Here is a 286,123-nt window from a genome sequence, read left to right on the forward strand (position 1 = left end):
CCAGGTGATCTACCCATTGATTCCATTTCGCAGCAGGGGTCTCATTCCTTGCGTGGCCCTTTACCCATCCCAGCTTTAGGGTTTATGATCTGCCTGTTTCTAACAGTCATTGCCAGTCTCTGATTCTCCAGACTTTTGTACAGCCCGCTTCCCACTGATGGGATTCCCATTGGCATATCCACTCTGTGACACCCTTATAGGTCGCATAGGAATCAGTGTAAATTACAGTGGTGCCATGCTCTGCTGCCTGCAGGAGGGCATGCAATTCCCCCACCTCTGCACTACCTTCTCCCTCCTCTGTAATTGATTTCCCCTCTAGCAATTCCACCAGTTTCTGGATATGGTCGGTGGATTGCCCGTGCAGCATCGCCTGGGGACTCCCAATGCTAACGCCTTTTGCCAGAGGTTGTTCCTTTCCAGACTGTAGATTCAACCCAGTCTATCTTGGGAAGGTGCAGGCTCACCTGTCCGGGGTGAGGGTTTTGGCTGGCTTGTCAAACAAACCCTCCTATTCCTGTCTGCGCCACCGCTTGGATCAGTCCATCCCATCTCGCGCCCGTGAGTGACTGTGTCATGTAATGTTTCTACCCAAGTCAGTACATGCACAGGTGGGTTCTGAGGGTTTTGCTGATTGTGCCCTATGGCCCTCTGAATCCCCTCTCTAAGGGATTGATCATGTATTTTCAAATTATCTGGTGGTCCCCTAACAAGAGGTCTAAGGTGGTTGGCGTCTACTGGTGCTGCCGTTGGTATCCCTTGCTGCCCTCTTTCATACATCACCTGGATACAAGCGGCCTTTTGTACTCCTTCTGCTAACTCTGACGATCCTTTCACCCAGATAGTAACAGGCTGCCCCTGCTCTTTGGGGTCCACATCCCCAGCCCAATAAGCTACTCAGGACATTATGGACTGGTCGCCTGCCAGCCCATCACTCAAAAATACTCCTGGGCCCCAAAATCCCCTAGCCTCGTCATCACTCAGCAGTATCCGATCACCCCCAGTTAAAGAAACTCTCCACAGATACTCAGTTTCGGTTTCGCCCGGCCTGTGCGAGAACTGAGCTTGTAATTCACTGAGCTCGGGCTCTGTCCAGGGGGTGGTTCGTAGGTCCAGTGGTTCGTAGGTTCCCGCCTCTCTATTTTAATAAGAGGTCACACATACTTTCCCTCCAATTCCTCCATTTCTTCAGAACCGTTTTCATGAGGTTCTCCCCAAACGTCCCCATCCCAGGGATCTGCGGCCACAATCAGTTTTAGGATCTGGACAATGCTGGGGAGTCTTTTCACTTGTGTTAGCATGATCTCAAGTTTTTTGTTTTAGTAGACATGTCCACTCTCTTTCTCTTTTCAATTCTTCTTTTAAGCAATCTATTCCTAAATGCTGCTTTAAATTATTCTTCTCTAACATTCCGAAATAGTTATAATGATCTTGCGCTTGAATTAAACAGGCACTCAGGATGGCAAACATAGTCCCTTTACTTTTTCCGTCTTGATTATTTTTGCAGCATTGTTCCACCCTTTCTACAACTGCTGCTGGACCGAACCACTTCTCCTTCACGTACAGCCTACAGCTGTGCCTCCATAATAATTCCTCTATTGATATCATCCTCCCAACTATGTCAATTTAATGTTGTGGAGGCTTACAAAATCAAATCAGGCAGGTGATACACTCAAAATAAACTTTATTCTAACCAAAATTGTTTAGCAGAGAACCAGCTAGAAATGAGGTTTAGCAAAATTGTCCAACACTCCGACAACTTTAGTAAACTACACATTGAGGATGTACAAGGAATTGATACTGCACAGCTGACTTAAGAATTCTTAAGCTTTGGAAATGATTCCAAATCACTCACCTATAAGATGAGGCCTCTCACAGAATCACAGAATGTTAGGGATTGGAAGGGACCTCGAAAGATCATCTAGTCCAATCCCCCTGCCGGAGCAGGATTACCTAGACCATATCACACAGGAACGCGTCCAGGCGGGTTTTGAATGTCTCCAGAGAAGGAGACTCCACAACCTCTCTGGGCAGCCTGTTCCAGTGTTCGGTCACCCTCACCGTAAAGAAGTTTTTCCTCATATTTATGTGGAACCTCCTGTGTTCCAGCTTGAAAGTAAACCTCTGAAAGTAAAAATCACTGAAAGGAAAATCAGCCTGGTTTAGGCCAAACCAGGACATTCCACCCCTTATTCCATACCATTCACGTCATACTCAGATCACCACTACCTTTTCATTTTAAAAGAGATACAGATAACATTAGTTTATGATTCATCTCCATACAAAAAAAAAGTTCATCAAGTTCATTTAGTTCAGGATTGTGGGTTTCCATCTGGCTAGGAGTCTCCCAGGGTAGGAGAGATGGTATGAGCTTTGTCACAGTTCGTGCCCACGGGTTGCAGGTTAAAGATATCAGTCTCGAGGAGGTTACTGGATGCCACTTGCAGCTAGCTCCATTCCCATCACCACTGCTTCAACCTGAAAGACACTTATGAACACTGTTAGTATTATGCAGCAATTAACATCATGCAGTTCAGAATTAAGTATTCTCACCCAAGATCATATCACCTTCAGGGACACATCGGACTCCACCATCCTGCAGCATCACCCACCAAGTACATCCAGGTCCTTGAGCAAAAGCAATCCCATGAATGGGTTTACCTTTGCCAGTAGCAGGAAGAACCCAGACAGTTTTTCCCAACAGATTCCTTTCATGCACCACAGGGACTTTATCCACTTCTACTGTATGTAAAACGTCTGACTGAGCAGGGCCAGCTCGGTTGATAGATCCTCTGGTGTTAACTAGCCAGGTAGCTTGTGCCAAATGCTTATCCCAGTTTTTAAAGGTTCCACCCCGCATTGCTTTTAGGGTAGTTTTTAACAGCCCATTATACCATTAAACTTTCCCAGATGCTGGTTCATGATAGGGGATGTGATATACCCATTCGATGCCATGCTCTTTGGCCCAGTTATCTATGAGACTGTTTTTGAAATGAGTCCCATTGTCCGACTCAGTTCTCTCTGGTGTGCCATGTCGCCACAAGATTTGCTTTTCAAGGCCCAGAATAGTGTTCCGGGCAGTGGCATGGGGCACGGAGTATGTTTCCAGCCATCCGGTGGTCGCCTCCACCATGGTAAGCACATAGCGTTTACCCTGGCGGGTTTGAGGGAGTGTGATATAGTCAATTTGCCAGGCCTCCCCATATTTATATTTCAACCACCGTCCCCCATACCACAAAGGTTTTAACCGTTTGGCTTGCTTAATTGCGGCGCATGTTTCACAATCATGGATAACCTGTGCAATAGAGTCCATGGTTAAGTCCACCCCTCGGTCACGAGCCCATCTGTATGTTGCATCTCTCCCTTGATGACCTGAAGTGTCATGAGCCCACCGAGCTAAAAATAGTTCACCTTTATGTTCCCAGTCCAAATCTATTTGGAACACTTTAGCAGCCTGATCTGCTTGTTGGTTGTTTTGATGTTCCTCAGTTGCCTGACTTTTAGGTACGTGAGCATCTACATGACGTACCTTCACGACTAGTTCCTCTAGCTGAGCAGCAATATCTTGCCACAATTCAGCAGCCCAAATAGGTTTACCTTTGCACTGCCAGTTGCTTCGCTTCCACTGCTTTAACCACCCCCACAAGGCATTTGCCACCATCCATGAGTCAGTATAAAGATACAGCCTTGGCCACTTTTCTCGTTCAGCAATGTCTAAAGCCAGCTGGATGGCTTTTACCTCTGCAAATTGACTTGATTCACCTTGTCCTTCTGTGGCTTCTGTGACTCGTCGTATGGGACTCCATACAGCAGCTTTCCACTTCCGATGCTTTCCTACAAGACGGCAGGATCCATCGGTGAACAGGGCATACTGCTTCTCATCCTCTGGTAGTTCATTATATGGTGGGGCTTCTTCAGCACGTGTCACCTCCTTTTCTGGTGGCATTCCGAAGTCTTTGCCTTCTGGCCAGTCCATGATCACTTCTAAGATTCCTGGGCGATTAGGGTTTCCTATTCGAGCCCTCTGTGTAATTAATGCAATCCATTTACTCCATGTAGCATCAGTTGCATGATGAGTAGTAGGAACCTTACCCTTGAACATCCAGCCTAGTACTGGTAATCGGGGTGCCAGGAGAAGCTGTGCTTCAGTACCAATTACCTCTGAGGCAGCTCTAACTCCTTCATATGCTGCCAGTATCTCTTTTTCAGTTGGAGTGTAATTGGCCTCGGAGCCCTTGTATCCTCGACTCCAAAATCCTAGGGGTCGACCTCGAGTCTCCCCTGGTACTTTCTGCCAGAGGCTCCAGGTAGGACCATTGTCCCCAGCTGAGGTGTAGAGCACATTTTTAACATCTTGTCCCATATGGACTGGTCCAAGGGCTACTGCATGCACAATCTCTTGTTTAATCTGTTCAAAAGCCTGTTGTTGTTCAGGGCCCCACTGAAAATCATTTTTCTTTCTGGTCACTTGATAAAGAGGGCGTACTATCTGGCTGTAATCTGGAATATGCATTCTCCAGAAACCCACAACGCCTAAGAAGGCTTGTGTTTCCTTTTTGTTAGTTGGTGGGGACATAGCTGTTATTTTGTTGATCACCTCTATCGGGATCTGGTGACGCCCATCTTGCCATTTAATCCCTAAAAACTGGATCTCCCGGGCAGGCCCCTTGACCTTGCCTCTTTTTATGGCAAAACCAGCTTTCAGAAGAATTTGGATGATTTTCTCCCCTTTGTCAAAAACTTCTGCTGCTGTATCACCCCATACAATGATGTCATCAATATATTGCAAATGTTCTGGAGCTCCACCCTTTTCTAGTGCAGTCTGGATCAGTCCGTGGCAAATAGCAGGACTGTGTTTCCACCCCTGGGGCAGTCGATTCCAGGTGTACTGGATACCTCTCCAGGTAAAAGCAAACCGTGGCCTGCACTTTGGTGCCAAGGGAATAGAGAAAAATGCATTAGCAATGTCTATAGTGGCATACCACTTGGCTGCCTTTGACTCCAGTTCGTATTGAAGTTCTAGCATGTCTGGCACAGCAGCACTCAGCGGTGGTGTAACTTTGTTTAGGCCACGATAGTCCACAGTTAATCTCCATTCTCCATTAGACAGTGTTCCATCAGCAAGAGGGTGGTTACAACAGCCCCTCTGAAGTACAGCTTTATATGCTAGTCTAGATTTGTTGTTCTTCTTATTTAAATACTGTTTTAAATACTGGTTACAGTCCTAAAAGAAATGCTATGGTCTAGGTAACTATTAAGTTGTGTTAGCTTTCTGCTTCTAATAATTGTCAGCCCTAAATGAACTGTCAATTAAAATGACACATTCCTCTTGATTAGAGATATCTACAGTGAAACTCTAGGCACTGACAAGAAACAGGCTTCTGTGCTACAAGAGAGTCTGCTGTCATAACAGGAAAAAAATTATTTTTTATTATCAGCCATAAATGAATTTCCTACTGTCTTTCCATAATAAAATAGTATGTTAGTTTGAAAAGGGATCAGGGTAAAAGCTTTAAATAAGAGAGATTTTTGCAAAGCTTATGAAGACAATATTGCTAAACAAAGTCCCTGAATCTTAATTAATCAGGATTGAGAACTACATTCAGAAAAGCTAAGTAACTGTTTTATATGCATTAGAGAATATTAAATTAAATAATCCATTGCCTTTAAATAGAAAAGGACAACTGATAGTTTTGAATGATGTTCCAGTCTCTGTTGTCCTGTTGAAATGAGTCTACAAGGCCACAGGCATTTTGCTTCTCACAAATATTGACCTAAGTATTGGAAATATGTATAGACAGCAACAGAGAAATGAAAACAGATTTTAAATCTAATAAAATATAAAAATTCTGTATGTAAGAGAATTGTATAATTTTCCTCCTTTTCCAATGAGCTTTTACTTTTTTTCTCCCAAACGACACTCTCAAGATCTTCTTCTTAGCTATAACTATCATCTTCCCCAAAACAGAAAAGCAAAGGTTTACTAGCATTAATTGATGAACTTTCCAATTATTTCTGCCAATCCTCTCTCAATTTCTGTGAAATTCTTCTTGCAGCATTCACCCCACTGCTTCCATGTATCATCTGCAGAAATTTTGAGAGCTGAATTGTGGAGACATCTGGTCCATTCAGCATTTTCTCATCTATGTTCCATATTTCTGAACAAGATTATCTCTTTACATTGCTTAGTTATGCTTTCTCCTTTAACTAAAAGGGAGGGTGCCTTACTAAAATGACAGAATTGTTCCTCAGATTGTACTAAGATAAACGAAAAATCTTACTTGTTCCATTAATCTCTTTAATTTCCACTCTAGAATTCAAACTGTAACAATCATCCTTTGTTAACAGTCTGCTTTACTCCTGTTAGAGACTAACTTGAAAGGCAAGTGCTTCTTTTCCCACTGTTATTTCGTTAGCAGCCATGTTCTGAAGAGATAATTCTCAGTCTAAGCAGCACCCACTGATTTTATAATGTTGGTAATAATTTCCACTTGCTCAATGGGAGGTCCTTTCATCCAAAGACTTAAAGCGCTTGACTTGGAAGCTTTACAGCAACCTGCGAATATATGTGTTATCAGAACTGTGTGACATGTAGGGAAACGGACTATGTAAACATAGTACCGTGTAGAAATATATGTATGTTGTCATGTAGGAGTGTTAGCTAGAGGCTGGGTTCACAATTGTGGCTTCCAGGCCTAAATAGTTTGGTGCTAACTTGCTATCTCTTGATTTTTTCATCATGCAATCTTGATACATCCATTGCTGCTGAATGTCCTCTAATACTTCGGCAGAACAACCAGAAATAGTACAGAGGAATTCCAACTCTTGACTCCTTGTCCTACCGCTCAGTATTTGTCCTGTCTTCAGGAAGCTGGGGGTGGAGGAAGAGGAGTGATGAAAATCAAGATTTCTGCATCATGGTAAACTGGACAAGAGCAAACCCTGTCTTCTCGTTTCCATGTTGTGACCTATGGTTTTGAGATCTGACCAACTGTGTTTTTGTGAAGATGGCTGCATTTTACCTAGGACTTCCTAATAACTCAACCTATCTTCTCCATCTCTGGCAAAAGCCTTCAGTGCTCACCTGTATTAACTCCAAACAGCACTTCTAGGTTTATAGGGAAAATAGAAGGATGTATCACCATTGTGCAAAATAAGTTACCCTCCCAGTCAAATGCTTACAGCCTTACACTACTTCAACTCAGCCAATTTCTTTCCAGCAAGAATAAAAGAATACTAAATGGTCAAGTCTGGCTGCTAGTAAGACCGGTTCATATAATAATGTTCATATTCGTAGATGGATAGATAGCAACCTCTGGGTTTGATTCTACCCAGAATTGCAATGAATGAGGAATTGCTTTGTGAATGCAAATCACTTCAGTCGTGGGAGTCATCATGTTGTCACGTGAGTGCTGACAAATCTAGACATAATGTTGTTAAAAGCTGTCCCCGCTCTTTCTTTTTTTCCCCTATGAAGACTACTATCTGAATAGCCAAAGTGATAGTAAAGAATGTGTCACTGTCCCTCAGCCATTTTACTCTTTTTACATATGATGAATAGAAGTTTACATTTAAAAAATGGGGACAAACAGCTGAAATGTAACCATGCATTTACTTCCCTTCCTGTGCTGTAAGGCCCTGACTATTTGCTTTAGAGCCCACAGATCATATCCCTGAAGTTCATATAATGAAGGGCTGTAAATGTACACGGAGGAGCAACAAAAAGGCAAGAAGACATGCTTTTGTCATATGCCTGACTTCTTAGTGTGCTTGATTTTCAAGATATTCATTATCTGTGGATCTAGTAGTGTGATGCATTATTAAAGTGGCCTAACATTTCCCCTACGTTTCTTGTTTTAGTTGCATATAACTTCAATCATACGTGTACTGCATGGCATCAGAAACCCCGTGTCAGACTTCTTTTCAACTCTTAGGCCATAGTGAGGATGAGACACCATATGGAGTTCCAGACTTGGTGGGCTTCAGGATATATACATAAACAATTAGTAACTAACTAATTAGCTGAGCAAATGCCTTACTGCGAGTCAAACTCATCAGTCTTCAGAAGTGCCCACACAGTAGGAGATTTTCTTGGCCAGAGTTTTTCTGTGTTGTGATGAACTGAAAAGTTATTTAGGAAAATAATCTATAGGAAAAATAACTTCAGTAAGATCATATTTTTACCTGACCTGCTGTTGTGCTTTATGCTGAGATAACATATTTGAAACTTTTATATAACAATAATAATGGCTCTGTTAGATCTGATGAAAGCGGCCAAAAGCAGATGCCAAGGAAAAGTGAAACACAGCAAGCATATCTGATACTTCCTCAGAAATACTTTCTCAGCCTTTACCAATTTGAAATGAATGGACTATCTGAGGCAAAGGTGGTTTCTAACTATTCTGGGATATTGAACAGTGGATTTGTCTTTCATGAATCTGCCTGGCCTCTTCTGAAGCCATTTACATTTTTGGTATCTGCAGTATCCCATAGCAAGGAGTTCCACAGCTTACCTGCTCACAGCTACCTCTCTCTTGCTTGCTTTGAGGCTGGCTGCTTGCTAACTCTACCTTATTCCCCTTAGTTCTTTCACTGAAAAAAGCAGCAAACGACTAATCCTTATCCATTCTGGGTTCCACCCCCATCTCTTCCCCGTCCCCTTCCCAGCCCCCGTCCCCTGCCTCCGTCCCCCTCTTGATTTTCTAGGTCTTTAGTTTGGGTACAATTAAAAAGGAAATAGTTGCAAAGATGACATTGTAATGGGAAGCGAAAACTTCTACTTAAGCAACGTAGATATAGGTATGTATAAAAGCTGAGCAGTGCAGGCACTCTTATTTAGAAAATGAAAAATAATTTTTATATGACTTCATGTTTCAATTGCTTTGATAAACAGCCATGAAGGCTGATTATTTCTTGAGTTGTAGGCAGCTTGGGATAACTGTAAACATCAGAGAGTAAGTCACTGGCTGCATCATCCTCTTAGTTAGCTGGCAGTGTATTAATCTGGAAAGAAAACACAGGCAAGCCTTTTGGAATGCCTATCCTGGTTTTTAAGTGTAAATTAAAAAAACGTTCACAAAGTAGCAAATGAAAAACAAACTGCAGGTAACGAACATAAATTGTTGTTTTCAGATACTTCATGAACTAACAAGTACTATTTCTGGAATAAAAAAAAAAAATGCTCATTCAGGATGTATCAGCATTTTGTCAGTAATATGCCCTAGCTTGTCAAACTCCAAAATCTCCATCTCATTTAATTGCAGGGAAGACCATTTCACAATAACATCGGTTTTCCTTGGAAGTTTTGTAGTAAACAATGCTTTGGATGAGATCCTGGCCCAAGAGGACAGGTCTCCAAGTTGTGCAGACCCTCTAAATGATGGAGACTGTGCTTTTGCAGGTTCTTTGCAGTGTATGGAGCCATTAGCAGTAATGGTGGACAGCCCCATTTGGGATGTCATGATCAAAGCACTCTTCTTTCTCTCCTTCGCTGTAGAGGAGTTAGCTGGCAGCTGGTGAAGCATGTTTGGGCATGGACTGTTATCTTGGAGCACCCTTGTTGCAAAGTATGACCTGGTGTTCAACACTTAAACAGGTAGAAAAATCACTGAGAATGTAAATAGTTTATTGTGTTCTCTCTTTTGCGTACATGTTTACATGTGTTTATTATTTAATGGGATCACTTACAGTATTTGAGAACCCAGTAACTTCTCTGGGACTCTGTATAAGTTTTAGAAAGCATATTCAGTGTTAATGTTCAAGTGTTGTAAAGTGAATGCTGGGTATTGATAAATTATATGTGACATTTATTATGCTAGATTCTACGCTGACCCAGAGCTAATGGAAATTACAGAGTATGGCCCATATTTGTTCCCATTAAGGGTACTTGTTCTCAGTAGCACTTCAGGCTGCTCTTGTCTGATCTTTTTATCTGGTTAGTGGTTTGAGCTTCCTGAAGTCTTTCTAATTCCCATAATCAGTTCCACTCCTGTAAGGACAAATACACTAGGCAGGGATCACAAGAAGGAGCAAAGCTGAAAGAAGGTAAAAACTTGCAGTTAAGACTGGCGTTGTGGAAAAGCAGAATTTTCTTGTGTTGCATGCAAAACTGGAACAGAAAGTTGGAAGTTCTGTTCTCAGATCTGTCACCATCTCTCAGTGCCTATAAATAAATCAGTAATGTATTCTTGAGTTCCTTCATCAGTGAAGCAATGCTCAGTGTGTTACTGTTACCAGGAATTCAAGGGAATTTTTAAAAAATGAACAAAACAAAGTGGCAGGCTAGAAGGGAACATCCTGCTCAACATGCAAGTAATACTTTGGCACCTAAAGGTTGTGGCCTGCTCTGTGCCGGAGTATCATATTGTGCTTATACATGTCTTGTTAGAACAGTTTCATTTAGCTCTCCCAAAACTTTCCAGCAGTTGGCCTCCCATAACTGTCAGAATGATTGAGTAATTTGGATGCCTTCCAAGGCTCCTTCTTTTCCCAATAACCTAGCTTGTTTCAGATTGAATGTGTTGTGGAGAATAACATTGCCAGGAATTTCTGTTACAGGAACTGGTGGAAACATCGCTGGACCTGACTCAAACCAGACAAACATACGGTTTGCTAGAAATTTATATTGGCAGCTCTTGATCATAAGTGTCAAATTTAGGCATATTAAGATTCCTGAACAATTTTAATGTTTGGCCTTTTGCATTATGGACAGTGAAATAATCTTCTGATGGCAGGTAGTTAAAAGACTGCGATCCCATGCATGTGGGCAGAATATGAAAGAATACTGAATTTCTACACAGACCTAACAAGGGAATATTGGTGGCCGGCTCTGTCTAGTGAATGGGGGAGTTGTCATTCTCATGGTGAGTGAGAGGTGTGAGGAGTGTGGTCATAGGCTCTGAAGGGACTCGGAGGCACAAACAACTAATTTTTATGTTTAGTGACTTGAACTAGAGGAGTTATATGAACAAACCAACAGGCTGGGAAGGAAATTATTTCTATCATCAGCACCATTCTGAGTACGGCTACATTGCATTTGTTGAAGCCCAGGAACAGAACTTGAATTAACTGAGATATTAATAGTTTGGGTTACATGGATAGGTAGGAAAAAACATATCCAAAAATACTATCTGGGAAGAATCTGCAAGACTTAGACACAGTCTGTTTTGTGGCCAGGGAGATCAGGGTCATAGATGAGACCCAGACAGCAGGCAGATGTGGTAGCCATCTAGAGGCAGGTATCAGGCAGTAATGTGGTGTTGTTGAAAGAAGGTATCTACAAATAGGACTGGTCTGAAAGTGCTTTGATCAGTGGAAAGCAGGTGTTAAAAATCACATCCAGTTCCTAAGCCATCTGCTAAAACAACTTTCCATAAGCTCCACTCCTCCTTCTTGACACACAAGGTCGCAGGTAGCTCTCCTACTTCCCTGTCTACAGTGAAGGTCCTAGGCCTTACAGTAATGGCTTGCTGTCACCCTACCCATTTCCCTTTACATCTGGAACTTCTGATGATTAAGACAAGTTCTTGTATATTTGCCCACAGCATTGAATCACGGTGCAGCTTCCCCACCTTTAGTACGTCCAGTCCAGGAGAGCCTCAGGGCAAAAGTCACTCACTTAAGTGGAGACATGGTCAGTCTGTTCAGGACCGATTTCTTAGTCTTAAAAAAGTCCAGACAGTCTTCCACTGTTGTAAGCAGCATCATGCTTTAAGAATGATATTTTTATTACACTTTATAGCTATGTGAAGGAACTGGATTACCTTGCAAAAGCTAATGACTTCACCATTGCTGAGATACTGTCTGAGAAAGAAACGGAAAATCTGATGTACAATATACTGGAGCTGGAGGTCAGGCATCATCTGTGATAGTGAATGCAAAAAAACCTTCTCGCTCATGAAGCTGGTGTTAAAAAGTGACTTATTAATAATAATAGCAGAAGGAAGTCTGTAGTGCTTGAACAAGAAAACATGGTCTCTTCAGCAGCCCACTTCATGCTTGGGTACCTAATCCAAGACCCATCAGTCAATAGGAGATTGCTATTCATTTCAATAGGAGGTAGCTGAGGGAGGAGAATTGGGCGCACCTCCCCAGTGAAGGCTCTTGAGGTTTATAAAACATTTGAGATTTATAAAACAACTGTTGGATTATATTTTTTTCTTTTTTCTTGCATTCAAGATGCTAACTTTTCCATTTTTTCTCCCATAAATGTCAGTCACAACCATAAAAATTTCCCCCTTTTTTTTTTTACTTTTTGAAATTGAAAGTTGAATTTGGATACAGTCCAGTGGCAGCTTCTGGTGCTATAGAGAAAAGGCAAAATATCACAAGAGTCAGTTGTGCTGGTAATGACAAGTTCGTGTACTTAGTCAGTTTTTCATAATGCTCTGTATGCTGTCTGCAATGTGTTAGCTGACTTTTGCTAATGTGTTCACAGATTAAAATCTGTCCAGGATTTGTTTTCAAATGGAGGAGAGCATTTAAAGTCTTTGGATCTTCAAATGAAGGGAACCTCACCAGCTGCAGGGCAACAAAGATTTGCAACCATGTTAACTCATACTGTTTTCTGCCTTTATCTTTTTTAGGCTAGAAAACATTTTCAGCTACTCTGCTCTCTCATGATCTTAAATAATCTTTGGTAATTTCACATGGTAAATTATTTGACCCCTGCTGGGAATAAAACTCCATGCCAGCTAACACTGTTACAAAAGGAGCATGTGCTGTATCAGTAATACCAATGATGTGAGCACTAAAAGTGTGAGTATTACAGTTTTTCAGGGAGTTAAGGAGGCTTAAGATGCAAAAATGTAAATTCACTGAAGATTGCCAGATTTTAATGATAAACCATATGTGATAAATAGATCAGGAAGCTTTAGATGGGGAAGGGAGAAAAAGAAGCATGTTGATAGCATCTAACTGGTGATACTCTCCTTACATTCCCAGGAGGCAGCAGATATTTTTTGACCCACCATTTAATAAGAAAACAAGATACCACTTGAAAATGATTTTGTAACTCACATGTATTTGTTAGTATCCTTCTGCTTTCATCTACTAGTTTCCATTCTGGTTATAAAACTCTTGGATATATTGTAAGCATTTTAAGAGCAAGTGGGGGAGACCAGCATGAGGAACATACTCTCAGCTGCTGGAAGTTGCCTGAAGCTACTGAGGCCCGAGAAGTTTAGATTTGGTCTGTCGTAGTGTCTGTTTTGTTTCCCAAATGAGGTCCCTGACGAACATTTCTCCCTTACCCCGCGCTTGCTGTTCTAAGCTGCAGATGCTCCTTCTGGCGTGGCAGCCAGAGGACATCAGCGGCAAGGGCAGGGCCTGGAAATGGTTTTCTGTCACTTGCAATGGTCTGTTCCTCCTGCCTCCTCAGCCAGTTTCCAATTTGTACATATTCAGTCTGCAGACCAGTAGCCTTCTAAATTAAAATGTAGCCAGTGTGGCCCATACAATATATTACATCACTGCTATGAGAATAATAATTGTCTTGTATTGATTTGCTGAATACACCATACTAACTTTGGCATCATTGTGCAGGACTCTTTATTTTCAATAATAAATATAAATGACTCAGCTCCAGAAGCAGATTTTTATTTGTCTTTTGGTAATTTTTTTTCATGGAAAAATCGAACCTGCCTGTATTTCAAGTATGTGAACTATGGCTGATTGTTCGTAGATGTATTTTGATGAATTAGACTACTACTAAGTAATTAAATCTTGTCATGGAGAACATCTATCCAGTAAATGTACAATAAGTTGCAGAGCCAGTCCCTGGAGTCTTTCTTCACTGAAATTTGTAACAGCTCCTGCTGCTGCTGTCCTATTTAGGGGTCCACAGTGCTTCTGTTTTAAAATCAGCGCTTTTAAGAATTTAGTATGTAAACATGACTATGGCAGAAAATTGTTATATGTATAGAAGAGTTAGGCAGAGGGCCTTTTTGTTTTCTTGGCTACTGGGTTTTTTAAAAGATGTATTCATATCTGATCCTTTGCCCACTTTTTTTTAATCTAAGAAAACATGGTAGGGACTGCTGGTTGTGGGTGACACCTTCTGTAGTCTATAAAAAAGGTTTGCAGTTTGTGTAGCTGTTGTTTTAAACTATCTGCATTTTTTAGAAAGTTGACAGCGGAGGCTGAATGATCCAGTGGCATGGAACGAAGTCTTTTCCTTTAAAATTTGAAAATTTTGCTTCTGGCGGTGAGACCCTAAGTTTGTATTCACCAATCCTCTTACCCTTTGACTTTGTTCAGCAAGGTGTATGCACATCCTTAAGCTCCAATAAAATCAATGGCATGAATTGAAGCCCATTTTTTATGCCTTGCTAAATAAAAATTCTAAATCTAGAGTGAGAGCCTGTTTTCCAGGATGAGTATGCAGTGGAAGTGAACTGGAGCTGAAAAGAGGGGAACCTGCCGTATTCTTGGTGTGGTATATGCTAATTAGACACCTATAATCAGTCAAAAGGAATTGAAGCAACTGATTGCCTGTTCCTGCATTAAAAACTTTAAAGAAGCATTTCTGGGAAGAACAGATCATGACAAAATTACCTGTGATTACAAGGGAGGGGATCTGATAGCACAGGTGCACTCTCAGAATCCCATAGATTGAGTCATGATCCAAATTCAACTGAAACCAATTCATGTCATTTCAGCAGATTAGTAGAATCTTCTGTGCTGCCCTGACCAAACCGAAAGCAGATAAGCTTGTTTAGAAGAGCTGTTCACATGCAGCTCTGTTTACGAAACTGTGCATGGTCTGTGTGGATACCATCTACACAAGTCATTTTGGTGTTAGTCCATAGCGACAAATTCCACTGACGTGTGTGGGACCAAGCATTCAGCCTCCTTCTTGCCTGTCTCTAATTTGTCACAGGCACACATCGTATTTAGGGTGTTTAAGAAGTGATCTTTGTCTCTGTTCTCTTCTGTATTGCTAGTCTGGCTGCCACAATTTCATTCTGCTTTTCTCCTTTGCAGCCTTTGGCACTGTCTTTTTCTAGATGCATCAATGTAGTAGAAAATGTGCATTTTGCTGATGGAGTGATTCTTGGGTTCAGTTAGAGAAAAAGAAAAGGTTTTTGGTCTGAAAATGTGTCACTAGTCTAGTATCAGTGGTATAATCTGCATCCTTGAAAATACGTATGTCGTGGTGAGTGGAATTCCAGAGGAAAAGCACTTCCTTAAGTGGTCTTAAATCAAGAGTTAGCCTTGGTATTTTTTTTCTTAAATTGAGAACAAAGTTTGGGTTTAAATTGTTGGGTTTTGCCAAGATCTAATAACTATTAGAGTTCTGCAGAAGTGTGACATTCTAGGTGTACAAACTGACATGTTGCTCTACAAAAATACTACGTTTGTTGACCAAATTGCTGAGATTTACCAACCTGACAATAGTACAAGAGGAAGATTAGATTCTTTAAGAGAAGCTCATCATAAACACAACATGCACTTTAAAAACTGTATCTTAAACTTGCTTACTGGCACGGTACAGTTGTATTTAGAATAAAGACAATCTTATGTGTCTTCCTCAGTGATCTGTCATTCTTCACACCTAGCTTCATTGCTTTGTTTTAAACATTTTACACCTGTCACATTGACTTTCATAGGAAAATTTTGGTTTTGGTGTTAGAAGCAGCCCAGATCTAAGTTTGAAGGTTTGAGAAAAGCATTCCATATAGAATTGAGTGAATCACTCTGAGGACAAGAATACCCTGAATTTTAGTATTCTATTTCACAGAATCACAGACTGGTTGGGGTTGGAAGGGACCTCTGGAGATCATCTAGTCCAACCCCCTGCCAAAGCAGGTTCCCCTAGAGCACATTGCACAGGGTTGCGTCCACGTGGGTTCTCCAGAGAAGGAGACTCCACAACCTCCCTGGGCAGCCTGTTCCAATGCTCTGTCACTCTCAAAGTAAATAATTTTTTCCTCATATTTGCCTAACTTTCTTCTCTAACAACAGGGTGACTGATGTCGCCTCCAAGTTAACTTAATTTTAGTAGTTTTTTAGAATCCCTATTCCTGTCATTTACATTTAGTTAGTCAAAATGCAGGCCAGGTACTGAAGAAACCATTTTTGATGAAAAAGCTGCACACAATACATAAAGGATACAGGCAGAAGATATTAGGAGTACTTATATTGGCAGTTACACTCTCTTTATTACTGTGTCTGAAAATGGCAGGTATGACTTGGCCAAATCTTGCACTTATGTCTTGCTTTTATTTGCCATTAACACCTTTTTAACTAGGAAAATGTTTTTCCTCTGGTGGAGCATCAGGTCCCAGGTGAGGCTGTTGAAGATTGGTACAAGGAGAAATATACAATTTAAATGTTGACTTCTGAGAGCAAATACTCTCATTGGCATTGTGGATCTTGGATCTGCCTGTAAGATCTTCAAGAGTTGGCTCAGAAGTATTGTACAATTTTAGGGGCAGAGGAAAGCTAAGTAACGGATCGATATATAGATGACCTGTGTAGTTTCCAAAGTATTAAATCCATCTCCTACTTAATAACTTTTAGGTTAGTGACTGTAGGTCTATTGAGAAAAATAGTATTTAGGGATGTAGTATTTATGGTGGTGTTACAGTGTCCACTTCACTCAGTCCTTCTCATGACAATGTGCTAACCCAGCTGTGTTGCCCTTAAACTTTAGAGTCATAAGTCCTGGAAAACCTTCACACCTTCACAGCACTTACACTCATGTTTCTTTTTATTATTTCCACTTGTTTGAATGTTGCAGTGGCTGACACAGGCTTTCTTGGTCTCTCTTCTCATGACCTGCTATACAGTTTTCCCACTGAAATCCCAACGGGGAAGAATTACCCAAGAAAATGGCTGCGAGTGCTACTCAAAAGCATGTTGTGTTTTTCCATGTTAAGCTGCATGACTATGAAAGATGTAAAAAGCCATGGCCAAGTTAAGTGTACCAAACAGATGGTTCTTTACTTTCCTGTCTTTCAAGCTCTACACTGCTAGGAACAAAGTTTCTTTTTGTTGGCTGTGCTGCTGCTGCTTGTCTGTCATAGAACTGGGGACTTTTTTGACCAACACCACCTCCACAGGAAAAAAAAGCTTGGTAGGAACTCAGTGCACTCTTTGAGCTAAACTCAGTAAATAATTTTGTATGAAAAAAATGCTGGAAACAATCAAATGTTTTGTGTAGGTGTTTTTGAAGTCAAACATTTTGTTTCAAAACTGACTTTTGTTGTTACAGAAGTTCTATTGAAAAGATAACCAGCACTGAGCCAAATAAAGTATTTTGATTGCTTGGAATAAGTAATTTTCATTTTACCACAAGACCCAAAAATACTGATTTCAAGTTGCCTTGAATAAATTTGTGTGGGATGTGGCCAACTATCCAGGAAGTCTCTTGTAGAGCGAGTCTCAGACAAAGAGCAAACACACACACACTGTCGTCACTCTGGTGAAGAGCGAAGGGACTCTGTTGTTTTGTCTCATTTCAGATTGAAAGTGCTCTTTCCAAACGCAGTCAGCAAAACATAATGAGCTCTGCTATTCCTCAGCTCACTTAAGATAGCTCACATCTCCTTGCCCATGTGAGTTAAGATCCTTATCTACATAACTGCTGACATTTCATAACAATGTCTTCTACAACTCCTAGAGAAATGTGAAAGCAGCAAGTAAAATGGAAGCAGTCTTGTGTGATTATTTTCTAGAAACTTTATGTAGAAAAAGGCAAGATTAGCTGGTTTGCAGATATATATAGCAGTATCAGTGCACTTCTCATCTGGTGTTGCAAAAAACCCATCCTTTTCCAAATCAGTTGTTGTCCTGGTTTGGCCCAAACCAGGCCAATTAGTCTTAAAGAAACCAAAGTCACTGCTAAATTTCTCACTGCTTATGAGTGAAGAGCCAAAGGGGGGTCGCAGCTGCAGGGGGGAGCAGACAGGGCAGGTGACCCAAGATTGACCAACGAGGTATTCCATCCCACACACGTCATTCTCACTTTCCTATTTATCACTAACCCACTGCCTCCTGGAGGTGGGGCCCAGGAGGGAGGGGCCCTCCTGTCTCCCACTGATTGGTACCAGCTTTGCCAGTTTCCAGTTAAAAGCCTGCAGGTGTGATGGCAGTGGGAGCTATTGTATTTTCCCCTCTGCCTGTGCTGGGGGGAGGTACTGCATTTTCCCCTCTGCCTGTGCTGGGGGAGCAACTCTGCCTGAGGAGGATTTCCAAGCTCTCAGTCTTGGCTTTGTATATATTTGTATATATTTGTATATATTTGATTATTTCTATTATTATTGTTATTTTACTCTTTTTCATTATTATAGTTTATTAAAACTGTTTTAACTTTTCAACCCATAAGTCTCTCTCCCTTTTCCCTTTCCCTTTCCCTTAGGGGGGGGGGGGAGAGGGTTAACAGAGAGCATCTGCCACCTGGTTAATAGCCAGCCCAGCTTTAAACCGTGACAGATTTATTGGTGCCCAACGTGGGGCTCGAGAGAAGCTCCAACAGGTTGCTCTGATAAGTTGAACCCTGGCTCTGGTGGGAGGAGACCCAGAGAGCTCAGCTGAGAGAATATCAAATTTCTTCCTTTGAGATTTACCAGGAGTTGGAAAGTTAAAACAGATAGTGAAGATGGTGATGTCATTTTTGAATGCTGTGTTATCTCATCTTTTTATGGAGTTTCTTTCACAGTTGAGTATTGCAATGATGCCTTACCTGCCGTGGGCACTGTGGTATTGCTTGCTTATTATGAATGTTTACATGCAGTTTAGCAGTGGGCGCTGGTCGAAATGTATTGTTTTAGTATGGGGTTTGATACTGATTTATGCTGTGATAAACTGGGCAGTTAATATTCCGATCTCTTATCTCTATGACACAATGATGGGCAGCTTTAATCGCGAATCAGTAGCAGCGACTTCATCTGCACGCTCCAGGCGTCCTTTAGCTGATTCTGTTAATGATTACACTTCCAGTTTTACTTTGGGAAATAGTACCTTCTCCTTTTCTGCCAAGCTGATTCCACTAGATTTTGCGAAATTAGGATGGTGCTGTCTAGGTGGCATGTTTTCATTTTTGGTTGTCCTGAATGTGTTTCTGATGTGGGATAAGATTAAATATCGGTGCAGGGACAGTTGTAGGTGTTATGCAGCCACCTCAGATCCTACAGTGTGTACTGCCGCTACAGCCACTAAACCCACTGAAACCTTGGCAGCCTGTACCACAGCTGCTACACCCCCCAAGATGGCCACTGCAGCTACTCAGACCCCAGCATCTATCGAATCTGTACCAATTGCTCCGGTAACCAGGACAGTTGTATACAACTGCTGACACTGGAAGGGAACTGGGAACAATCTTAAACTTCCTGCAAAGTGGCTGGCCAAATATTTCTTTCACTTACATCTGCTAATATGCTTAGAGTTCATTGGCATTGCATAAGCATAAACAAAACCAACAGTTTCTGATCTGTTATTAAATCATACAAATAATTGTTTAACCCTTAACAAGATAAAAAATAGCATCAAAAGCCTCTATCTAGGAGACAGAAGGCAAGAAGCATTGAGAAACATGCAGCAAGAATAGCCTGGAGAGTGCTTAATATTTTGCTTTGTTTGTTTCCATATACTGGTTAGTGATTTTAATATTGCTTTCCTGCACAGGAGCCCTATGGAAGCAGGAGGAATTGTTTTGTAAGTACAAAAGCTTTCTGTACACCTACAGTAATTATATGCAGATCAGCATTCAAATTATGCATGATTTTTTGCACACACATATCTTGTCATTTACTCTTGTAAAGGCTGAAGGATTGTTTATATCGTTTGGGTGAACTCAGCTTTACCATGAAGACTGGCCCAATGCAGCTTTTTCTTTTTACGTATATTTTGAACATCAATGAATATTTAAACAAAAAAATGGACAGATTCATTTGAACAATATACTGATTTGTGATCATAGCATTTTGATTTAGTGAAGAGTTCTTCACTGAATTCAATGTTCAGTATTTCACTGATTGCATTTCTGTTCCGATTAAAAAAAAGAAATAAGAAATACTACTTGAGGAAACCAGAATGCCCTTAATCATGTGTCTAAAATTTTTAATGGCAACAGAAGGAATTTATAAGTCCTTGCAAAGTAATTTGTACAAGCCAGATGTTACCAAAGCTTTTAGATACATTATGTAAATCAAGGGTCTAAACTATGGTAAGGATATATATAGTAGCAAACTACTGAATGAGAAATACACAAGAAAAACTGTTTACATAAGCAATGAAACTGTTCTGCTTTTTGCTTTGCTTTTGACTTAGGGAGGTCACACTGAGATGTGAAGGTGGAGATTCTGAAATACAATCTCTATACATCATATCCACCTAGCTCTACTGGAAATTCTGCCAGATTGCTTTATAATTCTTCATTTAATCCTTCTTCAATTTTATTGGAAAAGCAGTAGTTGAAGGGGCAAGTATAATAATAGAATAATACATTTGTTCAGCCTCCAAATGTGTTCATCATTGTTAATTCCCACTACTGTAATTAAATGAAGGGGACAGATTTTAAAACTTTAGCTAAATGAGAATTTATACTAAATGAACTACAGCTGATTTTCACAAAGTGCAAATAAAACTCATCTCTTGTGCTTGGAAACGCACAATTTTATTGGCGTAACTTGTTTTAATATATATGTATATCATCTAGAGAAGAAATTACAGTGCTGTGACTTGGAAATACTAAGTTCTGTTTTTCCTTGGAGGGATTCAGACTTTTTTGTTTTACAAGATGTAGTATATCTTCTGTGAAAGTATAATCGCATATGATCTTGAGTCATGACTGAATTTGTTAAGTATTTCCAATGAAGTTGTTTTTTTTGTGAAAACTGCAGAAGTTATCTATGCTATATGTATATAGCCCTGCACTTCTGTCAGTGGGTTTGATGATACTGAGTTGCTGAATAACGCTAAGACCTTGCAGTTCATCAGCAGCTTAGTGTAAGGTATCCCTATGTACACTCTTGAATTACAGTAATTACTCTTGAATTGTAATAAATACAGGGTAAAAGTGGATGCTTATCAGAGAGTAGATGAGGTGCTGTAAGTCCTCCTTTTACCTAACAGTTAAATTAGTTGCTGTAAATTTTCAAGAATCAAAAATGAGTGGCTGTGGACAAATCCAGGGATGAGATGGAGAAAGATGCTCACAGTGAGAAAAGTTTTATCCTGGAGCCCCAGGGCTTTTACATGAAAACTGTTGAAGAGCTGAGCAGTTAGGTAAGAGTTATGTGTCTGAGGAGGTAAAGTGGAGGCAACCTCAAGCAGGCCTGAAATCAGCACCACATTTAGGTGAGAAAATATGAGTTTAAGATTGTGTTTTCTTGATCTTTTCCTCTGCATTTGTCTGCAGATAAGCTTATAAACATTACTTCTTGAGACAAGGATGCTCTTCTGCTGTGTGTCTCTGGTCAGCCTCAGTCAGAGAGACATCAGTAGTGATGACTTAGGGCCATGTGGATCCAAAGAGTGAAGGGACTTGTTAAAAAAAAAGGACATAGACATTCAGTCTAGAGGGAAGTAAATGGAGGAATTATTCTCTGAAATACTGAAGTGCAGGCATTTTGACTCCTTTGGATTTTCTGCATAAGCTTTTCCCCATGACTGTTATCGCATTGTGAGATCCATCAATAGAAGCATCAGGTCTGCCACTTGAAATGATTGTCCTCATGAAGACAAAAGGTCTAGTCCTGGACCAAAATACATAGCTAAATGGTTAACCTTTACTTTTAAATTGGATGGCATTGTAATATCTGGGCTTTTTTTCCGCAGAGTTTGATCTTTTCTAGAAACCTTTTTGCTAACACATAGCAAGTCTGTTATCATCAATATCAGGCAGGGCACTCAAAGAGATTAGATTGCAATTGAGCAAGGCCATATCTGGATGTTCAATCAGAAAGAGGTACAAAACAATATCAACAAACCACAGCCATTTCCTTGCTCATAAAAGCTGTGGTTTTCCAGAATTTACAGAACTGGCAGTAATCCAATCAGAAACCACTGAAGAAAATGACGATAGCTATTTTTCCTCTTCTGTACCATGTCCTGGGTAAAAGCAGTTTGTGTTTCCCACTGTTTTCACTGGCACTCAAGTCACAAGAAACCCAGTCACAGCTACACTACAGCTAGAGCCCTCTCTATGTGTAGCCACTCAAATATAAGGCAAATGAGTGAAATGGAGAAGATCTGTTCCATATTGGACAGCAACAGTCAGAACTACAGTTGCAGGTCATAATTGTTTTTCACAACACAGTGGGGTTTTATTTATTTTTTAGGGGATGAAGGGAGGTTGCAAAATAATACATCTGGAAAGGCGAGAATTACTAGCTCGCCTAGCTAGTAAACTAGCTGCCTTATGGAATGGCAGTAGGGATGAACCTTGAATTCTAGCTCTATGACTATAGCCATAGCTATTAATTTCTCTGTTAATGGACCAGTTACTGAACCCACTTTACTGCTAGATAAGGTGCTGAGGTGCTGGCAATGAAGAGTTCGCTTTACATCTGTAGTAAGAAATCTTGCACTGCTGAATCTGGATATAGTTATACAGGAAAATATCTTAGATTGCTTCTCTCTGCTGGGCAATGTAACACAGAGGGATCTACTGAATTTTTAGCTGGCTTTTGTTCACAAATTAGGAAACCACTGAGAAACTTTTAAAATGAGGTGAGTGGCAGCTGTTTCCCTTCATATGGTTCCTTAATGTTTGCTTTGACGCTGGACAAAATATAAACTGCAGGAATTAGAAAAAATAAAGTATGGTTTCCTAGTTCTTCAATCCATTGCATATCCACCCAAGCTGCTAACGATCTCATGCCTAAACCTCCTTCTAACTTTCCTCCAAAATGACTGATTTACTACTGAATTGAGGTTGGACTCCAGCCTACCCTGTGAAAGTGAGTTTGCTTCATACAAATGACTATTTCTCAGAAACTGCTAACTTTGCCTTCCTCTTACAGTTTTTATATAATTTCCTGTATGTAGACGTCTTTTTCCAAATACTAAAACAATGATGAAATTGTGTTTTCCTTCTTGAAAGGGAAAGAAACAATATTAAACATTGTCAAATTTTTTAATTTTAAGAGTGCTTGCCTATGACTAGGACTCTTTGTGTCTATTTTCACAATATTTTCTGTTTTTTCAACTTTCTGTATGGCTGGCATCATCTTAACCCTGGCAGGAAGTCTGTATTCTTATGTGTACATTCTAGTGTTCACTTCATGGGTTGTTTTTTTTGGGGGTGGGGTGAGGAGGGGGTTCTTTTTCTACCACCCTGTGATGGGTTGAGTTCAAAACGCCTAATACTGCTTGGGGCACGGGGAGGGAGGGAGAAAAGAAAAAAATAATTCTGCATTAGAAACAAGGAAGCATTTTATCCTAGAGAAATTTCTTGAGCTGCTAATAATGGTAGAGGACCTCCAGCTGGATTTTTTTTGAGCACAGATTAGAGAGGCAGAAGCAGCTAAGTGGGCTTCACTCAGGAAGAGCTATGTGTAAGTTCTGTGGGTCCTACTAGGCAACTTGTGGTTTGTGAAGCCTGCCCTCAAGGGGTTGGTTTATTTGGATTTAATGACTCATGTAGACTTATGGATCAGCTTTATTTTCTTTAGAGAACCAAAGGATGCTGTTTGATCCTGCAAAATGAAAGCGAATGCTTCAGGTATCCTTCTACATTCTAGAAATCAAAGGATTGACTGAATCACTTAAAGAGGGACTGGAAAGATAAGTGCTGTGACTACATTGCAAAGATAACTGCTCTGTGTGTCCTCCTGCAATGACTATAAAATGACCCTGTTTATACCTGAGGCCCACATAATGTGGTTCAGGGATGGCTGAATCACATTGTTTTCTAACAGTTCATCTTCATGCAATCACTTTTTTTATCCCCACTTGCATGTTTGCTTTTCCCAGACATTGGAAAAAAATGGTCTTGACTTCAAAACGTCAGTAGGGTTTGAAGCAAAAGGACATCTTGCTAATGTCCCTCTCCCCTGTTGCCACTCTACAAAGGATCTCTCTGTTCCTATTCTTTGTTTTCTTGCATAAACACATCTCCTCACCACCACCACTCTCCTGCTGGCCTCTCCCTGCACTCTGCTCATTCTTACCTGATTTAATCTCTTCACATACACAGCTGATGAAAGAGTCTGTCTTCCAGCAGCTCTATAAATTATTAAGTAGGCTTAGATTTACATATAAAACAGCAAGAAAGATGTTAAGTTAAGAGACTGTGAAGAACTTGTTTGATACAAGTCATAAGACTTCCTCCACATAAGTAAAAAGAAATTAGCAGAAGGTTTTGGCATTTCTAACTGATGGGCATTCAAGAGAAGCTTGCATAGTCATCCAGAGGTACTGGAAATTGTGTGCAAGATGAAAGATGTTGCAGAAAATAAAATGTAATGCAAGGCTTAGTATTCAGCAGAAAAAATCAGTGACAGGAAAGGGAAGAGAAAGCTTTTGGGATTTGCCCTGATCGGAACTTCTTTGACTTATATGTGACATGGTTTGAGTAACTTATGTTTCAGAGACATAATTTGCATTACAGATATAGCAGACAAGCATCAGGTCTAGCATGGGTACAAATGTGGAATCCATACTGGATCATCTATGCAAAGAGGGCAGCTCTAGTATCTGCAAACTATTTTCAGAGAAATGTTCCTTAATGAGGACAGTATCTGACAGTTTGCTTTTTATAGGTGACGCTACCATTTCTACTATAGGTGTGGACACTTTGTACATTCAATAAGAAGCTGCATTATTTTTTTTTAAAGATAGCGGTACAGGACAAACAAATAGTTTTTATTTAAGTATATTGAAGATACATGCTGCAGTTTGTCCAGGAAGAAATACTAGCCTAAACTGGCAAGGGACTAACATGCTACTCTTTCAAATGATGGCCACAAACTGGGAACTACTTATTCAAAACTCTGGAAAGAGTTTGCTTGTTCTCAAGTTTCTACCCAAGGTCTAGCTACTAGAATTGTATGAAAAATTCAGAAGTCAAGTTTAAAAGGTTCTTATCCTGTACTTATTTTTGAAGTTAACTGTGGAAAGTGTGGACTGCTTATACCTGATGCAGTGATGTCTATACAAAAGCACAAGAGCATTCACAAAAGAGAACCACAGCAACTAGGAGGGCCGAAAGATTACTGATCCTATATCAGCCAACCCACCTGATTAACTTCCTGCTTTGAGTGTGTGGCAGGAAAGGGGCAGGAGGTTGGACATCTCTTGCATATAGTTTTTGTTCATAAAAACTGCTTCCTCTGCAAAAGATGCATACCTCCTTGACCTGCCTTTTTCCTCACAGTTTGTAACCTGGGTTTGTTGGCAGGAAAATTATGATATCTGTAGCTTCATGATGAAATTTTACACACAGTTTGTCACAAATACATAAATGAAGTTTTATCAGTGTTTTAGTTTCATGTCCAATAATGACAGTGCAAATCTTCATGTTGTTAACATAGATCTGATATGAGTGGAGCACCATGTGTTTGAAATGCTGCCTTTGGTTTCCTGGAGACTTAAGAGAGGCATTCATGTGCTGGTTACATGCAGTGTGCAACCTGAAGACTTTCTTTAATTCCATATGGACATATTTGGATATTGTTATTTTATTTTTTTAAGGAAGTGGATCTCCTGGAGAATAAGGTCCAGTCAGTTTTCAAGTACTATGTTGTCAGCATGTTGTGATCCAGCTCACCTCGAGACGGAGTTTTAAGGAAAGTCAAATGCCTTTCACATAGGTGAAAAAATCCCGTTACTATGTCATTTAGCAAGGAGCACATAAAGGCTCATGGTAAGCATATCTACATCATCTGAGATGTGAATCTGATTGCAGGGACCTGGATAAACATAATCTTACTAAAATAATTGTTACAAGAACCCCACCACAACAGAAACATAGGTGCCCTTTGGGTTATAGAATATGCTAGGTATTTAACAAAACAAAAATATGATGTGGAATACTACTGTCTTCTAAGTGTGCTGATTGGCCATTTTGTGTGTGTGTGTGATTTTCATCATCAGTGACCATTTCTTCTTCCAGGAGATGCTGTCAGAATATGTCATAACAGGAAATATGTCACCTAGCAACTAAAGCTTTGTGAAGAAAAGTTCCCCACTGACCAGCAAAGACAGAGCGAGCTGGGGAGTTGGGAGGAGGCACGAGCAACAGTGAAAAGGCTGCTTTGCTGCTCTGGCGCTGATCTCAGCCCTGTTACGGTAGGTGCTCTGGACACAAAGTTCCTCTCAAAGGAAGTTTGGAGTTTCTGTCAAACTGGCTTGCATAGAACTTGGTTTGCAAAATAGGACTTTGTGTTATTTTTTCCTGACTTTCAAATAGGGTTTTGAAAATGATAAAATCTCACATCATGATGGGGATCTACATTTTAAAACGGCACAAAGTAAACTTGCGAGGAAAGGGCATTATCTCTCTTTTATCTATCTGATTTATCTCTTTTGTCCTTTCCTACCATTAACAAAGAACAGATTAGCAGACAATTCTTCTATTATCTGGTTAAGCAGAGAGGAGCATTTCTTTTTTAAGGTCTTTGAGAAATTAAAAGATTTTAAGTTAAGACTGCTTGCCTCCTCCGAGTACTGTAAGGAAGCTAGGGAACAGTAAGAGACAGGCTGAACTAACACAACACCGAAGAAGATACTGTGCTTTACCTCAGCAAGGAATACAATGTTTAGAAACAGGCTAGTGGATTGTGGTTGAAAATTAGAGGACAATACTTCTGTCACTTCTGCTGCACAGGCTTGCACATGGTCCATTTTACCTCCTGCTTGCGCTTGCATGGCGGTATGAGTGGGTGTAACAGCATGGAGAGGATGTGAGTAGGATTGATCTGGCATACTATGCAATTCGAGGCACACACAACTGCTGCTGTTTTATTTCACCACTACACCAACAGAAACTGCCCTTATAGATGCTTCTGGATAAGGTTTTTACAGTCAGGGACACAATATACTTCATTATAATTGCATGCATTTCATAACCTGCAGATTTCATAAGAATGGCACTGCAGCACGGCAGGTTTTTTTTCTTTATGGCTTCTTTTAGTTCTGTGGTGGGAAGGGAAGCTCCATTTTTGGAATTTTGCAGTCACGTTTGAGCATTTGTCAGTCTCTTTCCCACGGCTGTTTGTCTTGTTTAGGCCCTGCCTCCACACCCTCCTCCCCAAATTCATAACAAACGCCTATAACAGGAATTCTGAGCTCCCGTGTCGCTCCCCGATAACCGACCCCGGATCTGGAACCGGCAAAATGGTGCAGCACGACCCGGTGCCGCCCACCTCGCTACGGGCTGCGCGTCCTGCCCTGCCCCGCCGCCGGCCGGTCCCGCTCGGGCCGCCCGCCCCGGCAAAAACCTCAGCGGCCCCTCCAGATCGAGAAGCCATTTCTCCCCATGTGAAGCTGTCCCCCCGTGGACCTCGGTCCCGCCGTTCACGTGGCTGCGGGCTGCCGCGCTCCCGCTGACCGCTTGTGCCGGGATGCTTTCAGTGAACCCGCCGGGCGCCCGCCGTCCCTGGCAGCCCCGGGGCTCGCTCCCTGCCGGCGGGGAGCGCGCAGCGGCTCGGGGCAGGCGGCTGCCGGCCTCACCCGCCTCGGCGGGGCTGGGAGGGGGAGGCCGGCGGCGGTGCGACCCCCGCCCGGGGCGGCTCCCTGCGCCGTGGCGGCCGTCGCCGTGCCCGCCCCCCCGCTCCGCTCCGCTCCGCCCCGCCGGCAGCTCCGGGCGCCCCCGCCGCCCCTCCGGGGTGGGGGGAGCTGCCGCTGCCGCTGCAGCCCGGCCCGGCGCGGCGGAGGAGGGGGGGGAGAGAGAGAAGGGAGGGAGGGAGGAAGGGAAGGAGAGAAGAAGGGAGGGAGGAGAGGTTAGGTGCCGCCGCCAGCCGCCTTGTCGCTCTGCTTTCTGCAGCCGGTGCGGAGGAGGGGGCAGCCCCCGGCAGGCGTCCCGGTATGCTGAAAGTCACCATGCCCTCCTCCTCATCCTCCTCGTCCTCCTCCGGCTCCTCGGCCGCCCCCCGCCCCGGATCCGCCGCGCCCGACTACTGGATCGACGGCTCCAACAAGGACACCCTGGCCCACTACTTCGAGCTGGAGTCCGAGCTGGGACGGTGAGGCGGCGCTGGGACGGGGCGGCCGGGGGGCGGGGGCGCGGCGGGGGGCGGGGGGCAAGGCGCCTCCCCGGCCGGAGCGGCGGGGCCGGGGCTGCGGGGGTTGTCGGGGCTGCGGGGGCTGGGTCTGCCTTCCCCTCCCCGCCGGCACTGCGTCGCTGTGGCGAGACTGGCAAAACTTTGGTTTGTGCGAACGGCAACGGGAGAGCGAGCTGGCTTTCGAAGGAAAATTGTACCTCCCGGGAGCCGAGCCGTGCAAATCACCAGGGTAAAAGGAGTCATTTTTTTAGTCCGTCTCCGTAAACACTGGTCCACACGAGCAGCTGTACTTGGTCAGGTTACGTGTATATTTGCAGACTCTAGACCTAACGGTGTGTCAGCTGAATGGTCGGCACCGCTTCGAGAGCGCTAAAATGCCGGTTTATTCGCAACCTCCCTTAATAGGAGACCTTTTATCGTCGTCGCCCTTATCGGCACCTTTAGCCCTTGCGCTGACAGAACTCCCACCCGAGACAGGAGCCTGCGAGTAGGCCTCTGCAGGCAGAGGCTATTCGTTGGAGTGCAGCGTGGACGAGTGAGCTGGTGCATGTTCATTCATGAATTCTGCACTACTGCCACGGTGCTTCTGCCTGGCAACTCGGCGGTCCCAAGTGTTCAGTTTTTTTGAAACTGTAGTCCAGTGTAAAATGCTGTTGCCTGTATCTAATGTGCAATTTTTAATCTCTAAATACAGCTTCATGTTGAATTTGTGGGTAGAAAATAACATGTAAAAAAGTGGAAAATGTCAGCTTTTTTAAGCGTTTACAGTAGATTACTTAAATCTGTAAGCCAGTAGATAACAAATAGTAATTGTTAATTTTGTCAGTGATAGAGTATTAAAATCCTGGATGAGTGTGGGAAATTTGCAGGTAATAACATGGTTGCCTTGGTACAGTATTTCTGCAGAAAGGGCATGAAATGAAAGTTATTGCTACAAAGCATACGTGTGCTTGCTGTACTATAACTGGTAGGGGCAGGAAAGGCTGTGGAAGTACAGTACAGTATCATTCTGGGCTTGCTGGCTAGGTCTTAAACATCTGCTGCTACCTTTTTGCCACTATTGCTGCTCATGCTAGCCAGATTTAGATAGGCATAGGTTTCTGTACGCATACCACATTTGTACTTGACTTCACTGTACACCTGTGCAAAAACATAAAAATGTAAAGCAGGAAATATTTTTGTGTCTGGAATTGAGCAAAAAAAAATTGTGTACTGCTGAATAACAGCAGTTGATACAAACTCTGTCAGATGGATTAATGCTGTTGTGTGTGGTCTGTCTAGAATCCTTTCAGCATGTGTGCTCGAGGCCGTGGGCTTCGTTGAAGAATAGTCTGTATTGGTGATACATCACGGGTTTATTGCATAGCTTGAGAAGGGGTTTTAAAATGTGAACTCTCCTGTCTGAGGAAGGAAGAGTTAATGAAAGCTGAGATGCAGTGGATTTTTCTACCTTGCAAGGTGAGACAGTAGATGCTGAAACGCTAACAAAAGGTTCGAATGAGGAAGATAACCACACCCGGCTAGTGTAGAGATGCAAGCCACTAAGTCTGCTCTGCTGTTGGATACAAGATTTAAAACAAAAACAGAAAGAAAAGAGGAGATAAGGACCATCTTAATCGAAGACCATGATGTAGGGAACTTGAAAGGGACTATGCTCCAAGGGAAAATTGCCGTAATGGGTATGGCAGCGAGATCTTGTCCTTAGTCCCAAGGCTAGCTTTGAGATCCTTTCAGAGCCAGCATCCAGCGTGCTGATGCTTATCTCAGACCCCCTCTGATAGCCCAGGTATATCTTAGCAAATCTATGAGGGAGATCCAACAATAAGTGTAATATAAAACTGTATTGTTTTCTCTTGGTAACCTTGTCTCAACCTTTTAATTTTGGAGATGGTTTTGAGTATGTCTACAAAAAAATACTTATTGCTTAGATTAGTGGTGGTCAAAGTATATCAGGTGAGGCTGAAAAATGTGGGTATGGGATCCCTTTAGATGCAGTAAATCCAATAAATATACTAAAATAACCAACAGGAGGCACTATCCTAAATATCTTTAAGAAATACAGGGATTGGAAAATGTCTTCTGCAGACTGCAAAGACCTACGTTTGGACAACTAATGCCAAGTATGGGAGTTCCCCTTTGGAAGGAGCGCACTTTCTGCAAAGTATGTCTGGCAAATCCCTAAGCCATCATAGTCAGTAATTCTTGCTTGTATGACCAACTAAGGAGTCATGGGAGAAGAGGGGGAGGGTCCTCCTAGCAAGAAAAATAATAAATGCCTAAAAGCTTGGGTAGGAGTAAACAGTTGTCTTTCAACAGTGGAGTTCCACAGGGATCAGTTCAGGTGTCTGTGCTGCTCAACGTGCTCATAAATGAGGGGGTTGAACAGTGATATTTGCTGGTTTTAGTAAATTATTGAGGGTTTTAAAGACAGCATTGCCTATGAAGAATTGCAGAAAGACCTTATTGAACTGATAGGGCATTTAAATGGTGGATGAAAGTCCGTTTAGGTAAATAAAATGGGGGTGGAGGAGAAATGATTTGGTTGTTTTCTTTCCCTAGTAAATCCTATCATGAGGTTAAGACAGATCTCTGGAGACACGTGTGGCATGGATGGAACACCTGGGTAGAGGTGCTTGTTTGCTGTTTTCTTTGATGCAAGCTCTGCAGGGCATCTGACAAAGCTAGCAAGTCAAAAATGAACCACAGGAGGTAAGGCCATTTCAGCACAGTGTGTAGTTAAGTGGTGGAACTCCTGGCTGCTGGTTACTACAGATGCTGAAAGCTTACATGGGTTTAATGGGCAACCTAGTTTACATTCAGGAAATCCATTAAGACTGATTAAACATGAAGATACTAACTATTGAACTGTAAGTTGTTGAATGTTATGAGAATAACATTTGACAGTGTTGATACTGGTTTGCTCTATTCTTCTATTCTTCTTGAGGCACCTGTGTTTGGCCACTAGACTGTCTGGGCTAGACAGGCTTTTATGCTGACCCAGGACAGCTATTTTTATGTTCTATTCAATGCCTGGCTAGTTCACCTTCCTTTTAGTCTATTTCTGACAAGGGGGTTTTGTGTGTACCCCGTAACTGGAGCTCAAAATGCTGTAAAGATGAAATTTTGGTCTTTATTTTACAAAGAGTATCTGTTCCTTCTCTGAAGGTGGCAACGTTGGTCTATTGTGGACATTGGAATTCTGTTCTGAATGTATTTCATCTAAATTTCCACACTCTCTTGGGAAAATATTTTAATAATTCTACATTCTAAACTTGAATGTTCCTTAAAGACTAAAACATTTTGTTAGCCTTATATAACCCATGCTGTATCTTTTGGTACAGAGTTTCTGAATTCAGCATTAGTCTAAAACTGGTATTTGAGTAAAGAGGAAATTCAGTAACAATTTTTTTTATACTCAGCAATATTACGAAAAAGGAATTTCTCTTTGTTGGAATTTTAGTTATGGAATTTTACTTAGCATGCACTGTCTTGCCTAGCTGTGCCAAACTACATAAGTATTTGAGTTGAAACTGTCTAATGTTATTATTGTAGGCATACTGCAGATCTATTAAATAGTCAAGAGCAGCTGGAAGTATTTCCAACCAAATCCTTAGGGCTTTCTTTCAGTTCCAAAGGTTACATAAAATAATAATAATTTAAAAAAAAACCAGAAAAGTTACACGCATTTTTCTTTGTGTAAGAATGATAAATCAGGATCTTCCAAGGTTACCTTTTCTTTCATGGGCAGCCTTTCAATTGTGTGATCCTTGTTGAGGACCTGAAACAGAAGGCGCTCACTACTTGCAGCTTACCTTGAACTGACAGTGTGAGCTGAATCATAGGTGGTTTCTGTCCTTGAATTCTTAGCACAGAGAGAGTTTGAATCCATTGTGTGGTTTGGACTCAAGATTTCAGTGTGCAGAATGATGTCTTACTCTGTCAATCCTATTCATGAGTGCTGTCATAGTAGCATCTACTTTTGTAGTGGCAGTAGTAGATGAAATCGGGTAACTCCTTTGTATAAGCATCATTTAATAGAAATTGATTGTTTTTGCACTTGATACTTTGAAGTTCAAACAGGTTTTGCTTTGAAAGTATGCCAATTATTTTTCCTTCCATTCCTTCATTAAAAAAAATGGACCTTTTTTCTGTTCACCTCAACAGTCATTTGTTATACAGACTGTTTGCCATGTTTATTTTGAAAATCACTGGGTCATTTTTCTTTGGGGTGCCTTTAAAGTAGGTCAGTCCTCCTTCAGTAACACTTTTGCTTACTTGCTTGTGACTTTTAGTACTGGACTTTTAGTACTGAGGATTTTCCAAAGAGATGCAGGCATGCTACTGACAGCACATGGTGCTAGCTGTCTGAATACGAGCGTGGAGTGCTTAGCTGAACCAGGATGAGAATTATCTGTGAGCAGAAACTGCCTGTGTAGGTTTGCCTGTCCTCCAGGTCATGTCATGCCACGAACTGCAACTTGCTTGTTACCCTCACATCTTCAGGCAAGCAGCAAGCATTTTCATGCAGACAGTTCCTGCTGATAGGGAAGGCTGTTGTACAGGTGGGTCTGAGGACTTGTTTGAGGCTATTGTGGTAGGTACGTTGGACCTTGCTTTGAAGTAGGATGATAGGAGATGCGGAGGGCATGGTGTCCTTTTAGTGCTGGTCAAGGTGGCCAGGTGGATGTGGAGAATGGTCTTCTTTATGTGTTGCATTAGCTGGCATAGCTCTAGTTGAAGATTTTCACTTCCTTTTCCTCTTGAAGGGGTTCTGCCTGCCTCATCTTTCCGCTTGAAAATGTCCTAAGCATTTGATCGCAGGCTCTTCTATGGTGAACACGCACTTTGCTCCTTCTGAAGCAGCACCGTTGTGGAGAAGACAATCCAATGTTAAACTGGCCAGAAGGAGGATGTCAGATTTTTGTTAAGCAAGACAATGTTCTAAGAGGGGGGAAGTCAGTCCCTATCAAAATGCATGTTGATCTGCAGAGAGTCATAAATAAAAATTAATACCACGCAGTGAATGTTTTCTGTGGAAACTCTATAGCTTCTTAACCCAGTGTTCTGAATGAAATTCCTCGCTTGGGTACCAGGAACCAGAACTTGCAGTGTACAGCCTGGGTTTTGACAACTAAAATTCTTTACTTAATGCAGGGAGAATGTTTTCTTCAGTTTTGTCTGGTTCAGTTCAACAACTGGTTGATTCAGAATTAAAAACCTGTGTGTTGAAAATGCAAGAAAAGAAAATTTCCTCTCCCATTCTGTAAATAAAAAACAATTGAGAGTAGACATACCATTCCACTTGAGGCGCTCTAAACATGGAGAGTAATGGGCTCTTAGGGAGGTATTTTGAGCCTTGCCATGGGAGACTGTTACTGACTCTGTCCAAATGCCTATCTTAGGCACTAAGCTACTTGTGTAAACATTATCTCTCTCTGGATGTTTCTAGTCAGAAAAGAAGAAAGCTTTTTTTGATTATTTGTTGGCACAGTTGACATTTGATTCTTGTTAGAAAATGAGTTTTGAGTTTTGTTTTACAGACAGTTGTTCAAATCCCTCTATAACTGGGATTTGTGGCAAAACCGTTGTTCTACTGCAGCCAGGAGTTTTGCATTGAACTGCAAACTCAGCGCCTGCTTCACTAGGTCTCAGAAAACACATGGTAAAATATGCATTTTTTACAATGGCTTATGTGTATGACTGTGGCATTGTTTCCATCATGCCATGGTGGAAAATAGGTTTGTTGATTCAATCAGCTGTGGACAAAACGTTTAGCTGTCAACACTTGTGGACAGTCATGTCAGAGAAGCTAACACTATCGTAGCCACCTTCTTTCAGGAATATGTTAGTGCTTGTTTCTGTGGAAGAAGCTGCCCTGCTACCTCTATAAATAAACATATTACTTGGTTTTTAGTAAAAATCAGTAATATCTAAGTCATAACTGTATTATATGAAAGTTTGACACAAGCTTTTCTTCTTCTTCTAAATATGAACTTAACTAAACTACTGATAATGGCTTGTATTTACATATTTCCAGTTACTGAAGCACTGAGATTTTGTTTGTAACATTGTATTGCACCATTCCCATTTTTAAAAGGCAATTTGTGGGTGCATCTACACTGAGGTTGTAATTGGGATCGGGAGTGACTTCTGTGAAACAAATGTCGCAGTTATTCCCTCTCATTGTGCTTTGCTTTGCATCAAGGAGCATTCTTGGAGTGCACAGAGCAGACCGAATGTAGCTGAACCAGAAGATGCAGGTTCAGGAGCACTTAATACACTCTAACCTTTTGTGAACGTTCAGTTCACAGGACCAGATCAGGGCTCATCTGACATGAGCCTGCAAGAGGTTTGCGTCTTGATAGCAGCATGTTGCCGCTGTCTGTAGCACTGGTGTGCTCCTACTGCACTGCACTACTTGCTAGTGCATACCTGGATTGTATGTCCTAGTGATACTGTATTTAAATCTAACTGTAGTTAATCTGCAAGCTGATTAATAGGATGCTTGTGATATCATGCATTCAACATAATGCACAGGTCAGTGTCTATCTGCTCAAGTTTTAATTAACTTGGAAGCGAAAGGGAGAATGTATATTATATAAATCAAAACTCAGTACTTACAGTGGGCAGTGAAAGAGTAGTTAGTCATTGCAGAGTATTGCATTATCTCTGTACTCTTATTAGTCTGTGTACTCAATGCATTGTTCTGTCAGTAAATTGAGCTGTTACCTTTTTTCTGTAGAAGGAGTGCTGCAGCAGTTTTCAATATCTGGAATTAATAGATTATCATTGTGTGTAATTTTCACAGCTTTCTTGTACTTAAAAAGGAGCTATTAATAATGAAAAATTATATTAGAGAATTGTTATTTCTTCTGTCAGCCACTACGCATTTTTGTCATTGGTTTTGGTTATCTTTTTTAATTAAAAAAATATATTTCTAATGGAGAAAATGAATCACTCTTCAAGTAAGTACTTTTAAGAATACTGAAAAAGTTTTTTGCAGATAGAACTTTTAGGAGTTGAAAGTAATGGTATCATTTGTGTTAATATGACAATTGTCATACTTGAAAAACATTGCAGTAGTCTGCAAGGGGTTGGATGTAACAAAGTCATTCTTCTAGCTTGTTACAGAGACAATACCTCTGAAATTGAATAAGTATTTTCCAATTCAGTTAAAAGCATTTCCCAGAGTTTGACTGTGTAATAAGCCTATATGATTCTGGATGGAGGGCAGGTAAGTTTACCAAAGCCCTGTGGTACGAGAAGCAAATACGTGTTCATTCCACTGTATCTTTAGGTGTGTGTCCAAGTATGCACAGTATTGTGTAAGGGATTGTAATGGACATGGTTTCATAGGCAGAATTCTACCAGTAACAGATGTTTAAATGCTTGCTCACATACTAAATAGCCACATTTGAAAAGACCACCAATTATGAATGGTGGTCAGTGAAAAAAACCTCACTATTTGCTCTAGCATGTGCCCCATCTGTGGAAGTCGAAGTACTTGCTTGGAAGGACTGGCTATCCCTTTCAGTCACTCAAATCAAAGAAGTTTTATCTTCCTGAATATTGTCTGAAAAGGTCAATCAAGAAATTAAAAAAAAGTCATCCCCAGCCCTAGTTTTGTTTATAGTCCAACAAATTGAGCTGGCTTTATCACAGTATACCTGAATGATTCTTCTGTGGTCTTCTGCTAGCCAGAAGTTTGGCTGGGCTTTGGGAAAGTGATCTTTTGACACTACACATTGTGTGGAAAAATGTGCAAAGATTTGAATATTATTTTCATCTATGTATGTACAACACATATGAACCATTAGTAGGAGTTAGGATTGCATAAAAAAAAAGAACACGTACTCCCTTGTGCTTTCACAATGAAGCAGAATTTAAACCTATAAACTTGCTTATTTGCTGTTGGCTTCTTCATTCAGGCATTCTTGCTATGCTTCCTCTCTTCACAATAAGCAGACCTTTGTTATCTGACCAATCACTAATTTCACAAGGAGTGTTCTGTTTAGTGATGCTCATTCTGATGAAGGGTAACGAAATGTTCTGTGTATTTCCAGATGGTGGTGCTGCTTTTGGTTCTGGGTTTGTCTAATGTCTTTTTCAGTATTTATGGTTTCCCTATCTCCTCCATTTAAAAAAAAAATGGGTAAGAATGACAGCTTTTACAACCATTGATACCTTGGAAATACTCTAATATTTATTGTTAGTGATCCTTCATTTGGCCTTGCGTTATCAGTGTCCTCAGCTAGTCAGTAATCACCAGAAAATCCATTTTAACTTACTGGTTCCTGCTTTTAAAAACTAAACTCGTCTCTAGTTTATGAGGATTTTTTTTCTTCTTCCGTGTTCTTTGGAGTCTGAGCTAGCAGCTCTGTGAGATCTGAGCTGGTGAATCATTAAGAATTTAATTTAGGAATTTTTGTGTTGTGGAAGCATGTTGTTTTCTGGTGGCCACCTTTGCCTTACTTTTGTATCTCAGTGTTAAGAAAGGTCTTTCAGAGTGACCCCTCTTTTGGCAAACGTGCACAGGATGTAATTTCTGAGAGTCTCTCTGTGTTAGCTTTTAAACCTCTAGAAACTCATCCGAACAAGGCAAGAAAAGCATACTTCCTTGCGCTGTTCCAAGACTGCCGTTCGTTGCTTGTGACACTTTCCTAGCTCTTCCTGACCTAGGAAATGAGATCTGTTTTGGAAGGTAAATGCATGTTTTGTTGTGACAGGGTTAGCAGGGAAGATTCTGCTCAGAGTGGTATCTCGGCTAGCAGCGTGCTTCAGAGCAGCCCAAATGTACTGTAACTTTTGAGGACTGTACGTCTTAAGGACAGATTGACATTTCCCTTGAGTTTAATGGAGTGTGTAGGAAGGTTGCTGTCATGCACATGGAAGCCTACTTCTTTTTTCCTGGTTAGCTGTGTTCTTTTTAAGATCTGTTAGCATGATGCAGTGGGAAAGATCATTGAGAATGAGCTATCCAAGACTGTTTTCAAGTGTGGGTTTTTTGGTCAACTTTATATTTGTTCCATTTCTTAGACTATATAATGTTTAAAACAGAAGGATGGAAGAGTGATTATGTAATTCTATACCAATACACATACAAATGTATCTTTTGGTTATAGAACGAATGCAAAAATGGTGTCGTTACTGTCACAGGTTACTGTCGGTTGAAACACATGGACTGTTGGGGACCATCAATATTTGCATCTGTTGCCCTGAGAATAGATTGCTGAGGTGTTGTTGCTTTCCTTGTGACGTAATTCTAAGTTAGACCGTACAACAATAGGATTTTGAAAGGGACCATTCAATCTGTAGCAGCCAAAGCTTTTATCTCTTTGTATTTCATCTGCAAGGGATAATAGGAGAGAAATCGTTTGATGTGAACCAGCAAATTACATGGTCGGAACTGTATGCTAATTCTGACACAAGTGAAGTAATCACCTGAACAACCTAATGCTGTAGCTTAGAAGTTGTCCTCCTTTCACATAGGTGGTTATACATCCTAGAACTCAAGAGCCATAAAATGTAAAATAAAAGATAAGGAAAATGGGAACCCCTTTGAGGAAAAAAAATATAAAACGTTCTGCCCTTTGACAGTTTACCATCTATTTATCATGCCTTTTTGAGGGGGAGAAAGCAGTGGTAAAAGCAAGTCCAAGATTTATAGTGCACAAGCCTCAAAAACAACAACATTAAAATTTAAGCCCTTCAACAAATGTATAGTCTTTTGCTCCGATGCAGACCTTGCTGTGAGCATCCATATGCCACAGATAAGATGCCAGAACTGCAACTTTACCTCAGAACTGATGTCATCTCCACAGTCCTTTTCCCCAAACTCTCCTCACTAGGAACATGTGATGCATCTCTCCTCTGGCCTCTCTCCAGACATCGTGAAAAAAAGCAGTTGCTTGTGTTTAAGGAAGAGACATCATTCTAATACAGGGTCGTCGTCCCCCGCCCCCGCCCCAATAATTTTTCCTTCTTGCAAGTATTCATAGTTTCTTCTCAATTCAGATCATCATGAACACACCAATATTGTTACTTATTTTCAGTCTTTTGATCTTTAAAGCATATCCGTGTCTGCCAGGTTCGCTGTCTTTGGGAACTGATACTGCATCTTAAAATACTCAGTTGAGTGTGGTTTTATTCATGAAGATGACCCTGATTGCTCCGCAGACTGCAGCAGAACTGAATACTGCATAAACAAAAATGTTATACAAGTGTCTTGATTTTATGTTTTCTAATGAGGCATCATAGCATCATGTGACTGAAGGGGGTCAGTCAATCAGATCAGTCACCACAAATTGTGAGTTGCTTGTTAACATTTGTTCATTTATTAAAAAACTCAAATGTTGACAGTAGTAGGTAACAAATTTATGTAAAGAAGTTGGGGTTAGCTCAGAAATGAAATGCAGGAATTCCGATTTAATCTAAACAAATGACTTTCAATGAACAATTTTGCACTCATGAATGAATGGAAATAAAAAAGTGTGTGAGATCTTAATGAATATCCATGTAATAAGAAGTGTAGTATTATCTTAAAGTACTTCTGAAATAATATTCATATTGATTTTTCTTTAAATAATCCTTGTTAATGGAGGTACGCTGCCAGTACGAAAGAATGTGCTATGTGATTTTATTTTGTGTTCAGCTGTAAAAAAAATTTAATACTGTGTTGAAAGGAGAGGACTTTCATACTCCTTCTGTGGAAGGCTGACCATAAATTATGCAACTTTCAGTTCATAATGAGACCTTCTAGCTGCTTATATTCTTTGGAGATTAGTTGTTTGAATTTTGTTCAAACTTGAAAAAGTACCTCTTTCAGATTCTCTACATATGCAAGATGGTGTTTGCTGTTTCTGATTTGTTAGGTGTCCTACACCAGTCTAACATTGTGGACCAACGAGAGCATTTTAAGAACATGATTTGGGCCAGAAATTATTTCAATTCTTTTGGCACACGTTGATTTTTTTTTTTTTTTTTGATGTGGTGGCATTACGTAGCTTTATACTTCTGCAGAGAAAATGGATGTCTTGGTAAGGCTTATAAGGCCTCAAGACGAAGTCTGCTGTGGATGAGTACTGATTTTTTTCTAACCTATTGACATGTTTTCTAGATTAATGAACCACAATTCGGATCTGTTATACAGTGCTTTACAGATGTTTGTTTTCCTGATGGAGAATATTTGCTTGTCAGCTTTCCATATTGTGCAGTAATGATTTGCTAAAACTGAACACAAAGCATGTTGAGAACTCTGACATCGTTATCATAACTTAAGTTCAGAGACCTGTGAGATACATATGCATTAATGTTTTTAGCTGCTAGCTTGACTGATGCCTGCCCACCCCAGCCTCCCTCCCTGCCTTGTGCTGTAGGGGCAGCAAGTGATCCATCTCTCTGTGTTCTTTTCAAACCCTCATGATTTTCTGGCTGATTAGCTTAGTAAAATTAAGAAGGGAAAGGCTGCAAAGTTGATTTTGTAGTGGGAAGCAAGACTTTATGGTGTAGCTACTGATGATCATTTAGGAGATGACTAATGATTTTGTTTAATGACTTTAGGTTTCAGGTGATCAGATGAAGAAGCATAATAAAGGTGGGTGTTTTTCTTCCCCTCTCGCCCCTACCTTTTTTTTTCTGGGATGCTTTGCAGCCTGATGGAAGCTGTAAATGCTTATGGAGCACACTGTTCACTATGCACTGGTTTGTTAGCTAACTGTCAGGGGATTAACTTGAGTTGAAAGAGGAAGCCAGGTCTAGTCTTAAGAAAATACTGTTAGAACAGCAAGTAACTGGTAATATTGGAGCAACACTTCTGACACTAAAAAGGCAATAATAAATTAATTTTGTTTGCTGCAGAGGAGAGGAAGGCCGGTAAATTCATTGCATCTGATTCTCCTTTCACGGCAATTTAATTCAAGAATATCTTAACTGCAGACAAGAACAGAATTTGGATTGGTAGTTAAAATTAATAATCGATAAATGCTAAGTAAGATCAGTAATCAATTTCCAGATTGGGTCAACGTGTAATGGAAAATCTGCAGTGAAAGAGAGACCCTAAAATTCACTGGCATGTTTTCTGCTCTGACTCTTGTAGAGGTGAAACCCATCTCAATCTCCATAATACTTCCATAATAAATATGCAGGTAAATTATTTTTTGAGTTGAAATTCAAATCCCACCTCTATGCATAATTCGATTATAGGTGTTCAAAAGTAGGTGGAACAGGAATAAAACTGAGTGAAGACACTTATATTCATGACTATAAAAACTTGCTCACAGAGTTGATTTGACTGGCAGTAGCATAAAGAGAATACCCTTGTATTTCCAGAGAATCATTAATTTCAAACGACAAAACAACCTCGGTCATCTCCTCCTCCACCTTCCCCTCCTCCTCAGCACCACAGTTTCTTCTTGACCATTTGAATCTTCAGCTTGTCTGGGTAAAAGACAATAGCCTGTGTTACTGTAAAGTGATTTCAGCTGGTTTGATCTATACTAGTCTGTTTTTATTGTTCTTGCAACACTTATGTATTAAAAAAAAAAAAAAAAACAACAAACCAAAATATTTTAACCTCTTCACATTCTTTTTTTTGCATGACTTTAGAAAAGATCAAACATCATTTGTGATGGAAACAATCATATTAGATGTATTTGCCTTGCAGATGACCTTCTAAATTAGAGCTGTTGATCTTTATTTTTTAAATAAGTAGCCCAATGAATCTTACTTTCTTCCTCCTGTCAGTCCCTATTTTGTGAACTGGTTATGTTTGCTGTTTGTGAATGAATACAATAAATACTTAACAGACAGGCTGTTTAAATAGTTTGCCATGGTGCTGCTTATGAATCACAGAATCACAGAATCACAGAATGTTAGGGATTGGAAGGGACCTCGAAAGATCATCTAGTCCGATCCCCCTGCCGGGGCAGGATTGCCTAGACCATATCACACAGGAACGCGTCCAGGCGGGTTTTGAATGTCTCCAGAGAAGGAGACTCCACAACCTCTCTGGGCAGCCTGTTCCAGTGTTCGGTCACCCTTACAGTAAAGAAGTTTTTCCTCAAATTTAAGTGGAACCTCCTGTGCTCCAGCTTGCACCCATTGCCCCTTGTCCTGTCAAGGGATGTCACTGAGAAGAGCCTGGCTCCGTCCTCTTGACACTTGCCCTTTACATATTTATAAACATTAATGAGGTCACCCCTCAGTCTCCTCTTCTCCAAGCTAAAGAGACCCAGCTCCCTCAGCCTCTCCTCATAAGGGAGATGTTCCACTCCCTTAATCATCTTCGTGGCTCTGCGCTGGACTCTCTCTAGCAGTTCCCTGTCCTTCTTGAACTGAGGGGCCCAGAACTGGACACAATACTCCAGCTGCGGCCTCACCAGGGCAGAGTAGAGGGGGAGGAGAACCTCTCTTGACCTGCTGACCACACCCCTTCTAATACAGCCCAGGATGCCATTGGCCTTCTTGGCCACAAGGGCACACTGCTGGCTCATGGTCATCCTGCTGTCCACTAGGACCCCCAGGTCCCTTTCCCCTACGCTGGTCCCCAACAGGTCTGTCCCCAACTTGTACTGGTACATGGGGTTGTTCTTGCCCAGATGCAGGACTCTACACTTGCCCTTGTTATATTTCATTAAATTTCTCCCCGCCCAACTCTCCAGCCTGTCCAGGTCTCTCTGAATGGCTGCGCAGCCTTCCGGCATCTCAGCCACTCCTCCCAGTTTTGTGTCATCAGCGAACTTGCTGACAGCGCACTCTAATCCCTCATCCAAGTCATTAATGAATATATTGAATAGAACTGGTCCCAGAACCGACCCTTGCGGAACTCCGCTAGACACAGACCTCCAACTGGACTCTGTCCCGCTGACCACTACTCTCTGGCTTCTTTCCTTCAGCCAGTTTACAATCCACCTCACTACCCGATCATCCAGACCACACTTCCCCAGTTTAGCTGCGAGGATGCTGTGGGAGACCGTGTCAAACGCTTTACTGAAATCGAGATAGACCACATCCACAGCTTTACCATCATCTATCCACTGGGTAACATCCTTATAAAAGGCTATCAAGTTGGTTGAGCAAGACTTCCCATTGGTGAAGCCATGCTGAGTGCCCCTAATGATCCCCCTATCCTTGATGTGCCTAGAGACAGCATCAAGAACAAGTTGCTCCATCACCTTTCCAGGGATGGAGGTGAGGCTGACTGGTCTATAGTTACCCGGGTCCTCCTTCCTGCCCTTTTTGAAGACTGGAGTGACATTCGCTTTCCTCCAGTCCTCAGGCACCTCTCCTGTTGCCCATGACTTAGCAAAGATGATGGAGAGTGGCCTAGCAATGACTTCCGCCAGCTCCCTCAGCACCCGCGGGTGCATCCCATCAGGGCCCATGGATTTATGGACATCCAGGTTGCTTAATTGGTCCCTGACCCAGCCCTCATCAACCAAGACAGATTCCTCCTCTATCCTGACTTCTTCTGGGGCCTCAGAGGTCCGGGGCTCCTCAGGACAGCCTCCAGCAGTATAGACAGAGGCAAAGAAGGCATTCAGTAACTCCGCCTTCTTTTTATCCTCTGTCTCCAGGACCCCCACCTCATTCATCAGTGGGCCTACATTGCCTCTAGTGTTGGCTTTACCTGCAATGTATTTGAAGAAGCCCTTTCTGTTGTCCTTGACCTCTCTTGCAAGGTTTAATTCCAAGGAGGCCTTAGCTTTCCTAGTTGCCTCCCTACATCCTCTGACAACAGACTTATATTCCTCCCAAGTGGCCAGCCCCTCCTTCCACGATCTGTACACCTTCTTCTTCCACTTGAGTTTGCCCAGCAGTTCCCTGTTTAACCATGCAGGTCTCCTGGTACCCTTCCTTGACTTCCTACCTGTTGGGATGCTCTGATCTTGAGCTCGGAAGAAGCAGTCCTTGAACGCTAACCAAATGAACCATGTGTTTTAACTGTATTGAATACCTAGTAAGACCATTTTATTGTGTTTTTCCCTAGTCACAGCCGAAACAGAATAATGATGATTAGCAAGATGTGTTAGTCATCCACAACGGCATGTGGCCGTTGGAAGACCATATTTCATGCTTGAGACTCATGCTTGTTAAAGTTTGTTTTATCCACATATTCATATCTTTACAATAGTGAATTGGCAGATTTGAGAAACTTCCCAGGCTGTCATACGTATCCATATATCCAGAGATGCTATTCACAGAATATCACAGAATCAACCAGGTTGGAAGAGACCTCTGGGATCATCGAGTCCAACCGTTGCCCTGACATCACTATGTCAACTAGACCATGGCACTAAGTGCCATGTCCAGTCTTTTTTTAAACACCTCCAGAGATGGTGACTCCACCACCTCCCTGGGCAGCCCATTCCAATGGCTAATGACCCTTTCTGAAAATAAATTCTTCCTAATGTCCAACCTGAACGTCCCCTGGCGAAGCTTGAGGCTGTGTCCTCTTGTCCTATCGCTAGTTGCCTGGAAGAAGAGGCCAACTCCCACTTCACTACAACCTCCCTTCAGGTAGTTGTAGACTGCAATTAAGGTCACCTCTGAGCCTCCTCTTCTCCAGGCTAAACAACCCCAGCTCCCTCAGCCGTTCCTCATAGGTCAGACCCTCCAGACCCTTCACTAGCTTGGTCGCCCTCCTCTGGACTCGCTCCAACACCTCAACATCTTTCTTGAAGTGCGGGGCCCAGAACTGGACACAGTATTCAAGGTGCGGCCTCACCAGTGCCGAGTACAGAGGGACGATCACTTCCCTAGACCGGCTGGCTACACAATTCCTAATAGAGGCCAGGATGCCATTGACCTTCTTGGCCACCTGGGCACACTGCTGGCTCGTGTTTAGCCGGCTGTCGATCAGCACCCCCAGGTCTCTTTCCGCCGGGCCGCTTTCTAACCACTCTTCCCCCAGCCTGTAGCGCTGCGTGGGGTTGTTGTGGCCGAAGTGTAAGACCCGGCACTTGTTCTTGTTGAACCTCATGCCGTTGGTCTCGGCCCATCTATCTAACCTGTCCAGATCCCTCTGTAGGGCCTTCCAACCCTCCAGCAGATCGACACTCCCACCCAGCTTGGTGTCATCTGCAAATTTACTGAGGGTGCACTCAATCCCTACGTCTAGATCATCTATAAAGATATTGAACAGCACTGGCCCCAGAACTGAGCCCTGGGGAACGCCGCCAGTGACCACTATTCTTAGAGCTTTAAATGACTTCAGCAATATAGAGCAAGCGTACAGTCCTCCGATTCTCCAGATGTCTCTCATAACCATTGTTAAAAATTGTTGTCACATTTGTTTCGTTCCAGTTCCTTAATGTGTTATTGGTCATTTAATCTGTTTGTTTCATAATCTTTTCTGCCTCTTCTCTCCCTTCATTTTGGGAGGTTTGAAGACTTTTTTCCATTTATCTTCTGAGTAAAGAAAGGTTCTAGCATTGGAAAAACTTCAGTTTGTTCAACATCAGATTTATCATAGGCTGTTCAGTAGACACAAACTCTTTACAGAATTAGAATTCCATAATCACAGTGCAGCCACTCTTCACTGTATTATGGCCAGTCTGTGCTGCAGAATGCTGTAGAGATTGCCTTCAACACAGAATATTTTTAATTTGGTGAAAAACAGTAAGAGATTGCTCTCCTGCCACTCAAGGCAAATGCCTGTAAATAGTAGATCTGAAGGAAGAGTGAAGCAGAAACAGATGACTGCTGTTTGTCTTTGCGAGATTTCATCCTACACCTTCCTTTTACGGTACTTTAGCACAGTTTGGGCAAGGTGAAGGTCTTCACATATTTTTACTGTTTTTTAAATCTGTCCTTATGGTGTTAGCTACTTTAAGTCCAGCCAAGGAGAAATCTGAATGACTAAAGATAAGCAGAAATCTTGTGAAATTATTCTACATCTCCATGCTGTGACTAATCAGTTCATTTGTCTTTTTGATGAACTGTGCAAGGGACAGAACAGTTGGGGGAGTTGAAGGATAGAAGTTGAATTCCTAGCTAACAGGCAGATTGAGAAAATTTATTTGCTGTTGTAGGCATAGTTTTTGGTATAGAAGTGGCGAATGAAGATTACAAGTCTTGCATCAAATCTACTGTTTTCCAGGGGTGCTGGAAATGATTCAGGTAACAATTTGTTTGTATAGCTTGTAAGAGAAGTGCATGTGACTGAATGGCTGGAAAAAAATATTGTCATTATTGGACAGTGAAATTTGTGCGTAAATTGCATCCATTTAGCCTGACTAAGCTATATAAAGAGTGTTTCAGTATCTACTAATCAATAACTTGAATGCTAGCTCCTTGGCTTTTTAGTCCTTTCTGTCAGCTTTCATTGTATCAGTGTTAATCTATGACCTTACATTACAATATCAGTTTTGTTGTGGAAAAACTCAGTGTTGTTTAACTGCTTGGAAGTAAAACAGGTAAGCGACAGTGTTGACTGAAACTAATTGTGCTTAGCGTTGTCCCTAAAAAAAAGAGTGGCTGTTGGAACACTACAATTCATGTAGATGCCTTAAATGCGTGTGTGCATACACACGTGCAGGTGCACACAGCTGCATGCAGGCACACCTCAGATGGATGGTGGTAGGTAACTTGCAAGTTTCTCACATGTAGTGACTTTTATGGTTCCTTGTGCTGTCAGATGAATGGGAACCACCAGAGAGTGTGCACTGCTGAAAATTAAATTAATTATATGTAGAAGCCTCATGTAAGACTTATTTTTCTTTGGAAGTGTTTGTCCCAGCCTGTATCGGTGAGGGACAACATAGCATTTCTGAAATCAGGTAAAAAGTCTCCAAAGAGTGTTGGAAGTTGTAGGTCATAACAGTTCTTGAGTTCCATTAGAGATGGTACATGGAGCATTATAAGTTTTGCCTGGATACAATCATAGAATCATTTAGGTTGGAAAAGACCCTTAAGATCGTCTACTCCAACTGTAAACCTAACACTGCCAAGTCCACCACTAAACCATGTCCATAAGCACCATATCTACACATCTTTTAAATACCTCCAGGGATGACAACTCAACCACTTCCCTGGGCAGCCTGTTCCAGTGCTTCATAACCCTTTTGGTGAAGAAATTTTTCCTAATGTGCAATCTAAAACTCCCCTGAAGCAACTTGGGGCCATTTCCTCTTGTCCTACGGCTTGTTACGTGGGAGGAGAGACCGACACCCCCCTCACTATGATCTCCTTTCAGGTAGTTGTAGAGAGCGATAAGGTCTCCTTTTCTCCAGACTAAACAACTCCAGTTCCCTCAGCCACTCCTCATCAGCCTTGTGCTCTAGACCCTTCGCCAGCTTTGTTGCCCTTCTTTGGACTTGGTCCAGCACCTCAACATCTTTCTTGTAGTGAGGGGCCCAAAACTGAAGACAGTATTCAAGGTGCGTCCTCACCAGTGCCAAGTACAAAGGGACGTTCACTTCCCTAGTCCTGCTGGCCACACAATTTCTGATACAAGCCAGGATGCTGTTGGCTGCCTTAGCCACTTGGGCACACTGCTGGCTCATATTCAGTGGGCCGCTGATCAGCACCCCCAGGTCCTTTTCTGCTAGGCAGCTTTCCAGCCACTCCTCCCCAAGCCTGTAGCAGTGCATGGGGTTGTTGTGCCCCAAGTGCAGGACCTGACGCTTGGCCTTGTTGAACCTCATACAGTTGGCCTCAGCCCATCAATCCAGCCTGTCCAGATCCCTCAGCAGAGCCTTCCTACCCTCCAGCAGATCAACACTCCCGCTGAGCTTCGTGTCATCTGCGAAGTTACTGAGGGTGCACTCGATCCCCTCATTGATAAAGATATTAAAGAGAACTGGTCCCAGTAATGAGCCCTGGGGAACACCACTTGTGACCGGCCACCAACTGTATTTAAGTCTGTTCACGACAACTCTTTGGGCTCGGCCATCCAGCCAGTTTTTTACCCGGCAAATTGTACGTCCATCCAAGCCATAAGCAGCCAGTTTCTCTAGGAGAATGCTGTGGGAAATGGTGTCAAAGGCTTTACTAAAGTCTAGGTAGACAACATCCACAGCCTTTCCCTCATCCAGTAAGCGGGTCACCTTGTCATAGAGGGAGATGAGGTTAGTCAAGCAGGACCTGCCTTTCATAAATCCATGCTGACTGGGCCTGATCACCTGGTTGTCCTGTATGTGCCGTGTAATGCCACTCAGGACTATCTGTTCTGTAACCTTCCCCAGCACCGAGGTAACACTGGCAGGCCTGTAGTTCCCTGGATCCTCCTTCTGGCCTTTCTTGTAGATGGGCATCACATTTGCTAGCCTCCAGTCAACTGGGACCTCCCTGGTTAGCCAGGACTGCTGACAAATGGTTGAAAGTAGCTTGGTGAGCACTTCCGCCAGCTCTTTCAGTACCCTTGGGTGGATCCCATCTGGCCCCGTAGACTTGTGTGCATCTAAGTGGCGTAGCAGGTCGCTAACCATTTCCCCTTGGATTATGGGGGCTTCATTCTGCTCCCCATCTCTGACTTCCATCTCAACAGGCTGGGTACCCGACAATGACTCATCTGGTGCAAGTGCTCTTGATGCTAGCCAGTGGATGCAGGGGATGCACAGCTTTATTCTGTGCCTGATCAGATAAAGGATTCTGTTGAACTTCAATGGTTGTGCACAGCAGCCTCTCGGGGACTGTGTGTGCTTCCCCATACCTGAGATGCTCCAGGCATCAGAAGTTTCTGAGGCACTGTCAGCACCCCTACTGGTGTTGCCCTCCTTTCCCACCTAGTACAGAGGTGCTCAGAAGAGATGCTTGGGATTGAATCTGCTTCTTGTTTCATGCCTGTATTTTGCTGACTCGACATCTCTTCTCAGACTGTTAAACTTCTGCCAACAGCTTCAGTCCATAATTGCTAGTAAATGGCTAGTAGTATCTACAGGTTGCTTGACAATTTCTCATCTTCTCCAGCTAAACTCTCCTTTTGTACATCTTAGGGTCACCCTTCTAATAACATGACATCGAAGACAAATCTTCCTTTCTTCCCAGCTGCCACACTGCACTTCAGTGGGCCATGCAGAGAGGAAAGCCACTGTGAGAATATTCTTCCTCACTTTTAAGTTTTTCAAAGAAAATGCAGAATTCTGTTATCCCTGATTTTGCCTTTTCCACAACCTTGAATTTTGTTAGAACTTTCTGCTGCTGCAAAGCAATACATTTTAATCTGATCCTTCAGTCATTCAGAAATGAACATTTTCATTCACTCCAAAAGAAGAGTTATTCATGTAAAACGAACTGACCTCAAAAATTTGAAGAGGAGACTGGAAAACAAAACGAGCGTTACATAACTCAGAAACTGTTCATATATTGTATAGTGTCCGACTTCATGGAGGGCTCTGCCTTGAACTGGGAGTCATGTCAGGATTTGCCCTGGCATGTAGATAAAGTGAGACAGTGGTGTGCCATCCTGTCAATGATTTCAATTCGAACTCCAATGCAAAATACATGTTTTAATATATTTTTCTTTCATATGATTCTCATGTGCCAGACTGTCTATCAAAGTTGTTTAAACTAGTCTTGAAAGTATGAAAATTATTAGTTGGCCATGCAGACTTTTGCCTCTGGGTTTCGTAGGACTGAACTTCAACAGGATTGGGGTGACTAACATGATTGCTGTTCATTGATTTTATCCTTTCCACCGCCCCCTGAGTATGAGCTGAATCTGCCATTGGAACTGTTACTTTCTGACTTTTAAGTCTGAAAAACTGTGGGTAGGGGAGTACTCTCTCATCCCCATAGGGAGTGCTCTTCAGGTCAGACTGTCATTACGGTCATTATGAAACAAAGCTGTCTTGTTTTACATTTAAAATGCTTTTAACATAGAAAGTTATTTATTTTAAATGACAAAAGAGAGCGTTTTATTGTAAAACACCTTTTTTGTTTGTATTTAAGAAATTTTGCCTGTAATAGCATGTGCAAAGTTTGGTACACAGCAAAAATAACATCAAATATGCTTTCACATAACATAAATTTTCCTAAACTTTCATAAAATTCAGCTTTAAAAAGTGGCTTCAGCCTGTTCTTTGCCTTTCTCACCATCAGTCAGTGAAATAGAATGTTAGCTTGAAATCTGTCTTCAATTCATTCAAATGATTGCTTGGGTAGGTACAGTTCTTGTTAAAAGCAGGTACTTAAGCGGAATGAGAGTACTGGGAAAACAGACTTTTCTCATCTGCTTGCTACTCTGCAGTAAATTCATCGCTCACCACTTCAGCAAGTAAGAACCTTATTGCACCATCTGCATGTTTAAGTGATGATGATTCTTTCTGTGCATTGGTTCTATCATTCTCTTCCTCCTACTTACCAGATTTCTTGTAGGGGAATGATGGTTGTTCCTCCTGCACAACACCATGCAAGTTATTTGGGAATAACTTGATTCTGAAAACTATTTGGAGACCTGGTGCGTAGCCTCGGCATTTAGGAGTGCAAAAGTAGTTACAAGTGAAGATGCACAACAAGGCTACCTGTAATAATTTTAGGGAAGACAAAATGCGTATAAACTGCTGTGAAGCTCCCGTTGTTTTGACTTTGGCAAAGGGAAAGCACAGAGGTACTACCCTCCTGGAGCCTCTGAACAACTGCATGGATACTTACCATTCACTGAAGTTCTTCTTGTTAAGTTGCCACCAAAATAGCTACCTGCTCAAGCTGTATTACAGCTGTCATGGATGTGCCATACATACTGTAGTCACGGCTTAGAGTTACAAAGCTGCACATATGAGGCCACGCAATAGTTTTTTTTTTCAGTATGAAATATGATTTGAACATCTGTTGGTTTTGTCTGTGGTAACAGTGGTGGTTTTGAAGTAAGCAAATATATGATATCATTTGTATGGCACTAACTGACTTTAGATCTTCAGTTTATCTTTAGTACTGACCATTCATTGAAGGTTTTGAGTGTAAAGCAAGTCAAAGGAAAAGATGGTTAGTGAAGACCCTGAAAGAAAGTATGAATTTTTTTTTTTAAAATATGCCAGTCTGGCTTTAAGCTCTGAGAGTTGGATTAAAGTTAGGAGATCTAAAATTTTATCTAGCTAATTATCTAGTGCCTTGAGAAGGTGCTCAGCTTCTCAAACTATGTAGACCCCTGCTGTTATCACTAGAAAGAAGCAAATAATAATTCATCCTGCCTCTGTTGCACACCTGTTTTACAAATAGATGGGTCACCTTCTGAAAGTGCCTCCATTAACTGTAGAGGATGCTTTGACAGCGGGATTAAACCAAATACTTTTGCACAGGTAACATTAAGAGATTCATGTCCAAAGAAATTGTGTGGCACCTTTGTAAGAGCTGTGCTGTAAAACTGTTTCCTACTGGATGAGTTCTGTCTGCCTGGCTATGGTGGGTATGTGAATGCAGTTTTATGCATCCAAGAATATCAATAAAGCAAGTCAGGCCAACTCACCTGGCTTGTCATTGCAACTTGAGTAATATTATACGTAATAGGATGAAAGACCGAAATTAGCTATTAGAGTTAAAAATTAAGCATTGGCATCAAATTATTGAATAACTGAGCATTCATAATGTTCTGGATGTAGACTGTGTAGACTATCTTGCCACCAGACAGATGGAATTCTGTTTATAGAATGGCATTGTATAATTTAAATCTGACTGGAAGAGTCTTTCGCTGGATCTGTTTTTAATGACCTGTTTTGTTCTCTAATTATTTTTAGTTAAATACAAGGTTTGTTGTTTGTTTTCTTTTTTAAGTAGATCAAAAAAATTGTCTGCAGTAAGGGAAGAAGTGGGAGAGCTGCTTCAATAACAGCAGTTAAGTGTGGGTGAAGCTGAACATTTAAGCATTGCAGGTGATTACACTTCTGACAGAGTTTCTTAGGAACAGCTTCTGAAACCCAAATTAGAAAAATATAAAAATACTGATGCATTATACAGATTGATTTTACAATAGAGAGTTTTTACCCACTATTTTCTTATGGCAGATCTGCAGCTAAAGGTATCTATATCCAAACAGCACCATGAAACATAATTGGAAGTTGGAAATTTGGCTAGCTTCGGATTTGCAAAACTGTCTTTTTTACAGACTTGAATTTAAGAATGTGTGTGGAATATGTCACAGCTTTGTTTATTCCAAATAGTTTGATTTGACAAGGATCAAATAGTTTCTCAGTCTTCATGCTCATTTCTACATACAGAAATGTATTATCTTGAAAGTATCTTTCCACATATCACTAACGGCAATTTCATTCCATCATTTCAAATATCTTGGGGAAAGAACTTTCAGAAAACGGTAGAGCATCTGGAATATAGATAGGCACATATGGAAAGTGCGCACATACACAAGCGCAGACACCTACCTTTTTTGTTGTTTTTCCATTAACTTTGAAAAAGATGAGTGCATTTCCAGAGTCTTGTCAGAAAACACTTTTAATCCCTTTCACAAAATGTATCCATTTTAGTTGTGATTGGGTATTAGAAGCTACAGGTTATTTTGTTATTATACATATGGATCCTTACAGAGATAACTGCTTATAATTGCTCTGTACAATCTCTAAAGGTGTGACAGTACACAACAACCAGTGGCAAGGAGTAGGACAAGTCATTGTCTTAACTTGCAGAAAGGATGATATAGATGACCTATTGGGAAAGAGCATGATAGATTTAATGAGATGTTCCAGGAATGCAGTTGGCATATCTCTGTTGAGTGGTCTATACCAATGGCCCTCTTGATTGCTCATCATCTCCCCTTCTTCCTCTCCACTGCCCCCACACCTCTCAGCCTTTGTTTCCTTGGTCAATTCCCTGACAGTTGTATTCTTCCCTATGCATACTTCTGCTTGCCTTTATTGCTGCTTTCCTCTGTCTCTTCCCTTCAGCAAGGGGCTCAGGAGTCCTGGGGGACTGAAGAATCGGAGGCCCAAGCAGAAGGTGCTTCTGCCCCTTTTCAGGTCTACTTTCTGTGACCGTGCAGCAGTGCTGGCCCTGGTGTGCAGCCAGCACTCACAGCCTGAAGACAGCTAGCTGGTTTGTCTTCCACTTTGAACCTCATCCAGGATGGTGGCGTGCCTCGCCTCTTGGGAATGATTGGGCTTGACATCTGTTTCAGGGAGCTGAAAGGAGTAATGAGAGTATACCATAAGAAATGGTATATATACCATTGCAAATTTGTTTTGATTCCAGAAAGCACTTGTGCATGGATGAAACTCTTGCGATCTGTTTTGCGTAACTGAAATTTCAGTAATATCGAGGATGAAAAGATCCTTTGCGCTGTTCAACAAGCTTCACAAGGTGGCTTTTAATGAGGTAGTCAGTGGAGAGTTTCTGTGGTCTAGTGATGTTTTGCATAGGTTGACAAATACTGTCATTGCCTCTGTCAGCACCATTATGTGTGTCTAGCGACTGCAGATGCCTGGGTGCTTCGTATGCATTAAGATACATATATCAACTTTTTGTGTATATAACATTTATTTCTTTTTCAACAACAAATAATTGCGTTGATCAGCCAAGGCTGGGACTTTTTCAAGGCCCTTGAGTGAATCAGGGGACTTAAAGGCAGTGAAAGTCCTAGTGTAGTTATTTTCATAGTAACGAACAAGCAGCAGCTTGGGATGGCATGATGGAGGCCAAATCTCTTATGCTGAAGCTGAACCTTGGGAGGTGGCTTGGTGAGAATCCAAGCTGTAAAACCTGTTTCTTTCAGAACTGAAGGAGCTCATTTCTCCAGAAAGCTAGCAGGATCTCTACCAGCAAATGTGTTCCCTCTCCTTTTTTTGTGTGGGTTGTTTTTTTTTTAAACTGTTGGCTAACATTCCTAAAGTGTTAGGAGGACGTTCTTCTCATTCAACACTGAGACATCTTCATGGCCCTCTAGCCGTGTTCCAGACCAAAAAATAAACATTTTGCAAGGTTTATTTTTTTCCTACCCAATTAGCAAATAAACTCTAGTATGTCAAGTGTGAGTTCTTTATGTCCCATTATGACAACCCAGAAAGTTTCCAGTCTGTTCCTGCCTGCTTCTTGAAGTCCCATTACCAAAGACTTTTATAAGATTAACTGTGACTGTGCATTTTCAGTGTAGTTATGTGACCCGGTCTGTGTAAGCTACAGTTTCTGAATATTGTGCATTTGTCAGGAAGTGGAAGAAATCAATTTCTTTAAACTATTGATCTTATCCCTTCATCTGGTATGCTACAAGAATAACTGATATGGTAAAAAAGACTGACAAAAGTTCTTGATATATTTTTGTGGTAATTACATTAGTTTGAATAATTTATTTTGAGTGAAACTGCAACATATGGACATGTTTTGTGGTAAAATATTGAAAGTCTGATACATCAGGGAAGCTCCATGCTATCGTACTCCTATGGCTGAAAGGTATTTCATTTTGTACTTAGCTGTGGTAATTCTCCCTGAAGTACTTCAGGCTCATAAGATTGTTTTTTCTTTCTTAGGGTAGCTTGCAGTGTGATATTTGAGGCAGTGTTCATACAGGGCTTGTACCAAAACCTGCAAGATATTTATAGGTAGTTCTGAAATGTGTAGTCCATTTCTATCTTTTTTTTTATGCTGTTATCTGCATTTCCTCCTGGCATTTGTGCTCCATTGTCACTAGGAGAATATTTCCAGACACTTCCATATGGTACTGCTTTGTATGATTGCTGTCTCTAAGGTGGTGTTTGCATAAACTCAGATCTGTATGACATTGTCCCTTACCTCTTGAGCAGTCATCTTCTATGAGTTGCTAATGTCTGTTTATAGATATTTACGAACAAAAGCTGAAGCGATAAACTATGTCCTCAGACATGCACACAGGTCTGTTTGGAGGCAGGGTTTTTCCAGAAGAACAAGCATTTAGATTTCATCAAGTGATAATCATAATTGACTGTATTGGAGCTACGCTGTCTTACATCAATTGAAGACTATGTTTTTTGCTAGTCAGTTCACTCTAGTGGGTCAAATTCTTCTGTGCTGTGATTCCTGTGGCTCACCAGGTTGCTTATGCAAGAGCTGAAAGTGTGTCAGTGACCACAACTAAGCTCTGTTCTTTAAAAACACAAGTATCTGCCTTCAGCTCTTCAGCTGAGCCTTACTATAGACAGGGTGGAAAGACTTTCCTTTTACTTTGTATTTAAGTCTTTAATTTTCTTTTCAGAATGCATTTCTGACACCATTAATAAATGATGTGAAGCAGTCGTCTTTGGTATGCTTACCAAATGCTTGTATAGTTGCTCTATGCCTGAAAGACTAAGAAATCCAACTTCTAAAGAATGGGGAATAATGAAGAGCACTCCAGAGTGCCGGGAATGGCTCAAAGTGCACTAGCATACAGCATCAAGTGTCTCCTTGTACTAGCAGTAGTTTTCAGGAAACTGTTGAGACAAAGGTAAATTTCTTTCTAAATGAGAAATAACAGAAAATGTGTTCAGCTATCTCCAGATTTGCCAAGATTCACCTCTGTGTTGAAGAGGGCACGTGGGTGTAGAGAGACTGATCATTTGTGACATAGCTCCATCTGGAGAACAAAGGTTCATTTTGGCTCAGGAAGGTATTTGCGTCTTTTAAAGTTAGTTGGTTGGGGGGAGTGTCTTCCTGACTAGCTTCTCTAGTTTGTCAAGATCAGTTTTAATTCTCATGTGCTCTTCAGTGTACATTCCCAGCTTTGTAGTGTCCATGTTAACAATAATGTATTTTTATCCTGCTAAACCACTTATGACCTGTCCCTTAATGACCTCTTTTGTTTAGGTGATTAATGAAAACACTGAGCAGCGTCAGACACAGGAGCAGAGACGGGACTGATGACACATCTGTCCATGTGGACAAATTGTAACTGTTTTTAACTATCAGACCATTTATAACTATGGTTATAAACACATTATTTCAATGTGTTTACCTAGTGTTTCACTGACCGTATAGCATTTTCTCATAGACTGTCTCCCTGTATTATTTCTGAGAAGGTTGTGTGAGACAATGTCGTAAGCTGCATGGAAGTGAAAGTGCGTGACATCTGCTGCCTCTACCAGTAATGAGGCCTATTACAGTGTAGGAGAAAATTTTCAGTTTGATAATGATTGGAAAATGGAAGTTGATTGCCAGTCATCTCCTCCTCAATCTCTAGTAATGAAAAACAGTTTTCCTAATTTTTTTTTTCCTGGTATTTCTCCGGGGTGTGAAGCTGTCTGGACTCTATATTTCGTCTTGTATTCTTTTTTCTTTCAGAGACAGTGACAGTTTAGCTTTCTTCTAGTCTTCTACTTCCTCATTTATTTCTCCTGAGTTATCAAATATTACCAGCTTGTGGCTTTGAAATTTCTTTAGATCACTCTTTTAATATTACAAGATAAAACTTATGAAGGCCAGCAAATTCAATAACATGTAATTTAACTAGGTACTCTTTGATATATTCTCTCCTCAGTCTTAAGCTGTTACAAAGCTGTTACGATTCTTCTGCTCGCCTGAACAAAGCTGACCCTTTAATGGAAATTAAACTTGAGCCTTGTAGAGGATTTATGATTGGTCTTTTTCCCTCTGGACCAAGTAGCTGACCTGCACTGCTTTCGGTCTTCCTCATAACTCCCCCTTGCCTTTGATATGACTCTCACTGTTTGCCCTGGTTTTTCAGAGATTGCCTGTGCAAGCCCTTGTTTTCTTTTGCAATCATCTTTAGTAATATGAGCTGTTTTATTTTGGGGTGTGTGTGTGTTTGTTGTTTTGATTTTTTTTTTTCTGTTCTGCTTTTTCTTCGTTGTAGTTGAGGAAGAGTCCGATTTGCCACATTCGTCTTTCATTGTACTTCCCCATCCCTGTGCTGTGTTGGAATAGTTTGCACTGCTGCTTGTAGCTGTGTTTTCTGTCAACACTTCTAAATGCTCTTTTGGCTTACATTTGCCTGCCTGAGATCTAACTAGCTGGTTCTGAGTTTGACTTAAAAGCAGCAAATCCAATATTCAGCTTGTTATCTGTCATAGCCTGTACCCTATGACTACATAATTGTTTTCTGGCCATTTTTCAAAACCACATGATACTGAACAGTGAACAGATGTAGGTTATAGACAAACTGCTCTGGTTTTTGTTTTTTTTTTAATTTTCTTTCCTTTTTTTTATTTTACTTTTTTATTTGTACTCCTCTTCCTTGAAGCCACATGCTTCACCTCTTTGGTATAGCATTCATATATGAAACATTGCATATAGTAGTATTTAAGTCACATAGCATGTATATGTAGCAGTCAAAGTTTTTATAGTGAATGATCTGAGATATCACTCATATTTATCATTTGTATTTATCATTCTGAAGGGACAGTGAGAAACAGAAATAAAGCGGTTACTATGTCATGGGGAAGGTCAGTGGTACAGCTGTGAATAGCCCTTCAGTTTCCTGACTTCTGGTTCTGTTGTTTATTCCCAATGGGACTGATCCTGCTGCTCCACCTTTAAACACTTGGAACTATGTGGCTTCAAGGAAGAGGAGTGCAAATAAATAAATAAAATAAATATTAGTTTGCTGATAAGGCAAAGGTTTCTCGCGTAGCTCAGGTATGTTGTGAATCTGTGGCTATTGCTGGAAATGTAACATTGAAAAGGCTTTTATTTAGTGAGGCACCAATTAGTACCTTCTCTTTGAAGCTAGAAGGGCACTAATTGCTTATAAATTTGGCCCTCCGTACAGTAGGACTGTGAACTGCAAATAGAGTAAATTTTAGCTATTTGGATTAATTTAGTCAGTGGCAATGATTACTTTTGATTGTAAAGTCTAGTGAAGAGTTACTGTGATTTTTTTCAGACTGAACAAATGGAGACTTTGTGGACATATTTGTTCACAAATGGCAGAATATAACATTCACAAATATGGAGATTTGCCTCCGTTCCTGAGCAGTCTGTTAGTAATTATGCTAGATATCTTGTATACCTACACTCATTCAGATGAGTTTTCCAGATAGATTCAGGGAACTAGTTTCCATAAAAAAAACCCTTGGATTATGTAGCAACTATATATAAACATAAAAAAGTAAAACGCATTATCAGTATCGTTCGCACAGAGTAGGCTGTCAGTTTTGTGCAGTCTTAACAGCCTTATGTTTCTTTGCCACAAGATATTAGGTGCAATTGTACGCCTTGTCTGAACAGGGAGATGCACAGAGGTAATATACTTTTTGGGTCTAGAAAGTAATTTGTTAAGCAGTATAGACTAATAATTTTCATTTCACAGGGAAGAATTCCAGGTCCTGTGAGATATCACAAACTCTTAATAATTCACATAACTATTCGTGTTTGATATTTCATCTGTGACAGGCTGAAACCCAAGAGTGAAATGGTGTTAGTGTCTACGTCTGATAGCAACCACATACTTTGGAAAAAAAACCAAAAACCTGAGGTGTGAGTAGTCATAGCATTAATAACATAGTTTTTTTCACTTTACCACGTATTTCTGAATACTAGATTTTTGGATGCTTATAAAACTGACAGTTCTTGTGTGTGTGCTTCTGATCTTTCTGAAAAATGAGTTAAGTTCTGCTCATTTAGCTAGCTCAAAATCGATCCATTTCAAGGTTTGGGAGTCTTTTTTAAGTAGGCACTTCTGTTCATCTCTGTAGGAGATCTCATGTTATAAAAGCCAAGTTCACACTTTTTAGGTGAGACACAACTATACCATTGCTGTTTTACAATGCTGACTGTTGTTATGAGTTCAAATGCAAATTTATGATATCTTTCAGAATATTCTTCAGTAATTTTGATTAAAAACTTGCTTATAGAATCATAGAATTGTTTAGGTTGGAAAAGACATTTAAGGTCTTTTTTAAGGCCTTAATTTATGAATTGCTGTCTTTTTTTTTTTTTCCTAGAGATTTGGAGGAGGGAAACAATAAAAAAAGGTTTAAAAAAATCAGAAATTGACCAAAATACTATTCTGTTTGTCAATAATTTGGTATCTTGCTTGCATTTCTAGAGGTGGGGAAAATTCAGATGGTGAAAAGTCTAGCTCTCCTAAAAAGCAATACCCTTCAAACTATGATTTAATCCTTTTATGAGGGTTATGTTAGAAGCTTATTTGGTTTAAGGTGGTGTTTCTGCCCTACACTGTGGATGTAAGATTTACGTTTCTTCAACTTTTAATACAGCTTTTCCTGAGTAATTTTCCTGAGTCATTCTACTTCAGCGAATATAGAAACAAGCTTTGCTGTCTGTAATTCACAGAAAGTTAGCCTTTATTGAGCTTTTTCTGCTCCAATTATTAAAAAAGAAAGAAAATTAGTATTTTTGTAAGAAATCTAGATGAGAGGAAAAATTCTTCACAAAGAAACTGGAAAAGGAGGGCTGTGTTACCTTCAGTTTTTAAAGGAAGAGACACTTACGGAGAAACACTGTGAAATACCTGTGCAGATGATCTTGAAGTGGTGCCACAGCAGTTCAAGTGCTATGATATCTACAAAGTTTACTTCTACATTCTGAAGTTGCTAATGCAGTGGTTGCTAGTACTAAAATACCATTGTGTCATTAGCATCTGAACATTAAAGACAAAGTTTTCCAATTTATTTCACTGCTTTACAATAGCTATGTTTTTGTCACAGAAAATACTACACAAAAGAAGTATAGAGAGCATGTTGACTTGTTCAATGTAGATTTATTGGTTGGCATGTTTCAGGCATTCAGGTTCCCCCAAAAATTAATCCAACATAAATTTCTGCTTATACTCACTTTTAAGAGATGATTCTCTGTCATGTGGATAATGACATGTGACTGCAAGATCCATGCACATCCCAAAGTAACCTTTCTTTATGAAAGGCACCGGTGAACCCTTTAATTATATCAACTTTTACCTTCAGAAATATCTGGCTATGGGTGATATAAAATAAACCCTAAGCTATTCACAGAATCACAGAATCACAGAATGTTAGGGATTGGAAGGGACCTCGAAAGATCATCTAGTCCGATCCCCCTGCCGGGGCAGGATTGCCTAGACCATATCACACAGGAACGCGTCCAGGCGGGTTTTGAATGTCTCCAGAGAAGGAGACTCCACAACCTCTCTGGGCAGCCTGTTCCAGTGTTCAGTCACCCTTACAGTAAAGAAGTTTTTCCTCAAATTTAAGTGGAACCTCCTGTGCTCCAGCTTGCACCCATTGCCCCTTGTCCTGTCAAGGGATGTCACTGAGAAGAGCCTGGCTCCATCCTCATGACACTTGCCCTTTACATATTTATAAACATTAATGAGGTCACCCCTCAGTCTCCTCTTCTCCAAGCTAAAGAGACCCAGCTCCCTCAGCCTCTCCTCATAAGGGAGATGTTCCACTCCCTTAATCATCTTCGTGGCTCTGCACTGGACTCTCTCTAGCAGTTCCCTGTCCTTCTTGAACTGAGGGGCCCAGAACTGGACACAATACTCCAGCTGCGGCCTCACCAGGGCAGAGTAGAGGGGGAGGAGAACCTCTCTTGACCTGCTGACCACACCCCTTCTAATACAGCCCAGGATGCCATTGGCCTTCTTGGCCACAAGGGCACACTGCTGGCTCATGGTCATCCTGCTGTCCACTAGGACCCCCAGGTCCCTTTCCCCTACGCTGGTCCCCAACAGGTCTGTCCCCAGCTTGTACTGGTACATGGGGTTGTTCTTGCCCAGATGCAGGACTCTACACTTGCCCTTGTTATATTTCATTAAATTTCTCCCCGCCCAACTCTCCAGCCTGTCCAGGTCTCTCTGAATGGCTGCGCAGCCTTCCGGCATCTCAGCCACTCCTCCCAGTTTTGTGTCATCAGCGAACTTGCTGACAGTGTACTCTATTCCCTCATCCAAGTCATTAATGAATATATTGAATAGAACTGGTCCCAGAACCGACCCTTGCGGAACTCCGCTAGACACAGACCTCCAACTGGACTCTGTCCCGCTGACCACTACTCTCTGGCTTCTTTCCTTCAGCCAGTTTACAATCCACCTCACTACCCGATCATCCAGACCACACTTCCCCAGTTTAGCTGCGAGGATGCTGTGGGAGACCGTGTCAAACGCTTTACTGAAATCGAGATAGACCACATCCACAGCTTTACCATCATCTATCCACCGGGTTATGTCCTCATAAAAGGCTATCAAGTTGGTTGAGCAAGACTTCCCGTTGGTGAAGCCATGCTGAGTGCCCCTAATGATCCCCCTATCCTTGATGTGCCTAGGGACTGCACCAAGAACAAGTTGCTCCATCACCTTTCCAGGGATGGAGGTGAGGCTGACTGGTCTATAGTTACCCGGGTCCTCCTTCCTGCCCTTTTTGAAGACTGGAGTGACATTCGCTTTCCTCCAGTCCTCAGGCACCTCTCCTGTTGCCCACAACTTAGCAAAGATGATGGAGAGTGGCCTAGCAATGACTTCCGCCAGCTCCCTCAGCACCCGCGGGTGCATCCCATCAGGGCCCATGGATTTATGGACATCCAGATTGCTTAATTGGTCCCTGACCCAGCCCTCATCAACCAAGACAGATTCCTCCTCTATCCTGACTTCTTCTGAGGCCGCAGGGGTCCAGGGCTCCTCAGGACAGCCTCCAACGGTATAGACAGAGGCAAAGAAGGCATTCAGTAACTCCGCCTTCTTTTTATCCTCTGTCTCCAGGACCCCCACCTCATTCATCAGTGGGCCTACATTGCCTCTAGTGTTTGCTTTACCTGCAATGTATTTGAAGAAGCCCTTTCTGTTGTCCTTGACCTCTCTTGCAAGGTTTAATTCCAAGGAGGCCTTAGCTTTCCTAGTTGCCTCCCTACATCCTCTGACAACAGACTTATATTCCTCCCAAGTGGCCAGCCCCTCCTTCCATGATCTGTACACCTTCTTCTTCCACTTGAGTTTGCCCAGCAGTTCCCTGTTCAACCATGCAGGTCTCCTGGTACCCTTCCTTGACTTCCTACCTGTTGGGATGCTCTGATCTTGAGCGACTTTCATAATAGTAGCCTTCATTTTTAGTTGTATTGTGGAAATCTGAGTAATTGTCTAAATCTGTTTTCAGAGACATCATATAGAGTAATCTTACTATTTAGTTTCAGTTGAAATCTCATAAGCTGGTATGGTGTATTGTGAGGTAACTTCACTCAACCTGTGTGTGTTTGTATCCTTTTACTCAAGAAATTAACTTAACTTCTTTAGGAATGCAAGTAAGTAAATAATGGCAGCTATGACAAGCTGTGAAAGTTGCTTTCTCCTCTTCCCCATTCCCTGTTCTGTAGTGGCTGTTGCTATGATGCAGCTGTCAAGCATGCATGGAATAAATTCAGTGCAAAGCTAGCATCTGTTGCAGTGTCTCCTGCTGGGCTGTATACACAAGTTGAGACCATTAGTCCAACAGCAGTGTCATCTGAGAAGAGAGAAAAGTATGATATGCAGTGAAAAACATTTAGCAATGTTGATAACACATTAGGTTTTTCATATAGTTTTATAAAAGCATGGTTTCAAGAAGATGAGGTGTACCTTTTTAAACATTTCGGTAAAATAGGTAGTGAAGTGAAAGAGCTCATTCATTCAAATTATAAGTAAAACTTGAGAGTAGTCACTGGGTGGCTGTCCAGTTTTGTCAATGTGAAGAGCACTTTGATGTGCACAATCAAGATTACCTTAAAAGATTTATCAGGAGCACATATTCTTAAATACACAAATATTTCTATTGAACAGTGTTTGAAATAAATCTATCACTTGAAGCTACAAAATTCTCTCCAGTTACAACAGTCCACTCAATAAGGATCTGATTTTAACTGCAAGAAGGAAATATATAGTCCTTTAATATTAAAGTGCAGAAAAGGGCAAATAAAAACACTTGAGAAAGTACGGGCAGCAAATAGGTGAGTTAGTATATGCCAAATGTCTGCTCTCAGAATAAATTTAGTTCTTTGGCCTGTTACACTGAACATATTTTAGTAAGATTGTAAGTGCCCTCAGCTTGTACTTTCCTCATAATGTCTTGAAATGCTGATTGAGGTCCTATAAATGCATGGAGCAGCATAACGCCCAGATGGCAAAGGATTAATTAGGAACATGCTTGGAGCCTAAGGCTGTTCGTGTTCGTGCTGTCAAAGTTGTCCAAATTTACATTCTAAGAAATTTTGAACTTAACCTGAAAAAGGATGGATCACAGGGAAGATAACAGGACTTTTTGAGGCTCTGGATGTTCCAGTGATACCAAGAAAACATTGTAGAAAATTAATCTCTTCATTTTTTCTGATTAGTTTTATGGCTTTCATGGAACTTTTCCTAAATTAAGCTTTCGAACAGACTCAAAAATCTTCTTCAAAATGGATCTTTTTTTCTGCCTTCCTTTAAACTCCATTTTATTTATTAGAAGTTTATGTAGGTGTACTTGCCTGCTCTAAATTTGCAACAAAAGGAAAAGCTTTCAGATTTATCATAGTTGTGAAAATTACTGGTTCGCTGTGAACCAGTACTATTTACTTGAGGAAATTATGGAGATTTTGGGGATTTAAATGACAAAATAAACTTATTTTTAAGAGCTAAAGGCTTTGTGAATAGGAGGGTAGTATAAAAATTGAAAACTGCAAGAAGAGAGAACAAAAAGATAGAGTTCTGGTCTGAAAAGTAGTACTGTCAATAACATCATAGAGTTTGTACAGACAGATAAAAATTCTTTTGGATTTTGTGGACTCCCAGATTAAATCTCCTGATTTTGATAAAAGATATTTTTTTTCTACTCCTTCTAATAGTGCTTGACCAATAGTAATGATTCTTCAGTCTGAACTGAAGCCTCAACTTGTGAAGGCACTTGAGAACTGAAGGCAATGGTATTACTCTTAAAACTAAAATTAAGCATTGGTTTAAAAGCTTGTAATAGGTCTGGGTCACATAACACAGTGCAACTGAGGATGTTCAGGTAAAATAGCATAAGCTCACTCTCCCTTCTATATGCTCTTGCATTACAAAGGAAATGTGTAAAAATCTGCCACACTTTCTCTGAGTCCGTAAAAGCAGCACCATTTCCAGCGTCAGCACCTGGGTAAGTTGAGTAAAATGATTCTTTGCAAGATAAGTGGCCACACTTGTCTGCTGTACATTCAGTTTTAGTCTGTAAGGTGCTGCAATGACTAGTAAAATGTAGTGAATTAAGTCTGTCTTTCATAACAGTATAATACAGCATAGGTACTTGCATTTTACTGAGGGCAGATGCAGCTCATGTGACTTGTGCAGAACTCCTACAGATTAGGGTGCCACTGAAGCAGTTGCTAATGTAGTCATCTGATCAGACAGTGAAACTGGTAGATTCCAGGCCTCTGCTGTGGGAAAAGGTACTTTCATGTAACCTAAAGCACACTTTATTTCAGAAGTGAGTTATTTTTTATTTCTAAACAGCTTTGCATGGATATCTTTTAAATACATGTCATCTGGAGCTTTTCACCACAACTTGCGATTTTGCTGACTTGAAATTTAACTGTTTGGTGCTATGCATTTTTTTTTTCCAAAGAAGACAGATAATTTCAATGATTTATGAACTCAATTCCAAGATCTTTAAATAGGCAGGAAAATTAAAAAGTCAGAGTAACTGCAGATGTGTCTCTGTCAGTAACTGACAGAACAGCAGTTATTTTGGAAAGCTGCATGGAGGAGGGGTAGAGGTCCAGAAAATGTGTGATATGAAACACAGCAGCATTCATATACCTGTCATTCAGAAACCTTATCACTCTACCAGATTTGGATATGGGATCAAAACCAACTGGTGAGGTTGCCTATATTTTTCTTTTATTAAAAGGAGAGTGAGTAAGATGTGTCACGGTTTAAAGCTGGGCCAGCTATTAAACCTGTGGCAGACGCTCTCTGTTAACCCTCCCCCCCCCCCCCACCCTAAGGGAAAGGGAAAAGGGAGAGAGACTTATGGGTTGGAAAGTTAAAACAGTTTTAATAAACTATAATAATGAAAAAGAGTATAATAATAATAATAGAAATAATCAAATATATACAAAACCAAGATCGAGAGCTTAGAAATCCTCCTCAGGCAGAATTGCTCCCCCCAGCGCGGGCAGAGGGGAAAACGCAGTAGCTCTCCCTGCCATCACACCTGCAGGCTTTTAACTGGAGATTTGGCAAAGCTGGTACCAATCAGTGGGAGACAGGAGGGCCCCTCCCTCCTGGGCCCCACCTCCAGGAGGCAGTGGGTTAGTGATAAATAGGAAAGTGAGAATGACATGTATGGGATGGAATACCTTGTTGGTCAATTCTGGGCCACCTGCCCTGTCTGCTCCTCCCTGCAGGTGCGACCCCCCTTTGGCTCTTCACTCATAAGCAGTGAGGAATTTAGCAGTGACCTTGGTTTCTCTAAGACTAATTGGCCTGGTTTGGGCCAAACCAGGACAGATGTGTTGATAAGTCTTCCCTAACTGAAGGATGCAAAATCAGTTTTAGCATTTTTAGAAGTAAAGCTCCCCTCCGTAAAAAGTGATGTCAGTAAATTGGATTTGAACCAAAGCATGAGATTAGTCTTAGTTATTTCTACAGCCTTGTGCGTTTATGTAACAGTGTATATACATTTATGTAGCGGATCTGGAACAGATGTGTTCTGGACTCTCCAGACGCTTTTCCCAAGGGCATTGTTTTGAGCATAATGAAATTTGAGCATAAACTGGAGAGATAGTGAATAATTACAGCTCTGTAAAAGCCAGGTCTGTAGTTGCTTGTCTGCAGCATCATTTTATAAACCAGTTTTAACATTATCAGAGTAAACCAGAATTGTCATTAAAATATACATTCATCACACAATCTTCAGAAACTTCACTTACATCAACAAGAATTCCCCATCCAAAGTCAAAACAGAATCATAGAATCATTTTGGTTGGAAGGGACCTTTAAAATCATCGAGTCCAACCATTAAATAACATCATCACAACACCGACAAAGGTGGACAACTTACACACTCCACCCCTCGTCCTTTCGCCACAATTACAACCAAAATTCTGAAAATTTTAACCAGGTCCTGTTTGCAGACAACGTTTAGCTTGGCAAATTTTTTCTTACTATATAGTGCAGTGTCAACAACAGCTGCTGCACAGCATCAGGGCATCCATATGTTATTACTAACGTGTCTTGACCTACCAGCAAAGAAGTGCGAGGACAGCGATGGATGGTTTCCGTTTGACATTGCAGCTCCGTTCGGGCAGACCGCCTCCCGTCATCACCCGCGGCGGCGGGGGGGCGGCGCTGACCAGGGTGCTGAGCGCGGCGGCAGCCCCGTGCCACCGCCGGCGGGGCTGGGGGGAGTGGGGCGTGGGGGACGTGGGACCCTTGTGCTGGAGCAGAAAAAAAGTCACAGCTGTCAGTAGACGAAAAAGGCAGATGTTTCTAATGGAGAAACTGAGACAAGATTGCCACATGGTTCCATTAGTTTCTTTTCCTTATCAGTAAGGATTGCAGTGCTCTGCAGAAGAAGTCAGAATTAGAAAATGGTGAAAAGTTTGTTAAACTTTTTTGGGTAAATAACTTTAGTTGAATTTAAACACTCTTTTGATCAGGCTTATTACAGAATGGCTGCTATAATAATTTCAACTATAAGCTGCATGGCTACTTATGGCAGAAGAAGTTGGTGGGAACTGTAGGTTATAAGTGGTAGGAGAAAAGGAGAAAGAGCAAAGAATTACAGCTAATCTTCTGAAACATGTCTAGTCTTGTGCTTGCTTTTACGTGAGAGAACAATTTTTCTATATTTTGCTCAAGTTAAATAGTAAATTGGCATACCTGAGCACTTTTCTTCCATGTCACCCTAGATACATTTCAAGTCTTACATACTGACCTGCTCTGTTTGTAAATCATAGGCATTTTTTTTATCCCTTTGCAACATTGGTGAGTGTCAAATATGTCAATGATAAACAATCCTTTTTTCTGTTCAACAGAACAGAAATCCTTTCTACCAGTATCTTCCCCCATAGAGTCTGAGAAAACTGGTGTTAAAAGTTAAGTTTCTGTATGCTGTGCAGCATTTGGAGAAGTCCCATCTCATTGCATCTGAACATGCTAGGTGGAAAAGATAGATTTGAACATTTTGGAAGAACCTCCTCTAGGACTGTGTCTGCATTTGCTAAGCCTGCACTTAATTTCTCCCACAAGAACAAATTAGTAGTCAACGTTATTTTTTATATCCACCTTTACAGCCAGCCATCTGTGATTGAAATCATCCCCCTTCAAAGCTGCTGCACGTTGCTTTTTTTGTTTATACTAGAAGAAGTGCATGATTAAGGCATTCTGCTTGTCTTACTTTACTGTTGGTAATGTAGCTATTAACTAATACTTCCTTTATGAAATTTGAACACAATTTATTTCAATAAGCCACAATGAATTACTCATTTTCTTTGGTTAAAGTTCTGAGAAGCAGAAGAATCTTCATGATGTTGTCAAAAGCAAAATCAGTTGCAGAAAGCTGGTTGTTTAGTTAACCTTTTTATGCTAGCTGGTTTTAATTTTGGTATTGATAGATTTAGTACAGTCTGAAGCCAGAAGGGATCCTTAGATCTAATGTTACCTCCTGCCTAATCCACACCTTTACGTGGAGGTACCCAGTTTTTGAGCCATGTATTGAAGGCAGACCTTATTTTGTGGCAGGGGAATTCTCATATTCCCTTAAATGGGCTAACAAAACCCTGTTGATAGTATATACTTCTATAAGCATGACTTGTCAGAGTTCTAGTCATCACTGTTTTACCAGTTCACAAATTCTACCAGTGTTTGAAATGTGGGAATCACAGGTAGAAAGATCAGATCCTCTCCTCCTGGCTTCACTGAGTGACGGTGCTGACTCCTTGCTAAGATTAAAGAAATGCAGAGCAGGGCATTCCTGAATAAGTGCAAAAGCAGCATAAGAAAGTATTGTTTAATTAAAAGGTAGGTTACTGTTTTAGATGCTTACTTATTATTTCAAGATACTATTTTTATGAAAATTTAATGTTGTATTGAAAAATTTGCTATAACCCCGCATACTTCTTCATTAAGAAACTATTTAACATTTGCACTAACAACAGATCATGCAAATGTACAAATTGAGTAGTTTTGCTTTTCATGGAAATAATTGACAAAGAGTTTGTAAGTACCTGGAAAAGGTGCTCGTGATATAATTAATACCAGTTTTCCTGGTGTTCCTTGTGCAGATGCAAAATATAACTACTGATCTGCCTATAAATCACAAGTGGAACAGTCCCCATAGGAAAGAAAAAACAAAAACCAAACAAACAACTGGGGCACACAACTACGCAAGTTGAATAAAATTCTTGGGATGATCAGCTTGAAGGTGAAATGAGCAGATTTTTATATATAAGCAGGTGGACTGCAATGGAGTAGTATGACTTAAATAATTTGTTCATCAAATGTAGAAAAGTGGCTGTATGATTTTCTCTGTCTTTGATACCTTGAAATAAAGTTTCAACTTGCAAAATTTTGTTTAGTCTAAAGTTTAGCTCTGAATCTGGAAAAGCAAAAGTCAGGCTGGAAGCTTGAAGGTTGGAGCTTTCTTTTGTTGTGGTGAACCAGGGGAGCTTGGATGAGCTTTCAGAGAAGCAGCAATGTTTGCAAAGCTGTGAGCTTCCCTTGGAGGAATAGATGGGGAGGTGGTCACTGAGCCAGAAATTATTTGCTTTTTCCTTTTCTGAAAAAGACACAGGATTGCCAAAGAAGGCAGGGAGAAGAATTTCTGTGTTTTCTGTTTCTCTGCCTATAGCAGAACTGAAGCTGGAGAGAGGGAAGCTAGCTGGGAAACACCTAAGTGTTGGGAGCTACAGGACTATTGACGTAAGGGTGGACAGATGAAGAGCCAGAGCCTAAATAGGAAGAAACATTTGTAAGTGCAGAGAGGAATACACTATTTTAAGTAATTTTTGTGGAACAAAGATAAGGTTTTTGAAAAGTGCAAAAACACATGAATATTGGGAATTGATGCATCCTAGTAATTAATTAGTTTAACAGCTTTGTCTGTTTTCATATATCCTGCTACACCAAAAGAACAGAACACATGAGTGTCATTTATAGATCCCACTGTTTAGGTGGCTGGTTGGGAGGATTTTGAGAAAGTTGACAAAAGCTGACCTCTGAAGCTCCAGACCCCTTCTCCTTTGGATCCAACAGCTACTTTATTAGCAGGAAAGCAAAATAATGATCTTTGTTGAGAATAATTGTCATCTAGAATTTTTAGTTTTTATTTAGGCATACTGTCTTATTAGATGCTGTCCTGGACAAAAAGAAAAAAAAAAAAAATTAATATTACTGCTTTGTGGAAGAACAGGTACACCCTGTTCTACAGATAAATGTTAATCCATTAATTTAACTGGGGTCACATTTCCCCCAAAAAGTGCAACCAGAAGGTGATGAAAGAAATCCGTTGGTTTATGACGAGGAACAGAATAGCTAAGACTCTGTCCACCACAGGATCCTCCAAATCCACTCTCCATTTTTATACAGGGGTTCCGTAAGAATGGTCTTTTACCTTTTATCTTTCTCTAAAGTTTATTTTTGAGTAATTCCATCTACTGATGCATACTTAGTTATCATTTCAGTGTTGAAAAATCAAAGATCTGACTCCTTACTCTGTGCCTCACCTCCTGCCTCCATAGTTGACATTTCCTTATGACGACAGGACATTGAAGCTGTTTGTCTTTTTTTACAGTTTTTGTCCGTTACTCCTTTCCTGATCACATCACATCCTCCCCATCCCTCAGGCCTGTATTCTACATAACTTTTTAACTCTTCCAAGGGTGGGTTTTTTGTTTTTTTGTTTTTGTTTAAACACAGGATTTTCTATCTAGTCACACAGCTATCACCTTTATCTTAGTTATTTTAGTGTTGTTTTTTTGAACTTGACAATGCAGTTTTGCCTTTCTTATTTCTACACAGAATGCTATTGTAATGGTTAAAGCAAAAGACCAAAAAGGTGATTATGTTACCCTTCTTTTTTGTCTGCTTTTGTTTTACCTTTGTTGCTTAATCTTAGCTAGCAGGATGTCAGCTTATGCTTCTGATTGCCATGTGGCACCAGACTTCTTTGCCTGCTTGTTTGACATCTAATCAGTTACCGTGGTGTTTTTTTATCTAAAATGAAATGATACAAAAGAACTTCTAACATCTCTCTCAGTTCCTTTCTTGTGTGGCCAAATTGCTATTGCTCTGAGACTGGCCTCCAGTCGTTTTATTGTTCTTCCTCATGAGCTCTTTATTGCTTTATGGTCTTATTCACTTTCTTGTAGCTCACTAAGGAGGTGTCAGTTCTTCTGGGATGTCAGTATGAAAGGCACAAACACTCAAAGCTGATGAAGAATAGAAATGATAGAAAAAGCGTTCGCTATCTTATGTCCCTTCTGATATTGGGTAACCTGATGTAGACGGCATCAGGCAAGAAAATTCACGTTGATTGTGGCATGCTGTGGTGGGGTTCAACAGCTTCACTGTTCTTCAGATCTTTACAGCATGCAGAGTAAGCAAAGCTATGAGTGTTTTTATCTGTACAATATTGAACATGCTAGGTGGTATGCCAAGGTTCACTGAGAGCATTATGCTTTTATGCATCTTCATAAGAACATGCTCTTATAAGCAGAACATACAAGTAGCATTGTTAAAGTCAGCACATACTAATGCCACGGTATGTGCTGAGGTTATAGCAGTCACTTGTGCTGACACAGGGGTCTCCACAACCAAGGCTTATGGTTAAACCCTACCTAGATTCTGCTTGAAATCACTGTGATTCTCATTACAGTGTCTTCTGCGGTGGCCCACACATTGTCTGGGTGAATTCACCCCCGTGGGGTAGGGACTATCAAGCTGTGTATATACAGTATGCGTTCAAAAGCTTTTAACCATGGCAGTGTAAGTCACTATATATATAGCAATATAAATAACAACACTTCTGTTGCTTTTAGGGTTAGAATGTATGAAAACAAATTATCTGTGTTGCAACCTTTGAGAAGACAGTAAGTGATGATAAAGGGAGGACAATATCAACCACCTCTGAGTTTGTTACAAAATTGCAGCTTTTAGCATATTTGGGGAAAGAAATCTGAAAGAGAGGATGCCAGCTGAGAAGGAGCGTTCCAGATTGGTTTCTCAGCTGTGCAATTCTTCCTTCTAACTTCAGACACCATCTTGCATCTTAAATCCGAGGTCGGCTTGAGTGGGCTTGAGGTTAGAGACAAATTTTTCACATGTTCTTCTTAGCTGTTAAGCAAAATATAGCAAGGCGTTCTTACACAAATGGTAGCAATGTGAGATGGCTTTGGAGCTCTTCTTTGTCCACTGGAGTTCCTTACCTTTCTCCATTTTCACTCAGAGCTGACATTTTCAGAGCACACACTGGAATAAAATCTGCTTTCTTTCTCTGATGCTTATCTGATTGCAAATATTGCTAATGTCCAAATGTTCAGTTTCATCTGGCAGCAGCAAAGTCAGTTACTGTTTCCAGATCAAATATACTGGGCACTGCAAGATTAAAAGCACCTTGTCTTCAGAAATATATTTTTACACATCAAATTAAGTCTCCTTTTGCCTTTTCCTAGCAGTAAAAATGGGAACATCATCCTAGAGGTGTGAAATCCTTCAAGTACCCATAGCATAAACACTAAATGCTTCTTGCTTTTGCATATGCAGATGACGCAGAGAGGAAATCTCAAAAGTGTTGACAGAAAAATTTAATCTTCAAAGTTGTTGAACACAACAGATGAGAATTTCATAAAGGTCAAGAATATGCTAACAACTGTGGATTGCACAATTGCAGAGTGGCTGAAGCTGGTGGGGTCCTCTAAAGATCGTCTAGTCCTACCTCTGTCGTCTAATATTTGGCCAATGACAATATTAGACTAATTTAACCTACTTTAACATTATTACTAGAGCACCTCCAATAAATGATGGTACTGGATGTTTATGGTTGCCTCAAAACATTTGTCATCTGCTGTAAAGGTGTGCTGCAGAACCATTTAAATTTAAATTCAAGGATTCCTATGCCAAAAAGAGGAAACGCATATGCAAGCTGTGTAGCTGCTAGAGTGGAGCTGTCAGAAAACCTGTCTTGGTGAATGTTAGGATTGTGGAAAGAATATAGCCCAGCACAAATGTCTTCCTTGGGCTGTTCTTATCCTCAGTTTTGTTTTTACAGTGTTAATCTGTGGAAATAATCTTTAGTGTACCTTGGACTTACTTACGGTGTTTTTTTTTTTCTTTTTCTCCACACAACCCCCGCCCCCCGCCGCCCCTCCGCCGAGTCATGTCTTCCAGCATTCTATTCCGTATGATGCTGTCTTTTGCATGCGGTGGCCCTGAATTTCTCCAGACCCTATCTACAGTTAATTTCCTGGTTAATAGTCCCAGTGCTAGTTCATATCTCTTCAATTTCTGGATGTTTTCACCAAGTAAACCTACACTGCCATCAATGTCAGCCAAACATAAGTTTGAAAACTCTTTTTAAAATCAATATACAAGCTTTAATTTTAAGATCGTAAGACAGTACGGTGTATTAAAACCAGAAACCATGTATTTATATTCTTCAGTCAAATTCAGTTGCAAGGGACCTCTGACAGGTTATTCAGCAGCTTCAGTTCTAAGTTAAAGAAAAGTCTCTTGCAAGCCATTCTTAGGTTCCATCTTTAAAAGAGTAAATGGCACCAGGGAGTCCTATTTCTGGAGCTATTAAGGTTAATAAGTCTGCGCTTACAGTTAGCAGTTTTGGCTGACTTTTCCACATTCCCTCCTGAAAAGTGTTTGTGTAATTGGAGATTTAGGATCATTTCATCTTCCCCAGATCTTCCTGTAACATCAAGATAGAAGTTTTGACTTCCACAACTGAAGTGAAGCTCTCAGTCCTTTCTAACTTCAAGTATAAGACTAATTTCCAAACCTGAAGCTGTCTTTTGTGCATCAGCTGTTATCTGGAGCAATAAAAGAAGTGCTGAAATATTTGTTCTGGAAAAGACTTCCCATGTCTCGGTTCGATACTCTACCATTTTTTTCAGTCTCATTTTATAACCGTTTTCATATGTCTGTCATGGTGCATTTTAAAATGGGTTCAGATTTTTGTACCATTTGTTTCTGTTAGAAGCTTGATCAAAATCTGATTCCTCTGGTGGTTAAATCTGCCTGATTTCTGACCTAAATGTAATTGGAGTCACTTTATACATCTTGGATTTTTGAACCAGACCCCATATTTATCTCAGATGGTTCTTTCTTACCCATGGTATAGAAACTGAAAACCAGTCTTTGAAGATGGGGTGAATTGACCTTGGCAAGGTGCCAGGTGCCCACCTGGCTGCTCTATCACTCTCCTTCCTTAACAGGATGGGGTGAAGAAAAACACTATTAAATGCTCATGGGTTGAGATAAGGACAGGGAGGCCACTTACAGCCAACGTTACCATCACGGCCAAAACAAACTCAACTTGGGGAAATTTATTTTATTTACTGCCGATTAATAGCAGAATAGGATGGTGAGAAGTAAGAACAAGTCTAAAAAAACCGCTTTCTTCCCACCCCTCCCATCGTCCAAGGCTCAATTCAAAGGGTTGCGGTCAGTTCATAATGCTTTGTCTCCGCAGCTTCTTCCTACTCACGCTCTTCCCCTGCTCCAGCATGGGCTTCCTCCCATGGGAAAGTCTTTCACAACCTTCTTCAACATGGGTGCTTCCCACAGGCTGCAGTTCTTCAAAAACGGCTCCAGAGTGGGTCCTTTCCACAGGGTGCAGTCCTTCAGGAATTAACTGTTCCAACATGGGTCCCCCATAGGATCACAGGTCCTGCCAGAAAACCTGCTCCTGTGTGGGCTCCTTTCCATGGGCCACAGGTTCTGCCAGGAGCCTGTTCCAGCATGGACTCTTCATGGGGTCACGGCCTCCTTTGAATACATCCACCTGCTGTGACGTGGGGTCCTCTGCGGGCTGCAGGTGGATATCTGCTTCACCATAGACCTCCATGGGCTGACAGGGTTCAGTTTGCACTGCCAGGGTCTTCACCATGGGCTTCAGGGGAATCTCCGCTCTGGCGCCTGGACTACCCCCTCCCCATCCTTCTTCACTTGATCTTGAGCTTTGATTTCTCTGATTTTTGAAGAACCAGTCTGGCTGATCAGAATAGTTCCTGGGCAGGTGTTTCTTCCTCTGAGACAAAGTTTTAAAAAAAAAAAGAAAGCCTTTGGCAAAACAAAACCAACCAAACAAAGAAGAATGTGACTATGTCTCAGTTGCTTCTGTTTGGTTGCTGAAAAAACACGAGGTACATGCAGAAATGTTTAGAACTTAAAAAATATAAAAATATAGAGAGTAAGATGTATTTAGCACATCAATAAAATATCTTGAAACTTTATATTTGAAATGATAGATGATAAATGCCTTTTGATGACATACATGCAGTTAACACAGTATTTGTACATAAATAATTTGAGTCAAACCTTGAGGTACTGAGAGTAAATAGTCACTATGGAAATACTGCAAAAATTAATGCAAAAAAGCTATTACTGAAATGACTGAGCCTAACATAATTGAAGGTATGCTTGTATTTCCAGTGAATGAGAGTTACTGCAAGGCACATATCTTAGCCAATAGTAGAGGTCTATTTCTTCTTTCTTAGGTAGCACTATTTAGAGGAAAAGAGCCTGAAAATAAATGGCAGCTTTCTACCAACGCCAAGAAATTTAATTTTCTTTGTTAATTGAAAAAAGCTTCCAGAATTGCAGAGTATATAGAAACAAAAGAAACATTTGATCTTTGCCTGAAAACACAGCAGAACTCAGGCCTCACCTGATGAGCTGCTGCACAGTTAGAGTCTTCTCCCAGTCATAAGAAATGCAAGCAATATAAATAAGGAAGCAGTCTACTTTTTACAAATTTATTATGTTTGAAACAGAGTTAATGATTCATATAGGTCACCAAATTAAAAGATTAACTCTCCCTTTATTTCTTGGCTGCCTGATGGCATCAACAAGAAATGGTCATAATAAATTAAATACAGTTCAGTAAAAGGTGAGAGAACCTCAAATATGTCTAAAAAAAAAATGTTATGTATTGTACTGGATTGTAAATGATGCATGGGAAGGTTGGTCATTTTGTTACTCCCTTAGCATGTTTAAAAAATAGGTATTCATTTTGGAGTCTCAGGATCCTTGTGACTGAAGAATGATCAGAAACACATGCTTGGACTTAATTTAGAAATGCAGAGCCAAGTGCTGGATTCTCAGTTTTCTCTTCTTTCAATCTACACAGTGCAGAGAAAAATGGAAAATGTGTGCCACATCTTCTAAATTCATTAATTTATTACTCACCATTTCAGATATATTTTCCAATTGTTTTGCAAATTCTTGTCTGAAGCAGAGATGTGGTGTGAGGTTGGGGAGTTCATCCATCCAAATTTTCATGGTGTTCTGCCAACCCACATAAGTCTACGTCCCTGCTGGAATTTTCGCCTAAAACCCCTGCCTGTCTGCCTGAGACATGCACAGAATTTAAAACATGGTAGATAAAAGGTTGCAGAGTCTAATCAGTCACGTAATTAGTGGTGAACAGCATTAATTAAAAAATGCTTTCTGGTGATCTGTCTCACTTCTCTCAAATATAAGAGAGTGGTTGTAAGAGAAACCCTCTGAAATGGTAGCTACTGTAATTCAATACAGTAATTGTATTTAAATTGTAATTAAATACCTTTTGTTGGTGTTGTAATGAGAAAAACATGAATAAGACAATCAGGTACAATTGATTACCGTGTAGAACACTATTTGCTTTTTAAAATGGACCCAGAAATGACAGAGAAAACAGTCTTTCACCTAACTCTTTTCTCCTGATGATTTACTAAAGACAGAAACATGCATTTAAATGGCTAGGTGTCAAATATGAAAAAAACAGAAAATGTTTAGAAGATACCTCTTACAGATGTAAGGAAGAAATATAACAAGGCTGCTTTCCTATACGGAGAGCAAACACAGGTCTTCATATAAAAATTTCCCTAGCCCATTAATTTCTTAAAAGGCTGATGTCTTGCCATCCTTTCACATTTTATTGTCATGGTTAACATGAGGAATTCAGTAAGCAGCAAAAGGGTGCACTCTACCAAAATATTTTCCGTAGCCTTTTTCACACATCAGTTTAATTACAAAAACTTGTTAAAAGAATATTTGTTCCTAAGAGAAAGTGGTTTGGAAAGGAGAAGGTTGGTAAAAATACAATGCTTTTTCCCCTGAAGAATTCTGATGTTTTTCTCCCTATCTAGCATGGGGAAAAATGTAGGTTGCTCAAGTACAAAGCTTTGTCTTGTAGCACGTGTGGGATAACTAGAGTTAAGAAAGTAAAATAGGTTGGTTGTTAGAAAAAAAAAACCCAGGTCATTCCTTTTTCCCAGAAAGTGGTTACACGGAATTTAGGTGGTATAACAAGAACATACACCATGAATTACATTGTATATATTTTTAAATTCCTATTTTTGATCTATTGTAAATTGTACTACATGGTTGAGGAAGAGAAGAAGTGGAACAATTTTGAAGGTTTCTGTGCAACAGGTTGCAATCTCTGTTAGTATCTTAACTGACTAATTTTATACTTGCAAATCTGTTCTTCTAAAACCAGATTAGGTTTATCTAGGTCTAGTTCATGATGTTTAACAACCAACAGTTTTCTGTCCTGCTATCAAAATTGGATATTTGTGCTCTTTATCAGCTTATTAGTATGTTGTGTTAACCTACAATGAGTAAAGGCTGTAAGGAATTTATTCAAATGGCTTGCTGATAAGGCTTGATATGTCCAGTAAATTTCTGGTGTTAAAGTGTTCCCAATTAGCTGTAATCACAGATATCTCATAAGATACACTAGTAGTAAGCAGTTGCTGCAAACTGATATAGAAGATCAAAATGTGTTTTTGCAATTTTGTGCTTCAAGCTAAATCTATGTTTATGATTTTGTGATTTCTCTTTTTTTTTTTTTTTTTGAAGCATGAATGCTGGATACTCAGTATATTCCCCTGAGGTCTTCCATTAATGAAATAAGTGGAGACAGTGGATACATTGTGCTTGTAAAGCAAGGTTGTTGCATCTTTGTTCTTGAAAGCACAAGGGTAGGGGGAAACAATACAAATAGAGATATTTTTGCTATAAACATCGCACTTGTCATGCTGCATTAATAAAGCAACTAGAAAGAGAAAATACCAGTGTTCTGTTGCTTTGCAGTTGTCTATTCAAATAGTATTGGGTATATGTGGTGTATGACTGTATAGGTATTTCAAATCTAGTATTTCAAACTTCCCATTTGCTTAGGGGTTTTTTAAAGTATTTGTCACATTGCTTTTCTGGAATTTCTTTCTTTTTTTTTTTCTTTCCTTTCTTTTTAAAATTACATTTGTTTCATGTCAGTGTTAGGTCACTCTACCCATTTGGCGCAGATGCTGGCTATTTAGAAATCAGCTATGACGCTACTGCTGTAGCCACTGTTCCCTTGTATAATGAGCTCCCTGAACTGGCAGGCTTTAAAAAAAAAAAGTGTAAATTTGCTAGAACATTACAATTTTTTATAACCCACAGAGTATAAGGAGTGAGTGAGCTGGTACAGACATCCCTTTTCAAATCCAGTGGTAGAAAAAGGTACCGCGTCCTTTACCTGTCACTGGGTTCTGGATAAGTTCTTAGCACTGTTCAGTAAACCTTGTTAGTATGTGCAGTGTACATTTCCCTGTTACAAATGGCAGAACCCTCACTAGGCTTGCTGCTCACTGTCTTTCAGCCGTGAGATCCACAGTTGGCCTGCTAGGAAGTGCATGGAAGTGCTTCCAGAAGTACCTGCCCAATTCAGTGATGAATGGACATCTTATTAATAAACCAGTGGAATTTAATTGGAGTAAAACCACCCAATGCTTTGTATCTCCACTCCATAAAAACTGAGAGCTGTCATGCTTTATCCGGTTGTTGTGTCATGTCAGTGCCATGTTTCAAAATTCATAGCAATCAGTAGTGAGTCTTCTAATGTAAAAATGAACTTGGTTGTTTTCTTTTTTCTTTAAAGTAATAAGATTTGAAGAGTACATAGCTTTATTTCAGCCGTTGCCTGTAGAACCCCTGTCATGTGCAGCCAGGATTTGTCTAGGACCATTAGATCCTCCTGTCTTCTCATCATGCCATGAGTGATTGATAGCTACTCTAAGATTTATTCTTTCATTACCATGGCAGGAAAGCTGTAGCTGATAAAGAACAACAAAAGCAATAGTAAAAGTAGTTCCCTTTTTATTTAAATGTTAAGTGATATGCTGCAAGTGCGCTCGAAACTAAATGATATGGTTGGCATAAATAGCTGACATTTACAGAATGCCAGTAGATAGGTAAAGACAGTGCAAGAGGGCAAAGTTTGCTTACTAAATCTATTGTTAGTAGTAGAAGATCAAGTTAAAATGGTTTATTTTTACTTAAATTTACGTATGGGAGCCCAAGGGAATTTTTGTCATTATACAAGGGAGGATGGGCTTGAGGGGAAAGGTTATGGGCAGCCTGTTAAAGGTAGATTGATACTGTTACTTTTTGCATTCTTTAAAAGTTGGGGTTTTTTCAGCTTACAGAATGTGTTCTGTTTATATGAAGAGCAGGCAGACATTCTTTAAGGATCGTGATTTTTCAGGTTTGCTAAGGCATATCTGGTTTAAAGAAATTTATACACTTTAAGTTAGCCACAGTAGCATCCGTCAGACCACAGACTGCTAGGTTGCCCAACAGAGTTGTGTACAATTGGCACAGTCCTGTTTAGACTGTATTTTAGTGAGGGTGCCATGAGTTACGCTCATATGCAAGCATGGGGTCTGATACTTTAGCTTGGTGCAGGTGCCACAGAAGACGTATATCGTGTGGATTTTTTCCCCTCAATTGCTGCATGTGTAACGTTTGAAATAGCATTGGGTGTAACAAGTATATAGGACTGTTTTTTCACACTTACCACTTTTGATGCTGCATTGAGCTTTAAAAAATTGACATCACAGTAATTCTGTTTTCCAGATTTTCTGTCTTCTCTAAGATATTAATGATTGAGCTAAGCTGAAAAAAAAAGAAAGAATAAGGACTCAAGCTTTTCACTTCTTTCCTGTACCATTCTTCATTCTCTAAGCTTGCAAAGCAGTACAGTTGTTCCCTTCAAACTTTGCTTGCAGTTTTCTCTCTGACTCTTGTTCTCTGCTGTACATTTTTGTCATTGCATATTCTGTTCCCCCAAACTCTGAAACCATAAGCCTATCTACCTATTTTCTATTTGCTGTTCCTTCTGTTCTGAAGTCCTTTTTCTCACTTCCTTTCTTACTATCCAGCTCTTCACTTGGCACATCTCCTGGCCTACTCTGCGTGTTCCCACCGCCTGCTCCTCTCACAACCTTGTCTTTGTTTGCCTGTCATCTTGCTTCAGCGTGATTCCCTCTGTGTCTCACCATCTCTGCCTATCGTATCTCCAGATATACAGATGGATAGAGATACACATATACAAGTCATTCTCCGTTTTCCCATCTGGAATAGCTTATCTTTTTTTTCAAAGGCCTGTCCTCCCTGTGTTCTTTCTTCTGCTTTGAGTGGTTGTGTGCTATGGGGAACTTCCCCGGTACATGCCCTGACACACAAGGTAGCTGCTTTCTCAGCATGGTTCCATCACACATGTTGGCCTGTGCTGGTTGGGATGGGACTGTGAGGAGGCAGAGAATAGAGAGGTCCATGAATTTTTTGGTATTGGGTATATCAAGAGAGTATCAAACACTGTTCCCTGATAGAGCTATGGAAAGCCTCTGGTTCATGAAGGAAGGGCATCATGGTGACATTTCTGCTGCTGTTGTGAGTCTCAGGAAGAGACTGCTGTGTTCTTCATTCACCAAGTCATTGCTGTATGCATTACAATACTTAGAAAGGGTGGGAGTAATTTCTCCTAACCACAGACAGTTACTATTATAGTTGCCTATATAGAGCTTCCTTGGTGATCAGAGTTAAAACACTTTCAGGGCATGTTTCACCTGACCTGTTCCAAATGTCCTTAGAATGGAATGAATCATGTTCCAGAATTGCCCATTTCTCTCTGTTAACTGCAAAGGGAATTTACATGATTATTGGAGAAGTCAATACCAACATCTGATCGGATGAGTTTTGCTCACTGTTTTTTTACAGACTCAGATGGAAAGAAGAAAATTTTATTGAGTCAGACAAGTAATTTGATGGTTCAGAAAAGGTATTCAGCACTTCTCTTAGCATCACAGACTGTTACACAAACGAGGAGATAAAGCCGAGGTACAGCAAGACTGCGCTAATGAGGCATCTGATGAGTCTGCTAATAAGGAAGAATTACTCCAAGTCCTGTGTTTTAACAAGAGCTTATATAAATATTGTGGGGAGTTAAAATTAGCCAGAGGAGTTTAATACTTAATGTCTCAGCTGCCGGTCTCACTTTGCAATAGCACAGTTTTCTAAATTCCCTTGAACTGGCATAGTTTGCTTTTCACTCTTTTTTCTCTGAAAAAAGGTGTATGAAAAGGTTTTCTGGGTGCATTTGAGAATCCTTGTCCAGGTTACGCTGGGAAGAAGATTTATCTGAAAAGAACCCAGAATACTTTGAGGCTATTCCGTTGATGCTCATGAAGGTTTTAACTGGTCTGTAAGAATACATTGTGCTGATGGTTGACATCTTATGTGCTTTGGCCAAACTCTTCCTGATTGTACAACCTCTTCAATCCCCTTAACTCCATGAGAGGATGAAGAGTTGGTTCATTCTAAAACTAAGATGTGCTAGAGAAGTAAAGGCCTTAAAAAATCAGTAGGACAGCCAATTTTGAAAATGTTGCCTTATGCTAAACTTTTTCTAGTGCTAAGTGAAATGGTTTTTGCAAGGAAACCTTAGGCATTTTCATCATGTGCTCAGATCATGTTAACTGATGTAGTATCTGAAGAAAGAACTAAAAGATTGGCTGTTTTTTTCAACAATGTCGGTGCATTTAATAAGATATTACCTCTTCCTGCAGAGTTAGCCGTTTTAGACTGTCATGGCTAAAACAATATTATTCCTCTTACAATTACCGTATGGAATATGATGTTCACTTTATTATATGAACATCACTTGAAATAACTATGGAGTCCTCTTTTTTTTTTTTGACTCATGCGTAAATTTCTGAAATGGAACCAGAACAGCAGTTTTCATCACAGTGCTGTGTAGCACTGCAGCAGTATTTGAATAAATCAAAATAATTTCAAATTACTGCTACGTACTGTCCATTTCTACTAGTGTGGAGTACGAAAATAGCTTTGTGTGTTCATTCATAATGCTCTTACAAAATTAAGTTGTTGAGCATAAATTGAAAAAAAAAAACCAAACAAACCTCCAAAACAAAACTTCAAAAGCAACCCAAAGCAAAAAAAAAGAGGGGAAAAAAATATTCCAGCCAAAAGGCTGTGAGCCTGCTATAGGCAACCATGTTGTAAATAGCAGTATTTTCTGCAGTTTCTGTAACTGAAGTGGTTGTGCTTACAAATGGTCCATGTAACGGTGAACTTTCAGTAAGACCAAGAAGGTCCCCTTTGGGGACTATGGATACAGCGGTAGCAGCAGGAAGGGAAGGCTATCCCTCATCATTGCCAGTGACAGTAAGGCAGGGAAGTCCCACGGTTCCAGTCCTTCCATCGGCAGGAGGCTGCCCGCCATGGTCCTGCGCCTTCAGCCTCCCCAGGGCTGGCTGCTGGTGCCCTGCATGATCCCCCCTCCTCTTCACTGCACTGGGAGCTGGCAGAGCATGCTTCTTGCGTCAGCTCGCCCTCCTCTTCAGATGCTGTCTCGTAGGGCAGTGCTCCTGTCTCAGACTAATGGATGCATCTTTCTGATCATGGAGTAATGAAATTACAAAACCAGACTTCTTCTGCTTTTAGTAATCTCCTCCTTTCTTTTACTTTAGTAGAGGCAAGGGGCTTTCATTTATCACAGCCAGTGTTTTTCATTATTGGACAAACTACACTGCTATTAACTGAGCACCCAAACTAATTACCTATAAATCTTTGTTTATGGGTAATTACTGTTAACTCTTTGCAAATTAAATTCACTCTGATGGACAAACCATGAAGCTCTGACTTTCTACCCTTACAGTTGACAGGAGTAGATTTGAAACTTAGGGGAATAATTTCACATCTTTAAATTCCAGTCAGGGAGATTAATAGAGCAAACAGGGGGAGAACAAGCTAACTCTTGATTTTGTTAATGATACTGGCATTAGACCATTGTGATGCCTGTAGAAAATGTGCCGAATGCTGTGTTCCTCCTTTAAGAACAAAATGTGATACTCTTACGAAATTGCATAGGCCCTTGGTGGGAGAAGGGGAATGAAGATGGAACTGGGGTGGTTAGCACATTACCTGTGCTGTGTATGTTATTATAGTATGACTGCAGTGAATGTGTACATTCAAGTAACACATATATTAAGCCATAGTGTACTAATCTAGGATAACTTCTGTAATTATTGTTACTAGTAACTGCATGTAAATTATGGCATATGTATGGTGAAATCATAGTCTGAAGTACAAGCTTGGAGCTCATTCAAGTCCTGAATAACATTAACAATATTATCGAAGGTTGATTACTTGATCGTTTATCTTAATGATGGTGCCTTTGAACAAGCAGCAAATATGTCTTTCTTCACATTGGAATGGTTGGGATTTCTTCTGTTTAGATTTTCACTTTTCCTAAGGCTAGGCATAACATCTATCTCTGTTACCTTGTAAATAGTAATGAGCATGCTGTGCATTTTTCCCTTTTGCCATCCATGGCTTATTAAAACATTTGGTAGCTTGATAGTGGCTGAGTATTGTCTGAATGCCTCACAAGTTTTCTTTAAAGATGTCTTCCTGTTTGCCTGGTTTTCTTAGTAGTCAAAAACTTACTGGCTAAGTTGAGTCAACTCTGAACAAGTAATCTCAAGAGCCAGTGTGGGCATGGTGTGCTTTTCCAACAGAACAGCATCGTGCCTGAGTGTGGGTGGGTGTTCGAGCCTCAGAGATCCTTTGTTTGTCAGAGGACACATCAGCGTGGCTGGGCCATGCCCTCTGGTAGCATGATTTGCCGTCTGGTCCTGAGGGTACCTAGGTTTGGCAATCTGTTTCTCCTTTGAATTTCAAATACTGGGAAAATACAAGTGAAAAGTAGTGGTATGATATGGCTGATAATCCTGTTTTACCTGCAAGAGAAATAATACAACTGTTTATAAACTGCATTCAGAGCAAACGCTTTTACGCATAATTTGTATTCTTTTACAATACTTTAATACTGTGGTATAAGGAAATTACCAGAGGTGGAGGAATTATCCATGAGGTGTTGTGAGACTGTAAGATGGTATCTGCTATGAAAAGGGATGTTTTCCATCAGAAATCGATGTATATTTGTGAAGAGATAGTAGGCTGTGGTAAATGCCAACATCCAGGAAAGCAGAGTTCTAGAAATTGTGCCCATGGTAAAACACTCACTGAACAAAGTGAAGGAAATTTTTCTTTAGATCACATTTTGGGGGGAATAATTCGGTATTTGAAAGTACAAATGAAGTAAGTAAAAAAAAATGCACTTTGACTGGGGCACTAATTTCTACTTCCGTAAATAGTACTCTCCTGTTCTCTTACCCTCGTATGGCCCACACTAGAGTTACTGTTCCCGTTGTAGTCTGGTGGTGCAATGTTACATGCATTGCTTTCTGTTAAATGAAGGATGAAAGAATCTCTGGCTAAAAATCGTTCGCCTAGATTTTAAAGCGCTGCCTCCAGTCCTTGTGTGTTGGTGAGATGTTTTCATTTCCATGCTGCAGTGAAGAACTGATTTGGCTCCTTGCAGTGTTTGTAGTTCACTGTTGTGTTTGCTGCAGTTGACTGTACCTCTGTGAAGTGGAGAAGAGTCATTTGAATTCATGGGCAGCGAACCATTGAGTGGAAGCTCAGCAAGTCAATAGTGGATTCCCAAGCAGGGGTAATATGGTCTCAGACCAGTTCAAGAAAGGGATAATGTCTGACTTGGTGCAAATAATACAGTTCATCTTCTCTCATGTGGCTGGCAAAAGGGATATTTGTAAATGTACTTCAGTTTTCCTGCTGATAAACACGCTAGAAATATCCTGATTGCATCTGTCCTGTTTGTTTCCTTTCTTTTGAGAGGAGAGGGAGGATTTGCAATAAATAACAAGAATGTTTGGAACTGTGACGTACTGAAGTATTTACTGAGTGTAACTTCATAATGTTTGCCCTGCCCGCTTACCCCTCGAGAGCAATACAGTGACCAAAACTAAGAGCTGTTTCACGACCCGAATGAATCAGCTGGAGAAATGTGGGTCTTCTGAGTCAGGGTAACCTTTTTAGGATTTCTTTCCCTCTTTCTCTCTACAGAGTTTCACCATATGGGCAGGCTATCTCAGCATCTCTGCAGCAGCATTTGATTTCTCTGCCTGTAGCCAGGCCCACCCTGCTGAAAGATTAGCAGATGGACTATGTCAGAAGTTGGCAATTTTCACTGGAGGTGCAATGCATGTATATTTAAATACCTTGGTTTTACCTTTCAAAAAGGCCAATATGCCACTTCTTAAGAAGTCAATCTAACTTGACTTCCCTGAAGAACTCAAATGAAAGAATAATGCAGCACTTGGAAGTCAGTTGCTCAGATAATCACGTCCCTGACCCAGACTGGCATGAAAGTTGTATTTTAACAAGAAGGAAAGTTCTTGCCTCAGGGCAATAATTCAGGAAATTTACTTAATTTTCTATTTTTGTAGCTTGACACTGCAAAGCAACCCCCACAGTAAGCTTAGGTCTTACTGGAACTATTTGTGAGGTCTGTGATGAGGAGGCTTTTTGCCCTTTGATAAAAGCTGAGAGGTATCTGAACTACATGTCTCATTTCTTTCTCATTTCCCTTTTCGGTTGTGTTTTTTTTGGTGGGACACTTGGTGGGACACCTCGCATGACTGGAATGTGGTCATGGATGGCTATGTCCTGTTCAGGAAAGACAGGCCACTAAGGAGAGGTGGTGGAGTTGCTCTTTATGTGAGTGAGCAGCTAGAATGTATTGAGTTCTGTCCAGGGGCGGATCAGGAGCGAGTTGAGAGTTTGTGGGTGCGAATTAAGGGGCAGGCTGGCAGGGGTGATACTGTTGTGGGTGTCTATTACAGGCCACCGGATCAGGATGAGGAGGGTGATGAGGCCTTCTACAGGCAGCTGAGAGCAGTCTCTCAATTACAGGGCCTGGTTGTCGTGGGGGATTTCAACTACCCTGATATTTGCTGGGAGGCCTACTCAGCCCGCCATCCTCAGTCCAGGAGGTTCCTCCAGTGCATTGATGATAACTTTCTGATGCAAATGGTGGATGAGCCAACTAGGAGAGGAGCGCTGCCGGATCTTATCCTCACTAACAAGGAGGGTCTGGTTGAAGAGGTGAAGGTTGAGGGCAGCCTTGGTTGTCGTGACCATGCGATGGTAGAGTTCAGGATCTCATGTGGCAGGAACAGAATAGCTAGCAGAATTACAACCCTGGACTTCAGGAGGGCCAACTTTGGCCTTTTCAAGCAATTGCTAGGGGAAATCCCATGGGACAGGGTACTGGAAGGTAAGGGGGACCAAGATAGTTGGTTAGCATTCAAGGACTGCTTCTTCCGAGCTCAGGATCAGAGCATCCCAGCAGGTGGGAGGTCAAGGAAGGGTACCAGGAGACCTGCATGGTTAAACAGGGAACTGCTGGGCAAACTCAAGTGGAAGAAGAGAGTGTACAGATCGTGGAAGGAGGGGCTGGCCACTTGGGAGGAATATAAGTCTGTTGTCAGAGGATGTAGGGAGGCAACTAGGAAAGCTAAGGCCTCCTTGGAATTAAACCTTGCAAGAGAGGTCAAGGACAACAGAAAGGGCTTCTTCAAATACATTGCAGGTAAAACCAACACTAAAGGCAATGTAGGCCCACTGATGAATGAGGTGGGGGCCCTGGAGACAGAGGATAAAAAGAAGGCGGAGTTACTGAATGCCTTCTTTGCCTCTGTCTATACTGCTGGAGGCTGTCCTGAGGAGCCCCACACTCCTGAGGCCCCAGAAGAAGTCAGGATAGAGGAGGAATCTGTCTTGGTAGATGAGGGCTGGGTCAGGGACCAATTAAGCAATCTGGATGTCCATAAATCCATGGACCCTGATGGGATGCACCCGCGGGTGCTGAGGGAGCTGGCGGAAGTCATTGCTAGGCCACTCTCCATCATCTTTGCAAAGTCGTGGGCAACGGGAGAGGTGCCTGAGGACTGGAGGAAAGCGAATGTCACTCCAGTCTTCAAAAAGGGCAGGAAGGAGGACCCGGGTAACTATAGACCAGTCAGCCTCACCTCTATCCCCAGAAAGGTGATGGAACAACTTGTCCTTGGTGCTGTCTCTAGGCACATCAAGGATAGGGGGATCATTAGGGGCAGTCAACATGGCTTCACCAAGGGGAGGTCATGCTTAACCAACTTGATAGCCTTTTATGAGGACATAACCCAGTGGATAGATGATGGTAAAGCTGTGGATGTGGTCTATCTCGATTTCAGTAAAGCGTTTGACACGGTCTCCCACAGCATCCTCGCAGCTAAACTGAGGAAGTGTGGTCTGGATGATCAGGTGGTGAGGTGGATTGTAAACTGGCTGAAGGAAAGAAGCCAGAGAGTGGTGGTCAATGGGACAGAGTCCAGTTGGAGGCCTGTGTCTAGCGGAGTCCCTCAAGGGTCGGTTCTGGGACGAGTACTATTCAATATATTCATTAATGACTTGGATGAGGGAATAGAGTACACTGTCAGCAAGTTCGCTGATGACACAAAACTGGGAGGAGTGGCTGACACAACGGAAGGCTGCGCAGCCATTCAGAGAGACCTAGACAGTCTGGAGAGTTGGGCGGGGAGAAATTTAATGAAATATAACAAGGGCAAGTGTAGAGTCCTGCATCTGGACAGGAACAACCCCATGTACCAGTACAAGCTGGGGACAGACCTGTTGGAGACCAGCGTAGGGGAAAGGGACTTGGGGGTCCTAGTGGACAGCAGGATGACCATGAGCCAGCAGTGTGCCCTTGTGGCCAAGAAGGCCAATGGCATCCTGGGGTGTATTAGAAGGGGTGTGGTTAGCAGGTCGAGAGAGGTTCTCCTCCCCCTCTACTCTGCCCTGGTGAGGCTGCATCTGGAATATTGTGTCCAGTTCTGGGCCCCTCATTTCAAGAAGGACAGGGAACTGCTAGAGAGAGTCCAGCGCAGAGCCACGAAGATGATTAAGGGAGTGGAACATCTCCCTTATGAGGAGAGGCTGAGGGAGCTGGGTCTCTTTAGCTTAGAGAAGAGGAGACTGAGGGGTGACCTCATTAATGTTTATAAATATGTAAAGGGCAAGTGTCATGAGGATGGAGCCAGGCTCTTCTCAGTGACATCCCTTGACAGGACAAGGGGCAATGGGTGCAAGCTGGAACACAGGAGGTTCCACTTAAATATGAGGAAAAACTTCTTTACGGTGAGGGTGACCGAACACTGGAACAGGCTGCCCAGAGAGGTTGTGGAGTCTCCTTCTCTGGAGACATTCAAAACCCGCCTGGACGCGTTCCTGTGTGATATGGTCTAGGCAATCCTGCTGTGGCAGGGGGATTGGACTAGATGATCTTTCGAGGTCCCTTCCAATCCCTAATGTTCTGTGATTCTGTGGTTCTGTAGTAGTCTCATGTTAGAAGAGTGATGCTGCTAAAGGAAGGTGTCTTTGGCTTTTTACTTTTGGAGCAATAAAGGCATAAATCTAATACTCTAATTACTCATCTTCACAGATTTTACACTAAAACACAATGCAATTAAGTCCTGATCCTACTCCACTGCTGATGCAAAATTGCCCTGTAGATAAATTTATGCTACTGTAGTATAGCAGTAAGGCTTACCTAAGACAAGGGACTTCAGAAGTGCTCTAATTGTCTAAATGCAGCCATAGGGGGAAATTGAGAGATATTGGAGTAAGTGTAGGGTAGCAGTGGTTGTTCAGGTACCAGTCTTTTTTCCTAAGGAGGCTGACACAATGGCTTTGAGGAGTCCTATTCAGAAATAAGAATATAGAGAAATGAAGCAGTTAATTTGAAATATATGACCTGAAACTCTGAAGTGGCTTGCAATAGCCTGTAACTAGTTCCATGTAGGAACAAGAGTATGTTACAGATTTCTGTTATATACTTTCTATAGCATTTCTCAGTAACATCTGCTTTGGAATGAATTTATTGCTTATGTATCCAAAAGATTAGTAGATACAGCTAGACAGGTGTTACTTAGTTTTTCTATACCCTGGAATGCCAGCTCTGTTTCTTTAACATGAGGCTGATTTGAGTGTGTTTTTTTTCTTTATCTAACTGACTTATTTTTCCACATTGTGTGCTCATTGTCTACATGCACAACTGCATGATACCACCATATCCCACTTCTAAACTATTTTTCAGATCTACATCAGATATCCACAGTTGAAAAGCTATTGTAGAACTCAGCCACTCTTCACTCTTCATATCCTACCTCAACTTTCTACTTCTTTGAAAGGAGATACAGAGGGTTTCTAACCTTCCTGAGCAGCAGCAGAATGCATTTGAGACTGGCTGCCAACTCTAAAGAGAGCTAAACTTCTCTTTGACTGGGAAAATGGTGTCCAAGAGTAGGGCTTGTATTGAAAACTTCTGTTTTCCTGTAATTACTAGAAAAACATCTTAGTGGTCCTTCTGATGGCATCTGTTTGCTGCTTTTATTTGCGTAACAGCTTTCCCCAGGAAAACAGAAAAATCTAGATTTTTTGTCAGTGTTATTGGTTTCAGTGTGGTGTGGTGTTACTCAAGCTAGCTCTGAATCAGTTGTCTTCTTCCAATATGGGTTTACCAGGGCAAGAAAGATGGATGAAGTGGATTTAAACCCTCATTAGCACCAGAGCATATATGTTGTGCATGTTGCAGTGTCCTGTGATAAAATCACAGCCACATGGCTGTGTGTAGTCCCTCCACCTCCCTCAAGTCATATTGAGGTTGTGTTCATCGTTTTTTCTTGCTATGGCTAAACATATTTAAGTACCTGAATTAGTTTGTAGATACACCCTAGTTTCCATCAGTCTGAACTACGTTTTTGATATAACAAGGAAAAGGATAGACATTTAGGTGTAACCTAAGGCTGTAACATTTATACTATGAGGCATTTTAGTTTTGAGTTCTGCCTGCCTAATTTACTAACTGACCCTAAACAGTTTTGGAAGAGTTGCCAAGATAAATGGTGCACAGTCTTCCCAAAATATGGAGATGCTTAGGGAAGAGCAATGCAAATCATGGGTAGTAAGTTACAGACCTGCTGATAGCTCCAGCAGGTAAATGGAAGAAGTGGAGGACTGCAGGAGGAGAGAAACAGAGAGTGGGACAGAGCCTCCAGTGTCCTTGAGGCTGTGGTCCGCATTGTGCACAACGCTTTTTGGATCCTTGGGCGTTTATAGAAAATGTAATGTCAACTGCTCGCACTAAAGGGCGAGGGCTGCGTTTAGCCATGCTCGTTAATATATTGTCAGCCATAACCACTTGGCTTTATTGTCAAGATAGGACATAGTCCTCCACAAATTCCTGTGATCTGTGTGCTTTCAACAGTTTCTCAAGTTTGTCAGTGTATTCAATGTTTAAAAACTGTTTCATTAAAACAAAAAAATAAAAAAAGAAATGTTGTTTCATTAAAAGCATTAGCTTCCTGACTGAATTCCCAAATTTGCCATTGCCAACAGGTTTATTATTAAGTGAGTAAGGGAAAAAATGGTGTATTTTCAAAGATTACAGATGGAGGCATAAGGAAAGAATCTCTGAATGAAAACCTGGATAAACATTATAGCATTATAGTGAACCTCAAAAAATTATACTTTTTTTTTCCAAGATGTATCAAATAATTCAAAATTATATTATACTTTGCCTTCCTTTTTGAAGCCAAGGCTTTAGAGAGCCTGTCCTTACTAAAGTTCTTTATATAATTGACATATGCTAAAACTTTGTCATATATCTTTTGCAAGACAAAAACATTATTAATTAGATATTTGCACTGCATATGAAAATATTGTAAATACATAATGAAGCAATCTGGATGGATGGTCTGTTGATCACAATGAGTACTGTACATGCTCTGTTAAATCTTCAAAAAAGAATTGTTCCATTTTGGATAAATTTTGGTAAATCAGGCTCACCAAGTCCCAGCCCCAGAAGCAGCATTTCAATATACGTAAAGCTGACTAAGTTTACAGAGTTTCACTTCAGTAGTTGGCAGCGCATAAGATCTCGTTAAGGGTGTTTCCTCTTTAAACATCAAGAAAACAAATCGTGGGAGGGGGCGGCAGGAGTACCTGATACCTTTTACAGCTTAGTTCTTATTCAGAGGAAAATGCTCTGCATATTAATGCACTGTTTGATGGTCTCTCTGTGGGACAGTGTTGTGCAGCGTGGCTGGTCAGCCCTCTCGAAGAACCTGCTTGTCTGACAACAGCCTCATGAAGATCTGTGGAGGTCTGTGTCAAAGCCTTCCCCCCTGCTTGCACATCACAGCTCTTTTCACAGGTCTGGTGGCATCAGGCTGTGGCTGATGTGGATGCTGAAGCCTGTGCTTGAGGAGGACATTTGCTGTGCAGGGTGGGCACCAGCTATTTGCTTACATTGACAGCTAATTGTATGACTGTAACCCAGTCAGTGCTTATAAGCACATGAACCAGTGCATAGGCATAACTTATCACACTTTTTATTCCAAGCCTCTCTCTGAAAGTACATGGGGAACTTTTTTTTAATGTTTAAAAAATAAATCATGAATCTGTAAATCCTATACAGACTATAATGCAAGTACTGCTTAACTATGATTCTATTTTACATTCTAATAAAGGCTGGAAATGCCAGTCTTCAGATGTGTCATTGGTGTATGCTGTGCTTGGAGTTTCAGTACAATGGGGAAAACATGAAAGAATTGCTTTATTTTTAGATCCATAATACACCATTGTGCTGAATTCATTATGTACAGGAGTACAGACCAACAGAGATTAGATTAGAATAATTATCCTGGATTACAGAGCAGCTCTGGCAGCTAAAAAGCCTCAGTCCTTTAAAAATGGAAATTGCAGTCATTGGAAACTGCAGTTTTCCTCTAACATAGCTGAATAAACAGTGGTTTGGTCAGTGGCTTGTATAGGGAGCTTCAAGAAAAGATAAAAGGTGTTCGTGGACAGAAGATCAGGAATCTTCTCCTGGAAAACAGTAATTTTACTCTTGTAACTACAGAAAAGAGCTCCCTCATCTCAAGCATTGAGTAGTGGTGACACTTTCTTGAAAATGTAATTCACTATACATGCATTTGCTTGCATATGTATGTCGTTATTTACCAGGATGGTCTGTGATCACCGTCACTGAAAATGGTTTCTGTGACATTCTGAACATCCCGTTGAACTTCCTGTAGGTATAAATATCTCAATTAGGAGCTGTCAAAAGAGAGGAAGATAAAACATGGAATTTCACAAAAAGCAGTAAAAGCAACATGGAACAGAGGACACAGCAGTAGCTCTGGGAAGGGAGAAAGCTGAAGGTGCATTGTTGATTAAATTTACCAAGGAAAAGATTTGAGAGATGTGCTAGGGGGAAGGCAAAAAAGAAGAAAAAGTTAAGCCCTTTACTTAATAGGGAACACAAGCAAATAAAACATTGCGTAGAGAAAGCTGGGGTCTTTGTAAAAAGTTAATAGAATATTAAAGGCCCGATTAGAGCAGATGTGAGAATATTTAGGTAAGTCAATGTCCTGGTTAGGCCTAAAACAGACCAATTTTCCTTTCAGAGATTTTTACTTTCAGCTAAGCTGCTGCTAAGTAACTGCACTTTCTGAAACTAACTGCATGTTGTGCAGACAGTGTCTGCTTCCAGGACTGATAACGCTCGAAGTTTGTAGTTATCACTGAGGCACCGGTAGGGATGTTATGCAGAAAGGCTCTTGCTGTACTTAGTCTTAGAGAAACCAAGGTCACTGCTGAATTCCTCACTGCTTACGAGTGAAGAGCCGCAGGAGGGTCCCACCTGCAGGGAGGAACGGACAGGGCAGGTGACCCAGAACTGACCAACGAAGGTATTCCATCCCATACATGTCATTCTCAGTATAAAGGGGGGGATCACGAGGGTCTCGCCCCTTCTGCTATGGCCGGTGTCTGAAGAGGACTCTGTCCGTTTTCCTGCTGCCCACGATCCCGATCCGTGCATCCCTGAATCCAGTTCCCGTCTGTCACTGGGCCCAGCCTGGGCCTTCCCGGAGCCTGCCCTGCAGTGCCGGTGGGGACGTGACCGACATCGGCGAAGCTCGATCTTGATTTTGTATATATTTGTATATGTTTAATTATTTCCATTATTATTATTATACTTATTGTCATAGTTCATTAAAACTGTTTTAACTTTCCAACCTGTAAGTCTCTCTCCCTTTTCCCTTTCCCTTCCCCTTCTGCGGAGGGAGGAGGGTTAATAGAGAGCGTCTGCCACAGGTTTAATAGCCGGCCCAGCCTTAAACCGTGACAGTCAGAGTGCTGATGTCAGTGGTGAGTTGGTGATGTTCACCCCAGAACACTGAAGAAGGAAACTTTCGGGTACAAAACCTGAGTCTTCAGCTGTTATCCTTGAGAAGTGACTATAGGCAGGTGAGGTCCCAAAAGTCTAGAAAAAAGCAAAATACAGGTGAGTGAGAAGAGGGTGGAGGGTGATTGAGTCCATAGGTTGTAGTTCAGTAAGGCTTACATCAAGATCTGGAAAAATATTGAAACAAGTTATTAAATGATCAATTTGTAAGAGCTTAGAGAGTGGTAAGAGAGAGGCAGGCAATACTGGTGTGGCTTGAGTCTATGTGTGACTCAGTGAGCCCTTTTGTTTGGTTTGTTTTGCAGAGTGTCCATGGCCTAGGGGATAAGGTGGACATGGTAAATACAGTGTACCTTGACTTCTGGTGAGACTCACCCAGGGCTGTTGTACTGGGTTTATGTGGCAAAGTTTTTGTGGTGGGGGACTGCAGGGGTGGCTTCTGTGAGAAGACACCAGAAGCTCCATCCATGACAGACACAGTCAGTTGCAGCTGGCTCCAAGACAGACACGCCCCTGGCCAAAGCTGAGCCCATCAGTGATATTGGTGATGCCTCTGTGATAACACATTTGAGAAAGGGTAAAAAAAACACTGCACAGCAGCAGTGTGAGGGAGAAGTGAGAACTGTATGAGAGAAACAGCCCTGCAGATGCCAAGGTCAGTGAAGAAGGAGCGGGAGGTGCTCCAGGCACCCGAGCAGAGATTCCGCTGCAGCCCATGGTGAAGACAGTGATGAGGCAGTTTGTCCCCTTGCAGCCCGTGGAGGTCCACAGTGGATCAGATATCCACGTGCAGCCCGTAGAGAGCCCCACGCTAGAGCAGGTACACATGCCCTGAAGGAAGCAGTGACCCTGTGAAGAGTCCACACTGGAGCATGTTCATAGCAGGAGCTGCAGCCCTGTGGAGAGGAGCACATGCTGGAGCAGTCTATTCCTGAAGGACTGTACCCTGTGGAAAGGACCCACACTGGAGCAGTTCGTGAAGGCCTGTATGCTGTGGGAGGCACAGAATCACAGAATGTTAGGGATTGGAAGGGACCTCGAAAGATCATCTAGTCCAATCCCCCTGCCGGAGCAGGATTGCCTAGACCATATCACACAGGAACGCATCCAGGCGGGTTTTGAATGTCTCCAGAGAAGGAGACTCCACAACCTCTCTGGGCAGCCTGTTCCAGTGTTCGGTCACCCTCACCGTAAAGAAGTTTTTCCTCATATTTAAGTGGAACCTCCTGTGTTCCAGCTTGCACCCATTGTCCCTTGTCCTGTCAAGGGATGTCACTGAGAAGAGCCTGGCTCCATCCTCATGACACTTGCCCTTTACATATTTATAAACATTAATGAGGTCACCCCTCAGTCTCCTCTTCTCCAAGCTAAAGAGACCCAGCTCCCTCAGCCTCTCCTCATAAGGGAGATGTTCCACTCCCTTAATCATCTTCGTGGCTCTGCACTGGACTCTCTCTAGCAGTTCCCTGTCCTTCTTGAACTGAGGGGCCCAGAACTGGACACAATATTCCAGATGCGGCCTCACCAGGGCAGAGTAGAGGGGGAGGAGAACCTCTTTCGACCTGCTGACCACACCCCTTCTAATACAACCCAGGATGCCATTGGCCTTCTTGGCCACAAGGGCACACTGCTGGCTCATGGTCATTCTGTTGTCCACTAGGACCCCAAAGTCCCTTTCCCCTACGCTGGTCTCCAACAGGTCTGTCCCCAACTTGTACTGGTACATGGGGTTGTTCTTGCCCAGATGCAGGACTCTACACTTGCCCTTGTTATATTTCATTAAATTTCTCCCCGCCCAACTCTCCAGACTGTCCAGGTCCCTCTGAATGGCTGCGCAGCCTTCCGGCGCGTCAGCCACTCCTCCCAGTTTTGTGTCATCAGCGAACTTGCTGACAGCGCACTCTAATCCCTCATCCAAGTCATTAATGAATATATTGAATAGAACTGGTCCCAGAACCGACCCTTGCGGGACTCCGCTAGACACAGACCTCCAACGCTGGAGCGGAGGAAGGAGTGGCAGAGTCAAAGTGTGATGAACTGACCGCAACCCCCGTTCCCCATTGCCTTGCGCTGCTTGAGGGGAGGAGGTAGAGGAGTTGCAAGTGAAGTTGAGTCTAGGAAAATGGGAGGGGTGGGGGAAGGTGTTTTTAGTTTTGTTCTTATTTCTCACCATCCTACTCTGTTATTAATTGGCAATAATTAAAATGAAATTCATCAGGCGACCTCCAAAGGTCCCTTCCAACCCCAACTATTCTGTGATTCTGTGAAGCGGAGTCTGTTTTGCCTGTGATGGTAATTGGTAAAAGATGTCCCTGTCCTTATCTCGACCCACGAGTTCTTCCATCATATTTTTCTTCCCCCTCATCATGTTGATGGAGGAGAAGTGATAGAGCAGCTTGGTGGGCACGTGGCAGCCAGCCAAGGTCAACCCACTACATTCATGCATGGCATTCTTGTAACTCTGAGAAGGAAGGTGTCATGACCCCAGGCTCCTGCACACTTTGTCCCTTGGGTAGGGTGGGAATTGGCACCAGGGTGGGTGGTAGGGAGTGCTCCAGGGCAGTTGCCTCCTCATGGCAGGGATAGCTCAGCACTTACTGAGCACCATTCCTGTGTGCATGTGGAGGAAATCCAGCATTTAGGGAAGGGCTAGACCTACTTGGGTTTTTCCCAGCCACCAGAACCAAAGTCTGCCCAGGTAGAAAGGTCAGGCTTTATAGTATTGGAAGATCAGACCTGATTTGGTACCTCCCCTGCACCTGCAGTAAGTTGGCATTTGGTCATCAGACTTAGCAGGACTGCAAAGCTTATCAGTCCGATGGAAATAACCTCCCGCTGACAGAACCTGCAGCAGAGTGTATTGCCTTGATGGTATCTTCATTTTCTCAGGAAATCTGTTTTTCTGTTTTATGTGTAGTATCAGTGTGCTCCCTGCTGCAGCTTTCTCCTTCTACTGTAGCTTTTTTATTGCAATAAAATTACAACCAAGTGTAAGTCTGCAGGTTATTGTTATGATGATGGTAAATTAGGTTCTTCTGACTGTTACCAAGAAATTAGAAATGACAGACTAAAAGTGCTCCTTATTATGGAAAATCAGTTATTTCAGTTTATCTTTTTACTTCAGAAATATAGTATCTTTAACAAAGAATATATGTAAGTATGATCAGAATTTGCAGAACGTTATAAAAAGTGATCATTTAGGGAGCATTGACAAAATATAATATACTCCTCCAAGCTCTTTTGCATTGCTTGGCTTTCAGTCTTACCTCTTGTGATTAGAAATGGTTGTCCCACCTGGTTTAAAGAAGAAAATATACAGAGTAGCTAGAAAAAAGCCAAAGAACTTTTAAATCTGTCATAATTAAAGTTTTGTTTGTTGTCTTGTGGTAAGAGATCCTGGGTTGGCACTGCACATAAACTTGTTGGCAAAAGCAACTTATTTCAAAGAAGCCATTGCATAGGAGTCGATGATTCAGCACAACACAAACCTCCAAGGAGAAAGCTGCATGGCTTACCAAAATGAGGGCTATTCAGGATGAGCATGGGCACAAGAGCTTGCAGAATGCCAGAAATGACTTGGCTTAAATTAGCTGGTAAAGAATTTCGTTCAAAACTTGGTTTAGATATGCAGACACGAATAGCCATGAAATTTTCCCTGCCTTATTTAAAAAGGTTAGTTTTTTCTATACAGAGCAAGCTGCTAGTAGTCAAAATTCCATAACCTCCCTTGTATTTCCCTTCCCTCGACCAGGAAAAACAGGAGTCATTATGGGATGTGTGAAGCTGTTAGTACTGGCACATGTTATCATTTAGTGCAAAGGCTGGTTTGCCTTCTGCACCTGGGATTGTCATGAAGCGCAGTAATCAATGATGTTGACACCTACCCAAAGTACAGACTGTTTAAAACACTTCCTGATGAAGGAATGTGTCACCAGAGAAAAACAGGCAGGCAATTCTGCAGTGGCCCAGGAAGGAAGGTCTTGCAACACACTTTCAAAGGTTTTTAAAAGTTTTTACTGCTCAGCACTCTTTCTTCTCGCATGCACTCTTCATTAAAATTAAATACTGTTTATTCTGCATTAGTATCTCTTAAGAGGAGGCAGGGCAGGGGGAAGTGCTGCTTATGAGATAATGGTTTAAATGGTGCTTAAAATACGGCATGTGTGTTTCCAGGGGAGCTATGTTCACTGAACTGTTTCAGCTGTCAGGCTTTGTGTGCTGCTTAGGGAGGGATGATCGCTGCACGGCATGTCACATAGATGGAAAGCGCATGCACAGAGTCTGTGGGTGAGGGAATATGCCTGAGACTGCCAGTACAAGGATCTGGGTCTGCGTCTTGCACAGGTAGTCTACGCACTTGGTTTTGAAAATTTGCCCCAGTGTTTCCAAAGTTCAGTACCAAGGACAAAAATCTGCATCCTGCTGGAAGCAGTAGGAGTTTACTCTGTCCACTCTTCTACCTCCTTTTCTTTGCTCTCCCTTTTTCATTGAACTGCCTAAATGTGAGTAGGTAAGTACTGTCCTGTCCCTGAAAAGAGCAGTCTCAAAGAAAACTCTGCTCGAAATAAAATATTAAAAATCAGTTTCTGGATGTATTGGACTGCAGGAGCTTCATGTCAGAAAATCAACCTGACGCTATTACAAGTTCATTTTCAGCCAACTTTTAGCTGCAAGTTTTTTTCAGACTTGGTAGTAAAGAAATTGATTTTCCTATTGAGAACTCCCCTGCTGTTTTAGAAATATGGTGGTTCTTATGCGTGGTCTAAACCAATTTTTTAAAGGGGCTAAAGGAAAAAGAAGAAAGAATGAATGTATTTTCTATAGCTTTTTCTTCCACAGTGCTGTATGAAGTGCTCTGATCTTCACCTCGAATGTGCATTTCAGCAGTCTTGAAGCTTTGTTCAGGAACCAACTTTCTAAAAGTTGAGTTATACCAAGGATATCAGTGTACACACAGTAAAGCAGTAACCTCTGAAAATCAATGTAGTTTGAATTTTGCTTCCATGTTTTCAAATTAAGGTCTGAGGTAATGATTCTTGCTCTTCTAGTAAGTGTGGGTCAGCTGTATTCTTCCATTCAACGAAAGGCAGGGAAGCCAGAATCATCAAAATGCTTTAAGATACGCAGTGTTGGTAGTCCGTTTCTGATCCTTGATGTTTACTCACCAGCTAAACAGAGACTTAAGAAGTAGAATTTGAGATGGGGGAAATAATCTAATGTTAACATGGATATTATAGAATGGAGCTAATTTAACCTCTAGCTGAATGCCCACTGTTTTAAAAGGCAGTAATGCCAGGTGTAATGAAGTGTTTAGACTCCTTGTGGGACAGAGGTCTTTTTCTACAAACTTTCTGCAATACTTGAGGGAGGATCCTCACTGGAAGCTAGTGAGAAATATGCTGCTGCAGTCCCACCAGGAATTAGCAGCTACTGGTCCAGCCAACAAAGCCGGGGTGGCTTGGATGGCTGCGTTTTAGTTAGTGTTTCACCAGCCAACCTAGCCCGTATCTAGAGGATTACAGTTCTACAAACTGTTGTCTGTGGAAGTTACAGGCTCAAGAAGATTGCCAAGCACTGGTTTGTTTACTGTTTATTTAAAAACAGTTTATGTCTGTTGGGAGTGTGCTGATGTAAGGCTCATTTTGTTTGTGTGCTGAATGCAGTGAAGGTTGAATATCAAAAATATCTTGTTGGTCTACTGTGTTGCCTTTGCAGGCAAGCCTGAACAGCAGTCAGTTGCTAAAAACTCCTTTCTCCTCAAATATTAGAAAATGAACACCAGCTAAAAGTCATGGAAACAAAATATGAAAAGGTATGGATGTTCTTGTCAAAATCAAACCAGACGGAACTCTGGAATGCAATGGAATTAGCTTTCCTTTCCAGAACTGTGTATGTTTTTTCCACTAACCTTGCCTTCTTCAATGATAAGTTTTATTCCTTATGGAACGTGGGAGTTCAAGGTTTTTTTTCCGCCTACATGATGTTTGTTTTGTGAAATTTTCCATTCTCTTTACAAGTTATGAAATAATGAGAGGGAAGGGAAGGCTGCAGCTGCGCACAATTGCCTGCAAGTCCTGTATATGTAGATATTGATGTTTAGAAGAAGCTTTTAGATCAGATTTGAATAATTTAAGAATTGCTTGTAAGTTCATTGTAGAAAGAAAGTTTTGATACACTTTTATATGAAATGGAAGTTGTGAGAATTTCCAGATTTACATGTATGTGCTTTTTTAAATGAAGGCAATAGCAGTAATACCATGGAATATGCATTTTTAAAGCGTAATTTTCATTTGTATGTATGTCAATAGCTTTGTCAATGCTTTTTTTGTTGTATGCAGTCTTTAACTTCAAACAAGACATTTAATTTTGAAGTCTAGGAACAGTAATTTAATTCCTATAAATCCATTTTGACTTTCTAGTGTTGTATAAGAAAGAATGAATTGATGTATTTAAACTTTATACTTCTGTAAACTGTACAAAAAAATCAGTATTCTTTATGGAAACCAATACTGGAGTTTAATCTGTTACTGCAGTTTCGGCAGCACAGATTTCCATGGCTCTATAATAAGTACAGTTTTCTTGGGACCGTTCATTCTTTCACCTGGTTTGTTTGGACAAACTGGATTGTATAATTGTTCTTTGACTGCATGAAACATGAACTAATTTGTTTTTCAAAAATCAATTCATAACTTAAGGAATTTAATCCAAATGAAATGTACAAGAGATTACATTGAGGACTGTATTTGTACTGAGTTGATTCAAAATACAGTGTAAAACGTGGGATGAGTGGGCATGGTATGGAGATGCTGACCTACTTTTGAAAGGACCAATTTTCCTACTTCAGTGAAAATACCGTCAGTGAATGTTTATTTTATTATAAAAACTGCAACTCTAGGAATTCACCTTTCCTACCTACCTGTGACCAAATAAATGTCTGGCTATGTTTCATTTTGGTTCCTGTTTCAGAGGCAGAAGCTTTTTGTGGGTGTGGGTGAGGAAAGGCTTTTTCCAACCTGGCTCAAATTCTGTGTCTTTTCTTGCCTTGGCTTTTCTGCCTCTGCCAGTCTCCACCACAGGCCCAGCCTGATCCTGCAAATTCCATTTTCGCCTTTATGTGCAAATTCTGCTGATCACTTCCACCTCCTTAACACCCCTCCTGGGCGTCCCTGCCTTCCTTCCATCTGTGCTGACAGACACTATTTTTGACTGCATGTTCTTGAAGTGTGACAATGCCTTTTCTTCCTTCTTCACCATCTGGACTCCGTAGCACAGGCAGAGCGCTATGGTGCTGTCGCCCAGTCTCTAAAATAGTGTCCTTCTAAAATAATTGCAAATTCACTAACACCTGAGGATAATAATAAGAAAAATAATCCAGAATACTCAACAAAGTGTATATTAGGGGGACAAAAAATTTTACATGTATGCTTTTAATATTTTTAAAACATCTTTCAAATTTGTGTGGAAAACCACACATGCAGAGATCACTCATTGAATTTTAGTCTAATTTCACATATTAAATGGTACTTTTAACACTTGCAATTTTTCATGCAATCATTGGACTAATGGCTGAGTGAGTTTATCATGTCGCTGAAGTATTCGTACTGCAGGAAAAGTAGTTCTGGGCTAATACTGAGTTGTGTGTGCAGCGGCTGTGATACATTCCATGCCCAGGATGTTACGAGGTTTCTCATGAGTTGTCACTGTCCTCGTTGCATGTGGCATCACAAGGGATTGAGTGTCTTTATTGTGCATTATGACCCAGTAGTGATGATGTTTTTTATTTTTAGTTTTTTTTGTAGGTTCAAAACTGGATACAGAAACATACTTGTGTAGTAAAGCATATAAGTGGTTTGGGTTATACGTGGGCTTTTAAAAGTAAATCTTTTTACAGAATTGTTAAGGAGCTTTCCAGGCAGAAACACATATATCAGTAAAAGAGAATGACAATGTTTTCAACAATGTAGGAATTCTAATTTTTACTATTCTCTAACTTGGCCAACTGTATATTCCAAGAGTATGCCTTTTTTCGTATTGTTCCAGCCAACTTCAAATAATCTATGTTTTGAGTTCTGGCAGCCTGGTCTAGGCAGAGGTGCAAAAAAAAGCAACAGCTGGATGCTGTATTCACCAACTACAAAGAGGTAAGAGCTGGCAGGATCAGTTCTAAATATGCCAACACAATGTAGTGAGTAATCTTATCGTTGAACTTGTCTGGAGTATGGGAGACTTAATTTCTGGTTCCTTGTCAATCACACACTGCAAAGTACTGTTGCAAGTGATTATTAGCTGCTTGGGCTTAGGGTCCTCTCAGTTTCTTCTACTGAAACTGTTCATGCTGTAGGATTAAATATTCCCTAGTATTGGTATCTACTGCTTATCAATAAGTGCCTTAACCATTGAGTATAGGTGATCTCTTTCTATAGCACCATTAATATTTATCATACAGATAAAGGGGAACACCCCCTGTAGAGAATGGGACATTGAGAGGCTCACGGTCTATCTATCTGGCCATAAATTTCATGCCTGTGGAAAGTGGCATGTTGCCACAAGAGTTTTTGGTTTCTGCATATTTGTGCTTTATGACCAAATGTATCAATGAAATATTTAGTTGATAGAAATTCCAGACTAGTTTCTGAGAGCCTGGTTGATGGCAGTCAAGGTTTGATGTTGAAAAACTTAAGATAAGGGCAAGAGGTTACACTTAGCAGCTCTCTGAGCTTTTCAGTTGCACTGGAGATTTTTGCAGCTGAAGCTTCCCACTGCTCTTTTGTGATGAAAGCTTGAATCGCTCCAATTATATTAGTGGCCTTCCAAGCCATACACGCTCAGGAAAGCTGTATGTGCAGATTCAGCAGAAGGCTCACTGAGCTCCAGCAGGAAGCCAAAATAAATAAAGCAAAATCCCCTTATTTGCACAAGTCAGCTCTGTTTGCACATTTGCATTAAGACCCATAGGCTGTTTCCCTCCACTGCCCCTTTTTTTTTTTTTTAATGGGAAGAAGCAAAGAGATCCTGTTACCACCAAGGAGACAAGGAGTCAGGTCTGTACTAGTGATGGTTGTCTGCCAAGCTTTGCACCAGGTGTGGTGTAAGCAGGTTGCCATCCTGTTCTGAGTCCTCGTGCTGGTTTCTGGCACAGAAGAGGAAGGCAGCGTTAGCTTTTAGCTTGGTGGTCTCTTTCCTGGCTGGTGGGAACATGTCTGTAAGAGTGGAGCATAGGCACATAAACCAAAGGAGAACTCTGAAAGTGTTCTCAAGTCTTGTGATACCTTGTCATCATTTTTTTCCCAAAATTAGGACTCCAGAGACGTGCTGTCAGAAATGTTTACAATAGGGAATAATTTCTAAACTAGCCCCTCTGTGTGTTTTGAATGGTAACTAGTGAGACCTATGGCAAACTGCTTATCTGGAGATGCCTTCATAAATTCCTGTCTCTCCAGGCTGTCATATGCCTCTTTCAAGGATTATGCTGCGGGTCTTCTGGCTTTGGGTACAGTGAAATGAGCTGTTAAAGGTGGTGTCATGCTATCCCTGCTGGCGTGGCTGTCCATCTTATCACTCAGCCCGTTCTGTTAAATCATGAGACGTGTTCTAGTGGCTCAGTTCTTATTCATGTGGAAGACTTTGCAGAGCCAGGTTACAAACTGGTAAAGCAAACACTGACAATAGCATTTCTGAGACACAGTCACTGCCCTCCACCACCACAGCAGCAGCGAACACCTGGAGATGTGCACAGGAGTGGTTGTCTGTTTTTTTGGATCATTAGCTGCACAGCTTATCTAATTGTGCCCTCAACCAAATAAAATAATTTCTACAAGGTTTGCTGCCTACTTAGTAAGAGCATATGTAGACTAATGAGTTTAATGTTTATATTACACTCTGAATATGTGAAGCAGGGCACAAGAATGATTTGCAGTTTATGCAGTGACTTCCCCATTACAGTGCTGTGGTGAAATACTGGAGATATAAACCGTATCACAGCAGGTCCTTAGAATTTTATCTTTTAACATATTTGGTTGTACTTAAAAGATGTGAGGGTTTTTTTAATGTGGTGTATTTTTTTCTTCTTGCTAAATAGAGCCTTTTGAGACTTGGCCAAGGAGAGGAGATCTAATTAAATTCGTGTAATGATTCTGGGAGTCACTGAGGTTTGCAGTACTCCCCCACATCTATCAATACACTGTTAGGAGACAAATCATATTAGCATTTGAGATGAAGTGAAGATTATGTGTGTTTGATGCACACAAGCCCTCAGATTGAGCTGCATAACCCTTGCCGTAAGTGACTTTTCCTGATGAAGAGGTCTTTCTGAAATAAATCTTCTCAATCAAATGCCAGTTCTTGTGCTCACTCGTGTACTCATAAAAATATGGACATGCCTACTCAGAGCATTATATGGCACCTGTGCCCATGCTGAGGAGGGAGAAGTGCAGAGCATGCATGGCAGTTTTGTACAGCAATGCACCCAGAATAATAAAGCTTGTGTCATAGCTTTATTCATGTAGTCAAACATGGCTGTGCCATTCCACTGTTTAAAAGAAAGCTGCTTGTGTCAGTCTGCTGGCTGTGGTCATCTCCTGTAGGCATGCTGAGATGGGTTTCTTCTGGTTCAGAGAGATCTGCGCTGCAATTTGGTGTGTGGTATATATGAAATCCTTTCCCTGCAGAGTGGCTGTGGACAGTTCTGCAATGAATGTTATTCACAAAGTTGTGTATGATAATGGCAGTCCCCTCTAGCTTAAAAATCTGCAGCTATTCGGAAGTGCTGGGTCTTAGAGTGACAAATCTCCTGAGGGCAGGAGGCTTCCAAAAATGCCTTAAGTCCAGTGCTGACATGTAGCACTTCAGTGCATCCATTTTGATGGTGGCTGACACTGGGTTGCTCAGCGGCATCTAAAAGTAAATGTGGTAGAATATAAAGGTATCTGAATTGTTTGTAACCATTATGGTTTTGCCAGAAGTTTTTCCTCTCTTTAGCTAATTAATAGAGTACAGGTCCCTTCCTTGACAGTAACAAGTAGAGCACAGCAAGTAACCGCAGCAGCTGAGCCTGCCTCTGGAGACTGTCTAGCTCAGCCTCCCACTCAGAGAAGCGCTTTCCAACCAGCAGAGCTGTAATTTTATGTTATGAGCACTCAGACTTTAGCACATTCAAGTGAGTACGCCTTGAAGGCAACCAGAAGATGTAAGCCCAGCTCAGTTTTGCTATGAACAAGCCCCACCAGTTTCCACTGAATTAACCAAAAGTGCTGCTCTCTCCATTTGATGCCCAATTTGGCTGTTTGGGCAACTGCACAGGGAGCAGCACAATAACTGTCTTTTCTCTTATTTTCTGTTTCACTCCCCATTACTGCCATCAACAGTTAGTGAAAAAACCCAGTGCAGCTAATTGTTGCAAATGGATTGCCTTAACAAAGACAAGATGTGTTGTCACAGGTTTGGGGCCAGATTACATTCCTTGCTACCCTGAGGAAACTTCCAGGATGTGTCAGGAGCCAGAAGAGGTGTGACCAAGAGGCATCTTGAGCTCTTGCAAGTTCTGTTGGCTGAATAACCTCTGAAGTTCGCTGGTTCAACAGAGAACAGTTTTTACGCTGTTTTTTTTTGTTGTATCTATGGGGGAAAATGAGGTATTTTTGCCCCAAATGGGAAGAGTAGAAAATAGTTTCAGCTAGGCAGCTCTGTTTATTGACATATTCAAAGAGGCATATGTACAACTATTCTTCCTTTTTTTTTTTTTTAATGTAGTGGGGCTACATCCATTGTCTACAGATGCAGGCAGAAAGGGACCCAGAAACCTTACGCCGTCAAAATGTTGAAGAAGACAGTAAGTTGTTTTGTTTTGTTTTGCTTTGCTTTGCTTTGCTTTGGGATATGTTTGGGATTTTCTCTGTTTTTTTTTCAGTACAGTTTTTTTGTGTGGGGGAAATGGGATAGATTAAGGACCCTGCTAAGCTTATATTTTCTGTGACAGAGCTTCTTCTGCTCCTCATCATTAAAACAGTTTTTAGAGGTAATAGTACTCTGTTGGGAATGCCTTATTCTCCGCAAATCTTGCTTGTACCTTCATCTGGTGTTGTCTGTATAGGCTTAGATTTGGGCAAAACTTTTTAGACAAAAATGTCTTTTTCTGTCACTATGGAAAAGAAGCAGGTTCTGAATCATTGAAATGTTCTGTGATTTCATTTTACTTTAATACATTGTTTTGCTCAAAAAATATCATTACATGATTTATCTTTTTCAAAAACTGATTTAAACACCAGTTCGAACTGAAGTAAAATTCAGTATTTCATGGAGGTTTTTTCCCCCCTACAAAATTGCAAGAGAACCAGTTGAGACATCACTTATTTTTAGAGCTCCATATATGTCACACTTCTACCACAGCTATTTTTATGTGTGTTACAAAATAGATGGTGGAAAGCATGAAGAGAAACTAGAGAGGAAAGGCTAGTAACGGATTAAGAGACTTCAAGCAGAAAGAAGGTGTGGGGGATAGGGTAGAGCAGTTCATCTTCCTAAGAGGGGAAGAGAAATTTGAGAGGAAGCAAGCTGTGAGACATGGACATTATTTTTATTCATGAGTGGTTTTGATTCAGTTTATTCCAGTGTTAAATCATCCATTATTCCATAAAGTTCAGGAATGTTCACATGTAGCAACATAATAATGGGTGGGTAGGCGTAAACATGTCTAAATGCTGAATTAACTGGTGGTCTCTGTGCAAGACATAATGAGTAGGTTCCACATGAGTAAAACGTTGGCATTAATTTGTCATCTTTGAAAGCACAGAAATTCAGTGGTGTGTGCTGCTTTTGAGTTTGTGTCTGGTGCACCGGAGGAAGCAGAGAATGTGAAGAGCTTGCATTGCTGCAGCCTACACGCTGTCTTTCCTGTGGAAATGCGGAGGACTTAATTTTTAAGTTTTTATCAGTTCTTTATGCCAATGATTCCCATAATGTTTTAGGCGTATACTTTCTTATAATTCTCATTCTGAAATGCACTAGGAAGAATGATATTACTTAAAAATATTTCTTTGCCTTTTTTTTTTGGCCTTTGTGGAGATTAATTCGTGTTCACTACTACATCGATGTATTTGTGTCTTCTCAGTGCTGCCCAGTGACAGGACGAGGGGCAACAGGAACAAACTGAAACATGAGAAGTTCCATCTAAATATGAGAAAAAACTTCTTTACTTTGAGGGTGATGGAACACTGGAACAGGCTGCCCAGGGAGGGTGTGGAGTCTCCTTCTCTGGAGATATTCAAAACCCGCCTGGACACGACCCTGTGCAACATATTTTTAAGTAAGATCATTCTTCTTCCTAGTGAGTGCAACATGCTCTAGGGGAACCTGCTTTGGACTAGATGATCTCCAGAGGTCCCTTCCAACCCCAAGCACTCTGTGATTCTGTGAAACTATTCAATTTAGACTTTTGGTGGACTTACTGTAGCAGAGATTTTTTTTTTAAGGTGTAGGGAAAATGGCAAGCAAGTAGAATGTAAGAATATGGTTATGTAAGTTGTTTGCACAGCAGCAATAGCTTGGCTTAGTGCAGCCTTGATTATATTAGCAGTGTGGTTAAGCAGTTCATGCAGCTGAGCTGTTCCCAGTATATTTGATACACTTTGGATGTTTTGTTATGAGTACAAGTGGTTCTATTACACAACTGAGCTTATTTGTATAACTGAGAACATGGGAGGTGATACTGTAAGGACGTGCCACTGCTTGTGTCTGTGTGCCATGGGCTACTGTAGCTCCGCACCAATTTGATAGTTATTATCACAGAGACAGACTAACAGTGCTCCCACAGCAGGAGGCCTGATCTTTGCTCAGAGTATCTCAGTGTAAAAATAACCAGGTGTGGGCCAGATCATACACCAAAATGTTGACTGGCTTAAGTTTCCCGTTGGCTTTTTTTTAAACAGTTAGAAAAAACAGATGGCAGTTCAATAGTGGAGGAGAAATGGTGGGAGAACAAGAGGAAGAGCCTGTGACTGTTTGCTTTTGTTGCAGAGTCCCATTTCTTCAATTCCTTTTCTTAAATGCACATAAGGGAGCCCTGAAGAGCACAGGAAATGAGAAGACGACAAAGGAAAATGGCGAAAAAGCAAATACTCTGATTTTTCTGTTCAAACAGACTGACTTTAAACATTGCACTGAACAAGAGTAACTTGCTGAGGAAGAGTGTCTCTAAAAACAGGGTGAGGGACAGGGAGAGGGTGGTCCAGCTTATTCTGGAAGTGGTAACAGGTGATATGTGATTAGGAGTCTGGTGGCTGACTGACAGCTCCAGATTTGTGAATGCTGATCACTACAGTACTGTAATTTGAAGTAAAGCATTAGAAATTATTACTTTTGTCCCATGGGAACAGCTCAGATAAGAAACAAATGATCCTTTTGGATTGAAGTAGTGTGCTAGGAATAGACTTCAAGAAACATAAAATGCCTATCAGTGTTCTTTTCATTTAAATAATAAGATTAATTTTTCACTTTGCCTGAGTAATGCATTCTCATTTAAGAGCAAATAAAATTTCAGGCAAGACATATCAGCCAATTCTGAGAATACCTATTTGTGGCGAGATGTGAGTTCTTAGGAGATTTTGTAATTAATATTTCTTCACCATCTAGCTTAATAAAATAGTATTCTTAGATTATTTGCTCAGTTCTCTTTTTTTTTTTTTTCCCTGCTTGTAAGTTAAGCCAACAAAGAGAAACAGGAGAAAACATGTTTATACAAACCTTTTTTTGTCAATAAAGTAATATTCTGGGAATGTTTTATTTCAATTTAGAGTTTTAAGCATTCTTAACCATTAATTAAAATTTTGTGCAGTTCCAAAAGGAAGAGAAAAATGCTTTTTTGCTGATTCAAAACTACTGAAAACAGAATTCCATGTTTTGTTTTGGTTTTGTCAAATTGAGCCCAAGTTTAGGAGTAGTTTTGAATCCTTAAAGTTACACTTTTGGTGAATAAAATTTAGTTCAAAGAACACTTCTGGTTCTTACTCCTGAAGTGTCTGACTGTCAAACTTAGGAAACTGACAGGTGAATTAGGACCATAAATTCCAAAGCAGCTGAAAGACAACTCTTAGAAGGGCTAAAGAGGTCCAAAGAAAAATTGTTGTATGTATTAGTGGAAAAAAACCTCTCAGATAATGTCTATGAAATTAAATTTGGGATTGTTCTTAACAGATACAGAAAGAAATAAGTTTATAAAACAACATCTATGGGACAGGTGAATAAGCATGCTAAATTATTGCCTTTGATTTGCTTATCCAACCCTTATGCTCCATTCCTGAGCTTAACTGAAATGTAGGATTGTATTATATACTCATTATTTGATTTTTTGCTGTGTGTAGCAGATCTCTTAAATTCCATGCAGGTAATAAATATAAAGGTTTGAATCACATAATTTCTTTCTGGGGAAATCCATTTCATGAAGCAAGAAAGCAAAAGCAGATCACATGGCACTTCAGAAAAACTCATCAGGTGCGCACAGTACAGTGATGTACTTTTACACTTGCAATTGCAAATACGCAGTTGGTTTGCTTTTCACTATGCAGTTTACCTGTGCTTGATGACTCAGTGCTTAAGAAAAATGAAGTGTCTTTAGGATACACTTTACAAATATGATTGTTGCTACTTTTAAGATGAGACTTAAAAATTACGTGAGATTTACAACCAGTCATTCTGGAAGTGTTGTTTTTGCAAACAACATATAGCATGTGGATGATATTGGAAGAATACAGGATTTTTGAAGGGAGCAAACATACTTATGTGCTATTTATGAAATGAAACCTCTCATCTGCAGACCTTTGCCTCCTTTTGGTGTTTTTTTGAGAAAGCTAGGCAGCATATGAACCAGGGCCAGCCTGGAGATTGTCTCATAGTCTTGGCAGGTGAATGCCTTCCAAGAAATTAGATCCACCTCTGCCTTGAATTTCCTACCTGAGTCTGGACAAGTTGCTTTTAAAATAGTGAAGAGAACAGATGGCCTCTGTTCTGTGGTTTCTAAATTAAGATGCCAAGTGCCTGCCTATGTTATAGGTCTACCAAGTGCTACCAACTGCAACTGCAGTAATTTGGGAGCTGCCATTGCAATAGAGCAACATGCTCTGCGGAAAGGAGAACCGGATGCTGATCTGGGTTGGCTGGAGCCTGGGTCTTGGTGCATTCCTAATTCAGCCTGTGCCGTTGGCCAAGGTACTTCTTTTGGTTTCAACTTTCTCATCTGTAAAAAGGAGATACTACTTACTGGTTTTGCTTCCAGCAATGCTTTGAAGGATTGTCAGGTTAATATTCCTAGGTGTTAATTGATAGGTACTGTCCCCTAAGAGTGATTAAGTATTATGAAATATTACGCCTTCTGTGTCTCAGTCAATGAAGCATCCAAGTACAGAGACCGTTTTGGAGAATTCTCATTCTGATTTCAGTTTTTTTCATGTGTGGGCATCCTCCCTTACAGGGTTTGTGATGCTTAACTAATGCTTCCTCAGTACTTTAATTAAAATTAGTATTTATGAAGCAGCATTCTTCTTGCAGACTGGTTAATGTTCAAAATCAGACAAATGTTCAGGCACATGAACTTTTTCTCAGATCAGGAACAGAGCAGCAGTTTTCAAGCAACACATACACTGGAAATAGTTATGCTGGGTTTGGTCGAATTGTACCAATCAGTTAGACAATTTGAGAACAACAAATAGTTTATGTCTGTGGAGCAGAGAGGAGTGTGAGCAAATGTAAAGGTAACAGGCTTCCCTCCTGTATAAGTGGGGTTGGATATCTAGAATTAGGGTGTGAAGAAGATTATAATGGTCTATAAAGGCATATATTAAAAGTCTCAGTTGTGTTCATGTTTGCATATATGTACCTATATATATGTATATATACACACAGACATATATTTTATATACACAGACATACAAACATATATATGCACACACTGTAACATATACATATATATATTAAAACCAGTATATATTCCTAACTATATAGGGAATATAGTTGGCTGGGTTTTTCGTTTTGTGTTGCAGTGAATTGGTGGAAATACGTGGTAATCAAGAGATTAATGCAAATGTTTGGTCTGTTTTCTTGGAGGGGTGCTGCTTTTGGTTGAGCCTTCCCAACTTATTGAGAAGGCAAGTGCCACGAGGCAGGGCGGGGGGACAATGACTTTGTGTCACACTTGGAGATAATCAGAATTAGTATCATGTCTTTTATTGACTTTTGGAGAAAAAGATGTATGTTTAGCCATAAAGTGAGAATTCCCATTTGCTGCCATGTGGCCTTACGGGATTTACAATTTGAGTGCCTCCTGCCTCCATATGCCTTTTTCTCTATAGACTTTATAATGAGACTATATATATCTCTATATATATCTGTTTATCTCCTGTGGTGCAGTAATTGTCAGTACTCTTATCGGACTCACGTCTGAGAGTGATGAAGTTTAGCAGGCATACCTGGTCCACAGAGAAAGTGAGAGCCTGACATGATACTCCAGTTTGTCTGCAGTGCTATGGCAGTATTCTTTTTTCTCCAGATTACAAGTATTTGGAATATATTTACATATATATGTATATTTAAGGTCAATTTTTTCCTCACAAAGTTTGTATTAATTAACACAGTATATTAATGTGTAATGTTCTAATTTTTTCAAATTTTTCAAAAAGGAAAAGGAATGGTGTCACATGTAAGTCTATATGAAAACAGTCAACTGCACATCAGTACTCACCATTAAAAAGATGTATTTTTGTCAACTAGCTCAGACATCCTCTTCTGTTATTCATTCATGCACACACGTACACACACCGCACATGCCATTGCTTGGTAATTATTGGGAAATGATAGTTTCTTAATTACCACTCCATCTGCAGTACTAGCTATTATATATGTAAATTACTTTTTTTCCTGGTTTGCTCGTTTTTAGTCATCCATGTCATCATCTCATTCATGTTCAGTTCACACTGTTATATTTCTTCTGAAAGATGAAAAAAATATTTCAGTCAAAATTATTTTGAATAAAGAAATAAGGCAGTAAGGCTTTGAGTTTTCCACCGCTTATATCCAGTTTTCCCTCATGTATAAAGGCAATCTGGCTTCCGACTCACTACTTGCCAAAACAAAGGGCTTTTAAGTAAAAGTTACGTTCATCAAATGCATAGTGTCTAAAGAAGAACGAAAAAGTTCATTTTACATGAATGCCTTAAAAAAGAAGAGAGAACCGAAAGATTTTTTTTCTTTCTGCAGTAAGATACCAACAGGTTTTTGTTTTAGAAGCTATGAAATCAGACACCAGTTACTGAAAGAGGAAATTTTACTGAAAAATAGCTTTGTAATATGGTATTTTAAGAAAAGAGAGTATGTATTATGTCTCTTTTTCCTTACTCCATTTAATTTATATGTAATTAGCTAACACTCATTTCTGGTGTTCACAGCTTGTTTTTCAGAAATGCAAAGATCAGCTAATAAAAATAGGAAAATATAAAGCTCTACTCATTGTTATGCAGTTCAAGGAAGCTCAGCCTACTGTATACATTGCATTGTTGAGCAAGTAGTTCTGAGAAACTAAATAATATCCCTTAGATGATTAATTCAGTAAAAAAAGAGAAACAAATGACACACTTTTAGCTTTGAATAACTTAACAGAAATTTTTGTGAAATGATCTGAGCCACACATTTTCTTCCACCAACCCATCCATGTGCATTTTGCTCTCTTCGTGCCTGCAGTGATTTGTCTTCTCCATAGCTTTAAGCAAGCCTAGAGGAGCTTTGTGTGTCTAGGGTGCACATAAATGTAGAGGCAAGACAGGGAACAGGAATGAAATGTGTTGCTGTGTAAGGATGTATTTAATGCCTATAGCAAAGATGCAACCCTGCAAAAGGGCTGAGCAGAGGTGCAGAAGTAAGTATTAGGCTATCCTGAGATTATAGTCCTCCTCTTTAGAAACCCTTCGTTATTTACAGCCTGTTAAAGAAATCTGGAGACGTGCCTTTGATGGAGCTGTACTGCAGGGAAGGCAGGGCTTCTGCATAGATGGATGGTCTGTGAGGCTTGTGCTGGAGATCTCTTGAAAGTCTTCTCCCTCTACGTTTCAGGAAGTTGTTGTTTTGAAGAAGCATATGCAGCAGTCCTATCATCACAGTTGTGACAATTACTCATTTTGGAGGAGAGAGATTGAGCTTGTTCTGTGCTGTCGAGCAAAGAAGGGAAAACTGGCTGCATGCACAAAAAATGAAGAGCACAAAAGATAAGAAACCACGGTGTTTTCGCCAACGCTGGCAGTTCAGCTGTTGGAATAAAACAGGAACCATGTACGGCTTAAAATGTAACATCCTGGGTTTATTTCTCTGAAGCCGAGTTCTCCGTAGCCCCTCAGAGAGGCAAATCTAACTGTAAGAAAGAGGATTTATTTTACCAAGAACTCCGTAATTAGCATGTACTCACTTGACAAACTGGTTACACCAGTGTATTTCAAGATAAAATACATCCTCTTTGGCTGAGGTGGTCTCCTTTTGTCCTGTGTCCTTCAAGAGAAACAACGACCACATGTAGGGAGAAATGGAAAAGCAAAGGTGGAAGTTAACACAGCGGCTGTGTAAGCGAAACAACCTGTGGTTTCAGTTACAGAAGCTTCTTTGAGAAATCGTGAAACCAGCATCACTGTCTGGTGTCCATGAGATATGTCACCTGGTCAGGGCATCTCTTAAGACTGGAACTAAGGCTCAGTACCACTTTCTAAGCTGAGTATTGTGATGGTTGATGGCTGTAGGACTAGAGTGTATGGGTGAGGATCATCCCAAATTTTTGCCAAACTAAACTTGCTCTCTGCTTGAATCACTTAAGAAGGGCTTACTTAAGGAAAACAAACGAACAAAAACCCCCCTGAATAAATAAAAAATAATTAATAATATGTTTTCCTGCAAATGTAAAAAAAGCCACCCCACTTTCTTTGTTATTTCTCCCCCTTCATTTTAAGCAGCCTTCAAATACTACTGTTAGTTTCCAACAAGCTATTCCATTATACTTTGCATATATTGAATGAGCAGATGTTTGAAACTCCAGCTGGGCATGTTTTCAGTTTCAGATGTAGTTGAAACCAGCTGGAAGCATTTCCATAAGTAATAAGAGTTGCTTTTATTGTTGAGCACCATGCAACATGGTATGGAATATCCCTGTGGTCAGTGGGTGTCAGCTGTCCCACCTGTGTCCTCTCCCAACTTCTTGTGCACACCCAGCCTGGGGCAGTGTGAGAAGCAGAAAAGCCCCTGATGCTGCATAAGCACTGCTCAGCCATAGCTAAAACATCTCTGTGTTACCAACAATGTTTTCATCACAAATCCAAAACACAGCCCCATACAAGTTACTATGAAGAAAATTAACTCTATCCCAGCCAAAACCAGTACATTGATCATGTGGAATAGTTTGATATCTGTGGTGGAGATTAGAATATTAATGGGAGCCCTGATGCATCAAACCTTCACTGGGTAACAGTGAAGGTTCACATGGATCTGTGAATTGATTCAGAGAAGGATGGGTATACTAGCTTACTGTTTATATGCAATTTCTCAAATTGCAGCAAGCATTGCACTTGGCTAATTGTGTAAGTAGACATAAGGTATTCCAGATCTTTGTCATGCAGCTGAGTACTCCTAAGAAATTTGAGGAGCTTTAAGAAAAAATGTTGTACAGGATGATAGGAAATGTCCTATAGCCTAATAGCTCTCAATTTCTAAAAGACTACTGTTAACGTGGCAATTTATTTATTCAGAGGGATGGTGTGAATGTGAAGCCTTTTACAGAATGCCAGATGTCTAAAACTGGTTACATTACTTAGAATAAAAGCTGGATTAATAAATTTTCACTGAGAAGAGAGGAAATTTTTGGATTTGTAACTATATAGGTGAAAAGCAAGAATGGGCAAGAAAATGGCAAGTACAATTTTCTAAATAATCCTATAAACGCGACTATTTTGAACTAAAAAAAAAACGTACTTACCTTTTGATTTACACATTGTTCTTGTGTCTTAAAAGTGTCCTCCCCCACCCAGCTTTTGGAACAGTAGCAGTGGCAGTAACACACTATAAGTAGTGAATAGCTGAAATGGGCAATTCATGAGTACCTAATAGCCTGAAATTTGTTTGCATAAACCATTCAACAATTATCCAACATATTTGCAGAAATCTGTGTATAAATGAGTCAGGAACCGAAATAACAACCAAATTAGTCAGGTAGTTAGACCACGGCATATAATAAATCCTGTTCTAATGACCATGTAACTTATTTTGGACTCAGACATAAAATGTGTTATTGCAAATGACCAGTGTTGTTCAAGCTCTAAGTGCCTCTGGACCTGTCCTTCACCCTTCGGTGATGCCACCAAGTTAATGTGGGTGAGCAACAGAACCCATTCACAAAGGCTTTTGTGTCTTTGGGGAATATTGACTGCATCTGGTCAGCTTTACCATTGAAATCTTATATTACAAGATGCAGGGCCTGTTAATCATGTATGTCAGCATATGATATACTGTTCTGAAGTCTATACAATCTCATAAATCATCTCTATCCATCTGATGGTTTCCCTGCAAATATACTGTGCTTTTTGAGAAACAGAAGTATTGCTTCTTTGATGGAACGATCTACATTTAACAGATTAACAGTACTATCATATGCAGATAGTGCATTTCTCTTCAATTTTTTAAAAACATATGCTTGTGCAAGCCCAGCAAATCTGTATTTGCAGCCAGCAAGTTTGCTTGTACACACAGACTTTTAGGCACCTGACAGAACAAATGCAAGCACATTGATGTAACCTGCAGTAGTTCTGTGCAAGCGTGTTCAGTCTGAAGAATATGCATCAGCTGAAAGCTATAGCTGCAAATTGGAAGTGTGGGCATGTGCACAGAAAATAGTAGCTGTAATAATGAATAGTCTATTTTATTTGCATTAATAACACAAGTTTATTTATGGAAGCTCAAAATAAAAAATCTCCATAACCTACAGAGTGAAAACTTCTTGCTGAGTTCATGGAAGATACTGCAGGGCTGTGCAATTATTGCTGTGCTTTATTGTATTGTTTGATGTGTTCTTCAGGCACCTCATGTTCAGGTTGAATGGAGATAGAGCCAGAATAGTCTGCCAAGCTTAAAATACAAAAAAGATTATTTTTAACCTTTTTTTTAAGAAAAGATAATGTTAGTCCATTAGGAGTACAAAGGTTGCTCCCATACAAAGAGCAAGCTACTAACCTTGCTGAGAAGGTCAAGCAACTTCCCAGCAAGAACAGCCCCTAAAACACAGGAGGAATTCTTTACTTGAGAAACTCTTTATTCAAAAAAAAGGTCATGCAAAGAATCAAATCACCTGAAGCAGGTGTTAAATAAATGCCCTGGTTGGAACAAAGAGGTATCCTTTCATTCAGAAGGTCAGCTTTTTTTAATTCTGCTTTTACCCACTGTCCACTGACGTGCTGGTTACTGAACTACACCAGAGTAACTCAGAGAGATAGACTGGGTCACATATAAAGCATCTATTTTCATTTTTTCTGAGATTTTGCTATCATACCACTTTTTATATCCCCCAAGATTCTTTAACACTTATGGTGAAGACTGACATCCGTATCTTGTATTGATACATGAACCAGCTCAAATGCATGATTTCAGCAGTACTATCCAGCTTTATACAGGTGAAAAAGCACATTGAGAAGTCTTCTTTAGAATGTTTTAGTCTTAAAGTCTTGATTGAAAGACTTTCTGAGTAGCTATTCTATGTGTGAGCTGGGCAGAAACTGGAATTCCTGTTATCCAGGACATTCTGAAATTAAAAAGCAAAACCTAAAACTGTATAGAAAATATGTACTTTTAATCTTCTTCTTGTGAAGATTTATTTAAATTCAAGCTAATTTCTTTTTTTTCTTGAAACCTTTCAAGAGAACCTGGGTAACCCAGCAGCCCTGTGTGTAGTTGTGACAACTGGGAACAGACCTTTTCCATGACCAGGGAACTGGCAGCCCTGCTTGTGGGTGGTCTGCATCTGTAGAGGTTTTAATGTTTTGGCTTAACTGTGAGAAGAAAAAATAATGGCAAAGTTATAAATGGTAATTAGCAATTGTTGGGGACAGACCTGTTGGAGACCAGCGTAGGGGAAAGGGACCTGGGGGTCCTAGTGGACAGCAGGATGACCATGAGCCAGCAGTGTGCCCTTGTGGCCAAGAAGGCCAATGGCATCCTGGGCTGTATTAGAAGGGGTGTGGTCAGCAGGTCGAGAGAGGTTCTCCTCCCCCTCTACTCTGCCCTGGTGAGGCCGCATCTGGAATATTGTGTCCAGTTCTGGGCCCCTCAGTTCAAGAAGGACAGGGAACTGCTAGAGAGAGTCCAGCGGAGAGCCACGAAGATGATTAAGGGAGTGGAACATCTCCCTTATGAGGAGAGGCTGAGGGAGCTGGGTCTCTTTAGCTTAGAGAAGAGGAGACTGAGGGGTGACCTCATTAATGTTTATAAATATGTAAAGGGCAAGTGTCATGAGGATGGAGCCAGGCTCTTCTCAGTGACATCCCTTGACAGGACAAGGGGCAATGGGTGCAAGCTGGAACACAGGAGGTTCCACTTAAATATGAGGAAAAACTTCTTTACGGTGAGGGTGACCGAACACTGGAACAGGCTGCCCAGAGAGGTTGTGGAGTCTCCTTCTCTGGAGACATTCAAAACCCGCCTGGACGCGTTCCTGTGTGATATGGTCTAGGCAATCCTGCTCCGGCGGGGGGATTGGACTAGATGGTCTTTCGGGGTCCCTTCCAATTCCTAACATTCTGTGATTCTGTGATTCTGTGATAAAATACAGAAAGGGTTAGGCTGCAGAGCAGTTGCTTTAGCTGAGATGAACATAAAAATTGTTTCTTGAAAGCACTTCTAATAGAGTGTGGTGGCAAGCCAGTAATGCTTTGCAGCGTGCTCCCTGTAAATGCAGAGAAGTACATGCTCAGAGCCTGACCTGCTCGTTCGATAAAGCATTCATTGCTCAAATTAGAAGTATTCATGTGAGTCAATAAGTGGGATATTAAATAAGGAGCTGTGCAGAGCTGGGTTGAACAGCCTCCATGAGGTGGGCAGTGCTGTGAGGCTCTTCAAGAGCTGTTTGCATTGGCTCCTTCACGTCACTTGCCTGGACACGGCGTCACCCAATCTGCATGGTGGTTACAACTGGCCAGATGTGCCCCTCCATGTCCACAGCGCCCTGGGCAAGGAGGGCAGCACAGACTGGACTTGCAGGATGAGGAATGTGCTCTGCTTCTTGCTCTCTGCTAAGTTTGAGGGGTCTGTACATCTGTTGGCCACCTGTTTTCAGGATGGCATACCCTATTGCAAGGCAGCAGCTGGATTAATCTGTTTACAGTGACAGTTCATTTTAACTTGTTTCATTTAATCCAGATAGAAGCAACACTCTTACATTTTAGGGGTTTGTAGCATCAATCCACCTCACCATCACAGGGCATGGAAACATGGAAGAATCTCAGCTTTCATTAAAGATTTTTCCAGCCCTTTCCCTTGTCCAAATAGGCTGAAGTTTATAAATCAGAAATAGACTGATTATAGACGTAGCGCTACTTCACTGCATGACCAGTATCAAATTTGAAAGACACAGACACATATCTGTAAAATAGAAAAATGCCTGATTCCAGAGAAGTGGAATAACTGGAGAGACAAAATACTAGGAATAATACAGGAATAATTAACTTTTTAATGTAAATACTTTAATATAAATAAAGAGGTGGATATTTTTATTCACCCACACTTGCAAATGCTGTCCTACCTTCCTGGGCCTTTGTTGTGTGAAATACTCTGTTAACACTGTTAATCCTATGTCTGTCTGTAAACAGGACATACGATTGCAGTTTTGAGTGCACACAGCATGCTACCACTTGTCTAGTGATCTCGGGTAACACCTCAAATACAGATAGATGTTTCAGTTCAGAGCACTGGATTCTTGGACTGACTCTTGCTCCCAAGTTCAGGTTGCTGGATCTTCGCTGCTGCAGGTACTTTATCTAGTTAGATTAAAGCCACCGTGTAGCTTACGTGTGCTACAGTCACAGCTCCTGGTTTGCTTACTAAGGCGAACTGTGGAGCACTGCAAGCCACCGCACAAGGCAGGGCTGTATTGCACCGACAAGCAGATCTTGCAGATTTGCTGCCTTTTAAGCACTTCATGTGGATGTCTCCACAGGTAAGCTGTGGAAGCATATAGTTGTGGGTTTTAATAATTACAGGCCATATAGCAACTTTGTTTTTTTTGGTCTATGGGCAGTGAAATCTTCATGCCTAGGGTCAGTGGTGAAGAACTGATAGATAGATAACCATTTCAGGGTTACCTGGCAAATGACTTCTTAAATTGACGTGGGTGTACCACAGCAGAAGGATGCTTTGTAGGCCTATCACGGCAAATGCCTCTTGATTGCTTGCAATTGAAAGTTTGCAAAAAGAAAATACAGCTCAGTAAAATTGCACCAGTGTTAAAATCACCCAGCCAGTTATTCGCACGATGTGGTACAGAAGTAGTGTAAGTTTTTCACACAGAGAAAACTAATCTTATAAGTAGAAATAAAATTGTACTAATGAAATGTTTGACCGAAAGCATAGTCTAGTCCATTTAGCATAGATTAAAAGCAAAGAATAAAGTAAGCTTGTAGAAGGATAATCACTAAACAAGTGGAAGTGGGAAACGTCTGAAAGTTAACATTTGATTGTTTTTTCTCTTCACAAACAGACCGATTCTGCTAACCTTATTATTCTTGACTGTGATGTACTCACAAAGGTCTCACTGATGCTCCTGTGAGTAATGTTAATTTAAGGAAAGCTCAGATAAATTGTTGCATATTGTACTGCATATTTAAATTGCATCCAAAGAGGAGGAGACAATAATAAACAGTTTTGGAGCCTAATTTTGGTCAGTTATTACACCTACACAAATCAGACCACTGTATTTGATCTAGCCAAACATACTTAATTTGCCCAAACATTTGTGGTAGTAGGATATTTTAGTTAAATTATCTGAGTTTTGTAATTTTTTACTCTAGCAACATATGCTATAGAGTGAAATGCCTGACTGTCATTCTATCAAATAATTTCTGTCAGGAATATAAGTAGCTGAATTGCTGATACTCCTGACCAAGCTGAAAATAGGCCATGTTTGGCCCTCATAAAAGTAGGTACATTTTGTTGGAAGGAGCTGAAACAAGATACATCTGGACTTGGTGTAGGAAAAGGTAAGAATATGAAAGTGATGAAACAGGCTGTCTGTAATAAAATACCATAACTACATATGGCGCTGCTTTTACTCTGGAATGATTCATATCACTTATATATGCACACTTCTGTTGTAAAATCTATCCCAGTAGCCATTTTCCAGGATGCACGTAACACTCCTAACTGTTTCTGTGTGGCCTATCTGCCATTTCATCTTAGCATCTTGAATTTTTCGGTGCCTTTTCCTCATACCACCACCTGAGGAAGTATTATGAAAGTCTACTGTTTTGTGTCAGATCAGGAACTGGATCACAGAGGGACTTGCCTACAGTTGCAGAGTAAATGTCTAGGAAAGCAAGGACCTGAAACTGAGTCTCAGTTCACATTTTCGCTTGATTTGTTGCCATCTGCAAGATGGGAGGAGGCCTCAGTGCCAAAAGGAAGCATCTTTAGAGTTTGGAGAGCCTCTTACGTTCTTGTTGCCAAGCATGCTTGATGCACAAACATTTTCAGAACTGCAGAAAGCAAACTGTAGGTTGTTCAGTTTGTAGTGGTGCTTTTGGATGAGGTAAATTGCTCAGTCTAAACAGCTCTCCTGGGGAAGTGACTGTCCATGCAATATTGTACATTAATTTTTCTGATCCTGTCTGAGGTGCAAAGCATATGAAAACAGTCCAGATGTATATCACTCTCTGAATCATCAAGAGCCCCTCGCTACCCAGCAGTGAGCTTTGGAGCACCTGCCAGTGCATTTGCACTCACAAAAGTAACCAAGAGTTGAATCATGGCACTGATGCCAAGGGGATGTTGAAGTGCTGATGCTCACAGCATTTTAGGAAAACTGCACAGGAGACCATTCTTCAAACTTGCTGCTCAGTATTTATGTAGCAGGCAAGAGCAAAGAAACACTTGCATTCAGAGCAGAAAGCAGTAAAGTTTATAAAGCCTGTGATGGTCGTAGAGCTTAGAAGAATCCTCTGTTTGATCCCAGAGCAGGTGTTTACCTGTGAAGATTTAGTTGTTGACCATATTCTTTACCTCCAATTAGATGTTCAGGTAATGGAATATTTCATTCCTCTTTGATTTTTGCTTTCTGCTGTTTCTGACATGCACTGAATCTGTCCAGAGTTGTTTTTTTCCTTTAATTTTGCTTTCTGCTAGAGCCACTAAAAGAGGTTAAATGTCAGTGAGTTTCAAGAAATCCCTAAGGGCTCTAGTTCTCTGCTCATTTACACCACTGTCAGAGCACTGTGGCATTATTAACCTGGAATCATTCCTGATTGGCACAAGGGGAGAATCAAATTCTGCCTATCCTGTAGTTCTGAATGTGACTGATACTTGGATTTTGTTGTTGATGGAAAAAATAAACTACTGAGAAGTACATCTCTCCTTTCAGGTGATAAAAAAAGAGGGATAATTTTTTAAGCATCTGTCTTCCTTACTAAGAATTTGAAGATAGTTTTGTGTCCCTTTTAAAGGTTTATGTATTATGACTGTTCATTTCCCATATGATGTAAAAAACCAAAACCAAAACACGTTTGATGAAAAGCCTCCACTAAGAAAAAACACACAATGCCCCTTGAAAATGTGCTGCTTGATATCATCTGTGTCGTCAATCTGGAAACAGGTAGTGTCTTAATTTGCGGACTGTCGTTCATTTTGTAACCCTTGATATGAAGAGTGCTGTAGAAGAAATACATTTATAATATCTTCTACAATGTGGGATTTCTCTATGGTCTGTGAGAATATTCTGCAAACCAGGTAGTTTTTTCATAAATGTATTAATTACCTTAGCAACATAAAAGCATGCATAATTTGCTTATGATCGTTTTCCTTTCTTGCTTGCTTAAGCATTCAAATTCTGAGAGAGCTGCAGTTATCTTTCCTGAGTGAAATATTCCCTAGGTCTGCATTTCTTGTGAGAAAAGACCAATGTCCCCCAAGAGGACATAGGTTGTGCCTGGGTTGTTAAACACTGCAACTTGAGAAGGGAAGGAAAGGGAAGGGGTAATCCCCTCAGAGGTTTGGCCAAACAGATAGTATTTTGCATTAATAGACCATGCTGTAAGATATGTCTGAAGCAAGTTGAAGTTAAACTTTATGCCCTGTCTGTGGCTGGGGGGTATTTGGCTTTTGCATCACTGTTTTGTTCTAAGCAGTATGTTACACTCCTGTGATGTGGACATCCTATGTGCAGAAACCTTTTTCCAGTATGACTGCTGAACAGTGTGTCGAAAGGAAGCTATCCTGGCATAAACTGAACCAACATAAGGTGATAGACAAAGGCAGAACTTGAGTAAAAATAGGAATTTTAGCACCTTTTTCAGATGTCTTTCCTATATGCTACTTCTTGCATGACTTACATGTACATTTGTAATCATTTTGCTAGATGCAGAAGCTTTTCTGTTATAGCATCTGTCCCATGTTAAAGGAAAATTAGTCCTTACAGTATATTTGACTTATGTGTCTGGCATCAACTTATTCTCCTAGAAGATCTAGAAATGCTGTTCATATTTTTTTCCTGTGATGCAGCTAGAAGTCTCTATGGTGATTATAAAAATAAATTTTTCACTTTTTCCCTCCCCACTTTTAACCAGGTAGACAAGAAAATTGTCCGCACAGAAATTGGAGTTCTTCTTCGCCTTTCGCACCCAAACATTGTAAGTTTAGTCTTGTTCTTTCACTCCATGTTTGTTTCTTTGGTTTTTTAAAATCCTTTCTGTTCCTGAGAAATTACTGTTGTGGTTTACCTATACAGACTTGGGAGAGTCCTTGATCAAAGCTTTGGATTCTCCTCATGAGCACGTTAACAGCTCGTTATGGAAGACTGTTGAATTATACTTACACTTTAAAATAAATTATTGATGTTCTGACAGAGCTGAATGAGAAACTATGCAAAAGAAGTTCTGTAAATGAAAGGGAAAGTTGGTGTTGTCAGTCCTTGGAGGGTGGGGAAGATCTTACATTCAGTTACTGTGAAAGACTGGCAGGTGTTGACAAGCACTAATGAAAGCACCTTCTTACACTTCCGTGTTACGTAGAGGTTGCTGAGGTATGAGGAGTATGGAAATAACAAAAATAAAAGGGGAATGCAAGTGAGATAAAGCTAGCAAAGAAAAGGGAAGTGGGAGAGAACATGCACAATAACTTGCTCAACTGCAAGGTAAATGATGCATCAGCTGCAGTTGGTACCATCCTCTGCTTTGTTGACTGGGGCCTGTTGCCTGCTTTTGGGCCTGTGATACGCTCAGCAAGAAGACAAATAAGCAAAATTAATCCTTTTTATTATCTTTTACCAGATAAAACTGAAGGAGATATTTGAGACCCCTACAGAAATCAGTCTTGTTCTAGAATTGGTCACAGGTGGAGAACTATTTGACAGGTGAGTTACCTGTACACACCTCGCTCAATACTTTCCCCAAGGATGTTACAGTCCAGATTTCTTCTCTGCACATAATCCTTGTGTTAGTAATTACTGGAATTATCTCATCAGCATATGGTTTATTCACATGAGTGAGTAACTGCAGGAATTGGCTCAAAACTGTGTTTGGAAATGTGACTATCAGGGATTTTTTTGGAAAGGATACATGAGTTGAAAATGGAGGAACTTGCCAGTAAATTCTGAAGAGAACACGCTATTGAATGAAGGTGGTCAGCAGGTGCATAACATCAGAGTAGGCTAGAGCAGACAAAAGGCAGGCAAAGCTGGAAAATTCATATTGACAGGTCATCATAAAATATGGTGGGTGGCAATCAGCCTGCCAGGAGGATAGTGTTATGTCAGATTAAAATTTGGTAAGCAGAGCAACAAGGAAGAAATTCTCTTTGGTATTCACTGTATTTATAAAACCTCTGTTTTTGTTACAAAGGTTCTGCAAGACAACTATTGAGTTCTGAAGGTATTGCCTGTAAGGCTGCACATGCTTGTGGTGTAAGTCCACATGCATGAAGTGAAGCAATTCTGTAATAATGTTAGGGCGCTGTTTTACTGGTAGGGATTTGGTTTTTTAAAGCAAGAGAAGATATGAAAAGCATTTGATACTGGCTTGAGTAAATCAATTAATTCACTGGTGTTGCTGATTTCCAGCTCATGTAAGGACAGGTTATTTGATCTTCCTTCTTCTCTAATTAAAGTTTAGTATTTTAGAGGACTGTTATACAAATATGCATCAAAGACTCAGTCTGAAGTCTTTGACTGAAGTCTTAAGAACAGAACTTCTGCCTTAGATTTCGGGCGGGCAGACTTTACCCTGTTTAAGAGGCTGGTGGACCGAGTCCCTTGGGAGTCGGTCCTGAAGGGCAAAGGAGTCCAGGAAGGCTGGACATGCTTCAAAAGGGAATTGCTAAATATTCAGGAGCAGGCTGTCCCAGTGTGTAGGAAGGCAAGCCGTCGGGGAAAAAGACTGGCCTCGTTAAACAGAGAACTTAGGCTAGAACTTAAGGAAAAAAAGAGAGCTTACTTGCTCTGGAAGAAGGGTCGGGTAACTCGGGAGGTCTATAGGGACGTTGCCAGGTCATGTAGGGAGAAGATTAGAAGGGCCAAAGCTCAATTAGAGCTTGATTTGTCTGCTACAGTCAAAGATAACAGAAAAAACTTTTACAAATACATCAACAGCAAAAGGAGGGTCAAGGAGAGCCTCCACCACTTGCTGAATGAGGAGGGTAGTGTAGTGTCAGGGGATGAGGAAAAGGCAGAGGTGCTCAATGCCTTCTTTGCCTCGGTCTTTAATGTTAAGACCGGTTGTCCTCAGGAGACTCGGCCCCCAGAGCCTGAAGTTAGGGATGGGGGGCTGTGTGAACCTCCCGTAATCCAGGAGGAGACGGTTAGTGACCTGCTGTGCCAGCTGGACACCCACAAGGCTATGGGCCCGGATGGGATTCACCCCAGAGTAATGAAGGAACTGGCAAATGAACTTGCCAAACCACTCTCGATTATCTACCGGCAGTCCTGGTTAACTGGAGAAGTTCCAGCTGACTGGAAATTAGCAAATGTAATGCCCATCTACAAGAAGGGTCGGAAGGACGATCCAGGGAACTATAGGCCTGTCAGCCTGACCTCAGTGCCAGGCAAGGTGATGGAACAGATCATCCTGAGTGCCATTACACGGCACATGCAGGACAATCGGGGCATCGGGGCCAGTCAACATGGATTCATGAAAGGCAGGTCCTGCTTGACCAACCTGGTCTCCTTCTATGACCAAGTGACCCGCTTAGTAGATGAGGGCAGGGCTGTGGATGTAGTCTATCTAGACTTCAGTGAGGCATTTGACACTGTCTCCCACAGCATCCTCCTAGACAAACTGGCTGCCTGGGGCTTGGATGGGTGGACTCTTCGATGGGTTAAAAACTGGCTGGATGGCCAAGCCCAGAGAGTGGTGGTGAATGGGGCAAAGTCCAACTGGCGACCGGTCACTAGCGGTGTTCCCCAGGGCTCAGTTCTGGGGCCGGTGCTGTTCAAGATCTTTATAGATGATCTAGACATAGGGACTGAGTGCACCCTCAGTAAATTTGCAGATGACACCAAGCTGAGTGGGAGTGTCGATCTGCTAGAGGGTAGGAAGGCCCTACAGAGGGATTTGGACAGGTTAGATAGACGGGCCTCGGCCCGTCATGACCCCACCAACGGCATGAGGTTCAACAAGAACAAGTGCCGGGTCTTACACTTCGGCCACAACAACCCCATGCAGCACTACAGGCTGGGGGAAGAGCGGTTAGAAAGCGGCCCGGCGGAAAGAGACCTGGGGGTGCTGATCGACAGCCGGCTAAACATGAGCCAGCAGTGTGCCCAGGTGGCCAAGAAGGTCAATGGCATCCTGGCCTCTATTAAGAATAGTGTAGCCAGCTGGTCTAGGGAAGTGATCGTCCCTCTCTACTCAGCACTGGTAAGGCTGCACCTTGAGTACTGTGTCCAGTTCTGGGCCCCGCACGTCAAGAAAGATGTTGAGGTGTTGGAGCGAGTCCAGAGGAGGGCGACCAAGCTGGTGAAGGGTCTGGAGGGTCTGACCTACGAGAAACGGCTGAGGGAGCTGGGGTTGTTTAGCCTGGAGAAGAGGAGGCTCAGAGGTGACCTTATTGCAGTCTACAACTTCCTGAAGGGAGGTTGTAGTGAAGAGGGAGTCGGCCTCTTCTCCTGGGCAACTAGCGATAGGACAAGAGGACACAACCTCAAACTTCGCCAGGGGAGGTTCAGGTTGGACATTAGGAAGAATTTCTTCTCAGAAAGGGTCATTAGCCATTGGAATGGGCTGCCCAGGGAGGTGGTGGAGTCACCATCTCTGGATGTGTTTAAGAGAAGACTGGACATGGCACTTAGTGCCATGGTCTAGTTGACGTGGTGGTGTCAGGGCAATGGTTGGACTCGATGATCCCAGAGGTCTCTTCCAACCTGGTTGATTCTGTGATTCTGTGAAAGTTCCTTTGACTTGAGAAAACAAAAGCATACTTTTTTTTTTTGTACCATGGTCATAGCTACAACCTTGAGATGAACTATTTATGAACAATAACAACAAAAACTCTTGTAACATCTTTAGTTCAACAGAAGAAAGGTGCATAGTCTCTCAATACTCAGCCAAAGCAATCAGGAGAAATGTGCTGCAAGTTAAACAACCAGCGAGCACCCAGTCCTGAGCTAGTGAGGACCCTGTGCAGGATGCCTTACATTTCACATAGCCCTTTATATATCCACGTGGTTTCAGACTGTGTGGTTTCCAGGAAGGCTGGGTACTCTACAGGAGTGTTTAATGAGAAGAGTTTGCAAAGGGAAACCACAAATATGCCAGTGAGATGGTTGGTTCCTGAGCAGCAACCATCTGTGTGGTAGAACTGAAGATAAAAGACTCCATGGGATCCAGGATGGGCAAATGCATTATTTGATGGAACTAGGATTTAATATTACAACATTTTCAACATTCTCTAATCTGTATTTAGCAGTGATTATGGGATTTAAGCTCTCAGATTGATCTTTCTAAAAAACTGTGTTTAATCCAGTAGTTGACTAGAACGAGCTATCGGGCATTGCCTGATGAGAAGCAAAGCCATTTAGTCACTTACTGGAATTGCGGTGCCCCCTTGTGGTGCTAGGAATGAGCACTAATACTATGGAGGTCTTCTGAATTCAGCATCCTCCTTTTCTCCATAGACAACAGAACAGGAAACTTTGGCAATACAGTCCTCTCTGATCTGTGATTTGGAAAAAAAAACACCAATGAAACAAAAAACATAAAAAGCTGTTTTCAGCTGTTAGGCTAGCAGTAGCAGTATTACTTCACTCTTCAACCTTAAACCAAAAATAATTTAATAGAAATATGCAGCCAAGATGTTTTGCATTAGTCACTCCAATTAAACATTAGCTGTCCTTTTCCTCTCTTTCAGTTGGGCTGAAGGATTAACACTTGCATTGTGCTGTACAATGGTTGCCCTCTGAGTTTTAGTGAGAGTAAATGTATCTTTCTGCAAATGACCCTTGAAAATCTGCTGGACAGCGAAGCTGTGTCAGATGTGGAGGGAGAGATGTGACTCTGTCTTCACAGAATCACAGAATCAATCAGGTTGGAAGAGACCTCTGGGATCATCGAGTCCAACCATTGCCCTGACACCACCATGTCAACTAGACCATGGCACTAAGTGCCATGTCCAGTCTTTTTTTAAACACCTCCAGAGATGGTGACTCCACCACCTCCCTGGGCAGCCCCTCCCAATGTCTAATGACCCTTTCTGAGAAGAAATGCTTCCTAATGTCCAACCTGAACGTCCCCTGGCGAAGCTTGAGGCTATGTCCTCTTGTCCTATCGCTAGTTGCCTGGAAGAAGAGGCCAACTCCCACTTCACTACAACCTCCCTTCAGGTAGTTGTAGACTGCAATAAGGTCACCTCTGAGCCTCCTCTTCTCCAGGCTAAACAACCCCAGCTCCCTCAGCTGTTCCTCATAGGTCAGACCCTCCAGACCCTTCACTAGCTTGGTCGCCCTCCTCTGGACTCGCTCCAACACCTCAACATCTTTCTTGACGTGCGGGGCCCAGAACTGGACACAGTACTCAAGGTGCAGCCTTACCAGTGCTGAGTAGAGAGGGACGATCACTTCCCTAGACCGGCTGGCTACACTATTCTTAATAGAGGCCAGGATGCCATTGGCCTTCTTGGCCACCTGGGCACACTGCTGGCTCATGTTTAGCCGGCTGTCGATCAGCACCCCAAAGTCTCTTTCTGCCGGGCTGCTTTCTAACCACTTTTCCCCCAGCCTGTAGCACTGCATGGGGTTGTTGTGGCCAAAGTGTAAGACCCGGCACTTGTTCTTGTTGAACCTCATGCCGTTGGTCTCAGCCCATCTATCTAACCTGTCCAGATCCCTCTGTAGGGCCTTCCTACCCTCCAGCAGATCGACACTCCCACTCAGCTTGGTGTCATCTGCAAATTTACTGAGGGTGCACTCAGTCCCTATGTCTAGATCATCTATAAAGATCTTGAACAGCACCGGCCCCAGAACTGAGCCCTGAGGAACACCGCTAGTGACCGGCCGCCAGTTGGACTTTGCCCCATTCACCACCACTCTCTGGGCTCGGCCATCCAGCCAGTTTTTAACCCATCGAAGAGTCCACCCATCCAAGCCCCGGGCAGCCAGTTTGTCTAGGAGGATGCTGTGGGAGACAGTGTCGAATGCCTTACTGAAGTCTAGATAGACTACATCCACAGCCCTGCCCTCATCTACTAAGCGGGTCACTTGGTCATAGAAGGAGACCAGGTTGGTCAAGCAGGACCTGCCTTTCATGAATCCATGTTGACTGGCCCCGATGCCCCGATTGTCCTGCACGTGCTGTGTAATGGCACTCAGGATGATCTGTCTTGAGATCCAACTGATGGTTGTCCTGGAGACAAGACCCAGTACAGAGAGCATGTGGGCAAGCAGGACCCTGACATGGCCAGAGACCACTCCAAGGGTTTGGAGGACCTTACATGCTTGGTGCATAGCTATGTGACTTTGTAAACCACCATCCATAGACAGGCAGCAAAGCAACTTTTCTACTCTGGAGGAGTTACTCTTATGCCTCTTTCAAATTAGCTGTCAGCAAATGATACGACTAGATCTGTTAGGCAAACGCATCTGCTCTCCGTACTGTAAACATCTTCATTGCTGTCACTATTGCTGCTAATTCTGATAATATGCCGGTACTTTTTGTATCAGCAGTTTTATTGCTCTAGTTTGCTGCCATCCCAGATGTCCATTCTTCTTTTGAATAGTATTTGAACTGCAAATGAGTAAGTTCTTTCATGTACACATTCCCCTTATCATGAAGATGATTTTATAAATACCCAAGATCAGATTAGTTTTCTGGAATCCTGTTAGCATTGTTGATGTGCTGTTGGTTTCATGCCACTCTAACATAAAAGTTCTGGGTAATAGAATTATTCACTTTCTTCACCATATTTAATATTTCTGTCAAATCTTCCACGTTATTGCTAAAATGAACTTTCATTATGACAGTTTTTCAGTTGTGTTACCCAACAGGAGATAAATTCAAACAAAAGTATCAGTTACACATCTGAGTTAATACAGAGGAAATCAGGTTGGTTTTGGTTGTATTTTTAAAAAGAAATCTGTTTCCCAGACTTCATAAATCATATTTTAGGTCATGCTCTGACATATAATATTCCACCATCTCAAACACAACAAATATAACTCTGCACTAAATTGGAGAAGTTTGTGTAAATTAGAATATTTATTTCCAGTTTGCATTATGGTTTTTGCCAACCCAGAAAGTGAGCAGTGACACAGAACTTTTGAAGTAAGACACACCAGTGGATGAACTGACGAAGACAGAGAGAAAATGCAGCAGGTTCTAGAATAGAACTATTCTAGTTCTTCGCAGATGCCGCATCTCCAGACCAGTGCTGGCACACGTGACTTGGGCATTTGCTTGGCCCTCCTCTTTCATTCCTGCGTGTTTAAAACAGACATGCTTGGTTGAAGTGCATTTAAACCAGCAGTGTTGTGATGGAGTCCTGAGGGACAACCCTCTGGTATGGCTCTGAGTGTGCCAGTGGTGCTGTGCCCCACAGCCGTGTTTCTCATGCTGCCATGACACTGAGGGCTGGCTGCCGTCACACTGGTCCTCACTGAGGCAGGAACTAGCTGAAAAACCCCAAATCAGCCCAGCTGTTCAAATGCGTGGCACAGTGATCACTCCAACATTTGAATAGCCTTTAAAGGACTGTGTTTCCACTGCATTTCTGGATAGGAAATAAGGACTGGAAGCAAAGGTCAATTTTCATCCTTCTTTCGCATCTTCCTTCTCATTTCGTATTCTTGTAATGAGTGTTGCAGAGCCATGGTTCAGACCATAGACACATCTTTTACGTGAGAAGTTTGAGTGATGGAAAGACACAATGAAGTTTGGTTTTATTAGGTTTTTGGATGACAAATTGTACATGCAGAATAAAGAAATAAACCTTATGTGGATACTTTTAAAAGGCAGATTTATAATCAGAAAACTTCTCTCCATTTCAGCTTTTCTCCATTTAACAGGAGAAAGCTAGAGGCAGAGTTGATGGAATTAACCTTCTAGGTGCTTTCAGATAGATGGGACTGAATTTGAGCTCAAATAAATGGAATCAAACATTTTAATATGAATTGAAGGTCACAGAGGAAAAAAGAGTTTAAATGCAGTGACCATAAGGGAATGTAGAATGAATTGACACCACAAAAATTTATGTAGTTTTCCTGGGGAAACAAAAGAATAATCTCATTTATATAGGTATATTGTTTGTCAAACTAATTGCTTTTTAAACACATTTTTATTAATAATCAGCAAACCTTAGACTGTTCAAAGATTTGATTAGATAAGTAGTCAATGGCCTCACTTTTTTGTATTAACCCCTTTGATTATTACCTCTTAAATTTTCTTTGTAGTTCTTCCCTTTTAGAGTACTGATGACTCTTCTTAAGCTTGGTTGAGTTATATTTTTTTCTTGCCTCTTCCTTTTGCCCTCTGTCCCTTCAACGTTCTTTACTGAAATGTAATTTCTTGGTACTGTTAATTTTGACTTTCTTTTCTATCGCATGGTGTATTTCATCAGGTTCTTGGTCACTTTGTTGATCTGGCTTTGCTTCTAACAATTAACTTCTTTAACCAAAACAATTCTATGATTCTATGATTGTTACAGGCAGTAATAGGTCTCGCAGCACAGTGAAGTCTGATAGCTATCCTTTATGGGCTAACTTTTCTGAAGTTGGTCTTTTCCATTCAGATTTTATTCGTATCTATTACCTTTCAGCTGAATCACCAATACATCACTTTTCCAAATACTAATTTCAGCAAAAAAACATCAACTCTACTTTAACTTCATTTTAGTCAGAATACCTGCAGATTGGTAAGAACAGTTTTTGTTAGACTCTTTTTTCAGCTTCCAATGATAATGTCAATCCATACATTCTCCTTATCTGTACTTCGGCATCTTGACCACAAACTCTTCTGTTTCTTCCTTCATCTTATTATTAAGTGCATCAAACATTGTCTAAAAATACCACTTACAGCTGACAGTCTCTTGACTTGCTTCCATTTCAGATTTCATATAATTTCCTCTGAAATATAGATTCAAGCTGATACTATCTTCTTTTATGAAGCATGCATTAACAAAAATATTAATTACTTGTTCTAAAGCACTTGCCTTTTTAAGAGATGCAGGAATGATTACCTCCTACGGACAAAATTTCCTGAAGCCTTCACAGGCTTCAGGCACACCTTCTTGTTTCTGCTTGTGGAAATTAGAATTGCTAAGGGACATCAAAAAGAGTCAGTGAATTAATCAGTCACTAAAGTGGAGGTCTTTTATAAACTAGTGGCAGAGTAGCATCTTTTATTGGTTTCTGAGCTCTCGTCTCATTATGTGGTGGCAGCCTGTCTTCTGAACAGGGGTCAGAGCAGTCCTTTGGACTCTATTTCACAAGACCAGGTTACAGACCCCTCACTCAGCACTGGGGAAAAAATAAAAGAGGTCTGACTTGACTACACCAACTATGACCTATTCTCTGAAATCAGAAGACAGCACACAAATTAGCTCTGGTAGAAGTTCTTTTTGATTTCCAAATAGCCCATGTAGTGTCTCTTGATTTCAGCTCAGTAATGATAAAAAACAGTAATTTAAGAATAAAGAAGTGTGCGTTAATGCTCATTTGTAGCTTTCCAATGTAATTTGGTATTTCCTTCCTGTACAGAGTTGTAATGATGCCTTTACACTTTTTTTTGTGGTCAGTGCCTTATTTTCTGTCACTGGTCAGAATTAGACACTCTAAGTCAGTATCCTCTGACTACAATATTCCCTTCAAGATGAGAGATACAAATGATTTTTTGTAAATGTTTGTGCATAGGATACTACTTACAGTATGGTGAATATATGCACTTAGAATTAGATGAAACACTAGGCGCCAGAGGGAACACACTTGCAGCTTTATAAATGACTAAACGACTCAAGCAGTGATGATGGTGCAATTAGAGTACTAACTGGCTTCCTGACGCTCTCTGAATGTGAACTGATGTGACATTAAAGCTTGCCTGGTTCTTAACTCCACTGTGGAAGGCTTTTCACTTAAAACATTTTCATTTAAAATGTCCTTTTGCCTTTTGTTCTTATTGCTTGAGATAACTTTGCAGGAATTGTTATCATGGGTATGTCCTAGTTGAGACCAGCCTGTATGTTGCTAGCCTGCTCTGGGAACTGGGCAAGCCTTTTGGAGGTAGGACACATCAGTGCCTGTGAAGCTATTTAATTTGTTAGGTATTCTTAATACCAAGACTTTTTGTGCTTAGAGCATCTCTGACATAGGTATTCTTGTTTTTCTACCACAGCCTCACCGCTGTAATATAGATACACATGGTCTGGATGGCAGACAAACTAGGAGAGATACACCTGTTAAATTAAATAGGAAGCTGCTCAAGCCTGAGCTGATTTCCTCCATTATTAACAAATCTAGCTTTCATATTTGTTTGAAATGCAGAGAGGTTTTAACAGCTCTGTGCAGGTGACAAGTTGAGGTATATATGCTTACAGCCTTTATAGCTGTAGCCTACATATGTGTGTACAGGAAGTCTCTGACTGACCCAAGAGCTGGTGATGTGTCTTCTATGCCTTGATTCAACACCTCTGCTGAAATTATAAAATCACTTAGGATGTGAGTGCTTTGTACATTTTGTTTCTCATTGCTTTTTCTATGTACATTATGACAAGAGTATAAAGGGAAGCCAAAATGTTTTAGGAAGAAGTACAATTATCCTAAATATTCAGAGCACCAAAATGCTTGTCCTAAATGATAGTTAAGTTGATTTTTTGATGAAAGCCTGAAAAGCAAATCCTTTCCAGATAATGGACTTCTCAGTTCAACGTTGAACTTCAGCTGCTGGAGTAAGGAATGTATCACACATTCATGCACTGTAATAGGTACCAAGGCCACCAAAGGAGGATTGGAACAGGTGAACCTGAAGTAATACTGAACTGAATAGTGATAATGTGAATACTCTTGCGAATTGTGACATAGAGGGATATAAGCAGAATATATGTTATGCAAGCAGTGCCCAGTTTCAGAATTTGATGACCCTTTGTTTCACTCTTACTGGGAAGTAAGCGATGTGCCAGAGTGAGCTCCAGGGCAATGTGTTTAAAACGTTGTGGCAGCTACTGCTGTGCTGGTTTGGTATGGAGGGCTGGAGCGGGCAGGTTGTTCACGTGAGCTTAGGAGGTATCCTTCAACCGTCCTTGGGGGCCCAGGGTTTCAGGTTTTGTTTCTTAAACACCTGTGTAACCTTCTTACACAGGCTAATCCAGTGGCTCTCCAGCCTGGTAATTAGATTTGACTTCAATAGTAGCAAAAGCTTTATTTCTGCAGATTGGGCCAAAATCTGTTTGCTTTGTCCCCAGCAGGCAGAGAGAAGGTGATAACTTCCTTCTTCCTAGCAAACTCTCATGCAGTGGAGGACTGTGGAAGACTATGTATTTGCAGTCCCTGCAGTCTTTTGTCCCCAGTCATGTTTTCTATGTCTCAATTACTGTCCATTGAACTTCCTCCACATTCTCACATCTTTCTTGTACCGTGGTGCCCTTAACTAGACAAAGGAATCTATGGAAGCCTCACCAGTTCTTGGCAGAGTGGCATCATCAGTGCCTTCAGTGCTGCTCTTTCCCCCTCCCCAGGCCGCTGCAAGCTGCCAGTGATCCTCCTCTTTGCCCCCTCCCTGTTGCTCACCAGACAGGAGCTGTGAAATGCTGAAATAATTCAGTTTGTCAAGCTGCCTCAAGCAGCCAGTTACACAGAAACTTTTGTCTGAGAGAGAAGTTTGAACTGCTGGTTCATGAGCCCTGTGGTTTCACAACCTCTAGAAACAAAGGCTATTATTTTTTTAAAATATCTGCTGAAATTAAGCTCCTGAAAGATAAACCTATCTTTTTGAAAATGGTGGGCACTGAACTGTTCTTATTGATTTCACTGCAGACACCTGGGTGATAGCTGCTTTTTAAGGTGTGGCCACTTATTCAGTCTTCCCAGGCTTTTAAGGTGTAATTCCTGATTTTCCTACAAGATTTTTCTAGTTCTGTGGGTGCTATAGAAATGCTGAGTAGGAAGTAGAAAGTAAGTTAAACAGGGGAAAAAAAACCCTAGTATGAGATATAAGAAATATGCAGTCTTTCTCTAAATTCTCCTGCATGCCACATTTATCAGAAACTGCCTCTTACTTAATAATGATGGAGGGAAAATAGTTTTCCTGAATGACTGCAATGCTGCATTTCATTTCTAAACAAGGTATTGAAGAAAAACATCTAGTTTGTTTGACTTGGAGTCAGATCCAGTTCTGTATTTCCCATTATCCTTCTTTGAGACATTAGCAACAGTAGCAGCTAGTCTGAACTGAATTACGAAAATGGTTGTAAAATAAGGGAGAATCAGCAAACTGAATCAGAGCTACTTTTTAAATATTTTTTACTCTTCAATGCTGTAGTACAGAAAATAGATAAATATTTAGAGAGAAACCTTACTTTTTAACTAAACAAATGCATCAAAGCAACAAGGAATTGGAATCACCTTGGTACAGGTATGAGCCAATAGATCTGTGAATCATTCATTCATCATGTGAATCATCAGTGTTTCTTGTGGAAACCTTTTTGCTGTTGGATAAAGTGATGTCATTTTCTTTTCTTGTTTCTGCTAATTTTCAGTCTCACTTTGCTGTGTAGAAATCTTTTAATGTCATTTTAATGAAATATAAGAATTTACATAAGAATTAAGTGAATATGTGTGGAAAAAATCTCCATGACAACCAAAGAATTTTACATAAATTAACATTTATTATACAGAACCAAATATTTTGAAAAATTGTTAGCACATACTGGCATTGGAGCAGATCTTGTATTTATATAGGCCAGAGTATTGCCTGAGACTGTACATGGTATAACAGGATGCAACCCACAGGTAAGATGTGGTACAAGAGTTTTGGGTAAAAGCCAGCTAGAGGCAGAATGAAAATGACCCTAAAAACAGTGATGGCTTTTTTTTGATGTTTCAATATTTATAAAGAATTCTCTAAAAAGCAAATACAGACATAGCGTGAAGAAAGAACGAGAAATAATGTTGGGAACTGATAAAGTAATATCAAATTTTACTGTTTTGGATGGCTACATAGATTTAGCAGGCCTTCTGCAAGCTACATGATATGTGTCCAGATTCACTTAATACTGAAATGCAACCAGCTCCACAGTGTGGAGAAGTAGTATTTATAGTAGCAATGTTAAATGATGGCTAAATATTGCCAATTTTAAACTGTTTAGATTGATTAACATAAAACTAAGTGCATTAACCAATCTGAGGTAAGGGAAGCAAGAAACAGACTTTACCTGCTCAGATGTCAGGCAAGGCTGGAGGGTGGGTAGGGTGGCCCACGTGGGAGGAAAGCAGAGAAATAAAGCTAAGAATAGGAGAACTAGTCCATTTAGAGTACCGGGGAGGAAAAAGTAAGTTTGTTAAAATGGGTAAGATTTCAAATTTTCGTGATCACAAGGAGCCAGGAGAACAGCTTGTATTTAAAATTGCAGGAATAGTCATTGCACTGGATTTCTAAACCCAAAAAAACAGAAGAGAAAGAGACTTTGGTTTCGGGGTCAGGGAGCTCGTAAAGTAGCCATTTCTTGTACCACTGGGTTCCTCTTCTGTGTTGCCTCTTCCATGCCCTAGCGCTCTCTATTACAAGTTTAGGGAGTTGTTGCAGCGCAAGGCTTGGAGTTGCTCTGTGGACTGTGCTGCCTGGGGAAGGTCGTACAACCCTTCCTCAGCCTTAGCTGCGAGGTCTCACTGCCGGGGCAGCAGCCAGCGCTGACCAAGGATTTAAGGTATTGGCAGTCTTGCATGCAGAGGTGTGTGCCATCAGTGACTATCCCAGACGAGCATCCTCTGGCATTGATGAATCCTATGCTTGTTCAAAGCAGGTCGCTGGGTGGTTTTGATTGCTTTTTTGCCATTGCAGCTGTACAAGTGCTGTTTCTCTTGCTGGGTTTGGAAAGATCTGGCCCTCTGCTTTGTTACTCATTGAGAAATCAAACCCAAAGCCTAGTCCTTTCCTTCCGTGATGAAATGTTCACTTATTTGTTTCTGTAGGAGATGATTGATTGTTTCCACTTGTTGCCTAACATGCTTGTCATTAACGCCCAGATACATGTATTCCAGTCAACTGTAAAATTGTATATCAATATAATTTTAATACTGTTCTGAGAATTGATTCTAAAATGACACGTTGGGATTCCCCATCTGTTTCCTCATTGATTTTCAGATCAAATGTGTTTAGTTTAGCAGGATTATGCTCTTCCTTTTATGTTTTTTTCCTACCAGTAATAAAGTTTCTGCAGAGCACTACCTCCCTCCCTTTACTATGATATCCTACTGCTTTCAGTGGCTTCATACAGATGTGGTGAATTAAAGCATAGTACAAAGTCCTAAGAATGTCCCAAAAGGAGTAAAATCCAGTGCATGGTCTTCCCAAATTGTACTCCAGGCTGCAGAAGTATGGTGAACGCTGGTAAGAATTTATGCATCTGCTGATATGGACTCTGATGAAGATGTCCATTGCACTTCTGTGGTGGAGAGAGGCTACTCTGAAAACTGTCTGCAAAACTAAAGGATTTGTATTGCCAGAAAACTTGCAGTACTCAGAGGGAACAGAAATGCTAGAAAGGCTGGATGGAAGTTGACAGGCATTACTGCAAATTGTTAACCGCTGGAATGCATACCTGTGTTTGACGATCATATAGAAGCAGCCAAATTTCAACTAGCTGCTGTGTATAAGAGAGCATGCATCACAAGAAATACATTATACCATTTCCACTGGCTTGCTGGGCGGTGTGTTGCTAAGGGTGGTTTTGCTCAGTACTAATTTTTTTATAGCTCCGTTACCTGATAGCACAAGGCTTTCCCACCTCTGAGCTTCAGCAGGAGCTGAGAGGGCGTTATCATTGCTTCAGTGGGGCGGCCGTGGGCTGTGGGTCGGGGGATGCAGTGGGGTGGGCTCTGCCGGGTGGCCAGACCCTGCAGGCAGGCAGGGGTGCATCTCAGCACCAAAGGGAGTGGGGCTGTCCTCAGGGAGCATCGCCATCTCCGGTAACAGTGGGAAGGAGGAGTGAGGAGGGGCCTTTGGGAAGCACTTCCCTGCTGCTTTTTATAGAAGGAGGTGGGTTTGTCTCAAATATGTTCACGTGTGCTTGGAAAGACAAGATTAAATCAAGTGATGTTTTAGGAGACCTGTAGCTTGGTGTCCATCAGTACATACTCTGTTAGATGTGTGTCTCGCCATGTACAAGTGTAAAAAACTGAATCAGCATATTTCAATAAATGTGTACACACAAGCATGAAAAAGTGTTCTACACAAATGTTATTAGAATATAAATAATTTATTTCATCAGCATCGTGTTTTTGCTTGCTCTAGAGTGTCATCTTTTTTTTTGAAGTGCTGTCTTGAATCTCCTGAATGTTTGCAACACCAAATTCAGTGTTTTTCCAAGCTTTTTTTTTTCTTTGACTTTAAGTATTTCTGTGTCCCTTCTTCTGGATTCCCTACTGTCTTCCTCACAGTTTTTCTCTCCAGCACTCTTTTGGCCTACCTGGCTCTTTCATTTGCATATCAAAGAGAGTATTTAATTAGTTCCTTATTGTTGCTGTTCCTGTCTTTCTGTCCTCTCAACGAAGGTTTAATCTTTCTTCATCCGTGCTTTTCTTAAAGATAATTCTGTAAATTAGGAATAAACAATTGGTTTTACTTCGCTAATAACAAAAAAAGACATTTCTGCAGGTTTTCTTTCCATTATGGAAAAAAGGGCAATGAGTCATTGTTAATCTGCAGGCTGAAATTGAAAAATCCTTGTAAAGAAGCTTCATTGGTCTCAGGTAGGAGTGTTGTTATAATATAGCAAACTGGCACACCTACCATTTGTCTTATGTAAACTATCGCAGGAAGGATGCAAAAAATAGATAAGCAAATCATCCCCCAGCCTTGTTACAGGACCGAAACTACAGGATAATCTTCTTTCAGTACTCTTCCTCACTACCTAATAGCCAGGTTTTAGTTTTAAGGCAGAGTGCCTTTAGAAATAAATTTTCATCTTTATCAAGAAGTATGTCTTTTTTTCATTTATTGCTGTTACAGAAGATTAGGTTTTCTACTTGCTATATTATTATTAATTAAGAATTATGTTTGTATTCTCAATAAATCTGGATTCTAGACTTCTGAAAAACTAGAAAGTTAACTGCATGTGACATAAGCTGTAATTGGCTTGCCAGTGCATGTTATTCACATGTAACATCAGCGGATAAGTCATGTGCATTGCACAATAATTCTACAGTTGGTTTTTATTGCTCTCCTGAAATACGGGCCCACACTTCATTACATTTATTTACTGTAAAATGTAAATTCACAATGGCTTCATCTTCAGTGTCCGTGAGCTGCTTCTCATGTATTTAATGTAAATAATGAGAGCAGTGTCCTATCCTTACCAACATATAGTTGTCTAAGTCAGGGTGGGACTGGTCTTCTACATGCTGGGGTCAGTAGGGTGGTCCTGAGCATCTCTTTGATCTCTCATGTACAGCAGTCAAGTAATTGGTGGTTTTCTTTCCTGCCTTTGTCAGGCATTGGCAGGAAGCTAAGAACCTCATCTTGTCTTTGATTTTGTTTAGTGGAGGAAAATACAAAGAAGTTGGCTGCATTTAAGAGATGTCTTTTTTTAACCCAGGTTTATCTGTTTGAAAAAGAAAGACTAGAACAAATACTGGGTTACCATACTGTAAAATTAGAAATTTATTGGATGAAGGGAGAAATGTAAATTGAATTGTAACTGTTTTGCTGTGTATTTCTCTGATCTTAGTCACGTAAGTTGCAAAGTCAGAGAATTTTAAATCCCGTTGAAACCTTAAAACCTTCTGCCTCACGCAGAAGAGATCAGGTGCACGAGGTCATCCTGCAGCTGTTGGACTCAAGGCATGGGCAGGGTGGCCCGTTCCCACGGGACGTGTGCCTGAGCAATAGTGGAAAAAAACCTGACGTGCGCCTGGCAGCTCAGCCTATGTGCAGCACTTCCCCAGCAGCAGCCCCGCCATGCCTGTCTTTTTCCTGTGGTGCACTGTGGAATATATTCCAAAATCTATGGCAGTTTGAAAGCAGAGAGTCAAACTAGCACAGCAGACTTCTTGGTTTTACTGCCTTGTGACCCAGTCTGAAATTTTGTTACTATCTCCCATGCCCTGCTAAAGATTGTAAGCTTAGCAGAATGATTATGTGAATGTCTTTAATACATGGAATCCTGTAAAACAAGGACAGTGTTTTAACATGCCTCTTGTGCCGTGGTCGGAGGAGCGAGTTAGCACCCAAAATACCAGCAGGGATGGGGGTGAGGTCTGTATTCTTCGAAATGCTTATGGATGCTATAGACACGAACCTGCTGGCTGACACTAAATAACTTCATTTGAATTAAAGAGAAGGAGGAAGCCAAACCAGTACCTTTGGGGGAACAAAGACACAAGCAAGAGGATCACTGGGGCTCAGGTCTCACCATGTAATCTACCAGAGGAGGATAATTTAGCCTGAAATAGCTAAGGAGGAATCTTACTTTCAAGCATAGTGTTGCATTTTATTGTGTAATTTATGATTTTTTGTAACCTCTTTCCTAAACTTGAGGGTAAAAGCCTAACATAATGTCTCGCTGAGTAAACTTTGCTTGGGTTGGTAAGTTCAGGTAAAGCTCTCCCTGATGGTTTAAACAGATGACCAAAGCAGGGGAAGGGCTGGAGGTACCAAAATGCAAAGGAGGTAAAGCAGTGCATACAGGATGGTAGCTGAAAGGCTGCCAGTAAAAGCCTTTTAGAAGTAAGGCCAAATAATTATGCAGCCAAGAAATTATAGTGAAATTGAGGAACTCCTGCATGATATGGGATTGTGCGCTGTTACCGATGCCACCTGAATAGACTGAATTATCTGTGAACACAGTGAGTGTTAGGGTAAAGTAATTGCAGCTGGTTAGGAATACCCCTGTATAGACTATTTTCCGCAGTGCCATGCTTGTAACATCTGTTTCTGGTGGATTATTATCTTTGCGTTGTTTCTTATTGCACTTAATCTTCTAATGAGTATGTAGTAAAGCTTTTCATATGTACATTAGTCAGCACCTTTCCTGTCAGCTTTTGTAAAGCTGTAAGGAGTTGCATTGAAGGTAGCTTAATGTAAGTGTTATTATTATCTGAGGAGTGATAAAAAGATACTGCAAAACAGGGAGGTGGGGAGAAAGGAGTATACCCTTTTTTTGCCACAAGCAGAGTCTGTTGCTGGGCCCTGAGGCAGAAAGTCTTTTCCAGCGACTTTTGACTTCAGGCATTATAGGCTGCTTGCTCTCCTGCTCCATGGGGTTTTTAGGGCACTGTTTTGTAAAACTGGCTTGTGTGCTTACAGGAGATCATTTTATAAAATGTCTCATAGGCACCACAGGTTCCATTTCTAGATAGCATCTGTCTATGTTTTCTTGGGCTTTGAAGAATGAATATCAAAACTTCAGGTCAAAGATCTGCCCTTTAAGGTAACTCTCTGAGGCAGAACTATTGTAGTTCACAAATACTGTGTGTAGTTAAATACAATAGTAAAAAGACTGTTGAGTGTCTTAAATGGAGCATTAGTATGTGTTAATGATAGATCCTTCTTCTAGTAACTTATATGTCATTGTGCAAATCTGTATCTTCTGCTGACGCTGTTTAACTGAACTCTGCATTCACGTAAGGTTTCATTCTGTAATGGCAGTTCTTGGAGAACACGCGATGCAAATCCTGAGTCAGCCCCCAGACCCTGTGCCACTGCTGGTGCTCTTCTAAAACAGTTGCAGTAGCATGGCTGGGCTTTGGGGGGCCAACCCAGAAATCTCCGTTAACCTTTGCTGCCCTTTCTATGCAGCGTAGCATATAACATGTTGAAATACACCACTTCAGAACATTACCTTAACACAGAAAAGTATTTTGTTTATTGTTGTTTTTATCATGGTAAGGTTCGAGGGAGATAACATGATTAAAGAAGAAAGATTTTTGTTTTTACAAGACTGAACAGATGTAAAAGCAAAGGGAGAAAGGAAACCGATTTGCAGGATCTTCAGAACTCATAATATTGCTGAACTCACCATAAGCTGCACATGGTCAGCACATTTACAAAATCAAGCTATTACATGTCATCTATACAAAATAGCATACTGGGTATTTACATTAAGAAGAAAAAAAACCCCATAGTTTTAGTTTTAATGAAACCGTGTTTCTTTGACTACAGAGCCTCCAGTTTTCTACTGATGGGGGAAAAAAAAGAAAATTGTGTAGCCCATTATACTTGAAGGGTAATTTGAAGCTAATGAATTTTTACACCAACCCTTTTCCTTGAATAATTCAGATCTGTGTGTGCATAGTACAGTGCTTTTGTTTAATAACTAACTAAATAAATAAGGCGGGGGGTGAGGGGGGAAGCTTAAGTAAAATATTAAAGTGAAAACACAATTTCTAAGGGATGCCTAGTTTTATCTGAAAGTAATTCAGATTCCCTGAATTTTAAAAAATTCCAGAACCTTTCAACTGAATGTGTATATATTATGAGCTTCTTATCTAGTTGATATTTTGTCACCAGTTTTTCATTTAACTGGGAATCAAAGGTAACCTAAATTGCAAAAGGGTTGTTTTCTATTCTTTAGGGGGCACTCCGGAGTCCTGCTCATGTTTAAATTTGATTGTTTTCTATCTCATTTTTGAAAAGCAGCTTTTGTCTACATGGTTTATTTACCTTAATGCATAATCCTGAACACAATTTCTCGTGTTGCTTTCTCTGTAGGATTGTGGAAAAGGGTTACTACAGTGAACGAGATGCTGCTGACGCTGTTAAACAAATCCTGGAGGCAGTTGCTGTGAGTATGATCTAGCATCATATGCTCAGCACCTAATCTTTCACCTATAATGGCTCAATAAATACTTATGTGTGAAAGGAGCAGAGTTCACTGGAGACAGTCCACACAAGTTCCCTACTATAATTAATTTTGTATTGATTTTTTTTTAAGGTAGTGGCACTTTGAAGGGCACTAAGTGATTTTGCATGGCAGTCAGCAGTACATTTAATGCCCTAAGTCATCTGTTACAGTGGACTGCGTGCTCTGTCCAGTCTCAAAAACCTGTGGAGTTCAGCACTGATCGTTTTAGCCCCAAAAGTAATTTGAAATCACTGGCACTTGTGTAATCTCTCATTCATTTTTTGCAGAATGTGTCACAGTAATTTATTTGGAACCTTAAACAAAAGAAAGTGCATAACTTTTCCTCTCAACTTAAAAGGATAATAGATTGGCCGAACATGTTAGCTGGTGTGTAGAGTTACAAGAATTTGAGTCACAGACCCCTGCAGAGTATTCCCATGAAAATAGTTGTGCTTCATTTGCAGTTGTTGCCTGAAGGTGACCCATCACAGTTTTGGCCAGTATGCAGGAGCATTTATACAAACAAGGCTCATTGCAAGGACGTGTGGACTACTGGGAAAGTGGGTAGTGTAGGTTACAACATATCTAACCAAAAATCAATTCTCACTGCTCTTCAGATTGCACGTACATACACAGAATGACACTAATATTGAGAGAGATCAGAATAAAGTTTGGTGCCAGTAGTTTGTGCAGTTGCTAATATACCTTCTTTCTCTATATTTTGTGTGATTTTTGAACATTTGAGTTTTTGTACAAGTATTTCACATTCTGTCGCTAAGAGAAAGGTATAAAGATTTTTGAGACAAGAAGATGAAGGCTTCTAGTGGCTACATACAGTATTTCTGTACATTATCTGTACTTCTCAGTCACTTATATCTCTTCCGTCTGATTTCACACCAGATGTTTACCAAACCAGCAATCAGATGCTGGGAAAGTACTTAAGAAATTAATTTATCAAATGTCTAGTCCATATACTAGCACTGATCACTTCCAGTGCAGAAGAGAGGGGACATGTTGGACAAGAAAAAACAGTCCAGTTGGGACACTTGGAGTGTTTCAGACTAGTAATAATATGAAGGTGATTTTGCTTGGTGAAACTAAGATGTTAGTAAGGCCTAAGGAGAGGTAGAAGCTAAAGATGTTGCCGACTTCTGTGCCTGGCAGTCTGACTTCAGAGTCAGCAGGAGATATTTTGGATTTTATCCAGTGGCACTGTGTGGTTGTCTGCAGCAGATGTTTGGGATGAAACAGCCAGGTAGCAGAAAGACTGCAAAGATCTTGGAGCAGACAGACACAAGTGCTCAGAGGTGTGCAAATAGTGCCAATGGGATGTGACTGACTTTGGACGTATTTCCAGACTGTCAGACTTTTCAAACAAAAACCAACTGTTGATCACTTGGAAAAAAAAGAGAAGTCAGCCTGAAGGGCTCTTTTGAAGGATGGTAGTGGTGAGGCAGGATCTGTACAGATCATCCACGAAGATGCAGTGTCGAAAGAGCTGTCCTCAGGAAAGGACTGGTGGTGATGATTGACCTCTGTGGAAGGTACCTAGAGGTGAAGAAAAGTTAATGTGGTTACAGCAGTAATGCAATTATTCAGAAGGAACAGGCCAACTTGGGCATATTTACCTGGGATGGTAACGAAATACCCCATTGTGAAAAACTCCCATAAATCATGGTTTGGTATTATTTGTAAGCCTGTTCACACTAAATAAGATGTGAGAACTGGTGTTTACTGCAATAACAAGACATACTGTGAGACCATCATGTTCACTTCATGCTGCTTTCTGAATGATCTAATGCTTACTGAGTCACTCTCTTCCAAAGTAATCTAAATTATGTAGTTAAGTTTAGTGCACAGCATAATGCATTTATATAAACTTCTTAAAATTGGAGCAGATTATTATTTTATGACCAATTTTTTCTTCCAATCGAAGTGCCCCAGTTAAGATTGTTCTACTTTATTTATCATTCTTTTGCAAAAATGATGATTAAGTTTTGCTGAAAGATGTTTCAGGTGGTGTTTCAGCTCTTTATTTTAAAAGCCAGGAATGAGATGAAGATCTTCGCTTCTCTGAATTGTAATAGCTTGGTTGAAATCAATGGAACAGTGATGTACGAAAGCTAAAAAGCTGACCTTTATATACGCATGCAATAATTTGGATTTTTATAGATCCTCGTACTAGATCCCTAGCTAGGATGGACTGTGTTAACTTTTGCTCTTACAGCTGACACTGAACATCTAAGCCAAAGCTAGGAAAGCTGTGGAAATGGCAGTTCCCAACTTGGGATCTTTGCAGCCCAGCTGAAACACTGTGGTAGATTGGGGCTGTAAACTTGACAGAATGGCATCTGTGAGCAGAATGGGAGTTATTGTTAGAAACTGGAAAATACTGCTGCAGCAGAGTAATCTTTCCAGCATAAAAGGAAATACATCCATAGATCATTCTTAAAACCAAATAGTTGTACAATCCCCTCAATAGAGCATACCAATGAATGGTACCAGGTAGGCATTTTGACCTGTGCAATTTTTATAAATTGCTCTTAGCAGGAAAAGCATTCAGCCTTCCCATTATTAAACTGTCTTGAAGTCATCTGTCTACTTGTTTTATAAATCCCTTGTTAAGGGATGTTACTGTAGTAATGGATCTGTACTCACAGTGGATCATTGACATGAGGAGGTATTATGTCTTCATTTAGCAAAGGTATTTTTGAGACACTTCTAAAGGATTTAATCAAAAGTGTAAAGTGGGTTTTTAAAAGCATCTAAGCATTTCTGTTCAATTCCTTTTGAAATTGTTAAACCAAATGGACAAATACTCTTAAAAAAAAAAAACACATAAAGATTCTAGGTATATCTGTTTCTTGTAACATCTGAGTACCTGTAAGCCTAGCTGTAACTGGCTTATCAAGAATTAAGCAAGCAGTCAGAGTAGCAAACGGAAAATGAATCTTAATCTTCCAGGTCACAAACCAGCATAAATGTATCGGACATCTGTCCTCCCAAGAACAGAGAAAATAACAAAACCAGTATTGTTTTGAAGACCACAACATCCATTTTGCCCTTTTCCGTGATTTTGCTTTCTGCTGGTTGCATCTGATCTGGTGTTCCCAGTCCATGACTGTATTTGCCCTCAGTGGGAACAAATTTTTTTCTCTCTTCTGCACCTTTGCCTTTTCCATTATTCTTCCATTGTTCTTCAAGCTAGGAGATAGCTTCATTCGTAAGATGAAAGGCTTGTACAAAACTAGGGCAAACCAGTGTTCATCTTTTTAGCTCTTTTGCTGTGCTGTTCAGAACAGGTAGGGAAGTTTTATTGATACCCAACATCTCAGAACAGGGTGAATTTCATTCCTGAGAGAGGATGCATTTGATGGCAGTCTCTCTTGGCACATCATTGTCCTTTCTCTCCTTCTCAGAGGATCAGCTGTATACAGTGTGGTTTTCTTGCATGCTTATTCTGGTAGCAGTTTTTCTATTTTGTGTAATTAATGAATTTCCACACACAGATGTCCTAAGGCCAGATCTTCACTGCCTGATTTGCAGAATGAATTACTGATGTTATGGAATTCAAATAATCCTTGAAATATTGGTCAGAAAAAGACACACACTTTTTCTGTAAGAGTCATCTACTTTTTAGCTGGTCAAACTTAAGGAAATGACACTGATTTTTTTCTATGTGTACTTTCAAAATCTTGTATTTGTCACCGAAAATAAACGATGTTCCTTCTTGCCTACTCTGCATTAGTGACAAAGTGATAGGTTTCAGCTTGAGGGTTAAATTACTCTTTTCATTATATTTAAATTTGGATTTATTTTTAACAGTTTACTTTTTGTAATTAGGGTACTTACTAGCATACCTTCCATATGTAGTTTTGAACTCATCCAGCAGTCTCTTAAGTTAATTTCCCATCACATTTTATAATAGGTTGTTTTCTATGACTGGCTGTTATCTTGTCTAGATAGAAACATTTTCCTGAAGCTATATGTGGGACCTCCTCCATTTTAATTTCTATTTTTTATTTCAATTTTCTACCACTTCAAGCTTCATTGTATGCGTGTACTTCTATTCAGTTCCTTGTCAGCTTAAATTCACAGGGAGCATGCTGAATTCTCACCTGTGATTGCAAAGACTGAGGGCACTTAGCCACTTGCAGGTTTGAGAGGTAAAATCTAGATTAAAGGTTTCTATTAGTTTCAGTGAACTTTGGTCTGTCTGATAATGAGCTGCATGATAGCAGGTAGGAACCTGCCGCAAATGTGCAGCTTGTGCGTATATTTTACAGACCCCGAGGCACTGGTATCAATTACAGCTTAGACCAAATGAGGTAATCAGACTTTTAAAGACTGGTTGAGACCCAAGAGAATGATTAAAATATTTGGAGGTTTTGGCATTCAAAGACAGGTGGACATTAGATAAAGATTAAGAAAAGGTTTCATTTTTTTCTGTACAATCATTGAGCTAGTGCTTGCTGGAGATAGAGGCAACCAATGGATTGTAGTTTTTGCCACCAGCTACAAGGTGAACTTAACCAAGGTGTAAAAGTCATGGGATTCTGCGATTTTGAAGAAGGCAAATGTGTTATATTATCGATATATACTTAGCCAGGCCTAAAAAGGCACACTGTTAGGAAGAATACGTGTATTGAAACAAATAGGGAAGAAGCTTGGGGCTCAGTTCTGTAGAAAATGAAGTTAAATTCCACAAAAGAGAATGGCAGGGATGCCTAGGTATTACAACACAGGATAAAGACCTGGGTGAAATAGTAACAAAATTTGGGAATACCGTACTTAAGAGGAGGAATCTAATGCATGGTTGTAGACATTGAAGAACATTGACTTCCTCTTGAGAATATTTTGCAAAAGATTTCCATTTTAATAGAGGAGGCATTTGCACCTTCAGATTTCTCCCCATTCCCTGATGAATCCTGAGTGTTTTCTTTTCTCCCTCTGGCAGTAGGGAGTGGTTTTCTGAGTCTGTTCCTGGCATAAGTGTTGTTCAGGGTATGGTTAGGAAACAGCAGTTGTTCTGATCTAAAGCTGCCAAAACCCAGCAATCTCTGCTTTTCCAGTGGAGGAGGAAAGGGAAATGTAAAATTTTGTCAAATTTTCAGATTGTTTGCTCAAAAGTGGTATTTCAGTAACTTGCTGGTTTAGGCCAGATTCAGCATGTGCATTGAGTATATGAGGTTGTTAGTAAAAGGACCAACGCTTGTTACTGTGAGACAAGAAGGAATTTCCTGTTGTCGGGTTCCGGATTTAAGGTCCGCCTCTAAAGCAAATCTAGAAATAAAATGCAGACAGCCGCCCCCCGTCCGCCCCCCCCGAGAGAGAGAGAGAGAGAGAGAGAGACCCGCCTAATTAGTCAAAAAAGGAGCAAATCTAGAAATAAAATGCAGACAATCCTCGTCCCCTGCTCCCCGAGAGAGAGAGAGAGAGAGAGAGAGACCCGCCTAATTAGTAATTCCAGTGCAGCCCACGTGCGGCGTGCCTGGTTCAATGCAGACAGCCCGTGCGCAGGGCCCGCCAAAAATATAAATAATTCCAGTGCAGCCCACGTGCGGCGTGCCTGGTTCAATGCGAACACCCGGTATGCTTAACCTGCCTGCAGGTAAAGCACCCCCAAAAAATCCTGACCCGAAATATTAAAGATTCGTGATCCTTGAGTTCAGACAAAGCACAACCGAGGCACGGTATCAACAAACTTGGCTCTGACTTTATTAGGTCCAACACTGAGGCAACTCAATATTCAAGGAAAAGAAAGAGAGAGAGATAAAAGAAAGAAAGAAACAGAGAAAACAGTTGAAAGAGAAAGAAAAAGAAAATATTCACCACCCTGAGATCCAGCGGCGTCCCGCTTCCTGCTTGGAAGATGGCGGTGAGGGTCCCACGTGTTGAAGTGATCCAGCCTCTTTTATAGAGTTTTTCGGCAGAGTCATGTGACTGGGAGCCGTCAGTCAACAGTTCGCACCAATCACAGGTCCGAAGGCGGGACATGTCCGGTTCCTGCGCCGTAGGATTGGCCCCTTGCCAGGCTGTCACCGGACACACGCATCCGGAGGCGGGTGGAGGGCGGGCGCCTAGCTTATTGCGCCATCTTACGTTGCCAGGCTCAGGCATTCCAGGTAGCCGCCATAAGATGTCGCCCGAGCACGTGGTTTACAATTTCTGAGACAATGCTAAAAAGGAAGGGCCAGATTCCCACACCTGTTCTGGCTGCAATTCTGTGCTAAGGATTATGATGTCAAATTGTGTTCCCTGACATCATAGTCCGCTTTTGCCATTCTGCTTCTAACGTGCCAACAGGAACGGGAAGAAAAGCACAGAGATGTTGTGTTTCAGATTTAACACTTGCTCTCTGGAACACTCTTCATTTTGGGAAATGTGCATGTCAACATTTTCGAAGAGGCAGATGAACACTGAGTTCAAAAGAGGCACAGCAGCTATCTGCAGTTAAAAGCACTGTTTGCAATATAATTGGGGAAATGTATAATGAGGATGCTTGTATTTGTTCTCTTTTTTAGGGAAAAAAAAAGGTCAATATGCAGGAGAAATTGTGTATTACTTTTATGGTAATTCATGCAGGGAAAAGCACAACATAGAAAACCTAGGCAATGAATCAATTTTCTTTCTTTGTGCTAATTCTTCAGCTATCTCCTGTCACTGAGGTGGCAGGGAGCTCTGTTAGCCTTAAGCTTGCCTGGGAGTTTAGAATTGCTCACAGAAAATGAACTTGAACCTTAGGGAGATGCGACGTTGATACTCGTGTCCCTGAGCTGGGAGTAGTTCAGAGCAGTTAGTGCCGGTGGTCCAGTTGGCTCATTCTGATTTTTGTAGCAAAGCAGATCTTTGGGTGTTTGGTGCCCTCTTTTAATGAAACGCAAGCAGGAATTCCTTAGTATACCTTTTCCTTATAAGATTATCAGTTATAATATCCTGGAAAACTGACTGTGTTGATATATTCTTTTGCCTGCCTCCCTATGTATTTGTTGTTGGTTTTTGTTTGTTTTACACTTTGTCATATAATGTGTTGGGTGGTTCTGCACTTCACTCATGTCAAATGGGCTGCAGGTGGAGGACATGCAAGATGTGATTATGGAATGCCTTAATGTCATGTGAAGTCTTGACTGGGGCTGTAATGGACACCCTGTCTCATGACCATTTTTTTGTAACGTGGTCTTCATCTTTACCAACTAGTTTTCTCTGGATTCAGCAGCTGTGGCTGTAAAACTCCTACTAACATAACTTTACCCAGCAGCAGTCTTTACTCTCTGGTGTCCTTCTGTCACCAAACCTTGTTCAGTGCACTCCCTAGCTGTCCGTCTAGTCTCCTAAAACTGTGGTCTGAAGGAAGACCAGAAGAATAGGTACAAAACTGTACATGTTTATGGGCTTCTTCATAGCAGCTGTTAGCATTAGCTGCTGGTGTTTCAGATAATCCTCCTGTTCTCAGGAAGAGGACTGGGAGACAAAAATCTTCAAACTTCACATGAAAAGGAGAAGGACCTGTTCCGAGTGGAGCTGTCCTCCTTTGGTGTCCTGTCGCCTTGAACAGTAAGACAAAACCAAACCAAACCAAACCAAAACACCCTTTCTACCCTTTGCAACTGGGCAATAATTTGTCTTGAGAAGGATAAAGAGGAAAAAGAGGAAAAAGTACTCTTCTGTGTGACCAGCCACGTACTCAGCCTGGCTTGCAGGGATGGCTCATGGTAGCTGTAGTGTTGACACTGCCAAGTGCTCTTCATCCAAGAAGCAATAGTATTTTCGTAACACTGTTGGCTCCTGTCCTGTCCTGTTCAAGATAAACACCAGGGGAAAGGCTTTTTGAAATAGCATTCAAAGGCTTGCTTTACAGTGTTCAGTAGTGTTTGTGGTGAAGACCATGGTGGCTTTTAATCTTGGGAATTCACGAGTGCTGTGTAAACACCCATGTGCATTTGGACATGAACTGTTTTCTATTTTGTGGTAGGGATGTAACTTGTGAAGAAGAAGGAGCAGATGGGTCCAGCAATTCATAATAGGTCCCATCATGGTTTTTTTCAGAAATGTCTTCTGAGGAGTAATCCATTGGCCTTCTGTGGTCTTGTTTTGGAAATCTGCATGGGGACACATGAAGAGCTTTCTGTGTAACTTTCTATATTTTCGTTAGTATTTGGTCCTTCTTGTGAGCTTGTCATAAGGCTAATGCAACTAACCAGTGGGTCAGTGAGTTTAATGGAACCCTAAATTTAAAAATTCCCATACATATAGGGAGTCTTTTGGCATTTGTTCTAGTTCAGTGTTTTTAGAGGCAAATGAATTTATATTAAAGATAACTGTAGCAAACTAACATAAAATTAAATTACTGTATATTCAAGTTCTGCTGTGTTTCTCAAATTTTTTTTTTAAAAAGCTAACTTTTTATTAGTGTTAAAGACAGCTTCATTTTTAGAAAACATTAATGAATGATAAGACATTGACACGACTGGACATATGCAGAGTTTGTTGCTCTTAGCTAGATGTAAATCATTTTACTCAAACACCAAAGTGACATTGACTGGAGAATTAAAAAAAACAAATTCTGGAATGTTCCCACATTACTGAACTGACCAATAGGAACTGAGGATAGTGGAACCATCCCTATAAAGAAATTTACCAAGATCTCTAGTACCAGTTAGAAATTCTGGTCAGTTCAGAAATGTGGCCTGAAGTAACAAGACATCCAGTTTTCCAAGTCTCCTCCTTTTATTGACATCTTTTACTGGTACTTTGCACTTTATTTACAGAAAAAAAAAGAGTTATCTTCTTAATATTCGGTCATTGACACAGAAATAAAGGAGAGTACTGAATTTTTAATTGTAACAATTAGGTTATATGCCAAATATTTTGAAGCTATTCAGATTAAGAGTTGAAGATCTACCACCTGAGCATTAACTGCAGCAGTGTTTGTGCACTCTTCCATCATGTTTCTTTGCTTGCTGTAGCTACTCTCTTCAGCTATGATCACCCCTAGCAGCATACTTAAAGAACTGGATTTTTGTAAAATATTGTCAAAAATTCCATGTTAAGGACATCTGCATGGCTTGTGGCAGTAGACCTTGCACAAATTGTGCATATGAATCTCTGCAGAGTAGTGCAGAAATCCAATACATGCTTTTATCCATTTCCAGTTAAATGCTTAGCTGGAATTATGTTTAAGTGGATAAGAGATTTGCATATGTACATGATATACCAGCATGCCATACATAAATCTAAGAGCAATTTGAAAATTATACTGAGAACATCTGCTTTTTATTCAAATAAATTTACTAAAATAGATGTAAAGCTCTAATTACAAATTGGGTTGTGTCATCTATTAAAGCATTGAAATTATTACTGTTCTTTGATATTTTCTTTTGCTTAATTGAAAGATATTTTGTTTTCTGAAAATAAAAATTAAAACTTTGTACATCTCTCTGACCTAAGAAATGATAATAACCTTCACTTCACCCAAGTGGTTTCCGTATACTCAAGGACAGAACTGCATAGTTGCATAGTTATGTTCTCTAGGCAAAGTATGTGGAAATTGATGTTGTACATGTTATTTTGTGAAGTCCTGATTATTCTGAAGGCTGTTGGAGGCAGAGGGGAAGGAGATCAGGCAGGTTCCACATCAGACATGCTGGCCAGTATTGCAGCCCATGCATCAGTCTCTGCTTCCATCAAGGCTGTGCCCAAAAGTGGTTTCTCCAGCAGGGTGCCTGCCTTTTTCTGTCACATGCAACATGCCAAATTTCCTCTCTCCTCTGCATCCACACATATCAACATAAGATGTGTTTCCAACTATCTCACCTACTTAAAAAAGCAACACAACAGAATTGCTTTCTCTTGTATTGCATCTTTTGTAGCTTCAAAGCAGCTAACTAGTACACAAGTCACGTTTAACTTGTGTATGATTGACTGTAGATCAGATGTCCTGAAGAGTATATTCTAATGCATAAGTCTCCATAATTGCAGTTTTATCTACTTCTATTAAGCTAATTTTGTGGATGTGACAAAATTATATATACTTATTATATTATACTCAACGTGACAGTAGTCATAACGATTACTATGTATACAACAGTTGTACTTTATGAGTTATAAAGAAATACCTGGTCTGAAGACGGATATTTGAGTGAATCGACTTTCAAACAGTTTCAAAGCAACATTTCTTTGTTATGCAAATTAATACAAGGAATCTCACAGCAGATACACTGGTTGTACTAATTGATTTACCGAAGTTTGGATAATTGGCAGGTGTGAATTCCCTGAATTCCCTGTGAGGTCCTGTCCTGAAGGAAGGTACAAGACGGTGACTAAACGGGATCCTGTTATAGGGATAGCTTACTGCAAAGGGTTTGACGGAGCGCTTGAAGTCACAGTAAGGGAAGAGAACATATATAATTATAGTTTTACTATTTATAACCATTTATACTTATAAAATTGTAATTATATTTGTGTAGACAAATCACAGCATGAGAAAAAAAAATAGAGATTAGTCTCTATAATGAGAAGTGTGTACTGTCTGATGTGATCTTGCTTATAGCCTCTTGAAATAGCAAAAACACCCACTTTAATAATGATTGTAGTAGACTGCAGAATAAAGAGGTTCTAACAATATTTCTAAAAAGGACTTCCATAAAAAAAATATGCCTCATATGCATAATAAACCCTATATATCAAGGTAGGGTGCCAGACTGAGAGGAGGAATGAAATAAAGGGAGAGTCTTTTTGTTTGCTTGCATATACCTTCTTATAATTGCAGTCAGTGAAGGCCCGCAGGACCAGTGGTTGGACTGATATCAAGGTGTGTTTTGTGGGGCAATTATATACATTCTTCCCTTGAATCTGAACTGCGAGTGTTGCCACAGACATGGCATACAACTTAATGACTTGGAGGGCGGAGTAACAGTGTCCATCCTAAGGCATTGTTGTTGTTTTTTTTTCAGTTAAAAAAATAATTGCCATTTGATGTATTCCAGGCACAAAGTGTTTATTTCTTCAGAATTTGTTTGTGAGGCTTGAAGGTGAATCCTCTTGGAGAGGGGTGATTTGACACATCACATACAGAGATGACTCCATGGAAGCCAGGAAATTATCTCAGCCTTTTGTTCCATTTGGTGACAACATTTTAACAAGGGCTTCGTGAATGTCCCAGGGAGACCTTCCTGGCACATTGCTGTCAAGAACAAATAAGCAAGTAGGTAAACTGTCAAGTTATGTAGGAAACCTATTGAAGCCCTGCCCCGGCCTGGGAGAGGAATGCATTTGTGTCCTAAACGTGCTATTTCTGAAGCAATATTAAGTAATGGTTTCATACATAGGATAATCTGTTTAGAGGGTGAGGGCATTTCAAATGAGTAGCTTCATCATTTTGCTAGCTTACAGTAATTTTTTTCTTGTTTGTTGTAAACAGATTTGAAACTACTTTTTCTCGTTAATGATGTATTTAATTGTTGGAAGGGAAATAGAGTGGGTTTTATTATCACACCAGCCTGATTTATCAGTACCTTGATTCAGAATTATTTTGTCAAAAACATTTTTGGAGATCTGTTTTAAGCTGAGTGCAAAGCTCTTTTTTCAGCACACAGAGAAAAGAAAATTTACAGTCAGAAGAGTCTGGCAATGCTGCCATCAGCAATAAGGAAATGAGGGTATTGTATTTGCTATTATCTCTTAATAGAGGAAATGGAACAAGCACTAATGATCATGCTGCAGATCTACTGTATTACAGTTAATGTCCAGTGCAGCAAAAAGTCAGGGTCATATTTGCTAAGTTGTTATCATCTTAACTTGTGCTTTCATCTAAGTAAGGTGTCCTTCTCTCATTTTGGAAACAAGTTACTACAGTATTAATTTTGAAAAATATTTGGAAATAGCAATGAAAGTGATTAATTAGCTCATGTTTTAACTCACAGCACACCACAAACACAGTGCCAAATGATGCTGTTTTCGAGCCAGTGCCTGCTGTTAATTCTTATTCCACGAGACTGACATTTACAGGGAAGTTGCTGTCTAAGAACTGGTTGAGGACTTGAGGATTCAACCTCTTCCTAATTCATCTCAGGCAATTTGCCTGTACCTTCATTTATAAGATGGGTTGTTGAAAATATTGTGGGAGGAGAGTGCTGACCCAATCCAAAGGCTGGGTCTGTGTGCCTGATTAACTGATCTTTGGGGCATCATTTGGCAATGGCCTGGCCATCTTCTTTAGAGAGGGAACAGCCTGCACAGGATGTAAGTCTGAATCTTGGCTTTAGACAGCCTCCCGTTTCTCTTCTGTACGTTACCGAAAACACTGTTAGCAATTAATAAAGCACAAGTAGAGGAAAAAGACTGCCTTTATCTCAGACTTTAGCCTGATAATACTCCTTTTTTATTATATTTTTCATTTCATGTATTGGGCAAACTGTCATGCAGGGACATGGCATCCAAGTATCTGTTCCTGTGGAACATAAACAGTGTTCAGTCTGTATCTACAAAATATGCATGTCACTATAGGAGCCTGGCAGGCCTCTGAAGGCTTCTGAGCTGGAGAAGCTCCTAAAGCATCCTGAGAGCCTCACATACTGTGTAGAACCAGTAAAAAACTAGCAATTGGATGCTACAGGAAAGGTCAAGAAGGATTCATGGCAGATCCCAATGGAGACTGAGGAGGTCTTGCATCAGAAATTGCCCAAGGGGAAATATCAAAGTAGAACACCACCCAGCTGTGTATTAATAGATAGAGGAGAAACGCTGACTGGGTCTTCAGGAGTGTCACCAATAACTGCTGCTCTTCATGCAAACCGTGCAACCTTGATAAAGTTAATAGCTCTGTGGACAGATACTACATCATTTCTCTAAGGGCTAAAAGGCTTCTAGTTAAATGTTACATTAAATTCCCTAAAACTTTTCTAAGGTTTGAGGAAACATATAGAGGTTTAATGACTTTTAGAGAATTCAGTGTAGTGAGAAGGGCCTGAATACATCTGTGTACAAGAAGCCTCCCCCCATCCCCTGCGCAGACACCAGCCAGAGGACAGGAGCAGCCCCAGTCCCTGCAGTATGCTACCAGGCAGAAAGTTGCTTCCCCAAGGAGCTTGCACAGGGTAGCATCACCTTTGCAGAAGTCACTGCTTTATACCTGAAAAGACTTGCTGAAGGCTAGGAAGGCCTGTTTCTTCAGCTCTCCCCATCCACAGGGCTGTGTTTTTCTCTCTCCCGAGCCTGCTGTGCCTGCAGACCTAAGCAAGGACAGGCTTGTTTCCCTGTGTCTTGCTGTTCCTGCCTCACTAATCATGGTAAGAATAAAAATACATTGATTGTTCAGAAGTAAATTACAAGTGAACCTGTGGAATGAAAGACATTTGCAAAAAAACCTTCTCAATAGTACTATTATAACCTTGTGCAATTTTTAGTCTCCAGTTTCATAGTACTGGACTCACTAGATAGCAGGCTCTCAGCAAAATGGCTGTTTACAGAATTACATTTTTTCATTAGGCAATACGGAATCTTACCCGAATCTCTGTGCCTGTGGTTTGAAGAAATGCTAAGAGAATTTCTGCAGCATTTGGGGGAGATTCCTGACATGCCAAGGAGGTGGCATGCGCTAAGATTGACTGGCATTGATCACTTTTAAACAGACTGTGTAATAATAGTTTATCAGTCGTTGTTTCAGATAAGTGGCTCCATTTCTGTGGCCCTGACAGCATGAGTGAAACAAGATTCCTTACTCATTCCCTCAAGATTCCTTACTGATCCCCTGAAATGCCAGCAACTGTTGATATTTTGGAAATTGTAATGAGTCTGGTTTCCTCCTTTTTCATTTACTCTTTCCTAATACTTTTTACGTCTTTGTGTGACCGGTTTTACCTAATGTTCTCATACTAGTTTGCTGGCATGGGCAAGTTGCTTTCTGAACTCTTTTACCTCCATTGTTAATGTTTCTCAATAACTATCAACAAAACCAGGGAGTGTCTTGGCTTTAAACTACACACACCCCTTCTTTTCAGCTGAGATTTTCATAGACTCCTGTGTCTGAAGATCCAAACTCTAGCACAGGTGAATAATGAAGCTGAGGTTTTCAGGAATCAATGCCTCTTCATGCTTAACACTCCAATAGATTTGAGTGCATGATGGTGCATGTTACTTCATGAGCTAGAAATAGTGACAGAGGTCATATGTAAGAATCAGAGTGTCTCCTTGATTCAGGTAATGGGTGATCAGGGGCTATTTCAGGAGCACAGGCCTTCCAGATTTATTACATGGTGCCTGAACATAGTGCACAGCCAATGGTAGCTCAGTTTCTGGGCACTGAGAAATTTGATTGTTTGGTGAACAGTGCTGGATGTGGAGGTTTTGGTGGATTTTCTGACACAAGTTCTTGTACAATAATAATGATAAGCAGCAGCTGGAGTGTAAACAAACAGTATATTTCATTATCGGAATGTGCTTTTCCAAATACCCTGCTCAGCTGTGTCCATCTGATAAGCAGCAATAGCAGAAAATCAGTATGCTCTCAGTTAGGAAGTAAACATACACATCTTTTATTGCTTGGGTTTCAAAATTACTTTGTTGTACCATTGCAGTTTCCTATATGTAAAGTAATTATCATCATGCTGTATGGTAATAGAATTTGGTAATTCTGGATTTTATTTTAGTGTGCAAAATTTAGCAGCTGTAGAGCTAGGTACCATAAACTATCACGGCTTCAAGTCTGTCCTTTTTCTTGCATCTGACTGTGACTGCTTCATTGATGTTCTTGTATCTTTCTATGTGACACATTGATGCATGTTTTTATGTTCCTATAAAGAACTTTGAAAGGCATGCAATAAAAACTCTTGGTTTTAAAGCCTTAAAATTATGTCCTTCATTTCAAAACCAAGATTTAATCTAAAACTCCGTTATGATGTGATAAGATGTATTATGGAACGTTGTTGCTAACAAAGTATTCAACATGGTTTTCTGTGCAGATATAATACCCTAGAATAAGTATGCACATGTGACTGGAAGGATGAATAGTTGCACGAACTCACAAACTAAACAGCTCCACGTCTCTCATAAATAAGAGTTCTCTCTTCCTGCAAGCACGCTTCATTGAAGTGTCTTTAATTTGAGCACCACATGAGCATTCAGATGTATAGTGAAGGTGCATCTTGTCTTGTAGTCTTTCCCTTGGTGATAGGACTGAAAAGATCTCTTTTCTCCTTCTGGCTACTTAACAGTTTCAACCTAAGGAGAGAGATGGTTGATAAAATCTCAAGGGTATTAGTTTCCTGTAAACTGTAGTTGAAATTAGTCAATAGGCTGAAAAATTATTAGTGGGAGGGAGCAGACAGATTCCTTACATCTCCTTCCTCAAAAAAGAAAGGCTAGAAGATGCAAATGTGATGCTGCTAATGTCCTGAAGAGCAGATCTGTGGAAATAGGTTTTCCCTCCCCTACCATCTTCGTCTCAGTCCTTGTTTTTGCTTCTGAGATCCTCTCTCTGACTTCATTTCTCATTGGAAATCCAAAGTCATGAGGATCAATAAGCAGACAAATGCTGGTTCACTGCCACAGGCAGCCAAAGCACTGCAGCTCCCCGCCTGATGCGAACTGCCAGTCCCTCGGTGGCGAGCCACTGTCATCCCCTTGGAGAGGTGCTTCCACCACTCGGCCACTGCTTCTGCTTTGGGTTTGCAGGGGTCCTGCCGCTACCGTGCAGCGGCAGAGGGAGGGTGCTGTCCTTTCCCTGCCAGTGCGGATGCCAGTGCAGATGTGCACAGCTGGGGTCTGCCAGCATCTTTGCCTTCTCTGCAGGGATTGCTGGAGGGGTGATTTCCCTCCACGTTGGATGCTTCCCCAAATCCCGTTCTCCAAATGGTGCAGCACAGTGATGCCATGTACTCTATACCCAGCTTTGGGTTTTTGCAGAGAATGGAGGAACAGGCAGAGTGGGCTGCTGTAGCTCACATGAGTGTTAGCTCATACCCCAGCAGTTAAAATGATCTCTGTCATGATGAACCATCTTGGGTGTTGCAGTACAGCAGGCTGCTTTCAGTGCATCTGTAATGAATGCCACATGAGTGCTGTTCAAATGCAGCGGCAGCTGCATTCACATAAGAGAAAGAAAAAGGGCTGCAGTTCTGTCTAACAACACAGTGTAACTCTTCGTGCTGCCTGTAACCCATCTGGGACAGGACACGTGAGTCAGGGATTGATTTACCGTCACTTGTTCCCTTGCTTGAATGTAAAGATTCAGTGGCAAAACTGACGAGGGAGAAATGTAAAAGAGAGGTGTGTCTTCTCCAAGAGGGCTGAAATACATTTGAAAGGGTGGGCAGTGATTCAGTGTCCATTCAGAAATCGAAGTCTTAGCAGTATTTATTTTTTAAGTTATGGATCTGGTGTTTACTTATCTGTTTGTAAATCAAGCAGGTGAAAATAAGCTGAGTTTTGTTGATAAGAACAGCACAGTTTTAGACAAAATACTCTTAAAAAACAAGAGGTGATCTCACTATTTTGAAGGAGTTATCTGGTTTTCGGTACAAGCATGACTCCCTGCAGTAATTTTGTATGTGTTGTTGTCTAGAAGGACAAGCCAGTCAAAAGTTATTAGTAAATCCACAAAAAAAATTAAAAGCTCTTGTCTCTAGTAAGTTCGGAAGTCTCTAATTGGATAGTGTGAAGAAAAATCTGGTAAGATGCAGAGAAGCCAACTCAAAGACAAAATCTTATATATTTTGCCTTTGAATACCCATGTGGTCACTGAAACTTGCAGCAAGGATCAGCTCCAGTATGTCACTTTTGAGTATAAAATAACTATTACCCACACTATGAGGTTTTGCACTTGTTTCCATATGAGACTGCTGCTGTCCTGTGCTGGGTCACAAGTGTTATCAGTGGAGGTGTTCAAGCTGCCACTTTCCTAAGCTAAATTTCAAAGTAGGGGTCTGCAAAGGATGCTCTGTTTAGCCAGAATACAGACCTGCTTCCTTTTCAGACTTGCTGCCTCTTCATCTCTGCTAATGCTCTGGGGGAAGCAGCGGACTGAAGCAGGTATATATCTGAGCAGATCCTTGAGTGTCTGTTTCGGGAACACATATTTATAGTTGTGTTTTAGCGATATGAAGAAATGTTTAAATAACATAATAAAGGCACCTTCCAAACTATCAGGTAAGGTAAGCAGAAGAGTAATATAGTTGTGCTAACATGGCTGCAAGAGCATTTGTTGAGAAATAGCTATTGAATTAGCCAGTAAAGCATGTCTCTTTTGGGAGGTCATTTTAAGATCTGTTGCAGGTAACCCAGTAATATGAGTTACGGACCAGATGTTGGGGCTGTTTTCTGGTGCCCCTGGCAGGCAGGATGGTGCTCTAAGCATGCTCTGTGGCTCACATCACACATCAGGCTTTGGAGGCAACAGGCAGCAGCGTGGCTTTGGCAGGCTGGCCTCTGCCCATGGTGTCACCTCCACTGCACAAATGTGCAAAACATACCCCCTGGGCTCCGTGGCTCCCATGCTCCAGCCTGCTGCCAGCTTCCCCGCAAAACAAATGCCAGAGCCAGCTGGATTTACACAGGCTTTGATCTGTAACTCAGATAACTCTGTCTTCCCCAGAAAGCCTTTAATCAATGAAAGCAAAGATTCATGAAATACTATCATCCTTCAGGTTTGATGTACTCGATACGATGTAGTTAAACTATAATACAGAATGGGCATGTGACTTTTAAAAAGTAAATTATTCCTTTCTAACTATGTTACCTTTTACTTACTGTTCTTCCTGGACTTTTTTTTTTTTTCTGTTGTGCCCTTTTCTGTTTTTTGTTTCTTAGAACTGTTTTTTCTGCCTGAAATACAGACCAGTGTATCTAAATAGTAAAAAATCATGGACTGGTTCATAGCTTTCTGTCAGTTTTCAATTTGATTGATATGTTTAAAATCATAGAGTTGATGTGTTTATCTAGGCAAGGAAAATTAAATTCTTTAGTATGGTAGGGCACAGCTGAGCAAAACAAAAGTAGTAATTCATCAGACTGTTGTTTTCAAACACTAACAATCTTCCTCGGAGAGCTGGGGTTTGTTTCAGAGATATGTCCAATATGTTGCATGCTTGGCGAGGGTCTTTGGCTGAAATTCTTTCATGCAGCTTTGGAAATGTAAAAAGAAATTACACCAGCCAAATAAGGTAGCTCTTTATGCTTCCCTGCTGGCCCTCCCATCGGCGATCATAAGAACAAAAGCCTTCTTCACAGCCCTTCCCCAAAGATCAGCTAAAATAATCCCTGACACAGCCCCTTCCAAAAGTCTCATCTGCAGCCAGAGGTGATGAAAAGAGCCTGGCAGCCCTTCAAACATGAGACCCTTAAGACCCCAGAGTGCCCACAAAAGCCTACTCATGAAAAATACTGCGAAAAGCACTGCATACACAGAATTGTGCCCTTGCCAGGAGGGACTGCAGACGTGTTCATTGCTGGCTTTCTTGCCTGTGTTTCTTGTTCTCCTGCTGTAGCTTAATGCTGTTTTGTTAACATTGCACCACTCAGGGGGAGTGCACAGTTTTTTCTGATTAGAAAAAGTACTTTGTGTTTTATCAATATTCTGAGCTCTGAATTGCACATGGGGAAGGAGGCTATCTGCTGGGGCAGGGAGGTAAAATCCTTCACTGGTGTACTTGGGGGTACCAGAGACCATGTGGACCTTCTCTGTCATTCCTCCTGTAATCCTGAGGAGAGGACAGCTGTATTCATGCTTTTGGGTTGATCAATGAATGCAAAAAACTGCAGGATGGGAGGCCATAAATGCTCTCCAGTTCCTAAAAGTCTGGAACCTTCCTCACACAGTCCAGCATGCCAACAGAGAACTGCAAAGAAGCATGCAGCTAAAATTTTGGGAGATCAAAGACCCAGCTCTGAGCCCCTCTCTGAATGCCATGTTTCCTACTGAAACAAAATGGAATCTGGCTTTATGCCTATTGTCCTTCCCTTCCACTGCAGGTACAGGCCCTTAAAGCTGTTTAGATTTGCAGTGGGAGTAACTGCATGAGATTTGAGAATAAGCGGCAGCACCTTACATACTGTAGTTTTCTTTGGCTGCTAACCATTTTGATTTTCTCTTAATTTTATACCTAAATGTGTAAAATTTATTTGCAAGTAACAAAGAAGTACAGAAGAGTGAAATATTCAAGCGAGATGTGTGCTTTTGAGAAGCTGTTAAGTTACTCCTCTTTCTGTGATGTTTGGCAATGCAGGTAATTGTACTTAACATTTCATGATAATTAGATTCAGGGACTGCTGTTTCTGTAATGACACAGACATATGGGACCTTACAGTCAGAATGACTGGCTGATTTTCATTGTGTGGTTTCACTAAATAATGGTTTACTAATGTATAGTGACCAGAGGATAATGTGCGATGAGATAGCTCTGAAATCCTCTATGATTTTTTTCATATCTCTCCAGGGGAAATACCATTCACATAATATGCAACTTACAGGGAAGGTAATGTTTTTCAAAGTGAAAGATATTATGACTTTCTTTACTGATTTGCATGGCTCAGTGTCAGGAGGTTCAATCCGTAGTTGCTTTCTAGTCCTCCTAATGTTTGCTTTGAATCAAGAGCTGGTATCCCTCTTGCAGTGGACAGGAAAGAAGCTCCAGTAAGTCAAGTGTTACACGCACTGAAACTCCCATCTCTACCCTTGGCTATTTTTTGGCCACAAGGAAAGGCTCTGGTTTTCCCATCCTCAGTACCGAGGATCATTTAGGTGTCAAGTTCAAATCACAGAAGCTTTAAAGAACCTGTTTCTTTATAGGAAGTGGTAAATACGGTAGACGTTGCATTTAGGCAAGCAGGAGTTTCTGAGCGCCACTGCACTTCTATGCAGGAGTGTCATTGTCTGTGCAGCCATGGCATGAGCAAGGTGAATATATTTTCAGGGCACCCTAAAAGGATTTTCTGCCACTGGGACCTTTCATTGGGGCAGAGAGCTCTGATGACCACTTTACAGGCAGAGTTCATTTTACATGCAATGTAGTCGTGGTATTTAAAGATAACTGTTGCAGAATATTTGTGAATGAATGTACTTCAACCACATGGAAAAACACTTTGAACTTGGCTTGGCCACTTTTCCTTGTGATCTAGCATAGGTTGTCTTTTGTTGCATTTCCTCTGCATTTTGTGTTAATTTTCTTTCTTCTAAGCAGGGGAACATTGCTGACAAACAATACCCCAGTGTTCTTTCCAATAGGTAGTGTGTTTAGTTTAATAGATAGATTAATTTAGCTGCAGATTTTGTTGATAACACTAGTGGGCTTGTTCTGTTCCTTAGGCATCAACACTGACTTTGAGTGTACAGAACTTACATTTTAATTAACTTAGAAAATTGTTTAATGTGATTTAACAGTATAGCTCCATTTTGTATTTCAGATAAGTCTGCTCAGACCAAAGCATTCTGCATGTTAAATAAACACAGATGACTGAAATACAATATAGAAATAAATTTATTTGAAACGTCATTTATACGGCATTTGATTAAGCTTCCTTACTCTATTTCAACAAAAAATGAAAACACTGTGTTGGAAAATGGGTGGGATATGACCTGGACAAACTGGAATAAACCCAGCATCAAATCTGGGTAAAAAAGCTGAGGCCATGCTGGGTTACTGGAGCCCTGTCTGAGGCTGGAAAGTACACCCCTCCACAACAAGGGTGTGCATCCAGGCACCTTGTTGCAAAAATGAGGTGTCACCAAGCAGCTGTTCCACAGTGTTCCGCTGCCCGCTTCTGCGTCTGTCTGGGGTGGGTTTGCCCCCTCCAGAACGAGGGTCCGAGTACTAGGAGCAGCAGCCATGCATAGTGCCTTGCTTGGGGCAGAGAGAGTTGCTTGGAGCCTCATCTGGGCCCTGTTGGTTGATAGAAAAGAAGAAAGGAAATCTTCAAACTTTCATCTTCCCAGATTTAAAGTAAAAGTAAAAAAAACTCCACAAGGCTGATAATGCCCTTGACGTTGTTAGTGGATATAACTCTTGTTTTGGCCTTGACTGGTAGAATTAAAGGCATTTGTTGACCACAGGCTGTGTGAGCTTCTGTCTCCTCTCCATGCAGTGAAGGTCAGAAGAGGGAATATTTTAAAAGGCTGTGCAATAGAGAGCAGCACAGTAAAAAGGAATGTTAGTTTGAAATCTTCTTATGTATTTCTGCCCTCAACCATCATTGCAACAGCAGGTTTTTTACCTAGGATTTGCCTTGAGAAGACAGAGTTCTTAAAGCAAAAAAAATGATGCCTTCAGATAGGGCTGAAAAAAATAAATACAAATGGCCTGCAGCCATTTAAAAAAAAATAGTTCTTCTTGGCTGCTAAAATTAAAGCCTCTTTTTAGTATTTGTTTTTTTAGTTTTTTTGCATTCGGCATTTCCCCTGAAAAGAAGCAGCTTGTCTTGAGGAAAGGACTGAGACATCACAGATTCGCATATTCTGATGTGCAGTACACAGAGAAGAATATTCAGTCTTTAAGATGTAATACGTGTAGCCTCAAGTGTTGTATACTGATTGATAGGCTTTGGCTGAAGCAAGTAGAGCCGTCTCAAAGGCTGAAGCCCTTTAGACCACAGATTTCAGGTCCTGTCCTGAATTTTAGAGTACTTTGGTTTTGGCAAGGATTTTCCTAAAACTACACTTTTTCCTAAGGATTTCAATAACTCGTTGTGGCCTACATAGTTCACAATGGGTAATCGTACCTCCAGAATCAATCCGTCTTGATTTCATAAAGGGTTATGCAAAGGGAAGGGATGTTCTGAACAGAGAAATGCAAACCTATATGCCCTACCACCAGCCACTGAAAGCAAATGAAGTCTCAGCTGAAATCTTTGTACATCTCTTTTTCAGAGTTTTTTTTAAAAGAGGCATGCCAGCAGAGAGCAGCTAAAATGTAATACTTTCCTGGTGGCCACAGTATCCATCATTGCATGACCTCTCCCTTTGCTTTTATAACTCTGCATAGACTAGCCGTGTCATAGGCAGCCAGCTAGTGTCCCCTTCCAAGATGGTCACAGCTTACCAAACAGGGTCTTAAAATTCTGGTGGAAGGTGTTGTCCCTCAGCTGTAGTAGGGGCTGATGTGCAGCACCAGATACAAATGTGCAGCTCCACGTGGAAGCAATGTCAGTGTGATGCACGTTCTTAATTTTGCACTAATGTGTAACAGGTTAAATGCATGTGCTTTCTTCTAAGAAAAATGAATCAGGTTTAACTCAGTTTGTGTACTGTGTGCTGGTATATATTTATATGCATACAGTCATCCATGTAACATGATAGTCTGTAACTTAACGTTGGCTGCTCTCAATAGGCTCTGTAGTATTTTTTTATGTGGAAAATAATCAGCTTTTGCCCACAGTTTATATGCATACTGTTACAATTCTGTGATAAAAGCTTCCAAAACCTGGGATAAGATAGCTTAAACACAGTGGCAGTTAAGATAATTAAGTTCGTCAAAGAGGTAACTGCAGTAAATGTTATTTTAATGGTGGAAAATGCTGGCATTTTCATCGGTGTTATATTTTTGAGCTATTCCTGCTAAATCTTACATTTGACAGTGTGCCTGATAGTGTCTGTTTCCTAGTTTGGAAACAGCATTGGTTTATCTAAAACTGTTCTGTCTTTGTTTAATCATATTTGTCTAAACACAGTTACTCTCATCTCTGCAATCTCACAGAAGCTGAATGCTGACTGCGTCTAACTACCAGCCAAAGCCCCAAACTTTCTGTTCAATGATCTAGCAGGGGAAAAAAATACATGCCCATACTGAAACATAGGCATACATTACATAAAAGTACAGATTTTAGCATGATTCGATCCCCTGTCCATGTGGATCATCAATGCTGCACTGAAGTCAGTGGAGCAAACACAGACGTTAAGTTTGGCCTTGTTGACGCCACAGCTTGAAAAAAAGCATCTCTGACTTTGCAGGGGTGCTCCCTTTTGGAGGCTGGGAAGGATGCTCAAATCTGAAATTCAGCCTTTTGTTCCCATCTTCTCCATAGTTCTAGTTTAGATAGTTTTCTTTTGTGGTGTCACCGTTGTAGATTATCTTCTCACAGAGCAATGAGCCATGATCGTAAGACCAGTCAGCTTTTTGTTTCTGAATTCCTGTTGGAAACCTTTTCTCATCCCGGTGATCAGGGAACAGCTGTGGGTTTTCATTCCTCCACCCGTCTCCTCCATTCTAGAAGTTTACCTGCTGTCTTGAGAAAGAGGCGGTTGGTTCACCTCCAAGCCTACAACTTTTGTTAAACTAAATAAGCCTGTATGTTTAATCTCTGCTCATAAGGACATGGGCTTCAGGGTTAATAGATTTCTTACTGGGAGATCTGAACCTGATTTCAACTATTCTGAGAGAACTCCAATCCCAGATACCATTGCAGGCACCCATGTTCAATGTAAAATAATTCAAAATGGAACAAATTCTTCTGATCACTCAGCTAGGCCTTATCTTTACACGAATCCCCTTATAAATTATAAAATATTGCATCCCACTTATTTTTAATTGACAAAATGAGAATTTTCATGTTCTCCAAAAATCCCTACTTGTTCTTCCGTCCAGAAAAGTCTCAACGTATAAATTTGATGTTACAGCATATGGTAGCGCAGCCATCAGCCTGTTTTGGCACCTGGTCTAACAACAGCCTTGTGCAGCAGCACCTCTCTCCATGGGAATACCTCCCCTGCTACATCCAAGGACTGCATTTGTCTGTTACAAAAACAGCATCACTTAGTGTTCATCTTGTACATCTAGGATGTATTAGTAGTCCATCTTGTGGTGTATAAATACACCTTAGTCTCTCTCCTCCTCTTATGTTTCCAGCTGATGAATCCTCATCTGTGTGCTTGGCAACATTATACAGATGTCCAGTGACAGGAATGATTACTACCCTTGAGAGAAGTTGGTATTTTACAGACCTCAGTGGACCTGCCAATACTGAATGCTGTTCATCTCTAGCAGTCACACGAAACTGCTGATCTTTGCTGTGCGAGGAAAATGGCAGAGCTGTGTGTATTACAGGATGTGCTGTCGGGATGCTGAAAGATGCATAAAGATGGATGGGAGCTGGTGCTTAATACAGATATTGGTGAGAGTATCTGGGTAATGAAAGTAGTGCAAGGGGGTGTGAGAGACCTGAGCAGAAGGAGGTGGACAGGCTAAAACAAAGAGTGTGATAGTAGAGAAGAGGGGAAGACCCCCAAGTGAGCAAGAAAATACAAATGGCTTGACAATTTGGCCCTGCAGGATGAAGAACAGGAGAGAGAAGGAAAAAAGGTACCTGGAAACCATTTTTTTTTAAAAAAGGCAGTAACAGGAGCAAAGATGGATATAGGCAATTTATTAGCAGAATTATGGGAACTAAGCTGAAGAATGTTAATTATCCAAAATTAAAAACATAAGCAGAAGAATGTACAAAAACTGGAGACCTTGTCATCAATGAGACTATGCAGAATCTCAGCCTCTTAGTCTGCAGTGCTATCTTTGGTGTTTGCCAAAAGTCTGAGTGAAACATATGTTTGCCCGTTTTCTCTGAGCCTCACAGATTGAAAGACATAATTTTCGGCAGTAACTTTCCTTTTTATCGCTTCCTCAGAGCTTCAAGATCTCTGTGCTCCACATTCCCCCTTGAACTGGAGCTAGCAGCCTCTTAAATCATTCCCCTTTGACATGTTGTTAACAGCCTTGCAGCCTGAGCTGTTCTCACCTGACAAAAGACATTTCTCATCTGAAATTCTTCCAGTGCAGCACTGAGCAGGCAGGAAAGTCATTTCTGCTCACTTGTTTGCAGCATTTTGTGTACTGCTGCCTTGGCTGAGCAGAGACCATCTCTCAGTAGGATGCTCACCCTGGCAAGCACTGAATTGAGATCAATACTTAAATAAGGATGCAGTTGTCATTTCCAGTTCATCGGTGGAACAAAGTCCTCCTAACTCATCGTTTCTCTTTTGGCCTTCCTACTTCCAGCGTGAGTGTCCTCCTTCAGTCCCACTGCACAAGTGCTTGCAGCTTGCTCTTACCTGAGAGACAGGATTTGATACATGGGGTGAGATTCCTCATGCATCAAGTCCTGTTTCTGCTAAGCAGCACAACCCACAGAAGCCAGTAGAAACTGCAACTAAAAACCATTCAAAAAGGTATAGTATACAAGAGGGAGAAAGAAAAATACCCAGCACACTCTGAAAGAAATCTTTAAAGTGGAAAAATGGAAAATTATTATTTTCAGAGATAAACTACTGCCATCTAACCTCTACCTTAAAGGCAAATTTCTCTTTGTAGACAACAGCTGCAGCAACATCTCAACATCCAGAGTGTAACACTCTGCCTCCTGTCCTTATGTACTCCCTGGTGCCCCCATCCCTTCCCCATCTTGTTGTCCCTTTGCAGCCCCCACTAAGTGCCCAGGTAATGCCCAGGGCAGTGGGAGCAATGGGGTACAGAGCAGGCAGGTGGTGAGGCTGTGGTGGGCAGGGGAGCAGAAGGACCACAGGGAGGAGGAGAAGGAAGAGAAGGAGGATAGACAGCTGGGCTCAAGCAGGTCGCTGAATCCCGAGCCCCCCAAGAAGAGGTCTAGGTGCTTGGCTGTCTACACCACTGCAGCGCTGGCAGGAAACAGAGGTACCTGCCCAGCACTGACCCCCTGAGACTGAATGGGAAGGTTGGGTGGTTTTCCCTGGTGACCACTTTGAAAGAAATTATCTGTCTGGGTTTGACAATTCACACAAACTCTCCTGAAGGAAGATGGAGTTTCTCTCTGCAGGGTCACAAACCCAGACAACATGTATCCCCTTAGCTCCCTGCTGCAATTGCTGCCCTTACAGGAGTCGTATCGTGTAGTCTTCTTTATAACTGTACTGAGCATCACCTTAGAAGCAGTTCATAATTTGACCTCCCCACACTTCTTGGAAGGTTGCCCTGACTACTTGCGGCTTTCACAGTGAGTAGCCTTTTTCTCATTTCTACTCTAAAGATATTCATAGCTAGTTTCTGGTTATTTTTTGTGCCAATAATCCCTTAGCTTAAACCCCTCCCTTCCTCCCTGCCTGGTGTTTACAGTGATGTAGTTATAGAGAGTGGTCAAATCCTCCTTCAAACTTTTACCTTGCATTGCTGAACAAGGCAAGTTTGGTATCATCTCATCATACAACAGCCTCTCTACTCCCGCGTTGATCCCTTGTTCTCCAGAAGAGACCAGGAAACACTGGAGACCAGGAAATACATGATTTCCTCCTGGAAGTACTTCACCTGCTTTGCCCTTGGATTAAATTTCCTGCCCATTTTGCATTTCCCCTACTAATCTCCATTTCCTTAGTGCAACCATCAGCTAAATCAGTAATTGATCTGAAGTAATATCAGATACCTTACAGAAGTCCAGACATATTCATGTCTGTGATTGTTGCACAGTGATCAAAACCTCTGAAGACAAGGATTTTTTTCTCTGTAAATAGTCCATAGGCAGAGCGTTGCTTTCTCCTTCAGCATCAGTGTTTATGTTCACATCTACTGTTGTGCACAGTGCAGTTGTGGTTTGATGATAAGAGGTTCATCTGAGGTAGGAGTGGCCCCCCATGTTCTGAAATATGTTAAAATTGACATTGATTTATCTTCCATTAGCACTTTTTAGTCTAGCAAATATGTTCAAACATAACCTGCAAAACCTCAAGGGGTCTTGGGCTCCTTTTGCTTATTTATAAAATACAAAGCAGTGAAAGGCTTTGAATTTTTAATTGTATGTTTCTTCATCATATTTCACATTCATAATTCATGTCCTAGCAAGTCATAAGCCTCTATGATTAGGAACAGCCATAAATGATGGCATTATAAAGAGTGAGGTGGTGAAAGCTAGGGTGTTAAGAGGAAACATAATTTTCGATCAGACTCTTCATAGTTATTCAGTCAGATTGTTTTCTCACTCTGATCAATAGGAATTTAGCTGTTTACTTGAATGAAACAAAATAGCTTGTTTCTGCTAACACTGATTTAATTTTAGATTCAGAGATGTGTTTCTCATTATATGCTTTAATTTTATTTACTGAGATTTTGAGTAAAAGAATTTTTATAAACAAGATTTTAATACCATCATCCTCTCAATTTGGAAGTTACTGTGTAACAATAAATACATTTTATATCTCATAATGATTCCCACACTAATCAATAAAGATCAAACTGTGGACCAGACAGATTCCTAATTGTCCTATTTTTTAGTATGGGAATAAATTCAACCCTGTCCCTAATCTTTAAGTGTCTTGTACACATTATAAAAAGCACAATCCTAAATTAAAACAAAAAGAAAAATATATTGCCACCCTGTCTCCATCCCTCAGAGTGCAGTGATAACGTGCGACTGAGTGATGGTCATTGCATTTAATTCCACAGTTTTGAAACAGAAGGCCTCAGCTCTCTTTGAGAGTTACAGCGTTGACTGTAGGCTGATCAAGGCTACAGAGATATTTGAATTATGGTGGTAGTGCGGTACAAAAAAACAAAACTAGCATGCACACCTTGATTTCTTTGAAGATAACAGAAACATTTCCACTGATTTCATAGGATTTATTGCAGTTTGTCATGTGTGGCTGATGGTTTTTCTAGCTGTAAGTCCTAATTGAAAATTACTATTTAGCAGTGGCTGGTAAGACATACACCTGAGCTGGCTTTGCACCCCAGGCTCCGCTGATGTCAGCAGCTTTTCTGACTACAGAACCTGAGGCAGATGCTGCAAGTGGCAGCATGTTCATAGCCGTATTTTATCACTGTGGAAAGCGCTCTTATTACATGAGTTTGTCACAAATTATTGTCACTGTCCTACAGAAATAGCCCTGAGGGTTGCAATTTAGAAAAGGTTGGCTTATTTGCATTGGCAATACAATCTGTCCACAAAGTAAAGTCAAAATACCAAGGTTTTCTTCTCAGTTCCATAGCTGTGAGTTTTAGTAGAATACATTACCTAGCACAACAGATTTGTTCTGGTCAAATATTTCTACAAAGTTTTTCTGAACCCTGGTAAGAGTATGGTACAATAACTGTGAAACAGAAATTTAATTTTTGTAGTTTCTTTTGGAGATCTCCAATATAATAGCAAAATTTGGAATTAAATGAAGATAGATCCCTGTGAAAACTAGGAAAAATACGTGTGGAAACAGAACTCTGAAAATTTTTCACTGACAAAAACAGAATTCTAAATGAAATCTCTTGCTGTGTCTTCCACTATTAGCGGATCTCATAAAGGAGAATATTTGTAGCCTTCTGTACATTAGACATCAATAATATGGTGAGTTTTATAAATTGGCAGTGTTGCTTGAAGCTGGTGCTAAAGCACCAAATCCACAGGGAGATTTCTTTGTTAGACAGAAATTAAACATTCCATTTTGATCTGTTGCTGATCTTTCTGCAAAGAGAGAAGTTGATAGCAAATTCAGGTTTACAGTTCAGCATTTCTCCGCATGGCATGTGGTATCTCAGAATTCCAGTCATTGAAAAAACTAATGTCTGGTGCCTTGATAAGGTCATCACATTTCCCAGCAGAAAGTGAATTGTTCTGTTGCATTCAAGAGCCTGCACAAACCGTGTAATGTTTCTTTCCAGAAAACTCATAATTATATTAGTATGCAATCTGAGATAGCTTTTCAATGGAAGCAGTCACCTACATAATAGAGATATCCACAGCCTAATCATCCTGAGCTTCTCCTCTTTCTAGTACATGAGGGTTTTGTAACTCTTTCCAGTTATGTTCTTGCAGGCATAGCTCATTTTTATGGTTTCAATTTTTTTAAATACATGATTTCTTTACAAATATTGCTGGCACTTTGTCATGTACAACAAAAATGTTTGTTCTTAATGCCATCACCTGGAGACAAATTTAGGCTTGGAAACCTGGAATAGAAATGGATCTTAAGAATTCTAGCTGGTTTGGGAATCCTAAATAACTGTCTGTGAAGGTTTTTTTTTTTTTCAGATGAAGAGGGCACTGAGTGACCGTGGTGGAGCTACAGTAGACTTCTTTTCTGATTTTGAATGTAAATTTTGTGCTCCAAAAGCATGAAAGGGTGGGATAGATGGCAGGTCTAGCCTGCAAGGTATACCTTAAGCAAGGAGGTTCCTGAGGTATAGTGTTGCTGCCAGAAACTATATATTGTTTTCCTTCCTTGCTCCAGAATAGGAGAGTGTACGTGTCACAGTGCTGTGAGGCTGGAATCAGTCCAAGTTTGCTACACCACTGCCATGGTTTAACGTAATGGTGCCTGGAAGACTGAGGTGGGCCTTTGTATCTCATGGGGTGAAGGCTCACCTCTAGCAGATGAATAAATGGAAACACTTCTGTGCATGTAGACCTTGAAGGCTATGCTGTTTAGAACTATGTTTTGTAAAAAGTCTATAACAAAAGTAAAAAAAGAAATAATTTTTTTTTTTTTTTTTTTTTAAATAGATGGTCTGTGCAGTCCTTTCTTAAATGTCAGATCAATGTTAGGCTTAGCAAGTGATCCTACTACATGTAGGCCAAGCTTCACAATTAAAGGAAAGCAGTATAATTAACCCAAAACTAATATGTGTGGTATTGATGCATAAATAGGAATTCAAATGCAGAAATAGAAGTATTCATTAGATACAATAATGTGTTTAAAATGATAGACTTTTCATATGCATACTTCGGGAAGAGAGTTTCACAGATGGGCAAGAGAAATGTCATCCTCCTCCGTTGGTTTACTACCCTGAAATCTCACCTTCGAAACAATTGTAAGTCTGACCCTACCAAAACACACACGTGAGGCTTTCTGTGCCCTGCTGTGGTCACACATGTCCTTGATGCAAAATTCCAGCAGTCTGGTCTTACTAGCACCCCACTACTTTAATTATGAGGTCTCTGTGGATGCTAGTAAGTTAGATGGAGTCACTCCCTGTCAGCAATGCCAACTGGCTTGCAACAGCCAATATCCATACCATTAAATTACGCCAGCCTTCAAAACAAAGTGGCCAGTTTCAAATTGCCTGGTGAGAATAATCTTTGGCTTGACTAACAGGTAACAGGCAGTTGTTTCGATCACTGCTAATTTACCCATGACTGTTCTAAAAATTTGAACAATGTAGACAATTGGGTTTTAGCTCCCAGGAGCACTGCTTGGCATGAGTTAATTTACTAGTGTAACTGTACAGGCAGAACAAAATCACCTTATTCTTCAAAAGCAAGTAGTATAGACTCTAACCTACCCATTTAAGAGTTACATTATTTTATGAAATATCCTTCTTAGAAATGGAATTAATCAAAAGCCATGAAATGTAGTGCTTTGATTAGATTAAGTTATTGCAAGAAAACTAAAATATGTTGGTATAGAATGAAAAGATGTGCACTTGTGGCTAATTAGGGCATCATATTATGGCCCCAATACAGGTATACTAGACCTGTGGTTAGCAAATCTCTGTGGTTAGCGAAACCTAACACTGCCAGGAGTAGTTTTCCATCAGATAAATGGGTCTCTGATGCTGGAGGTTATCGGGGCCTGAGCTAGCACCGGGTATCATTGACAGCAGCTTTAGATCGATTCTAGATTGTGGTTTTCATTTGTATCTTTTTAATTTCCTAATTGCAAAACCAAAGACATTACTGATTTGCAAAGCATGATTTGCTTTTCAGTAACCCGCTTGGAATACAGAATCTGCTTCTTTTTTAGATTTGCTAGAATTACAGTGCTGTTGCTGAAGTTTGTATTCTATACAGGGATGGCAGATTGATAAAATACCTTCTGCAGATTTATGCTGTTAGCTTAAAGGAAGAAGCCTGATTTTGCAAAATTCCCCCCTGCTTCCTTTTAAAATTGTGTAGCGGTGTTAATTTACAAAGGCACATATAGTGGATTTTTGAAGCTTTTGAGTTTTTTTTTTAGATTAGTCTTAAAATAATTGCATCTCTAATACTTTTAAAATATTTTTCATGTTTTGAAGTTAATTAAAAACTCTTGCTTATTATGGATTTTTTTTCTATTTGTTTACAATGTGACTGTAGTCAATAAAGTAAAAAATGCTGAAGACAGGGAGTAGGTAGAACAAAGTGGGAGCAACGTAATGTGCATGTAATGCTTTTTGTCTTTGGACCACTGTACAAACAATAAAACCTGAGCACACTTCAGAGGGTTGTAAGAGCTACTGTAGGTGAAGTAAGTCGAGCAGAGAGATTCTGTGAGTTGTGAAAAACTACAGAGGAAATGGGTGCCAGTAATAAGGGCAGGACTGCTAGTTTTTGGCTTTTGTTTTAGGGAGGGGGCTGTTTGTGGGTTTTTTTTAGCTCTCCTGTTATTTTTTTTGCAACTCCTCCTGTAGAGGGGAAAAAAGAAGTGTACTGAACCTCGTCAGCTCTGACAGATCAAGTCACACATGTTAAGTAAGTTCCGCCCATTGCCATTTTGTGGAATTACCCTGCATCTAATATCATGGTTCTTTTGAATTTCATCACAAATGACTGAGTTTTCCCAAAAGAACGTATACCCTTCACCTTTTTGTTATGCAACCGGACAGAGGGCAGGAATGCGGTGGGTGCCCGGTAGGTGTGGAGACTGCAGCGGAAAGGTTCCCCTGCACGAGGGGTCTGGGCAATTGCAGGAAGAGAAACAACAGCTTTGTCTTCTGCACCCCAGACATGCAGAAAAAGAAAGTTTAAGCAGAGTGGCTGTATGAGGAATATTGTTAATGTATGTTAATTCTTCACTGAATTCAGATTGTCTGCAAGTGGGCGGCTCTTCTGGATTGATATGAGAGGAAGCCACTATAGCAAAGCTCTTCTGCCTACTCTGATGCTGTGGCCTACTTACAGTTTAAGAGTAGAATTTCATGCCACTGCAGTTAGCTCTCTGTACAAAACCTGCTTGTTTGGGATTTGTGTGGGAAGGTGTGTGCGTTATCCTCTCCTACATATGTCAGATTGTACAGAAATTATTGTACATGATTTGCTGTGCTCACACCTGGTATAATGTTGTCATCCTGAAGGCTGCTTCATTCTTCTAAAAGCAGGAACATTCAAAAAATAAAACTGTTTCCAAATATAAAAGAAAATAATTGTGGAGATTGCAGTTAATACTTTATATAACCTAATTGCTTAATTTAGAACTTCCTTTCTGAGCTATCTCATATCTTTGAATATAGTAGACCAGCAAAGAAAATAAACAGATTTGGATTTATGCATCTATGCTGATGCATTTCATCATACTTTTTTATAATACACAGATTTATTATCTGAAATCATAAATCAAATTAGTTGCGTTAATGTATACTTACACAAAGTACAAAGGCAAATATTCTTTGTTCCACTGAAACAATATCTGTTAAATGAGTTAACTAAACTAATTGAAGTTTCATGAAAATGTTTGGAAGTCAGTATATCAAGTAGCAGACATAATGGCGTACTCCAATTTCCCAGAGCAACCAATAAAAGTAAGACAAGTGCAAAGAATAGGCTTTCTTCAAGATGTCTGGAGAAGTTTGCATTATTTGGTGCCTTTCTAAGACTCCATTTTGTTGTTATCCAGATACAGAAATCCAAAACTTGCTGAAATATATCTAGAAAAGAAATCAATATTGTTTTTGTCTTCTGCAATGATAAAACGGGTCTTTTCTTCATTTGGTTCCAAAGCCAATGTGACTGCAATAAGGGAATGGTGGCAGAGGGAAGGTTAGGCTGTGCATCTAACTTGATTTCACACTTTTATTACTGGACCTTGTTGATTCCTGTGGAGCTGTGTTCTGACACCATCACTGTCAGTTTCTTTTTTTTAAAAGCTCTTTAAGCAAGAATTCTCAGATACACTTCTGCCACACTTCTAAAAACAATCCCTGCATTTCCAAAATAATTTCTATTATTGTTTTCTATTTTGTAAAAAAAAAAAAAAATTAGCCCTAAATAAATTGTTTATACAGTAAGCAACCAACTCAGATAAATGCACTTTCCCATAATCAGCAGAAATCAAACTATCCATCTCCCAAAGGTGAAGCATGCAGGATTTCAGGTCCTGTTCTGCATTCCACGTTATGTGCTGCCTGAGAGATAAATGGAAGCACAGAAACAGGCTGCTCATAGTAGCCATATTACAGTGCTTTTAAATAAAGCCTGAATCAGCTGAAGTAGTGGAATTTTACACGGACTTCAGCGGGGACAGCACAGTTTCAACAGATCATTAGGTATCCCCATTCCCCTTTGGCACTTGTCACTCAGACATCTAAAATACAGCTTACGTGTCACAATAGTTTTAAAGATGTGGAACCTGAGGTGCAGAGGAACTGCATCATTTGCTCTAGGATAAGACTACAGTAGGTCCAGGTCCACATATCGTATCCCCCTGTCACTCTGTAATTTTGGGGCAATTACTTGATGTGTGAATTCTAAATCAGCTGGTACGTGCAGAAGATTACAACAGGCCATAGGTGCTCACTAACTGAAAATTTAGATTACTCTTGATTCCCCCAAGCCACAGGTGTCTTGTTTTCCAAAGTCTACACCAATGTGGAGTGTATGACTAAGTGTACATTTTGAATAATGGATATTTGTTTTGCTGTACTCTGTGAGATCTGTGCTCAATGATTATTTTAGACACACATTATATGGAGACTGGCTTTGCCATTCTACCTGCATAAGGTGAGCTCACTCACCTTCCTAGGAATAGAAAATAGGAATGCATATTTTTTTCTTTGTCCTGTTAGATTATTGAAAGCTTATTTAAACTTTCTCTTAACTGCTTCAGCAACTTTATCAATTAACCACATCTCTGTCAAACAGTATATAGCTGTAATCTAAATTACTGTGCAGTAGCTTTCATTATGCAATGACATGCTTTTGTAAGGGCTACAGAAAGAGCATAATTACAAGTCTAGACGTTCCTGAAATGGGAGAAAAAAACATGCTCTTTTCAGTTTCTTAAGGATGTAGTGACTGCATTTATAGCTGAAGATGTCCAGTACTGAATTGGTATGTATGGCTTTCGTTCTCCTTTCAGGACCCTACGGGCTTGATTTTGTAATAAATTCAAGATGCAAGTCCTAGATTTATTCTGTGGAGTCATAAAACTGGTAGAAATTATCCTTTTGAAAACATGAGTGAGTCTGGTATTCATTGATGTGGCAGTCATATTATAGGCATCCTGGACAGAAATTCGTACGATGAAACCACTGCCCCAGCCACATCAGACCACAGGTTTCTCCCTGCTACTAAATCAATGCGCACAGAAAACTGTCATCTTGTATGAGGAGAAAAAGGAGCACTAGGTCCTTGATCCAGAGCATTTCCATGGCAGTGGGTGTACAGCACTAACCTGAGGTATTGTGCACTACCCAGGAGGGCAGGTGTGAGCTGGGTGTGAACAAGAGGTGCAGGTGGAGCTCCCTTAACCATCTCTCTGATTGCCTAATGCAACGTTACAAGGGAGCTGGGATCATATGTGGCGGGAGGGTCTGTAAGCCAGACCAAGGGCTAGTGAACAGGACATATTCATGAAGGACTTAGGGTGTACGCACAACAGTAATCATGAGGACACTCACTGCTGCCGGAGCTGTCTCTGCTGTACGGCCTCTGTTCATTGCAACACTGGAGATCATGTCGAGTCGGGATCCAGCTGACATCAAAATGTCCTGGTTAATGAGGAGACATCATGAAACCAAAAGGCTTTGCCGCTCACAGTCACTCTCACAAGTGGAAATAAAGCTATTTTAGGCCTTTTTCCTTACTTGCTGACAGAAGGGAACTTGCAACACTGCCAGCAGTGGCCGTGCCTGCCAGAGAGAGTGTGGCACCCTGGGAACATGGCGATGTGGTCAGGGGTCGGCTGGTCACTCATCAGTCCGCTTGAATGAAGGTCGATGCTCAGGGACACCACATCCTGGAGTTAGTTAAACACAGGCACAAAGTATACAGAAAGCAGAAAACAGGTCAAGTTGTTTAAGACTGAATTGGAAGAACAGCAGGAGTTTGAAGACTAAAGTCAGAAAGGCCAGAACAGAAAACAAGATGCATCTAGCAGGAGATAAGGGTAGCAAAATTAATCATCCTCATAAGAAGAAACACAGGTGAAGGAGAACTATTGAAAGATGTCTAGGAGAAGGCAGCAGTGCTTTTGTCTTTTTTTTTTTGGTCACTAGTTTTCAGCAAAAGTTCAGCTATAACCAGATGCTTAGCACAATTAACAGCAGTGACTGAGCAGTAAAATGTGAACCTAGCATAAGAAAAAGACTAAGTCAGAGAATATTCAAATAATTTAGATTTTTTTTTTTTAATTGGTTGCACCCAGTGACACCTTCATGGTACAATCTTTGAAGGGCAAGCTTTTTAAGTCTGAAAGAGATTTAACAGGTGAAAGTTACTCACTCACTTCTGATGGAGGCTGGGCAGAGAAGCAGATATATGTAGCACTCACTTCAAGAGGAAGAAGGGAGGAATTGTAGGCCAACTGCCTTCACTCCACTCCCCAGAAAAAATCTGCAGTTAATATTGAAGCAAAGGAATATGAGGCACCTGGGAAATAACAAAGCACGGAGGTCACCAGTGAGGCCAGTTTTTGTCAAGATCAAGTCATGCCAAATCAGTCTGATTTTTTCTCAAGCAGGGTAAGAGGCATTCTTAGAAGGGGAGAAACAGAAGGTATCATACATACTTGACATGAGTAAAGCTTTTGGTACTTGTCTCACCTGACAGTCTTACAGTAAACCAGGGAAATGTGGTCACGATGGTGTGATTTTAAGCTGGATGGAGACTGGTTGTCTGTACTGAGAATGTCTATCAGTGTATCTAAACATCAAGAGTGGACGTTCAGGAAAAATATTCTCTGGTCTACTTTTTTAGTGGTTTTGTTGACAACCTCAGATGATGGAATAGAGGGTACACTTAACAAAAATTTTGGACAGCATGAAATTGGGAAAAACCGCAACTATGTTGGAGAGTAAGGTTAGAAATAAAATAACTTTGGTAAAATTCAGTGTCCTGTCTGTACTGTCAAGGACAAAATTGTACACGAACTTGAATAGTCAACAGTAAAAACATGCAAGTGGGAACAAACCAGAAAGGACCTCAAGGGGTTTACAGTGAATCAAAAGGCAAACAGGAGTGGGATATGTTGCAAAAAAGGCAAACAGATTTGTGAATACATCCTGTTAAATTTGGCAGGCCACAGCTGGAATACATTTTTGCATTTTCAGCACATTGATGCAAGTTGATACAGCCTGGAGGAGAGCAACAAGAATGATTATGGGTCTAGAAAAGATGGTCTGTAAGGGGAGACCGAGCAAACTAAGGTCCTATAGTCTTAGAGAGAAGAATGATTGTGTACATGCTGACAAGTACACAAAAGGCTGTTGCAAAAAAAGGGAATAATCTGCTTTCTGCCTCTATGGTGTATAAGAAACAAAGTAATGGGCTTCATCTGCCCCTGTGGAGATCCAGGTAAGTCACAGGGAAATACGTTCGAATGGTCAAGATAGCACAGTGCTGTAATAAATTGCTTGGGGAAATTGTGAAGTCTCTAGTATCAGAGGTCTTTAAGCATAAATTGGACAAACAACTGTTGTAAATGTAATTGATGCTGCCAAGGAGCATGCAGAGGAGTAGGTGATTCAGTTTCATTTCAGCCCTACTTTTCCACAGTTCTGTGTAATAGGTACCATAAATAAAATTAAGGGAAAGGCCAGAGTTTTAAGCAGTCTTCATTTGTCCTTTTGTCATAAAATCTTTCAAGTTAGATAGGAGCCTGAATTATTAAAGGGTAAAGGGAACTCTCACACAGCAATTAGAAAGAAGCTGAAAAAATGAAAAAAGAAAAAAAAATCTTTATGTTGCAGTCATAATTAAGAGTCCCAGCAATTGTACAATCATGAGGTGCTGTTGTGTACCATGGGAATAAAGGCCAAGATGAGGGCTGCCTTTATTTTAACCAGTAAGTCTTTCAGAAAAGGGCCTGTATATTATTCCAGCCTAGTATCATGCTGAGTCTGTGCTCAACGTTTATGGAAGAGTAATAAGACTATCATACTCAATTTTGCTAGAATATATTTCTCCCAGATTATCTGAGATGCTCTGCACTAATAACGCAGTACCCCACTGTGTGCCTGAAGCACAGCCGATTCACCTGCCTGGCCTACTTAGATCTCATTGGCCAAAGTAATTGAAAAAGAAGTGTGATCACAGGATGCGCAAGTATATTTTTTTCACTATATTTTTTATTTCCTTGCATTTAAATTCACTAATTTAATACAAACTGCTCAGGGTCTCTAGTATGTCCATTTTACTTTTTCTTGTTCATTCTGTTTTGCTAAAAGGAATAGCCATATGTTCCTTAAAATGAGTGCTGTCCCTGTTTATAGCACCTGCCCTGATGCAGTGTTCAAAAAAAAAGTAAAATCAGAGGAGAAGGTACATGAGAAAGAATAATTTCTCTTCCCTGTGCCATTGGCCAGCTGCTCGGATGAAACTGCCGTGCATAGAGAAGACTTCTTCCACAAGGTCTTCTTCCATGGGCCTTGCTGTGAGATCCTATGGAGGCCTCTCTTCCATCTACATCTCATCAGGCCAGATGAAGTGTTGTTATTCTACAAGTAAATCTTACGTTTTAGTACATAGATGTTACAGGACATAACTAGAGCTAAATATATGCATGTGATGTTCCCATGAAAATACAGCATTTTCGTGTAAATATGAATTTTCTGTATCCACCTTATTTTGCTAACAGAAATTAGCAAAGCTGCAATCAGAGAACTGCCATGCCTTTATTTTCTTTTAGTGGTTGGCATTGTCTACTGAAAATAAGAAAGTGAAAACATTTTAGCTACTATAAAAGTATCATGTCATGGTCACATTTTATGTGCATGCTATGTTAAATTGTTGTACAGCACTGTGCATCTAAAAACTCTTCATCCATCCATAGAATTCAAATGTTTTTCAAGTCTCATCCATATCTTGTAGTTGGGGAAAGTGATGTAATTCAGCAATGCCTAGAGCATAAAGTGAGTCAGTACGCTGCTCTGGCTTGATACCTGGGCCCTGATCTTCTCATTTAATCACACCATTTAGTCATTAAGAGACATGGCATATAAATAGTAGAGCGCAGGCTATCTATTTTACAGTGAGAGTACGTAATGCCCAAAGCTGTACTCCAAACTGGGAGAGCCTTTGAACTTATGCTGCAGAGGCACTGCCTGCAAAGGAACATGATGCTTATTAAAATCAGTTTGGGAGAAATAAAGTGAAGAGCAATCAAAATAGAGCATATATAAATTGAAATAAGCGTTATACAAAGTGGATTATGCTAATTTAAATAAATCCATTTCTAAATCAAAATTGTTTAACTCAGAATAATGTTCATGTATATACAAGACAATGTAATTACCAAGTAGTCTTCAATACCAGGAGCTATTATGCTACATGGGGAGCAGAGCTGTTGGGACTGGTGAAAATTTGCAAACGAGTCTCAGGGTATTTACCAAGTAACGGAGCAATGCTGAAAATGGACACAGTCTTGGAAGGTCCCATTCGTAGCGGGTTGTGGAGCAGGAGACGCACTCAGTGAATGACAGGTGGCTCAGGCTGGAGGACAGGAGCTCGCTGCCTGTGCTGGAGACCTTTAGTAACAAGGATCTTTGGAGGCAGGTACCTTTTACAGAAGTCCAGCCAGCGGTCTCTCCCCTCGGAGGGTTGGGGATTCACAAGGCTAACTGGTACTTTTGTGTGTTGAAGAATGGGATTTCTGTATCAGTGAAAACACTGGGGTTTTTTTTGTCCATTTTGCCCTTTTGTCTGTTAGTTTACAAGAAAACTGTTGACCCTATTGGCCAACCTCAACAAAATTTGACAGAAGGCTAGATCTCGAAGATACAAGATGCCAACAGTAGGTCTGTTAAATGTGTGACCTGGGAGTTTGAGGCAGCCCCAGCCACATGCATTGCTGGTCCAAGCACCACAGGTATCATCTCATGCCCAAATATGAAGTCAAGCAAGAGAAACAGTGGGAGAGAGAGGACAGAGCAGCAGGGACTGAGATTAGGCGTTGTAGCAACCATGATGGGATCTATGTGGACCACAGGGAGAGGTCAGAGGAGGTATGATGGGTGGGCAGGAATTCTGGGCCAGGATGCTGAGGAGATAAGGAGAGGTGTGTTGGAGAGGGTAGGAGTAGCTGTGGGTATTGTGAGGAGGGAATATGAGAAAGAGAGCTCAGACTATTGCAGTGGCAGTCTTTGAAACACATGGGCTAGGTTATTGAGGCAATTCATGTTTGTTGGGCACTGCCGTCCTGAGAGTTTTCTGCAAATGGTGGGCTGGGGAGGAGGGAAATTTTCCTACATGGCGTCTTATGATTTTGTATTAAAAAAAGAGTTCATGCTGCAAGTTCAATGCAAATCTGTTAAAAAGTCAGTCAGTCATGTGGCACAAGCATGGTTAATTATGGTTCTTGCTATGCCTGAGGAGGAGCCCTGTGAGCCAGTGTCACTATACAACTTAAAAGGGAGGAAACATTGAACAGCTTCTCCCAAAGTTATTCCCAAATTTCCCTCCCACAAAAATGCAATTCTAGGAAGGGAAGAAAATGTTGATGTTTTCAGCTTCACACCATAAAATGTTTTTAAGATTATGGACATATGTAAAAAAGGACCTGCTAAAAAACTTCAGACTTGGGTAGAACATTTCTCTGCACAAATTTGGTCAAAGATTTTTCATACGAATTAATCAGAAGTGTCTGCGTTCTACCAAGCGATCATGAAATGTCTGATCCTTTTCACTTCTACAGAGTCAGCTAAACTGATTCGCAGCATATGAACACAGATCAGTTCAGGCATCTCTTTCTGTCCACTCCAACTTGATTGCTTTTTATACACTCCCCGTGTGCCGCTATTAGCTCTGCATGTCAAACACATCAGTGCTGTGCTGTGCGAGCATCTTTGCTACAGTTATGTCTTCATTGGCAGATAAAGATATATTTTTAGCCAGGGTGGACATGATTGTGTGCAGCCATGCAGATGTGACTGCATTAAATGATGTAGCAGCATGCAATCCATCAGTTTTCATATATTGTTGCCTGTTTTTATCTTGGATAACTGGTTAGCTATCTTACTGTAGAAAACACAGCTGGGATAAGCACTTAGGTTTCACTGTGAAGTAAAGTAGATGAGAGTCTTTGGCTGATCTCCACAAGACACGTCATGACAAATACTGTGACTTCAGGATTTTTGAGAAAGTCAACAAAAAAAACGCTTATTGCACTATAAGAAGCACACACTTAAAAAGCACTGTCACTGAAGCAATGCCCAAGGAAAGAGCAATGTATTCTTAATGTTGTTTAGTCACTGGCAACTTAGACAAACTAAAATTCCAATGAGATAACACAGTCAAGATTTCATCTCAGATGCTGACTCAAGAGTACACTGTAGCTGTACTTTCTGGATGCATATTCAGCTGTTTGTCATTTGCTGTCTAACAGTGCACGCATACTGCTTTTTTTAATAGTAAAACACAGCTGAGAGAGGTGCCACTAAAATGTAGACCAGGAGACTTTCCAATAAGACAATGTGATTCTACCTTTAAGCATCTTCCTTCCAAGGCTTCAAAGGTTCCTACGGCATGTTTTATCAGCAGGAAATACAGAATTTATTTCACTAGTTTATCCTTTTTTGTCTATCAGTATATTATAGATTTTTTCTCTGTCTGTCTATAGCAGTGTAAGAGGCAGCCATATATTCCAGAAAGTCTTCTTTCTGTTAGTGCAAGGCAGGAACGGCATCTTTAAAAGAATTCAGTGGTGAGTGAACTCACATGTACTGCATGTGCTTCGGGAAGACAGATGGATTTTTGAGGGTCTGCAACTGGGTGGTTTTAAGACCCTTGAGAAGTCTGCTCCAGGGACCTCAAGGGTTTGATAGCTGGCCCAGGACACGTACTGCATCGTTTCTACTCAAAGATGTCTATTTAATAATTTAATAGTTGTATGAGCATTTTTCTTATCCCTCAGAATGTTATAATGTGCAGACACTACCGTCCTCTGAGCCAGACTTTGGTATCTCAACATCTATTAGATTGCTTCCTAGAAGCTACCACTGTATTTAAAAAGTCAATAATACTTTCTGGGATGTTTTTCTTCTCAAATGGATGTGATGCTACCTTTGCCTTCCCAAATTAGTTTCCTGTTCAGAATATACATCCAAGGATCCTGTGCTGAGCAGGTTTACAGAAAAAAAGCTGCTACAAATTAGTTAAGTGACTCTGTGTCACACACATAGCAGATTATTAATGTGCTACTGTAGATTATTAGGAGGATACTAACTCATACTTGACCATAACATCTTATCCTCACTTAAATGTTTTGACTTTCTCTTTTTCTAGTACCTGCATGCAAATGGGATTGTGCATCGTGACTTGAAGCCAGAAAATCTACTCTATGCAACGCCAGCACCGGATGCACCACTGAAAATTGGTGAGCAGTATTAAATGTATGCTTCCCTAATTCCTTTGTACCAGTAATACCTGCTAACTGATGTTTACAGTATATACATCTCACCACCACTTTATTCGAAGCTTATGCTTATACTCAAATGAACAGCATGTTACTTCATCAGCACAGCTGTACAGGCTGTTTTTAAAACCAATATATATCTAAAACTAGATGCTTGCTTAAGAGAATTTATAGCCAAAATTGTGCAGAACGTGCCAGAGAGTAAAGCACTCAGGAGGAACAAGAAGGATCATGAGATTAGCATACAGCTGTGTGCGCCAATTCTGTGCCCCTTTTTTTTTTGTTAAACCGGTATTTTAAGAGGAAAGATTCATTGGCATCAAAGTACAAATGTGCAGATAAGCAGTAGAAAGCAAACTGAGCAAGGCTGACTTCTGTTTTGAAGGCAGATTTGAGGGAAAGAAGAAGCGATCTTTGCAAAAAGCATAGGGAAGCTATCTGAAGCACGGTCAGCACCGTGGGGGGGATGAGGAGGGACAAGGAGACACCAGGCTCTCCTGAACAGGGATGTATTATGCCATTTCTGTTGGGGATGGCGGCTGCTTGCAAAGGGCATGACCTGCAAAAGTTCTGGGTATGCCCAGTTTTTGCTTGAGCAAAGAGGAGCTCTGTGCAATGCTCCTGAGCTGTACATAACCAGTTTGGAAATACTACCTTGTGCTCCCTTAACGGGGAGCGTGGGAGCGTGCAAGGAGTGAGTGTTGCCACGTTCGTCAGGCCAGTGCTCATCATGGGTTTCAGGAGCCAGATTTCCATGAACTAGTCTCAAGCAATTCAATACAAATTTCTAGGAAAGTCTTGCATCTCAGAATGATGGTATCTTAATTTACATTTTATCCTACTTCTTGTCTTTCCTGGAAAGGCTTTAAACAGCTGTAACATGATAGTTTAATGCAGCACCCAGTGGCCTTGGTTTGATGGCCAGAATGGTGTAGGGGCTTCTGAAGCATTCTCCAAAAAGCTGTGGTTCTTCATCTTCTGGTCAAGATTATTGCCTTGTTTAAATTGACATCTGATTTACAATGAGTGGCCGTGTTTATAAAACTAAAGTATATTTCTGTTTAGATAAATAATAATACATAAATGGTAACTCTAACTATGCATTTCTAGAATAAAATATGAACTATTTTTATCCTGATCTTGAGTCAAAACATTCCCTTTTATATTCACTGTAACAAAACAAAAACACTTTTATTTTACATTTTTTAAGGTCAGATTTTCATCACCTAAATTGAAATTTGAAGAAGCTCTGTTTATTCTCAGTGAAAAGTAAAAGAGTTGGGAAGACTTCAGTTTTTATGTCTTTTAAGAAATGAGTCATGCAAGCGTGATATGTAATGCCATGAAGGCTCTTGCTGTCTTGAGTAGTAATTCAGTGTGGAAATACTGGAAAAAGGATGATTAGTACTTCTCCTGGCACAACCTCCAGGCCCCTAGAAGCCCTCTTTCAAAATACTGGGAATTTGTCTTACAGGGACTCCTTAGTCTGATCCTTATTCAAGAAATCATTGATGCATAATTTTTTAAACCAAAATTGTTGTGTTAATTTTATTGGATTACTCACAGAGTGGAAGCTGAATAGATACCTAAAGTGCATTTCTGGATCACTGCTTGTATGCCCTTAGGCATCCCATTGTATTGGCTTTGTGCAGTCTTCAGGATAAAATACAAGCTACATTTCTGTCAAGCAAGAGCCAGGAATACTCGTTTGTACAGACAAATTTTGCTTCTGCGTTGCAGTCTGGGTAGATTCTTGAAACTGATCCTCATTTCTGGAAATACTATTCATTTAATGCATAAATGTTAATTTAATTACATATACAGTGTAAAAAAACCTCATGATTTGACAAGGAAGAAAGAACATTAATATTCCTAAACAATCCTAACAGCTGACTTTGGACTTTCCAAGATTGTGGAAGATCAGGTGACCATGAAGACAGTTTGTGGAACTCCAGGGTACTGTGGTACGTTGTTTTATTATTTACAGTATTCTGCACTTAATGTGAGGATGTTACATTTTCTCTTTCCAAGGTGAAATGCTTCTTCCTAAAGTCAAAATTCAAAAAGTCCCTAAAAAGCAGAAATTAAAAACTAAAATTCAAAACTGGCACTGGGTTAAATTTTTCTAAACTCCTATTCCCTAGCACTGAAGCTTAATAATCAAAACATATGTTATGGTGCAAGTTCATTAACTGCATGGAAATAAGTTCGACCATTGTAAAAATGCTGAAATCACTAAATTAATACTGGAGAGGCATCAGCAGAACTTTGGACTATGAAAGGCGTAATGGAAAACACTAAAAATTTATAGAGTTCATAACAATTATGAATATCTGAGTATTGCTTACAACGAATTTATCTTACAGTAGTTTTTTTAACATAGAGGAAATCAAATTATTCCTTAGAGTAGGGTCATAAGTTAATCCCCTAAGCCCGAAACACTTCAGCAAATACACGTTTAACTCAGACCATTCTGGTCCACACTTGAGTGGGGCCTGTATAACAGAATTATGAGTGCAATATCAAGGAGCACTTTCTGGCAGATCTTGTCAACTGGGATGACTGGTGTAGATCTAGTCATCTCTTTCAGCAGTAAAAAGCCTTTGGCACTTTTAACTCATCCTCTTTTCTCCTAAACAAAATAAGAATGAAAACATAGGTTTGCTTCATTTTACCAAGAGAGTGAGAGTCAGCATGAACTGCTGCTTACCAAAATGACTAATTTGCCTGTGATTCACAATACTTCAACAAGCATGAGTTTATGGATGTCTTCAGAGCAAACATCTAAATCGTGATCTTAGCAGTGTATTACACAATGATGGTAATTTAAATTCCTTTAGTAATTTAGAAATTAGGATATTTTATACTTAATGATGTTGGGTTTATATTTTTTCAGTTGGTAGCCTCTAAGGACGCTTTCTACTTGTTTAACTGTGGAAGATGTGCACAAAGTTTAGAAACTGTGTTTTGTCTCAGTTGTCCCATTCTTACATGTTTCTGTTTTTTCAAAAATCACAGCTAGTTCATGCTTCCCAGTCTTGTAGCTTTCAATAATGTAAGGCATATAATTTGAATGCAAGAAAACCAACAGTGATACTTCAAATTAAAGCAAATTTCTGTACAAATATGTTCCCTCACTGTCATATGGGAGAGTGAGGTTTTGATAAGCTAGTGAAAAAACATAGTACTGATAACAGTCCATGAATAATTAGAAATGTGGATTTTTTCTCCATTGCTTTGGGAAGAAAATAAGTGGGGCAGAGAGTGAACACTACAGTTGCTGTACACATAACATCTGGCAAGCAATGCCATAGCTGTGCTCTAAGTCAGATGTCAGTAATCCAAAGAGGATATAATGAAAACCAACCCCCAGAAAATCCAAAATCTAAAACCAGAGTTCATGCACATAACTTGCCACAGTAGGGAGAAAGCAAGCATACAACTGATCTTGAAAAAAATAATTTAAAAGATGCTGCCAAGCCCAGCAGCCTTTCCTTCGTGGGGCATTTCGCTCTGCCCACGGGGCTGCGGCGGGAGCTCGTCCTGATGCAGGCGGGGACTGCCCAGCCTGGCTGTCCCCTGCACACAGCAGGCTTTCTTCAGCAGCAGCGTCCCCAGGTCGGAGGGGACGGCACGGGCCTGTGGGATGCTCTGTCCTGGTGGAGAGCCTCCAGCCTGCCTGCGGTGGTCCGCGAGGCAGGGCAGACCCCAGTGCGTTCTGGCTCGGTTCCCAGTAGCAGCGCCGTGCAGGGCTCAGCAGCCAGCAGCTGGATCGAGCCTCGCAGACTGCCTGGCAGCTTTCAGCAGGGCATCCTGTGCATGCTGCCGGGCTCCCGGTACAGCACCCTTGTGCACAGCTTCACTGTCAGAGCAGGGACAGCTAGCTCCTGGACACGTGCAGAAGCTCGCCTGGACTCCTGGCACCAGAAAATGAGCCATAAATGGATCCTTCAGTGCTAGGATGTGCCCAAGAAGGAGACCCTCCGGCAAAGGGCCACGAAGATGATTAAGGGAGTGGAACATCTCCCTTATGAGGAGAGGCTGAGGGAGCTGGGTCTCTTTAGCTTAGAGAAGAGGAGACTGAGGGGTGACCTCATTAATGTTTATAAATATGTAAAGGGCAAGTGTCATGAGGATGGAGCCAGGCTCTTCTCAGTGACATCTCTTGACAGGACAAGGGGCAATGGGTGCAAGCTGGAACACAGGAGGTTCCACATAAATATGAGGAAAAACTTCTTTACGGTGAGGGTGACCGAACACTGGAACAGGCTGCCCAGAGAGGTTGTGGAGTCTCCTTCTCTGGAGACATTCAAAACCCGCCTGGACATGTTCCTGTGTGACATGATCTAGGCAATCCTGCTCCGGCAGGGGGATTGGACTAGATGATCTTTCGAGGTCCCTTCCAATCCCTAACATTCTGTGATTCTGTGAAAAGAGGATTGCAGCTGCCTCTGCAGTCTGCTCACCCTTCATAGCATGGCAGTTCCATGTCAGCAAACCAGCAAATGGCCAGGGAGGCTGGTGATCTTGTTTACACCAGGGCAAGTGTGCTGGGCTTCCCATGGTGGATGCTCACCTGCAGCAACCAGTGTGATCTTGTGGAGGAACCTATTCCTGCCATTCTTGCTGAACTCTATATCCTGAATGGGCTCCTACAAGAGAATGCAAGTTGCTGTCAGTGTCCTGGGTGGTAAACATCTCAGGTAGTTTTGGATAGAGCTGAGCCAAGCCATGTGGGAACTAAAGACTTGGCATTTGCTTTTATAACTGTGGAAGCAAAGGAAAGGGCATTGGAGAAGACCATAAGATTGATCTGTTACCTCATAGCACAGCTGATAATGCAGTTCAGGTGATGTGTCCATTACCTTGTATGACATTATCTGCCAAGCACACAGAGGTGCCAAGTATGCTTTAGAGTAGCACTGAATTCCAGTCTGCTTAGTTTTGTAAAACTGTACTTCACATATTAGCTATTAATGTTCTGTTTGTGTTCTCTTGTGGCAGTTATACTACAAATGCCATAAAACTGTAGTCAGTATTTAGCCCTTTTTATGCCTGTCTTTGTATACTATAAAAATAGGGTAAGGCTTATTCCCATAGAGGAGTCCTTAAAGTAGGGAAGATGTGGTGGGGAGGGTTGAGGCTGAATGTCTGTGCTGAGAAGAGAAGAAAGGAGCTTTGTGCCTACAGACATGGAGCTGCAGTCCTTGCTTTATGACCTGAGTTAACTGACCATGCAGAATTCCTGGTGCCTGGAAAATATTCAAGCATTACTTTACAGAAGTGGAGGAAACCCCAGACAAATACTGTTGAAATGCCAAATCAAACTATGAATAATTGATAGTCACAGGCTGCCAACTCCCACATCCTGCCCACCAAGCTATCAGCAGCTTCTCCAGAAAGGACACAGAAACAAAAATGCATACTGGAGTCTGGATACTTTGGCATCAAGACTTATCAATCTGTAGTCCCTGGGACGCGCAAAGTGATGCAGAGGACTGAAAGCAAGAAAATGGTTCACAAACAACTTAACTTGCGGAGATATTGTGCTTTCAGTGAACTTAACAAGAAGGGCATAAGTGATTTCTGACAGTAGCACATAAAAATAATCCAGTGCAGAGCAGTGATTCATGATCAGTCTGTTACAGCCAACATCCAAACTAAGAGCAATGTATCAATCAAATCCATTCACCAAAAGCAAACTTCTGGAAATATTAAAACATCATATTTACAAGAAGTATAACTGTGTAATCATAGTCCAGATAGCAAGGCAGACCTGTATATACAACTCTTTGGTCTCCTTTGTGGCCATTTTACAATACTGTGGTGGAAGGAGGAGAAAAGCAAAAGAAGGGCAAGAAGACATCCCAAGAAACATTGCATTCTCTAGAAGAGAAAGCATATTGGCCATTAAACAGAAAACTCTCCTATTTCCATCAGAACCCTCATATGGCATTAACAAACATAGCAGGGAGAATGGTGGTTAACATCTCTTTTCTTGGTCCGTCTCCATTTCTTTCTCTGAGGCCATTGGCTGCTTTGCCTGTAGGCTGTCCTGTTAGCTACGGGTTGACCTGAGTTAAAATCAGTTGGGATCTACTGTCCCTTCTCAAAACAGCCCCTCTCTGTTCATCAGTTTACCTAGCAGAAGAATAAGGAAGCAGGGAAAGTCTATGCATAAACGGGCAGGTGTTTGCCCAGCTGCCAGCTGTGCAAGCGGTATGTGGCAAACTTAGTGATTAATGTCCTTTGCTTTCTATAGTAATGCTTTGTAAAAATGCTTGATGTGTTCCCTGCATGGTAAATCCTTCAGGTAAGTTGAAGAAGTCTGAGTCAGCTGCCTGGAGGCCATTAGGGAGTTGCATATATTCTGATTAAAATCAGCACGCTCCTCGGGAAAGCTAGCTGCCCCAACGGGGACCTCCCACAGGCTAGGAGCAAAGCAGGAGTGTGTCAGCAGCCTGGGTCAGTCCAGACGGACAACCAAAGCTACAGGCTGAGCAAGGAGGTGTGATATGTTTCGGGAAGCCCCAGCCCTTCTTGGCCCTGCTGCTCATGGCTGTGAAAGTGTAATGTGGGAAGGTGAAGAGACGCGTACGTGCTGCAGCGTTGATGCGCATAGATGCAGCCAGTCCACTATGCCCCAGAAATGTGGCAAACATCCCACGTGCGTCACAGAGCCGGTGGGCTCAGGGACTGTGCTGCCATCCCGTACATCCGATGGATACTGATACAGATACAATGGTTGCTGAGAAGGGCTATTGATACGTGAAATTGTGGCTCAGCAGTGTCTTTTTAATTATTTTTTCCAAATTAGTTGGGTATTTTTGTCTGTGGCCAAAAGGAGAAGGAGGGAAAGGTCTTGCCTCCCCCGGTATCAAGCACTTCCATTTCCTCCTCTGGAGATGTTGCATTTTCATCCTGCCACCTCAGGAGCTTTGCCCAAGGAGGGTTGCCCAGTCGGAGGCAAGCCTTGAGGGTACGCGGAGCTACAAGCCCTGAGGGCACGGGGGCCGGGTGTGCTTGAGGTTGGCACGTCACAGTTTGAGTGTGCAACCGTGCACATTTAGACACACACAGCAGCAACAGACACTGTCTGCGGCATACATCAGTCTGCTCGGCTTTCCTTAAGGTGTCTGTCAAGCTGCTTGGGCAGAGATTTACCATTGCAGAGCTGGAGGCCCCCGAGACTGCCTGCTCCACACTGCAGCAAAAGCAGTTGCCTGAAATGGTCTTGGTTTTACTTACAATTAAAACAGAATACCAAAATAAAGCCCAAATAAAGTTCCAAGTAAATAAGTAAAATACTGGAGTAGAAGTACCGCCTCCTTTGTCACATTGCAGCTCCAGTGCTGCTGTAGCTTTCCGTGGTTCCTTTCACAAACCTAAAAAGCAGTTTGAAACCAAAGTCCTTTTTTCATTTTGTTCTGGCTGTGCTTGGACATGAGTTCTGTTGCTTTATACTCAGTGAAGGGAATCATTTGCCTAATTAAGGGCTTAAAGGAGCAGGCCCTAACTTTTTAAAAGACATGAGTGTGCATGGAATTTAAATTGACTTTGTGACACTTATTTCTGCATTCGACTTTCATCATACTGACAAGCGTTTTATCATCTGCAGCACCAGAGATACTACGGGGATGTGCCTATGGCCCTGAGGTGGACATGTGGTCTCTGGGGATCATCACCTACATCCTGTAAGTGCAGACAGTGCCATGGAGTGGTTCATTTGTGAGCACCTGCGGGTTTTTATGACATTATGAGCTGTGCCATTGGAAAACACGAGATCCTGAACTTTAATTATGATAATTCCTGATCTTATTTAAGTATGTCAAATCGTAGAGGAACATGGCAAAACACTCAGATTATGTATTTGATATATGTAACACTTCTTCCTGAACAGCAGAAAGGTCTGCATGGAATCGTGCTATCAATGTGAATGAATAGCAGCAAAGCTGCTGAAAGCAAAACTAACAAGCATACAAGTATCAGAAAGCATCATATGTTTTTTTTCTCATTCACACAAACTGTGAGATATACTACGATCCTAAGTAGCTCCTCAGCTACAGAGGGGGCAAGGAGAAGTTAAGGTGCTTGCAGTAGTTTCCCAGTGCCTGTGAATATTCCCAAATGCAGCTGCCCCATCTGTGTCAGCCACAGACACTGCTACAGCTTCGGCTGCAGTGTCAGTGTTGCTGTCTCACAGCATCTCAGTCAGGAGGCAGGGAACAGCCCTGGACTCTCTGCTGCCAGTCAGTCCAATGGGTTAAATGATTAATGCTGAAGTGTTCCACTTCTTACAAGATAACCAGAGGCACTGTTGACAGAGGGCTGTGAGTGATGCTGGTCATACATATTTTAAACAGTTGAAGTTGCAACTGTAGACCAAAATTTTCAAACAGTTGTGTCTAAAGGTAGGCACTTGTGTCTGCTTCTTAATATGGGTAGTCCTAATTCAGTTGGTAAGCATTGTAATTAGTTTATTGTATTGATGGAAGCTTTCAAAGGAAGATTATTGAGAAGGGAAAATTGTATCTGATGTATTGATACTTCTGTTTATGGAAGAATAAATAACTTCATTTATTCCCTTGGCAACACTGATGATAAGCTGGCTTGTGTAGTTGTATACGATACTCGCAGGATGCCTTTTATGGGAAGAAAACAGGATTTTACACATATACATTAAAGATATGGCGGATTTTATATGCCCGGGCTATTTTCTTTCGCCTTCTAGGACTCTTTAACTGTGTCCAGCAAATACAATGTGTAATAGTGCAACTATTTTCTTTTTGTCTTTTGCAAAGAAAGAATTATATTTTCTAGGGTTTATACTAAAAGTACTTGTAAGGATATATAAACACTCTGATGGAAATATGAGAAAACATCTTTTGTTCTGTACATAAACTTCAAATAAGATCTCCTTTCAGGTGCCTGTAAATAATAGGCTACAATATTCCTATTTGCCATTTTGTTATCCGCTCCTTTTAAAACATGAATCTTTGTCTCAAGGCCTGGTTCAAGTCTGTAGAAGATCACACCTCGGATATTGCCTGCCAGGTGATCATTTCTAGTGGTCCACACGTGGCAGAGAGATGTGAAATTTGCCAGCAGGCTGTCCCTGAGATTGGAGAGGTGCCTTTTGTTGTCCCTTTACAAAAATAACTAGATTAAGCCATGGGCTTGCCTAGTTATTCAGAGATTGAGGGACAGCTGTCTCACTTGATATTAACATCCTTCCTTAAGCAGAACTTGCTTTTAAGTGTAGGCAAGTTCCAAGCGAGAACGCACAGCAAATTCCTATTTGAATATATGGAGTGGCATTTGCTACATGCAGCCTTTCAAAACCTTCCAGCTGTTCAGGAGATGCTGCCAAGCCACATTAAACCTCTGCACTGGTGTAAACAGAAGCTCATGAGCTCCTGCTCTGGGTGGGACACCACCAGTACAGATAATCCTCTACTTCTTCCTCCTTCTGTTCCTCTCCTCCTCCCCTCTTGAAATCCAGTTTGACCTACAGGAATAAGCCAGGCAAAAAGGGTGCTAGTCAAATCCACTTGGCCATCTCTTCCATGTAGCTTTAACAATATTCCACATTTAAAACTCTTCTGTTGAGCGTGAAGCTTTGCAGATCAACATTTCTGATGGATTAGAAGCTGAGACCAGAAAGGTATGTGTATAGTAACTCATTCATTAATCCTGCAGCCTAAAGGACAGTGTCGCATGTCTCAGTCTCGTAGTTCAGTATAGGGAATGTACTTATGTACAGTCAGAAAAATACATTGCTGTAAGTGTCTCCAAAATAGAGTGGATGTAAGAGTCAACTACCATGCTACAGAAGATGTGCACAAAACTGTGTTTTCTCACCAATACAACGTGGACTTTCCAAGGCTTTGCCTGTAGTAATGGACCTAGATTTAATGAAAGGTGTTTTTCTACTAACTTACTTAAAAGGCCACAAAACACTGTCTGGTCATTTCTAATTGATTTTGAAGCTGTTTACATTGATTTTTCTTTATTTGGTAGGTAATTGATTTAAAATGAATCAGCATAATAAAATGAAATTTCTTAATAAAATGAAATCAAGAGCAGCCACGCTGGGTCTTACACTGGTTTAATTTACGTAATTTGAAATCACACCTCTAGTAGTATTCATCTAATTTGATGCCTAGTGAAAAATCTGCTGAAATGGAATTTTTTTTTTTTAGGTAGAAGCATATCCATTGAAATTGTTAATAAAATAACAATAGGTGATAGAAGTAAGTTATGATGAAAATATTTTCAGGAGTAAATAGAGAATCACTTAGAAGGCTTCCAACACAGCCACAGCACGCCTTAAGCATGGTCTCACTGTATGTCACCAGTTACCTGGTATCCAGAAGCCAGTTTTGGCTGAACCAGTTAGTGGCCCAGCAACCCCACTCAGCAAAGGTGCTCCATGGGGATAGGAGCCAACCTGAAGCAAGCTCAGAAATAGTGGTGGGAGAGGCAGGCAAACAGGAGGGAAGCAGCAGAGGGACTGTGACCAGCTCCCACCTACTGAAGTACATGGTATCTGGAGGTTGGATCTTTGTGTTTTAATCTATTTCTGCCAGACTTGGAAATTAATAATGAGCCCAGAATGTGCTTACAGTGGAGGTTTTCTCCTCTTCAGCAGTGCTAAGTGATGCAGCTGTTCCACCCATGGTTACACACCACTCCCAAAAACACATTTCTTCCTTGTACATCTATCTCCTTTTTCAGGACAGTAAGCACACTGATTGGGTTTAAAAATATAAAAACAAGTTAAAATGTAAGGTTAAATTTTCTAGATTTGTTGCTGTCTTGTTCTTTATGGTCTGCTTTTGTTTTCCTGTCATCCTCTCATTGCTTGCGGCATTTTTCTGGAGGCAGAGTAGCAGATAGACTTTCTGTTTAGCTCAGAACACTTACTGGTTGAATAGGAAATTCACTTTAAAACATCTGTTTGTGTGTGCAGGCATGATTAAAGTGCAAAGAAGCAACAAAAAAGGACATTATATAAATGGAAACCACTTCTGTGAGTTTGCTTTCCCCAGGGCCAGCAGTGTGGATCTGTGTTGGGATCTGTATTATTCAATATATTCATAAATGCAGTCATTAGTGAGATTACAAAATTGCTTGATAATATGTAGGTTACCTAAGTAAAAGTGAGGGCTGATTACTAAAACCTGCCAAAGGTTTTTATGTTTTGTGGATGATAGGATAAAAGAACATACAGTGATGAACATAATCAAAAAACAGTCCTAACTGGACACATAAAAACTGGTAACTTCACAGGTAAAATGTGGTTCCTCAGCTAATTCCTATCCCTCAGGAAAAAGTTACAGGGATTCTGGTAATCGCTCTGTGAACATGTTAACTCTGTGCTTGTAAACAATCCAACAAAGCAGATCCAAGGTCAGGAATTGTTAGCAAAGAAATGGAGTTTAAAATAGAAAACATCATTACGCTAATTTGCAACTCTGGTGTGCCCACGCTGAATGGTGTTTGCACCAACTTCAAAAAGACATACAACTGGAGGAGACTCACAGAAGAGAGCAGGGATGAGCAAAGGTTTAAGACTGAGGAATGACTAAACAGTCCAAGGGACTTCAGCCTGAGACCAGCAGAGCAAAGAGCTGTTAGAAAATATTTATTGGCATGTAGAAGGTAAACAGATATTAGCTGTTGCATGGCTACTGTTATGGTAAGTCCCTATATTAATAGTTCCAATTACAGACATGTGAAAATGAAAAATTTACAATTTGATCAGACTTTCCCAGTGCCTATGAATGCGTAAGGCCACATTTTGCTTTGCTCTGCAGAATTAGGTGTTCATAAGTACATCCAGGTCTGGTTTCCCAAAGTGGTGTGCGGGACACGAAGTAGGGCAAAATAATACCAGGAACTGTTTCTAACAACCCAAGACTAATTAATCTTTGATAAATTTCTTTCTTTTTTATTCTTGCAGACTTTGTGGCTTTGAACCATTTTATGATGAAAGGGGAGATCAGTACATGTTTAAGAGAATCCTGAACTGTGAATATGACTTTGTGTCCCCCTGGTGGGATGACGTGTCTCTGAACGCCAAGGATTTAGTAAGTAAAGCAAAAATGAGACTGGAGTATCTTTGCTGATACGAGTTTAGCTAGTGTCACTTCCACTGAGAAAGAGAGTCCATTTTGGTGTGGAGGCAGGATAATTGGCTAACTAATTGTTCATATGGCTCCTTGCTTTTCTTCTTCTTATCTCTGGTATATTATGGTGCTGTTAAATAGCCCCTGTTAGTCTAGTGCTGTAATTTTGCACTCAAAACCATGGATGTTCAGGTCCTTCTGTGAACTAAGCCAGAGATTGTTGGCAGCTGTCACAGTGTTCATGTATGCTTGCCTTTCATGCTAGCTCTAAGGTGTTTCATTGTTCCTCTTCACAGGGCAACCACCTTCAGGGGAACGCAGAAACAGGCCCTGTATTTTATGCAGTTTTCAAGTCTGAACTGTAGAGGAAGAATATAAAAAGGACTGAATCCCCCCTGCCCCCACCTCTTCTGACAGCCTTTTTCTGTCCATTTAAGCTTTTTCTCAGTATATGAGGAAAGACTCATTACTTTTAAATATTGTGCATTAGCAAAATGCAAGGGCTGGCATGCTATCTGCGCTGCATTCTTTTGTTACTGGATAAAGTAAATTGTTTCCAGGAGATACTGATCTGCAAAGATAGGTATGCTTGAGTTTGATTTTTAGTCAACAATAACTTGCACAATTCAGTTATTAGCACTGAAGACATGAATGCTCAGTTCCATATTACTGCATAATTACACAAACTGTGCCATAAAATACTACATAATTAGTGTTTGTAAAGTACTTCAGGTTGCCTCAAATGGAAGGACTGTAGAAGTTCAAAGTACTTTGTTGTTGGTGTATTAGAAGTGAAGTTTTTCAGAGGTCAAAAGAATACCATTTACTGCCTTGTATCATCAAAACCCAGATAAACAGCAGCAAAGCTTTTCCTTTATTGTATACAGAGAGTTTTGGTCCAGACTGGTCCCTACCATTTTGCTACAGTAAAGCTCAGAGTTTCAGGTTTGAGTACTGTATAGCAAGTTGTAGATAAGGATGAAGCCCATGGCTCTCAAAAGCCATGCTATGGGCAATTCTGGGGTGTTGAGTTGAAGTGATTTGCTCAACTTGACATCTTCTGTGGACACGCAGCAGGTATTCATCATGATGCCTGTTGTCCTGCACCCACTTCAGGGCACTGTCTTTCTTTGATAGCCCTTTGTAGGGAAATTTCAAAGAGCCCTAAAGGCAGTCCTCTCCTCACACTTGGGCACATAGCAGTGGTGGAGCCCTATGCCGTCACTTGCACTCTGCTCCAAGAGGGTGTGCAGTCAGGAGAGTTGCATAAGTGTGGCTCTGCTGAGTACCATCCGTGTACTGCTTTACTCCATCCTCACCCTTCTTTTTTTTAAAAACACCACTTGTCCAGACATATGGCAGAACCAATGAAATGCAGCTTGACTGGACACACTTTGTACCCAGCCGTTTGTACCACCTCCACTCCCAGTGCCTTGTTCCCAAAAATGTCCTACTGTTGTGTTTGGAGAAGTGCAGCTTCCCTGGTCTCAATAACAGAAAGAATGGCATAAACAGCATTAGTTTCAGAGTGTGCTAAGAGATAAATACTTATACAGTGCTTTTTAGTTCATGCGTACATGAGGTTTTACAGTGACTGAAAGAAGTTTCATTTGTGATGTACATGGCAGTGACTACATGGTACAGGTCTGCATGAGTTGCATACACTAGAATTTAAATTTTCTAATCCATTTTAAACTTTGTCCAAATCCAGAAGTGGGGATACTGCTAAGAGACCTGTCTGGCTGGGGGTATATAGAGAATTTCTTAGGGTTTATGTGACATTTCACACATACAACAACCTATTGCAGGTACAGGCCAGCTGCGTTGATGCATACTCTTACAAACGTTGGTAACTGGTTGATTCTTTTTCTCCTCTATTCTCCCTTAGTGGCTGTCTTATTCAGGTGTTATTTATGGAGGACCAAGAAATGCCAGAAACAAAAAAATGTGCACAGACCTGAATGCAAATTCTTGTTGATTTCTTAGAATGTGTTTCACTAAGATGCTTCCCAAACCAAGACCAAGGCCCCAAAATGCAAAGCTCAGTAAATGTAAATTAAGAATAAGATTAGCAGTCTTCTGTATTTCTTCCTTGTGATGCAGGTTAAAAAGTTGATTGTCTTAGACCCCAAGAAACGCCTCACCACTCTACAGGCTTTGCAGCACCCATGGGTCACAGGGAAGGCAGCAAACTTTGCACATATGGACAATGCACAAAAGAAACTTCAAGAATTCAATGCCCGGCGTAAACTTAAGGCAAGTCTCTGGACGTAGTCTCTCTTTTGGCTATGAAAGCATGCAATTAAACTAGTAGCCTTACAGAAACCTTCTACACTTCTCAGGACAACATTCCACAGTAGTATGGAAGCTTTTTATTTAAGATGACTGATGAAGATGAAAATGTTGAAGCTGATTTAGTTGATGTCTGCAGCCAAACAAATAAAAATGTGAGGCTGAGTGTAAACTCTATCTACACAGACAGAACTGCTGAGAACGTGCACAGCTTTCAAAAATTTCTTACCTTCCTTCCTTCCTTTCTTCCCTTCTTCCTTTCTTGCTTCTGTCCATCTGTCTGTCCTGTACTGCTTGTGCATCCTTAGAGTACTGACCAGAAAGAACAAAATTCTGAGTAGTTTCTTCATGAGCATCCATAAATCTTAAAGATATTTTATCTACTATAGCATATTTTGATCTGTAAGCCACCCTCAGTTTCTATACCTGTCAGTACAAAGCAGGAGCTTAAGCCATCCTCCTGTATGATCTAGAGTCAACGTTTGAGATACGTAGGTCCATAAGATGTGTGGGTTGAGATTAACAGGCCCCAAACACGCATTTCCAAGTACCTCTGAGAGCAAATGTGCAATAGCATTCATTATCTGGAAATGAAGTGCTGCAAGGCAGGAGTGCAGGTGGGACATGTGCTGAAAACAACATTAGGTTTTGAGTCACCAGTATGCTCCTTTACCATCTAGTCTACATATCTACTATGGGAAAAAGCGGGGAAATATTTTTAGGTGCAAACGGCAGGCAGCTGGGCATCTAACTGACATAATGTCAGGAAACTTTCTTCTCCCCTAATCCCTTCTTCAGCTGATAAAGATCTATGTCTCCTTAGGAGAGACTTCCAGGGATACTTCAGCACAGAAATTATTACCAACAGCTACAGTGAAGCTGCCCTTGTAGCCCTGGGGAATAAGAGTAAAAAGCATCTTGTCCGAGAGCTTTACAACCCCCATGCAAAAGCAAAATCACAAACAATGACCCTTAGCTTAGTTTCTGCTCATTTTTTTCAGTATTATTAGGGAACTGTGACAGAGAATCACTACAGGGCAAAGAAAAAAGTTTTGTCATCTACAAAGGTCTCAGACTCCGTAGATATAATTCACAGTGATGCTTTGCCCATGCAGAACTGACTAAACATGTCTATTAACATTGTTCTCTTCAGAAAGTTTTCTGTAGCCTTACATCAGGATTGCCGTGTATTCACTGAAGATGCCATGCAACGTTTTTATGTTAAAATTATTTCAAAGCATGAGCAGAGTCATAAATGTCATTATTTCTGAGTGAGCTGTTACATTCCCTGCCCAAGACGTCACAAAGAAACGCGTGCCCTTTTTGCATGTTTTGATTTTGATTCTCTTTATATTTTTACACCTTAGATCACGAGCAAGATTTTTTTGAAGCCTGTTTTATTTAGATCCCTGTAGTCAACCAGTTTATACTTCTGTGTTTGAAAGCTGTTGCTTTTTATAAGTTTATTTCTTCATTACTTTTCTATTAAAGATAAATGACCAAATCTCCAATTATTAAGAGAATTATCTAGAGTTAGCAGTCGTTGCTGAGTTAATAGTTTTACACATATATATGTAAAATGAACCACAAATTTTTAGGCCACTAGTTCCTCTCCAAAAAATAAGAAGAAAGCAGAAGACGAGGTAGTGAATACATGCTTTTGTTGTTGTCTTGTTAGTAAGAATAATATAAAATTATCCTCTCTTTCCCAACATACAAGACCAGCAGCAGCCTTTCTTTACATAAAGACATATTTTTGTAGAATAACTCTAGAGCTCCCAGTCATTATTTGGTTTTTGATAGATTTTGTTGAATTTGTTTCATAAACATCTACATGGCTAGTGAGAGTAAATTATGTTAAAAGTATCTTTATACATTATAATATCATTGAGTGGGCTTTGCTGTTTGTAATCTGTTGTCCAAAGTCCTCTCAACACTAATGTCTGTAATTTTTCCTTTAAGAGGTCTAGACTCTTACTTTCAAAATTATTGCCACTTTTATTGGGTTATGCCTTGTACTTTGACTTTGAATTCTGTAATAGCTGATTCTTCTTTCTTGCCAATGTTTATGTAGTCTGTTTTTCCATTAGGACCTTCTTTTTCTTTGATTTTTTTTTTTTTTGCATGGTTACCTCTCCAAACCATCCACTAAACTTGGTATACTCCTCATCCCTTCCTGCAGACCCACTTCTTCTGTGATGCCTAAGCAAAAAGCTAGCCAAGTCAAAAATAGAGTTGTCATACACAGAGATTAGTATTTCTTTTCCTCACCTCTGTATGTTTGTTTTTTCAGGCAATAAAACTCTTCAAGGCAAGGGCTAAGATAACTGTCTTAATGTGTGTCTTCAGTTTGTGACATTTTATGTGATATGAGAACCTATCCCTAATGCATATTTTTATTTATACATAGGAAGTTGCCCTTATGCTCTGCACCATTGTGCTTGGCATATGCAGTAATGCAATAGTGATAAATATAGTTTCCTTTTGTGAACTTTTCATGGGATAATCAGTGATAATACTGTTATTATTATGATGGAAGATACCTTTCTTTTTGCCAGCTAACTTCAACATGGGAGATCTGAAGCAGTTTCTAAAAAAGAAATGCAGCATGTGCAGCTGAAAAAAAAATTTTGTTCATGTTGGCCAACCTTGTGAAAGAAGCAATTTTAGACCTCAATCTGGTATTTCAGGTGGCCTTCTAAATCTGTCCAGGCCCAGGCAGGTATCCAAATGTGACATTATCATGAAGACTAAATGCAGTTACGTTCCCTAACAGGATGATGCTAAGGCTGCAGTGCTGACAGACCATGTCCTTTAAGGAATGTTTGTTTGATCCTCTCTTTCTCAGGCTGCAGTAAAAGCTGTGGTGGCATCAACTCGCCTTGGCAGCGCCAGCGGTCACAGCGCGCAAGATAGCAACAAGCCCAGCCGTAACCCATCTCCTATCCATGACGACAAACCCGAAGAGAAACCCACTCAGGAAGCAGAAGCAGCTCCAGAAGAAATATCTTAGGTCAATGTGCTTCCTTGTTTCAGCTGAGATCTGTCATTTCATACACCAGCTAACTTGTCATTCAGCAAGAGAGATTCGTAAGCTTGGCCTCTCTGGTTCTGCTTTGGGGTGCCAAATGCACTGGCTGGTGATCCTACCTTCAATGCATGTGACTGCTTATGAAAATAGTAAACTGTTCCATAAGGCATGTCATGGAAACAATGTTATTTGCAGTAATACCGGCAGGTAAAAATATGGGGATGAATAACTACCTACCATAATACGTATACTTCATATACATCTATCCAGTGTTTCTAGATGGCATTTGAAACAAAATACTATTTAGTTTGGTTTTATGGAAGTAGGTGTCTTCTGTATGTCGTGCGTTTCTTTGAACTGCATCCTTCCAGTTTCATAGTCCTGCAGCAGACAAAATGGAAGGAAATACCAAGCCAATGCTTTTAAAACTGATGTATGAAATAATACATTTTATCTGCAAAATTCAAAAAGTGTTTGGGGATTTATATGCAAAAAACATTCCACTACTTCTGGGAAGAAGTTGAAATGTTAGTTCCACTGAGCATGAAAATATACGTTCCTCAAGCTTGTGTTGAGAATGCCTTATTCTGACTTTTCCTGTTTATATACAGTATTTTAATGACAACCAAAATTACTCAGATTTCTGCCATTTCATTCTCTAGTAAAGTGTTAGCACACAAAACGATAGACTAAAAGAGGATTAGAGTAGATGCAAATTTTTAAAATACCATTATATTTATTCGTTAATTTCTAAACTGTGCGGCTAGAAGACGTTTTTATAGGGCCTAAGGGAATAATCTGCAGTTATACAAGTTGTAAATGCTTGAAGGAAGCTATTCCACAACTTAATAATTTTGCTCCAGGGAAACACTCTTATTCAAGGTCTGGGAGCAAGTAGTATAATCTAGTTGCTTTCCAAGTAGTTTAACCTCATGAGTAACTAGTTTCCACTTGTCAGCATAATTCGTCCAGATTTTCCTATCGAAGGATCCCTCCTGTAAAGTGATCCATCAGCACAGATCTTGCGTCCACTCAGAGCTCATGTGTCTTAAGTTAAAAGCTGTGTGCATGGGTCAGCTTGCAAAATTAGGGTCAGGCTCTTCAGCTGTCTCGATTTTTTTGTTGAACGTAATTGATAGGAATTGAAAAACTAACATGCATCAGTATGTGTGACTGTTTACATTTGTTTGTTATCACTTTGATAGCACATGAATTTGATAATGTTATTGATATATTACAGAAATGGCAAAAAGAACCTGATGTACAACATCATTTGTGTTTGTTAAACTTTTTAATACTGATAGTTGCCTAACATCCTAATATGCTCAACATTCCTCTTTTGCTTTAGTTGTTTTTATGTTGTTAGGCCTTGCACAACTTGCCTTTAAAAAAATATCAGCTACTGAAAAAACAAGACATTAATAAAACATTCAGTAGCTACATTTCCTGATAAAGGGTAATACAATATTACTCATATGGTAGGTTTGATAAATAAAATGTTATCTAGATTAATATAAAAAGGAAGATTAAAGATACTGTCTTTACTAGGTGAGAATGCATGCTAATGAATGTATTATACTTGAGATTTTTGATCCATTTCTTATAACTCTTTGAACTTGTACAAAAAGGTTTGCTAATTAAGCGTGGTTGAAATTTAAAGTACGTGCATCCGTTCTTTTCCCAGGTGACACGCTTTGAGGTCAGCTGTAACAGCTGGTGGGGTATGGCAGCTGTGAACAGGCCAACAAGACACTTTTGCAGATTTTTCCCCTGAAAACAAGTACAGTAAGAGTAATCCTTCAGAGAAGGTGATAAGTGTATCCACCTGTCTTACTTTTTACTGTCTTTCTTATCTCCTGCGAGGTGACTGCAGGACAAATGCATTTATCAGCCACAGGTCTCCTCCCCCAGTTACAATGGTGAAGCCACCTGAGTCCAGTCAGTGGGGAGGTTTGATGGGAGAGGCTGGATTTCTGTAATGTTTTCTCTTTCATTTGGGATAGTTGCTTCTAATCTGCAGAAGTGGAGCCGGCTGCACAGTCATTGCACATCTGTGAGTGCCTGAGCAGAAGTATCTTCATCTGAGGCATGGTTTGTTGAGCTGAAAAGTAGTCCCAGCTGATTCTTAAAATTATTCTTTGCTAAATTATACCATAGCATATGATAAATATGCTGATACCATGCAACTGGAGACCTCTCTGTGACAGCATGATCTCAGAGGCAGATCAGTCTTCTGCATAAGGCTCTGGGGCCTCAGTTGTTTTTTGCTTAGTTTTCTTTTATTATGCTCAATATGAAACAATCAGGATGTCTGTGCTGAATGAATTACCAATATGCGACTCAGTAAAGTAGTATGCTTGGCTTAGGTATGAACAGTATTTTACAGAAGGAAGAGCAGCGCTAGGCTGTATGCATGTTACTGAAGAAAGGAGTGTTACATGCATTGTTTTTGTCTGAAAAATCACATCCCAGTGGCATCTGCCATAATTCAGACTTGGGAGTGCAACACCAATGTCTTACTGTGGCTGGAAAATAATAACACACCTGAAAACTACTGGAGGTGGACAAGTTCCACATCTGTTGTTATAAACTAGGTAGAAAATTACTGATGCTCTTTTCTGTTGAAATCCTAAGCTTTAAGTTTTTAAAATGTTCAGCATATTAGCAAAGTCCTTCAAGTACAAAAGGGGGAACCTTGCCATCTTTTTGAAGTAATTGGACTTAGCAAAAGTTTTCCTTCAGAGGCAGATTGTAGTATTAGCCAATTAAAGTCTAATATTTGAGAGCTAGGCTGAGGAGCTGATGGGTGTTAAATGGCTGATGATGTCCTGTCTTTGCATAATAACAGGGTTTTTTACCAGTTCAGAAAGATTCGCTCAAAAATAGAACAGATTTTCTGTCATTTCGAACACTTCTGCTTGTGATTTTGTGGATGACACAGTAGGTTGCACTGCATGAGCCTGGTCCTGGTTCATTAGCTGAAGTTTGTATTTTGCATTGTGCAAGCATGCTGTAAAGATGCAGGCACATCGTAATCAAACTTTTGAATGCAAAAGAGCATCAAGGCAAAAGTCTGTGATACAGCGTGTGCTTCAGAAGAAGAGTACTAAGGGCTCTGCCCCTGCAAGTGAGCAGGCTGTCAGGCATGTGGAAAGCAGTGACAAAAACTGCTCCCTTTGCGAGGACCTCATGCCTTGGTGAATAAAGCAAAGTGCTCTGAAAAGCTGTGTGGTACTACAGCAGGATAAAAGCAGCAACCAGGAAGTTTTTGGAAGGGGCTCAGGACAGCAGGGAACCCCAGGCTGGAGGAGGCTGTGGCTCACTGGCAGCAAGGCCTCAGCACTTACCAAATAAAGATCCTTCTCCTACAACTCGTGCTGCCCGTGAAACACAGGCACAGCTGGCAGCCATGGGGGAAGCGAGGACAACGCTGCATTTTCTGCAGCCCAGCAGCAGGGAAAGGCAAGAAGATGCTAGGAGTTGTCTGTGTCCAGCTTTATCAGATAGATACCCACGTCTGGTAAGCAGCAAATGCAGGAGGACTCTGGAGAATAAACACCCCTTTCCAAATAATGATTGGCAACTGTCCCTCAGCTCCAGTGCATGTCCTGGGGTGTGCTGTTACGCAGAGCCCTGCACCGCAGCTCTCGGGAGTTTTTTTTAAGAGCGGCATATGAAAGTGTAGGGTGGAGGACTCCCAGCAGATAGATCCTTGCACAGTGTCCTGCATATTGCCTGCTTACAGAGTGATGGACACTCACGAGTCTCAGCACAGCACCTTGACCCCTGGCTTGTGCAGAGGCTGTGTATTTCTCCTGGTGATTAACTCAGTTTTGTGTGGCTGAGTCTACCATGTTGCTGCTCAGGTTATGAGTGTATAGCTTATGTAGGCATGGCATTCAAGTAATAAAAAATACCTTCTTATATGGGCAAAAAGCAGGAATGAGGCTGACCAAGCAAGACGCACAGTTAGACCTAGAGCACAATGGCAGGGATACAAGGAAGTCCTGAAGATACCAAAGATAAAAAAAGAGACAGCTCAGAACATCCTTAAAGTTGCTTTATAAAACAATAATAGTTCAAAGAATGTCCTTTCCTCCCTTACAGAGTAATTTCAGTTAGAACATACAACCACAGTAGTGAGAGTTAATTCTGGTTTTGTGTAAATAAATTTAGCTTCCCTCCTAAGCCCCTGCACAATACCATGTTGCATTGAACGAAAACCATCAGCTGCATTGCAAAATAGCAAGGAAATAAAATGATAAGGAAAGAAGAGCAGAAAAATAGGAATAAAATAATTACCTAGTCTAGTGATATCTGGAATGTAAAGATCTTAGTTCAAGAATATGTATAAACTTTTACTGACAAGACTGTAGATTCTCCACATAAGCAAAATTTTGCTTTAATCTGGGAGATAAAACTTCTGGCCAGAGTAATTCAGTGAAAATTGATGGAGGGTCAGTGCAAATACAGAGAGCATCCCTTGGAGCGTGAATCCTCCAACTTACATAAGGATGGAATGATGTACATGCATATAACAAAATCCAGCAAAAGCAAAAAAAAAAACCTGCATTGCATGCTCTTCTACCCTTCCAGAATGGAACAGAGAACATTAACGCAGTCATTAATTTAGTCATTATTGGAAGGCATTCAGATGTTGTGGGGATAGGTGTAGTTCAGAGGCAGGAGCAGAATGTAATAGTCAAAGTGGCCCAATTCTGAACTTACCAATACAGTTACAGATATATATTAATATATATATATGTACACGTACACACAAATATATAAACGAGAGGCAGAGACTGCTGAAGAGTCTCTAAGAGCCGTATATCCTTTAACAGTCACAGTAGCCTTTTAAGCCGTCTTTTGCCCTTTGCCAGCATTACTCAGCTGGAACTGAAACCATAGTGTTTAACATTCTTGTATGCATAGATCATCGCTGGATGAAATTACATGTAATGGATATCAAGGTATGGAAGATTAATAAATACGGTGGTACGGAGTTTTCCCCAGCTCTGGCTCCTTCATACCATGACACAGCTGGGAAAAGAGTGCTTCAGTGCCCTTGTCCTTTCGCACGCTCAGGACATGGGCCAAAGTGGGGTGACAACACAAGCACAGCATTTTGGGACGGGCTAGAACTGCCTTAAACTGCACCAGAGGCCCCTGCCCAGCGATGCTCCATCCACAGCACGTGTGACTGAGAACTGACGATCTAACCCTTAACTTGCGTATCAGGAAGAGGTTTACTGGCCAAGGTATATTAAACAGTATGTGTTCACTCCTGTTAAGTAGCATAGAGTTCCTCCCATAGTATCGGCTACTTTTTTCTGTCCGCCTGAGAGACTGCAGCATTCCAGAGTGTTATATGATGATATATAAACAGCGAAGCTTAAAAGAAAGGGATCTTTTCTGTTTTTCCGTTTGACGCTCTGGTTTCAAGAACAAGTGTTAACGTGCATTCATGGCCAAATGGCTTGTTGGTTTTCTTCCCCTTTATGCTTCATCTTTTTTCCTGTCCCTGGACCCCAGGGGGCACCCAGGAAGAGCTGTCAGCTGCCAGTCCATGGGAGAAGAGCCATCTGATGCTTGGCAGGTTTCAGCTTCCCTGCCCTGACAAATCTGCGGTTGCCCTTGAGTCTGTCAGACGGTTTCACTCCTACTCTTTGAGTTGCTTGCACTGCCAAAAGAGTCTGGGTTTTACTGGTCAAGTATAAATATATTCCTCTCTGAGCTACCCTTGGTGTGATTTGTCATTGCGTGTTGGTACCCAGGGAGAGGTGTTTCTCCTTTCCCTCCCCATTTCCTAGACTCATGCTGTTTTCTGGCACCTTCTGTTTCCTTTCTCAGCCTGTACCTGGCTGACAGAAGTAGCACAGTGCTGTGCCAGACAATCAGCAAAGAATTCATCTCCTTGAATTAGTTTCCCAATAGAAAATGAAGGCACCTGGGCTGCTGTAGATGCTTTGGCTGTACGAGCTGCTGACGCTTGGACTGAGGGGTGCAGAGCAAAGTGGAACAAGAAAGCACCATGCCAGGTTCTGCTCCTCAGCACCAGGAAGCTCCTTCGTCAATGGCATCTTTTTCCTTCCATGAAGATGTGATTTAGGTCAATCGAAAGAAGCACATCAGGCTTAGGAACTCTGAAAAATAATCATGTATGCTATGACCAATGATCTTCTTAGTATGATTTACTTAATACTCGTTGATAAACTTAGTATCATTTTATGCAGCATTGCCACTTACAGTGTTGGCAGAAGAAGCAGCAAAGTCAGTTCATAACATTTGGTCCCTTTTGTTGTCTGGAACTGTAAATAATGATCTGCTTTATAATACAAAACTGTGTGGAGCCAATCATTGCATCTGTATATCTACACACAGGGAAGGTCTACCAAAGGAAAAGGACACTAATTCTTATCCCCATGTTGAGTGGATCTGGGATGGCTCTCCTAATTGAAATTACTGTGTCGTAGACTTCAGGCAGTTACTCTGGTAACTCAAAAGCTGAGGCAAGCCATTGGGTATGATTTACAGCTGCAAATGGCATGTGATCTGTCCCAGAGACAATATACTGCAGGAGCTACTGAGTCGTATTTATTCGTCCACAGAACTGTGCGTAGGGGCATGCTTTATCATATCAGGCCTCAGTATCATCTGCCATGTCCTTTTGAGCTATTTCTTCCAAAAGAAAGCTTTTTCATTAATCTAGAAAATTTAGATTAATTGTGCACAAAGTCAACAGTTGTTCATCCATGTCTCCTTGACGCTTCAGCCCCGAGGGAGGCTCTCTTCCAACCCCTGTCAAAGCAATAGTGTTGTGCACTGCATTAATTGTGATGAGGTAATGTTATTTTAATCCTGCCCAAGGAATTTTCTCTCCCCTCTGGAAAGCCAGAGGAGCTGTAGGTTTTGCAAATGTCCAGTGATCAAATTACCTGATCAAATTACCATACTTAACTAACCAAACAGCGTGTATGAAGAGTAAAGTGCAAAGACCCATGGTTGTTTAAGAGTCATATATCTGAGACATAGCTGTAAAGCGCCGTGTTACAATTCTGCCTGAAGTTAACCAAAATGACTAGGCCCATTTAAATCAATTGGCCTGATCACAGCAATAAAGGTACCCATGTGAGAATATCTTTACACATTAAGGCACAGTTTTTACAGACATTAACCACAAAACCCTCCAGATGTTAGCTCCAAATAGCTGCGTTGCACTGTGAGAAATTACAGCTACCATACCTGCAAGAACCAGGGTATCTAGGAAAAAACAGATCCCAAGGCATGACTGTGTGACTTACAAATGCAAACCTTACATGACATGAAAGAGCACAGTGACCACTGCAAATCCCTCAGTACCACCAAACAATAAATGCCCACAACAAAAACACCAGACGATTTTGCTAAAGAGCACACCAAAGAGAGCTCCTTCTTAGCTTTGTCTGGACAAGGAATAAAGTGAAAAGTGTCTATAAGTGTTTCCTCCAAGGTCTCAGGTTCCCTGATGTCTGTTATTTTCCAGATATCACCATCAGTCATGTTTATGAAAGTAGTGCAAATGTACCCAGTGCTAGCCTCTTCTAGATGGAAAAACCTCACCACTGACCCCACTTTTCATTTGTAAGACATCAAAGCTGTTTTGTTTGTACCATTAGCATGGCTCTCAGTCTCTTCCTCAGCTTGCTGTGGGGCCTGGAGTAGTCTTTAATGGCAAATGGGAGTTTGTCAAGAAACATTTAATGGAACTAAGCAAATGTACTGTATGCATAATTAGAAAAAAAAATCTTTGAAGGATTTTCTAAATCCTGCTGCAGTGGTGTCCTCCGTGAGAATTATCTTCCTTGGGAATGACAGTGGTCCACGGGACCCTGCAGAGGGTCCCAAGCTGGTGCCACCACCAGCCTGGGAGTACTGCCCTCAGTGTGGTGGTGGATGCCTTGTTTGGTCTGCTCAAATCTTTACCATCTTGGCTGCAGGGAACTAGTAATTACAAACTAAGAAATTTTTTACTGAAAGTAATAAAAAACAAGAACTGTTAAACCACTAGCTGCTGAGAGCTAACCACAGCTGTGTCTTCATGCTACTACGCACAACAGGAACCACGTCCTTGTTCACACCACATATTCATGAGAAGTCACACTAATGCTTCTGATTAAATAGCAGAAATTTCATTTAATGTTCCATAAGGGACATTGTTTTGGGGTTTGGTGGTTTGGTTTTTTTTTTCAGAATACACAGTGTTGAAAGGGCGATGCTTGTGAGAAAATTAACTCTGAAGTGATTAGGTGCTCAGGGAACAAAGAAAGATGGAGAGGTGGAGGGTGAACCCTAGTCCCTAACACTAAGATAAATAGGATGGTCTTTCAGAACATCAAGGGTGGCTGATCCAGCTTGTGAGGGAGTGGAAGAAGAGGGAAAGAGTCACTGAGTCTGTCTCACCAGGGGGAAGCAGTGTGTTAGTCCCAAGGAGCTATACCACCATGCCCTTGCAAGCCTGGGAGGCACCAAGCAGAGCCTGGCTGGCTGCTCCAGACCCACAGTAAGGAGCTCATCAGCTTAAGCTGATTTTAACCTGAAGAAATGTGCTACATTAAGGGCTTGTGTCTGGTTTGGCCTTGATGTGGAGGCTCCTGGTGGCTCTTGGCTTTGAGGCTGGATGAGGACCAGACTGTAAGCAGGGAGTTTTGTGCCTCTGTTAGTTCAAGAGTAGTATATGCTGCATGGTTAGGGAATGCACTGATGCTTCCAAGACAAATGGTGCTATTGACTTGTAACACAAAGTATTTTATAAACCTGTTACAGAAGCTCGTTGATCTCAGAGCAATGGAAGCTGGACTCTTAATAACAATGAAAAATGTCATATATCTATTAGACTTTCTCAAATTAGCTCCACATCCTGTGTACCTGACTCCTTCTTTTACTGCTTAATGTGTAAGAACTCCTGTACTGTCAACACTGTTTGCTTGTACTAGCAAAGATGTTAGCGACTGAATAGAAATTTATGGGCTGCTTGTTTAACTGTACACTTTTACTTCAGACTAAGCCTGTTTGTGTAGTAACTTTTCTGACACTGTGCAAATGAACCAGAGAGAAACTGGAACCAGAAAAAAATTGACAGTTTTGTTGTTTCAGTGTATTGTGTTTGGGACCAATGTACCTGCTTCTGTGCTTGCATGGAAATGCTGATAAGCCATGCGAATATGCTTTGATGGTGGGAAGTCTATTTTTAATAAGTGGCTTGCATGATTGATATGATGCTAAATAAACTAGTAAATCTAGAAATGCTTACATCTATTATTTGCTGACGGCTAATGCTCAATGCAGGATAAGGAACAATAGTCATCATTACAGGAAGAGGTAATGATGGGTGTTATCTGTTTATATACCACAGTCTTGAATGAATTCCAACTTGGCATAGCATTTCCCCTTCTTCTCTTCCCTCTAAACCTTAGCAGTTGGATAACAAACTAAATCTGTTATTAGTGGTGGAGTACAGAACTAAGGGGCTGGAAAGACCTTTGTAAGGTTGTCCAGGCTATCCCTGTGCCCTGGGGAGGGTTATGTAAGATAAATGCTTGTCTCACGTGTTCTTAAAGACCTACAGCAATGAAGACACTGACACTTCCTTGTGCGATCTACCAAATCGTTTTGCTACTCTTGCGACTAGAAAGTATTTTATAAAGTTCTGAGTCTTTTTGTTGCAGTTAACATTTTGTCTGTCATGGTGATCTGTTTTCTGCAACCATTTCTTATGAGTCCAAAGATTATTAAAGTACTCCTTTGTTTATCATCCTCCTCTCTCAGCAGCACAAGCCAAGTCCTTCCCCACAGGTCACTTGCCTTTGGTCTTTCACTGCTCTTCTTGCTTGCATACGGATTTTCTGCCTGTAATTGACTACTCTCTGTCTTAAACTATATAGCCAAAAGCTACATAGCCCAAAGCTGCACATGGTGCCTGAGTGGAGGTCTTGGCAAGACTGAGGTGTTGGGAGGATTGTTTTTTGTTTCTCTGCTCTGTTACTGTATCTGCCATTTAGCACCCTCAGTGGTGTTCCCTCCTGCTCATTTTGCCATGGGTCATAACTGCTATGGGTCTGCGGTGCGGCTGCTTGGCCAGTTGGCCACTGTCTTGTACTCGTGCAGCTTGTCCCTTCACACCCCTTTGTGATTTTTCAAAAACCTCTGAGGGATGTAAGAAATAAATGATGATAAGCTCTGCAAGGTGTTCTGTGTGGTAACAGTGCTTTAGAAAAACTGTCTAATTTGGCGCTTCTATGAATGCTGCTGAACCTTTTCCCAAGCTGAGGCAAGGCATAGGGTTCTTATTACAGTTACATGGAATCATCTTCCCGTCTCCATACCAGAGTGGAAAAGGGCATTGGAAAGTCAAAAGAAGAGAAGAGGGCATGCATAGGAGCTGGGTCTTTGAGTTCGCCCTGGAGCTCCCTGATGACCTCTTAAAAATAGCGCATCAAACAGCGGCGTGGAAGTTTGTGTTACAGCATAACATTACATTGGTTTTATAGCAAGCTTGAGATAACAAGCCAGTGGGACATAAGAAAGAACTAATAAGCCTATAACCCGGCAGAACTACTCAGGGGGCCTGTCCATAAGTTAGGATAGCGGGGGAGTTAAACAAAACCATCCTGCCTCATAACTAACAAAAAAATCTGCATTTCTGCTGATGCTTGGTACAGCCTGGGTTTTTGTAGTTATGATGTCCTTCTGAGCACTTAAAACACCATTTTCCTTCAACATGTTGTACATGTGCAAGTAACTTTTTGTCTAAAATACCCAAGGATGCAAATGGCTTGGGAAACGATTCAGTATTTTTACATGCATTGTGAATTCTCTATACTTCTGACATTTTTGAAAAAGTAATGCATGAAAAGCCTCTTCCCTCTTCCTTACTCCTTTTTTCTTCATTATCATGCTTCCATTTCTTCAGACAAGAGCGTGTAGTGTGTAGAACATGTGGTGGGCATCACGTTTCCTCAATTTCTCTTCCACAAATGCTCAGTTTCCATGGTACAGGCTGGGAGGCACACAGGCAGAACAGAAATATGTTTTGCCCATGTAAAGCATATACAAAACTTGATTCTTCATCTTGCCTGCTGTTTTGCACCAGGAAGTATTATATTAAAGTGCTATTGATTAGAGCTAACACAATACAGAAAGAGAAGGCAGTATGGATAATTTTGCATCCCTTCAAATGCTGGGAACCCTGAGCTGTGAGGCATCAAACAGACCTCTGGCACAGCACACTGTGCAGATCCTGCCCGTGGAAGGGTTACCCCATTTTTTGTTACTTGAGCTGTTACAGGATTTTCTTAAAACAATTCATCATTTCATTCATCAAACTACTTATCATTTCTACTATCAAGCAGGAAGGATGTCCACATGAGAACTCCTTGCTGCACTGTCAGATACAGGGAAGGCCACGCAGGCGGTGTGATCGCTGGCACTGCATGGCAGCTGCCTGCGGGCTCCTCTGCTGTCATTAGCTGGGTAAGTTTATCCTGCAGCCAGGGAACACGCACAGCGCAGCAGGGACGTGGCCCAGCTCAGGTTAACTGCTGTGTGGGTCACTAACTCCTCGATGTACCACGGTCTTCTGGTGAAGATTACTGCACCTGCTGGTCTTGGGAAACGTTCAGTATCTCAACTCTAATGGCCTGTGTTTCTGTAGAGCTGTTCCTGTTTTAATCGTATCTATCTTGTGAATTAGCCTGATGGGTTGAGGCAGGGAGACCATGAAATTCAGCAGAGGTGGCTGTGCACACAGGGGCTCCGTGCTTAATCCTGTATGCGTAAGAGATGCTGGTTTGTAGGGACATTCCTCATGCTCCAGTGAACAGGCATACTGTACTTTCTTTCCTTCTTCCTCCAAATCTTGAGGGGCTCAAAATCCTGTCTGGCATACAGACAAGGAGGGGTTTTATGGTACCCAAATAACAATATCCTTACGTTGCAGCTGCTCAGATGCACCCCCTTGAGCATTGCCCTGCATCCCCAGTGAGCCTTGGAGCTTGAATTAGTAACACCAACACACTAGCTGTAACGCTGTCTGATTGGAACCCGAATTAAAGGCAGCACGCAGACTGACAGCCTGAGAAAGTCAGGGAATCTTACTTCGGATAGTAATTTGCTCTCCAGGGTCATAACCTGCCTCAGAGCTGGGTCTGTGCTGGCAGGCAGGTCAGCAGGCCCAGGTACAGAGCTCAGGAGATGCTCTCTATCAGGCATCCTATCAGGCATCCCAGGGCACAGCCAAAGTGGCACACGGAAGGCCTGGGCAAGGTCAGTTTCTGATTACACTTTGGGCAGTAACTGATCTTCTAATAGCTCTATCTATGTTGCCTATATCAAACGTTTTCAAGGATCATTAGGTAGTCATACTGACTTGACTCACTGAAAGAGAAATTTTAAAGAAAATCACTTTGGAAGAGACAGTTCTGGATAAAGTGTTGGGATTTGAGGCACCTTAACCCAGATGGGACATTTCTTACTGTGTGAGTCAGCTGTGAAGCATGCACAGGTATCTCCCATCATGTACTGTTATCATCTCTGCCTGTTTTCTCCCTGCTAGTGGCAGAACCCCGAGGAAGGTTAAACCCACAATAATCAGTCCCGACCTGTACTGTAAAACTGTGTCACCAGCACAGCTCAGTGAGGACTGGAAAAGGCAGAATGTATTACAAAGGTTAAATTGTGGTCTAGGACTTCAGGATATATTCTTTCCTAGAGAACATTTAATCTTTAGCATAGAGTTATTATTATCTCTCCCATCCTCATATTCTCTTTCACCAGGAAATGGGTTTAAACATTGATATTTTTTTAATAATTCTGATTAATGTCCTTAATCATTTTCCGAAGATCCAAAGCGGTCTCTGTACCTATTTGTACCCCACTTTGCAGAGGGTGACAATACATGCGCTGCGAGAGCATGCTGTATCTCAGAGACCACAGTTCCTCTTCTCAGCAACAGAAGAGGGCTGCAACTCTTTGCTCTGAAGTCAAACGCTACAGAACTCTCCTGCTTTTATGCAAGCTTAGTAAGAGAAACAAGGAAAGGTTCTACATAAGATACAAGCATTGTCTTTATTTCTGTAGGTGCTAATTAAATACGTGTCAAAATACATGTTGCAGCATGTTTTATAAACTTAATGTACCTCTATATGCCTTTTGCAAGGTGCTACATGCTCATGTGTGTCCTGGTTTGGCCTAAACCAGACCAATTTTCCTTTCAGTGATTTTTACTTTCAGAGATTTTTACTTTAAGCTAAGCTGCTGCTAAGTAGCTGCACTTTCTGAAACTAACTGCATGTTGTGCAGACAGTGTCTGCTTCCAGGACTGATAACGCTCCAAGTTTGTAGTTATCGCTGAGGCACCGGTAGGGATGTTGTGCAGAAAGGCTCTTGCTGTACTTAGTCTTAGAGAAACCAAGGTCACTGCTGAATTCCTCACTGCTTACGAGTGAAGAGCCGAAGGGGGGTCACAGCTGCAGGGAGGAGCGGACAGGGCAGGTGACCCAAAATTGACCAGCGAAGGTATTCCATCCCATACACGTCATTCTCAGTATAAAGCAGGGGGATCACGAGGGTCACCCTCTCTTCTGCTATGGCCAGTGTCCGAAGAGGACTCTGTCTGTTTTCCTGCTGCCCCCGATCCCGATCCGTGCATCCCCGAATCCAGCTCTCGACCGTCGCTGGGCCCAGCCTGGGCCTTCCCGGAGCCTGCCCTGCAGTGCCGGTGGTGACGTGGCCGACATCGGGGGAGCTCAATCTTGGTTTTGTATATATTTGTATATATTTAATTATTTCCATGATTATTATTATACTCTTTCTCATTATTATAGTTCATTAAAACTGTTTTAACTTTCCAACCTGTAAATCTCTCTCCCTTTTCCCTCTCCCTTTCCCTTTTGGGGGGCAGGGAGGGTTAATAGAGAGTGTCTGCCATCTGTTTAATAGCCGGCCCCGCTTTAAACCATGACAATATGTTTTGGATTAACTTAATTTTGATGGTTAATAAACCATTTCTTAAACATGCTAAAAGGTAAGTAATACCAAGACAATAATAAAGTTCTTCCACAGCAATCATGGGTCATTACAAAAAACTATATATATTTTTTGAATTTAAGCTTTGAGAAAATCCTATTTGTACAGTTTCCAAGAGAATTCAATTTAGCACAAATCTGAGTTGTGCATCTTCCTCGTCCTAAATCAGGTTTGTAAGTAAAGACAGGCTTTTTGACTTTCAAATTTAAGGAGATGAATTGATAGCATTAGAGATCACCATTGAGCTGAAGACGAACAACATCATCAGACATAACTTCCCAAAAAGTAACTGAACACTACATCCACCTGCACAACATTGAAAAAGCTACATCATGAGTCTGTTGGAATCCATATTTTAATTTATTCTGCAATTGCATTCAAAATATAAATACAATCTCTTAAGTGCTGAAAACAGTTAAAACCACTGTTAAGATAGACTGACTTTGACCTTCTGAACATAGGCACGTGACTGGTTTCACTAGAATTATGGCTACTTTTACAACAGCAAACCTCCTAGGCTGAATCACCAGCTCACGCCATCGAAACAGTTCTGGTTATTTATGATTACTGGAGGAATTATACACTCTTTTAATGTTCTATAAATTAATCATGTTTCATGTTTATAAATTCATCAAATTTGAGATCAGGGCTTGTGCCATTCACAGAGTCTCTATCTGAAGCACTGGTCCACCTCCCAGCAGGCTGTGGTAGAGCACCTTGGACTGCCCCCAAATTAAACTTAGCCCAATCTCTGTCTTCTGCATATGTAAAATAAGGAGCACAACTACAGGCAAGGTTTAATGCTGGAGGTTTTAGATGCGGAAGAGAAGCCAAACATGAAAACTGGCTTTTTAGCCACCTTTCCCAGCCACGCACAAAACACTTAGTTAAAGTGCTAAAGATTAGACTGTCATGTTGCCTAAACCCCTGAAAAAGTAAGTTTTAAAAAAAATACTAGTCTTATAAAAATAATTTTGATGTGTCTACAGACATGCCATTTTCCTAGCAAAAACTGGTCTCTGCTATTCTGGGGCACCTCGTTCAGAAGTTGCTTTCGGATAACTATATTCCAGTTTAACTGAAACACTCTTAAACTCAAGTACTGGCAAACCTCACCAACTTGCAGAAATTCTGCTGCTGTGAGGATGACAGAAATCTATACTAGGTAATTTACTTTATCTCTTAATAAGCAAAACATGGGCTCCTACACTTCATCCTTTCAACTGCTTTCCTGTTTTTACTGTCTTGGCTCCATCTAGATTGTCCACTAGCTTAGGAGGAAAACAATGCCATGGTGGGAAAAGAGGTTCTGATCAGATAAATACTTGATTTTGTGGCTTTCTTAGTTCTGAATGTACTCAGGTTAAAGAACAGATCTGCTTCAAGATCTAACACTCCTCTCAATCCTTAGCTATATAAAAAGAAAGTAAGTTTTCATCATGTGAAATCATGTGCTTCATCGGCCTATCTTCACTGAAAGCAGAAAAAGCTATTTCACTAAATAAGGATAGATACTCTAGAGGTGTCAGAGCCCTTATAATTGGTGTTTGGAACAGGGACCTCTTAATCTTTTCTGCAGTGCCTAGTGTTATATAAACATCATCCTCTAAGTGTCTTGTGCTCCTTTTGACCCATTTTGCAAGCACTGAAGTGCCTCTGTGTGGATTTAAACTGGGCTTTTTACAGAGCAATGGAATATTTTTCTCTATATACATCTGTATCACAACCCCTCAATTAGTCAGTCCCAGCAGTTTTAAAAAAAGAAAATATGAATATTCAGATTCACTATGGTCTTTATAACTGGGAAGAATAAATAGGGTACACTTCACACAGCTTCCTCTATAACCATGTCATTATTCATGCCACAGAGCAGTATTGCTAGGGCTTTCATACTTGCCTCTGTACCAGTACTAGAAAGGAGTGGACCCTAGCATTTAGGAAAAAGTGTCTGCTGACACCGATTCCTCAGTGTCCTTGGTGGTGAAAGATCACCTTGTGAACTTTGAGTACTGCAGGGGAAACAAGGAAGATAGAAAAGACAGGAAGAGTAACCAAGGAGTTTATAAGGAACTGCAGAATACACAAAGCCCAACAGGGAGTTGACATTTTCTACCTACGAAGACACCAAAGGCTGTTTGATGCCACTGTTTTTAACTGTTTTAGACAGTACTAAATGCCTTAATATATGAAGCACATTGAAAAAGCACTCGCTGTATCTGATGTCGTGTTTTTTCTACCTCTTTGTCTATGCAATAAGAAAGAAAAGTCCTCACTGTTCAGACTCCAGCTATAGTTGCCAGTATTGAAAGAGCCAATACTGCAGGTGAATCATTTTAATCTGATTTTATTTTTTTTCCCTGAGAGTTCATTACCAGTCCTTGGATTGTACATATACAACTGGTCCCAAAACATTAGGGCTCCAAAGTATTTTCCCTAACTACTACGCAGCTCAACTTGCCTCTACTAGCACTGGTAAAGCATAGGGGTGTCCTGGTTTGGCCTAAACCAGGCCAATTTTCCTTTCAGTGATTTTTACTTTCAGCTAAGACTCCTCTAAGTAACTGCACTTTCTGAAACTAACTGCATGTTGTGCAGACAGTGTCTGCTTCCAGGACTGATAACGCTCGAAGTTGGTAGTTACCGCTGAGGCACCGGTAGGGGTGTTGTGCAGAAAGGCTCTTGCTGTAGTCTTAGAGAAACCAAGGTCACTGCTGAATTCCTCACTGCTTACGAGTGAAGAGCCGAAGGGCGGTCGCAGCTGCAGGGGGGAGCAGACAGGGCAGGTGACCCAAAATTGACCAACGAAGGTATTCCATCCCATACACGTCATTCTCGGTATAAAGCAGGGGGATCACGAGGGTCTCACCCTCTTTCTGCTATGGCCGGTGTCCAAAGAGGACTCTGTCTGTTTTCCTGCTGCCCCCGATCCCGATCCGTGCATCCCTGAATCCAGTTCCCGTCTGTCACTGGGCCCAGCCTGGGCCTTCCCGGAGCCTGCCCTGCAGTGCCGGTGGTGACGTGGCTGACTTCAGGGGAGCTCAATCTTGGTTTTGTATATATATTTGTATATATTTGATTATTTCTATTATTATTATTATACTCTTTTCCATTATTATAGTTTATTAAAACTGTTTTAACTTTCCAACCCGGAAGTCTCTCTCCCTTTTCCCTTTCCCTTTGGGGGGAGGGGGGGGGGATAACAGAGAGCATCTGCCACAGGTTTAATAGCCGGCCCAGCTTTAAACCGTGACAAGGGGTAATTACAATCTCACGTGAGCAAATGATGCATATCAACATTAAAAGCTTAATGTCTGGTTTAAAAGAGAATTCAGGTTCCTAGCAGCACAGACAGTAATCTTTCAAAAGCCTCTGCTATGTACCTGTCAGCATCACTGGGTGGCTAAATATCCTTAAAAATTTGACCCTCCATTCTCCAGCAGATCTGAGCAATTTTGCAGCTTGAGCTTTGGCCTTCAGTTACTCATGTTTTAAGATGCTAATTTCATTTATGGCAAAGATCAGCTTAGGGGTATTATCACAGAACACTCCAGTGCGCCGTAGCAGCACGCTGGCAGTCTATGCTGTTGTGGCTATGCCAATGCTTATACCTGAAGCAAGCGAGTGGTCCTTTCTGTTGCTTTAGTAATTCCAGGATTTTTAGTTAAGGAAGACAAAAATCCACACACACAATTACATGCAGATTTAAGTAAAAAATTATTTAGAAGTGCAGAGTATCACAGAAGATCCATTGGAGGTTTGCTATTTTGACAACTGTGTGATTAAAAGCCCACTAAAAACTATGGAAAGACACCTGATGACTTAAATGAGCTTTGGATCAGCTGTAAGGGCATTTCTTCATCTATGCACTGTAACTGTTATATATAACAGTTAATTAAGTTACAGTTACAACACTGAAGAAATGCCAATCATGAATACTTATTTTTGCTAACAAGAACAGCTTTCTTATGAATAGTATCATTTAACAACTTAGCTATGTAATATCCTTATGAAAAATCAAAGTAATTTTTTAAAACAAATTACAGATGCACCTGTACAAACAAAATAAATCAAAAATTTTAAGTAAATATAAAAATATATATATTACAAAATTGCATCTTCAATGAGATGCTGCCTGTACAGTGACCTGTACCAGTGCATCCTGAGCACTCCACTCTCAATACTATTGGTGAGAGCTGAGTTCATGCTGCATTTTTCAAGCCCACACACACATCTTGTGTTTTCTGCCTAGGAAGGCAGAGGTTTATAGACTCATATTCCTCCTCACACAGCTGCAGAGTGCAAAGCAGGAAACAGAATGCAAGCATCGTGAATTAGGAATGTATGCTAAGTATCACATCAAAAAGTACTTGGTAAAGTTGTTTGGATCCCTCAACATAAAGGTTCAGGTATCATCCAGGAACAATGTTACTTACCTCTTATCTCAGTAGCTAATCTATGCTAAACTAAACAATATAATCTGATTGCAAGAAACGCACGGGCTTTTAAGTTGCTGTTTGTCTATGTTTTCAGTGCCTTTTTGAGGTCAAAGTAGAAATTGGCCAGGGTACCAGACATGGCTGTGTCTACTGCAGATTGTGGTAGCATCCCTCGTAGTTCAGTCTGAATATAGCCTGTCAAAAGGCTGTGGCCAGGATAGTCCTTAAGAGGGACGCAGAACCAACCGCAAGGGTGATTGAATCCACGGACGAAGTTATGTCTCACCTCTCCATAGTCTAGGCTTATACCTATCAAGGAAAACAAAAAAAAAAAAGGGAAATTAATTTGAGACAGATTAAAAAAAATAAAGGTAGAGTAAATTGAAAATGTACAAGTTTCTGCTTGTGGAATTTAGTAGAAGTGACGGACACACTTCAAGTTTTGGGGTACTTTCATGCATGAAAGTTGTCTGCTCTTCATCCAAACTCCACAACAGAGAAGCAGAGCTTGAGAAGCTGAAGTTCTGACATTAAGAAGACATTTCTCCTATTTAGTAGCAAGCTGAGCAAGTTGTTACTCCACCCAGTTTGCTGTAACAGCAGTCAGAGCACTCAACTTGTCTCTACCACTCCTGTCCCACAGCTGGCTTAAGTGAAACTTGGCACACAGGGGTGGCTCACTGGTAAACCAGTAACCTGTATACTTCTTTAAACCTGTAAAATGTTAAAATACCTTTGAAATGCTTCTTGGAGACCATTTAGACCACTTCTGAAGGCTTACTGCAGAACTAAACTGAATTTGAAGCAGCTGTTGCAAAATAAGAACTAAGCAGAGGTAAGTGATGCCTTACCACATGTTAGAAGTCCATCTTCATAGCTTGTAGTGTAAGAGAAATCAACAAACTCCCTTGGTGCTATGATGTTCCAGAGCTGGCCAGCAGTGGTGTAGCGCATCACACAGCAGTTCTTGTTGAGTGACAGAATAAGGAGGGTAAGAAAATAAAAATATCTTAGTATAATGAATACAGGGAAATTTATGCTTGTAGGCAGCTAGCCTTTTCCACAAAGGTCACAGCCTCTGTCAACTATGCTGTGCAAAAAAACTTCAGTGAGGTCTGAATGAATGACTGTGTTGTTTTCAGTCTAAGTGCTTGAAGTCTGTAAGGACTTGCAGTCTGCAACTGAGAGCTGCAGGGGCAGACAATATCTGGCACCTTTAAACCATACTGACTAAAACTAGAGAACTGTGTCATGTGGCTGACATGGAACTGAAAGCCATGTGGCTTTTATGTGGCTTAACCATTACTTAGGAAGTCTGAAAGGACCATGAATGAATTGCAAGAGGCCTCTCTCAGTACTAAGATGCTCTGTCAAGTACTTTTCATCTACCAAGTGAATAATAAAACATAATGCAAACAATTCTTCAAAAAAGGCTTTCTTAGTAGAGTTTGTATAAATTTTAGGGAACAATTAGCAAAAGTACCTTGCCATATAAATCTTTCTTAAGAGCCAGAGCAAAAGACAATTCATGTTCTAGCCAGATGTCCACAGGGATTTGGAGTCATACTGAATGTCCCCAGTAAGCAAAGGAAGGCTACCAGCTCTCCTGTAATCAACTTCAAACCCACCTTTCTTTAGCAAGCCCTGCCCCTCAGTATGAACTATTTTGGCTCCCAGCACAAAGCTCTGCCACACAGTGAAGTCAGCCTTTCAGGAAGAGGGAGAGGTTGCAGGTTCTGTATGTGTGGATTATTAATGCCCACAATTTTGTTTGTTGTGGAACAGAAGCAAGCAAGCTGTGTGAAAAGGCTTTGGCATATAAAACACAGAATCACAGAATCAATCAGGTTGGAAGAGACCTCAGGGATCATTGAGTCCAACCATTGCCCTGACACCACCCTGTCAACTAGACCATGGCACTAAGTGCCATGTCCAGTCTTTTCTTAAATACATCCAGAGATGGTGACTCCACCACCTCCCCGGGCAGCCCATTCCAATGTCTAATGACCCTTTCTGAGCAGAAATGCTTCCTAATGTCTAACCTGAATCTCCCCTGACAAAGCTTGAGGCTGTGTCCTCTTGTCCTATCACTAGTTGCCTGGGAGAAGAGGCCGACTCCCACTCTGCTACAACCTCCCTTCAGGTAGTTGTACCACAGTGTAGCTCTCTATATGTGAATTTTATAAGAGGCTACCAGAGCTCCCAGGTCTGAGAGAACTGTGACCAAGTTTTACTCCTCTATTTTTAGCACTGATGGAAAGCTTAACTTCAAGCTTCAGAATAGGACTGTGCAGCCAGAAAGCCTCATCTGAGGTCACCCACCCCATGTATGCTCAATACCCCACGTGCATGTAGAAAACGGTATTTGTTGGAACGACTGCTCTGCTGTACTGTTAAATTCATGTATGCATCTATACGCATTTCCCTTAAGAATCTAAACAAGTCTTCACCTCTTCAAATGTTTCCATGATGTCCATTGTAGTCATTAAGCTGTCCCAGTCTAGCCTATAAGGTCCAGGGCGAATATGATCCACTATTCTGTTAGTAACATCTTCCACCACTCCTTGAGCTTTGTAGCTACAGAAACATAGGTTTACATTTAAAAGTAAGAAATTCTTTATAAATATTCCAATAATTTGCAACAGCACACTTACTATAATATCTTGGTACCTGGAGTTACGGTCAGTGGACAATTGCATGAGAAAAACAGTACAGAAAGAGACCTATGGGTGCATCTGTTCTTCTCTGCAATGTTATTCTGAGAAAGTTTGTCCTTATGCTGCAATCAATATTTTGTAAATGGCAAACTCCTTCCTTAGATAATAATCATCATATTTATTTCTCTAACAACTTGCTATTTTGCTCTTCTTGTTGGGCGAGCAAGGGAGTACACCCGGGACAAGTAAAGCTAAAAGCAAAAAGAAAGGAGAGCAGGAATACAATGGGAAAAACATTTTTCCTAAAGTAGAAATAACAGTAGCAGAACCAAGCTAATGAGACACTACGTTATGCTTTGGAGGCATACAAGAGTACCAAATAATATAATTTGGTATAAGACATTACAGAACATTCATTTGTTATCAGACATTTTTAGTAGACACCAGATACTTCGTTTACTTGAGTTACTGGGCCTCCAGCTCCTGAAGGGGAAGAATCCATCAGGACCACTATTTTCAAAACACTTCTTATTCATTAAGCTCTTATTAATAGTAGGTAACTAGTCAAGCAACAGATTAATCTCTTCACTTGTGCAGTTCACCCATATTCACTCATAATTACCTGGTTGGAGCCAATCTCAGCTATATACTCAGAACTGGAGGACCATGTGAACATGTCAGTGGCTTCTAGGTAGGTGTTTGGAAAGTTCTTTAAAGTGTCCTTTATTTTACCTATACACAACCCTGGAGTCTTCATCTGCACATAGCAGCCACTGCAGTGGTACAAGTTACACAGCCTGTTGATGCTAGCCCGTGGCCCTGCACAGAGCCAGCAGAGTCTTGGTGTCTGGGGTCATCAGCTCTTGCAGATTTAACAGGACTTAAATTCCGCAGAGTGTATCAGTCTTTGAGATACTTTCAAACACTACCTTTTCACACTACTTTTCATTTCTTCAGAGTTCTGTTATCTAGTAACTATTTCTCTACCCAAACCTACACATACCATCAGAACGCAGTGACAGAAACTCACACAGGAAGGGCCTTTATGTCACACATCTTTCCCACAACTACAGCTTGGTATTTTACTCTATTGCAGTTGCATAGTCACTTAACAGTCCAAGCACTAACTGGATTGTCTCCCAATAGCACTTCGGACCTACTGAACCTGGACTGCATTCTGTGGTTTTCAGACTGTCTTTCTAAAAGGTCTGGGCGTATGTTGTTGTCCACATCAACCAATGGGAGTTTTGTGGTGTGTTCCACAGTTTTCATTGTTCATTGTTCTAGACACCATGCAAGGCTAGAGCATCAAAGTATAACACTACAAAGAAATGGTACAGGCACACTAGATGATCCACTTAGCTTCTCCTCTGGAGAATCTGTGTAGCTGAGGGCTGTAAAATCCACAACCTTCATTTCTAAATTCTACAAAATACATCTGTGGAACCTTAAAAATGTATCTACTCTGCAGGCAAACTTACAGGTATCCACTGAACTCCTCTGATGGTTTATGCCACACGGTTACATCTTTCTGAAAGACAATCACAGATATTATGTTAATTGTCACTCACATACAATTATAAGATGTCCAGAAAATGCTCCAATTTTTCTGAAGAAAAGCAAACAACTTTACCATTAACTATGGTTCATCCTAAAGCGTTCATTGACCTGGGCACTTTTGTATACTTTTCTTAAGAACAGAAGCAGTTGTTTCAGACACCTTTTACTCGTAATCTTCCATTCTTTCAAAAAAATCAGTCAATTGCCTTTCTCAGTGTCAAATGCTAGCAGTCTGCGCAGAAATAGGGCTTGGCAGGCCAAGCCAGTTTACTACAAAAACATATAGAATAATGGAACCACATTACTAGGTAAAGCCTTCCAATTAAAAGGGAACTGGAAAGCCATTGTCTGGACACTATTCAGACAGGCAGACCACACCACTTCTGCTTGCACTCCTGTAACACATGACCAAGCAGATGTGTGCAGGAGGTGCTGACCGTGACAGATAAAAAAGCTTAAGTTACCCTTCTCTAGGGTAGATGCCTGACTAGAATTGTCTTACAAGCAGTAGTCTATTCATTTTAGAGTCAGCCAGAGAAAATAAAGAAAACAGTATCTTCTGATTTTTATCTAAGTATGAAATAGAACCTCTGCACAGAAGCTCTGAATTTCAATGTTAAAGAGAGTTCCATATGGCACCTTTTTATTTGGAATCAAGATTACATAAACACAAAGGACCAAATGTCCTAAAGAACAGTAACATAATTACTGCATCCAGAACTGTTTAAGAGATCTGGGGGCAAAACACATCTCCCTGGCAGGTAGCTAAAGCTCTGAATTTCTTTTACATGGGACCGTACCAAAACAGAAGGGAGGAAGGGAGGAAGGGATGAAGGTGAGGAAGGAATGAAGTCCAACAGGAAATTTTATAGGGGTAAAATCTGGGGAGTAACATGTTCTAAAACAGTGAGATTCAGGTAACTTCCTAAAGTAAAACAATGGTATAGATATAAGATGTATAGGTATAGCATTTAGCAGAGCAGAGGTGGTGTAGGTGTTTTGCAAGAGTGAAAGGCTTGGATACTCTGTTCCTCCCTTTCAAGACAGTGAATTTGTTAATTTTGCAAATAATCAAGTTACATTTGGAACACTTGACCCTCTCTTATCAATGTCTGCTCACAAAGGAAAAAAAAATACAAGACCCACCCAAACTGTTGTAACAAAAGGGCAAAGATATAAATTTGCCATGTTCGGCCTACCACGTTGCTACACTGAGATACCAAAATACATTTCTACCACCTATGCAGGACAGGACTAAAAAGTGTTAACCCAGCCTAGAACTGATGCACCAGCGAAGTCTGTTTAGCTTGGTGAAGCAGGACTCAGAAAAGCCAAGCAGCTCAGAAGAAGAGTATAGCAAACTGCTTGGAGAAAGCAGGAACCACATTACCTTTCATGGAAGGAAACCTGTGATAATGTGAGGGGCTCTGAAGGCAATGGAAACATGAAGGAATAAGAGAGAAAGAATTGAGAATGATCTCACTTTTTAAGAGGGTGACATTTGGAAGCTGAAGCATGACAGGTTCAAGCATTATAGACAAAAGAGATTCCAGCGGCTGGCAGAGCTTACCTGCAGGCTGTGGCTGGTTTTTTGAACTTACAAATGAGCATCTCACAACCCTACTACTGCTAACAGTATTTTGTATTTTGCTTTAAGAAAAGCCTATAGTCCCACACAGGTAGGATTCTCCTGTGAGACACTTCCCTGAAAATGGGTAGAAGGAAGGACAGAGTATGTCTGTAGACAGGAAAATTACGTTCTGTCATCTGAAGATGTACTATCCCAGAAGGGTGGTTTCACAGGGAAATGTGAAACCTTCTCCTATGAAAGTCCTGCAAGAATTTGCCAAATGTTTCACGCCCGTGTTATACGGCATAATAAACTCTTCTCCCCACCCGCGACAAGTGACCTGCAGCTTCCCTGAGGGCACAAATCGGGCCGCACGCATGAAGCCTCCCAGAGCACTCACGGTTTTCTTCGCCAGCCGCCATTCGCTGTGTCCGATGCTGTGGTACTGAACCAGAGTGTTCCGCAGCCGCGTAGCCAGGGGTGCCGGACTGGGCAGGTGATCCATCTGCTTTCCTGCTGCGGAAAGACGCCTGTTACACGGCCACACAGACACCCGCACAACGCACCGCCCCAGGGACGACAGCGACAGCACAGCTCACTTAAACCCACGCACTTTGAACAGAGAAAGCAGAAGCTACCACCCTCCCCGCTCCGCACACACACACACACACAGCCCCACACACCGCTTGGGTCGGGTGGCACCGGGCGGCTGCCGGGAACCCTCGGCGCGGCGCGGTGGGGGCGCAGGCCGCGAGCCAACGGCCGCTTGCACGGCGCCAGGCCACGCCCGGAGCTCCGCGGCGTTAGGAGAGCGCGATGGGCGAAAGCACCCCGCTGCCAGCCCCGGCGCTCCGCGCTCACCTGCGGCCGCGGCCGCGGCCCCCCGCCTCTCCCCTCCCCCCCCACCCCTTGCACCTCCGCCACCCTCCGCGCTGGCGGCACTGCCGGCCGGCCCGACAGCCCAACGGCCGATGCCGGCAGCCAATGAGAGCGCAGCCGGCTTCCCGGAGCAGCCAATGGCGGCGCGACCCGCCGAGGGCGGGGGAGGGGGCTCGCCACCTTCTCGTATCACGCGACCTTTCGACATGTCACCGGCGCGTCGTCACGAGCCGGAGGAAGGAGGGCGCCCTCCCGTTCGCTGCTGCGGGGGAGCGCGGGGCCCTGATTGGGTGGAGGGAGTGGAGTGATGGGAGTGGGCGGGGAGATGCGGCACGGGGCAGCATCCGCGAGCTTGGCGGCACCTGCGGGCGGGGCTGGCGGGGCGGGGCGGGGCGGCCGGTGCGCGGCGTCGCCTTCTCCTTCGAGGAGCCCTGCGGCCTGGGCAGCGGGACGGGCCTTGGCGGGGCCCGGGCGCTTTCCTGGTTAACACCGGGCTGGCCCCCATCGTCTGCGGTGACAGCACGTTACCACAGCATCGCTGTGTCTGCTTGGGAGCAGGCCGAGCCTCCGTCACCAGGCTAGATCTGCTGCAGGGCCCATCTTCGCACGTGTGGCCTGTTGCTGGCGCTTTGTAAAGGCTTTTTTACTGTGACTTTGTAAAGGTTTACACAGGGTTGCAGCTTTTCAGTTGAAGTGTCCTGTGCATTCACTGTCCAGCTGAGGCGTGGCCTGCAAGTGCAGATGTGGTGGGCAGGAGCAGTGAAGAGCATTTTCCCTGGGTCTGTGCTCCTGGGTTGCTTTTAGCTATGGGTTTTGTCACAGAATCTGAAACTGAAAACACAATGTGTGTCCAGCCATGAAGGGCTTAAGACAGTGCAGAACACAGCAAGTGACACACTGCGGTGAGAAAGCCTGAGATGCTCTTGCTTTCTGTGAGCAGTGCTCACAATGTGAGCAGGCTTTTGAGGAAGTATTGGAAGTTTTGCTTTGCTCTGTAAAGCAGCAAGCAGACCAGATGTTTCTTAGGAATAAGGCAGCACCTGTGGTCAGCCCACAGCTGAAACAAATTTCAAAGTATGTGTAACTGCTTGTTTCCTGCAGAATTGTACTGTTCACTGGACTTCACCCAACTCAGTCCAACAGAATCACATTGGGCAGCATCTGTGCAAAAGGACCAAACTATTGGAAAGGCAGAAAAAGAAATGAGGCAAGAAGTAGGCGGTTAGAAAGAAGGGGGGACAACAGGTCTTCTCTGCCTGGTAGTATGTTGTTCATTTTGGCCAATGCTGACTCCCTAAATAAAGACTTTGAACATGGTTGTGTTCTCAACACATGGCTTTACACCAGGCTTTTTGAACTACCTCTAGATCCCCTTGCAGTTTACAGCTCTTGGTCATCTTTCCTTAAATGAAAATGGGTCTCTAAACAGAGATCATACTTTTAAGGACGTACTAAACAAAGTGAAGATGTCTTACATGCAATCCTTGAAATTTTACAATACAGAATCAAAAGAGTAGTTTTGAGCTGAAAGTGTAGCAACATTATAGGAATGTATTTCACTTGCCTTCCTTCAGACTCCTGTCTGTTATTTTCCTGTGAGCGAAAAAGTGTACAACTGACCAGTTCCTGGCTGCTTTCTTCGTTCTTCACTGCACTGTTGCACTTCTTGAAGTCCAGTGTCTTCTTGCCTTTGAGTATGGGTTTCCTTCCCCAGGGGTTATTACCTAGTTTAAACCACCAATGTAAACTTGTTCACTGTTTTAGAGGGAAACTTATTTTTCTTGAAGGAGGGAATGACAAGTTTTTATTGGAAAATGATGATTTTTGAATAAAACCTTATTTGTAGAAATGCGTCATGTTTCCATGGGCTGGACAGATATTCATGGAAGGCTGCCTGGTCTCTTGAAAGCTGCCCTGGCAGCTCATACAGCAAGTTTCTTAAGCCTTGGAGGTCTGTCAGGCTTCTGTAAAGCCCCTGAATACTCTATATTCTGATATTCAATGTTAATTTTATGATTTGGGCCAACTGGGTGCTTTCAGGTCTTATAAACCAGTTCTTCACCACAGTGAGGTGTGTACTTCCATATCTTCTAGGCTTCTGAGCTCTGCAGTGCAAAGTGTCAGTGAAGCAGCCGAGATAACTGATGTGCAAGTGAAGCTGTATACGTTTCCTGGGTTATGTTCCTTCACTAGCTACATCAATACCTACAGTGCTACCAGCTCCAACTTGTGCCTATGTGAGGAAAGTTGCTATGAGGAGGCAAACATTAGATGTTGCTAGCCGTGCCATAGCTGGGCCTTTGCTGCTCCTTCCTCCAGACTTCTGTGGCACATCTCTGCAGCAGTAACTCCTGAACCACTCCCAAATTACACCAGAGCTGTGTTGCCCCTGAGGTATGCAGTACTGCTGGAGAAAAACATCTGTTCCCCTTGTTATATAACACCTTGCACAGGGGAATCTTGATTATCACGATGGGTGGGATCCACAAACACTGTCAAAAGCCTAAAATACCTCTGTCCCCCAATTTGAAAGTAACTTGATAAAATCAAATTTATTCTGAAAACTACTGTGTTCACCTCCATGAAGATGAACTGTTGTCGCAGAATGCCTGATATTTCATCCTAGAAATACTACCGTATGGAGAAGTGTGAGACTAACTACTGGCGTTTAATTTTAGCTAACCCATGCCTAAAAAGGGGTTTGATCATTGAAGGTGTTCCTCTGCAGAGTGCATAAAAAATAGTAAGGAGGATCCTGGGTGGTTTTCAAATACAAGGAACTGTATACATCTAACCTTAGTATCTTGCAATTGTGTTAGGGGTAACAAAATGTGTGCAGTTTACCAAACATACTGGACCAAGTTCTGCTTTTGTTGCAAAGGGTATAGAACCATTAATATATAATGTGCTCACTCCTACATGATGCTCAGCAGGCTGGTTCCAATCCAAACCAGTACTGAAGTATTTTACTGGATCAAACCTGAACTCCAGCTGTCGGAAGAAGAACAAACAGAACATGGTTGCCTCATTGAAGTTATTCTGACCAATATATTTCTCTTAAATATCTCTAGTGCACTTTCCAGATAGAAAGATGATCCTTGAGGTCACTTCCAGCCCAGTATTCTATGATTCTAAAGCCAACAGGCTGCCCTTAATAATGTGTTTGATAGTCTCAAACTTAAATATAATTTGAACTACTGCCTCACAGAGAACTCTAAAAAAGTTATTGGGAAAGCCTGTTCTGTCTAATAGATACTTTACACCACATTTTGTCCTCCCAAGGCTGCTTCTTGCCTGTTGAGCTAGCTTGATCATATGGAAATACAGTATCTCCCTTCAGAATTAATACAGCTCTTCAGAATCAAATCTGAATTTTGGAAACTGAAAGGCCAGTCCAAGTTCAGTGTTACCAGGCTTCCTGTTTTCTAACTGCTTTTTACCTGCTAATCAGTAGCTACAAACAAGTTGAAAAGCTGTGATTTTTTTACTGCTTTTCTGCTTCATTAGGAGCTTTCTGCTTTGTACAAGCATTGACTAAAGCTTGCACAATTGGAGGCATCAGAGAATTCCCATGCAGGTCTGGACATAACGGGGCCTGGCATCCGTTATTCTTTTGAGCATCTGCATTCCCTTTGACTGATGGGTTGGCAAGAGCCGTTGCACAGTTTTTGAGAAGGAAAATGTAGTTAAATAACTGTATTGCTTAACACTTTTGAGGAAAAAGCAGCGTTTTCTTGCTGGATTTTCAGGTGAATAGGCTACTGTGTATCAGTACAGAGTGATTACCAAGGTAGTCCACCATACATAGTCAGAGCCTGAGTCTTTTTTAGTAGTTACGCAATTACTAGAAGTAGCCGCAATGTCTGTGCCAATACGTGTACTGTAGTACAATTCTATCTGAGATATCACTAATGATTTTTTGGGTTTTTTTTAAGGTTAGTAATTTCTGTAGGATATTGAAGAGTGCTATGACTGGTTGATTGATCAATTGATCTATTCCTAGACCAGTGCTCAATTTGATCATGAACACTGTGTTTTCCATTACCCTCTTCTGACCACTCAGTTTTCTGGAGCTGGTCATTGTGCTCAGCATTACCAGGACATTAGACTTGGACCTACTTGAACTTGCTCATTGGTGCAAGACATCTTATTAATTTCCACCAGCGTAAGGTATGTACAACTGTGAATGCAGTTCAAAATGTTGGGTTTTTTTTCAGATATGCTGCTTTTAACTGTGGAATGTAGAAGACACTCTGCATGTGTCAGAGTTCAGCAGGGTTGTGGCCTTTGCACAGGCACCAAGTTTCATGGTAAGATTCAGACTTTCTAGATCCAGGCCTTCCGTGTTGCACAAAACACATGGGCTTTATTTACCTTTAAAACTACTCTTCACTGCAGACACATAGAATCACAGAATGACTGAACAGTTGAGGCTGGCAGGGACCTCTGTATCTATCTGGTCAAACTCCTCTGCTCAAGCAGGGCCACCTAGAACCAGGTGCCCAGGACCATGTCCAGATGGCTTTTGCATATCTCCAAGTTTGGAGACTCCACAATCTCCTTGGGCAACCTGTGCCCTGGTCACCCTCACAGAGAATAAGTGTTTCCTGAGGTTCAGAAGGAACGTCCTGTGTTTCAGGGTGTGCCCATTGCCTTTGGTCCTGTCACTGGGCACCACTGAAAAGAGCCTGGCTCTGTCCTCTTTGCACCCTCTCTGCAGGTATGTATATATATTGGTGAGATCCCCCTGAGCCTTCTCTTCTGCAGGCTGAACAGTCCCAGCTCTCTCAGCCTTTCCTCACAGGGGAGGTGCTCCAGTCTCTTCATCATCTTGGTGGCCCTTGGCTGGACTCTCTCCAGTATGTCCATGTCTCTGTTGTACTGGGGATCCCAGAACTGGACTCAGCACTCCAGGTGTGGCCTCACCAGTGCTGAGTAGAGGGGACGTTGCTGTCTCATGTTCAACTTGGTGTCCAGCAGGACCCCCAGGGCCTTTCCTGCAAAGCTACTTTCCACTTAGGTGGCCCTCATCATGTACTAGTGCCTGGGGTTGTTCCCGCCACAGGTACAGGACTTTGAACTTCACCTTGTTGAATTGCGGGAGGTTCCTGTCAGCTCAATTCTCCAGCTTGTCCAGATCCCTCTGGATGGCAGCACAACCCTCTGGTGTACCAGCCCCTCCTGCCAGTTTAGTGTCATCTGCAAACTTGCTGCAGGGGCACTCTGCCCCATCATCCAGATCATTAATGAAGAGGTTAAACAGGATCGGACCCAGTACTGACCCCTGGGGCATACTGCTCCAACTAGACTTTGTGCCACCGACCACCACCCTCTGGGCCCAGCTGTTCAGCCATTTTTCAATCCACCTCACTGCCTGCTCATTCAGCCCATACTTCAACAGCTTCTTTCGAAGGATCTTGTGAGAAATCCTGCAGTTACTTTTCACCTGCAGTTGACTCCTAAGTTATTTTTTTCACCTCTCTAACCACGCAATTCATATTCTCTGTCAAGGAAATAAAATACAAGTATCCAGGTTTGTAACTCAGCTGTAAGTGTAACAGTTGGAAGTTGAACTTCCAGAAGAAGCTGGTCTTGAAATGCCCTGGACAGAGCATTCTGCAAGTTGTGCAGTGGGCCTGGTATTTAACTAAAAACATTTTTTTCTTGAAACTTTCTACCGATTCATCTGAAATGATATGGCCTAGAAAGTTTCTCACTAAATAATAGACCAGCCAACGTGTTTTGTCCTTAACCATTCCTGGTGTTTCCAGTCAGACTAGCATAGCATCTCAACTGGCAAGAAAACTGCTGCAGAAATCTGTGTCTCTTGGAACATCAGCCAGTGAAATCTTGACTCTTAGGAGTTTATTTCTGCAAAAAACATGCACAAATATTATTCACCCATTAACGGTCACATGAGCCACTAAATGCAACTGACTATGCATCTGTGATAGAAGGCTCTTTCTAATCCAGCATAGGCATTTTTTTTTTTTTTTTTAGTAGAACTATGTTACAGATATGATGAAAACAAATAACTTTGTTTTGCTTTTGGGCAGTTTGGTTAATAGAGCCATTCTAGTCAGCTAGCTAGCAATTCTTGCAATTTTGTTAAAAAATAAGCCACAACAAAAAAAACCTCTGTAGAAAACCTCTAATATTCTTCATGCCTGATCTCCAACCAGTTATTTAACTTCTTTGGCTGGATTTGGATAAATGTACAATGTGCTGCTTTTCCATCAGAGGGTGATGGAAAGCAAGTCTTTATTTATTTTATGCTGATTGGCCCACATATAACTGCGGAAATGGCATTAGGATTTCATGTTTGTTTGCCTAATACGAGCTGTATTAAATCAGCTGTATTAAATCAGCTGCCTTGACCATTCCCTGTAAATGCAAAATAAACCCAAAAGGCTATGTCTGGATTCTTAGCACTCATACATATTCCCAAATGCAACTTTCCAGATGGTGAGAAGTGTAGCTAAAAATCTTGCGTATTTCACTGGTAAAGCACTGGCAGCATTTGTGAGCCAGACTAGAATTCAGCTCACTTCTCACATATTTGCTTTCAAACTAACATGTTTAAACAAGAAATGTGAATGCAGTAAGACAGTCACTGCCTTAGCCAGACCTGGGTCAAGGGAACAGTTTCTGGAAGACAAAATGGCCCATCACCTCCGTGGTGAGATGTGGGCTAGTCGACACAATTTCTTTCTGTGGGATCAAGTTGTTGGAGAAACTTGTTGGACTCAAGATCGATGTTGTTGCAAGCTGCAGTGCTGTTGGGGGCGAGGGGGGGGTGGTGGTCTGGCGCACAGCTTAGGCCAAATGGTATTTAAAAAGCAATCTCTTCACAAACCGGCAATTGTACCTTTTTTAACTGCATTTTGCGGTTAAGCCACAAGATGGCAGGAAAACAAAATAAATATTTTTTGCTTAAGCAGCTGCACTTGAAAGTAAAGTCTAAAACCAAACACGATAGAGAATGGGGCTAATTTTCCTTATTAAAGTGTTGCCTTATAAGGTTTTGAAATCTGTTAGATGTTCCTTTAATTAACGTGATCTAACTGTGACTTGCGCTAAACCATAGTACCGTATCTTTCTCTTATCTGCTCTTTGTGGGTCAGGACAAATACTGTCTTTGCTTTTGCTATAGACAGAAAGTAAAAAAGCTAGCCCTGATTATTTCCTTTTTGGATCCTACTAGAATATGGTGTGTAGGAAAATGAAACGCAAAATAAAGTCTCTTTGTATCTGGAAGAAGAACCATGACGTTCCTGAATGATGATTAACCCTCGGTTTATATATTTTATTAGTATATCCTCTAACTCTGTCCTTGCAAAAAATCTACTTTCACATTACTCTCAAAGCTGACTGAAAAACCAGTTAGGAGATTCAAATGCTGAGTTGGTTCTTCTTGATTTGAAGAATAAAAGGTAGAGGGGTCTTAAAATCACCTTTGTGCTTTATCTGCCTGTGTCATCTGATATTAAGAAACTGCTATAATCTTTTCTATGAGAGAATTTCAGATGAATGAATTCTGTTCCTCTCCAGGCTAGTCCCTTCAGTGTAATCTTAATAGACTGTTTTTTAAAACATCCCATCTCCTTTTTCAAAAGCAATTGTCACAATTGCATTGTTAACGTGGTATAAGTAGCAATAGTGTGTAGTAGCAGTGCATAGCAATAGTATCAGTAATAGCGGTGTACACGGAGACTTACTATCAGTCCTCAATTGCTTGGATAGTCTTATCCCACAAACTCTCTTAAATGCCCCATAGTGCTGATTGTAACCGAGAGAAGACATTGTCTACCACAGTAGTTAATAATATTTAGGGGGTCTTAAGTGTTCTCCCAAGTGTAGCAAGCTGAGTAAAAGACCCATATCCAATTACATATATGGTTTTAACTTCTCACCTTATCTGGTTTCCTTAATACAGTCAACTGTGTCCTCCCCCCATCTTCTTGTGGTAGTGGGTCTTCAGATTTGTATATGTTCTAAAGTGCCAGAGAGCTTTCTGCATCTGATAAAAATATTCCCCCCCCCCCTGCAGACAACTCAGTCATCTTGTCTTAGAGAACCAGGAAGCCCCTCACCGAAAAAAGTCTTTGTAAGTAGTATTTCTTATCTCCAAAAAGTTGTTGAACATGTTTTGGCCAGGCTTCAATGACACACTCAAGGGCTCTTTTGTTTTATCTTTTGGGGAAATTGTTGCCTCTTCTTTCTGTCGCTAATCTCCTCATTTGCTGCTGCTTTCCCAGCTGTTTGCCTTCTAACAGGGACACCTTTTACTTCTAGGACAGGCAGCCTTGGTGATATGCCAATGGCAAGGAGAATTCTTTACTCAGCTGGTCCAGAAGTGCACCATTCTGCAGGTGCAATAGCAGTGTCTTGGCCAAGGATCAAAAGCACAGATCATGGACCATGAGGCAGCATACAGAATAACTTTATCGCACACAGGAAATGAGTAGTATTTTGTGGCTTTGCAGCCTAGTTCAATAATCATGGTCAGTCTGTACGTACTTAGTTGCCCTGGTAATAAAAGGAGAAAATTATAGCTGAAAAAAAAAAAATCTTCACTGTATTGGTAACTCATGTTTTTTACATACAACACACTTGTTTGTGAGATCTACTGATCACATATTTTCTGCTGTTGAAGTGTTTTTTCATGTAAATTAACAGCTGTACCTAAAGCAGTTTTGATTTCTTCCAGACTCAGGCAGCTACCCTAAAGCAGCCTCTTCATTTAAAGCAATCACTCATCTTTTCTGTGAATTGTCCATGCTTGTAGTGATGTGTGGGAGTAATATCAGCAAGGCATAACTGCTGGATATCTGCCTGTTCTAACTCATTATCTTGGTCATGTTGAGGAATTCCTAATTTGGTGTAGATATAGAAGCCTGTTAATGAATAACAAAAGTGACTTCTTTGTGTTAACCGTAAAATCCATCAGGACTGATACAAATGTTCCTTGAAAAGAAAGACGTATTGCTCAGGTCACAGCCGGAAGATAAGACTCAGATTTAGAAAAACATATCTTTTACCACAGCAATAAGAAAACAAAAATAGAAACCTGAGATTACAGTTCTTTGAGAGGCAGATGTTGGACCAAAGCAAAGACTCTTTACTACATATTAAGCTGCCATGATGTTAGACTTTGCCTGGGAGAACTTACAGCACTAATTAGCATTCTTTGTTTAGAAGGCTAATGGTGTTTTCCAGATATGTGCTGCACTGAAAGCTTCTTGCCAACTATCCATAGATTTCCAACTTTGGGATTATTGTGGGAACACGGTGTGTTGTGATTTCTGCAATTACACTCTTAAAATCTTAGTCTCTGCCATGCTTCCTTTTTTTTTCCCCCCACCCAAAGACAGAGAAGAGGTTTAAGGAAGCCAGTTGCTGCAGCCACATTGTGCCTGAGCTGAAGATGCATTCACTCCTAGCGATCCTCCCAGTGGTCTTACACCAGTAGCAGAGCTATGCCATGCTCACTCTCTGGTCACGCAACCTGCCCATGACTTCAGCTGCTGTAGGTAAAAGGAAACCATTGGTCAGGCAAAAAAGAGAAACATTAATGAGTAAACGTCAGATCCACTTTCAGTAATGGGTAAATATCAGATCCACTCTCTGTGTGGGTTTCTCTTTTAATTATTTAATTTACCATGCCCTTTGGCAGCACTGTAGGCCTTTGTGCTATTTTCCCATAAACATGCCCTGAAAACCCCCGTGGCCACACTCTGCTCTGCTTTAGTATGGTCCTGACATTAGCAGAACTGGAAACCGTGTTTCTGCTACATTTGCTTCTAAATGTTCGTATTCTTTTACAAGTCGATTTGAATATGCAAAATTTGCAGACACTTGTACCATTTTAACTGTGTTTAAGTACAGGGCTGCCATCATCATCAAGATTATTTTTTTTGTGCCACAGTCACGGCTACTGTCAAGAAAAACAAGAGTTCTCTTGACCCTTAAGATTTCCAGGCTAGACTGAAATACTTGGGTTCAGTAATTTCTTTCTGTAGTGTATATGCTCTGAAATACTTAAATCTCTTACATTTGCTTCCCAGAAACAGATTTGTAGCTGGATTCTTATTCCCTGGAGTTTTTTAGTCATGATTTGTCTGTGTGATGGTGGAACAGCATGGCACACAGTCCTTTGTCTAGCTCTCAGTCTGTCATCTTTTTTTCTTTAAGCAAGCACACTCCCTACATGTTATTTTTTCTTAGAAAAGTAGCCACCTTATCTTCATTATACAAAGGAAACTACTTAGAATACTTCCAGGGTAAGAACTTAGAGCTGAGATCTTAAAGCATGTTTGGCAACCTTTCAGTTAAATAAGATACATTTATCTTGCATGTCTCAGCTATTTCCTTTGAGAAAATGTCATTAGCAGTTGAACATAAGTAAACCTTTTAGACTAATGAATTAAACATGATGTAATTGTTTTAATACACATTCTGTCTTAATCAGCTAATGATATGGACATAATTTTTCAGTTTTCAGTTTTCTCAGCCACACTGAAACAGACTTGACATCATGGATTTTATCTTCATCCTGGTTATAAATTACATATGTAATATTGGGAGTATTAAGTAAGTAAACTAACAGAGCAACATAGTTCTGGTTCAGGCTTCCAGGCAAAGGCAAGAAACCTAAACCATTTTTCAGATGTGACAATAGCAGAAGACTGAATCTGATTATCTTAAAAGCCTTCTTCAGCCCTATGACCTGTTGTTTTCTTAGCTGTGGTGCAAGCTTGTGGTATACTCTAAATAAACAGTTCTTCTTCTGTACCGTGGAGGCATGTCTTGTCTTTTTGGATAATTGTTATTAAAACATACCTCAGGGTCTGATATGTGAGGAGAATAACATGGGCAAGGAAATTGAGAACATAACCTGAAACTTATTACAGCCAGTTACTGTTTTTTTAAATATGGGGAGACTCCTTGAGGCAGCCTCAGATGAGACAAAGATGACTAGTACAACATTTTTAGGAAAGAATTCATTTCCAGGAGGAAGAGTAGTTTTGTCCCAGGATGAGATCCTGAAAGATCACTTCAAGGGGGAAGCAAAAAAAAACCAAAAGCTCATTCAGTGGCTAGGGCACTCTGCTAAGATATAGGAGAGAATTTATGAGGAAAGTCTGTGCAAATTACCAGGTTCCCGTAGAGGCAAAACAAAGTTAGAGTTCAAGGAAAACTTGTGTGTAGGCAACTGTAAGTAGGAGGTTATTCGATGATGTGGGGAGTATAGTTCAGCTGATAAAAGGATGTAATTCTGTCAGGCAGCAACAAAGGCTACACGATAGAGGTCAGAGAGGGTCTAAGTAGCTTCAGTCGCATCAACTGCCTGTGTGTACAGCAAGGAAGAACTTGAATAAAGCTCTGCTCAGAGTTCAAGGAGTTTTAATATGTTTGAAGGATGCTGTGATACATGCTTTTATGCAGTGCTCTGGAAATAAGAGGCTGAAACTGTGTCAAGAGAGCAATATTCTTCACAGCACAACATTTTAAAATGCAAGATGTGTTAGAAGGCCAGAGTGGTCTCTTCTTTCCCTAAGAGGTCAGGGGAAATGAACTGTGTGTTAGTGCGAGTTTTCCATAGATAATTCCTCTGCTATATTTCTGTGGAAGAAAAATGTCAGATACATAGTCTAGGGAGAAGCAGTTTGCATTAGTTTGCTTCTCATTTAATTATGCTTATAGGAGGAAGAAGTAGGTGGATCCATCAACTCTGAGTGTAATATAAATGTGACATGTGGATACACATATTCTATTTTAATCATAAATCTCGCCTTTGGCCCAGTGGCCTGATAACATATACCTTAGTAGCTTCACCTTTGTATATCGGAGAATATTAAAACTTGTCTACACAATTTTCTGCACATACATCTTCAAAGTGTTGATGTGCTCCATACTCATGTACATTTTCTTTCCTCAGATATTCTGTCTTTTATATTTGGGATAATACTGGGCATTTTATTTGCTCAATAGTACCTGCCACAGCTTTTGGATGGTGTTAGATAGTTTAAAGTAATAACTGTTTTGAATTGTCTGTGGTTATAGCTGTGAAGTGATTGCTAAGTAAATGAGATAGTCATAATTCTTATGTTTTTACTTCATGTGAGTATCATCAAAGTTCAGCGATCTAAAACAAACAGTCAAACAAAACTTTTTCCTAGGAGTCGACACCAAAAATATTTCTTGTTAAAATGTGTAACTTGGCACTAAATCTTAGAAACCTTTATGATATATATGTTATCTATACCTGGGGAATTTTAACTTTTGTAAACATGTAAGTTAAAATTCATCAAAAGCATGCCAAAAGCCTGTGCTGAAGTGTGACTGAATTCGTATTTTGTTTTCTAGAGATATGGCTTGGAATTCTGGAAACTTTTACTAATGGACACAGATTTTATATCGTTTTTTCTTTATTTTATCAAAGTACGGTATTAATAACTTTGTGCTCTTGTCTTTTTCTTTTTTGACTTCCATACATCTTCACTTTGTATCTCCTAGATTGCAAAAACTTCCAGTTCCTTCCCTCTCCCTTTCTCCACTTCCCTTCTCCCCACAGTTTGGCTGTGTGATGGATCTCTTTTTGTTTCTGCTATGTTGTCTGGCAGCTGAATAAAACAGACATGTCAGGGGGAGGAACAGAGCAGGTAGCTCTCATGGTAGCTCTGAGAGCTTCATATTGCCTACTGCTCCAGATATACAGGACAGCTTTGGTTACATGACTTAGATTCATATTTTGAAAGACAGGTAATTCAGGCTCAAAGGGACCCGTGAGTCCCATGGCCATGCCTGTGAGGTTAAATGCTCCCCTGCTTATACCCCCAAGGGAGCACAGGGAGACAGTGGCAGATGGAAGAGCCCAGTGATACCCTGCCCTGGCTGCTCCCAAGGCCACCACAGGAGCCATCACCCCGTCAGAGGCCTGTCTCAACACACGCAGAGGAGAGCAGGGGCCCAAAGGCAGGCAGGAACCCAAACTAAGGACGCAGAGGAGGGGCACCCTGCCTGTGCTCTTTCCAGGGCTCTCCCAGGAGACCACAGCCCCACGGCCCAGGCATGACACCCACTCAGGGAAGTCAAGGCTGGAGAGCCTCTTTAACTGAGAGGGGTTTCTGCCTAGAGGCATGGGGTGTGTTAGGGGAAGACCATTTCAGGATTGCAGAGGACTTATTATGGGCTGTTTAGGGAAGAACCCAAAGATGGGGAAGGGGAGGAATTTAGATGATTTGGGGAGGAATGCGTAGGGGAAAATAGAGGGATAAGGTGACAGAAGGAGCTGGTTGTTTGTAAACAGTTTGCTGGTCAATATGCTTGTCTGCGCATGCCATCTGCCCAATTAGCACAGTCTGCCCTGTCTTCTAATTATATTAATTTCTAACTCTTTCCTGCGTGCAGGGCTGTATTCTGTGTGAGTGTGTACAGACGGGGGACCTTAGGGGCTCCTACATCCAGTGCCAGCAACTGAGGAGACCAGGATCCAGGGACAGCTGCTGGGCAGTGAGTGTCTGAGCCTAGCTGCTGGAAGGCCCCACGTTCTCACCAGTGGACATCTGTCCTGCTCAGCCAGAGAGGGGAACAGGATGAGACCATTCGTGCTCTTTTTATGCGAGTGCTCTCTGTCTGTGCCCACCTGTGTGGCTGACCATGTATGTGTGTGTACATGTGGTGCATTTGTGTGCTCTGCATGTATGTGCCTGCTGGGAATATTTGCTCATCCTCACTGTGGGCTGGACCTTGGGGGCATGCAGCTGCAGCAGCCTCGCAAGTCTTGGGCTGTCAAATCTGGCATGGTTTTCCCCTGAAAAAGCGTGCTCTGCTTTTTTAATTGCTGTGACTAGCACATGTGAGGCTTCCATGCACTGCACAATTCTACACTGTACTCTCTTGGAGAGGGGAAAAATGCCTGCAGGTGTAACATGAAATAGAGATGTAGGATTTGTTAGTGCACAGGGACACTTCATCCTGAAGTGACTCTGGAGATATATTTCCAGGAAACCCTGAGACAGCCTCCAAACAACCCATTCAGTCTCTCCCCAAGGTGGTCCAGCTGCTGGACACTGTCAGTGGTCAATGAATCCAACCTCATAGGAACAGCCAGAAATACCATTTAATACTAGTCTCCTGTTTTTGTAGGTAAACCACATCCAATCACTCCCTCTAAAATTGATCAAAGTTCCAAATCACATTTAATTAAAAATTTTGCATATGAATAAGCCTATAACTCATGCTCACAGATCTATCAAGTAGGCTGAACATGTCATGGTCACTGCTAGCATCAAGCAGTTAAACGGTTGAAGAAAGAAACCAATTGCAAAGTGCAACATGAAACTAAATCCTAAATCCATCACCAGAAGAGCCATTCCAGCCAAAGCTGCAGTTTTGTAGGTGTTCATAGAGCTTGTTATTATTTGTTTCTTTTGTTTCTGTGGGGTTTTTATTAGGCTGCTAGCGGATAGCAATTTATACTAGTAGTGAGGTATTGTGAGAAGTGAAAAATGCAAGTAAACCATATAGGATTGACTTGGGAAGGTTGGTGTGTTTTGTTTTTTTAATGGGGCTGGAATACTTAACACAGCTACTGGCCAAATAATTTCAAAGCTAATGCCTTGAAATAAACCGTCTGCACTAGTCTTATGGGAGGTGGAGGTAGATGGAGTAAGCTGTGTGACATGTAAACATTAAGCTATTTGGACTTGAATAGAAGTAACTACATGACACATTACTTTTATAAGCAGTTCCTCAACTACATGGAAAAAGCCTAGAAGCATTACAGCGTTTCTATTACTCTCTGAAATAAAAGTATGTTCCCAAAGGATTTTCCTGTCCATTTTCTCCGGTCCTAACATCCATTTCTACATAAGTAGCTTTTTGAACAGTGGAAAATCCTGACGGCTCGATTTCAGTCTCTTTGACTACAGTTTAATCTTTTACTGGGTTTTTACAGTTGCCTATAGAAGAGTAGACTGCGACTGGTGCAAGCCTTGTTAATACCTAATTGATAAAAGATACATGAAATACTGACCTGATTTGAGAGTGTGTTTGTTGATGTGGACCTACATATTGCTCAAATATAACGTAGTAATGTAAGTATACCAGTCTAATTTGTTCTGGCCATAGCAATCCGTAGATGGCCTTGATGAAAATAACCTGCTCAAACTGTGTAACTGGCACCTTCATCCATGCACACAGTTACCATGTTCAAACGATGGACTGGTTATCATCATGGGGCACAGCTAGCCTCTGTGCAGTATATGAAAATGAAGTGAGTTTATAAATACTTACCCTGTGGTCATCTCTATCCTAGAAACTCTCCTCTGTGACTGATATGTTTAATTTTGCTGTATTGCAATTGCATGTACAGGTCAAGCTTGCCACAGCTCTTAAATTATTTTCTAAGGCATGGAATGGAAGCTCTTGGATTTATAAATTCCTGCATTCATAGCAAGTCTTGTGACCTGTGGTATTTTTCTTTGAGTCTTAGCTGTGGAGTTTTTAATCAGCTCTGGATTTTTGTGTCATTTAAACACAACTCAAGCCATCTCCAAGTGGAGAAATTTTGAAACACTTGATTCCCGCAGAAAGTGTCTGGCAACATGACAGATGGCAGTTAAGTTACTTCCAGAGAAGTGGAAAGAGACTTAGAATTTAAAGGCATCCAACTAATTGAGTTCGCTATCCCACATTATATAGCCAGCTAATGCTGAAAGTCACACTTCACACAGGCCAATATGTGAAATTTTATCCATTCATATTAAGGGGAAATATGGGGGTTTATGGCAAGTGGATTTTTAATCCATTTTTTTCTATACTGCTGTTACCCATTTCTTTAATTATTTCTTTTATCCTTGTTTTGTTTCTGCTATTTGTGCTGGGTTTTTTCGTTTGGTTTTGGGTTGGTTGTGTGTTTGTTTGGTTTTTTTTCCCCTGCTGCTGCTTAATGGAAAAGAAATTGCATTACTAAGTGACTGAGCTCATACAATACTTCCAGATTTCTGGGGTTTGTTTTTTTTTTTCCAGGAAGAAGGAGTTACTGAGGGACAATATGAATATTTGAGGGACCAATTTCAGATCAAGATTGGAAATCATGAAAAAAAATGCAATATCTGTACATATTGTTTGCTTGGATCTAGTCACAAGCACAGGAACATAAGTTTATGAACAATATTTGCATCCTTTTTGAGATGATGTAGGAGATCAGAATAAGAGACAGCAAATACAGAATGTTATCTCACCTTCTGCTCAAATTCCTATTATTTTTAGGGAAGAGAAAAAAAGAAATAGGTAATTCACACCTCAAGGAAAATATGCGATTTATGGCATAATGCACCTTAAATTGCTGAAACAGTATACTCTACTTTTATAAAACATTTATAATAATATTTAAAACATCCATAATGATTTTCAGAATTTCATAATACACTGCAAAGAATATAAGAATGTCTCTTGCAGTGGCCAAAGGCAGCTGCCTGTAGAAGCATATAACAAGATAATCATGTATTAATATTCTCACATACACTCCCTCACCCTTTGATTATTTGAAGACAGATATAGCTTTGATTAAATTAATGGCTGGTTATGGATTTTTCTTCTATGAATTTGCCTATTCAATTTTCAAGCCCGTGTGAAATATTACTATCAAAAACTTGGCCATATGCTGTGTGGAAAACCACCTCCTTTTGCTTGTTTTCTATCTGCCTTCTGTTAGTTTTATTTGATGCCCTCCCTAGTTCTTATGTTTGAATGCATGATGAACAGTCAATCCCCATTCACTCTCACCATGTGCTCAGGTTTTATTGACCTCTGTCACACGTATCATTCAGATGTCTCTTTTTTCCCAGACTGAATGTCCTCACTTAGGAATGTTCACTGAAGAGTCTTCACGTAATGCAGAAGTAATTTGACACTTTTTGACCATGTTTTTTGCCTTTCTCTTAACCTTTTGCAGTTCTCCTGTGTCCTTTCAGTCTGACCTATGTAAAATATGCCAATACTTCTGCATGGACTAATGCTTGTATCTTTTGAGAAACGTTTACTTAAAGATTACGTCTGCTGCATAAATACATCACATACCTTGCCACTTGTTCCAAGTGTGTTAACATTAGTACCTTAGGTGAAACCAGGCCAACGTGAACATCAATTTGTGAGTATTACATCTTGGTAGACTTTTGATTGCTGATTTAGAGAGAGTAGGATTTGCTTGTTGACCAATTCTGTTCAGCCAGGAGCTACTCAGAGACCCTTTCCAGGAACAGAGATGTTTGTTCTGTGGCATTGGTTACTCATAGACCATGGTAAAATTCCTCTTGAAATTATGCCCCAAAATGTTTTAGTGAGTTTTTTATCCTATAACTTGAAGAGACAAGATGACAGATGGTGTTTTCTTTGCCTAACATGGAGGAGTTATTTGTGCTGGCACAGAGTAAATGGTATTTCATTACTTCTCAATGATTTTCTGTGGTTTTGAATGAGAACAGAAAGAAAAAGGCCCTTGATGAGTTTCACTGCTCTGTTAAAATCTTCTTACACAGTCACACTGCAGCCCTTTTGGTAAATCCCTGGGGAATTTTTTGGTCTAGCTTTTTTCCCCTCTCCCTAAGACACTGAAGACAGCATACACAGTAACAACATGCTTGATGTCAAATATGAGGTCCTGGTTTAACTGTATTTATTTATCTAGATTTTACTCTGAAGATGAAATAATTCTGTTGTGACAGGAGCTCTTGCTGTGGTCATTAAGAGTTGTCTAAACCATTATTTTGGACAATATTGACACCAGTGTGAGTAATACTAAACTATTGCAGCCTTAATAACCATAGACTAGGTCTTCTTCACTGAAGATGTTAGCGGTTCTCTTAGGTGCTTTATGGCATGCCACCTTGTCTGTTCCAAGGGCTTCTGGTGCCAGTACACCTCGGAGCTTTTACTCCTGAGAGCATAAAAGGTTGAAAGGCAGACTTGCCATAAAGTTCCTTCCATTCCTTCATTTTGTCAGCCTTCATTTAGAGATAAAGGAATTGCAGAAATTAATGCTAGATCTCCCAAGTAGCTTGGTCATTCACACAAATGTATGCCACAGTGCCTCAGTAGAGGAGGCAGTAGTACCACTGCTGGTGAAACAGGCCAAGAGTCCTTTGAAGAGGAGGATGCAGCAGAACTGATTTGTGGTTTGGATCCTGTATCTAGAAATGATAATAAAAGGTAATGGGAAACTTGTGGAAGGCTGAAAGCTATAGAGGAAAGAGGGTATGAGATCTTCAAGAAGAGAGTGCTTAATTCAGAAAATAAACTCCTTCCAGTGTATTTTAATTCACTGCAGTTAGTGCATAGTATGGACTGGCATTCTTAAACTTGCTAGTACGCTAATATGTTCCCACAAGATATTTCTGTTTTAGCACCGGCACTACATTATTTGCCTTATAAATTTTACTTATCAGTCACTCTAAAGGCACCTTCTTCCCTGATTTGTGACTACTTATCCTTTTTGAACATTTAGTTCCTACTTCATGCACAGTTTGTCCATAATTCATTGGTGTTGTTTGGATGGGATTATTTCTGATTACTCAGGGCATCCATTCGTGTCCTCCAACTTAATTCTATGAGACTTCCAACTTTTTACCACAAAATTACACTTTTGTCAGAGATGCACATACTCTGACATACTGCCCTTCACCTCAGGTGGAGAGTAAGGAGATAAACAAGTTAGCCCTTGTCAGCATTGGGGTTTACAAATAATGGTTGTTGTACTTGCACAAATCACAACATCTGTATACCCAGCATATCCATGGATACACTTCAACTACAATAAAGAATTTCTTGTTACTTCCATGGATGCAAATTCTCAGTGTTCACAAAGCACTTACACAAGTTGTTAATGACTTGGATTAGTCTTCAATATGACCTGAAGGTTCACTCATCTTGCAGGTATACTTGCTTCAAGTTGCTGCAACAGCAATCTGTAGATGACAGCAGGAAGTTCCCAGATGATCAAAGGGCTGGCGAACCTACTCTATGAGGAAGGACTGAAGGAGTTCGGTCTTTTCACACTAGAGCAGAGAAGGCTTAGGGGGGATGTCATCATGTTTTTCCAATATTTAAAGAGTACCTACAAAGAGGACAGAGGCTCTCTCCTCACAAGGGCCCACATGGAGAGGACAAGGGGCAATGGGTGCAAGTGGCACTGGGAGAGGTTTTGTCTTGATAAAAGAAAGAAATTTTTCACAGTGAGAACAATCATTCACTGGAACAACCTTCCCAGGGAAGTGGTAGTGTCCCCATCACTGGAGGTTTTCAAGACGCAACTGGACAGGGTGCTAGATAACCTCATGAAGGCTTCCCTTTCCATGAAAGTTTGGAGCAGATGATCTATTGAGATCCCTTCCAAACTGGGCTATTCTATGATTAATGAATGGATGTTGTAAGAGCATCATCGTTATTGTGTCAGTAATACAGTTGAATGTATATGAAGTCAGCATACTCAGTCCTTACTTTCAACTGAATGTGATGAAGGGGTCCCTGCCTCATAGTGGTTAAGAACTACTGAGTTCATACACAGAATTTTTCCTCAGTTTCTTCGAACAGTAGTCAATTAATTCCCCAAAGTAGCCTTGTGAGAACTACAAATAAGAATTTATGGTATTCTTTTGTCAAAGATAAACATTAAACCTAAACTTCTAGTGTTTCAAGAATATCATTACAATATACAGGACAGTTGAAATTAGACATAAACTGAGTAATCTACTTATGTTTCCTGAAGAGGTAATGTTATTGCAATGCACATTGAGTCCAACCCATTACCTTTCATAAAGAAGAGGTCAGTAGTTCAGTGCTGTTAGACTCCCGAACTTCCCCTTGCTATTTAGTTGTTTTGCTTTCTTTGGAAATATTTCACATCACATATGTTTTCAGAAATTATCTGGTCTAGGAGGTGCTGTGAGAAATCTAAGATGACTTTGCAAGATGTCAGAGGAGTTAGTTATAAGTTAGTTAAAGTTCATGTTCTCAGCTCCTCAGCTGTCTCATCTTGAAACGTAAATTCTTTGGGGAAGGAATTAACCTGTTTGTGTAAGTATGTATGTTTCAAAACCATCTAGTACACCCACACCAGATCTACAGAAATTCTGGTAAGTTCTTCAGAGTCTGATTTACTACAATAGCTTTAATAGGCTGGATCACGAATTAAAGAGACGGCATGGGAAACGCATATTCTGATCCATTCAGGGACAGTGAACACTTGCTCTTCAAAGAGTTCTCTACCTCTACCTCTCCCTTTCTCTTCTTCGTCTCACTTCACCTATTTTTTCGGCCAGAGCCTTTTCCAGATAATAAGCAATTTACTTGTCTATCCAGTTATCATTTGTTTCACGTGCTAAGATTGGGAAATCTTTTATGTAATCTGTTTTCCCAGAAATGTGGTAAGAGCTGTTAGAAACCTTACTCTTCTATCTCTGCCTTGTATTTATTTCTGTTTAAATTGTTTTGAGAGGTTTTTTTTCCATTTTATTGTGAATCTGACAAACAGCAGTAGTTAAGTTACTATATACTTAATAGAGTTTCTCCCTAGCCTAAGCATTTGCTGTTTTGTAGACTGAACTCCTCGAACGTGAAGAGGCCCTCATTGTACGTTTAGAAAGCACTTAGTTCATCTTGATGCTACCTAATGGGTTTAAAAAGCATTAAGACTCTTTGGGTAGCTTTCTCATCTCTTCAGTTTTGACTATTGATGATCTGAGTCCATTTATATACCAAGTTTGCATAACTGGTTTAACTGGAAATAACACATGACTGTTTTGTTTTCCCTGTATGAGATACTATCAGTGAAGGTTGGTCTTTTGGACCATTAAAACACTGCCCGAGGAAGGGGAAGCCACAAAATTCTAGTTCCTTTTTTTTACGACAGTTTTGTAGGAAGGATAGCGAGTTTTTATATTCTGTACAGGTTTTCTAAGGGCTCTATGTATGTTTGTGTGTGTGTGTCTTCGTATCCTGAGAACAGGATACTATTTTTACCTCTTTTGAACACTTCAAATATGGCTCCCTTTTTACCAAGTGCTTAAGTTTCGCTCTCATCCTCACATTTAAAGGTAGCACAAAGGAGACTTTGTTTGTTTGGATTTTTTGTAAAGTAGTTTGACCTGAACATAAGTTGTGTAGCCCTTAGTAAATATCTTTGAACTTCTTTGTGTTCCCATAGCTGCTCCAAGGAGGAGTTGCAAAACCCAAAAATGTATTATTCCTCATCTGAAAAAAAAAAAAACAACTTGCTGCATCGAAAAAAAAAAGTAAATGTGCTGATCACTAGTTGTTGTGTAATTTTCATTCCTGATGGGAAGATCTGCAGGGAAGTTTAGGGAGAAACACAAGGATGTGGCACTTCTAATCTACTCTTTACCTATTGAATTCTTATTCTTCAACAGCCAGATTAACTACTGCTTTCAAATAGTGTTATCGTTACAACATTTTGTCTAGTTGTTTTTCTAATTACCTACCTTAGGTCATGCTTTTCCACCATAGTGGAAGGATTCATTTGCCATCAGCAGGAGGATATAACAAGTTACTGGAAAGCAGCAGATGGAGCTCACGTGTTGTGACAACAGTATGCAAACCTGGTGTTCAAAGGCTCTTTGGTGTCTGCAGTAGGTCTGCACGGCAGTCAGGTGTGACTGCAGCATATGTAGCTGTACTGAAGGTGGCAGCAATCTAGATTTGTTGATACCAGTAAGAGAGAATTAGCAGTCATAGTTTTGGGTGTGTGAGGCTTGCATAAAGCATGGGTAGCTAGCCCGGGATGAAGTCCTCGGTACTGACACTGCTGCTGATACTGGCTTTAAGTAGATTAAAGATGGCAAAGCTTTTCCTGCTCTCTGTGCTCTCACACTTCTGATTAGACTGCAGGCATATGCAATGCATTGTATGTGTGTACATACGCATGACCCCAGTGTCACTTCCAAGAACTCCACTGCCTGGCTGACTTTCAGGCTGCTAACCTGACAATGTTGCGATAACTACAGAATTGAAAATGCTGGCAGGATTTCTGGGCATTTTGATTCCTGCTTTTTTATATCGTGTCTTTAGGTGATTATTCCTCTAATCTTACTACTTTCAGAATTTCTTGCAGGTCATTAAGCAAATGGTGGATCTTTTAAATAAACTTAAAGGTTCCTAGGTGATTTAAACAAATTTTTAAAGGATCATTAAATCATTTACTTATTAACTGGTGTGAGGGGGGAAATACTGAAAGTAGAGAGAATGTTCTGGATCGTGCTGATGGATAAAGGGGACATCAAAAGACTAAAACTATTCCTGGGTTACAGATAAAGTCTGTTGTATGTGATGGAATAAGAGAGCCAGGGACTAGATGGGGTAAAGGAGATAGGGACTAAAATTCCTGATAGAAACAAAATGAGGTCACTGCTGCAGCAATCGGAGTAAAGCCCTGGGGGAGGAAGGTAGGTGTGCAGACAGCGAGGCTTCTCCTGCCAGAGCACTGATCTCCAAGGGAATTGTGCCCTAGGTGACCTGGGGACAAGCAATGCCAGGTGCACTGGAGCCCTGCAACACAGTGACAGTGAGTATCTAACCCACCTATGTAGGGCCTTCTTTCTGCATTGATTTTTTTCAGGGAACTAGGGCTCTAACACAAAGTGCTTGTCACCCACTTCAGTGTGTCCCTTTCACTGAGGGTACAGAGATCCAGAAGGAAGTCCTCCTATCTGCTCAGGACCCAGGCTAACTGATGTGGTGATGGTAGCACCTCCTTTTGCCCTATGTTGTGCAAGAATGGGATTGGCGTCCTGTCACCAGAAGATTAACCAGACTTCCAGGCCATGGGCATCTTCAGTGAGAGCATTTTCTGCTGTTCAAGTTCAACTCCTGTGAAGCCAAACATGCAAAAGCCAGGAAAAAAATGAAGCTAATGAAAATTTGATCTGTCTTTGTGACTAGGACATTTCACTGAATGTGAAGATGGGAAAGAACAAATATCTTTTTTTTTTCTCTGCTCCAAAGACTACTCTCTTTTTGTAGGCAAGAGGAGGCCATGTTCGCTGCGCACAGACCTGAGCCTGGAAGCCCAGTTCTGCCTGTACCAGCTGAGCAGGGATGGAGACTGCTCTTGAAAAGAAAACAGCATAATTTGTTGGTTAGAGCATACTATGCAATAACTGAGAACATGGTTCCTTCAGGCCTCTTTAGAGAAGGGTTTTGCTTCTGGAATGAGCTCTAGATGTTGCTGCTATCCTCTGCTTTGGCGTCCTGCAGGCTTTAGGCAGAGCTATTAACACCTTCACATCCAAACTGCTTGCAGAGGAACTACAGGTGGGATGTGGCCAGTCCTCTAAGCCAGGAGACATCACACGTTGTCACTCTGCTCAGGCCAGGCTAGTAGTGTAGTAGATTAGTAGATATGTCAGCTATTTGTTTTGAAACATTTTATTGTGTCATGTAAAAAGAAAGGGTAGCATATAGAGAAACTTACGCTTGAGTGATAGATGTTGTAACTGAATTATCTTTAGCCTTTACAACCTAGTTGTTACTGAAGGCTTCTTTTTAATGCAGTAAAATGAACGTAACAGGAATTTGAGGCACAGCAAAACGCAGACATTAAATTAACTGCAATCAGTAGTGGTTCACACATCTTACCCTCAAGAATCACATTCAGAAATGGCATTGAAGCAGATGAAAACTTCAGTACCAACTACACGCTTTCTTGTCTGCCATTCTAGGTCTTCTAAATTATACTATTTTATAGATAATGAATGAAAGAGCTTTTCTGGGATGTTGTATGTGAACAACACTTTGAGCTGTCTCACTGTAACTTGGCTTCCGTTCTCGGGTTTTCCTGCATTTGATTTTTTTTTTTAATTTCCCTCAGTAGAGGCAGTGGAATGGGTGTGCCACACATAATTAAGTGCTTCTGCCAATGCTAGCAAGAATGGAAGTCCACCACTAAAAGTCGAGGTTGTAGGTAACACCATCACCATAAAGATACCATAACCTTCTTTACCACCCCCGCATGCCTGCAGGTGACGTAATGGCAATGTGCTAAAATGGTTTCACGTATCTAACAGACGTAGGAGCCACCTCCTAGGGACAAAGCTTAGCTTTGATTTTTTCTTTGAGTCACCTCCGAAGACTTGCATTTGACTGAAGGCACTTCTAAATCAAGATTTATTTAACAGGGAAGTCAAGATGATAAATATGAAGGCAATGTATAACAACAATGCAAATGTTAGCCGAAAAGTCATCAGGTTATAATCCTTGAACAGATAATGGACATGTCAGTCTCTCTAACCTGCTCACTGGGGAAAAGAATTATCCAGTCCCCTTTCTGAATCACAGAAACAAATTAACTAGAACAGAGACTCTCTGGGAACCTATTCTAGTGTGTAACCACTCACATATTGTGAAAATATTGTTTCCTCTTATTAAATCAGTCTACCATTGCTTCATAGTAATGTAACATGTGATGTATTCTCCCTTTTTGTCATAAAGACAGAAATCATATAATATACTTAGTTTATGCAACTCTGCAACATTTTTCCTTTGTCTCCACCCTCAACTTTAATGTTCTAATTAGCAGAAAACTTGGGTAGGTATGGAAAAGCACAAACCTTGCAATGCTAAGTGATGGCTTTGACTTTGATCAGATTAGGAGCTTCAAGAACACATGTAGGACCTTCACAAATCCAATTATAGGGTTTAACATGCCAATGGGAAAAGTTTGTTCCCAACATAAGCCTCACAGTCATTAATTCTGACATGAACCATGAATCTATTCTGTATTAATTCTAATTCTGGTTAGTGTAACAACAAATAACCTCTCATTTATGAAAAATGTGTCAGATTTTTTTTTAATAACTTTTTATCCAACTAAGCTCTTTGTTTCTCTGATAGAGTAAGGTAGAAGGTACTCTGACAGCTTATGATTTGATTCAGAATGTAATTCCTTCTCCTGATTCTAAATTGCTTACTTCTGTATCTTCAGTGGAAGCTCCTTTGTTTCTCATCTTATGGAAGCTAGATGGGTGACACTTGGCTGACCTCCTGACACCAACTGTTGTAGGGATGTTTCTATCTATCTGCTCTGCCATTTTTGAGCTAGGATGTGTCTAGTGGCCAGAGCAGAGAGCATTGCGAAAAGCCCTTAGCTGCTGTCCCAGAAAGGACATAATCCTGTCAGCCTTGCTCTGATCCTGAGCTAAGGAGCCTTGCTCCAAGGGCTAATGAGATTAGGTATGGCAGCCTACTGACAAGGGCTTCCAGATTCAACCTCATATTTTATTTGCAGTTCTGGGGCATCTTACATGAATGTATGACCTTTTGAGCTTCACCATTACAGTGCCTTACCTGGCATACAAAGGAGAATCACATTCTTTCACATGTAGGAGTAATTAAAAGACTATTCCTTACAATTCCACTTCTGAGTCCTTGCTGCTGAAATTCATTTGTCTCTTTTCCTTGGTGTTTGGCATAGCTAATATTTTTTGCTTGGCTCAGAAGATAACAGCTACACAGCTGTCTGTTCCTGGGTGCCAGTCTGGGGAGGACATCCTATCCAAATGCACTCTAATGGTCTCAAAGCTGAAGGCCGATGGGGCTAGGCCTATTCATACTGTGTACATGGAGTGTCCTCAGACAGCACAGCTATCCCACCTGGCTCTCCCAGCACTTGGCCTGCTCCTGACTTCTCTGATGCCACCAGGTAGCCTTTAGAAGGAAGCCCTCACACAGCCTTGCCACTGATCCTCATGGTCCTCTAGGAAAGCAGGAAAGGCTCACAGGCAGTATAGCACAGCATCAGCCTTCCCATGCTTTGTAGCCCTTGTGAGGAAAGGAGATTGGCACTTGCCCCTATGAGACCAGCCTTCATGGAGAAGGAGGCTGGGGAAAGCACACATAGCACTGTGTGAGCCTCACCAAATAAAAGGGGATGGATGTCAGCTGTAGGATGGATATGGTTCTGCTCATGGTGTTTGGCCAAAGTTTTTGGAGGCATTCAGTAGCAAGCATGCAGCGGATCCAGCCCTCTGTCCTGCCCTATGTTGTGTAGCCTAGTTGGCACACAGAGACTTCACCTGGTAGAGTGTTTCTGGGGTGGTGAGGAGGAGGGAGGCATTATTAATCCATCTTTGGAAAGTGACTGTTGCAAAGAGAGTATTGCAAAGGCTGGGCGAAGCTGTGGCTGTCTCCAGCATATTACTGACTGGGGGGGCTCTCTAGGTGACAGTCTGTGTGACATGTTGGACACTGCAACAGGACAGTGAGGATACAACCATTGTTCCTCTAGTACAATCACCAGGAGCTAAGTACTCCAAACGCCGTATTGCAAAGCTTTGATTTTGGTAATAAGTTGAAATACGAAGGTATTCATCCTTGCTCCCTTCCTGTCCTCTCCCTTCCGCTGAGGTGCTACGCAATAGGAGCCACAGATGCTTAGTCTGGTTGCAAAAAATCTGTGTATCTGGGATAATTTGATGCTGTACTGAAGAAGATGCTCAATACCTTCTCAGTACCAGGCAGTGCCACAGTGCTGTGACTATGCTGCACGGGCTGTGCTGCACTCAGAGCTGGCTCACTTTCTCAGGTCAAGCTATCTTCATGCTGCTCTTAGGGCTGCTTTTGTCCTGTACCTGTCCCATACAAAATGTGTAAACAGGCCTGGGAGAACCCAGGATATCCTCAGCCCTGCTGAAGTGTTTCACCACTAGGCTACTCTCTTTTTCTTCTTGCTCTTTCCATGCAAATATTAGGCTATGGTGGAGGAAGGAAGGAAGATTTAACAAGATAATGGAGGATAGCCTTACCCAATGTGTATCTTAGTGTAAACATGAGAGGGTTCTTGCCTGGAAATTGGGACCTCAGGGCCTACAAGTTGTATCTCAGGATTTGGGACAATGTCATACCCCTTAACTGACACAGCACCCAAGTACTTTCCATATCTATCTACAGGTGAGAGGATGCCAAAGCAAGTGCAGGAGACTGAGTTTGGGCATCAAGGAACTGAAACAAGTGGATTTTCAGGTGCCTTCAGGAGTGACAGTTGTTTTCTGAGGTTTAAGCACCTACAGTACCAGTTTAGGTAGTCTAAACTCCAGTGTTTCTGGTTAGGCAGCTCTTGATATGTCCCTGCCAGAAAAATTATCTTTGTGGATTGCCCTTTGTGCTCTCACCACTGACCTGAAGGGAGCGTGGCCCCAGCCCCATAAATTGCTTGGACAAAGGCTTTACAGTGCCTATTTTGGAGGTGCCTTACAGAGGCTGAATACCTAGAGGCCCCATTGTTCTCAGGGAGAAGCATGTATGTGACTACAAATACTAAACAAACAAACAAACAAACCAAAACCAGACTGTAAATACTAATTTATAGAAAACACAAAACAATGGCAAAAAATTCGCTCATACTTAAGCAATACCTTAGGGTTAAAACTGGGGATATTTCTTAGTGCTAGTATCAGATAAGAAATAAATTAGCCTACATTTGACCCAGGCTTCTCAGCAGTAGTTACTGGATAATCAATTCAAACATTACCTTGTTAGTTAACAGAAATATTCTTGTCACCCTCTAGTGCATTCTAAGCCAGATATTCCTCAGATAACATTTACTATTTTGCAATATTGTATTGACATGAGAAACAGATTTTTTTTTTTTTTCGCATAACAGCACACTGGTGCTACGTTCTGCTTTTTCCTATAATTTAAAAATAATGATAATAATAAATTTCTTTTTCAGCATAACTTAACTGATACAGAACTGACCTTGAAACATTTCGTTTATTTTTGTTGATTTTCTTTATGTTTTACCAGCAGAATATTTGTCCTAAAAAGGTCTTCAGGCAGATTTTGACACTTTTGAGTAGTGTCTCTCAGAAGCCCTATTCTCCTGCAAAGGGTGGTTCTTCCAGCCTTTTTCGTCCTGTATATCACATGTGAGAATATGGCCCTCAGCTATGAAACCGATCTGATATATGTTTAAAATTGTCAAGCTGCAGCAGTTTCTTGCAGTAAAAATATCATGTGTTTGCCTTTATAAACTTTATACAATTGTTACAATACCAACAGAAATTGTCTGTTTAAATAAATACTTTTAAAAAACAGAATAGGTGACTAACCCTATACATAGATTTCACCACCTTCTCATCTACATTGCTATATAAACATCCGATTTTCTGCAATCATATAAAAAATATATTTTAATAATACTAGATAATGCTACCTGACTGGTTAAAATTTCAAGTTAATTAACAAGTTAGCCTAACATCTAGCCAGTAAACGTCATAATTGCTCTAGTTTAACATTTCTAATTTTTGTCTGGCTTAAACCAGAACATGCAGGACATTATGAAAAGTTTATACAGCAGCCCTTTGAACCAGTAAAACATTCAATACAAGTGGAGTCAGCAGGATGGGGGAGACTCAAGTCTGCCCATATTTTGTGTGTTGTTTACCACGGTGCCCGTACTGCAGAAAATTCATTGTACATTAACTTGAGATTCTGCTTTTCCTCCTGAAGAGTGAGCGTGGGCTGTGTGGCAGAGCGAGATGTTACTTTTTATATTCTCTGTCTTATACACATTAAATACAGTGACTGTTTTTAACGTTGGTGTTTCTGACGTTTCTTTCCTTACTGTTTGTTTATTACAGTTTTGGGGAGGTTGTTTTTTTTGTTAACGTTGTGCAGATAAAACAGGTTGCAGCAATAAGCACTCTTCAGAAAATCACTTTATCTTTGAAATTGTTTTTCTATGGTTACTTTGTAATTTTAGTGTCTTCCCTCATTTACTGCTTTATCATTACAGTTTGTGTGCTAGGAGCTATATATATATATATATATATATACTCATCTCTGCATCTGTGAATAGAAATCACATAATTAAAAGCCAGGCAGCAGCATATCCCGTCCACACATTCACGGCTGCTTTAGCTCCGTGATTTCTCATCTCAAGTCTGTGTGCATTTGCTGTTCCGAAACTCAGCATGTCCAAATGTGCCAGGTTTGCTGCGACACAGCTTGTCTGTGTGGCACTTTGGGCAGCGTCCATTCAGTAGAAGTGCAGTACTTTCTGATGTGCTGCTTTGATCTACTTGTGCATGCAAGATACTTGCGCAGGTTTTCTGGGCATCTGCAGCTTATGGTCCAAACAGTCTGATCTCCCATCTAGAAGGACATAAATCCACAATTGCTCCTAGCCATAGCTTCCAAGCAAGAAAAATCATACATGCAATGACATTGAAAATGTGGTAGACCTAGATACAGTTTTCTGTTTACGTTACTTAGGTGGATAACAGAAATTCAAATAGCAGCATTACTTTTCTCCCTTTTAAAATATTTTTTCTTTGATCTAAGGTCTGCTTACAGGGAAAGCTACCTCAAGCAACTTTTTCCATAGATAGGACCTTTCCCTTGCAAACACAGCACAGCTGTACTACCTGACTTTCTGCAAGTGAATGGTCTCCAGTGGAACTAGTTATTTTAAATGGAGGATGTGAGTAAGTGCTTCGCTGGACTGTAGCCAGGACACTTGGAGCATTTCAGAACTCAACCTTTGTTCCCTTCGGTTTGATATTTTATAGAATCACAGAATCATAGAATGGTTTGGGTTGGAAGGGACCTTAAAGATCATCTAGTTTCAACCCCTCTGTCACGGGCAGGGACACCTTTCCACTAGACCAGGTTGCTCAAAGCCTCATCCAACCTGGCTTTGAACACTGCCAGGGAGGGGGCAGCCACAACTTCTCTGGGCAACCTGTGCCAGTGTCTCACCACCCCCACAGCAAAGAATTTCTTCCTAATATCTAATCTAAATCTACTCTCTCTCAGTTTAAAACCATTCCCCCTCATCCTGTCACTACTTGTACTTGTAAAAAGCCCCTCTCCCGCTTTCCTGTAGGACCCCTTCAGATACTGGAAGGCTGCTATGAGGTCTCCCCAGAGCCTGCTCTTCTCAAGGCTGAAGAGCCCCAACTCTCTCAGCCTGTCTTCATAGCAGAGGTATTTTGTCAAATTCAAAATGTGCCAGTTGTGCATCAAATTTGTAGTACAATTGAATTGCCAGTCAGTTGGCAGCAGCGGCGGCAGCAGCAACAGCGACAGCGACCGAGGTGAGTCCGGGGCGAGGGTGAGATTGGGCTGTACCGGGCAGGTTCCGTACCCAGGGCCACCCGAGCAGCAGCCCCGAGTCCCGTCTGGACCCGGAAGTTCCCGGCAAGGAATCAGGCGAGGAGGGGGCGTAGCTGGAGGCACCATGGCAGATCTGAAGGGCCCCTGGGGAGAGCGAGCGTCCCGGAGCGCGCAAACAGGGGCGTGGCAGTTTGCGCAGCAGTTCGCGCAGGCAGGGCGAGCAGGGTAGGCGGGCAGGAAGGAATGGTTTCCACTCAGAGGGGCCCTAAGTCCTCTGCGGGTGCCAGAAAGGACATGGCAACCCAAACGGACCTGCAGCAGAAGCATGCGGAGGTGCAGGCGGCAGGCTGCAGGGAGTGCCAGAGCCTGGCCCTGGCACTCGAGGGTAAAGGAGACCTCGCTTGTGTGAGGTGCGAACAGGTCGACGACCTGATCTCCTTGGTGGCCCAAAGCAAGGAGGAGCTGGAAAGGTTAAGGAGCACAAGAGCATCCCAGGAAGAGGCTGGTGGGCAGTGCTGTTCCCTGTCTGTCCTGGGGAAAACGGACGGGCCTAATGTTCCCCAGGTAGTGGAGGATCCTCTTCCTCCTCCACAAGGAGCAGGAGGAGACCTAGGGGATGGGGGGGAATGGTGGCAGGCGAATCCCATCACGACCTTCCTCCCCTCCCAGCGTCCCCCTGAAGAATAGGTATGAAGTGCTGGAGCCTGAGCGTCTTCCTGAGCGTCAGGAAGACACGAATCTAGGTAAAGGACCTTCTAAGGGGCTACATAAACAGAAGCAACCAAGTAAGAGGGTTGCAACCAGCTCCATAAAGGAGAAAAGTTATTGTTATAGGCGACTCCCTGCTAAGGGGAACAGAGAGCCCCATATGCAGGCCAGACCCAACTCACAGGGAAGTCTTGCTGCCTCCCTGGGGCTCGGGTAAGGGATGTTGCCAGGAGGATCCCTGAACTGGTGAGGCCCTCTGACTACTATCCACTGTGGGGTTCCCACGGGACAATGGTGGGAACGAGGTACTGAACGAGCTATGTCCAGGCATGTCCAGGGGGTGGTAATGGGGCGGTGATGGGCGGTGATGAACTAGCCAATCATAATACAGAACAAGGGCCTTGGCTATGAGACCAACAAGCTATGGGGGAAGTTGAGGACCTTGGCTATGAGAAAAATAAGATATAGGGAAGCTGAAAAATAAGAAAGAATGCTGCACCTGCAAGATATAACTTTTTAGCATAAGCCAATCAGAACTAATATAGAGGTGTGTGAACAAAGCATACTAACCAATCATGATAGAAATGACATGTACACAGAGCGTGTACAAAAATAGAATAGTATAAATGTACCCTCAGATACGTAAATAAACGAGATCTGCTTAACGATCATATTGGTCTACGTGCAGTGTCTCCGTGCCCTCTCGCGAACACTGACAACCCACTATTAGTATTCCAGGTGGGTAGGGATGAGATTGAAGAGAGAAGTCCCAGGGCAATCAAAAGGGACTTCAGGGCCCTGGGGTGTTTGGTAAAGGGGGTAGGCGCGCAGGTTATATTGTCTTCAATTCCTTCGGTGTTTGGTGAAAACAGGGAAAAGACTATGAAAGTACAACAGATTAATATGTGGCTAAGAGACTGGTGCCGGAGGTGGGATTTTGGGTTCGTTGACCACGGGGCGGCTTTCATGGCACCAGGCCTGCTTATGCTAGATGGGGAACACCAGAGTCAGAAGGGGAAAAGGGTTATGGCCCAGAAGTTGGCAGGGCTGATCAAGAGGTCTTTAAACTAGGTTCGATGGGGGAGGGGGATAAGACCAGGGCAGCCACAAATGAACCTAGGGGTGACAGGCCTGCATCGGGGGCAAGGCCGCTAGCCCAGCTGAAGTGTGTTTACACCAATGCACGCAGTATGGGCAACAAAAAGGAAGAGCTAGAAGCCACTGTACAGCAGAAAGGTTATGATGTAGTTGTCATCAAAGAAACGTGGTGGGATGACTCTCATGACTAGAGTGCTGCTATGAATCACAGAATCACAGAATCACAGAATGTTAGGGATTGGAAGGGACCTCGAAAGATCATCTAGTCCAATCCCTCTGCCGGAGCAGGATTACCTAGATCATATCACACAGGAACGCGTCCAGGCGGGTTTTGAATGTCTCCAGAGAAGGAGACTCCACAACCTCTCTGGGCAGCCTGTTCCAGTGTTCGGTTACCCTCACCGTAAAGAAGTTTTTCCTCATATTTATGTGGAACCTCCTGAGTTCCAGCTTGCACCCATTGCCCCTTGTCCTGTCAATGGGTGTTACTGAGAAGAGCCTGGCTCCATCCTCATGACACTTGCCCTTTACATATTTATAAACATTAATGAGGTCACCCCTCAGTCTCCTCTTCTCCAAGCTGAAGAGACCCAGCTCCCTCAGCCTCTCCTCATAAGGGAGGTGTTCCACCCCCTTAATCATCTTCGTGGCTCTGCACTGGACTCTCTCTAGCAGTTTCCTGTCCTTCTTGAACTGAGGGGCCCAGAACTGGACACAATATTCCAGATGTGGCCTCACCAGGATGGCTATAAGCTCTTTAAGAGGGACAGGTGAAGCAGGAGAGGCGGTGGGGTAGCGCTGTATGTTAGGGAGTGCTTGGACTGTGTCGAAATTGAGGAAGATGGTGAGGATGACAAGGTTGAATGTCTATGGGTAAAGATCAGGGGGAAGGTCGGCAGGGCGGACATTACAGTGGGAGTCTGTTATAGACCACCCAACCAGGATGAGCAGGCGGACGAGGTGTTTTACAAGCGGCTGTCAGAAGCAACCCAGTCACCGGCCCTTGTACTTGTGGGCGACTTCAACTTGCCGGATGTCTGCTGGAAATACAACATGGCAGAGAGGAAGCAATCTAGGAGGTTCCTCGAATGTGTGGAGGACAACATCCTCATGCAAGTGGTAAATGAGCCCACTAGAGGAGGGGCCCTGCTTGACCTGTTGTTTGTGAACAGAGAAGGACTAGAGGGAGATGTGAGGGTCAGTGTCCGTCTTGGGAATAGCGACCATGAAATGTTAGAGTTTTCGATAGTGGGGGAAGTAAGGAGGGGCAAGAGCAGAACTTCTGCCTTAGATTTCCGGCGGGCTGACTTTAGCCTGTTTAAGAGGCTGGTGGACCGAGTCCCTTGGGAGTCGGTCCTGAAGGGCAAAGGAGTCTGATGCAAATGGTGGATGAGCCAACTAGGAGAGGAGCGCTGCTGGATCTTATCCTCACTAACAAGGAGGGTCTGGTTGAAGCGGTGAAGGTTGAGGGCAGCCTTGGTTGTAGTGACCATGAGAGGTTGTAGTGACCATGAGACGGTAGAGTTCAGGATCTCATGTGGCAGGAACAGAATAGCTAGCAGAATTACAACCCTGGACTTCAGGAGGGCCAACTTTGGCCTTTTCAAGCAATTGCTAGGGGAAATCCCATGGGACAGGGTACTAGAAGGTAAGGGGGCCCAAGATAGTTGGTTAGCATTCAAGGACTGCTTCTTCCGAGCTCAAGATCAGAGCATCCCAGCAGGTAGGAAGTCAAGGAAGGGTACCAGGAGACCTGCATGGTTAAACAGGGAACTGCTGGGCAAACTCAAGTGGAAGAAGAGGGTGTAGAGATCATGGAAGGAGGGGCTGGCGACTTGGGAGGAATATAAGTCTGTTGTCAGAGGATGTAGGGAGGCAACTAGGAAAGCTAAGGCCTCCTTGGAATTAAACCTTGCAAGAGAGGTCAAGGACAACAGAAAGGGCTTCTTCAAATACACTGCAGGTAAAGCCAACACTAGAGGCAATGTAGGCCCACTGATGAATGAGGTGGGGGCCCTGGAGACAGAGGATAAAAAGAAGGCGGAGTTACTGAATGCCTTCTTTGCCTCTGTCTATACTGTTGGAGGCTGTCCTGAGGAGCCCCGGACCCCTGCGGCCCCAGAAGAAGTCAGGATCGAGGAGGAATCTGTCTTGGTTGATGAGGGCTGGGTCAGGGACCAATTAAGCAATCTGGACGTCCATAAATCCATGGGCCCTGATGGGATGCACCCGCGGGTGCTGAGGGAGCTGGAGGAAGTCATTGCTAGGCCACTCTCCATCATCTTTACTAAGTCGTGGGCAACGGGAGAGGTGCCTGAGGACTGGAGGAAAGCGAAAGTCACTCCAGTCTTCAAAAAGGGCAAGAAGGAGGACCCGGGTAACTATAGACCGGTCAGCCTCACCTCCATCCCCAGAAAGGTGATGGAACAACTTGTTCTTGTGCTGTCTCTAGGCACATCAAGGATAGGGGGATCATTAGGGGCACTCAGCATGGCTTCGCCAAGGGGAAGTCATGCTTAACCAACTTGATAGCCTTTTATGAGGACATAACCCGGTGGATAGATGATGGTAAAGCTGTGGATGTGGTCTATCTCGATTTCAGTAAAGCGTTTGACACGGTCTCCCACAGCATCCTCGCAGCTAAACTGAGGAAGTGTGGTCTGGATGATCGGGTAGTGAGATGGATTGTGAACTGGCTGAAGGAAAGAAGCCAGAGAGTGATGGTCAATGGGACAGAGTCCAGTTGGAGGCCTGTGTCTAGCGGAGTCCCTCAAGGTTCGGTACTGGGACCAGTTCTATTCAATATATTCATTAATGACTTGGATGAGGGAATAGAGTGCACTGTCAGCAAGTTCGCTGATGACACAAAACTGGGAGGAATGGCTGACACAACGGAAGGCTGCGCAGCCATTCAGAGGGACCTGGACAGGCTGGAGAGTTGGGCGGGGAGAAATTTAATGAAATATAATAAGGGCAAGTGTAGAGTCCTGCATCTGGGCAAGAACAACCCCATGTATGAGTACAAGTTGGGGACAGACCTGTTGGAGACCAGCGTAGGGGAAAGGGACCTGGGGGTCCTAGTGGACAGCAGGATGACCATGAGCCAGCAGTGTGCCCTTGTGGCCAAGAAGGCCAATGGCATCCTGGGCTGTATTAGAAGGGGTGTGGTTAGCAGGTCGAGAGAGGTTCTCCTCCCCCTCTACTCTGCCCTGGTGAGGCCGCATCTGGAATATTGTGTCCAGTTCTGGGCCCCTCAGTTCAAGAAGGACAGGAAACTGCTAGAGAAAGTCCAGCGCAGAGCCACGAAGATGATTAAGGGAGTGGAACATCTCCCTTATGAGGAGAGGCTGAGGGAGCTGAGTCTCTTTAGCTTAGAGAAGAGGAGACTGAGGGGTGACCTCATTAATGTTTATAAATATGTAAAGGGCAAGTGTCATGAGGATGGAGCCAGGCTCTTCTCAGTGACATCCCTTGACAGGACAAGGGGCAATGGGTGCAAGCTGGAACACAGGAGGTTCCACATAAATATGAGGAAAAACTTTACGGTGAGTGTGACCGAACACTGGAACAGGCTGCCCAGAGAGGTTGTGGAGTCTCCTTCTCTGGAGACATTCAAAACCCACCTGGACGCGTTCCTGTGTGATATGATCTAGGTAATTCTGCTCCGGCAGGGGGATTGGAGTAGATGATCTTTCGAGGTCCCTTCCAATCCCTAACATTCTGTGATTCTGTGATTCTGTGATTCTGAGTCCAGGAAGGCTGGACATGCTTCAAAAGGGAATTGCTAAATATTCAGGAGCAGGCTGTCCCGGTGTGTAGGAAAACAAGCTGTCGGGGAAAAAGACGGGCCTGGTTAAACAGAGAACTTAGGCTAGAACTTCAGGAAAAAAAGAGAGCCTATTTGCTCTGGAAGAAGGGTCAGGTAACTCGGGAGGTCTATAGGGACGTGGCCAGGTCGTGTAGGGAGAAGATTAGAAGGGCCAAAGCTCAATTAGAGCTTGATTTGGCTGCTACAGTCAAAGATAACAAAAAATGCTTTTACAAATACATCAACAGCAAAAGGAGGGTCAAGGAGAGCCTCCACCACTTGCTGAATGAGGAGGGTAGTGTAGTGTCAGGGGATGCGGAAAGGGCAGAGGTGCTCAATGCCTTCTTTGCCTCGGTCTTTAATGTCAAGACCGGTTGTCCTCAGGAGACTCAGCCCCCAGAGCCTGAAGTTAGGGACGGGGGACTGTGTGAACCCCCCGTAATCCAGGAGGAGACGGTTAGTGACCTGCTGTGCCAGTTGGACACCCACAAGGCTATGGGCCCGGATGGGATTCACCCCAGAGTAATGAAGGAACTGGCAACTGAACTTGACAAAACACTCTCTATTATCTACCGGCAGTCCTGGTTAACTGGAGAAGTTCCAGCTGACTGGAAATTAGCAAACGTAACGCCCATCTACAAGAAGGGTCGGAAGGATGATCCAGGGAACTATAGGCCTGTCAGCCTGACCTCGGTGCCAGGCAAGGTGAAGGAACAGATCATCCTGAGTGCCTTTACACAGCACATGCAGGATAATTGGGGCATCGGGGCCAGCCAACATGGATTCACGAAAGGCAGGTCCTGCTTGACCAACCTGGTCTCCTTCTATGACCAAGTGACCTGCTTAGTAGATGAGGGCAGGGCTGTGGATGTAGTCTATCTAGACTTCAGTAAGGCATTCGACACTGTCTCCCACAGCATCCTCCTGGACAAACTGGCGGCCTGAGGCTTGCATGGGTGGACTCTTAAATGGGTTAAAAACTGGCTGGATGGCCGAGCCCAGAGAGTGGTGGTGAATGGGGCAAAGTCCAACTGGCGGCCGGTCACTAGCGGTGTTCCCCAGGGCTCAGTTCTGGGGCCGGTGCTGTTCAATATCTTTATAGATGATCTAGACGTAGGGATTGAGTGCACCCTCAGTAAATTTGCAGATGACACCAAGCTGGGTGGGAGTGTCGATCTGCTGGAGGGTAGGAAGGCCCTACAGAGGGATTTGGACAGGTTAGATAGATGGGCCGAGACCAACGGCACGAGGTTCAACAAGAACAAGTGCCGGGTCTTACACTTTGGCCACAACAACCCCGTGCAGCTCTACAGGCTGGGGGAAGAGTGGTTAGAAAGCGGCCCGGCGGAAAGAGACCTGGGGGTGCTGATCGACAGCTGGCTAAACACGAGCCAGCAGTGTGCCCAGGTGGCCAAGAAGGCCAATGGCATCCTGGCCTCTATTAGGAATAGTGTAGCCAGCCAGTCTAGGGAAGTGATCATCCCTCTGTACTCAGCACTGGTGAGGCCGCACCTTGAATACTGTGTCCACTTCTGGGCCCCACTTCAAGAAAGATGTTGAGGTGTTGGAGCGAGTCCAGAGGAGGGTGATGAAGCTGGTGAAGGGTCTGGAGGGTCTGACCTATGAGGAACGGCTGAGGGAGCTCGGGTTGTTTAGCCTGGAGGAGAGGAGGCTCAGAGGTGACCTTACTGCAGTCTACAACTACCTGAAGGGAGGTTGTAGTGAAGTGGGATTTGGCCTCTTCTCCCGGGCAACTAGTGCTAGGACAAGAGGACATAGCCTCAGGCTTCGCCAGGAGAGGTTCAGGTTGGACATTAGGAAGAATTTCTTTTCAGAAAGGGTTATTAGCCATTGGAATGGGCTGCCAAGGGAGGTGGTGGAGTCACCATCTCTGGATGTGTTTAAGAAAAGACTGGACATGGCACTTAGTGCCATGGTCTAGTTGACAGGGTGGTGTCAGGGCAATGGTTGGACTCAGTGATCCCAGAGGTCTCTTCCAACCTGGTTGATTCTGTGATTCTGTGCTCCATAAGAAGCAACCAATAATTATCTGATATATTGAAGGGGTTTTTTCAAGGGCTGATTAAGAACTTCTTGTGGAAACATGCCTAATTTTCAAACAAGCATTTTAAACAAAAAAGTTTCATGTGCTTTAGACCACTTATAGTCATCTTAAACATATTGTGATTAGTTTGGTTTTAGAGGTGGAGAAAAAAAAATCTCTGTCTTTATGATTGCAAAACTTGCTGTCCTATTTTTAGATGAAGTATATATAATTACATAACTGTCTGTGGTATTTTGACATTGGAAAAATATTATCAACCAGAATACCCTGAAGCACTGGGGTCCACTTCTTGCAGAGTGCTTGGAATGCAGCTGCCTCTAAATCAGATTTTCTCAGTCTGTAGGTAGGAAGACCTGAAAACAAATAAAACTTGGAATTAGTCATGCATACTTGCTTTGGAGGATCAAGAGAGCAAGCAGGGTTGATAGCCCTCAAAATACGTATTTTTGCAGTCATCTACTTTTCTTTTCCCAGAATAACTCAGGAAGATTTGAAAAAGAAATATAGGGGAAAAAAAGAAACCTCTCTTCCTCACTGTGGCTAGTCAAACTTGTTAGATGTCTGACAAAAGCTGGAACAGTTCTTCTAGCACCATTATTCAAAACCTCTGACTTTTATTTAGCTTTCATTTCAGGTTATGGTAATGGATGCTGGTAGAGGAATTTTCACCATTTGAAACAGAATGGCAAGTCAGACCAAAATGTCTGTACTTACATAAGATGTTTCTATGGTTTAACACAGCAACCAAAATAAAAATGGTGAAGTAGACAGACTGATGTGCATTTATGTAGATGCATTGTTCTCATGATGTGAAAAGTGGCTAATGCTTATCTCTGATTTACTGAATGGAAACTTGCAGGCAGATACTATACTCTTGAGGCTGGCAAATGAGATTGGACTTTTGGCATCTCTTTCTCACATACTTGCCAAGCCTGACAACTTCCTACATAACTGTTGCCTTTTTGGAAAATACTTAAACTATTTCTTGGAAAGTGGTTGAAGGTCAGGCAGAGCTTGTTCTGGGTTTTATGGTAGTTATTATTGCATAAGAACGTTGTGTCCTACTTCTCATGGAGGTTTGGCTAAAGCCTGCTGATGTGATGGAGGCACGCTTCCTGACACAATAGAAACCCTACTGGAGACAGTGAAAGGCAGTACTACATGCAGGTCCCTGTACCTGCTATGCATTTGTATTTATATTTGAGAAATATGTACTCTAGAATGGTCTTAAAAATCCCTCAAATATATCCACACTGCAGGAATTTTGGGGCTTGAGATGGGGTCTCTGATAACATAGCTTTGAGATCATCCTACTCTGTAGCAGGGATCCTCAAGAGTACAACCAAAAGGTGACAGAAGATGATGGTAGAGGCCCTGAGGATACAGGCATAGGAGGCCAAGGGTGGAAGCACAAATCACAAACGGTCAATTACTGGTCACTAAAGGAGTGAAGCCTGGAGACCTGGGGAAACTGGTTGTAGGGCGTGACAAAGAACAAGCAATATGTATCCCACGTGTAAAAATAGACAGTCACAACCCCTAGAAGAATGGGAACAAAGGAAGAAAAGAAAGAGAGGAATTGCTCCACTTTGGTCTTCTTCCCCTAAAGACACCGCTGCTACTTAGTCACAGCAGGTTTCTCTCAACTCAGGTACATAAGGAGGGTTGGTTTTTGGCTTACAATTTAGCACATTTTGCCTGTGTAAAGTGTCTTTACTATGTCACTGGATAAAGTCAGTTTGGACTCTACAGAGCACTGTGAGTGTGCATATGTGTGTGTATACATGTGTATATGCATGCGGGTGTTTGTGTGTGCATTTTCTGCTCCAACCTGCCCACACGATGAGTGATTGATACTGCAGCACTGAGTCAGAATAAACTCAGATGCAACAACTCACTGGAATGAATATGGGAATTTCAAACCTCGTCTCCACTCCATCCCCCAGTTTCTTTGATTTACTCTTAAAAATCTCAGGCCATCAAAACATGAATGCATGTATGCATTTATGCACATGAATAGTCCCAGCAAAGTTAAGGGAACAGAGTGCTGCTTACTCTCTCACTAGCACATTTGATGGAAGACAAATATCTGCCTTTCTCTGCACTTTTATTCTTACCTTATCTGACCCTTGGATTTCTTCCTTGCTGCTGCTTCCTGCCCCACATATTTAAACATTGCACAGAAGAGTGCAGTTCCAGCCCACTCATTTATAATTAATTGAATTGCTAGAGAAGTATCTGATACGGAGATTAATGGTCCTGCTATAGAGAAAAGAACCAATTAAAATAAGGAAGAAAAGTACTAGGGTATATATTGGTAATTCTGTTTTATTTTCTCTTTTAAGTTTAGGGTTTGTCTAATGCTCTATTTTTGTTCAGCACAGAGTTAGAAGTTTTGTGGGTGAAGGAGAAGCAGTCCATACAATGATGCATGGATGCTGTTGTATTCTTGGGTTTTGTAAAAATGTCTCAAAATTAATTGATATTTTATCTTAAGAAGTGCTGTCATTTGGATTGAAAACTGAGAGATAATAATTAGAAAAGTACTGACTTGTACTTTTGAGTATTCTGGCAAAAATTAACTTTTTTATATGGTTTGGTTTATGGCTTTTAAAAGGCACTCTGCACTTGCACACTAACTGGTCTCCTACATCGTGACAGTGCAACAGAATTACAGTGCTGCAGTTCTGAGGTTGTCCCAATAATTTCACGTTACGTTTACGCATGGTAGAAGTCCACAGCAGCCTTTACCTTTCTCTGAACTCAATCTGGAAAGGCGATCAATAAACTGCCTAAACTTCATGGACAAAAGCCCAGGTTGCTACATTAACTCCAAATTAATGTCATTAGCAGACTATAAACCTGTATCTCCAATCTATTAGAAAAGTATCACTGTATGTATGCTACTCAGCTGGAGGTGGTCTCTCCCGTCCTCTTAAAATTGTCAACAGTAATGCAGAGAATATGTGAATGAGCATTAATATGAAGGAAACATGTAGCACAGATACTCAGTTAAAAACCAAAAATGACTTTGGTACAGACCAGCTTCTGGGAAAATTATTGTTTTGTGAAGTATGCAGTCCAGGCCCTATGAATAACAAAATCTGATAAACTGTCACACATACCATATGTTATGGCCTTGGTTCAGAAGCTCCCCAGAGGCAAGTTTTGAGAAACAGATCATTGCAGGACCAGGTGAATTTCCTTCTTTCTTATTCCTCCTGAGTTTTCAACAGACCCAAAATGAATTGCAGAAGAGGGTCATATTTGGAAGTGGTTTTACATTAAAAGCAAAACCAAAAAAAAATCCAAAAATAAAAAATATTGCTGGGAAACATAAATGTTGGGGCTTTTCATTTACATACATCTCAGAATTAACACCTTATTTACTGGAAGTTTCACTTTTTGCTTTTAAACAGCATTGATGTTTTAGTTAGAAAAATTATGCTTATAAAGTGCTTATAAAGTCACAAATGTTAACTGAAAATGTTCTAAAAAGGGTGAACTGGCTGAAAATGGAGAGAGGAGACTCTTTTAGTGAAACACAAATTATTTCCTGGCTGAACACTAAAGAGAAAAAGCCCTCAGAGGTGAGCTGAAGTCCAGAGAAGCTGTGGCTGCCCCCTCCCTGGCAATGTTTAAGGTCAGGTTGGATGAGGCTTTGAGCAACCTGGTCTAGAGGAAAGGTGTCCCTGCCTGTGGCAGGGGAGGTTGGAGCTAGATGATCTTTAAGGTCCCTTCCAATCCAAACCAGTCTGTGATTCTGTGATTCTGTGAAGAATTTTATTTCAATCAGGATGTCCCAGTCTTCCTCTCAGTATCTTTATGCCAGACCAATATTGAAAATATGCTCTGTTAAAATCTGAGGGGCTGCTGATGGTCTCTGTGTAATGGTGACCTTTAGGATACAGGATTTTCTTTGCATGAGATAAACACAAAACACAGCAGTGCTCCTGTGAAGCTAGATCAGCAGTATTATCCCTTTCAGAAATTACGCTTAGTCCCCCACACAGTGCTGACTCAGTGACGCTCGTATTTATTAGCTACTTTTAGCAGTATATGTATTCCATATGAACAATATCTTTAAGGAATAATTTCATGTAATATCTGAGTAGAAGTCACTTCTCTTACATCTCTTGTTTTTGCTTACCAGCTGCCACAGGTATAGCCCTGAAACCAGTATGATTTCATAAAGGCTTTCCAGAGAAACAATAACTTCTTCTACTGCCACAAATGCAACTAGGGAGCAAGAACCAGTCTGCAGCGAATAACATTTTTTATAATTGAACTTTGCCTTTGACATCTAGCTGCACAATTGCATATTTAATCTGAAATACCTAGAAACACCGGGCTAGTTATATTCTTATGAAAAGCAGCGTGCCAAAGTTAAAGAAAAGCCTGTTAGAAGTTCAAGATGGGTCTACTTCCTCCATACCTTGCTCATTTTCTTCCTTGAATTTCTCTGTTTCACTCTTTTAATCTTTACACTATTCTCTGTAACCACACGAGCATTAAAGAAAGGGGGGCACATAATCTCTTGACAGTAGAAACAGAAATAAAACTTGGTTTGTCCTTTGCTGTAATTTGGGTACAATTGCTGGGAAAATGTGGAGTTCAGGTATTCTAAACAGCTGTGGGCAGGGCTGTGGATGTAGTCTATCTAGACTTCAGTAAGGCATTCGACACTGTCTCCCACAGCATCCTCCTAGACAAACTGGCTGCCCGGGGCTTGGATGGGTGGACCCTTTGATGGGTTAAAAACTGGCTGGATGGCCAAGCCCAGAGAGTGGTGGTGAATGGGGCAAAGGCCAACTGGTGGCTGGTCACTAGCGGTGTTCCCCAGGGCTCAGTTCTGGGGCCGGTGCTGTTCAAGATCTTTATAGATGATCTAGACGTAGGGATTGAATGCACCTTCAGTAAATTTGCAGATGACACCAAGCTGGGTGGGAGTGTCGATCTGCTGGAGGGTAGGAAGGCCCTACAGAGGGATCTGGACAGGTTAGATAGATGGGCCGAGACCAACGGCATGAGGTTCAACAAGAACAAGTGCCGGGTCTTACACTTTGGCCACAACAACCCCATGCAGTGCTACAGGCTGGGGGAAGAGTGGTTAGAAAGCGGCCCGGCAGAAAGAGACCTGGGGGTGCTGATCGACAGCTGGCTAAACATGAGCCAGCAGTGTGCCCAGGTGGCCAAGAAGGCCAATGGCATCCTGGCCTCTATTAGGAATAGTGTAGCCAGCCAGTCTAGGGAAGTGATCATCCCTCTGTACTCAGCACTGGTGAGGCCGCACCTTGAATACTGTGTCCAGTTCTGGGCCCCGCACTTCAAGAAAGATGTTGAGGTGTTGGAGCGAGTCCAGAGGAGGGTGACGAAGCTGGTGAAGGGTCTGGAGGGTATGACCTATGAGGAACAGCTGAGGGAGCTGGAGTTGTTTAGCCTGGAGAAGAGGAGGCTCAGAGGTGACCTTATTGCAGTCTACAACTACCTGAAGGGAGGTTGTAGTGAAGTGGGAGTCGGCCTCTTCTCCTGGGCAACTAGCAACAGGACAAGAGGACATAGCCTCAAGCTTCGCCAGGGGAGGTTCAGGTTGGACATTAGGAAGAATTTCTTTTCAGAAAGGGTTATTAGCCATTGGAATGGGCTGCCCAGGGAGGTGGTGGAGTCACCATCTCTGGATGTGTTTAAGAAAAGACTGGACATGGCACTTAGTGCCATGGTCTAGTTGACATGGTGGTGTCAGGGCAACGGCTGGACTCAGTGATCCCAGAGGTCTCTTCCAACCTGGTTGATTCTGTGATTCTGTGATTCATTGTATAAAATGATCAAAGCTGCGGGTGAAGGAAACCAATCAGCCATTCATTCAGGTCTTGTCAGATCAGTTTAACTCAGAGAACTGTACTAAAATCCAATGTAGTGATTACTATATATTGCAAAGGAAATACTGGATGGAAAGTTTCTGCTATAACCTTATTTTGTATTCCAGACTGTTGGGATAAAATAGCTTAAAGCTATTGGAGCATTCATAAAGAATGAACTATATGAGAATTCGGAGAATTCCCTTCATAATTATAAATTGCTTTTTAGCAATTATTCACATTGCAGTAGAAGACGGTAAGTTTAGTTTGATGTTAATGCATAGATACTAAATCAGATCTGAGGTCTAATTAAGTGCACTGTCTCTTAGAGTGGCTAGATGCAGACACATTTGATAGCTGTGCAAAAAGCAGGCTGGTAGGAAGAAAATTTTTCTGCCACATTAGGTCTTCCCTTTTATCTCAAAATAGCAAAAGTAACTGAACTCATAAAGTGAAGTTAAAATTTAAAGAGACAGCGTTTGATGGTGGTCCTCTTATCTGCATGGAAGTCAGCTCTGTAAACCTTCCTAAATTCTTGGCTTCACCTCTGAAGAAGAATGCTTACAAAGCTTTCCTTAAAGAAATTTAGTAATAGCTGGGTTGGCTCTAAAATGAGGAAAACCACACAAAGTACTCCAAGCGCTTTAAAATTCGTAAAACAAGGAAACGCTAAGTAATTGACATAAACTGCTTTCATGTAATATAGAAAATACAAATAATTCTTCATGTCAGATTTTTCTTGTGGAAAGTCTGCAAAAAAAACCTTTTGTTTTTTTTTACTTTACTAGAATAAAGAAGATTTTTTATTTCATTTCAGGACTGAATGTACAATTTCACATCTATCCATTGTTTGGTACTGACTGACCCCTTAAACATAGCAGAGGGCCAGTCTTCAAGATTAAGCAAGAATGATTCCCAGAAACAGATTTACACTTCTATCTTCAGTAAAATGCATAATGAATTATTGTCTTTTAAATTTATATAAATTACTATAATCCTCCTGACAATTACATTAAGTAGTTGATGTGCCAGAATTAATGGGCAGAATGCAGACGTTAGAAACATACTTCTGAGGGCTTATCTGAATGCTACCATGAAAGTAAAATTTACTTTTGGACAGACAATTATCCTGGTGTTTATGTGTGCCTTGACAAAGCATGAGGCAGCTTGAATGCTACCAGCTGAGCTCAGAGGAACTGTCCTTAGCCTCTTAAATGTCATGCTGTGTGAGTTAGGAGCAGCCGTGCAGACACAGATTTGCTCCCATGTTTCTTCTTCAAAGGGAATGCACCTATAGCCAGCACACGAAGTGGCTTATGTCCATATAGTAGCCTCTACTACCTGGTAGAATTTGGAAAGGTGAAGGTTACTTGTAATAGTCAACTAGATAAGAGCTCCAGCTCCAAATGAAGTAATAGTTCTTATACGTAATTTGCATACATCTTGCTTTTCAATGTTTATAACTTGGGCTGGTACAGAATTTTGGCAGCTGGTAAGGCCACCTAAGTTGTCTTTAGCCTCTGTGTTTGGGGCCCCTGAGCAGCCTCACAGTAGACAGCTCTACCCAGTGATGCGTCCACTGCGGTTTTAAGCACATAGCCCATACCCGTGTCCCTGTTGTAAGCTCTTGCATTGTCTCACGAGGCAGAAGTAACTGGAAAAGAAAGTCACAATGTGGCTTTCGCTAGGCACCTCTGTAAGCCCCTGGGAGTAGGGGTGGCTGGCAGGGTGGAGCAGAGGGGACCTGGAGCAGGTAACCCTTGGGGGCAGCTGGGGCCATGCTCAGCCCAGCACCGTGAGCTGCAGTTTGGTCCATGTTCATCTCTCTTGCACGTGTAGGAAACAACAGCTGGTCCTGGCTGAAGGGTGAAGGTGGGGAACTGCCTGTGCTTCTTGGCAGCGCATCAGTCAGATGATTTGAGAGGGAAAACTGGCTTATTATCTGAGTAGGTGTCTTAAAAGAAACCAAACTCCTTATTTTTAATTAATCATTTTCTTAAGGCAGTGAGCTAAAGCGAAAAATTAAAATCATAGTGGAAGCAACATAAATACTGTAGGTTGTGGAAATAGTAGAAACTGGATGTAGCAAGTTTGATCATGTCAGTTGTATTTCACACACTGTTTGTCTTCCCCCTCACATTTTCTACAGTTAGTGCATCTTACCTCCAATTAAATGTAGGGTCAGCAGGCCAGAGGCTACAGGCTGTGACTGCTTCTTCTGATGCTGCTATTAGGTTACATGCAGCCATGAAACTAGTAGAATCATAGAACGGTTTGGGTTGGAAGGGACCTTAAAGATCATCTAGTTCCAACCCCCCTGCCATGGACAGGGACACCTTCCACTAGACCAAGTTGCTCAAAGCCCCATCCAGCCTGGCCTTGAACACTTCCAGGGAGAGGGCATCCACATCTTCTCTGGGCAACCTGTGCCAGTGTCTCACCACCCTCACAGTAAAGAATTTCTTCCTAATATCTAATCTAAATCTACTCTCTCTCAGTTTAAAACCGTTCCCCCTCGTCCTGTCACTACTTGTACTTGTAAAAAGCCCCTCTCCCGCTTTCCTGTAGCCCCCTTCAGGTACTGTAAGGCTGCTATGAGGTCTCCCCAGACAACTTCTCTTCTCCAGGCTGAACGGCCCCAACTCTCTCAGCCTGTCTTCATAGGAGAGGTGCTCCAGCCCTCTGATCATCTTCGTGGCCCTCCTCTTAACCCGCTCCATCAGCTTCATGTCCTTCTTATGTGGGGGGCCCTAGAGCTGAACGTAGTACTTCAGGTGGGGTCTCACGAGAGTGGAGTAGAGGGGGAGTAGTAGTTTTAGCACAGCCCCACCAGAGTGTGAGAAGCAAACAGTCCTGGTTCAGAGTTTTACATACTAGTCTGCTTATACACATGGAAACCTGCACTTAAAAGGTCGCACTTAAAAATACATTAAATGTTTTAAAAAGGGTACTGAAAGAGGAAGAAAAGGGTAAAAATATTTGAAGTATAATCCATTGAAGCCTTTGGTTCATTAACAAGGTATTGCATTCCTCTTATTTCTTTTCCATTTAGGTAGGGAGAGATTGCTATAAGGAAAAAAAATACCTGTCAGATCTCGTTCTTTCAGATATTATTAAAAATACTAAAATTTCCCATTTGAAGTGAAAACTCAGTTAAGATGTGTTAGGCAGATATTCTTAGAGATCTTGTGTTTATGCCTGGGCAGTGACAGTGAAGTACACATACATAAGAGGGGACAAGACCCGCTGCTTCTCTACCCATTGCCCACACACTAATGAGGTTGATGCTAGAGAAACCCCATGCAGCACATGATCTCCCTAGTCTCACTAAGTCCAGCTGGGCTCAGTGCAGCAGCCCACGGCACTGCTTGTGGCTGCTGCTGTGGTCACCAGCCAGTCTGCAAAAGACCTGTTTTTAGCTGACAAAGAGTGAGAGGCAAGGGGGAGCAGGGCTCGGAGGAGGCACAAGGCACCTTTGGTGGTGGCAGGATGCTGCTGCCAGGGTCCAGATGACCATCACCACCACCTGCTCTGGAAGCAGCCTTGCAGAACTCCCCTTTGTCTGTACTCACATGGTGGCCAGCATGTGCCCTCCTTGCCTAGCACCTCGGGCAGTCATTTGTCAGCTTACATCGGGCACAGAGCCGCTGCACCAGGGCAGGCATTTCCTGCTGTTCTGCTGAGCCCGAGCTATGAAGTTTGTTCTGCCCAGGGCAAGCATGGAAGACGTGGCTTGCTGATTGGGGCTAGCTGGTTCCTAATAGCCTGACCCCGTCAGGGCTGGACTGCCCAAGCAAAGGATGCAAAAGTGCATGTGGAAGAAGGGTATGCAGACCATACTCCCCTTTCTGGATAGTGTTCTTCTCTGAGCTGGCCAACGTCCTTCTTTTCTGGCCACTGAGACCAGGAAGATGCAGTGATGTTGGGGTAAACATGAAGATCCCAGGAGACAGAGCAGCTGGAACACAGTTATATTAAAATCAAAACTTTTAGATCATTAATTCTTCAGCCATTCTATGTTTCTCACTAAGTATTGTTTAAATTACTGTGAAGAGGAACGGAGGCCTGAGCAACCTCATCCTTCCCTTAATTTATCAGTAGGGTCTAAAATCTTGCACCTATCTTTTATCTGCTGTTCCCTTATTTTTTGTTTGCTATACATGAAATGAAAATTGTTGTTGGTGATTACTAGTCTGGAAAGGTCTTCCAAGTGGTTCAGCAGTATGAACTCCCTGCATGACTGCGATACTCCTGGGAGAAATTTGTGCGATTCTTCCTGAGTGTATCTGAGATTTTCCAAGATGTCCTGCAGCAGTGGCCAAGCTGTTAGAAAACACTTCCTAACATTAAACCTAAAGGCCCCACCAGGATTTAGGCTCTTTGTTTCCCGCTGTAACTCTCATGGACCAGGAAACAAGATTTTTCCCCTGCTCCTTTGCAGCTGCCTTTTGTATACTTCAGGAGTGTTGTCATGTTCCCCTCGCATTAAATTAAACAGTCCTATTTCTTGCAGTTTTTCCTCACTGAGTGCATTTTCTAGACCTTTGGCTATTTTCACTGCTCTCTTCTGGACTCTCTCCAGCTTCTCCCCATCTTGCAGGAAGTGCCTTGCCCAAAACTGGATACAGCAGTTTGGCTGAGGTTTTGCAAATGCTGACTTGATTGGAACAAGTACTGTATGAGCCCTGTAGGTTATGCTTCTGTTTATATATTCCACTACAGTATTTGCTTTTCTAGCAACAACAGCAAATTAACTCCTGATAGCTTCAGATCCACTGTGACCCCCAGATCTTCTTCTACAAAAGTACCACCCAAAAATTTGGGTATCTGTCTAAGCACTGGATGACATTGTCTGGATGTTGTACCTTCTTCTTATTGAACAACAGCTGCTTAAAAAGAAAAAAAGATCAATTTGTCAAGATAATTTTAAGTGTTCACGGTGTTCGTCAGTGCCACTGCCTGTACCTTTAGCTCAGTGCCTAAAATTCAATAGGGTTGCTTCCTAGTTCAATATCCTAGTTGCTGAAAATGTTGATTTGCACAAAGGCAAGGATTTAATCTATGGCTGTGTTTTTGTAGTAAACGGCTGAGCACTTTTCTGGTATGGTTCTCCAATTTTGCTCCCACTTCATTCTGACCAGGTTTGCTGAGTTTACTATAAAAAGATCACATCAGCCAATGTCAAAAATATAATGAAAGGCAAGATTTATGGCTTCTATTGTTTGTTCACAAGCCTTTTACCTTATTGTAGAGGAAATGAGGTTGGTTGGATGCAATTTTGTTCTTGAATCCTTGCTGGCTGTTAAAAAATGTTTTGTATACTATCAGTATATTCTTTTGTTTCAAAGTGTCCTCATGGGGGACTTCAGCCACCCCAGTATCTGTTGGAGGGACAACACAGCAGGGCATAAGCAATCCAGGAGGTTCCTGGAAAGCATTGATGATAACTTCCAAGTGATAGAGGAGCCAACACGGAGAGGTGCTATGCTGGACCTTGTTCTCATCAACAAGGAGAGGCTGGTGGGAAATGTGAAGCTCAAGGGCAGCCTTGGCTGCAGTGACCATGAAATGGTGGAGTTCAGGATCCATAGGGCAGCAAGCAAGATGCACAGCAAGCTCACTACCCTGGACTTCAGGAGAGCTGACTTTGGCCTCTTTAGGGACCTGCTTGGTAGAGTCCCTTGGGATAAAGCCCTGGAGGGAAGAGGGGCCCAAGACAGCTGGTTAATATTCAAGGACCACCTCCTCCAGGCTCTGGAGCGATGCATCCCAGCAAAGAAGAAGGCAGGCAAAAACACCAGGAGGCCTGCATGGATGAACAAGGAGCTCCTGGATAAAATCAGGCACAAAAAGGAAGCGTACAGAGGGTGGAAGCAAGGGCAGGTAGCCTGGGAGGAATACAGGGAAATTGTCTGAGCTGCCAGGGACCAGGTTAGGAAAGCTAAAGCCCTGACAGAAATAAATCTGGCCAGGGATGTCAAGGGCAACAAGAAAAGCTTGTATTGGTACTTTGGTGATATAAGGAAGACTAGGGAAAATGTGGGCCCTCTTTGGAAGGAAATGGGAGACCTGGTTACCCAGGATATGGAGAAAGCTGAGGTACTCAACAACTCTTTTGCCTCAGTCTTCACCAGCAAGTGCTCTAGCTACACCACTGAAGTTGCAGAAGGCAAAGGGAGGGACTGGGAGAATGAAGAACCACCCACTGTAGAAGAAGATCAGGTTCGAGACCATCTAAGGAACGTGAAGATGCACAAGTCTATGGGACCTTATGAGGTGCATCTACGGGTCCTGAGAGAACTAGTGAATGAAGTTGTTAAGCCACTATCCATCATTTTTGAGAAGTCGTGGCAGTCCAGTGAAGTCCCCACTGATTGGAAAAGGGGAAACATAACCCCTAGTTTTAAAAAGGGAAAAAAAGGAGACCTGGGGAACTACAGGCGAGTCAGTCTCAACTCTGTGTCCAGCAAGATCATGGAGTAGATCTTCTTGGAAACTATGTTAAAGCACATGGAAAATAAGGATGTGGCTGGTGACAGCCAACATGGCTTCACTAAGGGCAAACTGTGCCTTACAAATTTGGTGGCTTTCTATGACATGATTACAACATTGGTGGATAAGGGAAGAGCAACTGACATCATCTACCTGGACATGCGCAAAGCATTTGATACTGTTCTGCATGACATCCTTGTCTCTAAATTGGAGAGACATGGACTTGATGGGTGGACCACTTGGTGGATAAGGAATTGGCTGGATGGTCGCACTCAAAGATTTGCGGTCAACGGCTCGATGTCCAAGTGGACACCAGTGATGAGTGGTGTTCCTCAGGGGTCGGTATTGGGACCGGTCCTGTTTAACATCTTTGTCGGCGACATGGACAGTGGGATTGAGTGCGCACTCAGCAAGTTTGCTGACGACACCAAGCTGTGTGGTGCGGTCGACATGCTGCAGGGAAGGGATGCCATCAAGAGGGACCATGACAGGCTTGAGAGCTGGGCCCGTGTGACCACATGAAGTTCAACAAGGCCAAATGCAAGGTCCTGCATGTGGGTTGGGGCAATCTCAAGCACAAATACAGGCTGGGCAGAGAATGGATTGAGAGCAGCCCTGAGGAGAAGGACTTGGGGGTGATGGTTGATGAGAAGCTCAACCTGAGCCATCAATGTTCGCTTGCAGCCCAGAAGGCCAACCGTATCCTGGGCTGCATCAAAAGCATCTTGGCCAGCAGGTCGAGGGAGAGAATTCTCCCCCTCTACTCTGCTCTCGTGAGACCCCACCTGGAGTACTGCATTCAGCTCTGGGGCCCCCAACATAAGAAGGACATGGAGCTGTTGGAGTGAGTCCAGAGGAGGGCCACGAAGATGAACAGAGGGCTGAAGCACCTCTGCTATGAAGACAGGCTAAGAGAGTTGGGGCTGTTCAGCCTGAAGAAGGCTCCAGGGACACCTTATAGCAGCCTTCCAGTATTTGCAGGGGGCCTACAGGAAAGCAGGAGAGGGAATTTTTACAAGGGCATGTAGTGATAGGATGAGGGGTAACAGTTTTAAACTGAAAGAGGGTAGATTTCTATCAGATATTAGGAAAAAAATTCTTTCCTGTGGGGGTGGTAAGACACTGGCATGGGCTGACCAGAGAAGTTGTGGATGCCTCTCCTCCCTAGCAGTGTTCAAGGCCAGGTTGGATGGGGCTTTGAGCAACATGGTTGGAACTAGATGATCTTTACGGTCCCTTCCAACACAAACCACTCTATGATTCTATGAAACTTTCAAACTTTCAGTATTTTGTCTTAAATCTTTTGCTGATTAGTTAATTTAATTGGCTACGGCAAACTTCTCTTAGCTTGCACAGCTTAAAGTACAGGCCTCTGCACTATACACTGCAGTGCAGAGCAGGATTTGGAAACTTCTGTTGCAAGGCATTGCTGACTCTAGAGGAAGATCAGCCTATCCAAATGATTTTAAGGAATAGATTACTAGACATAGGATAAAATAACAGCCAAATCCCATATCTCAGAGCCAGCAATAAGAATAGACTGTTATGCTCTTAGCAGGCAACTCACCCAGGGAGAATAACAAAGGCATAGAAAGACTTGATTACATTAGTCAGTGTTATTACTCTGAGTTTTGACTACCACTACTGACTATTATCATTAAAAGCTATGACAGGATTTTTGCAGTGATGTCTTGCTGTGAGTAACTTAAACTCCTTAGGTGGTCTGTGAATAGCTTACATTAGGAGTAGACTCAAAAAACAACAAAAAACAAAACCATCAACAAATGTATAGATGTTCCTGATAAATAAGTCAGGGCTGAACATGCAGGAAGGAGGAAGAACTATTGATGAGCATAGAAAATGTTACCACTAGAATAAAGGAAAATAATTCAGGGGAAAGCCGTGGGCTGGGGCAAGTACTGTTAGCTATAGCAGATATTTCACAATTGTAGAGATCGTGTCAGTAACCAGTCTTTTGAATCATTGTAGTAGTAGTGTGTAGAGAGGAATAACACCAACCATTGCGTGCATCTTTTATACTCCATCAGATCACCATGTGTTTGGTGTTTCACAGTCACTAAGGTGTCCCTGCAGCACTGCTGTGAAGGGTGAAGGTAGTGTTCTATACAGGATTTGTAACAAAAACAGCCATGAAGCACCGAGAGGCAGGGTGAGGTGAGGGTTACACATCTGGAGTGCCAAAAAGTACCCTCCAACACGGAATCTGTAGGTGGTTTCTTTTTTCTTCTTCTTTTTTGTTATTGTTATCTGTTAAATCTGACAGAGCGACTTGCCTTAGTTTGCATAAGAAATCGGTGAACTTGACCAGTTTCCCATATTTTTTTAGTGTTGCACTCTGGCCTTTGGGCTACTTTTAATGCACTCTTTTAACTTGTCTTCAGAGAACTCTGAAGCCTCTTGCATTACAAAACTTAATAACCAGTATTATCTCCACTTATATCTGTAAAAAGGAGCACAGAAAAGTTAAAGCTACATTTTCTACAGCAGCTCCTTCCTCTGGTATGTCAGGAACTATGGCTTTGAAGGACTTAAGCATACTCACCGCTTACAATATCCATAACTGTTACTAGACAGGCAGCAGCAGCAGCCGCCATGCATCCTCCTGGCTCTTCTGCAGCAAGTGGCACGGGTGTGCTGGTGCTGGGGAATAAGGTCTTCTGGTGCAGCCATTAACCTTCTCCCTCAGGGATTTTAACTCTGGTTTTACAACTGCTTGCTTTTATTAGAGTCAATACTTTTTGTGAATGCTCAGAGAGCACTGTGTGGGTCGGGTAGCAAGCAGGGATGTGTAGCTCATTCACTGTTAGGTTTTCTTTCTAGTTCTTCTTATGAGTGCTGGGGAATACAGCAATAAAACAAGAAAATAGCACAGCACTGGACATACATGACTGTTCAGACTGGCAATGTGAGGTACATGCTCCCGCAAATGCCATGGTCCAAGACAGTGACATATGTAATTTTGTTTCATAGGGAAAAAGAAAAAGATTTTTTTAGCAACTAGTAGAAGACAAGGTATTTCTGCATGCATTGGATAAAGTAGGTGGATAAAGTAGTTTCTCTGACCTACTACTTCATTTTTGTTTGCTTTCTTTTCGGTAGCATCCATGTATCATTCTGGAAACAGGAATGAAATCAGAAAATCAGTTTGTGGCACAGGCTTAGTATGGAAATGGTGTACTTTGGGGTAGTACCAGTTGAGGCCTGCCTGATTGAAAGTGAATAGTTAGCCACAAATATATGCAATTAGCCAAACTAGCCACAAATACTTACCTCCAAAATACTGTCAGTAAGAAGCTGATTGCTATCCAGAGCCATTTCAGAAGTCACCCCTCTCTCAGGTGCAAATAAAAGGCACCTGTTGTGGCCTTGAGTTACTTTGACACACTGGCATACTGAGGGTACAGCACGCTATTTTGTGCCCTCTAAGATCCCGAATTTTCTAAAAGGATCTGTTCTGTAGCATAGGAATTGCTTGCGGTGCATATGAAACTGGGAGGTGTCTAGTGCCATTCGCTTTTCTGCCCACTCCCAGAGGGCCAGCAGTCATTCCTGTCCTGCTCCTTTGCCTCCTGCCTGTATTGTAAAAGCAAACTCCTGGCTCAGAAATAGGCAACATGAGGCCCTTAATCCACTTTCCTCTTCCACACTGAACTTGCATAATCCGCAAGAGAGCCAGGCCAAATCTGGTTATTTATAATCCAGCAAAACTCTGGCCCGCTGTCTGCATTGCCCCAGAGGGGGTTGCCTGCTGTCTGCATTGCCCCAGAGGGGGTTGCCCGAAGTGCAGGAGAGTGTGATGTTCACCATCCTACTTCTGGCAGTTTGCTTTAAGAATATCGGTGCTAAAAATTGTCTATCAACATAAAATGTAGCAACATGGTCTATTTTAAATACCTATTTTGCCTGAGATGTACCTACCACCCTGAGTATACTTTTGTTCATTGTAGTGTCAAAATGATTGAATGCTCTTATTATATGAGTTAGAGTATTGAAATTATATGTTCTGAATTGAACATCTCTGCCTATCCCCAATAGTTTGTTATTGCTGTGAGGCCTCTGGGGAAATGTTTTTCTTGGTTTTGCATGATATTGCTAATCTAATGCATTTCTTAGTGTTTTCTGGGGTTTAAGACTTTAAGGTCAACAGAAAACAGTATGTAATTCTCCAAAGGAAAAAAAAAAAAGGACACAGGTAAATATGCAAGCAGTCATCAAAAATCCAGTTACTTAATGACACTGTATCATCTCGAGAGGGAGTTTATGCTTATGGGGATGGTCTGGTGATGGGGTGTGCGGGAACGGGTTTGGTGCTTCATGTGTAATCCCAAGAGATACAAAAAAGCACAGCTTTCTGAAATAGGTTCACATGCACCACTCGGAAATAAAAAAAAGGTTGCATGACTTTCAGAAGGAGCAACAAACCTCACCTGCCTCTGGACATAACGTTACTGCACTGTCTGCAAACAAGATGTTGTCTGTTTTCATCATGATACATAACTTCAATTGGTGTTCACATTTCTGAGATTAGCATTTACAAATACAATAGGCAGGAGTGTAAAATAAAAGGGTATTGACTTTGCAGCAGGGCTCAGGCAGGAATTACTACAAGGGAAGAGAGTTGTGTCCCCCTTGTGCCTTCCTTGTGGCCCAGCAGAACAAAGACCCGTTTTTGATGGCAATCCCAGGCGTCTTCACCTCTCAAGCACATCAGAGCAGTGCAAAGCGCACTAAAGCAGTTGGGAAGAAATGAGTTTTCAGGGAACTGGTGTTATGACTCCTTTCCCTGGGCCATAATCCCTAAGTTAGTGTAAAATTATTCCCTGTCCAAAAATTGCCTGATAGCTGATTAAGCGTGGTTTAGACTTACAGGTCCCAGAGTGTCCCAGCAGAAGAAGAGCTGTGGTTCATGTTGTTCCTCCACACCAGAGCGATGCAGTCTCTGAAGAGGGAACGTCACAGCATAATCACCTTGATAATAAAGGAAACCCATTAACCATGAGAGTGGTGGCCTCACTTAAAACTCACAGAGAACTTTTAATGTTTGGTCAGCAGTAGCCAAGCACCCCAGAAAGCAGGGAAAACATGATGTTCACCTTTCAGCAGCCCAAGGGAGGGAGAAGGGCAGGGGTGGTGTGAGCAGGCAGACCCCCCCGAGGGAAGCTCACCTGTGTTGGGCGCAGTCGTGCCCTTCTGCTCAAAGCCTGCGGTCTGTAAAACATGGTCAATAACACCATCCAGACTGTGAGAGCTGAACTACGCGGTTTCGACCACTCAGCTGAAATGTCTGTTTCACAAGTGCATCAAAAGATTTATGTCAGCCCCGTGAACCTGGTTTTGATCTTGTTTATCCAGCCTAGTAACTACAGTGGAGTAGCTCAGCATTTACAGTTCTGCGAGATCAGATGGATCTTAGCTTACTGTTTCAACATCCCTGGTGTTTTGGCATGTAATTCAGGTACATGCTGTTCTTGGATTCTCCCTCTACCTAATTTCTTGGAAATTAGGATAGATGCCATTAATCATAGAAAAGCATTTGATTAAAGTCTCTCTTTTCTATCACAGGGAGTAATTCCCTACCTTCCAGATCTTTGCCCGTCAGCCTTTCAGGGACTAGGTTAACCCCACTCCTCTCATTTCCCTTTAGAAAGCTTCTCCCCAGCCTCAGGACACTGTGTGCTATGTTATCATGGATTACCAAATACACCTGGGGGATGTGGGTGGGTTATTTGATTCACCCAGCTGCTAGACGTGGGCTCCTGTTGCTAAAACTTGCTTCTTTGTGACCCTTTAGGCAGAGGGAACTGCAGAAGTGGAGAGGTGTAGAATTGGGCTTTGGCAAGACAGGAGGTGGGGTGCACAGCTGTGCACCCACTTGCCAGTGCCTAGCTCCTCCCTTCTGACTTTAGATGTTCAGATCCTTTGGTAAAAGGGCAAACAGCAAATGAAACTGGGGGAAGAGTGCCCTGTTTTTTCCGCTGCTCTCATGTGTGATCTGGCAATGCTGTGAGCTTTATCAGTTAGAGCAAATTGCAAGTCTGCTAACTCAGGGCTCCCCACTGAAAAGAACTTTCTCAAATTGCTCAAATTGCTGTATTTCAGAGTGAAAAGCACGAAATACATCTTTTCTCAGTTTGTTGATCAAAGTGCACTTTTAAATAGTAGTAATTTTGCACTTTACATAACCGTTTCCTGCCATGGTTAGCTTTCCAAAATCCAACAGGAATGTTTTCTGCTGCTATGGTTAGCTTACTGCTGTTTATTTACAAATGCAATGTTCAGGCATCCTTTTTATACCCTCCCCCTCTTTTTTTTTTTTGGAGGGTGTTTTTTGGCCCATACAGCCATGTCCTCACACAACCTTCCTGTGAAAAGCACTGCCAGCTCAGGTGGGCTACTGAGGAAACACCGAGAATTTGTTGGGCTTGAAAAGAAAGCAAATGGACTACGAATTAATTAGAGGCTACAGGTGGTTTTGAATGGCTGACTGAAGTCTGTGCCGGAAACATTACGGCTCCTGAGCCTCCCAGGGCACTTCACTAGAGGGGCTGTACAATCGTGCTAGTGACTCATGGGAAGAAACTCACCTCCCAGCAAATGGTAGTAAGGAAAAAGAGACCAAGCCAAAATGACTCACAGGGAAATTAAACCTCCAAAGACAAGGCTGCTTTGACAGACTGCTAACGCACTTAACTCTAGCAACACTCGTGCAGCTGTCAGTACGGTCAGTGATGCAACTGATTGCATAACCGTTGGGAAAGTAAATCTAGATGTAGCCATAAACCTGTGGCAGTCTAGTCCTAAACTCCAGGACTTGCTGTCCAGTAGTTTTGTTGTAGGAAGATGGATGGTCAATGGTAAGTCTTGAGTGGATGGGTACAGAGAATTTTAACAGGAGCTTAAAACACGCTGAAATTTCCAGCTAAGAAATACAGCTTTTGGGAAAATGAGGTGTTGAAAGGAGAAATCATGGCACAAAGTTATCTGGGTTCTTATGTTTGTTAATGGGAATCTGTTTAGGTGAACTGAAGACTCAAGACTGCAAAAAACACCTGAGAATACATGAAAAAATGCACGAGAAACCTGCTCAGCACTTTCATCTTGAGGATATGTCTTGGAAGAAAGAAGTCCCTACTGCTGTGACATCTTGCAACTTTCAGGATCTGTTCTAAGTTACATAAAGTAAATTTCCCAATAATACAATTATCTGCCTGAACAGATTCATGGGTTTAACTTCAGACACGTGCAATATGAATCTGAAACAGAGCTGTGCAAACAGGATACTCTTTCTTTGTATAAAACATCAGCTGTTGGGTCACGTCTCTTCCTCTGGAATCAGCAGCTGGAAAATATTAGATGAGTCACAAGGAGTTGAGAGCTTTGGAAAGCAGCACGCACTAAGTGACATACAGTGTGAAGTATTTAAACCCACAACTTAACACAACAAATTGGAGCCTTCAGAGCCAGAATAGAGTTTAGCTGCTCTGAAAGGCCATTTATATTACAAATTGACAAATGAGATCAAGCTAACATACTCAGGCAATATCAGAAGGGCAAGGTAGAAATGAAGGCACGAAGAGCATGAGCATCCTTCTGACTTTTTTGTTAAGCAGCACTGATTTTGCAATTACACTGCTTCCTGAGATAATTTACACCAGCTTACACAGCACTTTGAGCTCTGGCTGTACCCTGACAGACAGGTGGTAGCTCACAGCTCTGGATGCACTTACAAAATGGTTCAGATGAATAGGTGCAGGTGGTTGGGATTCTCAGTAAGCTAGCAGGTTACCTGAGGACTTTAGGTTATGTTTACACAGCAATTAAACTATACATGCAGGATGTATTTTCTTCTTTATTCTGCAGCATAGGTAGGCAGTATTTTAGTATCCAAATATTGGATTTGTTTTTCAGGAGGATGCAAACTACAGCATGTCTGCTCTGCTTTGCCATGTTCCCCCACTTAGCCTGAGACTAGAGACACAGGGTCTGACCATGGTGGCCGTTGCATGAATGTTGCCAGGCATGTCCATGGGCAGAGGTAATGCCAGGGTCTTGAGGCCCAAGCTGGGCTAAGCAGGTACAGCTGAGGCATCAAGGAATGCCCCTGCTCCCACAGAGCTGGCGAAGAATCTCATCTCCTCCTATAACTTTTCCCAGTGTGGCTGCCAGACTGCCTCCTCTCCTGCAGATCCCCACTCATAAAATGTGGGGAGAAAAACCATCAACGACTGTTCTCTAAAGTCAAGTCTGCTTCTCGCGTGTTTTCAACAAGGCATTTCAGAGCTCTGCGTCTGAAAAGGAAAATATCTATTGCAAATAGAGTGTAACCCTCATGTTTTGACTCTGCAAACCTTGCATCTCTTGAGCTACGGCTCAGACAGGCACAACTTCTTAGAATTTCCTATTTCCCCTTGATTGCTTGCTATATTCTCTCCGTCTTTCTTTTTTTCTCCTGGTCTTTCCTTTCTTTCAACTAGAGTGTAAGTTACCCATGTTTTCATGGCTGTAGCAGCAAAGCCCATTTAAGTTCCCGAATTCCAGTCTTTTACTTCACCAGAACTCAAATCTTAGAAAACAGGGATGTGAGGGACCACAAGAAGGGGTCTCGTGCCTCAGCACATAGCTCATAGTCCCCTTGGAATCAGTCTGCAGGGTGAGTAAAAGGTGAGTGGGGAATGCAAGTCTTATGCGGACAGTTTTGGAAATGTATGGGGCCACACTATGTTTGCCAGGAAAGTTTTTAGGAAGAAAAAAAAAGGCAGAAATTCTTGATTCTAGTCTATCATTACTTCATGATAGGATCATCTGGCTTTGATTTACAGGTAATACAAATAACAGATATTTTCTGTTCTGAAAGATCTCAGAAGATGAACATCCCACAGCCTCTCCCCTGGCACCCTACTCGAGCACATCCCTATCCTTCCACCTTTGAAAGTCTTTTCCAAATTTCTAGGTGTTACCTCAACCTGTTTTATGACACTGAAGACTACTCTATCTCGGTCTACCCCCACAAAGAGCAGTTCGTTAGCTTCACTTCGGACTAAACCAACACGTTTCTTTCAGTCACTCCCCATCAGACACATTCTCTGCCATCATTCACACCGTGCGTGCTGCGTTCCACTGGACTCTCGCCACTGGGCACCCATCTACTCTGAGCTGAGGTGCCCAAGTAGGATGTCTTATTCCAGCTGTAGCCTTGCCGATGCTGAGTAGTGCTAAACTATTACCTCACTTGACTTGCTGGTAATACTCCAGGTTATTCCAGTATCATGTTTAGTTTTTTTTTTTCACAGGAACATGATGCTGTTGAGGCAGATTTGGGCTCATTTTCATTCTATTTAAATTTGCTTTTTGAGTTTGAACTTCTTATCTGGAATATTGATTTTTTTTTCTTTTGTAATATGGTAGTACAGCTTTAATAGTGGAAATTTAATTGGAGTCTATTTAATTGGAGTCTGGCGTTAAAGTAATATTGATTTAAAACTGTTAGTGTTCTTTTGCATAGGTTTTATATGCATGCAGACAGAAATTAGCAAACTTCCACTGAATAAACTTATGAATATGAATCAGGTCTTTTTAACCCACCTCCTCAGGATGCTGGCGGCATAAACTCCAAGGGGTTAATGTTTTCTTCATTTGGTAATTAACAATGCAGGTTTTTTAGTACTGGAATTTAAATGGTAACACATGCTGTTCTGCCCTACTTTTCATTTAAAATGTGATGCTCGGTGGTAACAATAGCAAGTTCCTAAGTAATGATTTTATCTGTATAGCTTAAAATGTTTAGGAAAAACGGGTATCCATTATTATTCCTGTTTTCCAGGATTCATCTTTGGTTTTTTCTTGTTTGTTTTGCTGTGGGACAAAGATTGATTTGCCAGACCCTCCATGGTATGTTATTACAAGGTTTGCAGTTAGAACCAACATTTCCTGAATCAATCTACTTGAGCATAATGCTTTAAAAATACTCTCACTAGCCTTTCTGTTACACAAGTAACTACTTAACGAGGAGGCTAAAAAGGTGCCTCATCATGCTGTACTGCATCAACTGACTGCGAGACAGACTGCTTTTTTTTCCAATTATTTTAATCAACTTTCCAGCTACAGGAAGCCTCTCCACCAGCCTGAGAAGCACTGACCTGCTCCGTTCCCCACCCTTGCCCTACCACCACCTCTCTAGATCAGCTTTTACACTGCTGATTCTCAGGTCCAGCTCAAGGTCTCTTTGTGCCATAGCCAAAACTGAATGATGCCATTCCTAGGATGAGAACAGTAGAACTTCTTTCACCGTTGCTCTTAGTGTGGCAGTGTGGTTGTGCCATGGCTGTGTCAAGCATACAGCTGGGAGACATTCCCAGGCTTCTCCTCTGGCTCCCCAACCCCAAGCCCTGATGTAGGGGTGCAAAGCACACTGCTCACTCCTGCCCCTCATATGCACAAGGGGGTATCGTGTGTACACCAGACAGAAGCAAACATGTGATGCATGCAGCTAATGTCTCAGACAGTCAAACTGTACAGTTTTTTTTTCAAAACATGTCTAATAACGTTGATTCATGGAGCATTACAGGAAAGACATATGAAATCCTAGGGGCATTCCTTAAAATGACCATACCATTGGGTTTTTTAGGTATGGTCACTTTCTAACTTTTTTCTCTTTTTTTTTTAATGTTATGAAGCTGATGCCACAGCCACTACTGCTGATGCAGAAGTTTATCTATGTCACATTTGCCTATTTAGAAAGACTCTATTAATCATAATGTATATGAAATAATCCTTGGCAAATTTCAGTCTCTAGAATGTTAGCATATTAGAAGTTGTTTTATACAGTAAGGAGTCCTTCTTGTTTATTATTAACAAAAAGACCTGTTATTTGTGGTATCCAAGAGCGACTTTTCAGTTGTAGTTTGGTCAAAGACCCTAATCCACAGATCCTTACGTCTTTATTAAAATGTGGCATGTTGCTGTGAAGATTAAAAACCAGTGCTGAAGGTCAAGCAATCATTATTTCAGCAGCTGCAAGTTCCAAAGGAGTGTGCAACACTTTTAAATACTTCAGCTTTAAAAGCTTTTCTTGTGTAGCAAATTTAAATATGACTAATAATAGAATTGGGATTTAAAGGCCTTTTAATCACCTTTCATATCTCTTTTAGAAATGGTTCACTTACTTCCCAAAGCCAGTGGACCACAGGTTAAAAAAATAAGATCAATTAACCAATTAATCATTGCTCTAACTCTATTAACTGTTCCTCATCCTTTACATATCTATATAGATTGCATATATATAATGTCTATATGTATATACACATACATCAGATAGAGAAGATAAATTTGCTTTCTAACCAGAGAGTTAGCTCTAGCCCAACTACACTGCTGCCCATTGTGTTTCCTACAGTGAGATTGGCGGCCATTTGGATCAGGCGCTGTGCGTGCATGGTCAGCTTTCTGTGATACAACAGAAGTCATCAAACTAAACT

The 286,123-nt window shown here is 41.5% G+C and overlaps 2 protein-coding genes across 4 annotated transcripts; one reads left to right on the forward strand and one right to left on the reverse strand.

Annotated features, from left to right (window-relative positions):
• The first annotated feature begins 27,969 nt into the window (after positions 1-27,969).
• Positions 27,970-199,289, forward strand: CAMK4 (calcium/calmodulin dependent protein kinase IV). The gene is made up of 11 exons (XM_068423710.1): positions 27,970-28,127; positions 103,403-103,481; positions 120,484-120,546; positions 121,186-121,268; positions 140,254-140,326; positions 181,724-181,814; positions 183,743-183,817; positions 189,472-189,547; positions 193,819-193,945; positions 196,088-196,240; positions 199,125-199,289. Exons 1-11 carry the CDS (start codon positions 27,970-27,972, stop codon positions 199,287-199,289), a joined length of 1,143 nt encoding a protein of 380 aa, XP_068279811.1.
• Positions 199,290-217,373: 18,084 nt separating this feature from the next.
• Positions 217,374-224,689, reverse strand: STARD4 (StAR related lipid transfer domain containing 4). Of its 3 annotated transcripts, none has more exons than XM_068423497.1 (6): positions 224,651-224,689; positions 223,992-224,104; positions 221,943-221,992; positions 220,255-220,381; positions 218,656-218,770; positions 217,374-218,113 (listed from the first exon to the last, which is right to left on the reverse strand). In XM_068423497.1, exons 1-6 carry the CDS (start codon positions 224,676-224,678, stop codon positions 217,887-217,889), a joined length of 660 nt encoding a protein of 219 aa, XP_068279598.1. In that variant the 5' UTR covers positions 224,679-224,689; the 3' UTR covers positions 217,374-217,886. The 3 variants fall into 3 exon arrangements, with proteins under 3 accessions (XP_068279598.1, XP_068279600.1, XP_068279601.1); XM_068423499.1 differs by lacking the exon at positions 224,651-224,689 and adding an exon at positions 224,507-224,560; XM_068423500.1 differs by lacking the exon at positions 224,651-224,689 and adding an exon at positions 224,507-224,541 and having other exon boundaries at positions 223,992-224,107.
• Between the last annotated feature and the right edge of the window lie 61,434 nt (positions 224,690-286,123).

The sequence above is a fragment of the Nyctibius grandis genome, chromosome Z (genome assembly GCF_013368605.1).
Source record: "Nyctibius grandis isolate bNycGra1 chromosome Z, bNycGra1.pri, whole genome shotgun sequence".
NCBI classification, from domain to species: domain Eukaryota; kingdom Metazoa; phylum Chordata; class Aves; order Nyctibiiformes; family Nyctibiidae; genus Nyctibius; species Nyctibius grandis.

What these genes read in the sequence shown, in the direction of transcription:
- CAMK4 (XM_068423710.1), top strand. Translation starts at nt 27,970, where the DNA reads ATGCTGAAAGTCACCATGCCCTCCTCCTCATCCTCCTCGTCCTCCTCC. An exon ending in GGATGCACCACTGAAAATTG is followed by an intron (nt 181,815 to 183,742) that starts GTGAGCAGTATT and finishes CAATCCTAACAG; the next exon opens with CTGACTTTGGACTTTCCAAG. An exon ending in TGGAACTCCAGGGTACTGTG is followed by an intron (nt 183,818 to 189,471) that starts GTACGTTGTTTT and finishes TATCATCTGCAG; the next exon opens with CACCAGAGATACTACGGGGA.
- STARD4 (XM_068423497.1), bottom strand. Translation starts at nt 224,678, where the DNA reads ATGTCGAAAGGTCGCGTGATACGAGAAG. An exon ending in GGCGGCTGGCGAAGAAAACC is followed by an intron (nt 221,993 to 223,991) that starts GTGAGTGCTCTG and finishes ATTGTCTTTCAG; the next exon opens with AAAGATGTAACCGTGTGGCA. An exon ending in AGATGGACTTCTAACATGTG is followed by an intron (nt 218,114 to 218,655) that starts GTAAGGCATCAC and finishes TTTCCTTGATAG; the next exon opens with GTATAAGCCTAGACTATGGA.